Source organism: Cynocephalus volans, chromosome 8, assembly GCF_027409185.1.
Source record: "Cynocephalus volans isolate mCynVol1 chromosome 8, mCynVol1.pri, whole genome shotgun sequence".
Classification (NCBI taxonomy): Eukaryota; Metazoa; Chordata; class Mammalia; order Dermoptera; family Cynocephalidae; genus Cynocephalus; species Cynocephalus volans.
Genome location: NC_084467.1, coordinates 101201462 through 101436196, shown reverse-complemented (window position 1 = coordinate 101436196; position 234735 = coordinate 101201462). Strand labels below are relative to the sequence as shown.

General features: G+C 36.9%; 5 protein-coding genes across 12 annotated transcripts; all 5 read left to right on the top strand.

Annotated features, from left to right (window-relative positions):
- The first annotated feature begins 336 nt into the window (after positions 1–336).
- CSDE1 (cold shock domain containing E1) lies at positions 337–36066 on the top strand. 2 transcript variants are annotated; one of them, XM_063104160.1, is made up of 21 exons: positions 337–435; positions 8190–8584; positions 13602–13748; positions 15450–15648; positions 16755–16864; positions 17263–17355; positions 17964–18061; positions 20915–20996; positions 21328–21456; positions 21573–21698; positions 22333–22545; positions 23964–24104; positions 24204–24368; positions 27004–27111; positions 27742–27917; positions 28650–28762; positions 29786–29905; positions 32302–32480; positions 33302–33465; positions 34246–34378; positions 34766–36066. In XM_063104160.1, exons 3-21 carry the CDS (start codon positions 13611–13613, stop codon positions 34811–34813), a joined length of 2535 nt encoding a protein of 844 aa, XP_062960230.1. In that variant the 5' UTR covers positions 337–435; positions 8190–8584; positions 13602–13610; the 3' UTR covers positions 34814–36066. The 2 variants fall into 2 exon arrangements, with proteins under 2 accessions (XP_062960230.1, XP_062960231.1); XM_063104161.1 differs by lacking the exon at positions 17263–17355.
- Positions 36067–36219: 153 nt separating this feature from the next.
- On the top strand, positions 36220–46109 carry NRAS (NRAS proto-oncogene, GTPase). The gene is made up of 7 exons (XM_063104360.1): positions 36220–36324; positions 36795–36922; positions 38711–38889; positions 41288–41447; positions 42036–42159; positions 42539–42580; positions 42680–46109. Exons 2-5 carry the CDS (start codon positions 36812–36814, stop codon positions 42153–42155), a joined length of 570 nt encoding a protein of 189 aa, XP_062960430.1. The 5' UTR covers positions 36220–36324; positions 36795–36811; the 3' UTR covers positions 42156–42159; positions 42539–42580; positions 42680–46109.
- Positions 46110–62090: 15981 nt separating this feature from the next.
- On the top strand, positions 62091–79909 carry AMPD1 (adenosine monophosphate deaminase 1). 2 transcript variants are annotated; one of them, XM_063105264.1, is made up of 16 exons: positions 62091–62198; positions 63511–63522; positions 66907–67087; positions 68403–68568; positions 69599–69764; positions 72440–72659; positions 73293–73422; positions 74077–74271; positions 74554–74685; positions 75363–75526; positions 76924–77050; positions 77232–77395; positions 78024–78144; positions 78907–79080; positions 79249–79359; positions 79730–79909. In XM_063105264.1, exons 1-16 carry the CDS (start codon positions 62177–62179, stop codon positions 79886–79888), a joined length of 2244 nt encoding a protein of 747 aa, XP_062961334.1. In that variant the 5' UTR covers positions 62091–62176; the 3' UTR covers positions 79889–79909. The 2 variants fall into 2 exon arrangements, with proteins under 2 accessions (XP_062961334.1, XP_062961335.1); XM_063105265.1 differs by lacking the exon at positions 63511–63522.
- A 2687-nt stretch (positions 79910–82596) lies between these two features.
- On the top strand, positions 82597–155658 carry DENND2C (DENN domain containing 2C). Of its 4 annotated transcripts, XM_063105956.1 has the most exons (21): positions 82597–82672; positions 86229–86355; positions 120460–120614; positions 123032–124045; positions 124907–125043; positions 125464–125576; positions 126183–126353; positions 129766–129862; positions 134135–134179; positions 136082–136269; positions 139563–139672; positions 141211–141280; positions 141949–142026; positions 142608–142748; positions 143228–143376; positions 143874–144051; positions 146293–146334; positions 147507–147612; positions 152016–152252; positions 152496–152582; positions 153729–155658. In XM_063105956.1, the coding sequence occupies exons 4-21, from the start codon at positions 123219–123221 to the stop codon at positions 153758–153760; spliced, it is 2808 nt and encodes a 935-aa protein (XP_062962026.1). In that variant the 5' UTR covers positions 82597–82672; positions 86229–86355; positions 120460–120614; positions 123032–123218; the 3' UTR covers positions 153761–155658. The 4 variants fall into 4 exon arrangements, with proteins under 4 accessions (XP_062962026.1, XP_062962027.1, XP_062962028.1 ...); XM_063105957.1 differs by lacking the exon at positions 120460–120614; XM_063105958.1 differs by lacking the exons at positions 86229–86355; positions 120460–120614 and having other exon boundaries at positions 82604–82672.
- Positions 155659–156716: 1058 nt separating this feature from the next.
- Positions 156717–179236, top strand: BCAS2 (BCAS2 pre-mRNA processing factor). Of its 3 annotated transcripts, XR_010024251.1 has the most exons (9): positions 156717–156854; positions 156962–157054; positions 159760–159807; positions 160859–160929; positions 161559–161720; positions 165088–165138; positions 165783–165863; positions 167038–167509; positions 179213–179236. XR_010024251.1 is itself a non-coding variant. In XM_063106185.1 (8 exons), exons 1-8 carry the CDS (start codon positions 156762–156764, stop codon positions 167162–167164), a joined length of 726 nt encoding a protein of 241 aa, XP_062962255.1. In that variant the 5' UTR covers positions 156717–156761; the 3' UTR covers positions 167165–167537. The 3 variants fall into 3 exon arrangements, 2 of the variants coding, with proteins under 2 accessions (XP_062962255.1, XP_062962256.1); XM_063106185.1 differs by lacking the exon at positions 179213–179236 and having other exon boundaries at positions 167038–167537; XM_063106186.1 differs by lacking the exons at positions 159760–159807; positions 179213–179236 and having other exon boundaries at positions 167038–167537.
- The last annotated feature ends 55499 nt before the right edge of the window (positions 179237–234735 follow it).

The following is a 234735-nucleotide window of genomic DNA, read 5'->3' as shown; positions in this document are numbered from 1 at the left end:
AAAATCTTTTTTACGACATTCCTGGATATGCCCTCAGAATTGTTCGCCCTTCAAGGTTTACCCCAGTCTCATTGCCTAAAGCATATTCAGGCTTGCAAAGACCAGAGACGCCTAAAGTCACCCACCACCCCGCTTAGCGTCCCAGCGGAGTCAGTAAACATCGAGATTGCTGTCCCCAGCACACCGGGGAGGGAACACCGGGGAGGGAACACCGGGGAGGGAACGTAGCCACCATCTTGGTTGTGGTTAGGCGCAGCGCATTGGTTGGCGTCACTCAGCCCTTGCGCGCAAGCGTATTAGGAGTACGCTCTCTCCCCCTCCCTCCCGTGCACGCGCTTGGAGTCCGCAACTCTCGCGAGAGAAGCGAGATTTATTCCTACGTACCGGGCCGTGCTGCTTATGGCGGCGCTGGAGAGGGGGCGCTGAGCTGTTGGGGTGAGTACGACATTAGGGTCCAATTAGGGGTAGCAAGAAGCCAGGTTAAGGGCGGATGAGAAGGCCAAGACTAAGGAGAGAGACTTCTGAGTCAAGGTGGGGGCTCCCATAGCTCCGAGTAGAGAAGATCTCACCCTGAGTCACTACCCCAGGATTTTTCATCTGTCTCCCGTTCAACTGTTTGAGCCTTACGTCAGTCCGCAGAGCTCAAGCGAAGAGTTGAGGCCATGGGGGTGCGCGTGGTGGTAGTGGTGATGGTGGCTAAAGTGGTGGGGGGGGAGGGAGCGAAAAATGGAGGCTCCGACCGCAGCCAAGATGGAGGCAAGAGGGTGGCGGGGCTCGGGCGCGGAGGCTTCTGGGAGCTGTAGTCTGGCTGCTTCCCCCTCTGCGGCTTGGCTGGGGAAACGAGAACTACAAGTCCCGGTGGGCGGGGCGAGGGGGTGGTGGCGCGGTCCTTTGTGTGCGGCTGGAAGAGCTAGAGTAGAGGAGAGGGCCGTTATTTGACTCTGGGACCTTATAGTTTCTTGGCTTGGGGATCTGACTACGAGTACCACAACGCAGTGCGGCAGTGGCGCCGCCTTTGTATGTGGATTGAGACCCCCTCCATCTAGGGAAACTGCTTGGAGACACTTCCCTTCCCCAGCCGCCTCAGGCACTGTAGCTCGGCAGAATTGGCATCCTCCTTTTCAGTTACCTAGAGCTGGGTCGCAACACCCAACCTTCCCGTGTTCGTCTTCCCTTCGGCTTCTTGAAAAAGGGAATTAGAGTTTCATCTTTTAGACATGTGACTTCCCCCTCTCTATCTTGGGGAAAGGGTGTGAGCTGTGAGAACTCAGCGGTGTCCTCCCTACTTCTTCCTCTGGTTGTAATGGTGCAAGCGCCTGGCCCACATTGTGTAATGAATGGCTTGGCTTAGTCATTGTGTGTGGAGTTAGTTTTTTAGACCCTCAGTCGAAAATACGTTCTAGGTTTTTACCATCCGGTATTTTATAGATACGGAATCTTGGTACCACGGTTCTTTTAAGGTTTTCTCTTAGAAATACCGAGTTGGCTGTTCTGTTGTTTGACTCACTTGTGAGAGAGGGAACGCTCCCTAAAACAGTCTTCAATTTGCAAAAAAAAAAGTTGGGCGAGTTAATTTCCTTGTTTTGCACTTCGAATAAGTGAAAGAATGGTGTTCTTTAAACAGTTGGGAGACAGGGCGGAAGGAGGGTGCTCAAAGGCACTGTGGCAGTTAAAACTATTCTTTTGACTTACATTTTTTATCAGGCTGATATGAATTGGCAGTTTCCAACTAGAACTACCAACCTACTTTTTTTAAATGTAGGTTCCAAATTATAGCCCACTAATACAAATTGTATCAAAACGCTGAGTAATTTCTGTTTTGAGTTAGGAGAAGGCAAATACTACATTGAGGAGCAATGTAATACCTGGATGTTCTTTTGGTACTATCCAATAATGGATATCCTTGGTGTGGGTAAGGAGGGCATTTATATATTTGAATAGGCATATACCAACGTCATAAAACCTAGATAAATACTCAACCTTGTTTCTTTTTGCTTTCTTTTAACCCTAGGACCGAAATAAAAGAGATGGTGGTAGTTTGGTTTTGCAGCTGCTCTGGATGTTTACCATCGAGATGAGTATTTATAGCAGCTGAGTTGAAAAGTAAAGTATTTGAGGCGCAGAAGATAGCTTTTCTTTTTTTCTAAACAAGTTCTGACTTAACAAGTGTGGCCTTTAAAGAGTGTGGTTGAAAATTCTGGTAAATTCCTAGCAAATCAAAACTGAACGCTGACGTGCAGTCCTGCTTCATCCCATCCGTTTCCCCCTACCCCCACTTAAAGACACTCAGTGCAGGGCCATCCTTTTTTGTTTTAAATTGAGGTAAAATATATGTAACATAAAAAAGGTTAATAAAACAGTAAATTTCAAGTGGATAGTTCGGTGGCATTAATGTATACATTTACATTGTTGTGAGGGCCATACTTTTGACAAAATAGTTGAAACAATGAAATTCCTTTTGGACAGATTTCTGAGGGGTTGAATTTTAGGAATGTATTGCAAAGTGAAATGAAAATCTTCAGATCTTGCTAGATAAGCACAAAGAATTGATGTGCTTTCTTAGTTTTGTCTTTTAAAAAAACGAAGGGGGAACTACTTTAAGATCTTTGACTCAAACTATGTTATGGAGAGCTGTTAAAACTTTCAGGGTTTTCCATACTAGAGAATTACAGCTAGAGAAATTATAATTGTTATTTGTCATATTTAAGAGCTAAAATGTCTTAAGTCGTGAAAATGCTGTGGAGTGACTTATCTTGAGTCCCATCATTTCTTGCTGTTAAATCCCTTCTCCCCAGTCAGGATTTTAAAAATTCTTTTGTAGGGCCGGCCGGTGGCCCACTTAGGAGAGCATGGTGCTAAGATCCCCTTACCGGCCATCTTTTAAAAAGTAAATAAATAAAATAAAAAAATAAAAATTCGTTTGTCTTGATATTAGAATATTTTCCACTTGCATTTGTGAGTACCTAGTTAAAACAATGCAAAACTTATTATATATCTAATATATCCTTTTATGCTAAAGTAAAAACATTGACTGTGTAGTTGAAAACAAATTTATCAGCAGTTTCCTCAAATTGTACATGCAGGCTATCCATTGGTCTGTAGCTACAGCCGGTATATAACCAATTAGTTGTTTGCACTTCTGCTTCTCCAGTGTAATAACTACACGCCCCTTTTATGGTCAAGTCTGTACTAGATACTGCCTCCTTGTATTAGTGAAAATCTTTACCCAAGAGCCTTACATTTACTATTGCTTTATTAGGCACACCAATGCCTTTTTCCTCTGGTGAGTTTATATCTGCTCTGTGACATGTAGACACTAGCCACATGTGGTTATTGTGCACTTGAAGTATGACTAGTCTGAATTGAAATGTGCTGGAATTGTAAAAATAACATCAGATTTCAAGAAATGTTAAAAATCTCAATTTTTTAGATTGAGTGCATGTGGACAGTGGTAATATTTTGAATGTAATTGGTTAAATAAGACATTTAATTTCATCTCTTTCTTTTGACTTTAGTATGGTTGCTAGAAAATTTTTAATTATGTATGTGGATTGCACTGTATCTGTGTTAGACAAAGAAATTAACCGTCTGATCTACATTGATCTCTTATGTTAAGTCTAGAGCATTTCATCAACATATTCCCACACTGGCATTTGTCCTACTTCAAAGTATTAGTGGATGTAAAAGCAGTTAAATGATAGATATATAATTTTAAATATCTTATTAGCTGTTCAGGTCACTAACAAGCCAGCACAATTGTTACTACTACACATATGCAAAAAGATAGTTGCATCAATTTTATTTTCTTTTTTTAATCTCTCAACAAGTGATGATTTATTGTTTTAAATTGCCTAATTTTCGGCCGAGCCCGTGGCGCACTTGGGAGAGTGCGGCACTGGGAGCGCGGTGATGCTCCCGCTGCGGGTTCGGATCCTATATAGGGATGGCCGGTGCACTCACTGGCTGAGTGCCGGTCACGAAAATGACAAAAACACAAAAAATAAAAATAAATTGCCTAATTTTCTAAACCTTATCATTTACCTTAGATCCAAAAATAAAAGTGAACTGAAACCTGTTAAGTGCTTCAGTTATACTGGTTATATAATGTGATATGCTTGAACTTAATGCATCAAGAAATATGAACTGTGAAGTTAAGGCAAGAATGATATTCATAATCAGCCTTTTTCCCCTGCTGGAAAATTATTTAATTATTGTGCTCAATGAAATGTCAGACAATAGAGAACCTTTTCAATCCTGTCCCAGCTGTTTGGGTCTTTGGTTTTCCTCTCAAAGAAAGAAGGTACTCCCTCAAGGAAGTGGGTTGGATGGGGAGACTTTTATAGACTAGTTTAGCTTGTTATTAACACTCTCTCCGAGTGAGTGCTGTACATACGTTCAGAATAATTTGTCACAATGATGGTGTGATTACTGTTAGTTGGATTACTTACCACATAAATGTATTAGTTCAGCAACTACGAGTTTTAATTTAGTGTCTACTCTGTGCTTGTCCTCTGCTAGGCCTTTGAGATAAAGCACCAAACTGAGGGAGACAGTAAATAACACACCAGGTGCTGATAATTTTAAGACAGGTGATATAGGGAATAACCAACTGGATTTAGTTCAAGTAAAGGAATTAGCTTTAACTCCTGAAACAACATGATGTAATAGTTGATAATTAACTAATGATACCATTTCCATACTGAGCAAAGGAAAAAGAAGTTGATTACTTAGCAATCGGGGAAACTTTCAGATCCACATTTAGATTGTTCCCTAGTGTTTTAATTGAAACCCTGTGTTTCAAGTGACTTAAGTGTCTAGCTTTTGGGGAATGAAGGGGAGGTACTTATGTTCAAAAAGTTAAAGCAAAAGAAGTCAGTCCCACCAGTGAATGTAAATAATCCTGGTATGAGGGGATAGCCAGTTTTATTAAAATGTCTAACCAATACCTTGAAGTCCTTCAGTGTTAATTTGATTGAAAAACATTTATTTAACTACAGAAATCTCATAGATGTGAAGATATTAATTCAGGTGCTCCCAGTTATTCATGATTGTTGGTAGGTTTGAGCTCTTCCCCCCTTTTTTTTTCTTTTTACACCCTATAGGCACCTGGGGGAGCTTCAGTAGATCCTAAAAAGCCTCATTAGTACCCACTACTGGCCCTGCAATACTCCAGATTTTAGATCTAAAAGTCTCTTATTTGTGTTTCTAAATGACACACTTGACAGTTCTTAATACAACACCCTAGATTGGGTTAATCCAGTTCAAGTTTTTCAAGATAAAATGTTTTTCTTGACTCCGCGCCTGCCCCCCGCCCCCCCCCATACACACAACCTTATCCTTAATCTCTAGTTTTTTGGGTCCATAAATAGGCTTAAGGTTTTTTGTTTGTTTGTTTGTTTTGTTTTTGGTGGTTAGCCGGTACAGGGATCCAAACAGGCCTAAGTTTTTAAGGTAAAACCAGTATACCCATTCTGTGTGTGGTTTTTGTTTTGTTTTTGCAACTGGCCAGTATGAGGATCTGAACCCTTGACCTTGGTGTTTTAACACCACACTCTAACCAACTGAGCTAGCTGGCCTGTTTTGCGTTTTTGTTTTTTTAAGGCTGGCCAGTATGGGGACCTGTGACCTTAGTGTTATAAGTAATTATGTATTTTTAAAAGAGATTATTATTTCTCAGTTGGGTAATTACAACTTTATACAGTTAAAGTTAGTAGAACTGTCTACACTTGAATTGTGTCTTTTTGTTATGGGTTAACTACCTTTTTGCTATATTATTTTCTGTGGTTGTTTGGCAGCACTTGGATTAGGTGCTAAAGGGGGGCTGTGATTGAAGAAAAAAAAATTGTTTGCCTCTCAGAAATTTGAAGTATAAATGGAGGAATAATATACATAAACATGAAGTAAACAAAGTACAGAAATGATTTGGTACCAAAAAGATTGATGCAGGCAGTGGGTGGTACTGCCCCACTTAGTGGGAAGTAAGTAGGTAATGAGTCTCCTAGAATGGTTAAGAAAAGTGTTTTTGTCACCTTGAAAATGGCAAAATTATATTCTTTGTGGGAAGACCCATATGAGCAAAAAAGGCTAGAATTCAAGAATCTTCCAAGAGTTGTGTTTAAGGACTAGAGAAAGGAATCGACCTATCTGGGAGAAGAACTAGAGATCAGTAGAAAGTAAAGATGAAAGGGTAGAACAGAGACACCTTGAATAGTGGTTATTAACCCTGGCTTCAAGTCAGAAATTCCTTGGCGGGCGGGAGGGAGGGTACAGAAAATATACCAATGCCTGGGACCTAACGTACTGTAGTTAAATTTATTTATTTATTTATTTTGAAAGTTGCCCAGGTTCTTGGGAAGCAAGGATTAAGAGCCTCTCATTTAGAGTTCCGGAAAAAATCACTGACGATTTTGGACAGGGGAGATGTGGTGAAATTGGAGTTTTTGATAGATCAGTCTGGTGGTGGTATGTGACAGAAATGAAAAGGGTAGACACTGGAAGTTGGTGGATGTATTAGACACCTGGGCAAAATTTGTGTTTTAGGACAAGAGATGAATACAAAAAATACCTTAAAGGAAGTATTAGTAAGACTTGTAGCAGTGGGTATGGAGATGAATGGGTAGGAAAGATTCAAGATGATTAAAGAAGTAGCCCTACCTCAAGCCAATAACATTTACTCTATGGCAGCTGGGCATAGGTATTATTTAAAGCTTCCCAAGTAATTTGACAACCAACCATTGTTCAAAGGCATATCTAGTCTTGGTAATACAATGATCCAATAAAGTTGAAAGATCGTACAAGTGTAACATTTGATAATTTGAAGTAACAATATAAAGTCATGGAATGGTAGATACAGAAAATGATCAGACATCAGCTATTACTGAGTTTTCTTTTTGCACATGAGGAAACACAAACCTAGAGACGTTGAATAACTTGTCCATTGTATTTACTAGTAAATCAGTGATTGGAATTCAACTCTCCTAGTCTAAGCTATTTCACTAGCTCTGCCCTCTCACCTTCTAGTCATTCTTGTTTTTAGTCATTCTTATTTATCTGATGATCTTCAAATAAATATATTGTCCATCTCTCAAGATGCCCACCTTTTTCTCCTCCCTGTATAAATCATTTTAGTTAACAGCACCATTTTAGTTAACATTGGACTCAATGCAAAATACTCATTATTTTATAGCTAATATAAATCAGAATTCTGTGATTTTTATTTATAAATATATTTCAATTTTTTTCCCTTCTGTAAACATTTCTCATTTGTTTACTGCAACCACTCAAATGAGATTTGTTTCCTTCACTAAATCATCTCCTATAGGATTTCAAGCTAGGGCTCTATTTCCTGTTACATCAAGTTGAAATGCTTCACAATCTGGCTCCACTACACCTGTCACAGCACATATCCCATTTCACTTTAATGCAGCAGTCTGTTCTAGCCAGGCTAGCCTGTTGAGTTCCTCTGAAACAACAAGCCACACTTGTTGCCACCGTCATTCATGCAGAAAACTTCACTTGATGCCAGGCTTAGAAAATCATGTAATATGTGATCTCTGCTCTCAAGGAACTTAGAATTAATTTAGTGGCATATTCTGTCATCATAGCAGACTGCTCAGCTATTTTCTTTCTCCTAAAATTCTGCCTATTTTTCCAGGTTCAGTTAAAATTCTACCTCTTACTTAAAGCCTTCTCTATGCCCACCATTTTGCTTTGATGCACATATACAGGTGAATAAACAATAAATAGTATTTCTGGTATAGTATGTGACAGATATTAGTTGAGCAAATTAATTTTTGTCATTTTGTTCTATATTCGGGTTTTCCTCCATGTGTAATGCATGTCTTAGCAAGATTATCAAGTCTCTGATGGTAGGAACTTTTTATATTTTTTATAAAATGCTTTTATCGAATTGAATATTATGCTATGTAACTTTGACCTTTTGGGGGGATGAAAGGTCTGTAAGGTCCCTGGAATAATTTAAGGTCATGGTTATGTGACACAAAAGGAGATAGTTGTTAGTACTTGACAGATTGCTCAGATAACATTAAGTTAGTGTACTTCCAAGTTTCTTGTATTACTTGCTTGACCAGTGATTCTAAGTTATTGAAATGAATTTGTTCCTCTTCCCACCCTCTGTCCCTGATTCTTTTATGTGTGTTATACTTAATGTCTTCATTTTTTATCTCTAGTATGAAGTGTAACAGAACAGACTTTACCACCTGAAACTGCTGCTTCAAGTTCAGATCAGGCAAGGAACAAACCTCGTAACAACCATCAAGACCAAAGAAGAGTACACTTAAGTTGAAGACACAACACTTGATCTGAAACAAGAAGTTTGTGCCTACTCAACAGCTTTGAAAGAGCACTTCCCAACGCTGCTAGTAGTCTTTGTTTTCTTCAGTGCTGTACTGTGAGATTGCCCGGTGCAGCAGCAGTTGTATTCTTTATTAGCTTGGTAGATCATTTTCTCTCGCTCTTTTTTTTTTTTTTTTAATACTAGCAATTTTCATCCTTTGAAACTTGTGCTGAAAAAGAAGAATCAGCAAATACTACTGAAAGTGCAATATTTGATTATCACTGCGAGGTAGGTTTGTGGTTTATTGAGAATCAGTCTGTAATTCTGTATTTCCTAATTATTTGGTCAAATATAAAATCTTAATCTTTTCTTTCCTGAAGGTATTCAGAAGACAATTTTTATACTCTCAGTTATCTAAAATGAAAATATCAACACAAAGTTAATTTATTTTCTCCTATTAGGCAAGGACAATATTTATGGCCCAAACTGGGAATTCTCACACAAGATTATATCATGCTGATCTCTTGATTTATTGGTCTCTTAGAGAAGTTCCATCTGTACTATTTAGAAGTTAGGGTTTTTGTTAGCAGTGCCCGTTGCAGTCTTTGTATGGTGTCTTTGAAACCTAGGTGATATTTAGTACTGACATGTTTCCTTCTTTCTACCCTCTCCAAATGTTAGCTTCTTAAGGGAGGAATCTTGTTTTACATCCAGTACCTAAGTGCTTGCCACTAGCTGGCATTGGTACCTATTTCTGAATGAAGGTATTGACGTTGAATGAAGGTAATGTGTATGCTACCACATTCTATCTGCTTTTTTTTCCCAAAGATTTTAATAAGTAGTTATGTAAGTACCTATGTGCTAAGCACATATTCTAGGCTTTTTATATGAAGCAACTCAATTAACCATCTAAGAAACCTTATGAGACAGGTATTATGGGTAGGACAAAGAACGATTAAAAGACAGATTATATAAAGCCTAATAATTTAAAATGAATCCCTATAAGTTGAAACTTCAGGTTTACCAACCAAAGAAGTTAAAAAAGTATTAGGTTACAGTTTTTTATTTAAGAACAAATGTCAGTTATAGAAGTAATAAAAGGAGAAAACCTAATTCCACTAATGTGGCTTTTTAAGAAATGATATGGGGATTTTTTTTGTTTTGCAGAGTTACTAAAACTAGTCTGCAGAATCAAGAGACATATTCACTAAGGACTCTGTACTGGTCAGGGTACAATAAGAGTAATAGTGAAATGTACTCTAATGAATAATTATTTAGAATCTAGAAGATAGCAATTAGTATGAAGAATGGTTGCATTCAGAAAGCTGAAAGAAACAGTAAAAGTTAAGGGAAGGTATAGTATGTTTAGATAAAAATACAGAGCTGTCTTCTAAAACTATCTTATGGTGAAATAAGCTACCTTTTCCAAGCCAATTCTTTGTCAGCAGAGGCCAGGGAGACTACTTTAGGGAAAAAACAACTCAGAGATATTGTGAGATGAAAAAAGTGTTTATGTATGTGTGTGTGGGTGGGGTTTTTTTTTTGTTTTTTTTTTTTGTCAGCTGACCAGTGTGGGGGTCCTAACCGGTGAGCTCAGTGTTATAACACTGAATTCTAACCAACTGTCCAGCCTTCAAAGTATATTTTTTTGTGTTGTGGCAGTTGGCCAGATGGGGATATGAACCCTTGACCTTGGTGCGTGGTGTTATCAGCACCACACTCTAACCGAGTGAGCTAACCTGCCAACCTACAAAATATATTGGTATCACCAAAGTCAAGGGTTTGAATCCCCGTAACAGCCAGCTGCCAAAAAAATTAAATACATAGAAAAGGGTAGAAAGTTTAAACTTCATGAGGTTGGGAATTTTTACTGTTTTGTTTACTGGTATATGAATAGAACCTAGAATAGTGTTGATGCATTATAGACACTCCAGTTCTGGTTGAATGAATAAGGCCGTGTTTAAGAATGTGAACCATGGAGTCAAAACTGGACTACCATATTTACCATTTTTAGCTCTGTGCCCTCAAGACACAAGTGTTTTCTCGTTTGTGAGCATTAAATTAGATTTTCTGGGTTTTTTTAAATAGAGTTGAAATTGTACTGTATTAATATCTTTCGTTTCTCATTTTATATCGCAACATAAGCATTTTTACATACCCTTTCTAATGACTGTATAGCATGATATAAATTAGTATGCCTTTTTGAACCATAAAGTGTTAGACTTTAAATTGTTTCCAGGAATTTATCATCAAAACATTTCAGTGAGCGTTTGTGCATAAAACCTTATCCACATTTTGGATTTCCCCAGGACAAGTTTCCTGCAGCAAAATTATTAAGGAAAATATCTCCACATTTTAATACATGCTGCTAAACTGCATTTCAGAAAGGTTGTATTTGGTGTACTACCATAAAAGGATGTCAGCATGTTCTTAGGCCACTTTCTCAACATTTTTTAGTCTTTGTATCTTTTTTACTTGGCAACTGGCCAGTAAGGGGATCTGAACCCTTGACCTTGGATTACCAGTACCACACTCTCCCAAGTGAGCTAACCGGCCAGCCCTGTCTTTCCTAGTTTGGTATATGAATAATACTAGTTTGCTTTATCAGGATTTTTGACTGTTGCCAAAATTGAAGATTTTTATGTTAAACGTTTTAAACGTTTAATGATTAATGTTTAATGAATGATCTTCAAGAATAATCTGTTTGCTCATTTGTCTTAGTATCTTTCAGCAATTCAACAAATGAGTGCCTACTATGTGCCAGGCACTGCTTATCTAAACTCTAGGGATTTAGCTGTGAACAAAGTCCCTGTTCTCAAGAAACTTATATTCTGGTCATTTAGTTCTACTGATTTGCTTAAATTCTTTTAGTACTGTGATAATATATTTATATTACCTTTGTTTTCCTTAGCTTTGAGTATTAAAAGCTTGTACTTATTATATAATCAAATGTTAATCTTTTCCTTTGCAATTTTTTTGTTGATTTCAAACTTAGAAAGTTCCCCTTTCAAATATTTTATAAATATACATATCTGTTTTTTAATATTTTTTAAGGCATTTGACTCAGTCCATTTGGGATATATTTTTTTATGTGCTGTGAGACAAGCAGCTAAACTGTGGTATGTTTTTTCCCTATTTAAAAAAAAAGAAAAAAAAAAAGCCAGATAACATTTACATCTTGGTTCCTTCCTTCCACCACCACCACCCCCTTTTTTGGTGTCTTTATCATAATTCTTTATAAACAAAGATCTGTTTTGAGCTGTTTACTTCCATTAGTTTTCTATTTTTATATAATTATAGAGTTGTAGAAATACTACAAAACAAAAATTCCATTTTGTTTAATAGTATATCTTAAGTTTTTTGGTTCTGATTAAAAAATAATTTTCAATGCCATACATATACTGTTTAGCCAAATTATTAGAAATTCTTTGAGAAGTGTTAACTTATTGTCTTATCTAAAATTGTTTGAGTGGTATATGTTTTTCCTTTTGAGGGGGGGGAAAGCCCCCAAAATGGATAAAAGGCTAAGAAAAGAGAGTTCGAGTCAGCAAGATTCTGGGAGAAAGGAAAAGCTCTTTTTCAACCCTGTTTTGGTGTATGTTTAGAGGTGAGACGAGACTCAAGAGCAGTACATCCTAAATTCCAATACTTTGTTAGGGAACAATTTAGAGAGAGACTTAGAAGAATATGCTTGCTCTAATCCCTTCTGATTTTGGTTCGTTTTCCATTTGTGTGAGAAAAACAGGATTCTTATTTTCTGCATGCAGGGATGTGTGGCAGGACTGGAGGCATTGAGAATATGTTTGAGTTTTTTTGCAGCTTTCTGGCTTATGTACAGATCATATCATTGTGTTCTTATTTGTATAGTAGTAAGAACTACAGTCTAAACATGAAAGAAGCACAGCTTGAAAGTCTTGGTCTAAGTGATCTACAATAATGTTTTTTAATTTGATCATATTGTTTGTCAGTTAAAAACATTTTGTCAGTATGTACATATATTTATAAATTGTGTAATTATACTGCTGCATACTGTAAAACAGTGAGACAAAGAGGATAAAGGTGAATATTACATATTAGCAATATAACAAAAATCAGCAATATTATAAAAATAGTTTACCTATTAAAAGGGCAGAAATGTTCCCTTCTCACTAGAAATACTATGTTCTGGATGCTTAGTTTTTAAGTGTTTAATTTTAAAAGCTTCATATCATCATGAATTAGTATCTCAGGGACAGTATAAGTGTAATGTGTTTTTATTGCAGCCAATATAAGTCAATATGTAGTCTTGATCTTAACTTTTTGGCAGACATGTCAGATTAGTATCTCAGGGACAGTATACGTGTAGTGTGTTTTTATTACAGCTAATATAAGTCGATACATAGTCTTGATCTTAACTTTTTGGCAGACATGTCAGATCTCATTAGATGGTCATTTCTTTCATAGTATGGAGGTTGAAGAACTAGTACAGGTTGAGCATCCAAAACCCAAAATGCTCCAAAGTCCTAAAGTTTTTGAGCACCAGTATGGCACTGAAAGGATTTTTGGATTAAGCATGCTCAAACTATGGGAATAGAAGTGTTAACTTCCATGCTCTTCGTCTGTGTTTGCCTTATCTTCCATCTAAAGTTCTTCTGCAGGAGCCTTTTTCAACCATTTGTCTATTTGTGAGGGTAGTTTAGTTAAGCTAGATAACTAAATCTGTATGTCCAGTTAATTGGGCATATTTAAACTGTAATATGCTGAGAGCAAATGAATAAGTGAGGGCTTCACTATCAACCTCTTATGGAGTTCTCTTTCTTCAGAATACCTGAGACATGTGCAACATGTGACTGACTCAGTGAGGCCGCTACTGTAAATATCTAGTAAATATTTATAAAAGCAAATTTTTATTTCTGGGCAAAAAAATGAATAGTTTTAATTTTTTTTTTTCCCTGCACCCTATTGGATTACCTGTGTGTACCAAACTGTAGAGAGATTAGTGATCGAGAATGTTGGATTCTATTTAAAGTTGCTAGACATTGAGAAGAAATTGAGCTAAATAGTCTCACTTCAGCACCACAAGAGTCCTTACGGAGTTTTAAAAACTGTAGATATCATGGGATTATTTTTTAAGGCTTCAAACAATAGGCTTCATTTTGACCCTTTAGTGTTAATGGTCTTTTCTGTGTCAATAGAAATCTGATTAAACAAAATTATATTTTGCTAAACTAACCTAATAATAAATCTGAAAAGATATAAAGGGTGACTGTCAAATGTGTGTTAAATTATTGATCATAGTTATAAACATTATGCTATGTTGTCACAGCTGTTTGAGATGGAGAACGTTTTTACTGTGTCATCAGATCCTCATTCCCCACCTGCAGCCCTTCCTTCACTTTCTTTACCTTTATCTTCATCTTCTACCTCATCTGGGACTAAAAAACAAAAGAGGACCCCCATGTATCAGAGATCTGTAAGTCAGGAAAAGAGTCATCCCAGCTTATCTTGCTTTGTGTTTAGAGCATGACTTGGGGCCCCTCAGTTTGGCTGAAATGCCCTTGCAGACTCACTTTCTAACTTCCCTAATTATTTCTTTCACCTGGAATCTTGAAAAATAACTTTAGTAGTTTAGGGCCTTGCTGCTCAAAGTGTGTCCAAGAGTCAGAAGCACTTGTATCACCTTAGATCTTGTTAGAAATGTAGAATCTGAAACTCCACTAAATATGACAAATATGACCTTGTATTTTAGCCAGATTGCCAGGTAAAGAGCCCAGACTATAAAGGTAGACCTTCTTAGTTTCAATCTTCTACCATTTGACTTTGGGAAATCATTTAACCTCTGTGTGTCTGTTTCCTCATTGGTAAAATGGGGATAGTATAATAATACTTTCTCACAGGCTTTTGTTTGACATGAGTTAATACATGTCAAACAGAACAGAACCGTGATTAGCAAAAAAGAATTAGAACTTAACCACCTACAGTTGTGGCTTTGATTTGCATGATTTGACCATCCCACATATTGTTTACTCTTAGTTTGGTTTATATTTGTAGAATTTTAGTCATTCTTTTTTCCCAATGAAAATATATCCATTTTATTGATAATGCTTAATATCTCACTAAAATGCTTGTAAATTAAATTTTAGTGAAAGCGTTTAAAACCAATTTTAATGATTTGGAAATGTTGCTACTATAGTAAATTATAGACCTAGCCTTTGTAACAGGGATTCTGTGCAATTTTAGTTTCATTTAAACTTATAAAATAATTTTTCATGCTTTTACTCAAATAAGATAAAATGAATTGTCTAGTGTGATAGTATTTGGTAACCTAAACAGGATCCATTGCATTACATTTCAATAGCTCCTCTTTTACTAAAGAATGTGGGGTTTTTTGCTCTATCTAATCGTAGAAACAAATGACCCTATTTAGAGATTTCATCAGTGTTTGAAAGGTGAAGGGTTTTCTTTCAGATGAAAGGGCCTCTTTAAATGTATCTGTGAAATGATTGAACATTTTTAGAATGGAAGAGCTTTTGCATTCTTGGAGTTTTGTCTTAGAAGTTTTATAACTCATTATTTATTATTATATTCCATTATAGGACCTAAGCATGCATTACTTGGGAATCTTCTAGTTTGAATTAAGTATTGTATAGAAAGTTTATTTTATTGTATTAATCTCTACTAACTTTCAATATGCCTTCAAGATGCATGGCTTACCAAATAGTATTAAGATGTCTATGTTTTAAAATACGTGTTAACAGATCTTTTAAGGAAGTGTCTTGGCAGTTTTGGGTTGCCATCTCTTAAATATTAGTTTCCTTTGTTCTGAAATTGTTTTAGTAATTTAAAGTTAACGTAAAGGCAGTTTTCACTAACATAGTTACTTTACCTTAATATTAAAAACTCCAGAAAGTCTATTTTGTCTGATAAGTGAAAATTTTACCATAAGTGGGGACAGTTTCCCAAAATAATTTAAATTGTTTCCTCTGAAATATTTTGTTAGCTAAATTTAACATTTCAGTAATAAAAACCCATAATATTTTCTTCATCTATTTTACCTTTTTTTTTTTTTTGCCTTTTTATGTTGAAGATTTAGTGATTTATTAATCAGACTTAGTATGCTGTGGAGATAATATACAAAGCTGTATATATTGAGTTCTTTTTCTTTTTAAAACAGATGAGCTTTGATCCAAACCTTCTTCACAACAATGGACACAATGGGTACCCCAATGGTACTGCAGCAGCGCTGCGTGAAACCGGGGTTATTGAAAAACTGTTAACCTCTTATGGATTTATTCAGTGTTCAGAACGTCAAGCTAGACTTTTCTTCCACTGTTCACAGTATAATGGCAACCTGCAAGACTTAAAAGTAGGAGGTAATCTGTCCTTTTTAAAAATGTACTCACAAAATTTCTCTTGTATGTCAACTTGTTCATGGGAGTATTTTTCAAAAGTGTTAAGGAATAAGAATAAAAGTTTTAGCCTTTTAGTTTTACTAATTGTTGAAGTATGTCTGTATAAGCTAGCAGAACACTAATTTTTATTGCGATGGTGTCTTTGAGGGATGTCTTTTTTTTCCTCTTTTTGCGGGGAGGGGCAGCTTGTTGGCCATGGCCAGTATGGGGATCCGAACTCATAACTTTGGTGTTATAAGGCTGCACTCCAACCAACTGAGCTAGCTGGCCAGCCCTCTTTGGGTATCTTTACAATAAATGCTTGGAAGATTTAATTGTTGTTTCCGCTAATGATGACTGTTTACCTATTTATTAGTTTTTAAGCCAATGCAAATATTTAACTTTTATAATGTTACTAATGATTCTTTTACCAGGTGCTATTTTTGGTAGTACCTGAAAAAAATACCTCTTAGAATGTCACCACTACTTGGACTATATGGAAATTCATCTTGGCTGATGCCATAGAAATCACTTTCACATGTGAAAATGTTTGGCTTATTAAAGGACTGAAGTTACAAAGTCTCAGTGTGTATTTTTTAAAACATCTTTGAGAAAGTAGTCAGAATAATAGCTAACATGAGTATTTGATTGATACATGATATAGGAGCATGATTTTGGTTAATCTTCACAGCAGCCCTGTTCGTTAGCAATTATTCTCATTTTAAAGATGAGGAAAGTAAGATACAGAGGTTAAAAAAAAAAAACTTGACAAAGATTATGATTGTTATATTGCCTCATTTGTGGTATGTGTAAATGCCTAGTATAAGACAGTGGCTCTGAAACAGTGTGTATCAGAATTACCTGGGAGATTGTTGTACTTGTTACCTAGAGTTTGTCTTTGGATTGGTCTGGAGTGAGGCCCAAGAATTTGCATTTCTACTAAGCTCCTAAGTGATTGTCCAGGGTCCTCACTTGGAGAACCAACTGGTCTAAGAGAACTCAAATGCTACATTAAGTATAGTTTAGAAGTGAGATAAAATTAGTCTGCAAAAATTAGTCCGTCAAACACAACATGTTCTTTATTTTAGATGATGTTGAATTTGAAGTATCATCTGACCGGCGGACTGGGAAACCCATTGCTATTAAACTGGTGAAGATAAAAACAGAAATCCTCCCTGAAGAACGAATGAATGGACAAGTTAGTGACTTTGATGCTTTGTGTTTTCTTAGGGCCCTTTATTTGCGTGTCTTTCACATTAGAAAAGGAAGATTCTCCCCATCTCCTCAGTTTGCACGCAAGAGAGCTATAGTATATAAAGATTATTATTTTAAAATTATATCAGAAGCACTGGCATTTCTTGACCTGGAATAAAAATATGGTCAAGACTCAATTGGGGTTTTTGCATATAACCTGTCTATACTTACAGTCAATTTATATACTGTAAGTTTGAAATTTGGCAGCATGACATCCTCTTGTGGATCATATTAAAATGCATCCCTGTGTATAGTGTAGAGGATATTAAAATTCAGTTTATATTGCACAGTGCTGCTCCTGAAATGATTAGCAATGGAAATTTTTTTTTTTTTGACTGGTAGGTTGTGTGCGCTGTTCCTCACAACTTAGAGAGTAAATCTCCAGCTGCCCCGGGTCAGAGTCCAACAGGGAGTGTATGCTACGAACGTAATGGGGTAAACTTGTGTATTTTTCTTAAACCTTTGCCTGATCCACCATGTGATCTATAAGCGTACTTTAAAATTCAGAATAGAAAACATAAGCTGCAGTTGCTAAAATCAGTTTTAAATTTGGTTTCTAAGAGGCTTCAAGTGCAGCATAATCAAAAAATTTTAAAGGAAGAAAATCCATAGGACTTCCAAGTATCTTAGTTTGCCCAAGTGTGACCTTAGTTAGAACATTAAGGTAAAATCCTCCTTTTAATCACTTTTTTGGGGGTTGTGGGGGGGGATCTTTTTTCTGTTTCCTTTTAAGCACTAACTCCAGCTTTTTTGTTTGGAAAGCCTTATATAAAAATTGTGTTTTTTTTTAATGTAACTACAGTCTCTGGGCAAATGCTTCCATGTGTGTAAGCTTTTTGAAGTTGGATTGCTGCTCAGCTGTGGACTCGCAGAAGTCATCAGCACCATGGAGGGGAAGTGTGTTTATATGAATAAAACAACTTGTCATAAAGCATTTAAGAAATTTGGCTTAAAATGCCATTATAAGAGATATTTAAGTAAATCACAGTATACAGTGAATATGCATCTTGTCAAGATAGTAATAACAACTTATTAATTCACAGGAAGTGTTTTATCTGACTTACACCCCTGAAGATGTTGAAGGGAATGTTCAGCTAGAAACTGGAGATAAAATAAACTTTGTAATTGATAACAATAAACAGTAAGTTGTTTTAAAATTTTTCCCACTTAGGTTATTCTTTTTGGTTCTTTTTACATTAAGAAATGTGAAGTTGGTTAGAGCATGGTGCTGATAACCCCAAGGTCCGGGGTTCGATCCCTGTAATGACCAGATTACGCCTCCCTCCCCACCCCCCAAATTGAAGTGAATCAAAAACCTAACTTATAAATCTGGATAGTTTTCATGATCTTTTAAACTTTCTATTCATCAGCTGAGTATTTGAGGGTCTTTAAGTATTCTGTGACAGGCACTATGCAGGGTGTCAGAAATAGAAAGATAATGAAAACATGGTCAGTTTCCAAGGAGCTGTTCTAGAGGTCATTGAAGGTTTTGCAAAAGCAGCAGTGCTGGAGGTAAATTTTGAGGGAAAGGTGTGAAGTCACTAGGGAGATGAGGGAAAAAGAGCATTTTGGGTAGAAGAAATATCATGGCATGTTTGGGGAAATGGCCAAAAGTTTGAGTTTATTGAATTGACCGGATCATAGGAAGAAGAAGTTTGAGTTTTATTCCATGATTGTAGGAATTGTTGAAAGATATAAAACAAGAGGTTGTGATTGGCTTAAATCTTTGGAAGTGGTGGAGATGGTAGGCTTTTGGAGAGTGGGGGATGCTCTAGACTAGAGATGGTGATATGATAGTTAACATGAAAGATAAGCCAGGGGTGGTGGGGTGGAGAAGCCAAGTCACACTGGGAAGACAAAATCATCAAGCTTAATAATTAGAGAGGTATGATAGGAATTAATGGGATTCTTAAATGCTATTTTTCTGGCCTGGTCTACTGGGCAGATGGTGGTTTAATGAGCTAAGAAGGTGTAGGAGAAAGTATTCATGGTGGGAGAATTCTACTTATATTGGCAATTTGAGTTTGAGGTGTCTTTGGTATATCTGGGTAGAGATATCAAATACGCAGTTGCATCTGTAGGTCTGAGACTTAGAAGTTAGTAATAGGCAAGAAATAGGATTCATTGGCATAAGCAGTTAAGGAAAGTGCGGTTAAGAAAGCCCAAAGAGAATTATTTTTATTTTGGGGTGGGGAGAGATGAGAGATGCAAGCAGAGAGGAAATTAAAATAATAAGTTAGAGAAAGTGCTAGGAATGCACTTTTTAATAGCACATGGAAGGAGAGTCCCAAGCATGTGTACAGAATTAATTGTTTTGAACCTAACTTCTTGCAAGGCTAGAAGGAATAAGATTGATCAAATATCATTAGTTCCAGTCTGAAGGCCTCAATTAAATCTGAAATAGGAAACTGGGAGATGTGTCTTGAGATTTAGGAGGGAACCACTAAGGGGGCTTTAATCTTTTTTTTTTTTTTTTTTTTTTTGGCAGCTAGCAGGTATGGGGATCTGAACCCTTGACTTTGTATTTACCAACACCACGCTCTAACCAAGTGAGCTACCAGCCAGCCCTGAAATTCTTTATTAAGTTCTTATATGTGGCAAGCATTTGTACTAAATACTTTTTATGTAGTTGTTAATACTCAACATCCTTACCTGATAAGTTTCTCCATTTGTAAAATGAGGTATAAATTCTCACAAAGTTACATGCTTAAATTCATACAGCTTTTAAGCAGTAGACATTTAAATCCCCATCTGACTCTAAAGCCATTTCTCTGCATTCAGTTGCAAAGGCAAGTAGGATTTTTCAGTGTCTTTGTTAGTCTGTTAAATTTTTGAAGTAAAAAGCACACAGTTGGGATACCATTTGTTAATAAAGAATTAAGAGAAATAATTGCTTGGTCTACAGCTCTTTTCTTAACTACACCAACAATACTATTGAGTTTTATGTGTTATATATGCTATCTTTAAAATCAAATTTATGTTGCTGCTGCTCAAGGATGGGGGCAGTGTGACAACATGGGGTGTTTCTAACTGGTTTCAATTCACCGAGGGAGGTGAATGTTATTTTCAAAAGCATGGCGAATTCTCCTAAAATCACTGCATTTACTCAACTTTCTTTTATGGATGTTTAGTCAAATAATTGATGGGATAGCTACTAAATTAATACTCATTGAAAACAGAGACTAGCTCTTATTTATTTTTGAATCACCAGTACCTTAATTTATAGCACATACTACTTAATCAAATGTTTGTTCAATGGATAACCTTTTAAAACTGTAGTATTCCCCAAATTTGGTAGTTTTAGTCTGCTTACAACAGAATACCTGAAACTGGTAATTTGTAAAGAAACGTATTTATTATGGTTTTAGAGGCTGAGAGGTCAAGAGGGTGCATCTGATGAGGGCCTTCTTCCTCGTGGGGACTTTGCAGACCCCCAAGGTTGTTCAGGGCACCACATGGTGAAGGGGCAAGAGCATACTAATGTGCTTTCTTCCTCCTCTTATAAATATACCAGTCTATTCCTGTGATAGCCAGTTAATGCATTAAATCCATAAATGGATTTATCTATTCACAAGGGCATAGATAGGCCCCACCTTTCAAATACCATATTGGGGATTATGGTTCAATATGAGCTTTGGAGGGGACAAACATTCAAACGATAGCAGGAAGCATTCAGCTTGTGGCTTTATCTTGGTTCTTTTGTTGGAATATAAAAGCAGAGTAGAACATCCCATACCCAAGTGTAAGTTTGTAAAAGATCTTTCAACAGTCCAAGAAAAATTATCTAGATGTATGTGTCAAATTTAGAAGGGTAGGGAGTTTGAGCAAAAGTCCTTTCCATACAAAAGGGATCAGATGTCATAAACCTTACATTTGCTCTTAGTGATGACACAAAATTCTCGAAACCCCAGAAAACTCGTTTGTTTCTATAGACACGTTATATTTAGCCAATGTATTTTTAACCCCTTTTATCCCCCCCATTATTTCGTTCTAGTACTGGTGCTGTAAGTGCTCGTAACATTATGCTGTTGAAAAAGAAACAAGCCCGCTGTCAGGGAGTAGTTTGTGCTATGAAGGTAAGTGTCAACAAATGTGAGAAACTTAAGTTTTTTCTTTGACTACTTCAAGTCTTACACTTCAAACCCAGGCCTTCTGTTTTTCTTTTGTCTTTCCTTTTAAAAAATATTTAACTGTTAACCTCAAAAGTAATCTCTTAAAATTCCTTGGTTGCTAATTCATTATATTCTTCAAAATGGGTCATTTAATTAATATTAATATTAAACTTTACCAAATTATGTTTCAACTGCAGTGTAATTTTATGAAAAAGCTTATTGATTTTAAATTGTAATCATAAATTTGTACAGTGAGTGGTAGTAATGTTCTTGGGATTTTTTGTTTTTGCCTTAGGAGGCGTTTGGCTTTATTGAAAGAGGTGATATTGTGAAAGAGATATTCTTTCACTATAGTGAATTTAAGGGTGACCTAGAAACCTTACAGCCTGGAGATGACGTGGAATTCACAATCAAGGACAGAAATGTAAGATAGTTGGCTAACTTGATCTTTGGCCTTTTAAGATCAGTAGTAGTTTACATTTTTTGGAAATACTTAAAATTATGTGATTTCCACCCCCCTCCCCAACCCTTGTGATTTAGGGTAAAGAAGTTGCAACAGATGTCAGACTATTGCCTCAAGGAACAGTCATTTTTGAAGATATCAGCATTGAACATTTTGAAGGAACTGTAACCAAAGTTATCCCAAAAGTACCCAGTAAAAACCAGGTAAACAGTCTTTTTCAGGAGAGTCCTCTTTAGCCTCATCAATAATAGAATAATATGTGGTTTACTGAAACTTAATTCCATTCCATTAATATAATTGTATGATAATGGGGACAGTTAAATATTTTTTCACATAATTAAATGACAAACTCCTGATTAATATATTCATGAATATGTATCTTTTTTACTGGGTGATAAGGAGAAAAGGCTGGAAGAAGAAATGATGGTTAAATTGGACAAAACCTGATTGGATTGGACTGCAGTTTGGGTGTGCATGTTTCCTCCTTTCTGATTCTCCTCTCCCCCACCGCCCCAAATTTGTTTCTTTTGCTGGGGAGGTGAGGCTACGGGTTCTGTCATTGCTGAGGAAATGTGAAACATAAAAAACTGAGATTCTTTTCGTTAAATAAAATCTCTTGATATCAGAGTGAAGGGTCTTAACTGCAGTAGTGTGCAGTTGTATCATGTGGCCATAGAACATTAAGTTTTCAGATTGGACTTATGTTATCAACACCTTTTTCTCTTTAGGGAATTATCTATTATAAATAACATGGGTTTGCTGTGTGTTCTTCTTGTTTGACTTAGAACTAGGAAGGATGAGAAATCTCCAGCTAAAATCGTTTTTCCTTCTCATCAGAATGACCCATTGCCAGGACGTATCAAGGTTGACTTTGTGATTCCTAAAGAACTTCCCTTTGGAGACAAAGATACAAAATCCAAGGTGACTCTGCTGGAAGGCGACCATGTTAGGTTTAATATTTCAACAGACCGACGAGACAAACTAGAACGAGCAACCAACATAGAAGTTCTATCAAATACATTTCAGTTCACAAATGAAGCCAGAGAAATGGTAAGTGTTGGATATTATGAGATATGTATCTAATATATGGGGCCAATGTTATATTCAAGTTTGTGCTATTAAATTGAAAATTCTTTTAAGTTATTGACCATATTGGGCATTTACCTTGTTAAGGTGATTAAGAACCACAGACATTTGAGTGATTCTGGGTTTGATGTCTGTCTCTGCCATTTATCTTGGAAATATCTGTCAAGTGATTTTAGAATGGAAATATAGTTGGGGTGATTTCTTAGATAATTTGAGATTCCATGATCCTCTGATCCTTAAATATGAAGAGAGAGAAGATTGAAGTCCATCCTCGTAGAAAGTAATTTTCCCAAACTGTTCCCTAAGGTATTTAGTAAACACTAGATTAAACAAAGTCAAATAGGTTTTACTTCTTTTGTTTTATGGCAGAATTTTGCAGATTTTTTAAATAGGTGTATGTCCAGCAGTGGCACATACCAGAATTATTTGCCAGACATGTTTTACAAACTCAGTTTTCTTGAACTTTCTCAGGCTTAATTTACATTTAGGTCTGTTTGGGATCATACATCTACGGTATATATCTCAATGTTAGTGGAACTGCATGCATTCAGTGAACTTTTAAATTTCTTGAGACTTTTTTTTAACCTTTGCCTTTTGAGAACTTATCTTATTTGACACTTGCATTATACTTTAAAAAGTTTGGAGGTTTGAATGTGTGATTAAAAACAAAGTTTGTCAGGCAGTATCTGTTGTGCTTTACAGCTTTATTGTATGGAATGCTATGTAGCTTGGCTATCATCAGGACTTAACAAGGATTAAATGTCAGAAAATTGTTTAGATCATATTCAAAACTATAGAATAATCACCTCTACAGTATGCAATATGTAATTCATTGGTGGCTGATAATAATTTGTGTTCGTTGTTACAGTAAACATTTGAGTGCCTGCCATGTTACAGGTACTCTGGATACACTGCCCTCACAGAGCTGGTAATTTAGTAAGAAGAATAAACACAAGGGAAACATTTTCTGTATTTTTCAGACCTAAATCTTAAGTCCTTCCTGTGCCTAAATTCACATAAAATTTTTGAGGTAGAAACTATAGTTGCCTCTGTTGTTGAGTTTTGAAGTGTTGATGCTGTAGACTATTGAATTTTCTGGAAGTCATATTGTCATTAGGTTTGGGCTTTTATGAAATGCGTTGTGTGCATGTGCTTACATTCAGATGTGATAACATTTTCTAGTGCGTATTTCCCAAGGAGTAGCATCTGGGTAGTCTCAGAAAATTCCTAAGTTTAAATTATTGATGGAAAAAAATAAAATATGCATACAGTGTTTGGGTCATTAACAGAGAAAATCCTAATGAATTTAACTTGGTGCTTTCAAAATTGAATGTTGCCTTACTTGACAAGCTTCACAGCCAATGAAAATATTTGCGTTTCAGGGTGTGATTGCCGCCATGAGAGATGGTTTTGGTTTCATCAAGTGTGTGGACCGTGATGCTCGTATGTTCTTCCACTTCAGTGAAATTCTGGATGGGAACCAGCTCCATATTGCAGATGAAGTAGAGTTTACTGTGGTTCCTGTGAGTCATTTTTTGAGAAAAGTGTGGGGAGGGGAGTGGTTCTGATGCTTTTTTTTTTTTCAGTGTAAAGTTTTTTTGTGTTTTTTTAATCAATTGTAGGATATGCTCTCTGCCCAAAGAAATCATGCTATTAGGATTAAAAAGCTTCCCAAGGGCACGGTTTCATTCCATTCCCACCCAGATCATCGTTTTTTGGGCACTGTAGAAAAAGAAGCCACTTTTTCCAATCCTAAAACCACTAGCCCAAATAAAGGCAAAGAGAAGGTAAGTTTTACATGATTAAAACGATTTTTATAGCTCTTTATTCCTCTTGTGCTTAAAGGCAGATAGTAATGTAATCCACATAATACTGGAGTATTGACTCTTTCAAAATTCCCTGTAGTATTAACAGTGAGCTAATCAAAGCAAGGTTTCGTAACCTCAGCATTGTTGATATTTTGTGATGGATAATTCTTGCTGTGCAGAGTGGGATGTTTAGCAGCATCCTTGGTCTGCTTCCTAGTGTGACTGCCAAAAATGTCTCCAGACATGCCAGATTTCCCATAGGAGGCAAAATCACCCGCAGTTGAACAACCCATCTAAAATGATAGTACTTGTTTTCCAAGAAAACTAAAACTTTCAAAGTTGGGTAGACTCAGTTTACACATTTGAACTTTATTGAAAAATCCACTGAATAGGAAATATCAAGATGTCTGATGGCTTCTGCTCTCAAGTAAATAACAAATTGAGAGAGTTGTATGGTAGTTAATTCATACAGATTAAAAAGTTTCCATTAAAGGTCAGTGAGAATGCTCTTATGAAAATTAATTCTAACAGGAAGGATCTGGGATGATTTCACTAAAGTATTGACATTTACTAGGTGGAGATAGGAAAGATCATTTCTCTCGGAGTCGTACAGGTGAAAAAAATTTAGAGTTTCTTTAGAAAACTGAGTAGTTTGACAGGAAGATGGGTTTCTTGTTTTTGGTGAGAGAGGATAAAGGAAGTAAGGATGAAAATCATGATACATCTAGATTGGGAGGGTGCTGATTGCTATTCTAAAGAATTTAGACCTTGTTCTGCACTCTGAAAGATTTCTCTTGGAAAGTGACATTAGGTATGTGCTTTGGGAAGATAATGGCGGTAGTAGAAAGCCTAGATGGGGGTGGAAAATGACAAAAGATGAAGAGGATTCATAGGAAATTATATAACAGTTAAGATAGTCCTTGAACTTGGGACAGAAGTAATGGATGTAGAAAAGAGAAGGTACCTAAGTTGCTGGAAAGTCACATAATTTAAAAATAACTAGTTTGGCAGAAAAAGCAGAGGATAGCATCTTGTAGGGATAGTTCGGGAAATTTCACCTCTGAGCTTCGGTTTTTAAACTTAAAAAATGATTATCTCCTGTTTTGTATAAAAAGCCCTCACAGTATGATAGGAATTTCACAGTAAAAGTTAAATGAGGCTTATTTTTAATGGCTTTTAGCTTTTGGAATACCTTGCTTCTCAAATGTCTTTGGCAAAACTGGCTTGATAAAGACAGCTGTTGTGTCAGACTTCCTGCCCTTTTATTATTTTCTTCTTTGGTCAGCACTGTATCCTAGTAAGTCCTTCTGTCATTTTGCATATTACAGTGTATTATACTTACCTGTTTATGAATCTTCTCTACTGCGTTTGGCACCTTAGAGGCAGGGATTGACTTAACTCTATTTAACATACTTACTTGGTGTCTAGTATATCATTAGGTGTTGACTGGATATTGAGGTTGGTGGCAAAAAGGGTTAAGAGCAAATAAGAATGCATCCTTGCAGAGAAGTAGTCATCATAGTAAGACCTGAGTTCACTGACATCATTGCTTTTCACTTAACCAAACGCAAATCCTCTGTTTCATTTTGCACTGACTTTGTGACCATGTTCAAGTTTATTTAACTTCCTAAGACTTTCCCAACTTGTAAAATGAGGGAGAAGAGTAACTCTGGAAATGGTTTTGTCATAACATTAAATTTGATAATACACAATGCCTGGTATGTTATAAATATTTAATAAATAATTACTATATAACAGTTATAGAAGGATAAGTATGAATGGTAGAAAAGGATAAATGAATTTGTTTTTAATATGTAATAGTTGGTAATGAGATCTGGAGCTTAGGAAAGGTCAGATCTAGAGGTTGGGGATGTGGCCATTATCCCCATAGAAATGATTTTGAAAACAAAAACAGTATAATTTGTGTAATTGCTGTACAATGTCACTACTTACTGTATGATTCTGCATGACATACCTGAACTTTTTTAGACTTTTAAAGAGCTAATCATTCTTGTTTAAGACAATGATTTAAATGCTACTGTGGAAATACTGGTTTATCATAACTTAATCAACTGCTGTATTAAATGCTCTGAACTGTGCTAGGTCCTGTACCAAATTAAATTCTCATGCATTGGTAATATATAGATTGACTTTATGTATAAAACACCTCAAAGTACTGTGTGATACTAAAGAGGATACTTTTTCTGCTTGTTTAGGAGAGAAACTAAAGATTCTTCAGAGGATACTGAAGTTTCTTGTGCTACAGAATTTTCATCTGGTTGGAAATAACATGCCTAGTTTGATTTCTGATCAGCTGTGAGGAGTATACAATAGGTGTATTGTATTTTCAATAAGCTTTCCCTCCTCAGCAGTGCAAGTCAGGTTGTTAACACTAACAGACCCTGTTACAGCAGATTAAGCTGGTTCTGGGTTAAAAGCAAGACCACCTTTTATTCCTATGAATAATCTGCTATTGTTACAGAACCCTGGAATTAGAAATTTCTATAGCCGTGCCAATGCTTTGGCTCAAGAGTCTGTAAGAACTATAGCTGCTTATATTGCTTTCTTGTTCTTGAGATTGTTTTCATTGTATTCTGACTGTCTCTCTCTTTAGGAGGCTGAGGATGGCATTATTGCTTATGATGATTGTGGAGTGAAACTGACTATTGCTTTTCAAGCCAAGGATGTGGAAGGATCTACTTCTCCTCAAATAGGAGATAAGGCAAGATAATTCTGCTTATTTGAGAGAGGGTTAAAGTTTGCCATCTTAATCATAAATCTTACAAGATGGCTTCTTTAAATTTTAACAGATTTTGCTGAAGTACCTTTTCGTGCTTACAAGTTAAATATACGAACATCTTCCTACTTAAAAGCAGCTTATTCAGTTAAAACAGGGTCTAGCAAGCTGTTAAAGCTTTTTTGAGGAATCAGTATTTAAGTCTTAGAAAAGATACACTAAACCGTTACCTTATGTAAAATTAATAATATCATTAAGAAAGTTAAAATAGTTACAAATCATCAAAGTAAAATCATACCAAAGACTTTACATTGCTATTCTTTTTTTTTTTTTTCTTTCTCATATTTAATACGTCCGGTTTTCAGATAGCCCTCCTTTAGAGAAATTAAGAATCTGAAAAGAAAACACACTGAAGGACAAAAGCTGCTGCTTTGTAAAAGTGGAATGAGACATAGAGGTGTTAGTTTTGGTGAAATTGTATTTCATCAAAGTAATCACAGGATATTTGGAGTGGAGAGCATGGTCTGGAGGAGTAAGAGGTCTTATTTTCAAAGTTAAGGAGCTTGACTTGGAAATGATGTGGTGTATTAAGGAGCATCCTTATATCTTTCACAGGTTGAATTTAGTATTAGTGATAAACAGAGGCCTGGACAGCAGATTGCAACTTGTGTGCGACTTCTGGGTCGTAATTCCAACTCCAAGAGGCTCTTGGGTTATGTGGCAACTCTGAAGGATAATTTTGGATTTATTGAAACAGCCAATCATGATAAGGAAATCTTTTTCCATTACAGGTATGGAATGACTTTTAGGAACTTACAGCATACTATTTATTATTTTGTATTGGAGTCAAAACATTTAGTGTTGGTCAATTATATTTTCTGTGGGTTTTTTTTGTTTTGTTTTGGCAGCTGGCTGGTATAGGAAACTGAACCCTTGACCTTGATGTTACAAGGCTGTGCTCTAACCAACCGAGCTGACCAGCCAGCCCGATTATATTTTTTGAATCCTAGATTTCATATTGGTTAAATTATGGCAAGATATAAACTAAAGTTAATCATCTACCTCTACATAGACCATGTGGTCAAAAGACATAGAAAGTCCTGTGTCTTCTTTGAACACTGGATAAGAGCATTTCTGCTTCATTCAGAGAATATTGTTTTATAGGGTGGTACCAGAAAGTTGTTCATTTGATATGTAACATAACAGTGGTTAAGAGCCTGAGCTCTTAGAACCAGATGGTTTGGTTTTGAATCCAGGTTCTGCCACTTAACTACCTTTGTAACTTTTATCAAGTGAATTAACATCTCGATATCTTGGTTTCATTATCTTGAAGCTGGGGATAATGGTACCTCTTCATAGGGTGTTTTTGAGGATTTAATGAGTCAATACATATAAAATACTTAAAGTGGTGTCCATCATAAGGAAGCATACCATGAATGTTGTTATAGAAGAAATAAAGACTACTTGCTGCTATTGATGTTTGTGGTAATGGCTTATTTAAATGTCATTTTCTTTCCTCTTAGTGAGTTCTCTGGTGATGTTGATAACCTGGAACTGGGGGACATGGTCGAGTATAGCTTGTCTAAAGGCAAAGGCAACAAAGTCAGTGCAGAAAAAGTGAGCAAAGCACATTCAGGTAAGGAATTGTGACTTCTGTCTATTCAGCCTGTGCTTTGAGTGAGAGATAAGGAATAATGTGGCAGAGGAATATATGACCCAGTTGTTCTGTGTCAGTCATTCTTAGGTGTGATCCCCAGATCAGCAGTATCAGTTGGCTGCTTGTTAGAAATGCAAGTCCTCTAACCCCACTCTAGACCTACTGAAACTCGAGGCCACGCACTGTTTTGCTAAGTCCTTCAGGTGATTTTGGTGTATACCGAAGTTTGAGAAACACTGTTCTAGATATTTTAGGTCATTTGCTTTAAGTTTACTTTCCATTCAATTCAATGTCTCTTTTTAAAAAATAACCCCAAGATATATATAAATCTTCCTGGGGTTTGGGACAGAGGTATTCCCTGATAAGAATGAGTCCAAATGTGAGAAAGTAATAAGAAATGAAGAAAATCATTGCTATTTAGGATCTCTGGCTTTTTAAAGACCTCTAAGTTACTTTTGGCTTTCATCTAAATGAAATAACACTTTCTTTTGGTGAAATGACAGCTCAAATTCATTTTATGAATACTTCCATGGAGCTTATTTTTTGGTAGAAGATACCAGATATGAGATAAGTAAAATATTGTATGTAGTATATTTAGAAAAATAGTAATGTACGTCGTAAAGATAAAATCAGGGAAGTGTGTGAATATTGAGATTTCCATTTTAGAGACCAGGAAAGGCCTCACTAAAAAGATGATATTTGGTCACCTGGAAAAGGTGAGAGAGCAAGACATGTTTTAAATATGAATACTTGTTAATTCTTTAAACAAGTTAAGTTTATTTTGTAAAATCAGGTATTTTAAAGGTAGTTTAGAAATATTTATGGTCAAGTCACCGTTCCAGAAATAGAACGTGGCTTCAGATTCCATGTCCCGTTTCAAGAATAGTAGGCAACCAACCCACCCTATGTTAACATTTGTGCTGATATTTTTTTGCTTTTTTGCCTGTGGGTTAGAATTTAAGTAAAACTCAGTGAGAGGTATACGTGCTTTTCGTTTTGCAGTGAATGGCATTACTGAGGAAGTTGATCCCACCATCTACTCTGGTAAAGTCATTCGCCCCCTGAGGGGTGTTGATCCAACACAGATTGAGTACCAAGGAATGATTGAGATCGTGGAGGAGGGTAAGTGAATTCCTACCAGATGGTTCAAAATTTGCCATACCTTCAATGAGCACTTTCAAGGTTTTAAAATATGATGGTGTTCGTTGTACTTGTATTTAGGTTTCTTAAAAATTGAATTAAAAGTTGCCCCACTCTCCCCCCACCCCATGGGTGCTTTTCATTTCTGTATCCCTTAGAAATGAGGTATACCTGGGTTTAAGTTGTGAACAAATGACTGGTGTGTGAGCACGTGACTGATATATGAGCAACCAACTCTGAGTTATATGGAGATAGACTGCAAACAAAATCTCATACTAAAAATATGAATTTAATGTCGAGTGTGTGATAAGCTAATATTCACAGTTTCTTCTGTTATTCACTAGTTATTCACATCAGTGACCATTTAATTCTATATTTTGGCTTCCTCTAAAAGTTTACTATATTTATTTCTCAATAGTTAGGTTTCATGGGGATCCTACTTATCATGTCCAGGCCAAAGCTCCCTAGATTTTGCACTTTCTGCTTTTTTTCTCCCCATCTTCAAGAATTCCCTGATTTCTGGTGCCATCCTTCCCCCCAATAGTCACTACCAGAAAGATCAACTTTGTGTGGCCTGTGTGCTTAAAATAATTTGCAATAAAAATAGGGAGTTCTGTGAATGACAAAATAGCAGAAGTATACATAATGGTGGCATAGATGAGGGTTTGAAATTTCAACCAAAGGTGATGGTGTGGCTCACAAAGAATAAATCCTGTCATCTAAGAATCAGAAAACATAAAGTGGGGAAAGGACAGGACATTTGGGAGAAGAAAACATACCTTGATGAGCTGTTCCTTTACCACATGGGGTTCTTAGGAATTTCTCCTTTACATAAAATCACTACTACCTCCCTCCCCCACCTCCAATATGAATTGACTTTACAGCAAGTCAGTCTTTTAGAAACTAATGCCATGATAATACTACTAAAATAGTCATGGGAGTATGGGTTACACACACACTCATGAGGTAATACCAAATTGCCCATCATCCTCCTCCTCCAATGAGCCACCCTTCCTTCCTTTTCCCCCAGTCCACTTATTCTTCAACTCCAGCTATAGGATATAGTCCAAAGCAAGGATTGTGTGGAAAAGGAAGCTTTTCTGACATCTGCAAGCCTAGTTTTCTGAGACTAGACAGGTCACATTTTCCCACTTGATGCTAAGAACAGCTCTTTTACTTAGGAACACAACTGTGACTCCACATAAGACTGGAGTCTGACGACTTAGGTCTCAACACCACTTCCTAGCTGTATGACTGGACAAATTACTCAAATCTTTCCTATCTCAATTTCTTTATCTTTAAAATAGGGATAATATCTTCAACCTTAGAAGGTTCTATAAAGATGAAGTAGGATTCAGTATACATGCTTAATAAATGGTAGTTACTGTTATACCATGAGGTCAGACCAGCTCTCTGTAATTACTGTTCTGCCTGACTTGATCTGCTGGAATTATCTCCTCAAAGTTTTTGGTTTTGTGTGATTTTTTTTTTTTTAAATCTTCACTTACCCCTATAATCATCATAAGTGGTTAAAAGAGTGTCCAGTTCTGAAGCTTCCACTTCCAGCCTGACGTTTTTCTCTTCTCCATCTTTATTGATTAAGTGAATTCACCTTAATGCTGAATTGATAAGCAGCTGAACTCTTTAGTCCAGTTTTTATCTGTAGCCTGCACTGGCCTCCAGGTAACTTTTTTACTGCAGGGCAGAGCTCAGTCAACATGGTGGCCTGTTTTCATAAATAAGGTTTTCTTGAAACAGCCACAGCTATTCTCACTGCAGCAGAAGGGTTGAATAGTTGTGACAGAGACAGGATGACTTGCAAGCCTAAAATATTTGCTCTCTGGCCCTTTAAGAAGTTGCTGAGCCCTGATCTACAAGAAAGGAACCTGTTAGTTTGAAAGAGCCAGAATCAGAACAAAGAAAGGAGGTGGGGTGTCAGAGAAATTTATCTATGTTGTTTTTGCCGATGCCTGACTTGTTGTTTACTGTCCAGTTGAATATGGAGCAGAAATTTTTTTGGCTGATTGGCTCATACTGTGAACTTGGGAAGAAGATAGTCCAGTGGATGATATAGGCAACCCATAGTGCTTATTTTTTCTTGTAATGGGATTGTAAGTGATAGTGTTATTTTTTAAATTTCTAAGTGCAGTATGAAACTGTTGGTTAGCTAGTAAGGTACTAATGAACTATCAAGTTCTCATTTGTTTCCATGTTAGTACTTAACATTTAGGGTTTCATTTAATCTTTAAAGTGAAACTTCTCACAATTAAAAAATATTTATTTTTAGGGAACATAAAACACATTTTTAGCAACTATAAACTTGCACAGGACTATTGTGAAATATTAGCTTTTAGATTTTGTTCTGTTTCTCCTTACAGGGGATATGAAAGGTGAGGTCTATCCATTTGGCATAGTTGGGATGGCCAACAAAGGGGATTGCCTGCAGAAAGGAGAGAGTGTCAAGTTCCAATTGTGTGTCCTAGGCCAAAATGCACAAACTATGGCCTACAATATCACACCTCTGCGTAGGGCCACAGTGGAGTGTGTGAAGGATCAGGTAAGTGCCAGCATCTCTGGATCTGAATTTGATCCTTTTATGAGTTGGTAACAAAAACCTTGAAATTTTTTCAGCCAAGAGGGAAGCATCAACATTCATTTGATTTTTACTTCTACTTTACCCCTTTTCAGTGATTTGAGGTAGCTTATAAAAATAGGAAGAAAACCACATAAAGAGAAAGGAGTGACTATATTAGCAAAGAGAAAATAAGAGTAAGATAACATTATAGAATGGTGAAAATAAGTTTGAAGTGAGATTTCCAGAATAGAAGGACTATAAGTTTTTGTACACTTGCACTCAGGTCTTCTTTAGTAGACCACACAAAGAGAGAAACCATGCTTAGACGTGTTCATAAAATAAGCTTAAGGCAAGCAAAAATAATCCTAGTACTGAGATCTTGGAGAAATCCCTATGAGTTTTAAGAACGTTTTTCAACATCAGTACAGTGAATATAATATTTTGTATGGGTGTATCCTATAATACCATAACCCATCTTAATAATTCTTGAAGAGTTCAAATAATGGCTCCCTCATGATTTTGCTTAATTAAAAAACTTAGCTCATAATATTTGAAGGAACAAAGCAACCTTTCTTTATTCCAGTCAAGCTTACGATATAGTGAATGGCAGTGATTTCGAAAAGATGCTTCTTCCCCCTACAAGTTTTGCTGCATGGCAGCTGAATTGGAGCATCAACATTAATACCGTGCTTTATAAATCCCCCTTCTAGTTAGGGTCAGGCATTATGCTTTACTCAAACTGAGATGCTTTCCTTCCCTGTGATATGTCTCCCTTTTTTAGCTACTGTTTTTGTTTTTTCCAGTTTGGCTTCATTAACTATGAAGTAGGAGATAGCAAGAAGCTCTTTTTCCATGTGAAAGAAGTTCAGGATGGCATTGAGCTACAGGCAGGAGATGAGGTGGAGTTCTCAGTGATTCTTAATCAGCGCACTGGCAAGTGCAGCGCCTGTAATGTTTGGCGAGTCTGGTGAGTTTTTTGTTGTGGTTGCATTAGTAACCACCCAGGACTGTCTCTTCTAATTTCCATAGTCTCTGCTTTATCACATTACTTTTTCATGCCTGTTTTTTTCTTCCTCTTCTGCCACTTTTTGGTTATTTCTTGATACTACCTCTAGTCTTATCTTCTTTACCCCTGGTCCTCATTGTCTAACCTTAAGTCTCATATGCTTGACCCACTGAAATGGTTGGGCATTGTGCTATGGTAGCACTATGTATGCTAGATCTTAAATGTAACAAGATTATATAGTGTCCCTGCTCTTAAGGAATTTTGGTTATTAGCTCCTTTATTTCATTAAGCCATTTCTAGGTTGTATAGTGCTTGAAATTCTAATTTTTATAGCTTAGCCAGTCTCTTATATGTTGCTCCCCCGCCCCCCACCCTTTTTTTGACATTGTTATCAAGAGAGGAGCTGGGAATCTGAAGAACTACTTCATATTTCACTTTTCTAAGAGTTTTCACATCTGCTACTTTGTTCTGTGCTTCTGTGGAACTGGTCTCTCTGTAGACAAGTTTAGCGTTGACTCTCACCCAAATGATTCTTTTAGCCTATTCAGTTGGAACTTTGGGAAAAATACATATATGTAAACAAACTTGTCTGTCTTGTCTTGCCAGCTAGCTACAGAAGGCAAGAGTTATTACCTCATTAAAAGTGAGTCATTTGGGTAGTTAAACAGAAAAACAGTCCTCTGCAAGTACCTGCTTTCTTCCCACCAAGAGTTGCTCCTTCTCACCTCTACTTTATTGCAGTGAGGGCCCCAAGGCTGTTGCAGCTCCTCGACCTGACCGCTTGGTCAACCGCTTGAAGAACATCACCCTGGATGACGCTAGTGCTCCTCGCCTAATGGTTCTTCGTCAGCCAAGGGGACCAGATAACTCAATGGTATGAGGCTATACAAGGCTCTGAAGAGGCTAGTTGAGAGACCAACTTACTGTCTGAGGTCCTATTTCAGTTTAGGTCAGACAGCTTAATGAGGCAGGGAGGATCAATATGGTTTATAACTAGTTAGGACTTCTTTCTTACACATTGGTTCAGCCCCTGACATAATGGTTGCTTACAGTAAGAAGCACATTTCTTTCTTTTCCTTATACTTTGACCATAGCATAGCTAATGGGCCAGGAGGGCTTACTATAGGTTTCCTTCTCTAGGAAAAAACTGGTAGTGGTTAAAATGATTAAAAATAATGCTTTCATAGTTCATTTTAGAATTGTGAATGTACCATGATTGTCACACACCCAAGTCATTAACTCCAGTTTTATTTCTTCACAGGGATTTGGTGCAGAAAGAAAGATCCGTCAAGCTGGAGTCATTGACTAACCACATCTAGAAAGCACATCATTAATCCACTATGATCAAGTTGGGGGGATTCTGGTGAAGGGTTCTGAATATCTCCCTTTTCATCCCTCCCAAAATCTGGAATACTTACTCTATTGAGCTATTACACCAGTTTTAACACCTTCCTCGTGTTATGTTTAAAAAAATAAATAAATTTAAGAAAACCATTTTAAAATTATGCACAGTTGCAGCCTGGAAAACTTAAGGTGGCGCCTTATAGTATCAATTTTAGGAGCTTTCTTTGGTGCATTTAACGCAACTGGTAATTGCAAAATCCACTTTGCCTGTGTAAGTGAAAAATAGACTGTTATCTTGTTGGCCCTATGAAATTCTGCACTTGATATTTAGTATATACTCTACCTTCATTACTTCTGGCAAGATGTTCTGCCTTAGCACTCAGTTGCATTCTTTTCCTTTCCTGTTCATTATGCTTTGATTCTGAGGACCATATGAGGGTAGAATATATTACTTTTTAAAAATAACAGAAATCTGTATGGGCAAACCATTAAGTTGATGGCCAAATGTTAAACTTATTTTTCATATCATTTATAATCTTGTCACAATCCACTTAACGAAGTTTGATTAGATTTCAGTGAAAATTATCTTCCAGAGTAGTTTTTTTTTCCCTGGGATGGGGGGTAACTTTACTACAGTTAGTACTATGGTGCAGAATTTCATGCAAATGAGGTATGCCAGCAGCGTGATAATTTAAACGTATTTAAACAAAAACAAAAAAGACGAATGCACAAACTTGCTGCTGCTTAGATCACTGCAGCTTCTAGGACCCAGTTTCTTTTACTGATTTAAAAACAAAATGAAAAAAAAATAAAAAAAATTGTGCCTGAAATGAATCTTGTTTTTTTGTTTTGTTTTGTTTTTTTATAAGTAGCCGCCTGGTTCCTGTGTCCTGTAGAATACAGGCACTTGACCCTTGGCATAGCTTCTGTTCGACTTTATATCACGGGAACGGATTGGTCTGATTTCTTGGCCCTCATCTTAAATTGGGCACATACAGGGTCCCTGGCCAGTGGACTGAAGGCTTTGTCTAAGATGACAAGGGTCAGCTCAGGGGATGGGGGGGGCGCTTTTATCTTCCCCGCTGTCGATTGAGGTTTTGATCTCTGGGTAAAAAGGCCGTTTATCTTTGTAAACACAAAACATTTTGTTTTCTCCAGTTCTCTGTTAATGGCGAAAGAATGGAAGCGAATAAAGTTTTACTGATTTTTGAGACACTAGCACCTAGCAGTTTCATTATTGAAACGTCCAGTGTGGGAGGGGCGGGTCTGGGTGCGGCCAGCCGCGTGACTCGTAGGTCAGAGGCCCACGTGGCCTGGGCGGGGACTCGGGCGCCTGGGGCGCCGACTGATTACGTAGCGGGTGGGGCCGGAAGTGCCGCTCCCTGGTGGGGGCTGTTCATGGCGGTTCCGGGGTCTCTAGCATTTTTCGCGGTTGCAGTCCTAAACCCGTCCGAAGCGGAGGCAGCAGAGTTTGAGGTAAGGTTCTGGAGTGCGTAGCGTTCGGCGTTGGGTCATAGAGGCGTCTCGGTGATGCCAGGAATCGAACAGAATCTACGAGCTGGAGACAAAGGCCTTGGGCGGGGGTCCTTCGTTTTGGGTCCTACGTGGAGATTTCTTAAGGAGGAAGGGGTCGCGGCCTGAAGGCCACCTTCCGGAGCTGAGACCACTTGCGGGAGGAGTAGAGAGGAGGGTTTCCTTTACCTTAGGCTGAGGGCGGGGCCCAAGGACTATGGAAAAATAGGAAAGGATGGGGGTAGCTAGAAATCTGAGGCCAACGCTAACCTGCATGTTTCTTCGTTCCTGAGTCACTTAACGACCAAATGGAGGGTCACGTGTATGGAACCGATACGCTTTGAACTCTGGTTCTAGTTACTATTGATTACAGAAAGCTTTGAAGTACTGTAGATGTGGCTCTCCAGTTAATCCTAATTGCTGCTTTCCCACAGGTTCTTGCTGGTGTGAAATGACTGAGTACAAACTGGTGGTGGTTGGAGCAGGTGGTGTTGGGAAAAGTGCACTGACTATCCAGCTAATCCAGAACCACTTTGTAGATGAATATGATCCAACCATAGAGGTGAGGCCCAGTGGTAGTCGGCTGACCTGACCCAAGCTCTCACTTTCAGTTTACCCTTACCCATATCCTTTATCCATTCTTTAGTTGCAGAAATAAGAGGAAAGAAAATAAAAGTTATTTTGTGTACTACATTCAGTAATACAATAAACAAAGCTTGCCATATTTGTAGAGAAGAGTTCATCTTTATTAGCGGCTGAAGATTTTCTAAGAAGTTTACAATATTTAACAGTTGTGTAAACTGTTTCAAACTTAGTGTTGAACTCAGTTTCTTCTTATATGACAGCTCCATTAAACAGATACACAAATCATAGGGAGAGAGACTGATTGTGTAGGAGATAATAAGATGGAGATAAAAGATTCAGAGATCTGGGTGTTCGATTTTCATTTCTTAGCTAGTTGAAGCAGCTGAGACTGGGTTGGAGTAGAAAGAACATGATATTTTGAGTCACTGTGCTTGGGATTTTGGTCCCTGTTTGCAGTTTGTTTATGTGGTATTGAGCAAATCACTTAATCTCTCTGAGTCTCATTTTCCTCATTTGTTAAATTACCATAAACTTGTCCTGTCTACTACACAGGGACATTGTGAAAAATCTAATGTTTAAATTATTTGTGAATGGTAAGCACTGTGTGATGGTACTTAAGGATTTTATTGTTATTGTGGGAGTACATGTTACTGATTGTCTTCAGTAAGTGACATTGAAGGCCCTTTAAATAAAAGGTTTTATAACTTTGTTCAATTTAGAAGTATCTAACTCGAGATTATTTTATGTTAATCCATACCCTGGCCTCCCTACTACTTGGCTACAAAGTGGTTACTTAACAGAAACGAATATAGTCACTGTTAAAAATTGATTGCTAATCCTTGGCAAAATCTTTATTTCAGGCTTAACAGCTTTAATAATCTTATATTAAAATTTTAATATTTTAATCAATATTTTTCAGAGTTTTATTTATTGAGGGACAATTGACGCAAGCAAAATACAAATCTTATATAAATCTTATATCTACAGCTCAATAACTTTTTACATTTGTATATACTCATGTAATCACCACCCGAATAGCAATATAGACCATTTCTAATACTCCAGAGAATTCTCCCAAGTGTGATGTGACATTATTAAAATACACTTAAAGCCTTAAAGTTAAATTGGAGGTATTTTTTTATATGACCTATGTGTGTCTGCCTTTCTGAGGAATTAATTATAACCGTACCTTGTTTGGAACCTTGAGGAATTTGATTCAGGAAAATTCCATGAAGGTTTAATTCGTCACGATGAGAAAAAAAAGTTTGGTATTATAACCTTCCCTGAAACAAAAGGTATTAAAATAAACACTAATGAGCTATATCTAGGGCCAGCTTATAATTAGTTGAGGTATGTTTAGGGTTTTAAAAGTAAACTAAATAGCTCAAATAGAACAGTTCAGTTCATAGCTTAGTAAAATACACTGTGAACTTAATCTCTAGTCTCCTAACTGCAACAGAGCTGTTTGAATTGCTGTGTTTTGTTTTGTCTTGTTTTTTCTTTTTTCATTTTTTCCAGGAACAGAGTAACCACATTTTCTTTTCCACAGGAATATACGATTTGGGGCTTTTTTTCCTAGGGTTTCATTGAGTACTTTCTGTTTGTGATGACATATTAGCAGTTTGAGAGACAAACCAGATAGACAGAAATGGGCTTGAATAGTTAGGAGCTTATTTAACCTTGGCAATAGCATTGCGTTCCCTGTGGTTTTTAATAAAAATTAAATCTTCCTCTCTCCCCACCTTCCTACCCTCCACATCCCCAGGATTCTTACCGAAAACAGGTGGTTATAGATGGTGAAACCTGTCTGTTGGACATACTGGATACAGCTGGACAAGAGGAGTACAGTGCCATGAGAGACCAATACATGAGGACAGGCGAAGGCTTCCTCTGTGTATTTGCCATCAATAATAGCAAATCATTTGCAGATATTAATCTCTACAGGTACTAGGAGCATTATCTTTTCTGGAAAGATAATTGTGTTGTGAAGCTTTGTGGGGAAATGGGTATACCATATTAGGGAAGATCCAGCTTTTTATTTATGGGAAGAGTTGGTTTTAGAATGTTTGACATTGATAATCTGGGGTTATTACTGAAAGTAAGTACTGGAATTTATATAATATACTCTCACTACAATGTGTGATAATACACATAAATGAAGCTTGCTACTGAGCATGATTCAGAACTAGAGTTGTAATGAGAGATTACAAAGGAATTTTATAGGGGAAAACACCTCTGAGAAACATCCATTAGTAAGTAATAGGAAAGATGATAGGAAGAAATGGATGGGGAGTAGATAAAGATGAAAGCAAGGCAATGGAACGTAAAGATTGTCTTCTGCATAGAACCATAAGGTTTCAAAACTAGATTGGACCATAAAAAATTCTAGTACAACATTCTTGTGTTACACAATCAGAAATAGAGTTCAGAAGGTGGTTTGTTAGATTTTTGGAGTTATGATTGTTGACAGTAGCAGACCCAGGACCAAAAGCCTAGGGCTCCTTTTTTTCTTTTCTTTTTTTTTTTAAAGCTAAGTTAAGTATACGGGCTCTGCCTGGGTTGAATCTTGGCTTCATCATATATTAACTATGTGACTTTGGGGCAAACTGCCATTTCTCTGTGCTTCAGTTTTTATAATATGAAGGTAATAGTACATACCTCATAGAGTTGTCGTAAGGATTAAACAGGTTGATAAATATGTACATCACTCAGAACAGTGCCTGGCATATGGTAAGTGCTACGTAGGTGTTCTGTCTACAACCTTGAGTCCTGGCTTATTTTCCATCCATATGGAGATATTTGCTCTCAGAAGCAAATTGGTCCAAAACTGAGTTCAGTGTGTTCTCCTAAACCTGCTCTACTTCTCATTTTCTCTTTCTGGAAATAATAGCATTATTTAAAACACCCAAAACTTGGCAAGCATCTAATAAATATTTGTTGAATTTCTAGAAGTCATTTTTCTTCTTTCTTACAAGACATTTATTTTTCTATACATTTATGCCCTACCCCAAACCAAAGAGTATTTAAAGCATCTTGTAAAAATGCGTATAGTATAGCAAGATAAAATTAATGAAAAATAGGCTTAAGAAGTGAGGCAGAGAGAAAATAAAGGTAAGAAAATAAAAAGAGAAATGAGCTTATTCTGTGTGTGCATGAAGCCCCAAAGACCTTCTAAAGATAAACTACAAATTTGGTAGCTGTTTTGAAAAGGGAAGTAGCCAACTGAAGGATTCAGTATCTGTATGCTGAGAACAAATCAGTTGTTTAGAAGAAGCATAATTATATTAAGATCAGAAGGAAATTTTCTCATGGATCCTCAAAGAGGGTTATTTAATGTAAAGAATGGTAGTTACCTAATAATAGTCCAGGTACTTTAGGCTATCTTATATTATCCCTTAACATAGGTTATTGCCATCATACCAAAGTGTAGTTCTGCGAATAGCCAGTGGAATGCAGTTCAGGTACATAACTGTGTAATCCAAGGGTAGAGTCTATAACTGTGCATTATGGTAGCTGTATCCTTATATGGTTATTTACACTTAAATTTATTAAAATTAAGTCAGATGTAAAAATTAGTTCCTTGGCCACATTAGCAACTCAGTTTTCAAGTACTCAATAGCTACACGCAAATAGAGACCGTTTCCATCAAAAAGTTACTGGAAAGCATTGGTCAAGAGCATCTAGAGCAGTAGCTTCCCGTCTGTGCTGTGTGGTATGTCTTACATGTCATTGAAGGGAGTGCTTTTATTTGGGAGTTCCAGATCCTTCAGCCCCTCCCTTTACTAAGAGCAGTTCTCGTGTTTTCTATTTTGTATCTTTGACTTCCAGTTATAATTTTGTTCAAAGAAAATGTTTGGGCACCACCCATCTTGAAAAGTGGATAGTGTATTCCATTAAAGACTCTCAAGGGAACTTTAAAAAGTTATTTAGAGGCAGCAAGCTTTACTTTTTATACTTCAGACCTAAATCTAGAGTGCAGTTTCTGGTTGCTAATTAAATCCAGAGCCAAACTCTTTGAAGAATCCAGGATCCTAACTAGGGCATGTGTCAGGATTGAATAGCCACCTACTTTCACTAGGAGGTAAACTGGTACAGCTTCCCTGTGGCTGCTGCTTCAAGTCTAAACCAGACTCCTTGGCATACAAGTTCTTCTGTAAGTGGTAGACAAAAAGGGAAACTCAATACTAGAAGTTAATAGGGTTATATATAATTAGCCAGTTTCTTTTTTTTTTTTGGCAGCTGGCAGGTAACAGGGATCAACAGTTTCTTTTTTGCCCTAGCTGTGTATTTCTTCCTTACAACTTGTTTTTCTTATGTTCTGACAACATATTCCCTTTTTCAGGGAGCAAATTAAACGAGTAAAAGACTCAGATGATGTACCTATGGTGCTGGTAGGAAACAAGTGTGATTTGCCAACAAGGACAGTTGACACAAAACAAGCCCATGAGCTGGCCAAGAGTTATGGAATTCCATTCATTGAAACCTCAGCCAAGACCAGACAGGTATGGTAGGGCTTTCAGCATCTGCACAAAGGTTGGTTTAAGGTAGAGAAGTTGGATTGATTGATTTTGGCAGAGATGTGGTCCACATTCTTTGTTGTTATAGGTTTTTAATAGGTTTTTTTTTTTTTTTTTTAATCTTTAGTTTAAACCCAAAATGAACTTAGTATTCTAGGATGTCATTTTTACTGCTGCGTTTACGTGGACAAATATTTCTAGGGAAGACCTTTGACTAAAATTTTTGTATACTTTAGTTCTTTCTGCATCAACACCAGCTGCTGTTAGGGATTAAGCTCTCTTGAATGGAATCTTTAGGTCTGGTAGTTCTGTTCTGTGTATCCCACATTACCTTTTTTCCTTTGCTTGAATGCTTTTTGTAAAATGTATCATTTTTATATCAGCCCATTCATGTGATTCAATAGGAATGCTAAATTTAGTGTCTTTTTCTTAAATTACCCTGTTTCATCAGCTATTAATTTAGTAATCAGGATTTAAAATCCACAGAAAGAAGTACCAATGAGCGAGAGCTTACAACATAGATTGTGTCAGATGAGCTGTCTTTGTCATTTTCTTTCTTTCATTCTTTTATAGGGTGTTGAAGATGCCTTTTACACACTGGTAAGAGAAATACGCCAGTACCGAATGAAAAAACTCAACAGCAGTGATGATGGGACTCAAGGTTGTATGGGGTTACCGTGTGCAGTGATGTAACAAGGTGAGCATATGGTCTCTTGACATAAGTATAGATCCTATTATTTGTGTCAGGCAACTTGAAGAAGTGTTAGTATTATTGTTTGTATATTGCTATTTAAAAGTTTCTGTGTACTTCTAACTATAAAATATTTTCCCTATGGCACCCTTTCTGAGAGTTTAAACTATTTTTTAAAAAACTATTTTTAAACTGAGGTTTAAACTATTTTTAAAACATTTAGTTATTAAACTGACATCTTTTTATTTTTGATAATATTAGAAATTATAAGATGTTATTTATCAAATGTGTGTATACCATATATTCTTGGCACTGATCAGGAGTTTGAAGGATCACTACATCGAAATGAAATAATAATGATAAGATGTGTGTTCTCTTCTTATAGATACTCATAAAGTTCTGTGATCAGAAAAGAGCCACTTTCAAGGTAGGAGAAACTTGGAAATGTATTATCATTCTTGTTGATTTCTTAAACTTTTTTTTCGTATACTCTGAGTCACTTATACAAATTTCGTCTTTCTTTCAGCTGCACTGACACCCTGGTTCTGACTTCCCTGGAGGAGAAGTATTCCTGTTGTTATCTTCAGTCTCACAGAGAAGTTCCTGCTACTTCCCCATCTCTGAGTAGATCAGTACAATATTCTCTTTTTGAGAAATTCTCAGAATAACTACCTCCTCATTTGGTTGTCTGACTAGTGAAATGCACCTCTTGTTACTCCCCAGTATTTTTCTGCCCTGGGTTCTCCCCAAACACACACAAACACACCTCTGTCACCCCAGGGTTTTTTTTTAATCTGAAAAACAACTCACACTCTGAAACAGAGAACCAAACTGTAGACATGAAATTCTGTTGAAAACAGTGTCTTGAGCTCTTAAGTAGCAACGGCTGGTGATTTTTTTTCTTTTTACTGTTGAACTTGGAACTATGTTAGCTTTTGGAGAAATGTCATAAATTACTGTTTTGCCAAGAATATAGTTAATGTTGCTGTTTGTTCTGTTTGTAACGTATCAGCTATATTCTATAAATTGGCATCTGCTCTGTATTCATAAGTACAAAAGTGAATACTGACTTTTGAGTCTATCCTAGTCTTCTCGACTTTTGTGTAATTAAATCCAATTTTCATAACAAAGTGCCTTTTTCCTAGAACTGGTTTGTAGACTTCTTTTACAATAGTTCAGTGGAATAGATGTCTCAGAAACCATTATACATGAAAATGAATGTCTAAGATATGTCTATGACTTACCTACCTTTGAGGGAAAGCTATACCTGTATGATAGCAGATGCCATTTCTTACATGTATGAAGTTGGTTTTCCAGAGGCCTGTTTTGGGGCTTCCAGGAGAAAGATGAATAATTACACTTAATTTTTACTTAATCTCCACATTTTTTGTATGTTACTACCTATAGAATGTATGTAATTTGTTTCTTCTAGCTTACTGATCTAATGTTTAATGAACTTCCATTTGTATTCAAATTTGGGTTATACCAGAAAGCTCTACATGTGCAGGTATTCAAATATTGTAAAAAATGTGGTGCGGTGTTATTTAATAGCTGTGATCACTGATTTTAAAATCTCAAATATATTAACAAATTACATTTTTACTGCATATCATGGTATCTTAATGATATATATAATTGTCCTCCATTCCCTTACCCCACCCTTTGCCCCTTACCCCATAGCGATAGGGGCTTGTTTAATTATTTCAGTTGAGTAAAGTGTGGTGCTCATGGATCGGGGTCACAGTTTCAAAACTTGAACGAGCCAGTTAGCATCATGGAGAAATTCTTCTGCGTTCACTCATTGCACCAGTAACTCCAGCTGATAATTTTGCTGGATGCCTAGCGCTGCAAGGAAAAAAGAGGTCAGTTATCATGAGTCCTTTACCACCTGAGGAAGGTCAACTTAGAAGTCTTCATAAATATTTAGACCCTTTTTTCAGCCACATGGAAACTCTGAATTAGCCAATATTTTTTTTCATTTGTGAATGAGGATGCCTCAAATCAAATAGTGTTTTAAATTTTCTTTATTTATAATGTTCTTTGAACCGTTTAAACATGTTGATAGTCTGTGCGTACCAGATAACAAAGCTGATGAATTTGTTCAAAATTAGAAGTAGACTTTGGATTGAAATTGTTTGAGACAAAAATAGAAAATATAATTATTTGATAGTTATGAGGATTTGGAGGCATGGCATTTCCATTTGCAGATAATACCCTAGTAATTCTAATGAAAAATAGACTTGGATAACTTTTGATAAAGACTCATCTCAAAATGGCCAGTTTCTATTCTGGTCTTCTAATATCTAAATACTTACTTAGGGTCCTCCATCTTCTAATATGAATTTTCATTTATTAAGCAAACTCCACATTGCCTTGAAATGCATTTAGAAGAAATGAAGAAATGTACTATGCCCACAGTATAATAAACCCAGAGAGTTGTGCTCCTTACTGCTAATTCTGGGAGCTTTCACACTACTGTTGGCATCTGTAAAGGGAAACTCTGCCTCTGTTTTTCTGCTCCTTTTGGAGTATTGCTCTGTAATCTTCTTGAGGCTAGATTGAGGTTTATTACCTCTGTAGAGTTCTTTTTTTAATTGTGTATGTGACCGGCAGTGTGACTTTTTCTAAAAGGTCGTTAAATTTAATAGGTTAGGGAGAAAGATAGTTATTCATCATGGGCTCTTGTGCCCATAGCCCTTGTATTTATGTACCTTATAGTTTCAAGTGTGTTCTAAGCACAGAAGTATCTTAATGGGGCCAAAATTCAGACTTGAAAATGTTCTTTTAATAGCTTCTTAAGAAGTGACACTTAGATGTGAATTTTGGCACAATAAAGTGACAAACTTATTGTTAAAAGCTGAATAATTTCAGTGTGGTATAAAATGTGGTTTTTAGAATTTGTTTGTAGTTACCGAACATAATTCTAGTTTACCTCAAACTCTGAAAGTCTCATTCCCTAAGTTAAGTGCCTGGCCAGCTGTCATAAATTACATATTCCTTTGTTTTTCTAAAGATTGCACATTCAAGAGTGAAAATGATGTGTTCTGTCTAAAGACTACCATGCCTAATCTGTAAATGAATCTGTTAAATGCTGTATTTGCTCCTATATAATTACCATAGGATGTTACTTGGTAATACAATATCATACTCATTACAATTTTCGCTTTAGGAGTATAATAGGTAAAATTAATCTCAATTTCATTTTAGTGGGCCCCATGTTTAGTCTTTCATCACCCTTTAAACTGCTGTGAATTTTTTGTCATGACTTGAAAGCAAGGCTAGGAAACACTTTAAAGAGATATTTTGAATTTTTTCTCATTCCAGAGAAATTTGTGGGCATAATCATATTTTGCTTTGTATTTACAGTCATGAACTCTTAAGCTGGCAGCTATAACCTAGAACTAAAAAACGGTGCATTCTGCTTCTTGTAATTCATCTCTGCTAGTAAATAATAAGCAGGGATAATTAATTAGGCAAAATATTTTATTTGGATAGTTTTTATAAGCAAGGGAGTATAGTTCTTGTACATTATTTTTCATCTTTGCTGTTTCTTTGAGCAGTCTGACATGCCACAAAATTATCTTAACGTATTTGTTTTCTATAAGAATTGTCTTAAAAGTGTTCTCATTATCAGAGTAGTTGTAGATATATTTCAAAACATAATTGGTGATTTTTAAAAGCCTGAGTACTGCCCTCAGAAGCAATTATTTGAACTCTACTTTGGAGGAAAGGGAGGATGTCAATGGAAGTTGTATGACTTATATTTCTGTGCCATCAAATATAGGTGAAAATATCAATTGTGCAATTCTGCTGTTTAAATGGGAACTGTTGGCCTCCTTGGCCCTAAGTGAAACAGCCAATATTTTAAGTTGATTATTTTATTGTAAATTAATCCATCCTAATTTTTTTTAATTTGGTTGAATGTTTTCCTTGTTAAATAATGTTTAAAAAATAAAAACTGGAAGTTCTTGGCTTAGTCATAATTCATTTTTCCACTGAAGCACCTTTATAAAAAGCTAATATTAGTTTCAGACTTTTGGATATGACATTTGGACAGTGTTGGGAGATCTGAGTTTCTCACTTTATATCAACATGAAATATGTCAAAGCCTACTTTAGAGTATTACCTTGGGGATGATTCATAGCTATTTGTTAAATTCTCATACATCAATATGGAACACTTAAAACTATCATTGGAGATCTTTTTTGTGTGTGTGTGGCCAATTACCAAAACCTCCCTCCTTCCTCCCTCTCCCCCTCCCAACAATGTCCTCTCTGTTCCCTTGTCATATCAATTTCAAGGAATCGTAATTGTTATGTCTTCTTCCCTCCCCCAGCCCCAGTTTTTTGTGTATTTATTTTATTTATTTTTAGCTCCCACAAATAAGTGAGAACATGTGATATTTCTCTTTCAGTGCCTGACTTCTTTCACAATTCTCTCTAGGTCCATCCATGTCATTGCAAATGGCAGTATTTCATTCTTTTTTATAGCTGAGTAGTATTCCATTGTGTAGATATACCACAGTTTCCATATCCACTCAACTGATGATGGACATTTGGGCTCTCTGATGATGGATATTTCAACTCTTAGCTATTGTAAAGAGTGCTGCAATGAACAATGGGGAACAGGTATACCTTCGACTTGATGATTTCCATTCCTCTGGGTATATTCCCAGCAGTGGGATAGCTGGATCATATGGTAGATCTATCTGCAATTGTTTGTGGAACCTCCATACCATTTTCCATAGAGGCTGCACCATTTTGCTGTCCCACCAGCAATGTATGAGAGTTCCTTTTTCTCCACAACCTCACCAGCATTTATCGCTCACAGTCTTTTAGATATTAGCCACCCTAACTGGGGTGAGATGGTATCTCAGTGTGGTTTTGATTTGCATTTCCTGAATGCTGAGTGATGTTGAGCATTTTTTCATATATCTGTTGGCCATTTGTATATCTTCCTTTGAGAAATACCTATTTAGCTCTTTTGCCCATTTTTTAATTGGGTTACTTATTTTTTTGTTGTAAAGTTGTTTCAGTTCCTTGTAAAGTTGTTTCAGTTCCTCGTATATTCTGGATATTAATCCTTTGTCAGATGTATATTTTGCAAATATTTTCTCCCACTCTGTTGGTTGTCTTTTAATTCTGCTAATTGTTTCTTTTGCTGTGCAGAAGGTTTTTAGTTGGATATAATCCCATTTGTTTATTTTTCCTTTGGTTGCCTGTGCTTTTGGGGTCGTATTCATGAAGTCTGTGTCCAGTTCTACTTCCTGAAGTGTTTCTCCTATGTTTTCTTTAAGAAGTTTTATTGTTTCAGGGTGTAGATTTAATTCTTTAATCCATTTTGAGTTGATTTTAGTATATGGTGAGAGGTGTGGGTCTATTTCATTCTCCTGCATATTGATATCCAGTTATCCCAGCACCATTTGCTGAAGAGGCAGTCTCTTCCCCAGTGTATAGGCTTGGTGCCTTTGTCAAAGATCAGATGGCTGTAGGTGTGTGGGTTGATTTCTGGATTCTCTATTCTATTCCATTGGTCAGTGTGTCTGTTTTTATGCCAGTACCATGCTGTTTTGGTTATTATAGCTTTGTAGTATAGTTTAAAGTAAGGTAGTGTTATGCCTCCAGCTTTATTTTTTTTTGCTCAGCATTGCTTTAGCTATGTGTGGTCTTTTGTTATTCCATATAAATGTCTATAGTTTTTTCCATTTCTGAGAAAAATGTCTTTGGAATTTTGATGGGGATTGCATTGAATTTGTATATCACTTTGGGTAGTATGGACATTTTCACAATGTTAATTCTTCCAATCCAAGAGCATGGGATATCTTTCCATCTTCTTGTATCCTCTCTAATTTCTCTCAGCAGTGGTTTGTAGTTCTCATTATAGAGATTTTTCACATCCTTGGTTAATTCAGTTCCTAACTATTTTAGTATTTTGGTGGCTATTGTAAATGGGCAAGCTTTCTTGATTTCTCTTTCTGCATGTTCACTATTGGAGAATAGAAATGCTACTGATTTTTGTGTGTTGATTTTGTATCCTGCTACTTTGCTGAAATCATTTATCAATTCCAGGAGTTTTTTTGTAGAGGCTTTAGGCTGTTTGATATATAGGATCATGTCATCTGCAAAGAGGGACTGTTTGACTTCATCTTTTCCAACTTGGATGCCCTTTATTTCCTTCTCTTCTCTGATTGCTCTGGCTAGTACATCCAACACTATTTTGAATAGGAGTGGTGAGAGTGGGCATCCTTGTCTAGTTCCTGTTCTTAAAGGAAAAGCTTTCAGCTTTTCCCCATTCAGGATGATATTGGCAGTGGGTTTTATCATATATGGCTTTAATTATGTTGAGAGACTTTCCATCTATACCTAACTTATAGAGGGTCTTGGTCATGAATGAATGTTGAATTTTATCAAATGCTTTTTCAGCGTTTGTTTGATTTTATTAATACGGTGTATCACATTTATTGATTTGCATATGTTGAACCAACCTTGCATCACTGGTATGACTCCCACTTGATCATGGTGTTGCTGTATTCTGTTAGCTAGTATTTTAGTGAGGATTTCTGCGTCTATATTCATCAAGTATGTAGGCCTGTAGTTTTCTTTTTTAGTTGTATCTTTACCTGGTTTTGGTATCAGGGTGATGTTTGCTTCACAGAATTAGTTTGGGAGATTTGCCTCTGTTTCAATCTTTTGGAATAGTTTGTAAAGAATTGGTGTCAATTCCTCTTTGAATGTTTGGTAAAATTCTGCTGTGAATCCATCTGGTCCTGGGCTTTTCTTTGCTGAGAGCCTTCTGACAACAGCTTCAATCTCCTTTATTGTTATTAATCTGTTTGCATTTTCTACATCTTCTTGGCTTAGTTTTGGTAGCTTGTGTGTGTCCATAAATTTATCCATTTCCTACAGTTTTTCAAATTTATTGGCATATAGTTGTTTATAGTAGTCTCGAATGATTCCTTGTATTTCAGATGTATCAGTTGTAATATCCCTTTTTCATTTCTAATTTGTGTTATTTGGATCTTAACTCTTCTTTTTTTAGTTAGCCATGCTAATGGTTTGTCAATTTTATTTATCTTTTCAAAAAACCAACTTTTTGATTCATTGATCTTTTGTATTGTTTTGGGGGTTTCAATTTCATTAAGTTTTGCTCTGATCTTAATGATTTCTTTCCATCTGCTAACTTTGGGTTTGGATTGTTTTTGTTTTTGAAGTTCTTTAAGGTGAAGTGTTAGGTTGTTCACTTGCCATGTTTTCATTCTTCTGAAGTAAGCATTTAATGCGATAAATTTCCCCCTTAGTACTGCTTTTGCAGTATCCCACAGGTTTTGGTATGATGTATCATTTTCATTAGTTTCAATAAATTTTTTGATTTCCTGTTTGATTTCTTCTTGGATCCATATGTCATTAAGTAGGATGCTGTTTGATTTCCATGTGTCTGTATAGTTTCCAGAATATCGTTCGTTACTGATTTCTAATTTTAATCCATTGTGGTCTGAAAAAATACATTGGATAATTCCAATTTTTTTGAATTTGTTGATACTTGATTTGTGACCTAACGTGCTCTATCCTGGAGAATGATCTATGTGCTGATGAGAAGAATGAATATTCTGAGGTTGTTGGATGGAATGTTCTGTAGATATCTGCCAAGTCCAATTGATCTAATGTGTTGTTTAGATCCTGTGTTTCTATGCTGATTCTTTGCCTAGATGATCTGTCCAATATTGACAGTGGGGAGTTCAGGTCCCCTGCTATTATGGTATTAGCGTCTATGTCCTTCTTTAGGTCTAATAGAGTTTGTTTTACAAATCTGGCTGCACCGACATTGGGTGGGTATATATTTATGATTGTTATGTCTTCTTGACGGATCAATCCTTTTATCATTATGTAGTGGCCTTTATTATCTCTTTTTATGGTTTTTAGTTTAAAGCCTAGTTTATCAGATATAAGAATAGCTACTCCAGCTCGTTTTTAATTTCTGTTTGCATGGTAAATCTTTTTCCATCCTTTCATTCTTAGTCTATGTGAGTCTTTATGGGTGAGGTGGGTCTCCTGAAGGCAGCATATAGTTGGGTCCTCCTTTTTAACCCAGTCAGCCAGTTTGTGTCTTTTGATTGGAGAATTTAAGCCTTTTACATTAAGATTTGTTATTGAAAACTGTTGATTTAATCCTAGCATTTTATTGATTTTTGTTTGGATATCTTAAGTGTCTTTTGTTCCTTTCTTTCTGATTTACTGTTTATTTTCTGTATTTGTTGGTTCCTTGGGTTGTAGATAGCCTTTTTGTTTGTTTGTTTTTTTTCTCTTCATAGATGCCATTTTTATTATACTAGTGGGTTTTGATTTTTCTTGGGTTTTTACGGCAGTGGTAGTTGTTTTTCAAGTACCAAACCCAGTACTCCCTTAAGAATTTCTTGTAAGTGTGGTCATGTGGTAGTGAACTCCTGCAGTTTTTGTTTGTCTGAGAAATATACTATTTCCCCTTCATTTCGGAAGGATAACCTTGCAGGGTAGAGTATTCTTGGCTGGCAATCTCTGTCTTTTAGTATTTTGAATATATCATCCCATTCCTTTCTGGCTTTTAGGGTTTGTGATGAAAATTCTAATGTTAGTCTGATTGGGGCTCCCTTATAGGTGATCTGACACTTCTCTCTTGCAGCTTTTAAGATTCTCTCTTTGTCTTTGAGTTTTGCCAATTTGGCTATAACATGTCTTGGAGAAGACCTTTTTGGGTTGAATACATTTGGGGATCGTTGAGCTTCCTGAATCTGAAGATCTATGTCTTTTCCAATAACTGGGAAGTTTTCTGCCACTATGTTGTTGAATATGTTTTCAATGCAATCTCCTTTTTCCTCCCATATGGAATACCCATGACCCGAATATTTTAGCGCTTAAGGTTGTCTGATATCTCTCTTAGATTTTCTTCAATGGTTTTAGTTCTCCTTTTTTTTTTTTTTGTCTGCCTGTGTTATTTCAAACAGCCCATCTTCAAGGTCCAAAGTTCTCTCTTCTGCAAGCCTGCTGGTTAAACTCTCTGTTGTGTTTTTTATTTCACTGAATGAATTCTTCAGCTCCGCAAGCTCTACTACATTCTTTTTCAGGGCATTGATTTCCTTGTACATTTCTTCTTTCAGGTCCTGTATGCATTTCATCATGTTGTCTAGCTGAGTTTTCTTGTATCTCATTTAGTTTCCTTAGAAATATCACTCAAAATTCCTTGTCAGACATTTCAAGGGCTTCTTGTTCTATAGGATCTAGAGCTTGAGAGTTATTACTCTTTGGTGGTGTACTTTCTTGATTTTTCATATTTCTGGTATCTTTCCTTTGATGTTTAGTCATTGTGGCAGGGGGTGTCACAGTCTACTGGTTTGACATGATTGTCTGGCTACGATGTTGCTGGGGTTGCCAATTTGGTATGGCTACTTCAGTGTCTGCTTGGTTGGCCACCAGTGCCTTGTGTGCGTGGTTGCTTCGGGTCTTGGGCCTCTCTGGCGAGCCACCTTTCTGGTCAGCATGCACTTGGCTGGGCTGCTGGGTCACACACTGTCACCACAGGGCATATGGTCTCTGTGGAACTTCCACCTCCCCTGCTGGACGTCTCCCTGCTCCACGTGCACTCAGCTGGGCTTACCATTGGAGATCTTTTGTCCTAAGTATCGCATTACTGCACGTTCTAGCAATCTTGGTATAGTTGGTAGTGCATTGGTCTAGGAGGCAGAGAACCTAGGTTCCAATTTAATTTTACCATTTAGGCCCACAGTTTCTTCATTTGCAAAATAGGGGAGTTGGATTAGCATATCTCAGGTTTCTCAGCCTTAATGAAGGAGATGTAAAAGAAAGACTTAAGGGCCTGTGTGCTTAGCTCAGTTGGTAGAGCACGGTGCTGACAACACCAAGGTCAAGGGTTCAGATCCCCATAATGGCCAGCTGCCAAAAAACAAAAAAGAATGTTTTCAAACCTAGCCTTTTCTACCTAACACTAGAATATTATAGGGGACCTTGGTTTATTCTACCAAAGATCAAAGATTTATTGAAATCTATTTTCACTTCTTTCCTTAAAAAGGAGGTGGAGGAGAGCATCAATGTTTGGCTGAAAAAAGCTGGAGAAAAACAAATTTAAATGAAATAAACTTTTTGTAGATAGGACTACTAAAAATATAAATATTTTAGATTATGAAATATATATGAAAAAGAAACAATTATAGAGTTTGTTGTCTAAGATAGATTGCCTTCTTAAACTATTACCTAAGCCTCACGTCAGATATTTTGTTCTACTAATATTTGACCCTCAAGTAACTGAAAAGAGGAAAGGAGAAAAAGATGTTTTCTTGCTTCTGAGGAGAGCTATTCTGTTCAGCCAAATAAAGCTACAGAAGAGCAAATGAGGAAAAAGTACCTAAATAAGCTTGTTATTTGGAATATTAGAGGACCTTCTATGTATGCATCTCTGTGCCATTAAAGTTTCATTCTCGTAACAAGCAATATACAAGGTCTTTGAAAGGCCAACATGGTTGCATGAGTTATTTGATATCCATAAATACATGAAAAGGGGCCAAGAGGCCTTGCTAGTGATCATTTTGCAAAACTCCCTGAGAATGTCCAGCTGGAGAGAATCAATGTCCAGTATCAAAATGGAAAGGGTATGCTTTGGAATGCTTTTTCTTTTTTCTTTTCTTTTTTTTTTTGGCAGCTGGTTATCAGCACCATGCTCTAACCGAGTGAGCTAATCGGCCAGAACTGTAATGTTTTAAAAATACAGGGCAATGAAATATGGTCCTTTAGCTTAATAAAAGGAAACTGCAACTCTACAAATATGCAAAATAGAGAAAACATGCTGTTTCCAGTGCCAAAGGGAGCATTAAAAGGTTCAGATTCGTGAACTGAAAGTTGACCTAGTGAATTGGTCATTCTTATTGGGAGACTTTATTCAACCACGTGATCTGCTTCACACTTGCACTAAAATAGTTTAATAACTACTTGTGTGGAGGTGTGGGGGAGTTGTAGCACCTACAATTGAGGAGTTAAAGTGCCATGAAATGTTTGTAGAGATAGAGACATAGTGATAACACCAAAGTCAAGGGTTCAGATCCACCAACAAATATAGAGGCAGCTACATGCTACATGCTTAATAGGGGAGGATGTGGTTAGAATGAAGCTGTTGCCTACTTAGAGCCTTTACATGCAGGAGACTGAAATATTATCCAGGTTAGGAAATGCAGATTTCCAAAATGGCTGCCCTGGAAGTGATAAAATTGGCACTATTGACACATTCTGAGAAGCTTAAGATTTGTGAATTATATGTATTTAAGTCTGAAAGAAAACTTATACATTATTTTAAAACATCTTAGTATAAATCAATTCTCCACATTTACAACTGAGATCCAACACCACTGATATGAATGGTTTTTTACATCAATGATATGAAATTTAAAGACATCTTGAAAGTTAGACCAAGAGACCTTATAAGTATATGCTCATTTTATCTGTGAATTGAAGAGTTTAACATCGATATTATAGTCCAAAATGAAACTCCAGCATGACATATGAATTGAAATTACCAAGGCCTGTGTTCCTGTCAAAGAACTATATTTGAATTCCCCTGTTGTTAAGGGAAACTGAGGAGTTCCACTAAGTCCGGTTCCTGGTGTCTTGAACAAAGAATTGGACGAAACACACCAGAGGTGAAAAGCAAAGTGCAGTTTTATTTAGCAAAGATAAGATACACCCCAGAGAGGATGGAGTGGGCTCCAGCGAGAGAGAATGGCTCAAGAGCACTGACAGTTACATTCCCAGGGGTTTAAATCCTCCCAGCTGGATTCCTATTGTTTGGTCATTGGTTGAGCCCTGAGTGTAGTCTCTGTTGATTGGCACCCTAGCTGGTGGGAGCTCACTGGTCCAACTGAATGGTGCCCAACGTGGGGGTGGAGCTCCCTATCTGTCATTGTCTCCTGTGGCTGTTTTTGTGCACGTGCATGTCTACATTTCTATTTCCCACTTGCAAATAATCAGATTTCCTCTTCCTGCTCTTATCTTTTTCTAATTTCCTTCTACACTGTGAGGCATAGATAGCCACAAGTCCTAACAAAACGTTTGTGTTACATTGATTCAGCACATTTTCCTTATGACTTTCCATCCTAATTCATTTAGCAGGTTTTTATTGAACATCTATTATGTGCCTAGGCCCTGTGCTGCTCTGGGTGTACAGTGGTGAACCAGATAGACATTGATTCCTTACTGATCTTTTATATTCTATTGGAGAGAAGTCTCTAAAACAAAAGTTATTAATTGCTATTTGGTAATAGTTTCAAAGGCAAAGGATGGTGTTTACTGTGACATAACTAGCTTAGCCTCAGTGTTTCAGCTGCTGGCCTCCGGACAGTTCCCATGGTCACCTCCTTCCCTGATTTTCCTCAAGCCTATCCAAGATACACCAAATACTGTCTTATATCACATTGCCACTTGGGCCTCTCCCTTTCAAGTCAAGGTTCTGTAGCTTCAAAAGTTCAAAATGCTCTTACATACCTCATCTCATTTAATCCTCCACAACAAACAAGATCTCCATTTTACTGATGAGAAAACTGAACCCTCTAAAAATGGATTGATTTTATCTAAAATTTGAACCCAGATGTCATGATTCCAGAATCTGTGCTCTTCAATTCACTAGTAATTTTCAAACCATACTTCTCAAAGTCCTTGGAGTATCATAAAGGAGACTTTCAAGAGAGGTTGGATGGGTGTGGCTCTTTTCTTCCTCCCTTTTCCCCCCGCTTCAAGCAAGGAGGAGCAGGTGGGGTGCTTCAAGCAGAGAAAAGGAGGTGGGAGAAGAGTAGCTTGGAAGAGTTGGGAGTTCCAGCAAGTTTCATATTGGATCAGTTCCACTTTCATCTGTTTTTCATTTTAGATTTAGTTTGAAGAAGATAAGTAAAAGTATAAAAACCACTTGACTTCACCAGTCTACTTCTACACCCATCCATCAAGCTGGGAATCACTAGGTCACATCCTCATGTCCAGTCCAGAGCTCAATATTCTCCAGACACAGTTAAGCTCATTGCACAACTGAACAATATTGAAGCAGTACAGTCGGTGTATATCACAGTGCTTAAGACCCCCCACTCTAGAGACAGAATACCTGGGCTTACATCCCACCTCTACCACTTACATTAGCTGTGTGACATTGGGCAAGTCAACCTCTCTGTACTTTAATTTCTTCAACTGAAAAATGAAGATGATAATTGTTCCCCAAAAGATTATTGTGAAAATTAAGTGAATTAATATATGTTAAACAAAACAAAACTTAGAACAGTGCCTAACATTATTATTGCATGGACCCCATAGCATGCCTGCTTCTCTTCTCTAACAGAACACAGTACATACACCAATGAAGTGCAGATTGGTTTATTAAAAGCAAATTACTGAATTTCAGTTTCACTCAAGAGACAGGAAATAGAATCAATTTGTCTCATGGAAAAGGATGAGTCTTATAAATTTGACTTCTTTATTTTTAGGCATGCATAGGAAATTATTACCTACAAGAAAATGAGACTGAACGCAGCAAAATATCATAAAATTCCTCACCATTCCACAGGTTTGCTTATGCTCCAAACCAAAATACATTATTTAGGTATAAGGTAATTGTTATACACCTCGAACAGGGTGACAAAGAAAGTCCATAGTTGCTGCTGGCAAAAGGATTCTATTCCCAAACAGGAAGTTGTAATGAACTCAGAACTGCTCCCCTTAAAGCAAAGTAATAAAGGATTAATCTGGTCAGGAAAGTTCACTGATGGTAACCTTCAGCCCCAAGAACACTTTGATATGCTGTCGTCTGAACCAAGAGTCACTGTGGGCATTGAGGCAGGGCTAGGGGTGAGGGCAGGAAGGTGAAGAGCAGGGTGAAGGAAAGGGGCGTAGGAGACCTGCAATAACAGAATAGAAGGAAGGGCTTTGTGGATAAAAAGGAGCCAGGCAGCAGGGATCTGTGTACAGAGCATTCCTATAAAGTATCATCTGCTTCCCGTAGAGCCTCAAGTTACAAGTATTTCTAACTTGATGAACTGCAAGAAATATATTTTTAAAGTACGTGTGTAAATTTATTATTTGGATCTCAGAATGTTGTCCACTGGAATAATGTTCTAAACAATGATTAGGTTCCCAAGTTAGCTCCAACCAATGTATTTCATAATATAGCTGACATATTGCACACCAATTTTTAAAAGACATAGAAAATAATACTTTTCTATTTACTAAAAACTAAAGCAAAATAGAATTTAATGAGAATAACTTATTTACTGCTGTGCGAAGAAAAGCAAGCTTAATGAGAGAAAAAAGATGAGTAGGTAGAGACTTGTCCCATTGAAGGAAATTTCTGGGCATTTTCCCTTAAAAGCTGTAGATGGTTACAGGACCAGGATTTGTTTTGTTTTGCTTTAAATTCAAAGTTGGTTTTTTATTTTTTCTTGTGATAGACGTAATACTTGTTCATGGCAGAAAATGCAAATAGGCCAAAAGAAAAGTAAAAATCACCATCATCCCACTACCCAAAGAGAACACTGGGTAACACTGGTGTAAGTTGCTCAAGCTGTTTTCAATGCCTAAGGCAATACATAAATTGCTACTTTTCTTTTTTTACAAAATAAGATTATACTACATATACATCATTGTAACGATTTTCACTACTAAAATTTTAAGAATTCTTTCCATGTTCATATGTATCCATCTATATCACCATTTTAATAACTGGTATTTTATTTTATGGTTATACCATACTTCAATCAATCTTCTATTGTAGACATGTAGGTTTTTTCCTATTTTTTGGATATTATAATTGTTTAGTTATGATTAACATTCTTGAAATACATCTTTGACTTCTTGCATAATAATTTCTTTAAGATAAAGTCATAAAAATGAAATTGTTGGATTAATGGACAAGCACATTCTTTAAGATTTTTCGTAAATATATTGCTGAATTTCCTTCCAGAAAAGCTAAAATCTTACACTTACACCAGCCACATGTAAAGATGCCTGTTTCTTCATACACTAAACACTGAGTTTTAACCAAGACACTGGTTCTCTTTTTTATAATCAAATTCACTTCAAATTGTATGGGAAAATAAAAACAGATAAACTGTAAATTATTTTTAAAAGACTAAGTATTAAACTATATGCAGTTTTAGAAGCTCTTCGTAGTATAATTGATCTTACATTTCTAACCTGCATCAGGTGGAATTACCAAAAAGAGAGAGCAGTCTCTTGAGATCTTCTCGTTTTTGATGTGTTGGTAAAGACAAAATTTGTTCTGCACTTTGCTTGTTACTTGAACCTACCAACGTTTTTCTGAACATCTGCATGCTAACAGCTTTATATTCGCTAACTCATTTACTCAATAAATCAGGAATTTAAAAAGTAATACCGGACTTAAATACCCCAAACTTATACCCCCACATCTCAAAGTACCTCACACCCTCTCCCCTCCTCCACTCCAGACTCAGATGAAAGAGACCTCCCCTCTCCTCACCAGGGCCTTGCTTCTATCTCCTCCATGTCCTCCAAACTAATGGACTTGTTCTCCTCTAGCTATCACCACTTTTTCTCCTTCCGTTCTCTGACAACATCATTAGGAAAGAATACTCTCTACTTCCTCTCCTCCCAATTGCTCTTTTTTGGGAGGATGAGGGTGCAGCTGGCCAGTAGGGATCCGAATCCTTAACCTTGGTATTATCAACACCATTCTCTAATCAACTAGGCCAACCGGCCAACCCACCTCCCCTTTACTCTTCAATTCACAACCATCAAGCTGCCACTCCCATGACTTCTCAAAGCTTTTCCAACTGTGGCGGCCACAGAGGTGGGAAAAGATGCTCTTGAACCTGCTTTGAAGAACACAGGTGGCTGATAGTTTCCAGTTGCCACATCTTTTTATCTGCAACCCTGAGACCATACTCAGTATCCACCATTCTTATCCCACAGTCAGTGACTGAACATGGCAAGGTTACTAGAGTTGGGCCAAGTCTACTCTACGCAAGATCCTCTCATGGGCAGTCTTTGCTGGGAGCTCCCCATTGGCCCGGCTAAGACTTTCTCGGACTGCAGTCTGAGGCACTTCCTACTCAGTCCTCCTTCCTTCCCTCTCTTCTCTCACAAGTGTCAGACCTGCATCACATCATGATCTATAAGCTCTCCCTGCCTACTTCTGCTCTCTTTCCTTTTATCCTTCACAGGCATTACCCCAATAAATCTCTTCCATGTCTAATCCTGACTGGGCATCTTCTTGGAGGATCTGAACTGATTCATCAGTGATCACCAACCTTCTTAACTGCCAAAGCCTATGGACTGTTTTCTGTTCCCTCATGAAGTCTCACAGCATGTAACCCTGTGCTCAGTTACAGATTGCTTTTCTCTCATAGTTTCCACGGTACAATATTTCCTTGTTCTCTTCCTTCCTCCCCCATCAATTCATCTTTCTTTTTGTGGTTTCTTCTTTCTACAGCCAACCCTTAAATATCATTTAACTTAAGAATCTATCTGTGGCCCTCTGTTCTTTTCTGTCTGCACATTCTCTCAAAGTGATATAAGTTTTTATCAGCATTTAGCCAACCTCACTGCTGATGATCTTCACATTTCCGGATTCTCCCTTGATCTCCAGAGCCAAATAACCATCTGCCTGTTGGACACTTTCACTTTGATGAGTTAAGCCAAATCCATTGGCCTTAATCCCGTTCATCCTCTTGTGTCCTTTATCTTAGTGAATGGCGCCACTCTCCTACAGACGACCCACAAGGAAACTTGAGACTTTGTCTCAAACTTCCTTTTCCATTTCTCCCCATATCTAATTTGTAATTTGAGAATCCTGTCTCCAAAATGTGTGGTATCTGTCACTTCCACTCCAGTTCTACAGTGATGGCCTCGGTTTAAGCTTTCAATCTTTCACCAAGATTTTCAAAATGATCGTTTGACTGATCTCCCTTCCTCCAGCCTTTCTCCCCTCCTAACATATTGTGGCCAAAGGGATCTTCCTGAAATGCAAATCGTTCATGTAAGAGGTAGTATGATGCAGAAGTAAAAAACACAGGCTTCATCTTAAGATGAATTTGGGTTCAAATCCTGACTCTACCGTTTGTTGATTGTATGACCTATGGCCAGTCACTCAATATTTTTAAACCTCAGTCACTTCATTTGAAAAATGATTATGCCACATAGAATTGTTGTGAAGATTATATGAGATAAATAAAGGTGATTGGTATGATACACAGTCAAAATATGTTCTTTATTAATACTATTTTTATTGTTACTTCATTCTTAAAAACTCCTCAATGGATCCCCAGTGCTATGATTATTTAATTTAAAACCTTTAGCATGGTCTAATTTCTGCATCTCTTTCTTCCCTGTCTCTTGGCATGCACCTTCTCAAACTCTATACTTCAGTCCCAATAATACTGAACTAATTAACTGTGAGAAAGGACCTGGGCCCTAAAACTGATGGGTATATAAGCATTTAAGTGTTTTTTTAGAGGGTGGGGGGCACCAATGGGATAAGAGCATGAAGTAGCCAGGATGACCCTATAGGTTTAAGAAACTTTGCTTTCTTCATAATGCTTCCTAATCATATGGAAGTTTTCTGAAGAATTTCTCAATTTACTTTTGGAAGTGGGTAATTTTCTAAAACTGCCACTCATGTGGATAGAGTCATTGATGATGCAGTAGAGACTTGTGTGAGTTATCTAACACCTACAGTACTAATCTAAATCATTCTGAGAAGAAAGTTACTTCTGTCCTCAGTTATAGAATTAGCTGAAAATCCTCTCATCATTAGAAATCACCTTTCTTTTATTTCCTTCATAGCACCCATTTCCACCTGAAATTATCTTCTTGAGTGTTGTCCATTAGAATATAATCAAGGGCCTTATCTTTCTTGTTCATTATATGCCACTGCCCAGGACACCGCCTGGTTAGGTTTTCAAAAGTTGAGGATATTGGTCTGTCTGACTTTAACCACTTAAGCTTACTGTCTCCTTAAGTGCACGGGAAATATTTGTTGAAATAATAAATCAATGATCAGTGAATGGTTTTTAACTGACAATATAATGACCAAAATTGTATTTCAGAAAGATGTAATCTGGTGGTACTATGCACTATGGATTGGAAGCAGGGAAAATAATTAAGAATCTATTGCAGTCATTGGAATTTGAGATAATTAATGACTTATCAGTTAAATTACACTGGCCGCTAGTAACCCAAATCCCTAAAACAAATTTATTTTTCTTATATATCAAGAAGTCTGGAGGTGGGAAGTCCAGGGCTAATATAATAGCTTTAGGATGCAATTGGCAACCCCTGTTATTTCTTTCTGCTCAGGTATTCTTCACATGTGGCTTTTGTCTGACTTGTCACTTGTGTCACAACAATGGTTCATTCAAACCCCCCACCCAGATACTTCCTTTTCTAGGCAGGAAAAAGAGGAAGGGCAAAAGGCTAAACACCAGCCAGCTCAGCTGGCCCTTTAAAAGAGCTTTTGGAGAGGTACCACCCAGTGATTTTGCTGACATCACATTGGCCAGGCTGCATCACATGAACACTTCAGCTTCTTGGCTGAGCATTGGTGTCCAAACTAAAAATGTTTTCCTTAGTAAAAGAGAAAGAGAGAATGACTTTTGGGTAGACACCTAGGGTATCTGCACAAGTGGAAAGGGAAAACTATAAAGCAGCTTATATGAAGATAACAATCATTCAAGGAGAAGCAGGTTTATGGAGGAAGACGCTTAGTTTGGATATATCCATTTGTAGATCCTGTTGGGAAATCTAGGTGGAAACGTCACAAAAGGAGTTGGAAAGAAATGAACAAATATTTTGCTTCAGTAACACCTTTGTAATGTGTTCCAATATTGCTGATTGAGAAGAGATGATGGCCATAAGGCTAAGCACTAAAATGTTTTTGCCAACAAAAAGCCTTGTCCCAATTTTCAATAGGAAATAGTTAATAATAAAAAGACCATTTAATCTGTGCCCATAATTCTGTTCTTAATCTGAAGTTCCAATCTGTTGCTCTATCATCAATATAAGCTGTAAAAATTTATAAATGCTGCTGAGTGTAGCAAAGTACTTTCTTTACCTAACAATAATAATCACATATTTAGTCATAACTAAGATTGTGGTATTGTGGAAAGATCATGAGATTTTGGTCCAAGAGCCTTAGCTTTGCCATTTATGAGCAGAATGGCTTTTGGCAAGATACTCATCAAAGCCCCAGTTTTCTCATTTAGGAAGCAGTGATAAGATACTATTTGCTGCATAAGGACCATAATTAGTTAGGATCAAATAGGTAATGTTTGGAAAGTGTTTTACATACTATAAAATGTTATACAAATGAAAGCGATTATTCTTATTATAACAATATATAGAGTATGGGTAACCGAGCACTCTATATGGCAGTTGAGTTTCTGTAAGACTTGAAGTAAATTTACTACTTAATTCATTAAATAAATTCTGCCAAGTGAATTTCTGCTAAGTCAAGGATATTTCTAATGAAAACACATGTGTGTGCACGTCTGTGTGTGTTTTGAGAGCTTGATGAATATACCAACATATTCATGAACCAGAGAAAGCAGTTCTCATGATGCAAATCTCTGAGGAGCGTGACTTTTCAAACACCTGGAAAAACCTCACTGTACTCAGTAGGGTGGAATATAGTCATCAGTGGTCACATTATGTAGGAAAACACCACTTGGTGAGAATCCAATCTGTAGGAAGATTTAGAAATATTGAAATGCAATTCCCATCCAACCACAGATATCTTTTCTAAAATTTCAAAGCAAAGACTGAAGGCTTCACCTGTTTTTCACTGTCAATTGCCTAAAGCTATAAATAGGTCCAAAGCTCATCTCTCTCTTTTAGCAGAGAAGGGTCAGATTACAGGGGGAAAAGCAAAATAATAAAATGAATGCCAGAGTATTTTATAGTGTCAGTCAGCCATCCCCACAGTCTCCTCTCTTCCTTTCCACTGTGCTGTCCTAGAATCAAGGATCCCAGCAACAATGCCTCTGTTCAAACTTCCAGGTAGGTGTGCAAAAGTGTTTGGAGAGCTCAATTTTTTTTCATATGCAACTATTCCTTTAACTATCATGTCAGCTTTGATAATCCTTTATTTAGGGTTTATAATAGCTTTAAAAATACATTTCAGAAACAGGCAAAACATTTTCAAGGTTTTTTGGTTTGTTTTTAGTTTTGGAAGGAGGATAATTTTCTAAAACTGTATCATGTGGGTAGCATCTTTGATGATCCCAGTAGAAAAGTATGTGAGATATTTAATATCTATTCTTGTAGTTTAAAAAAACCTGTGCTGACACAGTTCTAAGAAAAGTCCTATATAATGTCTCTAAGTATAGTGTTAGCTGAAAATCATGAGCATAACAGAAATATTAACCCAATCTGTATAATTCTGATGGTTCACAATCCAGATTTATAACCAGAGTAATTTTTAAAATAATAAGTTCTGTCTTTTTCATTATACAAATGAGATGTGTTTCCTGTAAAATAAAAAGAAATTGCACTGAGAAATGAAAGTAACTATTTAGAAAAATAATTTTATTTAGAAAAATCAGAAAGTATTAATAACAAAAGTAATCATCACAGTCCCATCATCCAAAGATACCCATTCTTAACATTTTAGTGTTTTACTCTCCAATATATTTTCTATGCAAAATTAAAGAACTTTTTTAAAAAATAGTTTTGATTATATTGTACATAAACTTTTATATCCTGCTTTTGGCAGAATAATGTTTTGGCTTAACATTATAACTTAACCATTTTACCACGGTATTCCAAACTCTTCATAAACACCATTTTAAATAGCTATATAATATTTTTCTTAAATAATCTCTTAGGTTCTTTACGGTTTTTTGTAAGTATAAATATATTTGACAATAATATTTGCACCTAAAGATTTTCCATGTTTAAGGCTTATTTCCATAGGACAACTTCTCATAAATGACTGTTTGGTAGGTGAATTGTTTATCAGATGAGCAGTTTACCTGCTACCAGCAGTGTGTGAGTTCCCATCCCTCTTTATCATTTTTTTTTTAATTCACATTTTGCAAAGAGTACCTTTTAAAGATTATACACATAAATTTAAAGACCTTTTAGAAAGGAAAAGAAAATGAGGAGCTGTTTAATGACCATAGTCCCAGGTTTTCTGACAGCAGCAAACTGTAGACAAGCTGGAAGAATGAGCTGGAATAACGTATTCCATCACACCTCTTGCTTGCACCAATCTACATGCTTCTATTCCAAAGCACTGATTAATAGCCACTGTGATTTCTAAGAGTTGTTCATATGTTTGTTCTATCTTGTTTTATTTTACTTCATACAGCTGAAGAAAAACGTGAGTATTTTTATCTATTTTTCCTGCCATTTGTGAGTATCAAATAAAGAAATTATATTGTTCCTTAATTCAGAAACATGGTTATTTTTCAGCAGTGTTTATGAAATGATATGATTGGAAGTTAACAAAGATCAATAATGACCATTGATATCACATAGCATAGCAAATGAACTCATGGCTTTTCTGGATTTCATATATATGTATTTGTGGGGGAAATGGGGGATGGCTGGCTGGTACGAGGATTGAGCCCTATTTTTTAAAGAAAACCTCATAGGGTACTTAAATGATATTTTGAAATAAAAGATCCAAATTAGCCAAAGGGGCCTATTGAGGCTTGCCTTAACTTACCTCAACTCCAGTGCAAAAAATTTTGTTGTGAATTTTTGTGACCAGATAAAATAAAAACCCATTTTAGATAAAACTGTAACTTTAGTTGCATGTTCCCTCCATCTCAAATTAGACTTGTCCTTTTGCTGACTGATAGGTTTGCCTCTGTGAAATGAGACGTGGCAGATGAAAGACCAGCAGCCTTGTCTTTCCTACACATTAATAAAGCACTGCTGAGAAATAAGCATGCTGTTCTGGATGCTGGGTGAAGAAGCAAGCATGACACTCCTTTTCTCAAGAGTCTTGCACTTCCTGTGTTAATGATAATAATCCCTAACTTCTGATAGTACTGCTGTAGTTTTTAAAGTATTTCTTGTTTAATCTTCATAACTCTCTGAAGTTGACATTATTATTATTAACATTCCCTTTCATGATAATGAAAACTGAGGCTCCCAGTGATTGTGTGGTTTCCCCAGGCCCACCCAGCTGTCACCAACATGTTTTCTCACTCCTAATCCATTGCTCTTTAGGCTTCACCATTCTACTTATCTTTTCTATTATCCTGTCTATTACCTATCCAAATGGAGATGTCCTATCTTCAAGACATTTCCACTTAGATGTCCCATTATCTCAAACATAACACATTTTTTAAAAAGTCAGAAATTACCTAACAAACCTGAGGGTATTATTTCTCCTTTACTCCAAGAATTCAGGTTGTCACCAAATCTTATGTACTCATTTTTTGAAATACCAGTTTCACTCTTTCCCTTCCATAGTCACCACCACTCCCTGGAGTATTTTTGAAAGGCAGAGCTCTTGAATTAGGAATCAAATTTCAGCTGTGGTTACGTGAAGTCAAAACAACTGGTTGATTTAGTGGAAGGAAATACCAACCATATAATTTTTGTTCATCAGGTAAACTGCTTCTTTTTTTTTTTTAAAGATGACCGGTAAGGGGATCTTAACCCTTGACTTGATGTTGTCAGCACCACGCTCTCCCAAGTGAGCCACGGGCCGGCCTTGTAAACTGCCTCTTCAGAGAAGAGTTTCTGATTTTCAATTCTCTATAGTGACAGAGGGAGAGACATCTTAGTAAAAACAATAATGTTTAAAAATATGAAATAAATGGATTTGTGCAGTCCCAAATAATGAATGTTTATTCTGGAAGAACCAGATATCAAGCAAGTAGGATTTGGTTTCTGGGCATCCATCTCCACACCATCCTTCCTGCAGCCTCCAGACTCGCAATGACCAGCCAGTTGTACTTTCACCCTCATTCTCATCATCATAACCAACTGGCCAATTTCCATTTGCCCTTCATCTGCATGAAGCCCTTTTCTAACTTCTGCTTTCCACTCATCCTTGAGACGCACGGTGCTTGCTCGTGATGCTCAGGGAGGAATGATACTATTTCTGGGGATCAGTAGGCAGTGGGTGGGGAGGCATTCTCAGGCCGTCAAATGGATCTATTTAGTGTTCCATTTGTTCCTTCACGGATCATGGTGCTTGCCAAAGAACTACTCATAGCATCCAAAGATGCTTTTCAGTTTCAGGAAGTGTTTGAGTTTAACAAGACAAACAGATGCATGAAGTTCAGCCAACACAGTGGGTTTCTCTGCTAACTATGCTGTGACACAAGCCAGGGTTTTAAAACTGGCTGACCTGTTAGTGTTGAAGTTATAAATCAATTACTCTTGTTTCCAATATGTGTTTCAGTCTATACTAAGCCATATCATTTATCATCTCCTTAAAAGCCTAAAGCTAACCTAAAATACCAAATATTTGTTTGACCAACGATACCAAATTACATCGTTTAATGTGGTGCTTTTTTTTCCTTAAGACATTTCCACATACAGTATCTCACTTGCTGTCACAGTGAGCCTTGCAGTGAGGTTGGGTAGGTATTAGTGCCCTCACTTTACAGATAAGGAAGCTGAAGCAGAGGAAAGTGAAGGAGGTAGTAAGTGCAGAGCAGGGGCTAGAACACATCACACCTACTTCAATTAGAGTTGAAGATGTGGCCTTTCAAAGGCCTGTATAGACATTATTAATGGGGTGGGAGAATCTTTCTCTCTGCATGCAGTTTGCTCTGTCATCCTGTTGAGATGTTTCTGTCTTGTACAGTTGCTCCAAATAGCTACCAGTTTGCCATTGTCATTATTGCTACCAGCTCTTTTCTGGAAATACCAAGAGAAGTATTAGAGGTAATGATTCAGATATAAACAATTGGGTACCCAGAGAACACAGTGGAACTTTACAGCAAAGCAGATACTTAGTGGCCATGACAACCCTATATGATAAAACTGGTTTTCTTATATCCTAAGGATCTTGGGGTTATTCATTGCCAAGCTAAGGATCACCCTCTCCCCTCATTTTAAGAATGAGAAAATAAAGTCATGTGAAAGTAGAATTGGCTTTCCAAGGCCTATGTTCACAAGAAATGGGACTCCCAACAGTAGGTAGTAAATTTTAGTGGCCCCCTTCTACCACACAGCAGCGTTATCACCAAGTTGTCAGGTTTTTTTAAAAAATGAGGTTTGTTGTGTGAGAGAAACACATCTGTCCTAAGAAGTAGAAAGGTCCTAAAGTACACATTTATTTCTCAGAGCTACTTAGATCTCTGGAATCACTGGTTCTTCTTAAGAAGAAAAACTCCAAAACCCTGTCCACATCTTCAAAACCATCAGAAAAATACAACCTATTGGGAAGGACTATGCTACATGGTTACTATTACACTTAGCCCTAATTACACTTAGCCCTGCCAGAAACAGGTGATCTTATATTAAGTGCTAGCCTACAACAGCCCAATTCCTTTTAGGACGTCTTTAGGACCCTCCTGAAATGTGCTGTGAGAATTTGACCTGTGTGTCTGAGGGATTTCTGAGCTATCCACTGAAGGGAGAGCAGGCACTGATCTCGTGTTTCTGGGACCCTGGTTGGAGAGCAGGGGAGTTATGCTCCTAGTACCGTCCTTAACCCTGAGTCTTACACATAGCAGAAGCTCTTGGATGATTTTTGAAAAAAGCTTGAACACTAATATGTGAAAACCTTTTTCAGAAATTGATGAAGCAATGCGTAGCTTTGCTGAAAAGGTGTTTGCCTCTGAAGTCAAAGATGAGGGAGGCCGTCATGAGATTTCGCCTTTTGATGTGGATGAGATCTGTCCAATTTCTCACCGTGAGATGCAAGCACACGTATTCCACCTGGAGACTCTATCTACCTTCACAGAAGGCAGGAGGTAAGTGGTGTAAGGCGAATGCTTAGTACATCAGAACACAAGGAGGGGGAAATGCCAGGGCAAATATGTTCAGTGTATCTTAAATGATGGCTTAACTCAGAGGAAGAGCTCTTTGGGGGCTAGAAATTCTTTTTTCCCCCGCACTGTGTATGCTAAGATGAGGTACCAATGACTGAAAAAGAAGAAAGCAATAGCCTCTTACCCTCTTCCACATCTCCCTGGAGTTGAAGCTTCCCTATCCACTCAACAAGAGGACTTGGGTTACCTACGCAATTGTTCCAAACCAAAGAAGGCTGACGGCTGCTGAGAACATACTCAGCTTACACACAGCGGTTATGTAAATGAACTCAAGAGCCTCCATCTTCCATCCCTAGCCACCTTTAGTGTTGTGCTTCCTGACATGAATCCTGCCCTCCAGCCAGTCTCACCACCTCCTAACCTCAGGGGTACGGCTCTCCATTTCTGCCCTCATGCCCTGCCCATCCTATGTTATGATGCGTGCTTACTGAACTCCCCTGAGTGGTCTTTAGAGACCCCTCCTCACAAAGTCTATTTTCCTTTATTTGAACTCTAAGATTCCCTATCTGTCACTGTCTGGCACATTTTAGTCCTCAAACCTATACTGACCACTTACCCAGAACCCCCTCTTTACAGCCCTTGCCCCTCCCCACCCGCTTCATGGGGAACAGATCATTCTGCTGTCTTTCTGTTGGTTTTACATCTTTAAGAGAAGGGCAACAATAGCTTCTCTAGGATCCCACATAGGACCAAACACAGGGCCTGGTCAAAATAGAAAGTCGATAAATCTTGTTTTGATTTGAAGAAATAAGCAACTTAAAAATTCCAGGTACTGTGCTAGGCATTTTATACACATTAAATCTCACAGAAATCATATAAGGTAGCCATTATTACACCATTTTTTCAGATGGGGAGATGGAAGCTCACAGAGTTTAAGGAACATGAACAAACGACACACATAGTAACTGACGTAGCCTGTGCTTGTTGCAGTGCCCAGACTGCCTACTTTGCTAGGCGTGGACTGTCTGGGAAGAGCAGTGTCATGCTGAAGGCCTTCTAGCATGATCCCTAAGGCCCACTCTTCCAAAGCAAACCGGGAAGAAGGAACACATTCTCATGTGTTTTCAATAGTATCTCTTCCCACTATGTTTGGATCCTGTTTCTGATACTCAACCCACGTTTTAATTTTCACTTTTTGTCCTCAAAATAAAATTGTATAGTGAAACATCCATCTATCACAATAAAACTCCTAACGAAGATAAAGTTAAGTACTCTTATTTCTAAATTTCAAACCCAGAAAAAAGCGTTTCCAAGGACGGAAGACTGTTAATTTGGCCATTCCACTAAGTGAAGCATCTTCCACCAAACTGTCTCACATTGATGAATACATTTCTTCATCTCCAACCTACCAGACTGTGCCTGATTTTCAGAGAGTGCAGATCACTGGTGACTATGCCTCGGGGGTGAGTCATTCCCTGCCACTCAGATGTAGCTCCTGAGAATCCACTCAACTTGACAGTTCTAGCTTCTTGTTGAGGAAGAATCTTCCTTCCTGTTGAGGAAGATGTTAGCTCACCTGGCCTTTGTTATACTTCAATATTACATTTGAATACTAATATGGTGTGTCATATTTCTGTATTGCTTTCATCATCCCTCATAATTTCTCTTCTCTCTCATTTGCTTACACATGGAGAATATGCACATGGAGAATACAGAATGAATTGTATGTATTACAGAATACAGTAGACAGATTTTGGCAAAAGGACCAAACAGAGTAGCAGGTGCTCTAGTCTTGCTGATGGCATCGTAAAGCAGGAAATGGAGCCTCAGGGAGGCACAGGGGGCTCTCAGGAAAAGATGGACCCAAGACAGATCTACAATAGAGGGAAGGGCTGCAGGTAGCATTAACCAACCAAAGAAAACAGATTAGGAGAAAGAGAGAAGAGAAGAAAAAAGAGACCAGAGAAAAGAAGGAAGATGAGAGAGAGGTTAGAAAATTCTTATGGGGCTATTGTTTTTTGACTGACTAAACACTCTAATTTCACTGCAGAAGCTTACACAGTAGATTATCACCTGAAAGAGACTGTAGTATGCCACAAGGATAGTAAACTCACACCACAAACAACTTGACTTGCCTGTCCTATCCAGAACAGTTGGTCATTTAATAAATCTCTGTCACATGGACTTGCAGAATCAGCACCATATTGGCGAAACTGCTATTTAGCCATTAGTTGATGCTCCAAATATAGTTTTAACGACTAGTCCTGAACCCCCTTCTCATGTAACTGACCCACTTAGGGTATGTCCTAAGATATTTAAAAGTGACGGGGCAATGAAAGGCATACCGTTATTGTTTATTCATTTTCTGTATAACACAAGTGCTCTGCAAATGGCAGGGATTTTAGATAATAACTGAAATGAAATGTTTAGTAGTGATGAATAAGCACATGAAAATCCAGTTTGGACTCTGATACTCTGACATTTTTTGGGCAGGTTACAGTTGAAGATTTCGAAGTGGTTTGTGAAGGTCTGTATCGGGCATTATGTATACGGGAGAAATACATGCAGAAGTCATTTCAGAGGTTCCCTAAAACCCCTTCCAAGTACTTGCGGAACATTGAGGGTGAGGCTTGGGTAGCAAATGAGAGCCTCTATCCAGGTAACTAATTTTCTTATATAATGCATCGTCCAGTTTAACTACTAAATATTAAATTTAAAATATGCCCCTCGGTTATAAGTAATCCAGTCTAAAGCTATCATAGTCGTCTTTGACTCCACTCCTCCCTGCCCACATATCCAATCACTTGATTCAGTCTGTGCAATATCTCTTTGAATCCATTTCTCTCTTCGCCGTTCCCCAAACTGTAACGTAGGCCTCTGTATCTTCTTATCCAGATTATTACGATAGCTTCCTAACTACTCTGCTAAATTCCAGTTTCACCTTCTTTTGGTTCATCCTCACTTTGGTGCCAGTTATTAAAACACAGATATGAGCATGTCCATCTGCTGACAAAACCTTTAGCGGCTCCCCATTACCTACAAAGTAAAGTTCAGTCTTTAGCCTGTTATTCAGGCCTACTGCCATCTGGCCTCCTAACTACATTTTATGTAGTTTATTTCTGGGCTTGTACACTCCATCTATTTCTAAACTTACCTCCTCTACTCCATCTTTTATACTGCTTGTTCTGGTTGGAAAGACTTCCTGTTCCCCACAGACTTCATCACTCTCCCGCTCCTGTGTTGTTGCTGTGCTGTTGTCTGTGCCTACACTGCCCTTCCCTGGCTTATCGCCATATGTCCAAATCTCCAAATTCAACCTCACCCTTCGAGGGGCAGCCCAAATACTATAATTTCTTGCCATCCTCTGACCTCTAGATAAAAGCAGCTACATGTTTTGACTTTCCATAGCACTTTATTTATATGTTTCAATTTTTATTTTCTGCCCTGTATAAAGTATATACTTTTTAATAACCAGATTTTAATAATTTCACAGATTTCTATTGTATAACTGTGTCATAATTGATTCAATCAATTCCTATTTTTAGACGTTTAGATTTCTGATTTTTTAAAACACATTTTCAACAAGGCTATAATAAACAACTTTATATAAATATTCGTGCAATTATCTTGCCCCTAGAACTGAAATTTTTGCAGACAAATATTTGAGATTTTCGAACTTCCAAATTGTCATATTATAAAAGATTGCCAGTTCTCCAACTTCCTCGCTGTAATTCCTATTAATATTTAAATCATACTTAAAATTAAAAAAATAAAATCATATGAGACATGTCTCCAGTTTATAGCTCATAATATTGATTTACCCATCCTCTATAATATTGACATTTAGGATGTTTGTCTTTCCTTTTTTTCCCCTAAATAACCTTTATACCTCTAATATATATATAAGAATTTGAAAATTGATATTTGATGTAGCTACATACTGTTTCACTTCTTTCATATTCCCTATCTCCCAGTCTTTTTTGGTTTTTTGGCAGCTGGCCGGTGCAGGGATCCCAACCATTGACCTTGGTGTTATCAGCACCACACTCTCCCAAGTGAGCTAACCATTCAGCTACCTCCCAGTTCTCCCTAGGAAATAAGCAAACTTCTTCTTCCTATGTTATTTTTCTCATTCTGGCTGCTTTAGGCATTACTGGCAAACAGGAGACTTTCTAGTGTCTTCCTTAGGTACAGCAGTGAAGAGGCAGGAATGATCATACCTGTTGAAAGTGAAAGAATGAGTGCATAAAGGTTATGACAGTGTGGAATATGTTCTTGGCCTTTTTTTTTTTTTTTTTTTTCTGCTGTTGGTAGTTAAGTAGGTCTTGAATTTATCTGGCAAACAAAATCTATTCTATCTACCTTTTCATTCAGGAGGCTATTGGCTTTTTAAGCAACATTGTTAGCAGTAGGAGGAAGGGAACATTTATCCAATTAATCCCTTCTCAATTCCTTTAGTAGAAATCGTGTGTGCTTTAAAAGGTGGAAAACATAACTATAATAAGAATTATAATTCTTATAACAAAAATTTATTTTATATCTCCTTTTTCATTAAAAGCACTTTAGGTGGAGCACAGAGGATTTCTAGGGGCGTGAGACTATTCTGTATACTATATAAGGGTGGATACAAGTCATTGTACATTGGTCCAGAACCACAGGATACACAACACCAAGAATGAACCCTAGTGTAAACTAGGGGCTTTTAGTGATTATGGTGTGTCATTACAGGTTCGATTATGACAAACACACCACTTTGATGGAGGATGTCGATAGTGGGGGTGGCCATGCATGTGTGGAAGCAGGGGGTATACAGAAACTTTGCACTTTCTACTCAGTTTTGCTGTGAACCTAAAACTGCTCTTAACTAGTCTATTTAAAAAACACTCTAAATATGAATAATAAAGTAGGTTGATTTAAATAAGGTAAAAAACAAACTCCATTTTTCAACTGTAGTTTAACTTTTATTTTCATGCAATTATCTAATAGGCTAATAAAATGCTCTAAACAGAAAGCCTTGATGACCAACTTCAGTAAATAATTAAAATTATATGTAAGTAGCATATATCAATTACTTTATGTAAACAGTGCTTCTAAAGAACTTGAAAAATATTCTTACACTAGGTAAAGTATTATTTTATATTTATTTTATACTACTAATTTAGACACCTTTGGGAAAAAATGTAAAAAGAAACTTTAGCTTAACTCTGGATAATTGCAATTTATGAAGTAGAAGATTCCAAACTAATGAAATTTTACAGCATTTCATATTTTGGTTATTTTATGTGGTCATTCATTCTATGTACTGATTTATTCCTCTGTGTTTTATTGAAATAGTCTTTACCCCTCCTACGAAGAAGGGAGAAGACCCTTTTCGAACAGATGACCTTCCTGAAAACCTGGGCTATCACCTCAAAATGAAGGATGGTGTAGTGTACATCTATCCTAATGAAGCAGCAGCCAGCAAAGATGAGCCTAGGCCACTTCCTTACCCAAATCTGGACACCTTCCTAGATGATATGAATTTTTTACTTGCTTTAATTGCCCAAGGACCTGTGTAAGTATTTAATGAGAACTAAATGACAACTTCCACTACTGATGATAGGAAGAATAAGTATCTATTAAATGCTTGCGATGTTCCAACACTATGTTGTGTGTTTTTTTGGTTTGGTTTGGGTTTTTTGGTGGCTGGCTGGTACGGGGATCCAGACCCTTGACTTTGGTGTTACCAATACTGCACTCTAACCAACTGAGCTAACCAGCCAGCCCTCAAACACTACGTTAAACACTTCGCGTACATTATTTATTTTACTCCTCACAATTGCTCTGTGAGGGACTTATTTTTATATTTCCAGTTTTATGAGCTGAGACTTTGGCAAGTTAAGTAACTTACCCAAAGTCACACAGCTGGCTGAGCCAGGGTTAGAGCTCAACTACACAGCCAGTCACCTTGACTTTGAATGACATTGTCTCCACCAATTTTTAAAATGCCTTCCCAAGTCCTACCTCATTATTATGTCCAACTTTGATGAAAAGATGAAGCCCTTGAAGCCCGATATTTTTCAGTGAGATTAACTGCAGAGTAAACTGAAAGGTTATTTTCAATAATTGACTCCCATGGGTTATAGGGCTCCTAACGGTTTTGAAATTTTGATAGTTTTTCTTTAAATGTCTGGAATCTTTTTCAAAGTAAGACCTATACCCACCGGCGCCTGAAGTTCCTTTCCTCCAAGTTCCAAGTTCATGAGATGCTCAATGAGATGGATGAATTAAAGGAGCTGAAGAACAACCCCCACCGAGATTTTTACAACTGCAGAAAGGTAAACATTTTAGTTCCTCAGAGGTAATTTCTGAGCAAAAACATTAATCCAATTATTTCTCGAGAAGGATGAAAAACATTGTTTTTCTGATTAAGCTAAGATTTCTGCAGGTTCAGTGGTTTTTACTAAAAACAGGTTATGTCTCAAGGGTTAAAATGCCAATTCTATTGTTTTCTCCATAGAAAGGCTTACCATATTCCTGGCATAACATAATGATAGTTATCATCAACAACAAAAATAACAAAAGCAAATAAAGCATCAGAGACTGCTATTTTGGAATTTGGAAAATCTTCCTTCTTGTCTTTTTTCTTCTACTTCCTGACTCTAAAATCGTGGGGGGAAGTGATTAAATATTTTTGAATTTTAGCGTCATCATTTGTAAAATCGGGAAATATATCTGCTAAATCTGGCTCACATGAGGATTTGTAAATATATAAGATATATAAGAGAAGCAAACATTACTATTGCATTTAGCCTAACCTTTCACATCCTTTCATGGGCACATAACCGGGCCATCTCCACTAGCTATCAGCTCACACTCCCGTTATTTACTTCTTTCTTCCATCGCAGTGGGATTTGCAAGCACCATAGCCTCTGACAGAGGAGCTAACTAAGGCTGATTGATGGTTTTTCTTTCTCTGAATATACACGCAGGTGGACACCCATATCCATGCAGCTGCTTGCATGAACCAGAAACATCTGCTGCGCTTTATTAAGAAATCTTACCAAGTTGATGCTGACAGAGTGGTCTATAGCACCAAAGAGAAGAATCTGACCCTAAAGGAAGTTTTTGCTAAATTAAAAATGCATCCCTATGACCTGACTGTTGATTCTCTGGATGTTCATGCTGTAGGTTGAAAAGATAATGTCAGTTTCACTCTAATACTCAGAACCTCACATATCTTCTCCTACAAGCCCTCCCTTCTCAGAGCCCTTTCAACATCGGCTTACCATGCTGACTGAAGCACTACAGACAATTTTGAGGTTCACTCATTGTCAATTGTCCCGGATTCCGTTCTTGGAGTCCAACCCCTTCCCCTGCTACCAGACCTCTGTTCCACTTGACCACTAGCTTCTTGTGTCTAGGCAGCTCTGGCAATGATACATTTCTGCTCCTTTTTCCTCATTCAGGGACGTCAGACCTTCCAGCGTTTTGATAAGTTCAATGACAAATACAACCCTGTAGGAGCGAGTGAGCTACGGGACCTCTACTTGAAGACAGACAATTACATTAATGGGGAATACTTTGCCACTATCATCAAGGTGAGGTGGAACCAACCAGAACTATGGTAACTGGCATGATTCCTGAGGAGAGGGAGGAAGAGAAGGAGGGAAGAAGGAAGGAAGGAAGGAAAGGAGGGAGGGAGGGAGGGAGGGTACTATCCCTGGGGCCGAAGACTACACAAACGAAGGTAAGAATGTCTTCTAAAACATCCACTCTAGTGATTTTAAAAGACCTGTATTCCTAGGGTAGAGAAATTAAGGGCGTGTTTTGGGGATTTATTGAGGATCTGACTGACCCTTTCAGGTTTGGGGAGTTACAAGTTCAGGAAGAGTTAGGATGGGAATCCACCGTCATCTTCATGGTACCTAGGAAGCAGGAATAATAGCATATGGAGTTGGGAGATGTGTGTTTTGGGGGGTAGGAATAATACAAAAAGCTAAACATCTTTTGCAGGCACCTTGGATATCTCATCATCTTTAGTCTGACTTTTTCACTTTCTAGTCTTCCATTGTGTTCTATGAGTCTTTTATCCCCACTACCCACTCTTCAACTCTCAGTTCCCTTAGTTCTTAATCTTTGATATTTTCCCTCCTTCTTCCTTTCATGTTTCCTCAGTTCTTCTTGTACCCATCTCCTCTCTCTAGACCCCACAGGTTTAGATGCCTGAGAGACTTGTGAGAAACCCTGGCTTTAGACTCTTCTCTTGGCTTTGCAGGAAGTAGGTGCAGACCTCGTGGAGGCCAAGTACCAGCATGCTGAGCCCCGTCTGTCCATCTATGGCCGCAGTCCTGATGAGTGGAGCAAACTCTCCTCCTGGTTCGTTCAAAACCGCATCCACTGTCCCAACATGACATGGATGATCCAGGTCCCCAGGATCTAGTATGTACCTGTCTATTAGAACCCTAAAGCTTGCCCTCATCTCACCTATCTCACCTCCCTTGCATGGACCACAAGTATACAGCTTAACTAGATAGAAATCAGCTTTGTTAAAGTAGTATTCAGTACCGGGTCCTGTGTGCTCAGTTTTGCCCACTCTGGGTACAGTACTCTTGACCACACACACAGGAGTTAGGAAGATCATTTTAGTTCAGTTTTCTAACAAGAAAGTATTTTGTTTTTGTTTTTTAAAACACAGGGCTTTATTAAGATCACAAATAATTTATTGACAGTGATTAAAACTAAACTAGAATAAGAATTACATACATTTTAATATACATTTTCTTTCTCCTGGTCTTCTCCTTTGGGTCTAGTTCTTTCTTTCCCATGTTCATCTGTCCTGGGATGTAGCTTTCTTGTATCACAACTTTTACTACTGTCTGCTGATTGTCTCACCTACAAGTGCTCAAGTTCTCCGTAGTATTTATCAACAGTATTGATATGGGAGTCTGCTCTTTTTCATACCACCTGCTACCATTCATTGCCTTCAGGGATGGCTTTTCTTGCTTTGTTCAGTCTCACTGATCTTTTATCTAACTTAAGTATTTATATATTCTCTGGCCACCTGCCTCTGTGTCCTGTGTGCTCTGTGGCGATGCAAGAGTTTTACCTTGTTTCTTTAGCTAAAAAAGTAACTTTTTGACTGGGCTAATACTTCCTTTCTAATACCATATGGCAGAGAGGCAGTAGAGTGTGGTGGTTAAGAATATGGAATCTGGACCCAGACTGGCTGTGCTTGAATCCTGGCTCTACCACTTACTAGATGTATAACCTTGAGCAAGTTACATCACCTTTCTGTGCCTTAGTTTCTTCATCTCTAAAATGGGATAAAAACAGCACCTAACTTATTGAGTTATGAGGATTAAATTAGCTAATATTTGTGGCCACTTAGAAGGGTGGCTGGCATATATTAAGTGCTCTATAAGAGATTGTTAAATTGTTCCAGCTACAGCAGATCAGAGATAGTCTTGATAACCATTTCATGCTTATCATCTTGTACATCACACACGTGTATAAATCAGTGAAACTTTTATGACATAATTGATATATTCCTGTTTCTCTATCTGTACTTAGCTGTGAAAGTTTAGTTTTCTTACCACACAGAATTTGTAGAAGAGATGGGGGCATGTGGTTCAGCAAGAAATTTGTACTTCTTATGCCCATCCCAAACTGAATCTCTCTTTATGGGTAACCTAGAAGAGTGTACAAGAGTGGATCTTGGATGGACATACCAGATCTTTTCCTGTACGCAGCATTTGGTCCTCTGGTTTCCTCATACTGAGGTTATCAGTCGTAAAAGTCTTCATTTTCTCCTAAATTCTCTTCATTCTTGCTTTTAGTGATGTATTCCGATCCAAGAATTTCCTTCCACACTTTGGAAAGATGCTGGAGAATATTTTCATGCCAGTGTTTGAGGCCACCATCAACCCCCAGGCTCACCCAGACCTCAGTGTCTTCCTCAAACATGTAAGCATGACCCTCTAGACCTTCATACTGCTGCTCATGAACCAGTCCTCCTACCTGGCCATGACTTATTCCTGGTGTTTATGTCTTTACATTTGGTCCTCATCTTTGGAGCTGAGTTTGTCTGAGTGCTGGGACCCTGCAGCTGGACTGAACCCATTGCATTGCTCGCTTTTCCTGACAGATCACTGGCTTTGACAGTGTGGATGATGAGTCCAAACACAGTGGCCACATGTTCTCCTCCAAGAGTCCCAAACCTCAGGAGTGGACAATGGAAAATAACCCATCTTACACTTACTATGCCTACTACATGTATGCAAACATCATGGTGCTCAACAGCCTGAGAAAGTAAGTAGAAGAGAACTGGAACTAGAAGGAGAGTTTGTTTGACACAGCTCTTTCCTCATACATTGGCCTCTAGGCGGTCAAGGGCCCCAGTACATTCCTGGGATGCTTTCAATTGTCCCAAATTAGAACTTTCTTTCCCATAACTTTTTCTTCAATTTCTTTATATAGATGGAGTAATTGACATTTTGTGCACCTTCAATAACTTTCTCAGTTCCTTTTCATTGGAAGTTCAGGAATTTACACTAATCACTGTTCAATTTCTTATAAAACTCCATATATTTTACCCTTCCTGATATATCTGGGTAAGGAATAAATAGAGGAATATTATAATGAGATTTTTCTAGAAATGATGGGATGGTGATATTGGTAAATTTCCTGTTGAGATGGAAGATGTTTCTGTCCAGGTAATCAATTTGCCTCCTTACTCACCCCCATGTCCTCTGCTACCTCTTATTTATTTTATTTAATACAATAAAAATTTGTATTTAGGAAGAATTAAGATTATGATTTGAGATTGCCACTTTTCCTGAATCCTTTGATTCTAGAGTGTTAATTTTTCTACAGAATTTTCTTGTACATCACTCTGTGCCCCAAACCCACAATTCCTATAGCAGTTCCCTTTCCCTAGGGAACGAGGCATGAATACATTTCTGTTCAGACCTCACTGTGGGGAAGCTGGAGCTCTCACCCATCTCATGACAGCATTCATGGTAGCAGATAATATCTCTCATGGCCTGAATTTAAAAAAGGTGAGTTAAAGGCTCTCTTCTTAATATTATGTTTTGTATTGGAGCTAGAAGAATCTTTTTTTTTTTTTTTTCCTTATTGTACTGTCACAAGTCATTATAACACTGGAATCAAATTCAAGTAGAGGCCTGACCAGTTAGTTCAGTTGGTTAGAGTGCAGTGTTATATAACAAGGTCAAGGGTTTGGATCCCTCTACCAGCCAACTGCCAAAAAAAAAAAAAAAAAAAATTCAGGTAAAGCATAAAAGATTTTTGAGATTATTTAGTGCAGTCCATTTTACAGAGAGAAGTAAAGATTACCTAGCTAGTTGCTGGTAGGGATGACTTAATGCACATATCCTGACTTCTAATATAGAACTCTGAAAGGAGTAATTCAGAGTTGATTTGGCTTACCTTAATCTAGTTTTTGCCAGATTTCTTGTTATAGCATGCTTTAAAATGTCTTATGTGAGAATCAGAACTTCCTTGCAGAGAAAAAAAGAATGATTCAAGGTGAGGTCTTTTGCCTGAGACAGACCATCTAACCTAGGCAACTAAAGCTCAAATGAACAATTTGGTTTGACTCACTTCTGAAAATCGATGATCCCAAATACATTTATTCTAAATAGTATTTACATTGAAAAACTATAATTCTTTACCAGTGAATTTAAAAGACAGGTGATAATTTTGTTGAAAGCTAAAGCTTAAGGTAGACAACGAGATATTAATATTTGTAGTTCATATCGCTTTTTCAAAATTAAAATTTTTTCACTTTTCTTTTTCAGAGTCCTGTGTTACAGTACTTGTTTTTCTTAGCCCAGATTCCCATTGCCATGTCGCCATTAAGTAACAACAGCCTATTTCTCGAGTATGCCAAAAATCCTTTTTTAGATTTCCTCCAGAAAGGGCTAATGATCTCACTGTCTACAGACGACCCAATGCAATTCCACTTCACCAAGGTACACGTATGGAATCTTGAGCAATACAAATATATTTTACTAGTTGTTTCCCACCTAGAATTTGAAAGTCAAATCAAGGTATTTCATTATTCTTTTTGTGCATGTTGCATATTATTTCTAATATTAATGCATTCCTCTTTTTTGCCTCATTTTAATAAATAACGACAGGAACCTCTGATGGAAGAATATGCCATTGCCGCACAAGTCTTTAAGCTGAGCACCTGTGACATGTGTGAAGTGGCAAGGAACAGTGTTCTGCAATGTGGAATTTCTCATGAGGTAGACTTGTCCTTGACTGGCCACCCTTCTGAGTATAGGGTCTGGTACCTTGAATATTGAAAAATTACTCAAGGAGAAACATGGAAAAATTATCCCATAAATCATATGCACTTACTATGAACAAGGACTAGGAATGATTATTTTCTCTTTCTGGCCATGGCTTTGGGCCATGGAAACAAAATACACTTGATTTCTCAGCAGATTGTGCACCTGAGGCTTTTAATGCAGATAAGTGCTTTTAATGGTTTATTTTTTTTCTTTTTGCCAGTGGCTAACATAAGGAAGGCATTTTTTTTTGTGGTAGATGCAATTATTGTCTATACCAGGGTGAAAAGAGACAACAATAATTCTGCTTCCTTTTCTCTTATAGGAGAAAGCAAAGTTTCTGGGCAACAACTACCTTGAGGAAGGCCCTATTGGAAATGATATCCGGAGGACAAACGTAGCCCAAATCCGTATGGCTTATCGCTATGAAACCTGGTGTTATGAACTCAATTTAATTGCTGAGGGTCTTAAATCAACAGAATAAAATAAATAGACCAAACAATAATACGGGTGAGATTTTTATTGTAGAGTTTGAATAATAGTTACCAGGTATTGAGTCCCTACTATAAGCCAAGGATTGTATTAGATGTTCCACTGATATTATTTCATTTAATCCTTTTCACAACCTTTATAAAGTAAATAAAATTATTATCTCCATTTTGGGGAAGATGAGTAAACTGAGGTTAGAAAGGTTAATAACCTGCAGAAGGATACAATTAGTGAAGGGTGGCAGTGGGGACCTAGGTTTGTCCGACTCGAGGGTCTCCATGACTTTCAAGAAAAACAGTTATTAAAGCTGGGCAAAAATATGAGCAAATGACTTGTTATTGGGAGAATATAGGCTTTTGATTTATAGAATGAAACTTGCTTAAGGCACCTCGAACCATTAAAAAATCTGTTGACATGGTACAAGTAAATAGCGACTTTCTTAGACAAAACAGAGCAGATGTATCCCCATACAGAAAATCAGTACTTCTGGGTTATTACACTCAAGGAAAGTTTATCTTACAAAAGGATTCTTAACTTTAAGACTGTAATTGACTATAAGGTTATAGTGAGCTATAGTGGTACATTTTAAATGATTTCACTGGCCAAGGCAAGATACACATAACTTTTAGAAACATGCCTGTTAATCAAGTCAGGTGAAATTACAATTAGCCAGATTATACTAGTACATATACAACAACTATGTTGCCATCTAGTGGCTAGGCTGATATTTCATTCAATTTATTTAATAAACAATTACTGATTAAAAATCTAAAGTATCAGGTACTATTCTAGACACCAAAGACATAAAGAATAACATTTCGTGTCCCTACCCTCAAGTTGTTCACAGCACGAAGTTATAGTGTGACTACAAATGTGAAAAAGAGAATTTTGTGAAACATCTCAGAAAGTAATGATGTTTCAAATGGAAGAAAAATGAAAAGCAAATTCTTGCTTTCATGTTTTCACATTCTGTTCAGGCAGCCATAAGCATAGCTGTGACACTGACAGCATGTTTGTACTAGCCCTGATGTAAGAATCTTCCTTCTAGTTTCTGAAGTTGAAGTACTGTTTCCTGAGTATTTGTAAGTCCCTTAAAGAACTTGATTTTTTTTTTTTTTTTTTTTTTTTTTTGTCGTTTTTTCGTGACCGGTACTCAGCCAGTGAGTGCACCAGTCAGTCCTATATAGGATCCGAACCCGCGGCGGGAGCGTCGCCGCGCTGCCAGCGCAGCACTCTACCAACTGCGCCACGGGCTCGGCCCAAGAACTTGATTTTATTTTACCTTGGCCTCCTTATCAACGGAATTGCTAAATTAAACTCTCAATTCTCAGGCTTAAAAGGGCATTAACTACCATTATGTATATCTCTATATTACCCATGAGAGGACAGTAGAATACATACATGTGAATTAATTTATTAAAACCATACAACAATCCATGACAGATTTGGTTTCAAATGAGTATTTTGTACTTGGAATTCAATCTGTCTCATTTTGCTAAGTAATCTTTCTGAACGCAAATTCAAAAGATAAATGTCAAAACCACCCTTTTAGCCCCAAATTTCATCTAAGACAATCTGGGAGGTTTTCTTTTCTTTTTTTTAGAGGGAGCTTCCATAAAGATCAGTGTACAAAATTTAGAACAAACAATAATCACATTTATTTCCTCACTGGACGTTATTTTAGAAAAAAAAAAAAGTGTTGTCATTACGTTTTTTCCCCCCCCATCATAGAATATGATTCCTCTTTTATTGTCCACAGCTCACGGTTTGGGATATGCTGCCTTTATTGTTTTGGTTAAGTTGGCTTGTGACAGTCATCTGTAATGTGTAACCAAACACCTCTCTTTCTGACAGTCTTCTATTTTGGTACCTCTCTGTGAACAAATGTGAGAATAAATTAGTCATCAGACCCAAGAGGCTCCGGGTGGGTGGACTGGGGAGGGGCTGGGTGGGGCAGGTAGCGAGTGCCTGGGAAACAGGCTCGACTCATCCTTGTCTTGCAGCCTTAGTGAAACTGGGCTACTGCTTGCAGTAGGCACAGCGCCATGCACATACCTGAGCAAGAGCGTGTTGCAGGCGGAGTGCTTATGCCTGTGTGTCTCAACAGGGCGTGGGGGCCGACCTCAGGCATTGGGAGTAGCAAAGGTACCCCTGCTCCGGGATTTCAAGCGTCAGGTGCTAGGAGCGTTACTTGCATCTCTCTACGTTTCAAGTTGAAACTGTACTGCATTGTCCGAGAAATGTTTGTTCCTCGAGTTCAGCCAGAGAAACGATGCTGCTGTTTCGCTGGAGACTGCAGGCCAACTGAGCCCCGTGGCAGGCGACAAGTCTATGGTTTCCTTGAGTGAGGTGCCATTTGGATTCCTTGATTAAACTAGGCTTTATCTCGCACGTAAAGTGTAGGTCCGTCGCCGTGGGGCTGGGCCGACAGCAGGCCCTGTGAGTGCGATGGAGCTCCGGCTCGAGGAGCCTGCCTGCTGGGGCCGCAGCGTCGAGGTGACCAGCTCTTAGCAACGTTCCAGCCCGGACGCGCTGACTCGAGGCGGGAGGTTCCCCTCACGAGGAACTCGGGCCGCGCCGGGGCCGAGCGGAGCGTGAGGGGTGGGAACAGGAGCCAGTAAGAACCAGGCTTTGCCGGGCCGGGCGGGGCAGGGGCGGGGCCTCTGGCGGGCCTGCGTGGGCGGGACGGAGCCGAGTGGGACCGGGGAGACCGGCGCCTTCGCGGAGAGGACTGGAGTCTTCCAGCTCCGCCGCGGAGGCAGCGTCGAGGCCCAGGCAGGTAGGAGCGGGGTGATCCGCGGCGGGGTCTGAGGCTGCTGGGGCTTCGGCCGTTCGGGGCGGTTGGGGTCTCCCGCTGGGCCACGGACGCGGGGCTGCGGGACTGCCAGGTGCGGTCCGCGAGCAGTGCGGGAGTCGGCCTGGCAGGGGTGTCGGCCCCGCGCCCCGCTGTCTCGCCACCTCCCGGCCCTGAGGGACGCTCTGGTGTCTGGTCCCGCCGACGTCGGGCTCTGGAATGTCTTATCGTGGGCCGCGGGGGCTGTGGGAAGCCCAGCTGAGGGTCTCTTGGCTGCTCACCTCAGGGACCCGGGACCCCTCTGCCGAGCGCCCGTCCCGGGGAAGAGAGAGGGAGCGCCCCGCACCCAGGAGGAAACGCGGGCTTTCGCCAGGATTAACCAGGGAGTTTGAACTTCGGCATGCTGAGACCATGGACTTAAACAATTTGTTGTTGTTGTTGCTTTTTTGTGTTTTGATTCTTAGCAGAATCTGACAAGCACAATACTGGAAGTCGTCAAGTAGGAATTTAATTTTAAAAACCGACAGTACAACATCTAAGAGCATTTGAGTAGCTAGTACAGCAGATGATTAGATTATGAGTCAAAAGCCTCGAGTCTGGAGCCAGAACTCATATACCAAATGTGATATTTCGGTCAGATTGACTTTTCTGGGACTCCGTTTCCGTAACTGTAAAACTGGGAAACTCATGCCTGTGGATATTCTGAGAGTTAAATGAGATGAGTGAAAGAAAGCATTCTACAAATGTCAGGTATTATTTGACCATGCACCTGGAGCGTGCATATTCTGTAAAGCATCTACTAAGTACCTGGCACATAGTAGGCACTCTACAAACCTTTAACTTAAAGCTAGTGATTCACCTACAGTGTTTTAAGGTGATAAATCTCTGTATACTGTGTAAAACTTTAAGCTATTTTCCTACAAAGTCCCCATTGTTTGAAGTGTGGTCTATTTTTAACTGGTTCCTGAAATTTTCTAGAAGAGCCCACATTTATCGATACAAGGTTGCTGAATCATCTCCTATGAAGTTTGGTAGCATTCAAATGTTCTGCTTCTTTGCTTTGGGTAAATAGCTGTAGTTTAAGATACATGGTAAGAGGAAGCTGGGAGTATAATTTTCAAATCAAGATTTTCATTTGTTTCTGTAAATTGAGGGGCTGCTTATGGGAAGATTTAAGTCCTCCAAAACAAAGTTAATATATAGCAGTATTTTTTTTTTGTACAGCCTTTATCATCCGAGGATACTTCAAAAAGTCCATGGAAAAATGTAAATGAAAGATAATACGAATCTTTCCATGAATTTTTTGACGTACCCTCACAGACATTTACGTTCATTACTGTGGGTATGTGTGTGAGGGCTTTAGGGGGAAGGCAAAAAAGAAAAAGTAGTTTATAGGGCCGGCCTGTGGCTCACTTGGGAGAGTGTGGTGCTGGTAACATCAAGGCCATGGGTTCGGATCCCTATATAGGGATGACCAGTTCGCTCACTTGGGAGGTGTGGTGCTGACAACACCAAGTGTCAAGGGTTAAGATCCCCTTACCGGTCATCTTTAAAAAAAAAAAAAAGAAGAAAAGAAAAAGCAGTTTATAACCAGCAAGCTTTTTTCTAGGGATACTTGTAGGTGTGTTCTGAAGTAATTTCTCAGGCAGAAACCAGGAAATGCGCTAATTGTGTCTCCTGGTCTTTCATTGGTTTTTTTGTGTGTTGAATGTGGCAATAGATTTTTTAAATGCAGAAATAAAGGAAGAATATTAGTTTTTCTGATTGCCAATAGGTAGGTTTCTAAAGCTAGAAATTCATATTAGTTTTAAATGATCCATATTGAGTCATGTTATGGCAAGAATTTTAGACCATTGGAAACCAAGATCAAGTTAAATGAGGGAGGAGAGGGAAAGTTACTAGTGAATATAACTTTTGTGTTGCTTTTAAAGTTTTATTTACATGTTTCAATGATTCAGTAGAAGATGGGTGTTTTGAAAATATTTTAAAACACCAACTTTAAATGTGTATTCCATATATACATTTTTGTGTGATGTATAATTTGTTGATGTTGGAGGTCTGAAGCCTTCTACATTCACATTATTTATTGAATACTTATTGTATTCCAAGGCACAGTTTTAGCACTTATATCATATTCACATATGAGCAGGATCTAATTCCTTCCATCTAGATTATACTCTACCAAGTGGGATGAGATAAGTACCAAAAAGCTGTTTTAAAAGCTGAGTATATATTTAAACAAACAAACAAACAAACAAACAAAAAACCTGATGAGGGGCTGGCTGGTTAGCTCAGTTGGTGATAGCATGATGCTGATAACATCGAGGTCCAGGGTTTGTTCCCTGTACTGGTCAGCCGCCAAAAAAAAAGAAAAAGAAAAAGAAATGCTGATGATAACAGTACCATCAACTAGCATTTATTGGGACCTACTCTGTGCTGGGCAGTGTTCCAAATTCTTTACGTGTATTAGCTTATTTAATCCTCACAACAGTACCATGAAGGATATTATTATGATCCCCTCATTGAGAGGCATAAAGAGTTTGAGTAACCTCTATATCAGACAGCCTAGGTAGCAGAGGTAGCATTCATATCAGTCAGGCTTCAAAGACCCTGATCTTAACTTCTGCACTGTACTGAGTTTCAAATTCTGTGAGTGAGATACAAACGAAATCCACATTAAAAGAGAGTTCTGTAAAAAAAAAAAAAAAAAAAAAAAAAAAAGGTTCTTCAAAAATAAGAAAAAGAGAGAGAAAAAGACACTGGTATTGCAAGATAAAGATGAAGGCATGTCCAAGCTACAATTTATGCTTTGTATGTAAGAACTTTTTTTTTTTTTTTTGCTGGTGAATTATGTGGGATTCTTTTTGTTTCTAAGATCTCAGTCACTCAGTAACTATAATTATTGCATTACCTTAACAGTATATGAGGTGCTTATTTCCCAATAAGAAGTTAAAAATATCTGTTCTCAGACCATAAGTTAAATGTTAGATTCAAGAAAAGAAAATGTTTCCCTGTTTTCAAGAAGCTTATAACCAGACGTATATAAGTCCCTACAATTTCAGTGTTATAAAAACTATAACAGAGGTATAGATGAAGTTTAATGAGAACACTGATTAGGGAAAATAGTTCTACATGTGGTAGGGAGGGAGATTAGAGAGATCATACCATAGTTGAATTTGGCTTTGAAGGATGAACAGGAGTTTGCTGAGTTGGGGAAGGAAACAGAAGATATGAATGAAAACAGGGATATATGTGAAAGCATATGGTATGTTTGAGGCATGTGTTGTAGTCTGTTGTCACTAAAGGTCAGAGTGTATAGAGATGGGTGTTTGGGGTAAAGGGGATGGTACCTGGAAATAAGCTGGAAAAAGAAAATAGCAGAGCTTGGTTGCTGATCACATTAGGATCACCAAAATTGATAGGTAAGTGTGGGGTTTCAGTTCCCCTCATTTGGAATAATGAAATGAGTGATTATTCCATCAATATCTTTCAGTATACAATATGGTGTTAAATGCATTTTTTATTTTTTATTTTTTGACAGCTGGCGGGACAGGGACCAAACCCTGGACCCCGGTGTAATCAGCACCATGCTTTAACCAACTGAGCTAACTGGCCAGCCCTTTGTTAAAGGTACTTTAACAGGATATATTATAAAACAACATATTTAGGTAAGTAAAAAGTTATGATTCAGAAAAGAGAAAAAAAAAAAAAGTCTGCTGGTGCCAGGTGGTAAAGAGACTGCTGAGGACTTTGGACTTGATTCTAAAGACAATGGAGTCAGTGAAGGGTTTTAAGTGACTAGGAAAGATAACATGGGGGTGGTATGGTATGGAGGCTGGGCTGAATAGAGATAGTGCAAAAGGTAACCTGTCTCCTTACCTTTTGCCTATCTCCATTCAATTCAGCCTTCTTGGAAGTCAGAGAGCTTTTTTTAAAAAACGAAGTCTTTGTCTCCTGTAAATTTAGATTATCAGTAAATGTTTGCTGGTTGATTCATCTTGACAACCAACCTTCCTCGATCTTGGCTCCAAATGGCTTAGCCATTTCCAAAATTTATATTAATCTTTAAAGAATGAAAGTTTGCCACTACTGAGGTGACTCAAAAAGAATGTGTTATGGTTTTGAAGACATTTTCAAAACAGGCATTTAAAAAATATTTTTCTCCTTTGTAGTGTTGTTAGAATAAGTATATGGTCTTCTAAGGCAGGGGTTGGCAAGCTTTTTCAGTGAAGGGCTAGATAGATAGAAAATATTTTAGGCTTTGTGGACCATACAGTCTCTGTCGCAACTACCCAATTCTGCCAAAAAAAACCCCAAAAAACAAAAGTAGCCACAGACAATACTTACATGAATAAGCATGGGCAGTGTTCCAATAAAAGTTTACTTATGGACACTGAAATTTGAATTTCATGTAATTTTCATGTCACTAAATGTTATACTTCTTTGTTTTTTCTCCCTCAATCTTTGGAGAATGTGAAAACCACTCATAACTCAGAGGTCTTACAAAATCAGGCAAGCGGGCCAGATATGGCCCATAGGCAGGCCATATTGTTCTATGGGATGTTCTTTGAAATACTTGGATTTGTAAGTTTAGTTTTAAAAAAAATCATGGTTCTTCAAAGTTATTCTTTCTGCTTCTAAATTATAGTACATTTCTTAAAACATCTGAAAAATTTCATTCATCTTCCATATCTCATATAGAGTGAATAGAAAATATTCCCTTTGTTGTTTGGAACCTGATATACAGAGAAATAGTGTAATTTGTACATTGTCAGAATCAAAAATATTTTTGAAAATATTTTTCAATATCCAGTACTCCTTACTGAACCAGTGAAACAGTGATCTTTTTGCTTCAGTGAAAGGGGGGAACACTGAAACCTGGGTAAAATAAAAGACCAAAACTTGGAGTGTCCTGCACTGGTTCCCAGAGGGTTGGACAGGATGGAAGCTTTTGTCTTTTTCTTCTCTGGCTTAAACGAATAATTTTTATCTTAAGGAAACTAAAATATGAAGTTTTTCTCCACTTCCTAGGCATCATAGCAGGTTGTACGATTGAAGGACTAAGTAAATGATGTGAGATAAGAGAAGGAAATTTGAAGGACTTATTTTCGCACACCTAGCTCTCCCAGGTGTTCAGTTGATTTGCAGGGAGGAAATTCAAAATTTTTTTTCCTTATCAATCTTAGATTCCTGGTTAGCAGCCTGAAAATAGTATTTTTAGCATCCAGGTTAGGCAATATTAATCCAGCTATATTACTTTAAGGTTATCATTTATGCTCTATTTTTTAAATCTGGATTTCTGACTTTCATAGTTTTCATAGCAGTGATAAATGTTTGCAATGGGGAACATGGAGGTAAATTATTACTAGTTTTTCTCTAACGTTTGAATTCATAGAAATGACATATTTGTGGGCTTTTAATTTGTGGATGTTAAAATTTAGGATAGATTGGTGAGTGCGTCTTTATGTTTGTGTGTGTGTGTGTGTGTGTGTGTGTGTGATTTTTGCTGTTACTTAAAAGGGATTTGCTTTTTTATCCTTCTTTCTTTTTTCCTATTGGAGTACAAAAACAACCTCCCTCCCCCAGCTGTGTGGGATATATTTGAATTGGTTACTTAGCAATCTGAAACATAATTTTGTATTTAAATATTAATCTGTGCTCTTTGATATTCTGCTTAAATAAGGGTCTGTTCAGGCTGTAATAATAGGGTTTGTGGGGAGGAAAAGACATAGACTGCTCCACAACAGTATTTACTGAAAATTCCCTTTTCTCTGGTCCCTAAACTGTAAAAGGTAAAATGGAACAAAAGAGGAAAATTATGTGAATTAGAGTGATGTCAATTTGATCATAACTGTAATATGGTGGTTATCATTGCATAGTTAATTTATATTAATATAATTCAAGGTCAAGCAAAATGAGGAAGGATTTTATCTACTCTTAGTAAAAATGATGTTCAGCCGGGTTTTATTTTTGAACTTTAAATGCGTTATTCAAGTGTGATATTTTCAAGAGTTCAATGGTAGTTGTAATTAAAAAATCAAACTAGATCAATTTGTCTTTAAAATTTATTGTTTTATTGAAGAAAAAAGCATGAAATAAAATATACAGAGGCATGTTCAATAGATGGATCTGGAAGTACAAAAATGTTGAGGAAAATGGTGACTTGAGAAAAAGTATAAGACTTTTAATGAAGATTATGAAAATTATTTAAAATATGGTTTTATCAAATGAACAAAACCTGACTAGAACGAGACTGTGTATTTGTAATAATGTTGCAAATGAAAATTTTAAATATTTTTAGTAAAATTCTTGAAAAATAAAAAGAAAAAAAGATTCTTGGAAACATAGCGTAGTGGACTTTTTGATAAGCTCATTTAAATATTTTCAAAGAAAAAAAAAAAGATAAAGTCATCTCAATTTTCTGTTCACTCATGGACTATTCCTGAGGTTCATTATTGTCTTATTTAGTTGCATATCAGTGGCTAAGAGAAAAATGGCAACATATCTCTTGAAAAAAGTATTTATCTAGAATGCATAGATGTTGTGTTTATGATTTTTGATGATAAGTTAGCTGAAAATTAAAATTTTCACTTCTTAGTGATGAAATACCTCTATTATGTATCATTACAGGACATTTCAGCAATTCTTGTAAGGTGATTAAAGTCTGGTACAGATTTTACAATCCAAATTGATGGGATCATCTTATAAGTTGTACTATGCTTTTAGTTGGTGAAGATAATTAATATGGAGGGCTTTTTTGTGTTGTTTAAATTTAACCACAACTATATGGGTATATATTTACAGAATTTAGAAAGTGAATTGTTGATCCTCATAAGTTAAACTGGGAAAGTGTTTAAATATAAGTAATACAATAGCAAATATGGGACTGGCTGGTTAGCTCACTAGGGAAAGCATGGCGCTGATAACGCCAAAGTCAAGTGTTCAGATCCCTGTACTGGCCAGCCACCAAAAAAAAAAAAAAAAAAAAAGAATAGCAAATATGATTAGAAAATGTAGTGCAGTTATTTTAGCGTGGTTGACACTGCTAACAGTGCTTCCCCCCAGGGTCATACTTATGTGGTTTTTGGGGGTTTTTTTAATTGAAAAAACTGATTGTATATATCTGTGGGATACAGTGTTGAATATCAACACCTGTCACACTTATGTTTTAATGCGTATCTTCTCAAAGCACCTTCTAACACTCAAGGGGAGGGAGCAAGAAAGAGAGAAACAGATGCACAGATGTACAGTCAATTAAAGTCAGGGCCGACCAGTGGGTGGCTCACTCAGGAGAGTGTGGTGTTGATAACACCAAGGCCACAGGTTCGGATCCCTGTATAGGGATGGCCGGTTTGCTCACTTGGGAGAGCGTGGTGCTGACACCACCAAGTCAAGAGTTAAGATCCCCTTACTGGTCATCTCTTAAAAAGAAAAAAAAAGTCAAAGCAATACAGCTGGAAGTGTAGGAATCCTCCTGCTTTCTTCTGAATGTCCAAGGCAGCAGGACAACTGGTCTTATTGGAGCTTTTCCTCCAGCAAAACAACAGGTGGGCATGGGTGAGCACACTGCCCAGCAAGTTATTGCTGGGCTCTCTTTTCTGTCTCATTTGTTCTAAGAGCTAAGAGTGCTGTTTGGACTTGCTGTTTTATGTATCACAAAGCTTTGGTATGCATAGAAACCCCCCTGAATCTCATGGATATATTGAGAAACATTGAAAGTTAATTATATTAACGGAAGCTTACTGAGTAGCTAAATCTAAGTAGAAAGAGTATATTGCTGTTTTTACCATTCACAACAACTTATTGTTTCAACAAGGATTTTCAACCCTGACCCAATTAAAAGCAAAGGATAAAAATAGACTCCATGGTAAACCTGATAAGTGCATAGCATTGTCCTTGTGTTTTCCATACTGGAATTGATTTATGAACAGGAAAGTTTACCTATTTCATTAAGTTGAATCTTTTTTAATTTTAATTTTTCATATTATTTATTTTGGAATTTTAAATGTATTTAAATAATGATGAAATTGTATTTGATTTTAACTTTATGCTGTCCTTTATCATATCTGGTAAGGGTGATTATTGTTTTGTGAAACTTCTGTTTCAGCAGTGAGTGTTTGTGTGTATATTGTGATGCCAAATGTATTTCTTACCATGAGTTTTGGTCAAAAAAGTTCATCAAACGCTGGCTTGTAGTGCAGAGGAGGAGGATTTGATTCAATAGGTGGTCCTTCTCTCCCACCAAGCAGGCTCAAGACCCTTAGGAATTGTTTGTGTGTGTGTTCAACAAAACCATACCAGCATACTCTTCTGCTCTCACTGTCCTTAGACAATCTCTTTGATTTTCCATTCCTTCCCCCTGCAGTTAAGATTGCTTACTCGGTCTCCTCCCCTTTTGATATTAGGCGTTCCTACTTGCCTTGCGTTTATTGCTTGCCTCAAACCCAGTTTCTCTCCTCAAAAATCCCTCCCCTTACCCCAGTGCCCCAGACTTCAGTTTTGCCCTCATCATATCACCAGGTTCCTTGGCTCCACTGATCTACTGTTATGTGCACTAAGAAGCAAGGCATTACCCCAGGTGGAGATAATCACTGCTTGTATTAGTCCATTTCTGTTGCTTATAACGTAATACCCAAAACTGGGTAATTTGTAAAGAAATGGGATTTATTTCTTACAGTTTTGGAAGCTGGGAAGTTCATGGTACAAGGGGTGCATCTGGTGAGGACCTTCTTCTTGATAGGGGCTCTGTACCGAGTGAGTCCCTTGGCAACACAGGGTATTATATGGTGAGAATATGGCAAGAACAAGAGACAGCTAACTTTCTCACTTGCTCTTCTAATAAAGCAATCAGAACCACGCCTATAATCACCCATTAAACCATCAACCCATTACTTCCTGAATGGATCTATCCATTCACTAGGGCATAGTCCCCTCGAGATTCAGTCACCTCTTAAAGGCCCCCTTTTCAAATACAATAATTGGATATCCCACCCTCTTAAAACTGTTACAATGTGTGTCAGGTTTCCAGTATATGAACTTTTGGGGGACACATTTAACCCATAGCATGGTTTTTCTATCATTGGCCCCAGTTTACTTTGTTTACTTTTGTGCCCAGCTTCAGGAGGGAGTTGAAGAATCATGTAGACCAGACCCTTTATGATCATGCTCTCCAACTTCAATTGAGTGTTCTTCCATTAATCTCCTATTAACTACTCAGCTCGTTATTAGGCAGCTCTTAAAGATTTTATTCTCAAATAGCCAGGCCGTTTCTCTAACTCTTAACATGGTTATTTTTATTTTCGTAGATTAAGGTCATATGATATGAGCAAGCTCAACTGAGTTGGTCTTGGTACTCATTTTACACATATCTTCTCACCTTTCTTCCACTTCCATAAAAACTGCTATCCTTCTCAGACCCCCATGTGAGCCTTAGCACCTCTTTCTTCCATGAGATTTAACTTTCCCTTCCTTCTTCCATGAGTTTATTATATCCTTCAATATTTTTTACTGCAGTTTTAAAAAATTTAGTTTTTCCCAACTTTAAAATGTTTTATTTGAAGTTGCTTCCCCCTTTAGTTTTTATTATCCCTTTCACTGACTTTCAAATAAATGTTGTGTTTATACTTTCTTCACTTTCTCACTGATTTTCTCCCTGAGTCTTAGCTGTTATCTATCCTCACTGCCCTTTTGAAACCGTTTATTTAGTGCCCTGTTACCAAATACAAAGACCTTTTCTCCGTTCTTATTCTCCTACATATGTGACACTGATCTGCCTCTTTCTTTTTTTTTTTCAGGACTTTTTCCTCCCATGTTATCTGTGGTCCGTATTATTCTGATTTTGCTACCACTCAGTAGCATTGCTCCTACTCTTTATCTGATGCTCTTTTTTCTTCTCCTCTGTGATCCCTAATCATGATGAATGTTTTCAAAGATTTGGTCTCGAACTCTTTGATTTTTAAAAACTCTCAGTTTAGAGAGTATATTCTTGCTTCTTTTTTCTCCACACTGTCTATTTTAAACCTTCTTTATTCTCTGTAAGTCTTTGGCTTTTCCATCTGCCACTTTATTCTTAGCAGATAATCATGCCTCTTATTTCAAAGAGAAAGTAGAAGTCATCATATGGGAAGTTTATCAATGTATAGCCCCTAGACCTACAAATTTACCTTCATCCTTATCTTTCTTTTGTCATTATCTTCTGTTCCAATGGAAGAACTGTCCCTCTTTCTGGCAAATGCTTGTCCCTCCAGATCCCACTGGAGGCCCATGCCCTCTCTCCCTCTTGGAGTCTTTGCTCTCTACCTTTCTTTCTCTCCTATATTCTTCTGTCTCCCTTCTCTCTCCTGTCTTCTCTACTAACTTCTTCCCACCAGTATTTAAATAAGCTTAGTTCTTTTCTATCTTAAAATAAAAAAGCTTTCTTGAACCTCATGTTCCTATCCAGCTACCACTCTATTGTCTACTTGCCTGCTTGGATAAACTCTTTGAAAGGATTTTCTATAGTTGCTGTTTCCTTTCTTTTTTCCCCATTCACTTCTCAGTTCACTGTGATCTCCGTTCAGCCTCCTCCATGCCATTGAACCTGCTCTTGCCCAGGTCCTAATGACCAATAGACATTCATGTCTTTATCTTACTTAATCTTTTGACAGTACATCTGTCACTGTTGACTACTCTTTTCTTCTTGAAAGAGTTTCTTCCTTTTAGCCTCAGTGATCCCACACACTCCTGGTATTTTTCCCTTCTTTTGTCTACTTTCATGACTTAAATTACCATTTATGATACATGAGGACTGACCCAGAATGTCCAAGAACTGACCTGTTCTGGATTAGTAATGTTTTTGGAGTTTATAAAGCTTAATTCCAACAGAGCATGATAATATGTAAAAGTCATTTTAACAATTATAGTATGATTATATAGTAATAAAGGATGTGTGCTATGGTAATGGTAAGCAATAAGTGGGTTTGTAAAGTTTACATGGAAACCACAGTGAGATGCCACTACCTACTAGAATGGCTAAAATTAATAAGATTAACAATTCCAAGTGGTGGTGAGACTGAGTGACTAGAACTCATGTATTGCTGGTGAGAGTGTAAATTGGTACAAGCCCTTCGGAAAATTGTCTGGTAGTGTCTACTAAATTTAAACATATACCTATCCTATAACCCAGCAATTCTATTCCTAGATAATAACAAAAAGAAAAAAGTGGTTACGTCTATCAAAGACACACGGTGAGGGTACTGCAAATTGTTTGTGGAAAAATAGAATCAAAAGATAATGCAAATCTTTCCATGAACTTTTCGAAGTACTCTGTATAAGAATGTTTACAACAACATTCTTCATAATAGCCAAAACCTGGAAGCAGTCCACATATCTAACAGCAGGAAAATGGATAAATAAATGTTTATATTTCCATTAAGTGGAATATACTATACAGCAATAAAAAAAAAAGAAAATGACAGCTATGTATGACAATATGAATGAATCATGCAGTTATTATTTTTTTTTTTTTAATTTTTTTTTTTTTTGTCTTTTTCGTGACCGGCCCTCAGCCATTGAGTGCACCGGCCAGTCCTATACAGGATCCGAACCTGTGGCGGGAGCGTCGCCGCGCTCCCAGCGCCGCACTCTCCCGAGTGCGCCACAGGCTCAGCCTATGCAGTTATTATTTTGTACAAAAAAAACTGTACACAAAAGAATACATAGTGTATGATTTTGTTTAAATGAAATACAGTTGGTTAGAGCATGGTGTTATAACACCAAGGTCAAATGTTCAGATCCCTATACTGGCCAGCCATCCAAAAGAAAAAAAAAAAACCCAAAAAATGAAATTCAAGCACAGGACAAACGAATCCATGGATAGAAGTAAGAATGGTGATTCCCTCTGACTGGGAAGGGAAATGAGAATGCTTCTGAGATGTTGAGTGATGGTTACACAGCATATACGTACGTAAAAGTTCTTTGAGCTGTGCACCTAAGATTAGTGGACTTTATGTGCTTTATGTACTAGGGTACTTCAAAAAGTTCATGGACAGATTTGTATTGTCTTTTAATTCTATTTTTCCACAAACTCTTTGAAGTACCCTCACATTTTACATTAAAAAAAATTAGAGCCTTTAAAAAACCCTGGCACATAGTAGACACTTGATAAATATTTGTTGCTAATGTTCTCTTTGCCAAGAATATCCTCTTTATTTTGTTCATTTGGTAGATCCCTTCTCATCTGTCAGTAATCTCATTTAATAATAAACTGCCTTTAATTATATATAAATGTCATGTGAATGTGTTCATATTTTATTTTCATGCATAATTTTCTAATGGGACACAGAATGTGTAGTGAGTGATACATTAGAGAGCTTTCAAATTATGGCTCTGTCACTTAACCATTTGACTCTGTACCTCAGTTTTCTGTCTGCAAATGAGGATGATAATATCTGCCTGTGGCAGAGATTTTTTTTTTGCCTGTTCTAATATCTGTTCTCCTAAGTAACAGAACCTAATTTTTTGGCTGGGCACATTGCAGGATAAAAGGATGAAAGATTTTATTTCCCAGCCTCACTTGCATTTAGTACATGTGACTAAGTCCTGGTCAGTGAACATAAGCAAAAGTGTTAAATGGGACTTCTAGGAAGGCTGCTTAAACGGAGCTGCCTTTTTTCCTTTCTGCTTCTTGGAATGTGGATATAATGGCTGGATCTCCAACAGCTAGTATGAACTATTAAGTGATTTTGAAGATAGAAGCCATGCATTGAGGATGGCATAGCAGAAATATAGTAGCCTTGGGACATAATGACACCTTAGACTGACTTTTTTTTTTTTTAAGTGACAGAGAAACATCTGTATTGGTTCAGCTACCTACTGTTTTCAGTTCAGTTATATGTACCCAAACTTAATCCTAACTGCCCCAAAGAGGTATTATGAAAATTAATTGAGATAACATAATTGAAGTGATTGGCACATAGTAGGTATTTAATCAAGGTTAACTACTGTTATTGCTGTTGTAATTTGTACAGTGCTGTATATAAAGTGGGTGTTCAGAAAGTATTTGAAGAATCTTTTAAAAGTAAATTACCCTTTTGGGGGGAAACAAATGCTATACAAGTGATTTATGTTTATTTAATTATTTTTTTAAAAAGATAACCAGTAAGGGGATCTGAACCCTTGACTTGGTGTTGTCAGCACTACAGTCTCCCAAGTGATCTAACCGGCCATCCCTATAGAGGGATCCAAACCCTTGGCCTTGTTGTTATCAGCACCACACTCTCCCGAGTGAGCCACGGGCCAGCCCTTGTTTATTTTTTAAAAAGTAGAAAATATAGATAATCCAAAAAAAAATTCAACCATAGTTCTATCACCCAGAGGTAATTATTGTTACCATGTTGGTGTATATCCATATTAACTATAAATTCTATTTATTTATTCATACAGATTTTTAAGTTAACTTATTAGTTCTTTTTTTGTGTTGCTCTAATAGAATACCTGAAACTGAGTAATTTATAAAGAAAAGAAGCTTGTTTGGCTCACGATTCTGGGACAGTTGCATCTGGCATGGGCCTCAGGCTGCTTCTACTCATGGCAGAAAGTGGCAGGGAGCCAGTGGGTACAAGGATGTCACATGGCGAGAGGGATCAAGAGAGAGGGAGCAAGAGAGAGCTAACTCCTCACTCCTCCTTTTAAAGCCCTCAGAACCACACCCACGATCTCCTTTTAAACCACTGATGGATTAATCCATTTACTTGGGCATGGTGCTTACAATCTAATCACATCTTCAGGGCCACACCTTTTAATTACAATAATAGGATTTGACACCCTCTTTACATTGTCACAGTGGGGATTAAGTTTTGGGGGGATATTCAATCCATAGCACTTATACTACACAGTTTTTTATAACAATTCTTCTTTTACTTAATATATCTCAAGCATGTTATATTTCGGTGTATGGATTTACAATAGTACATTTAATTGTCCCCTATTGGAAATTTATTTTCAATTTTATAATTTTCTAAATCTATTCTTGTACATATGAGAGTACTTCAAAAGGTTCAGGGAAAGATTCATATTTTAATTCTATTTTTCCACGAACTTTTCAAAGTACCCTTGTATATCTTTGTGCATTTGTCCATTTATTTCCTAAGGATAAATGATTGGAAGTGATATTTCTGCATCACCATGTGTGTTCATTTTTTTGAAACATTTATTAGGGTTTATTTAATATAGAAAAAACATAAAGATTACAATTAAGAAGGCTCATTCCATCATCCAGATAGATCCTGATTTAAAAAACAAACAAAATAACATAACTCTGGTAAGAAATTTTTCAAGTGTTGTAAAAAGTTATAAAATGAAGAGTATAAAACTTGCTCCCCTAACCCCAAGTCCTTCTCACTGGTAACCATTGTTGACAATTTCTTGGGTAGCCACCATGATTCGATAAGCGGGGTCCTTGAAATTCAATCTTATAAAAACCTTGAGTTGTGTTATTATAAGGATAATGAAAAATATTTTAAAAACATTGTCTAATAGTATAAAAAGTGCCAACATGAAGATAATAAAACTTTTACTGGCACAACTGACCATATATGTACCGAACTGAGAAAGTCTGAATGACCACAAGATGATAGTTCCTAACCACACTCCTCCTCCACTTTGAGGAAGATGAGAACTCTAGCATACCCACCACCCCATTTGACAAAAAGGGGCTGGACAGAGGATAGGAGTCAGTTGTGTAACACTCAAGTTCATATTATTGCAGCACGTACATGTGGGGAGGGTATGTATATCGATACATATCCTTTTTTAAAAGTCTATAGAAAAGGAATCATAGTAGAGGAATTGTTTTCCCCTTGCAGTAAATTGATTTATTTTAATTGTACATTTTTATGGGGTACAGTTTGTTTCAGTACATGCATATATTGCATAATGATCCAATCAGAATAGTTAGCATATCTGTCACCTAACATTTATCATTTCTTTGGTTATAACATTCAAGATCCTCTTTTCTGGCTATCTTGAAATATACAATACAGTATTATTAGCTGTAATCACCCTAGATCACCAGAACTTATTTTCCCTATCTAACTATAACTTTGTACCCATTGACCAACCTCTCCCCATCCCCTTGTTCCCCTTCCCTTTCCAGCCTCTGGTAACCACTGTTACTATATTTCTATGAGAATACCTTTTTTAGATTCCACATATGAGTGAGAGAGATCATCCGGTATTTATATTTCTGTGCCTAGCTTACTTCATTTAACATAATGGCCTACAGGTTCATCCATGTTGCTACAAGTGGCAGGATTTCTTTTTTTTTTTATTGTGGTAAAATATATATAACATAAGGCTTGCCATTTTAACCCTTTTTAAACATACAATTCTGGGGGTTTAATTACATTCCCAATGATATGTGACCATCACCTCTATCTGTTTTATTTTGAACATCTTTCCGTATCTACGCACAAATCTCTACCTCATGCTTTTTTAATAGCTGCATAATATTCAGTCAAGATGATATGTTTGATTGGGTAGTTTGTGTATTACATATAGGCACCTAGGTGAGAGGCTGAGATCGAGCCTGGGGTCCACTTGTCAATAGTCTGTGCCAGTCTGTCCCCTCCTACAAAGATGTTCTCCTCACCCTGCTCTGGCTCTGGAAGCCCACACCAGGCTATCAGCCTGGATACCATCCCCATTCTGCTCAAGCTTGAACATCTCAGGCCAGGCTACTCATCTGGGGGGCCACCTTTTTTACCCTGTTTGGGCCCTGGCAGCCAGCCCACACTGGTCAGCCCTCCTACACAAGGGCTCTCCTTACCCTGCTCCTCAGCAGCAGGTGTGGATGCCTGCCTTAACTCTACTCCACTAAGGTTTTAGTGCTGAATTGTTCAGGAAGAGGGAGAGAAGAGGTGGTAATAACTTTCTGATCTTAGTAATAACTTTGCTTCTAAATGATCTTGTTGGGTCTAAGGGTTAATATATTGCAGACCTAATAACCATATGAACGCAGTTTTCTTTTATTGTTTTTATATTATCAAGTGAGAGAAAATATGCAAGGAATGTATAATTTGGGGATGTGATTTGAAAACTTGAAATATATGTCTTCTGGCTTTTAGCTTTAAAAGGAGACAGGAAATTACATTGTTCAATGGATATGAATGTGTGTTTTTAGGAGAGCCTGTTATTTCTGTAGTTGGGAATCCTTGAAAATTACATCTTTTTATATAAGTCTAAATGAAAAAATGTAGGATGCAATTATAAATTCACTATAATTGCAATTATGTAAAAATATGCTTATGAAAAAAGTCAGAAAGGAAATAAACCAAAATATACCAGTAATTATGCTGGAAGTGGTAGATATTTTTTCCCTTGTTTTCTCTATTTTCAAAAGTAGTAGGATTACTTTTATGACTCTTAAAACTTTTTTAAAAATTGCTTCTTTTTAGTTTCTGGAAAATTTTTTCAACCTTTGAACCCTTTAGGAGGTAAGGATTTTGCTGCTTTTATCATTCTTGTCTTGCTAAGAAGTACTTAGCCAAATTTGAATTTGTGATTTAAAAACTAGGTTATGTTAAAGTTATTTTGAAACAATTCCATAGCTGAAAAATTCTAGTTTGGGATCGCTATTTCTTATTTTAAAAGATTATTAAGATATATTTCATTTAATTGTATGGATACTCACTAATATTGCATATGAAATTCTAAAGGTTTCATGTTATTAAAGTTAGTTTTATATGTAGTTTTCCACATTGTGGTATTTTGTAAAACCTCTTCTGCTGAAACTTTTCATTTGACTGTTGTACCTAAGTTGTCTTTAAATTATGGCTATGAACCAGCTCTTTTTATCCCCTAGGGAGAGTCCCTTTGTCCCTCATACTTCCATACTTCTGGGGATAATTATTAAGCACTCCGAGTGGTTATCTTTAGGTTATATTCTCTTGGCTTGAAAAAGGCAGAAAGTGGAAACATACTCCACCTTGTTTCTTTAAAGAAGTCCTCTCTATTGTCCCTTGTAATCCTGACAATTAATGAACTGTGATTCTTCTGTTATATAGCCTTGAGAAGGGTAATGAACTGATGTCAGCAGAGCCTGTTTTTGGCCAGCTCACTTTGTAAACCTTGCACTTCTCTTAGAATGTGAGGTTATTTGACTCTATTGTTTTGATTTTGGCCTTTGAGGCCTCTGCTGAAACTCAGAGAAGACAGGAAAAGTTGCATATGACATCCTGTTATATTAGCTGATATTATTATGTGTACCCTCAAACAAGTAATACAGAGTGGTTAAGTGCACAAGCTTTAGAGTAAAGCAGAACTAGGTTTGTGTTACCTGGGTAACTTAACCAGTTTGGCCTCAGCTTCCTCATCCACGAAATAATAAAACTATTTACTATTATAGGTAATAATAATTATCTGTCAGAGTTGTTATAAGAATTAAATGCAGTAATGAAAGTAGGTATTTAGCATAGTGCTTGACACATATAAGCACTTAATAAATAATAATTATTAATATGATATTTAAAATATCACATTGCTATACAAACATACCTTTTCTTACCCTCCTGGATTTTCTCTTTACATTTTATTTGCTGAAAATATTTGGATAGTGGTAATTAGGTTCCGCTACTGATCAGAAACATTTAAGAATCAAATTAGTCTGAGTGCACTGCCTTGACCTGTCATGCTATTAGATGACATTAAATATTCTCCTGTTAACTTATAGCCATATTTATGGGAAAGGAAAAGTGGTTGAGTAATGAACTATATCATTAGATTATTTGGAAAATGTTTTTTAACTTTGGGGTATATTATATATTTTTTATTTTTCCAAAGTATCTTTCTAAATTTATTTTTCTTAGGTGAGTTTAGTTGATTGTCCTTATACTACTGGTATTTGGTAAAACATGACTTTATAACCCTACTATATTAATCTTCTATTTAGTGTAATATGTTTCAGTGCATGGATGTGATTTGATTACATTGTACTAATTAGCATATATGTTATAACAGGGGTTCTACTATAAGAAGCTTAATTTGTATTCCTTTCACAAACATTACCTAATAGCAAGAAGAGGTGACTAAGAAACCAACTAATGGCGTGAGAAACCAGCAGAATGTTAGAGATTTGGACAGTGAATTATCATCTTGTGGATCAGCAAGACATTTATAATCTAACCTTGAATATTAGAGTGCCCCGTGTATAAATTAAACTTTTCTCATACTCTTTGACCAGTACAATACAGTAGTCCCTTCTTATCCAAGGGGGATATGTTGCAAGACCCCCAGTGGATGCCTTAAATGGTGGATAGTACCAAAACCTGTATATACTGTTTTTTAGATCTGATATCCAAGACAGCTACTAAGTGACTGAGAGGCTGGTAGCATATACAGTGTGGATACACTGGACAAAGGGATGATTAACGTCTAGGGTGACATGGAGCAGGATGACACGAGATCTTTTCACACTAAGAATGGCATGCAATTTAGAACTTGTTTACGTTGTTTATATCTGAATTTTCCATTTAGTATTTTCAGACTGCAGTTGACAGTGGGTAACTGAAACTGTAGGAAGTGAAACCTTAGATAAAGGGGATTACTGTAATGATATTGCATATCTGTTTTGCTACATCTGAAATACATATTTTCCACATGAAACATTTTTATACCTTTGTTGAGAAAATAGAATAGTTTGGTCAGGGCCCTTGCCTCGGGTCCAGTTGGGTGTGGTTTTAGCACATCCATTGTAAGCAAATTGTGTGTGTGGAGTTAGTGCACATGTGTGCCAATGTATCTTTTTAGTTTTGTTGCTATTCTTGTGTTCTTCGGAGAGAGAGAGAGAAAGAGAGAGGCAGAGAGAGAGAGAAGAGAGAAGTTTGGTGAGGCAAGCGGGCAGGCATCTGCCTTGAGCGTCCACCCGGTGCAGCCATGCTTTTCCAAACCTACAGCTTCCAAGGACCTTTTGGCTGGTTACCTAGCCCATAGACCTGCATGAAGGGGTCTGGTGACCCAGCCTGGCGTGTGTGGGGTCTGGTGACCCAGCCTGGCATGTGTGGGGTCGGGTGACCCAGCCTGGCATATGAAGGGTTTGTGACCCAGTCTGTGAGTGGGCTTGAGGGGTCTGGGAGTTCCAGACCCAGCCTTAGTTCAGCAGTCGGCCCAGTTGGCAGGATTACCAGCAGGTAAAAGAGCCTGACAACTAGCATGGCCAAGTAGCTTTACAATTGGCATCATGAACAGGATTAAGAGCTAGACAGTTGGCACTGTGAGGATTCCAGGCCTTAGCCTAGCCAGACACCTTTCACATCAAAAATGGAATGTGCATCAAAGAAATTCCTAGGTTTATGAAGGACACATATATGATGAGGCAGAAGTTGCTGGGAGCTTGGTCTCTGTACTCCTAACACAGGAATTAGATAAGGATTGCCCAGCACACAAAGCACTCTGGGTTCCTGTGAATCTAATTTCCAAGTCTGTATTTGTCTCTAGGCTCCAAGTAACTCTTTGGAAATCAGAATTATCTTCTAAATACTAATAGGTATGGTTAGCTGAACAGCCTGTTGCCACATTCCTGGGGATTTTGAATTTTTGTATAAATACTGATAAAAATTTGTTAACTTCATGGTATAAGAAGCTGGTTAGGGAGTTAGTTTTTTTTTCTGCTTTCTTTAATGCATGTTTCTCCAGTGGCCAATACAGCCTCATAGGATCAGTACATTTCTGGATATGATACAATTTGCAATAACATATCTAGGTTGTCTCTACACTAGATTACTAGCTGGAAACCAAATTAAGGTCTAGCTGTAGCAGAAGCACAAGTACTGCTGTGATTTCTAGCCTCCTTGATATTTAGACTGAGAAGCAACAGTTTTCCTAAACTGCATTCTTCTTTCCTCTTACCTATATTGCCCACTAGGCTTCTTTTATGTTTTCTTTATTCAGGAAAGCACGAAGGCTGTCCAGATGTGAATGACCTTGGTGGGCATGTACTTCACACCAGAGGCTGGGGGTGGGGAATAGGGAATGGAAAGATAATGACGAAAGGGTACAAAGTTTTAGTTAGACAAGAGGAATAAGTTTTTGACATCTATTATATAACCTGGTGACCATAGTCAATAACAATGTATTGTATATTTCAAAATCGCTGAAAGAATAGATTTTAAATGTTCTCACTACAAAAAAAAGGAGGGGGGAGATGATGGATATGTTAATTAGCTTGATATAATCATTCCATAATGTATACATATATCAGAACATCACATTGTAACCCATAAATATATACAATTATTAATTTATCAAATAAAAATAAAAACTTTTTAAAAAAGGAAATAGTTCTTATTTCTCCTGAGTAAATAAAAGATAAGGTTGTTAACATTTTATGCTTGTAGAGCTTTTGGCAACCTGCTTACTTTAGCAGACCCCTAAATATTCTCTATTTACCTTTATAAAATGGTAAACATGAAAGTTAATGCTTGTGTAAGTCAGAATACCTTATTTTTTACTCTTCATCTCCCAAGGGTGCACAAGTTGGTACATTAGGATGTGAAAAAAGCAGTAAATTGCTATGTGTATTCATTTTCACCTAAACAATAAATTAAGCTTTCCTTTTTAATATATAGATTGACACTGGTGCTTTCACTCTGAGTCAGACTTCCTACAAGGAAAGAATCCCAAGGCAAGAGTGGGCATTTTACAACAAAAAAGAGTTGACAGTGACATTCTTACTTGTTTGTTCACTTTTAAGTTATTGCAACATATAGCAATTCATGTAGTTACAGATATCTTAAATGATAGAATCATTATAAATCCTTTGAAAGTGAGAAGAGCAATGCTCATGAAAATATTTTGTGTTGCAGTTTTCTGGTTATGTTATGGAGAAGTATTTTTAAAAGTTGCCAAGCTTAAAATAAGTCATACCATTTTCATTTTCCAAAAGAAAAATGTTTCAAAATTGTTGATTTCCTATATGATAAGTCATTGTTGGCACAAAAATTTAAAAATATAGACATGTTCAATATGTTTCCTTCATGATAAAAGTGATATTTTAACAATGAAAGAGAAATCAACTGTTTTTCTAAAGATACATGAGTTGCAGAGAGAATTTGCTATTTGGCAATGTGTCCATTGTTCTTTGTTGTTGCCCAAAGCAAAGAATGTATGTTACCTATAAAACTTTCATATCTGCACACCTAGAGTTTGGTTTTTTTGTTTTGTTTTGTCTTGTCAGGAGATCCTAACCTTGACTTTAGTGTTATTAGCACCACGCTCTACCGAGTTAGCTAACTGGCCAGCCTGCACACTTAGATTTTGAATCAGTTTTGTTAAAATTTTTAAAAAGATAACACTGTCCAGTTAGTTTGCAAATACAGTTTGTAGACATTGGAGAAGATGGAAATTTACTAGTCAAATTTCAACAAAAACCTTTGCTTAATTTAAGGTGAATAGAATTGAGGAGTGAGTATTTTGATTCAGTCAAAGAAGCTCTTCTTTGAAGGGTTAGTCAGTTAGCTCAGTTGGTTTGACCGTGATGCTTATAACACCAAGGTTCAGGGTTCAATCCCTGTACCAGCCAGCCACAAAAAAAGGCTTTTTTTTCATTGGCTCTATGTATTATGGTAAATTTTCCTTTTCTATTACTGTGGCCCTTTGTGTGAGTTTGCTAGAGCTGCCATAACGAAATATCACAGATTGGATGGCTTACACAAAGAGATTGCTTTCTCACAACTCTGGAGGCTAGAAGTTGGAGATCAAGGTGTTGACAGGGTAAGTTTCTTGCAGGACCTCTCTCCTTGGCTTGAAGATGGCCATCTTCTCCCTGTGTCTTCACATAGTCTGCCTTCTGCATCTTTTGCCCAAATTCATTCTCTCTTTTCTTAGAACACCAGTCATATTGGGTTAGAGCCCACCCTAGTGACCTCATTTTAACTTAATCACCCTTTTAAAAACCCAGTCTCCAAATGCAGCATATTCAGAGGTAGTGGGGGTTAGGACTTGAACATAAGAATTTTCAGGGGACACAGTTCAGCCCATAACACCCTAAAACCAAGTATTGAAATAAGCTGAATTTAGGACTAGATCTTTGAACCACTATATCAAGAAAAAAACATGTTTAATCACATTGCTTTTACTTAAAATATTTGTAATTAAATTGTAGTGAGATTGAAATGGTTATTATACTCTCCTTTTACATATTTAATTTTTAATAATTAAAACTAATAAAATGATTTTTTAAAATATCTCATACCTTTAAATTTTTAGTTTTTGTGTGCTATATAATATACACGATGTTATTATAGTTCATTTTGTCTATAATTTATAATTAAATACCTCTATGTCAATTTTTTTTTTCATAGAAGATTGAGATCTAGGTTTGGAGACCCCTGACTTAGGTATTGTCGCTTCTCAAAATGTCTTTTTATCCTGAAGGTAGTAAGTTAGATGCTATAAATTCGGGCTCTCCCAGTTAAAATAGTGTGTATAACCTTAGGAAGTCATCTAACCTTGCTGAGCCTCAGTTTCCTCAACTAGAGAATGAACATATCTTCTGAGGACTGTTGTGAGGATTGAATGAGATTATGCATATAGTGCCTGACAAATAGTAAGTATACAAACACCATTATTATTATTGTGGTGCTAATTACCATTTAAATAAGTTGTTTTGATGTTATTTATTTATCCTTAAATATTCTAAGATGTTTTCCCATTCTACAAATGGGGCAACTTCAGATCATTAAAGACACTTAAAATAATAGACATCACAAAGTTTTCAATAAAACTTTCCTCTTTAAACATTCTTATATTCAGAATTTCATCATTCATTCAACAAATATTTACTGAGGGATTACTGTATGGTGCACACTCTTCTAGGTGCTGGGGATACAGTAGTGTGAAAGCTTACATTCCAGTGGGGGAGACAAACAATAAGTAAACAAACAAATAATAGAATTCCAGATAAATGATACGTTCTATGGAGAAAATATAGTTCTATGGAAAATATATAGGGCAAGGATTTAGAGAATCATGTGAGGAAAGGAGCCTTATTTTAGATAGGATGGGCAAGGAAGGTGAAAACTGAGTAGAAATAAAAAATGAGAGAGGGATAAATGATAATGGCCTGGATTAGTGTAACAGTGAAGATGATAAGTGGTAGGAGAGATAGCTTTTGAAGGTGGAGCCAACAGGAATTACCGTTGGGCTAGTTAAGGGGTTAATTCTTAGGGTCATAAGGCTGTGGCAAATAAAACTTCCAGTAGTACAGTTAGAATCAGTGAACAGCAAAGAAGAGGAATTGTAGTCATTTGAAAGGTTTTTTGAATAATGTGGATAGCAAACCATGTAACACAATCAGAGAATTAGCATTATTCTAAGTCTTTGACTTGTGCTTCAAAATTCTGAATACAATCTGCGTTATATCAACTATCATTTTTCATTCTCTCATTTAAAAAAAACCTCAATAAAGTCCCATGACACATGTCTCAACAGACTTGATAGAACTGTGAAAGAATTAAATTTATTTTTTGAATAATCTTTCATATTTCTTGCTTTGCAATTAGGCACAATAACTGCTTGAGAAACATACTTAGTGTATTATGAGTAATATTAGGATTTTTCAAAGTTTTTTTTTGTTATTTGGGGAACCATTTTTAGTTACTTATAAGGCTGTTTTCTCTGATAGGAGTGAGATAAAAGACTGATATCCTGTATGTGCTTGCTTTGAAGATTTGTTATTCAAGGAACAGTCAACAAGATGATAAATGTTTGAAAAGTATAAGCCAGTATGACACTTGCTTTTTTTTTCCTATTGTTTTGGTCCTTTACCATTTGCTTTACAGCATTTTTAACTAAATTCAATGAAGACTTTTATGTAAATTTTATTCCCATGGGTTTTATTAAAAATCTATCCAGAGGCTTTACAAATTAAATAATGTTTAGTATTTTAATAATTTAACATACTTAATAGAAAATTCAATAAAGCAAATAAGGTAAACAGTTCAAATTCCCACCCATCTTCCTGAGCAGATTTAATGATGTTTACTTTTTCTCTGACACATATCTTGACATTCTCTGCTGTAGCAAATACTGGAGTGACACTCTGAGATTTAGGTTTACCTTAGGTCTTCTAAGACATCATTGCAGAAGCACTTATTCATCTCTGGCTATTCATGCTACCTCCCTTTTAATCACACCCCTTAGTTTCCTCTTTTTCTAAATATTCCCAGCAAGAATGACTCCAGAGTATTAAGATTCTTGAAGTCATGGCAAAGGTATACAGAAGTATTTGCTGTAAGGGGAATTCAAAATTAGGAAAGGGTTATAGAATACTAATAGGTATAGTGGAATCATAAGGAGTGATTAACCCTGGGGAAAGGGCTAAAGAAAGTTTCACAGAAAAACTTTCAACTAGTCTTGAAAGTATATGATGTATATTCACAGAGAAATTAATAGTAGCAATCATTTATTGAGCAGTTCCTATATTCCAGGCACTGTTTTAAACACTACATCATCTCATATTTAATCCTTACAGCAACCCTAAATAAGTATCTATATCTGTTCTGGCTGAGATGCTAAGACATGTACAATGGTACTTCAAAAAGTTTGTGGAAAAATGGAATTAAAAGATAATATAAATCTTTCCATTAACTTTTTGAAGTACACTTGTATTAGTTAACTCCTTTGTGCCTCATTTCCTCATCTGTAAAATAAAGGTAACAATAGTATCTACTTCATGGGGTTGTATAAGAATTAGCTAAGTTAATATCGATAAAATGAGTAGAACTATGTATGCCTAGCTCATATTAATTGCACAATAAATATTACAGTCATTATGATCATTCTACAGATAAGGAAGCAGGCTTAGAAAGATTAAGTAATTTGATTCAGGTTACACAGCCAATAATCAAATCTGGTGGTATTTGAACTCTATGTAACTCTAGTGTTCTATCTCTGGACTGCTAGTAGTTGCAAATTATTTGGGGTCACTGGAATATATGTAGCAGGTGAGTAAGGCAAGTGGCAGGAGTCAGCTAGAATCAGAGGGTAGAAGACCTTATATATCATGTTAGGGAGTATGAACTTTATCTTATCTCTGGTACACCATGAAATATTTACATGTTTAATTTTATCTCTTAAACGAGAAACCATTTTAGTAGTAAAATGATGACCGTATTTTTGTGTATGCACTATAAAAACACAGGTGTGTGTATACTTAACGACATTTTTAAAAAGCTTTAAAACTTTGCCAAGTTGGCTTTTCCCAATTTTTTTCATTAATATTTGTTGGTTATATATATGTTTGTTTTGCCATTTATGTTAGGATTGACTTTCACCATAAGTAGTAGCAAGGGTCAAATGTTTAAAATACTTTGTGGAGGAAAAACTTAAGATGGAGGAAATTATGTCTGCTAATTTATTCCTGCAAACTAGTGGTGGTGGCGAGTGGGGGATTATTCAATGTTATTCAATTTTGATAGTAGAATCTTGGTCCAGTTCTTGAAAGTCCATTGTTCCTTGGGAGTATGTTTTGCTAACCACCTTGGTAGATTATGGAGCACCCCTAAAGGGTTTTAACTGGTTTGTGACTTGATCTTATCTAATTTTTGGAAAAAGTTTTTCTGGCAACAGTATTGAAATGGGGTTGAGATTGAAGGCAGGTAGGCCATAGTAAAGTAGTGCTGCAAGAACTATAAGGGCATAAATTAAGGTCAGTGTAATGGAGATAGAAACGAAGAGTGAGACATGCAGGAGGTTAAATTGCCGAGGATGTGTACTGACACCCATCCACATGTAATATTTAAATAACTTGTGAAAATAATGTCATAATCACTATTAAGCATTTACTTTGTACAAGACACTTTGCATATTATTTCATTTGATTGTCCCAGGAGCTCTACTTCTGAGTCTTATTCCCTTGTTGTGGGTGAGGAAATTAAGGCTCAGAGAGGTTACAAGGCCACACCGCTAGGTTGTAGAAGATTTAAATCCAGGTGTCTGGCTTCAAAGCTGCAGTCTTTGTTCCATGTACCATGATACCTCCCTTATAAATTAAATACCATGGTCTCCACCTAAGTTTTATAGCATACCTATGTATATGGTTTGTCTCATTGTTTGCTGAGCTGAAAGTAATTTATTCTGTTCACCTAGAAACAGCTTTTCTACATTCAATCTTCTTATCTCTCCCACTCTCAAGGAAAGACACTTTAAAAAGATTTTTATTCTGGGCCGGCCTGTGGCTCACTCGGGTGAGTGTGGTTCAGATTTTTATTAAGGAAACCAAACATAAAAGGAGCATATTTTCTCTTTGGAATCTTTCTTTGCATTCTTAATCTAAAAATAGCAATCAGTAGGCAACAAATTGAATTATAGTACATAAGCCCCAAAACTAGCTTTAAGAAAAAAACAAAGGCTGTTTGTTATTAAAATACCTGGATATATTTTACTTTTATCTAACAGCAGTTCTAATTGTGATAATTTATGTTTTTGTATATATTTCAGGAATTTATTTTGTTCTGTGTTGATATGTACAAATTTTGGGGTTTCTGAACAGTTTCAGTGCATGAAGTTAATCTAGCAGTAGACTTCTCTTTAAAGATTGAGGTCCTAATTAATGTCTTTTCTCTAAACTCCTTGCTTAACACTAAAGTGGACCTTAATGTCTCTAGAACAGAGGCTTTTCAGAATTTTTTGGCCACACCTCACCATAATAAATACATTTGCAATCCGTCACACACATACACACACACACACCCTAAAATGAACATTTCTGAAGTATTATATGCAATGTACAGATGCTTTTTGACTTATGATGGGATTACATCCTGATAAACCCATCATAAATTGAAAATATTATAAGTCAAAAGTGTGTTTTTGATTTACAATACGAGTAGTTTCAACTTATGATGAGTTTATCTAGACATAGCCCCATCATAAGTCAAGAATAATACTAAGTGTTCATCACTTTTACACCATCATAAAGTTGAGAAATTGTTAAGTTGAACCATCATAAGTTGGGGACCATCTATACTCTGATTTTTTCTGTTCTACGCTATTTTTTTTTAATTGAAAACATTTTAAGACTTCAAGTTAGGATGTAGAAGGCTTTGAAAGATGTTTGCTCTCATAGTAACAAGAACATCCTGTACAAAATAAAAATCGTATGTTTCTGTAGAGCTCATGAATAGCAGCGAACACAAGGAAACCTTGATGAACTGAATTCCAAAATGAAATGAGCCCCTCATAAGTGAGCAGAGAGCCATAGCAACTTGTATACCTAGGGACAAGCACACAGTCTGGATACAAGTAGTCCTGACATAGATGGTGAAGACTTTATAGAGACAAGGGGAAATCAGCCAAGTCTTAGTTAACAGTGTGGACTGCTGGAATGTGAATTGGAATCTGGAAAAATCTCAAATGCAGAAACAAATCATTTGGCCCAGAAATTATCTGCTGTGTCCCCCTCCTCCCAATTTTTGCTAAGAAAGCAGAATTGCAAGAGGGTATGGGAGGCACAAAGAAATTGTGTAGTCCCACATGTTTGTGTAGAGTTGCCCTTTCAGAATTGAATCCAGAGGTGAACCAAAAATATCTGAAACTGCAGCCAAGCATTTTCTAGCTCGAATATTGACAAAAGCAGCAACTCAGGAGTTTAGAGGTTTGGCTAATTCCAGATGAATTCCATGTAATAAAACTTTCCACCCACCCTCAGCTCAACTTAACTATAGGAGGGATCTGAATGATCAAACCTCAATCTAATTGCCAGAGAGAGGAAAGGCTTATAGACTCAGAAATAAGCAAAACAGTCCAACAAAAAAGTAAACCTTTTTCTTTGCTGTTCTTTTATATATGGTGTCAAGAATATAATTTAAAATTACAAGATTCTAGAAGAAACAGGATAGTAATAAAGAGAAAATATAGTCAGTACAAGGAAACCTGAAGATGACCTAGTTGGCATTAGCCAACAAGGACTTAAGATTATGATAATTATGTTAAGTGACATACAATAAAAATTAGTGTAGGGCCGGCCCCGTGGCTCACTCGGGAGAGTGCAGCACTGGTATCCTATGTAGGGATGGCCAGTGCGCTCACTGGCTGGGCGTGGTGCAGACCACACCGTGCCAAGGGTTGAGATCCCCTTACCAGTCAAAAAAAAAAAAAAAAAATTAGTATAATGACTGAAGAGATGGAGTATTTCAGAAGACAAATGGAAATGTAAAAAAAAAAGAAAGAAAAAAAGAACCAAATAGAAAATTTAAACCAGAGAAATATCAGGTGAAAAAAAAATTCTAGAGAGCTTAAAAGCAATTTGGACTCTGCTCTGTAGAAGAAAGGATTAGTGAACTTGAAGACAGGTCAATAGAATTTATCCAAACTGAAGCAGAGAAATAAATTTTTTTAAAAAAGGAAATAAATGGCTGAGTAGTATTCCATTGTGTAGATATACCACATTTTCCGTATCCACTCATCTGATGATGGGCATTTGGGCTGGTTCCAACTCTTGGCTATTGTAAAGAGTGCTGCGATGAACATTGGGGGACAGGTATACCTTCGACTTGATGATTTCCATTCCTCTGGGTATATTCCCAACAGTGGGATAGCTGGGTCGTATGGTAGATCTATCTGCAATTGTTTGAGGAACCTCCATACCATTTTCCATAGAGGCTGCACCATTTTGCACTCCCACCAACAATGTATGAGAGTTCCTTTTTCTCCGCAGCCTCGCCAGCATTTATCGTTCAGAGTCTTCCAGCTATAAAAACAAATGAAATACTGCCATTTGCAACAACATGGATGGACCTTGAGAGAATTATATTAAGTGAAACAAGTCAGGCACAGAAAGAGAAATACCACATGTTCTCACTTATTGGTGGGAGCTAAAAATTAATATATAAATTCACACACACACACACACACACACACACAAAAACCGGGGGGGGGGGAGAAGATATAACAACCACAATTATTTGAAGTTGATACGACAAGCAAACAGAAAGGACATTGTTGGGGGGGAGGGGGGAGGGAAAAGGGAGGGAGGTCTTGGTGATGGGGAGCAATAATCAGCTACAATGTATATCGACAAAATAAAATTTAAAAATAAAATTTAAAAATAAATAAATAAATAAATAAGGAAATAAATGAACAGAGCAGGAGTAACCTGTGGAATAATATTGTGTTCTAACAGTGTGACATTGGAGTCCCAGAAGATGAGAAAGAACAGGGCAGGAAAAGAAAATTGAATTTGATGGAAAACATCAATTCAAGATCCAAGAAGCTCTACACATCTCAAGCAGGATAAATATAAATAAAACTACACTTAAGCTTATAGTTAAGTTGCTGAATAGCAAAAATAAAAAGGAAATCTTAAAAGCAGCTAGAGAAAAAAAACACATGATGTACAGAGTCACTAGCATAAGAATGGCTGCTAACTTCTCATTAGAAACAATGCAAATTTTAAGGCAAAAGAATGACAACCTTAAACTGTCAACCTATAATTCTTTTTTGTGTGTGTGAAGGAGGGGCTCCCAAAGTTACCTCTCATACTTAGAATTCTATATCCAGCAGCAAAGTTATTTTCCAAAAGTAAAGATGAGATGAAGTTATTTTAGATTAATGAAAATGGAGAAAATTTGTTGTCTGTCCCAGGAAATGTCAAAGGAAATACAAGAGAGCAGTGATTAATCATAATTTACAGATGGGAAAACTGAAACCCAGAAAGGTAAAGTGACTTTTCCTAAGATCAAACAGGTAATAAGATGCAGTGTTAGGACTAAACTCCATTTCTTCTGATTTCTAGCCCAGTGCTCTCTGTTTGGGGAACAGTATAGCATATTGAGTGGAAAAAGTAAATGATGGTGGAGTAGTCATATTCAGGTCTGAATCCCAGCACCACCAACCATTGGGACCTTGGACTATTGGGAAAGTCATTTTTCTCCATTTTTTCAGATGAAAAATATGGCTCAGAGGGATTAATATCTACTTTATATAGTTCTGGGGAAGAGCATAATGCTTGTTAAAGTACCTTGCACATTGTAGGCATAAAACAAATATTTATTCTATTCTCCTTAGTCTATACTGTGTAGCTTTTTTTTTTTTAATAATCAAGTTTTTTTGGTAGGGTCATTTTTCCCAGAAATTTTATCTTTAGCCTTATCTCTTTCCTGAAATAAGCCATCCCTTTTTAAATTATTATTATTGAAACATAATTGATTGTACATATCAGTAGGGTACAGCCTTGAATATCAATATCTGTGTGCAATATGTGATGTTCAAATCAGGATAATTAGTATATCCAACATTATACAATGTAATCATTTTTTGTAGTTCTTTACCAATGTCTTGCTTACCTCCCCCACCCCACTCCCCGTACACCTCTGGTGGCCTCAGTTCTATTCTCTCCTTTTGAAAATTCAATGAATTACTGTGATTGTTTTATCTTTCTTTCTTTCTTTATTAAATTTTTTAGCTCCCACTTATGAGTGAGGATGTGCAGTATTTCTCTTTCCATGCCTGGCTTATTTTACTTAACACAATTTTCATCCATGTTGCTGTGAATGGCAGAATTTCATTCTTTTTTATGGCAGAGTAGTATTCCATTATGTGTATGTACTACATTTTCTTTATCCAGTTGTCCGTCAGTGGACATTTAGGTTGGTTCCAACTCTTGGCTGTTGTAAATAGTGCTGCAATAAGCATGGGGGTGCAGGTATCGCTTCAAAATGATGATTTCCATTCCTTTGGGTGTATACCCAGCAGTGAGATTACTGGATCGTATGGCAGTTCCATCTGTAGTTGTTTGAGGAACCTGCCATTTTTCCATAATGGCTGCACCAATTTACATTCCCACCAACAGTGAAGGAAGGTTCCCTTTCTCTGCATACTTACCAGCATTTGTTATTCTCTGTCTTTTTTTTTTTTTTTTAATTTTATTTTGTCGATATACATTGTAGCTGATTAATGCTCCCCATCACCAAAACCTCCCTCCCTTCTCCATCCCCCCTCCCCCCAACAATGTCCTTTCTGTTTGTTTGTTGTATCAACTTCAAATAATTGCGGTTGTTATATCTTCTTCCCCCCCCCCCCCCCGGTTTGTGTGTGTGTGTGTGTGAATTTATATATTAATTTTTAGCTCCCTCCAATAAGTGAGAACATGTGGTATTTCTCTTTCTGTGCCTGACTTGTTTCACTTAATATAATTCTCTCAAGGTCCATCCATGTTGTTGCAAATGGCAGTATTTCATTCGTTTTTATAGCTGAGTAGTATTCCATTGTGTAGATGTACCACATTCTCTGTCTTTTTGATAACAGCCAGTCTCACTGGGGTAAGATGATATCTCAGTGTGGTTTTGATTTGCTTTTCCCTGATGCTTAGTGATGTTAAACGTTTTTTCATGTGCCTGTTGGCCATTTATATATTTTCCTTTGAGAAATATCTGTTCAGCTCCTTTGCCCATTTTTTAATCAGGTTACTTGTTTTTTTTACTGTTAAGTTGTTTGAGTTCCTTGTATATTCTGGATATTAATTCCCTGTCGGATGCATAGTTTGCAAGTATTTTCTCCCACTCTGTAGATTGTCTTTTCACTGTGTTAATTGTTTCTTTTGCTGTGCAGAAGCTTTTTAGTTTGATATAATTCCATTTGTTTATTTTTTCTTTTGTTGCCTGTGCTTTTGGGATCTTATTCATAAAGTTTTTGCCCAGTCCTACTTCCTGAAGTGTTTCCCCTATGTTTTCTTTTAGTGTTTTTATAGTTTCAGATCTTATAGTTAAGTCTTTAATCCATTTTGAGTTGATTTTGGTATATGTGAAATAAACCATCCTTATGACACCAATCATGATTCTGTTTCCGTTTGGTTATGTTCCTTCCAGTAGCTGAGTAGTTGGAATCTTTTTGGTAACTATTTTCTTCAGATAAACAGTCATTCTGGCACTAAAACTGAAACAGGTGTTTTAAAAACAGTCATTTGCACCCAAGCCCGCTCTTTTCCTAGGACAAACAAAGAGCTAAGAGCTTAAGGTAAAACCGCAATGAACAGTATAATACTCCTTTGGGTCTGAATGCATTACCAAGGAAGAAATCTCAAATCATGTAGATGTTTAAGAATATGGTTGTATGACAAGTTGTTTTAGATTTCCTAATCAAAATCTTTTCTTGAGAGAAAGATAATACTGATTCTACAGAATCTTTGTTTGACTCCAAAGAGAGATTTTTTTGTTTAGTATAATGAACATATCCTATCCATTCACTGCTTCTGAAATTCATTACGAACAGGGAGCCTTAAGTCCAAAGCTTCCTTTGCCCCAAACAGTGAACCTTATATGAAAATTCAATAGAAGATTGTTTTACTAAAAATTAGTCAAATTGTCCCCAAAGTGAAATTCACTGTTTGAATTTTGCTTCTTGCAACAAGTTTAAAAACACTTTAATTAGATGATTCTCACTTCATTATTAAGGATACAGATGACCAATACCACCTGCTCTGAGGGGCAGTAACTTCAGCAAAGGAGACCATTTGTTTTTAAATTTGATATTGGCAGTGTTTTCTCTTAAAGCACTCAGATTCAGGAAATTAAATCCTGTTGGCTTTTTTTTTGTATGGGAAACAATTAGAGATCTTAATGTTTCTGGCTCTGGCAGAGGAAACCCAAATTGAAATTAACTGTCAAATTTTTAATAGTAGCTGTGATATAGAAGAAAAACTTTTGGCTTTGTAATCTCTGAGCTTAAGTATCCTCACCTATAACAATGTGCACAATTATATAAAGATTTTTATGAAGGGGAAAGGAGGTAGATTAACTGAAACTGCTTTGTAACTGAAAATACTATGCTAATTAATGTTGAAGTAAATGGCATGTTTTTTTCTTGTTTGGTTTTTTATTTTATTTTATTTTTTATTATTATATTTATCTTTATACAATGTAATCATTTTTTGTGGCCCTTTACTAATGTCTTGCTAACCCCCCTCTTCTTTCCCCTCTCCCACCTTGGGTAGCCTCAGTTCTGTTCTCTCCTTTTGACGGTCAGCAAATTATTGTGATTGTTGTGTTTTTCTTTTTTTTAAGTTGTTGGAGTTCCTTTTTTTATATTCTGGATATTAATCCCTCAGATGCACAGTTTGCAAACCTCCCTTGTAGCAGCAGTGGCTGTGATGGTGGCTGTAGTGGACCACCTGTGTGGAAGTGGTGTTTTCAGCATGCTCCTGCCTTCTGCCAGGCAGGTGGTGCTGCCTGCAGCTCCTGTGTAGGACCGCAGGCGTGCTTTTGCCTTCTGCTGGGTTGTGGAGGCTGCCCACAGCTCCTGCCTAGGACCAAATGGCATGTTTTAGACATTTTTAAAAGTCAAGATGATTTTTCTTATTCATATTAGGAGAAAAAATGCGTAGAATTTTTAGAGTACTTAGATATTTTTACTTTTTATCCTTTTTTATTTTTAAGTTAACTTTATTGAGATATTGTAATTTCATACAATAAAACACACCCATTTTAAGAGTATGCTCAATGAGTTTTGACAAATGTGTACACTTATTCATATGTAACTACCACCCCCATCAAGACATGTAATATTTTTATCACCCCAAAAAGTTCCCTTGTACTCCATTATGGTTAGTTCTCATCCTCCTACAGATCAGTTTTGTCAGAATTTGATATCTTAACAAAGTTGAATCTTTCAGTTGATTAGTGTGCTGTATCTCTCTACTTATTCTTTAATTTTTTCCTCAGCGTTATCTTGTAGTTTTTATTGTACAAGTCTTGTATCCCTAAGTATTTCACGTTTTTATGCCACTGGAGAAGTTATTTTAAATTTCATTTTCTAATTGTTTATTCTTTCTGTGTAGAAGTACAGTTAATTCCTATATATTGATTGTGTATCCTGAGACCTTACTAAATTCTTTTATGAATTCAAGTAGACTTCTTAGGATTTTCTGCATATAGAATCTTGTTGTTTGCCAAAAAAAACCCCCACAAAAAACAAAAACAGTTTTACTTTTTTTCTAATCTGTATGCCTTTTATTTAATTGTTCTTGCCTTATTGCATTGTCTTCTTGTATATTGTTGAATAAAAGTGTTGAGAGAAAACATTTTGCCTTTTCCCCAATCTTAAGAGAAAAGTGTTCAGTCTTTTACCACTTAATATCAGCAATGGTTTTCATAGATGCCCTTTATCAGATTGTGGAAATTATCTTCTACTTCTAATTTGCTGAAGGTGAAGGGTTTTTTTTCCAATTATGAATGGGTGTGAATTTTTTCAAATGCTTTTTCTGCATCTATTAAGATAATCATGTAGTTTTTTTTTTTTCTTTATCCCATAAATATTGTGACTTTTTAGTGTTACAGCAGCCTTTCATTCTGGTGTAAATCCTACTTAGTCGTGACATAGTATCCTTCTTATATTTACTTATGGTTTTGATTTGCTAATATCTTTGAAGGAATTTTACATTTATGTTCATGAGCTATATTGTTCTATATTTTTCTTCTTTTGTAATTTCTTTGTCTGATTTCCTAATAGGATAATGTTGTCCTCACGAAATGAGTTGGAAATTGTTTTCTCTTCCTCTGTTTTCTGTTTGTGCAAGATTGGTATTATTTCCTCTTCAGATGTTTAGTAAAGTTCACTAGTGAAGGCATCTGGACCTGGAATTTTCTTTATGGGAAGGTTTTTAATTACTAATTTAAATTTTAAAATAAGTATAGAGATATTCAGAATTTCTATATCTTGTGTCAGTTCTGGTAATTTATATTTTTCAAGGAATTTGTTCATGTAATCTAAGTGTCAAGTTTCTAGCATAAATTTGTTCATAATATTCCTTTGTATCCTTCAATGTAGGATCTGCAGTGATACCATCTCCTTCATTCCTAATATTGCTAAGTCTGTTTTTTTGCTCTCTTTTTTATTTGTTCATTCTACCTAGAGGTTTATCAATTTTTTGATCTTTTCAAAGAACCAGTGTTTGGTTTTATTGATTTTTCTCTTTTGTTTATCTCTTCCAACTTCATTGGACTAGCCAGTTAGCTCAGTTGGTTAGAGCATGGTGTTATAACACCAAGGTCATGGGTTTGGATCCCCAGATGCAAAAAAAAAATTTTTTAAGTTCTTTTACTGACTTCTTAGCTATTCTTCTTTTTCCTTTTAGTAGTTGCATTAGGGTTGACAACATATAACTTCAGTCTGTGACTTTGAAATAATATATAAAGTGCCACTTCATATATAAAGTAAAAAACTTACAACGTGATACTTCCGTTTTTCTTTCCCACCTTTGCTCTTGTCTTACATTTCCTTCCACATTGTTATAAATTCCACAAGGCATTATTATGTTTACTTTAAACAGTCAATAATCTTTAAGAGATTATAATGAGAAAAGTACATCTTTTTTATTTACCCACAGGTACCATTTTTGTTTCTCTTCATTCCTCTGTTTAGATCCAGGTTTTCATCCAGTATCATCTTTCTTCAACTTGAAGAACATTCTTTTAACATTTCTTATAGTGTAAACAAGGCCAGCTTTAGGAGCATAGAGCCAATATACTTGCATAGGGTCTCACACTCAAAAGAACCCTGTGGGGTTTCGGGCTCTGTGGTAGCCATCCTGAAATTCTTTGTAATTTTATCTTTGAATTTGTATTTTATAAGTGAAGTCTGATTGGACAATGGAGTGTGCATCAGGGACTTGGTGCCTCAGTTAATACACAGTCTCACCTACTGCCACCTCCCCAGGATGAGTTCTTAGCCCCTTGACATACCTGGCTCTGCCAGGTTTTTCCCTCCTTGATTCTACCCTGTGACCACTGCTGCCTGTTGCCCTCAGCACAAGCCTGAGTACGTGAGTATTGAGGTTGGGTGTGCATGCCCTGTGGTGTCTTGGGGCAGAGCATGACAATGGCTGTCGGCCCCAAGCTGGCAGCACCATGGTATATCTGGTAGGCAAGCCTCTCACCCACCCGTGATCCAGTTACAGAAGTGTATACTGGGCAGAGGTTTAGAGATCCTTGGGGGTCATCTGTCTGTCATGGGTTGGAGTAGTAGACCTGTGGGATGGGTAGATACCTGACTGGACTCCCCTGGACCCAGCCCAAGCCAGAGCATGGCATGTTGGCTTGGCAGCTGGCAGGAGAGAGATTTGGTAGCATGTGCATGCGCCACATCAGATTTGGGCTCCCAGGTTCCTACAAGAACCTGTACTTACCCCATAATTATCCCTAGGCCTGGGAACATTCTCTTGGCTGGCTCCATGCCTGGGGGAATCCTCTCAGTCTCCTTCCTGCCATGCTGAATCTGGCTTGTGTTTGTCGCTTCTGTCCAGCTTGAGGCACCCTTCAGGACAAGCCAAATGTGAACTGTTTACTTTCAGTGATTCTACATACAAGTTAAACGCTCTGATATTTGCATTTAAAATGGGCATTTTACAATATATAGATGAATGGTATAATTCATGCTAATAATGTAAATTTCTTTTCTTTTTTAACTTAAAATGGCATTTAATATCAAATAAAAAACACGATAAGTTGAAAGAGGCTGCAAAAGAAAGGAAAAAGCTTTATGTGCATCTTTAAAGGCATTTTTCCTACCTCTTGAACAAGGGGCCTCACAATTTGTAATTGGACCCACAAATTATGTCACTGGCCCTGAATGCAGGTCTGCTATTGACAAATTCACAGCTTTTCATGAACTGAAAGTGTCTTTATTTCACCTTTATTTTGAAGGATATGTCTAGAATTCTAGATTCACAGTTTTTTCCCCCATAAAACTATAAAAATTTTCTGTTGTTTTGTGCCTTATCTTGTTTCCTCTATATGTAATATGTGTTTTTCCTCTGGCTACTTCTTAAGCTTCCCATAGTTGTTCTTTCCCCATTAGTTGTTTTTTGTCCATCATTGTGCAGTATTACCCTGTGCATTGGCATCTCAATATTCAGCCAAAGATTCAAGGGACCCCATGTAGATTTCTGAAGCTTTTTCTCTGTGTTGCTCCCTCATTTCTGATACCCTGCCCTGAAATTTCCATTTGCCTTAGCCTCTTCAAGTTCTAATCTCTTTATCCTCACCTCAGCAAGGTTGCTATGTTGTTTGGGTTCTCCTCCAATGCTGCTTTCTGCAAAGAGTCTCTAGGGAGAAAGCTGGGCCATCCTATGACCTGCCTTGTCTCCCTTCTTTTAGGGATCACAGTCCTGTGCTGTCTGTTATCAGATATCTGAAAGCATTTATTTTATATATTTGTCCAGTTTTATAGTTACTTATCAGGTGAAGGCAAGTCTAGTCCAATTACTCCATCATGGCCAGAAGTGAGATTCTTCCTGGTCCCCTTCATCAGATTTCTTTTTAATTGAGGTAAAATTCACATAACGTAAAATTAACCATTTTAAAGTGACCCCTGTAGAAATTTGTAAATCAGCTTTTAGAATGTTCCAAATTCTTTCAAATTATTTTGCCAGACACATATCTAATCAAAGAAAATATTTTAAAGGATATGGAGTGAGAAACTTGCCCTATACACGACTTGAATTTGCAAAATAGAATATCAATATTCTCTTTCCCAAAGACAATTTAATTTACCTGAATAAATTTAGATTGGTTTCTTTTAATATATTAAAAACACAGAATCATGTATATGATAGATTATGTTATAAATTATATTTTGTGCTGATACATTTGATGTATTTCTTAGATGAAAGTGAATACACAGAAGAGCAATAGAAAATAAAAACAAAGAGATATGACTAAGAATCACCTCCAAGCATTCTGTTTTATTATACTTTTAAAAATCATGCTTGATTTTTCATATTAAATTTCTTTTGTTCACCTGGGGAGCTGAATGACTGCTGCTGTTTTTACTGTGGAGACTGCCCATTGTGATTATGTGTGCTCTAACTTCTCTTCCTGTGAGTCCTGTCTGACTTCAGTAGTCTTCAATAGTTGAAGAAGTATTAAGAGAAGAAATGAAACAACTTTTTTAATTGTTGAAGGTATTTGATTTTCTAACCTCTGTTTCAATTAGAACTGTTGAAATAAGCTTGAGAAAGCAACCATTAGGGACAAGTATGTGAGTAAGTTTGCTTTAGGGAGTTATCAAAGGACAAAGCTAATGAGAGCTGTAGGACTTAAAAGCTGGGCCAGCATTTATGGGTTAGAATGTCCAGTGATAGTAGAGGTCAAGGCAAGAAACTGAGGGATCAGGGATGGAATATAAAGGATCTTGGAGGCTAGGAGAGCCATGGGAAAAGAGGTGCTGAGGAGCAAAGTGGCTCAGAATATAATTAGGTTAAAGGGACAAACCTGAGATGTCTGTAAGAAAATAACTGAAGCAGCTCTCCTTTGGTGAAAAATTCTTATTTTTTTGTTTTTTGTTTTTTGGGTTTTTTTTTACAGCTGGCCAGTATGGGTATCCAAACCTGTGACCTTAGTGTTATAAGGCTGCACTCTAAGAAAATTCTTATTTTGGGGGATGGGACATAATCACAACCTGTATGTGAGAATAGGCAAGCAACATTAAGAAGGTATAAGTTAATTTGGCAAAAATTGGAACTGTGAAATCAGCTATAAAGACAAATTTTCTGTATTATCAATACAATCATAGATCTAGTTAAAATGAATTAAAGATTTTTTATTTTTGCAATAGCTTATTCATTTTTTGGAAGCCATGACGTATACATTTAGAAGAAAGTAGGATTTCTCTATACAATATCTGGCTATGTTAAGAGTGTCTTATGCTGCTTTGTTACTCTATTGCCACTGAAACACCATCAATACACATCATTTATATTTGTGTATGAATTCCATAGATTTAGCCATTTATGGCCAGTAATTTTCAAGTTAAATTTTTTTCTGAGCTCTGGCAATTTTCATCTTTTTATTTCTCAAATTGATCCATTCACACTTAAAACATGTTAATCAGGAAAGAGTAAAGAAAGGGTTAACAAGGCTCTCCAGAAACCTTTAGGAGCCTCTCAGGAGCCAGAGAAAAAAACTCCTATCTTGCCTATAGGGAAGAAAACCTGAGTCTCAAGGACACCCTAAAATCCTGAGGAATCCCCTGCAAACATCAGAAGCAAGCAAAGGATTTTCAGAGTTTTAATAATCAACAATAGCTGATTGGATTTTCAAATTCTACGCATTAGTCTTTTATCAAGAATTCTGTGCAGCAACTTTGATATTTGGGAGTTTTGGTATTGTTTGTTATGCTTTTTATCCACCCACATGAGTTAAATTTCTTAACATTTTTTAGAATGATTTTCTTTGCATCAGAATCACCAAAGTTTATTTACTGGCAAAGCTGCTTTTCCTACAGACTTGTAGGAATGGTTTAAGTGAAAGTTGATGGAAGTCCTGATTAGCAGTTGCTCTGCCAAGAATAAATTTGTGTGTGCTGTGTATATGTCAGTTTTGGTCAGCCGTACTGACAGAGCTGGGCTAATAAGATATTTTCCTGCCTGTTAATCAAGGCCACACAGACAAAGCTTGAGGAAGGATGACCACTGCCTCAGGAAGTGTTGAATCAATTGCTATTTATAACCACAGTAACAGTAGAACTTGAAATTAGGTCTCTCTTTACTCAGTTGGTAGGAAAAGTTTTCTGCCAAATTTTGCATTTGAGGAAACAGTTTATGGGCCTGAGTGAAGCTTCTCATGTGAAAGGAAAGAATATGACAGTGACTGTAAGTATTTTTGCTGATTTGGGTCAAGGGTGTGGTGGCAGAGATGTGGGAAGTTCAGTCAGTGACACAATAGGTTATTACATTTTAAAGCAAGTGATAGTTAATGGGTACCTTGGATTTTCTTTAGGATGGTGTGTATGGAATCTTGTGCTGCTAATAGTAAAGTTGAAATTAAAGGTATGTGATGGGCTAATATTATCTATCAACATAGGACAGGAGGAGGAAATTAGCTATTTGTGTTTTTCCAGATTTCACTGGCTCTTGCTCTGGACGTATACATAAGCTTTTTATTTGATACGTATTTCTGTATGTGTATGCTTTTTCTTTTTTTTTTTTTTGTGGCTGGCAGTTTATGTACGTTATGCCTTTATAATATTCCATTTGTCCTTGTTTCATTAAGGAAGGTTTTGTAAAAAATTGTTTTATTAGAAAATAATATTGTATACCACTATCTGAAATATTTTATAAAACTTCATTCTACCTAACTTTAAGACATTAAATATGGCAGAATATTAAAGCTGACAATTTGAGAAATGCCACAAGTAAAGTTTTCTGTATTATTATATCAACATCTTAGGAGTGCCCTTTATACAGTTGAATTACCTAATAAGTGACAGGTACATTTTTACATAAACAATGTAAATAAATTATTTAGGTCAATGTTTTAGTGGAGTTTAAAATAGGAAATTATAAAACTGAGTTAACTTATTCTTGTTTCATTTTAATAGGATTTTTCAAGATAGAGTTGTAGCCATTTTCAACAAGGATCAATAATCAACATTGTTCTTTTTAAAAAGAGACCTCCAAGTTAAATATGAAAGGAAAATACTGGAATTATTTGGGTTCTGAGAGAATAAAGAATACAGTATTTCATAGTGATTAGTAATGGAAGCTTTGTAATATTTGTCACTTGTCATGCACCCAACTGGGAACATGGATGCTGGTTTTTCTCGTTCTGCTGTTCAGACACTGTCAAGAAGCCACTGCAAAAACATCAAACAAAAAATTTCTCAGTGGGAAGGAAGGACTTATGGTACACCTAATGCAGATAAGTGGCATCCAAAGGACTTTGGAGTGAGATATAATGATCGCCACCAAAAGATTCTTCCTAAGAAAAATCCTGTTGCTGAGAGAGAGAGCAAAAAGGTGGATATAACCAGCTCTCAAAATGTGGGTCTAGATATGAATGAAGATGCCAAAAGCCATGATCAAAGTGAGGGTGAAGGTGAGAAACATGAATATGATGATACGCGCTTCTTTAAAAATGAATCCGAATCTAATTGGGTATGTTCTCGGGTCAAACAAATTGAAAACTGGAAAGAAGCTGTTTTAGATCCAGAGACTTCATTACCTCCAGGAAATTTCTATACCTCACAATTATTGTGGAAGAAAATAGAAGCACTTCCACCAGATAAAGTCTTAAATTTGGCTTTAGAACATTGTGACTCTTCAGAAAAAGAACTTAATTTCAGAATTCTGGATAGTTCATACGGGGTAACCAAGAGCTTAGAAAATATTTACTCTGAACCTGAGGGGCAAGAATGTGGACCTTCTATAAATCCTTTGCCAAAACCTCGTAGGACATTCAGATATTTATCTGAATCTGGAGTTATGCCATATAAAGAAAGAAACTGTGACAAAAAATACTGTGAAAATAATTCTTGTGCAGAATCTTCTTTGGCCTCTTCTCAGGAACCTGAACCAAAGAAATATGGTAGAAAAATCAGAGGGAGATCTAAAAGGTATGTTTTTATCCTATAGGTAATGATTTATTAAGTGTTTTCCTTAGAGGTTTATTGAGCTTCTTTTTCCTTTTCAAACTAGTTTCCATTTCCCAGCTTCAGTTAGAGCTCTATTCTGAACATATAGATGTTGATTAATGTAGAGGGAAAATAAGAGGAAAAAGTAGAAGTGTAGGTAATATCTAAGACAGTCTGCTGATACAACAGCATAAGAAGACCTTCATTTTATATCTTTAAGAATCTGTAGGGAAGCAAGTACATTCTTCCACTTCACTTTAGGACATACTAGCCTTAACCCCACTTTTTATTAGTGAGTGAACTTAATAAAGAAACCCAGTGAAGAATATGGAATGTGACTGGCTAAAAGCCTCCACTTTTTCATGGTGCATATAGGGCACCACTCTAATTCATTGTTCTTAGAGCTCTGATAAAACACCTTTCTAATTTTGCACACAAGCCTTTTATTTATCAATTTCTGTCTACCGTATCTTTATTTTATTTTATTTTATTTTTTTGGTGGCTGGCTATTAAGGAGATCTGGACTCTTGACCTTTATATTATCATCACTACACTCTAACCAAGTGAGCTAACCAGCCAGCCCTTACCATATCAAGTTAAAGAAGATTAGAGTAGGGCCAGCCCATGGCTCACTTGGGAGAGTGTGGTGCTGATAACACCAAGGCCATGGGTTTGGATCCCTATATAGGGATGGCCGATTAGCTCACTTGGGAGAGCATGGTGCTAACATCAAGGGTTAAGATCCCCTTACCGGTCATCTTTAAAAAAAAAAATAAGAATAATAAAATAAAGAAGGTTAGAGTTTTTAAAGATAGAACTTTAAAATATATCTCCTTTCTTAAGGAAATCCTTTGAATTTGAGGATATTCAGCACTTTCGAAATCGGAACTCAGAGAAGATTCATGAAGAACTTGGAAGAAATTCTGGTTCAACGCTTTATTACACACAGTCTGAGGACAATATCTATGAGGATATCATATGTAGGTGTCTACAGCTTTGCAATTAAATTTAATGAGTATGTATTTGGCAAAGTCTTTATTTGAAGGATGTTATTTTCTTTTACAATCAAGCATATCTTGCTCTAGGTTTTTATTTTTAATATGGAAACCTTTGGTGTATGAATTTGTTTATTCTTTAATGAATTTTACAACTAGTGTAATGAACTGCTCAGTTCAAAAGTAGAAGTTTATAGTATAGTATTTTGAGAATTCTTTTAGCCCAGTTTGACACCTAAGTGGTTCGTAAGCTTACAGTGCCATTGATCTTGAGACCCATATCCCTACAGCAGCGTAGAATAAGCTGAATGTAGTTAGTTTTTTTATTTCTTTTGCTATCTTTACTCACTTTGTTTCCATTTAATTACGTTCCTCTAAACATTTTTTTTTTCATTATTTTTCAAGATCCCACCAAAGAAAATCCTTACGAAGATATTCCAGTACAGCCTTTACCCATGTGGAGATCCCCTTCAGCATGGAAGCTACCACCTCCTAAAAGTGCTTTCAAAGTGCCCAAGGTATAACCAGAGAATTAACTGAAGAAAACATTAGAATCTTTATGATCTCTGCAAAAAGATTAAGAGGTTTAACTGGGGCCAAAACTAAGAGGTACTGAAATGTAGGTTTTACTGATATTGGTGGTGGTGGTTTTTTGTTTTGTTTTTTGGGAAGTACAAAGCTTTTTGTTTGTTTTGTTATTGTTTTTGCTGTTATTTTAGCACTTCAGAAAAAATTGAATATGATTGCCTTTAGACAAGCCATGAACTTTTCAGTTCACTATAGTTCCCACCACTCTCTATTAGTTGCACATCAACCTGTGTTCTAAATTACCTGCCTGGTCCCTGAAAACATTTGAGACCCCTGTAAGCAAAGCCCCCTTGAGTTAATGAAGACTAAGAGCCATTGTTTTCTGGGAATTTGATTACATTGTAGTAGAACTTCAGATTAGAAACCAGAGAAACTTGTTTACAAATGGTGAGAAAGAAATTATACTATCCTCATTTGAGATGATTTTAAGGGAAAGATAAGATAAATATCTTTCTGGGATAGCTTTGACTTTGTATAAGAACAAAGATATTTAGTAGATGATCTTATCATTACTAGTACATCTTCTCCTGTTTTAGCTTCCTCCCAAACCTCAATTCCTTCACCGGAAGACTATGGAACTGAAGAACTCACGAGTTTATTTACGGTCAAAGCTCCCGAAGGATACCACTTTGCCTGTCACTTTAACTGAATGGAAGCTTTTCCGAGCTGGAGAAGTTGCAAACAGGAAGAGGGAAAGTCTTCCGAGGGTAAGGACTCCAGTACTTTCTGGTTTTCGACTCTTACTTCAGCATTTCCATAAATGAGAATAAATAAACTAAGATGAATAAATAAGACTAAGATGAATAATAGGTTAGGATCTACTGGAATTAGAAGATTTGGAAAGCAGCCTTAAGTTTTAAATTTTTGCTCTTGCAAGAAAAGTGCATGAGTGGCTTTGCCAGGGTTTCTTTATGGATTTGGAAAACTTATGTTATTATATTATCTTATTTATAAAATGGAGGGTTTCACTTTAGTTACCTTAGTTCTCATTAAAATCAGTTGCTTATTTCAAGGAAGCACCAGAATCTCATATAAAAGGACATTCTACCAAGCTGGCTTCATTGTTCTTGCTCATTTTTATAATTGCCAAAGTGAGTTCAGTTTTGTGCCTGAGTTTACAGATTTTCAGTAATGACAAAAGATACGCTATTAATTTGGGGCAAAAATTTCCATTCAGAAGAAGGAAAAAAGAATGTATTACTTGGGAATAGAAATTATCAGCAATCATACTACATAAATGACTTCTCCATCAATGGAAAAAAGATAGTAAGTCTGTAAATCATCTCAACTAGAACCATTGCAACCAAAATGAAGAAACTAAGATTACTGGTAGACATATATATTTTCTTTTAAGAAACACTTAAGAAATTACATGAAAATATTTTAAAACTCTGTATGTTACTTTGTTCTCATGTAATTCAGAGTGTTTTCAGGATTGACAAAATACTATGCAGATGCTAGGCAGTAATGAAGAAATCGGATCATTTAAATATTATTCCATTTCTTTTTTTAAAATGTATTTATTAGTATTTTTTTTTTACATTCTGAGTTGTTATTATTCCTTTTCTTAATCGCATCTGAATTAGCTATATGTATTCATCTAGCACACAATTTTTGTACCTGATTTTAACATTAAACAAAAGTCCCAGCTGTTTCTTGGTTTAGTATCTGCTGATTGTTTCCCTGGGAAGTATTGTGTTCCACAGTTACTTTCATTCTTCTGATCTGTTTCCAGCCCCTCCCGCTTTAATATTGAAAAGTTAAAGACACATGTTTTTAAAAACACTAAGCTGATCTTTCAGCTTTTATTTCACTTTCTAAGTGAAAAAAAAAAATCTTTAGCTCTTTATTCTCCTGTGTATCATGAAGAACATTTAAAAATAAGAGATTTAGAGAACTGCCAGGCATCCTGCAGTAGCTCTAGCCTTGGATAGATCATGCTGGCACAACAAAGGAGCCTCCCACATTGGCCCAGAAAGAACAGATCATGTATTTATAGGGAGAAGAATACAGACACCTAAGGGATTCCATTAAAGATGTGGTTCTTGGAATGGCATTAGCAAATATTTAAGAATTATGGATTGTAGAGTTTAATGAGACCGGAGGAGATTTTGCAGTGCTTTTTATTTCATGCCTCAGTATTTTATGTGCGGTGAATCTCAAGTACTTGAAGCTTGTTCTCTTTCTGATCATAGATGATATGATTCAGCTTTTCCTTTTCTAATATTTTCCCAGAGGCTTTTGGAGAACTGGGGAGAAAGGAAATGGTGATGAACTCTTGATTAGTCAGGCAGGAACGGGCTATTAGCATTTCTACCTATGACCCTCCTTTGACTAAACACTTTTAGGATGTCCCATATGCTTTACAAATTTTGGCTTTGGAGTATCTTCAGGAACAACATTCCATAAGACAAGCAGTTTTCATAATTCTAGCTATCTCTGGAAGGGAAGCTGCTTTCATAGTATGAAAATCATTGATCTAGTCCTCATGCCTCTTCCCCACCCTTTTTTCTTTCCCTGTTCTAGAAGCCTGTATAAGTTTGTTTGCTAGAGTACATTTCCTAATGTTTTATATTGTTGGTGTCAAATGTGTAAGGGGCAGTGTGATTTCTATCATTTGTTAGGAAGAATATTCTACAGTATTTCGTGTAACTAGAAGGTAAATGTAGGCTCCTTTTCCTAGCTCTTCACTGAAATTTAAATTTATCACTTTATCTCACATTTCTAGAACAGATAGCTCTCTTTCCTTTATAATATTTGAGTGTACTTTTGATTATACTTTTCAAATGCATATTAATAATTATGCTATTTTTGGTCATTATGTACCTAAAATATATGTTTATTCCCAGACATCTTTCTTATAGCCCCTAACAATACCTTTTTATTTTGCATCCTCTTGTTTTTTGTAGTGGTAATATTTAAGAACATTGGCAATTTTTCACTTGAATGGCAGCTACAAAAGTCTTTAAGAGAACAAACATCCAAAATTGTGGGAATAATCTACATATTGGAAGCACATGTTTCTCACATGTTTTTTTTCTTGCACTGGACTGATTCACTGTCTATCGATTGCCAGAATTGCTAGAGAAACAAGTACAAAAGAGAAAATGAGAGCATTTTCCTCCAGCAACTTTGTTGGTTGTCATCTTATGTAATTGTAATTCTAGGCATTAAGTATGTTAAACCAGGATTAATACTTAGGAAAATTTTGGAATTTTAAGAAAAAAGAAAAGTATACATGGAAAAACTAATCAATTCCTTCTTTTTTGAGTCTGTTGATCAGTTCTTTCTTCTTTTTTACCCAAATCTGTGTCTCTGTTTCTGTTTCTGTTTCTGCATCTCTCTCTCTTTCTCTCTCTCTCTCTCTCTCACTCACACACACACATACACAACCACCCACACCCCTCCCAGCAGCAGAGAAAGTTTTCTAATGAGTCATGCTTATTAAATGGAGAGAAACAGTTATATAACCACTTAAAAATAAATGGTCTGGGTTTTTACTTGCTTGAGATATACGTACTATAGACTGATGAGTGGAAGGGGAAAAAAGCATAGTTTTTGTACTTGAGCATATTTGAGAATCTTGTATTTTTATGACATATTTCTAAAATAAATTGTGATGTTTATACTCCCAGTAGCAGAGACAGGGTATTCCTTTTGACAAAACCTTTTCTAAGTGCGATTATCCTTTCTTTGGGAAGAATTCCTGGGGGCAGAAATAACTGAGCCTCACCCTGCCTTCCACATGAATGAGTGTTCCACTTTCTATTCAGGGCAAGCAAAAGCCAGGATTTAATAGTAAAGGCTTGATCACTACATGGAGTAAGGTAGCCGCATTTCCCTGCATGCTGTGACATGGAGTGACAAGGAATCTAAGAGCCTGTGCTGAGTTCATCTGGAAAGGAAATATCCTTTTCCACTTCCCTTACTCATGTTATATGGACTTGGTATTAGAACAACATATATTTAATTAAAGATCATCAAAATTTTAAAATGTGAAGGTTTTTGTTATAAAATCGAGTTTTTTCTTTGAGTGAGAATCACTAATAAATTAATGTCATCAATCTGCGAAACTAGTGGGTGTTGGTTTTAACTTATATTTTTCTGGTCTTTTTTCAGCTTGTATTGAAAATAGGTGACATATTTGAATCTAAGAGAGGAAAGAAGAGGGTAAAGTTACACCCTTACACTGGAAAAGAAGTACCTTCCTCAAAAGGTAGGTAAGAATTGTACTCTGTTCCACCTATCCGTAGCTATCTGCATATGAGGGGAGAATCATTATACAGTTTAATATTTGATGTGTATTATAATTTTTGGTTTACTTTCCTGTCTGTCACACTTAAGTATAAACTTCTGTAAGATAAGGGATCATTTCTAAAATCCCTTTAATTTTGTGCCAGTTGATAACTATTGGATGAATAAATAAATAAATAAATAAATAAATGGAAACATAATTATAAACCAATGACTGATTTTCATAGTCAGACTGAATCATTACTTTGTATTCCTATTTTTTGGAGGGTGAAGGGGGACATTATAGTCATTTATCAGTATAGACTCTTTCAATGGAGAAATGAAAACTTTAGGTATAGACTGAAGGTATGAGTACTCAACTTGTAGTCCTCTAATAAGTTCAGTAGTTTTATCCTTCAAATTTTTAGCTAAAACTTATATTGTCTTTGTCTTAAGAAACTTTCAACATTCATAATGAATTATTAGAATTTTCTTAAAAACTCATGTGAGATTCTTAATGTGGTTGGCAAAGAATATGTAGAATTTAGCAAATTTTGTTTATAAGATTCATAAGTGAGAAACAACAGCCAAGTCATACCAGAGGAGAATGTTTCTTATTTTTGCAGACTTCTAAAGACAGAAATTTTCTTGATTTCCCTTAAAAATATATTTGACATTCTAACAACTTAGTATCTGAAAATAAGATCTTCTATTTTACAACCTAAAACTCTTTCTTCTAACTCTGTGATGATTAAAATCAACCGATCACCATATTTAATGTGAATGTTTATATTTTCAAAGGCAATTATTAAAACATGTTTTAATCTTCTCTCCTGGGGAAGAAATACTTTTGGTTATTGTTATTAATAATAGCTACCATTTACTGAATGCAGTAATAGTTTCTTTACATGATTTATCTCAAGTATAACAAATGACAACACTGGGAGGTAGGGACTATCCTAGTTTATAAATGAAGAAGCAGAGCCAGAAAAGAAAGCATAGATTTGACTCAAGGAGCATGGCTCTACAAAGTCTTTTTCTTTTCTGTCATCAACAGTTACTCTCAATTTTTCTCATAAGCCTTGATTTTTATCAGTTTAACTATTTCTTCTCTGTGTGTTTCTGTATCCTCAGCAAGGGTATTGTCAAAGCCTTTTTATTTGTTTAATTCAGAAATAGATACAGAAAATGAAAACTGATGCCAGATATTGTGCTGGATCCTTTCCAATGTATTACTATTAATTTGCTAAGTAACCCTATTTGGCAGATATTTTTGTTGCTGTTTTATAGATAAGGAAATAAATCATAAATTGCAAATTGTATAAAATATTAAGACACTGGAGCGAGGACACGTGCTTGTAAAACATTATTTTCACAGATTAACAGCAGTCTATTGATGACTTATTTTCCAGTATTCCATTCTAAGTAGGTTGTTACCGATTCCATATTTTATTTGTATGCTTTATGCCTCATGGATTAGGAATATTTTAGTAAATTTGGCTCTAAAACAAGTTTTTGAAGAGCAAAACCTTGTTGGTTTTTTGGGGGGGGGTTGTTTTTACTGTATCATTGTTGAAAAGAAAAAAAAATTCTTTAACTGCCAACTTCTAACACCTAAGTAAGTAAATAAATACAAATAAAGCAGTCCCTAAATTGTAACCCTCCCCTAAAAGTTTAGTTTTCTTTTGCTTGGCTCAAAGACGATAAGCATTTACCCAGCCTCTGTGACCCACTCCTCCAGAAGATCAGAGGAATTTCTCTCATGCCTGAAGCTTTATTGTCACAGTTCTCAGATTTTCGTTTTCCTCCTTAAGCTTTTGGCTGTATATCACACAATGCCTAATAGAACTAGATAATTATATTTACCTACTCTGTCAGTACATGCTAAGGTTTACAGAATGTATTTTAATCTAAGCATTTCTTAACTTTCAGTTTTCAGGTGTTATAAAATGCTTTATTGTCCCTGTTCAATTCTGTCATAATTTTGATGAAGCCACATATAAAAAAGAGATAACCTAATATTTTTTTGATCCCTACGATTCTCAATAGATTTCCCTTTTGACTCATAATGCCCTTAGCTTTTCTTCAGTGTCTTGGAATGCAGGTCATTAAAACCCATAGATGTGAATATATTAGAGCCACTCAAATGATCTTTTCCAGTTATATTGCCTTTCCTCCTTTTCTCCTTTTCTTATCTTTCTTTCCAGACACTTCATAAACTCCTAAGAGGTGCCTGGTGCTAAGGATACAAACAGGACTCAGGAGTTCACAGTGTTCGTTTCTTCCTTCTAAACAATATTTTATAGCCCCACTATACTTTTTTGTCATGCTGGTTAATTTGAAGTTATAAAATCTATATAGTGCACAGTAACATTTAAATAGGTACTTTTCTGTACCATCTCTTATAACATCTTTGCCACCTATTTTATAATGAGGCAGAGTTTAATATTCTCTTATTCCTTATTATAAAATGAAAAGCCAAAGTTTCCCAAATCTCCTTCCGCCACTCCCAGAAAATTTTATGCACATGCAAATACTTTTTCTACTCAGTCTTATACTATTTAGACTTTGTATGCCTTCTTTTTAGAAAAAACTTACTTTAAAATGTATTTCAGAGCTCTGTTAGTATCAACACAGAGAGCCCCACTGCTGTACTATATTTTATTGTATAGATGTGAAAGAATTTTATTTAGTTGGTAGATATTTTGGTTGTTTCTAGAATTTTGTTTAACCTATTGCTGTTAAGTCATGTGTGTGTATACATATATATACAGGTGTGTGTATGTATATATATATATACACACACACACACTCGTGTGTGTGTGTGTGTGTGTATATGTGTATCTTCAAATAATGCTGCAATATGCATCCTTTTACTTATATTTTTGTATATTTGTAAGAATATATCTGTAGAATAAGTTCCTAGCAGTGGACTTACTTGATCAAAGAACATACGGATTTAAAATTTTTATAGCTACTGCCAAATTGTCCCACAAACAGATTATAACAGTTTATATTCCTACAAACAGCATTTGAAAATTCCTCTTTCCCTGTAATCTTCACTAGTACTGTATTTTATTAAAGCTTTTTTTTTTTCCCGGCCAGTATCATGGTTGAAACTTGTATCTTATTTGTTGTTTTAACGGATATTTCTTTCATTGTGCGTTTGGGCAATTTTCACGTTTGCCAGTAATTTATAAATCTTTTTCTATGAATTGCCTATTCCTACCCTTTATTCCTTTTTCTGTTGTGCTGTCTTTTTCTTCTTGATTTGTTACCGTTATTTGGATATTGAGAAACTTAGCCTTGTATCTGCAATGTGTTCACAAATATTTTCCTAGTTTATTGTTTACCTTTTGAGTTTACTAATGCTTTTTTATTCAATAGAAATTTTACAATCTTACATAATCAAATACATATATTTTTATGACACCTAGGCCTCGTTTTTTCCAACACATTTAAAGATTTTCCCTTTCTTTGCATTTTTCTTATTTTGCTTATTTAACTTTTCACACTTAATCTAGAAATTTTTCATTCATTCATTCAAAAAGGTTTTTATTTGTTTGGTAAATGGTCTTTGTGCCAGAATTGTGGTATAAAACATTCCCTGTGAAAACAAAATAGTTTTTTATCCTCAAGAAACTTACAGTTTGATTGGGGAAAAAAAGTACAGTGAAGAGCAATATGAGTACTGTAAGAATCAGGAGTAAAGGGAAGGTCACTATGAGCTATAGGGAGCTCAGAGACATCATAGAAAAGGTACAGTGTTACTTCGTAAACTCACTTGGTAATCTCTCTCTGCTAGCTCACACATTTTCATTTATTCTAAATTCATAGTCTGGTTGGTGTCTGGTTCTTGTTTAGCCAGTTTGGTGTTGTTCTACCTTTGGTACTTTATTTGGGAATATACAGACAAGGATGTAAATGTAGAAATGAATCCATTTTGAACCAGACTTGTAAAACTAGACTGAAATGCTGTTAATTTCTAGAGTTAGGGATGAGAGGGGAGCTGAGGAGTGAGAAAGGGTATGGGAAGAAGATGTAATAGAGTTGTGTCTTCTCTGAGCCTTTTATTCTGTTTTATAACTGTCCTAACCTGATATAAGCAAGTGGTTTGGAAAAAGGCTCAGCATCCTTATTATTCCTTATTCCAAGTTCCTAGGTTTGTGGAGGTTTTATATTGTTATCCTCACATACTTCCTACTGTTATACTCCACATACTTCCAATGCAAATGGAAACTTTCTCTCTTTTCAGGTGAAACCAGTGGGAACGAAAGTGATGCTGAGTATCTGCCAAAGAGTGAGTGAGTCAGTGGGGCTGCTCCCTTCCTGTGACGATCGTGGCTGTAGGTGGAGTGGCACCTACCTTTGTGATTAAGCATGTTTTTCCCATATGAAGTTTCATTTTATAGGTGACTTCTTCATTTTCGGAACCTGTTGAGATTTGGGGAACTAAAAGTACACTTTTGTCAGATGTTTAACATCATTAAAAATCTCCCATAGTGCAGTGAGGCAAACCAGTATGGTTCTTAGGATGAATGTTCTTAAGGGAGTGGCACAGAGTTGCTTGTCCAGACACATGTGTAGTAGTTTCCTGGCAGCCAAAACAGAGTATGTGAATCATCCCGAGACAAATACTTAGGATTAAATATCTCTCTCGCTCTCTCTTTTTTTTTTTTTTTTTGGTGGCTGGCGGGTACAGGGATCTGAATATCTGATTTTTCATAGTCACTCAGGTATAATTATTTAAGTAGTATTGAGAAGAGAAACATTTATCTCATTCTTATTCATAGACATTTATATTCCAAATTATTGTGCTGTTTATTTTCTGTTAAAATATAGAAGGGGCCATACAATTCTGGCTATATTTGTTCAAGCACTTCATGGTGCTCTGTATCCTTCATCTAATGAATTGTCACAGCAAGTTATTTCGTTTCCATATTGAGGCGTGGAAAAAGTAGAAGACATGGAATATCAAAGCTGAGTACAGGGCAGTTCCAAGTCTAGTACTATAATCTTGTGATTAATAGTCTCATGCTCCCTCCACTGGCCGAAATTGCTTCAGCTGTTTGATTCTGTAGCAGGACTGAAGGTGAAACTTAAGTCATCACCAGGTTCAGTCTAGATGTGTAAAGATGACTAATTTAGTGCTGTTGCCACTGAGAAACAGGACCTAAAATTTTCTTGGCTTGCACTCAGCCCTTTGGTGTAAGTGAAGCTTTGCCTGGAGCACTAAATGTACTAGATAATTCTGGAGAGCCACTCTTAAGTATATATTTTAAATGTTCTTAATATTTTGATCTACAGTGTTAACATCTTTTGGGGCAGAATGCATCATATCTTAAAAGAAAAAAAAAGATTAGAGGATGAGTCTTTCGATCAGTGGCTCAGAATGATATAGAAGCAAATCTCTGGGACACTTAAACTATTTCTTCTGCAAGTATACCATTTCCTCTAGTGGAGGCAACCCCAAATTGTTCAGAATTTAGAGATAAATGAGAATAGAGGATAGAGGCTATCCTGTTTTGAGTGGTATTGCTATGTGCTGTTTAAATATGCTTCCATAATTTCATTTTTTTGAGGAATAGTTTGCTGGTAAATGTTTTCTTCCACTTCATTTTTCCTTCTGGCATTTAGCAGATATGAGCATATATCCATTATTGTAATATGTACTAAGGAGAGAAGAGAAAAGGACAGCTTCTTTAATGCGAGGATAATTTTTGTTTTAATTTTATCAAATTTATTCCTTTCTGTACTTTACCCCCTGTAGGACTCAGTTCTTTTATCACATTCCCCCCTACTGCACCTCACGATTTCATGGTATTCCCAGCAGTGGTATCTGATGTTAGTCCAGTGCTTTTTCCTGATGGCTTCCTTGTGTCCTGGTGTGATGTCATGAAAGATGGGATAGCATAGAGTATGTGTTGGGACATACATAGAGTATCTTGAGACATGGAATGTTTGTCCTATTGCTGGCCAGAGGTGGCCAGAGCTGGCCCAGAGGGGCACTTGTGAGGGGCTGCACTTGTCCCCCAAGTATGTCATAGCCCTAACAGGTATGTCTGTGTGGCAGATATTGATTAGTCAGCATTCATTCAACAATGACGGTGTGAAGATCAGTTCTGTATGGGTCATGACCTTCGTGTGCTAGAGGCAATATGGGGCTACAGTGGGAAAACATTGCTCCATGATTTCATTACAGATCGTCACAAGCGCTTAACACAACTGCAGCAGTCTTCAAAGAGGAATCCTCACTACCAGACCTTGGAGCGGGATCTCATTGAATTACAGGAGCAGCAGCTGTTTGAACTTTTTGTGGTAGTGTCTCTACAGAAGAAATCATCAGGAATAAGCTATATTCCCCAGGTCATACAACAATTCCCTAGCAAGGTAGGTACAAGAAGGTCAAGAGGCGCTCAGGAATGTTCCTGTGTCTTTGTATTTATTTCCTCTCTCCTTGTTTATTGTTATCTCAGTCAGCTTTTACCAATACTGTACTTGTTGTAGGATCAGGTAAGTGACTTTGATGACATCTTATGTTAGGCATGACCTGCAACCAAGGAAAAAAAACAAAACAAAATATGCTCATTCTCTAAGTTCATTTTTTTAGTTTTGGCTCTGCCATTTAATAATCTTTAGCAAGTTACAAAGCCCCAGTTTTCTCCTCCTTAATGAGGGGAATAATAAATGTGGCAGAATAGGATAGTGGTTTAGAGCATGTACAGTGAGCCAACACTCTGCATTGGCCACTTGTTAGTTCTTTGAGCAGTACTTAACCTCTCTGTGCCTGTTTCATTTGTAAAATGGGAGTAATCATAATAGTATCTACCCCTTTGAGCTATAGTGAGGATTAAATGAGCTAATTTATGTAAGGCACTTAGAACAGTGTCTGACATAAGCTCTATGTAATGTTATTCATTATTCATAAGAATTTAATGAGATAATATATGTAAAGTGCTTAATGCAGTTCTTGGCACATAGTATGCACTTGAATGGTAGCTGTTGTTATTATGAACAGTATTATTTCATTTGCTCTACCTTTTTCAGAAAATCATTTATTTAATCAAGTATTTTTAAAATTCCTACTACTTGCCAGGATTAGATGATGGGAGTATAACTGACAAAGATCTTCTTAGTCAGTGCTCTCATAGAGCTTATTGAGCCTGTGAGCAAATTGAGCCCACAGAGATGTTTTTTATTTTTATTTTTTTGGTTTACATAGTGTTTTTGTGAAAACAACAACAATAATTTTTGTTGCCAGTGTTTAAAAATCATATTTCACATACAAATCTACATTTCTGCCTTTTCCTGAGAAACTGGAAAGACTGCTAACACTCAGCCTACATTCGTAAGTGGAATTGGCTGAAGCTGAGTAAGGAGCAGGACTTCATGGCATGTGACCAGTGTAGTCACATAAGGCCCCTCGCTTGGAAGGGCCCTGTGCTTGGGTCTTAAAGCCTTAGGTCATGCATGGTCTCACCTCCTGCTGCCTCCCCAGGATGGGTTCTCTAGTTGTCCTGTTCCCCACCACCTGGTTCCTGGAGCCTTGTCTGGCTTCCTTTCCCACCCCCACTCAGTGACCACTGCCACCTTATGTCCCTTGCAGGGGGTTGGGCACAAACATGGGGAGGGCTGGGATCAGTTGCCCTGCAGTGTTTCCAGGAAGGGCATGGGGGCAGCCCACTGTGCCCTGGGTTGGTAGTGCCACGTGTGTTCAGTGGGTGACTCGATGGGGGCAAGCCTTTCCACCACCCCCCATCCAAATACCAAGCATATTCTTGAATGGAGGCTATAACCCTTTGGAGTTGCCCAGCTGCCATAGGTTGGAACAGAGATGCCTGGCTCAACCTCCCCACCCCCAGTTGGGACACAGTGTCAGTTCTGAAGCTGGCCAGAGAGGAAACCCAGCAGCTGGTAGGCTACTTGTGTATCAGATTGCCAGCCAGGGCCCCTGGGTCTACACTGGTCCCTGAGGGAGCATGACAGTAAATAGCCAATAAAAACCCCATTACAGATTGAGAGATCTTAGAAGAAAGGAAAAATGTTTTTTTGTTTTGTTTTTTTTTTTGGCAGCTAGCCGGCACGGGGATCTGAACCCTTGACCTTGGTGTTAAAACACCATACTCTAACCATCTGAGCTAACCAGCCAGCCAATATTTTATTTTTTATTTCATATTTAATTTTTTGTGCTTTTTGAACAAGGGCACCCACATTTTCATTTTGCAGTATGGCTCTGCAAATTATGTAGCTGGCCCTGGTAAGGAGTGATCCTTTTAAATAGAGAGATTTAAACATTTTCCAGCTTATTACTTGGACCATTTCTCTCATCTAAATTATCTGCTTGGCCACTTTAGAACTTTGGGCGTTATAATCCTGCATTACCTGTTTCACTAAAAAAAAGCTAGTGAAACACAACTGTACTGGAGTCTAAGAGATATTTCCTGCATGGGTTCTCATTTTTAAGAATGTCTTCAACACTATCCCTACAGTAAATAAATCAATAAATTTAATTTCTCATAAAACTCTTCAATGTAGCCTGAGAGCACAATGTCACAGTACTGTTTAGTAAAACAGTACAGTAATAGTCTAAAGTAATATAATCTGGTTAGTTTTAAGTAATGAAATTTCCCATCAAGAGGAGCTTAATTTTTTTTCCCGGTTTTGATCAGTCTTACAATTGCAGAAGGAAATCTGAGCCTAAATTAATAGGCTTAGAACCAGACAACAACCCAATTTGGCAGTGATTCAGGTATGTTTCTAAGTAAGCTATTTAGCATCTTTGTGCCTCGGGAACCCATAAATTAAGGAGGTAAAGAGCTGATCAGGCCCCTTTTCGATTCTGTTGTGGAAAACCTTGAATGAATATAATTGTGAATCATTTAACAATATAAAAATAAGAGACTATGACACAGCTAAAAATTTCTTACAGTGTTTTTCTGATTTTTAAGAGGTTAATATCAAAATGGTTACATGTTTTTGTAAAAGAAATTAAAGGATAGATCATTTTTATTAGTTATCGGAAAGCAATATGGTAATTAGACTTATGTGCTTGTTTTTATAGTGGACAGGTTATACTAATTCCTAATTCTTTTGATTTAATTAAATTTAGACTGTCTTGTCTTCCATGCTAAAATTTTACAGGAAGTTGCAAACCACTAGTTAGGTAGCTAAGATTATATGCTAAGTGAAATGATTATATATGGGATGGATTCTAAAAATAGTATCTTTTCTAAATAACGTTCATCTGCCTTTTCAAAGCATCTTTGATTATTGATCAGAGTGTCTTGAGCTGACTAGGTTTTTGCTATCAGTATATACTTATTTCATGTCCCTCGGTTCATAAAAATACGGGGTTCCCACTAGTGCATGAATCCTGAATTAAGTTTCCACCCGTAAATAAGAAACTACTTTCAGTCATCTCTCTTATACTAGATTATAGAATTACCATTTCTATGTAATGGTACCATTTCTATGTAAAAATAGGATTCTTTATTCTTAGTAACTCTGTTCTTAGTGCATTTTCAGTGATTTTCAGTCTTGGCCTTTCTATTTCGTTAAGCTGTACAAAACCATGCTAGGACAGCTGTTCAGGCTTATTAGAGACCTCTTTTCTCTAGACCAGGCTGACTTTTTTATTTCTACTTTCCACTTACATAGAATAATAGTCACCTGTCTTTTTTCAGGGTGATCATGGCTATAAGCAATCCAAAGACACTGAAGAGAGGCTCAAAGTTATCCCAAAATTTTGTTTTCCTGATTCAAAGGACTGGGTGCCAACCTCAGAACTCAATAGGTAAATGTGCTACTTTATCTGACTTCTATTTGTTGGAACTACAAAAATCAAGTATTTGAGAAATGGATAGAGCCATGAGTGAAGCTACGTGAACACAGTCACAGGTCAAGGATGCACAGTCACAGGGAGGAGAGGAAGAAACAAAATGAGAACATTTCCTATGTGGGGTTTGAAAAAGAAAAATACAGAATAATTTCATTGTCAAAGGGAAAACTAATTTGTCTCTTCAGTTTGCCAGTTCTGCAGAAAAAATAGTTCCATTCTACATGGAACCAGAAATGCCCCCAAGTGGACAGAAAAAGAAAAAGACTTGGACTTTGGGACTCCACCTAGAAACAGAAATTTTAAAAAGCCATGTCTTCATCTAGTTTCTCCTTCAAGTTGATAGAAGCCACAGCCTAGATTATATGCTCTCCTGTGGAACTTGAATACAGGGAGGCTTTTATTTGGGAGGTATGGGTATATTGAGAAGGGAAGTGGTGAAGAATTTCTTCCAAGTATCTAGAAGAATTTACCATTTTAAATTAATAAACCATCATCATCTCTGAATCTTGCTTGTAAACAGATAACTGCTTTGTTCAAAAGTGTAATTATTGATACTATTTAGGCTGAAAAGCTTGATTAGTTGAACCATACCACATGCTGATGACCTACTAGATGACAGCCTCAGCTGTTGCCTAAGTAGCTCTGCCCTTCAACCTCACGATGCTTCCAGACTAAGCTGCCGTCTCATAACCAGTTTAGCCTGATTGCCACTCTCATCTGTCAGCCGTCAATGTTGATGCTCTTGTGTTGTCAGTTGTACTGCTAACCACATAAGCAGCTTCTTTCATATTGGCCTGGCTGCTCCATAGTTGGCTTTTCTCCCAAACAAGTTATGTATTTATTCTAGAATATTTGCAAAATATAAAAGAGTAAATAAAAAACAAAAATTAGAAATCACTGGCAATCTAGTTATTCAGAGATAAATCACTAAATATTTTGGCATATTCCCTTCTACTCTTTATTCTGGGCTGTATATAGACATATATACTCACTATTCAAATTCGGATTTTTTTATTATGATTGAGTTTCTTTCTTGGGCATCTTTAGGTCTTTTTTTTGTAAGTTATTTATGCATGTATTTTGCCCATGACATTTGAGGAGTTGATATTTTTCCTGTTGACTTTTTATACATTATAGAAGAATCTGGAAGGGGAAAATGGCATATTAAAATCCTTTGTAATTTACCTGTATGTTTAACTAAATTGGACATTGAACAGAAAGAAAACAGGCTTGATTAATAGCTAGAGTGGATAATAAGAAAGTAAAAGGAAGCAACAGCATCAACAACTTACCCAATTATTCTCTCATTCACTCCAGTACAAGGCAAGATATTCTCAAGGCCTGAACATTCCCTAGGAGTAATGTGACTTGTGATAAATGTAATAATGCCACAAAATAACAGCTGTTAGACTCTAATTTTCGATTATTTGTTCCATGAGAAATGCCGTAAGTGATTGATTGGATCTCAAGGTAAATATTGGCTGTTTTTTCAGTGAAACGTTCTCCTTCGTCCTGACTGGTGAAGATGGGAGCCGGTGGTTTGGTTACTGTAAGAAGCTCTTGGTAAGTACCAGCCGTGTGCTGCAGAAAGGGTTGGTCAAGGAACAATAGAGTCAGACTAGGGACTTCAGAAACACTATCATTAGATAAGTTTGAGGTCTACTCAATGATTTGTGTATTAAAGATGCAGTGTTAGCTTTAAACAGTAAGAACAAGGTAGGGGGTAGCCATGGAATGTTCCAGAATAGATGGGATATGGATTTAGTTTATTTGTTTGGAATAGAGAAAGTAACCACTGACACAATGTCTAAATACCAGTCTGGGTATATTTGAGGAATGGAATACAATGAGCCAATTGAGGGAGCTCTGAGTTATTCACCAACCATATAAGGGCTTTCTTCTTGTTTAGATGCCTTCACTAAACGTGAAATAAATCATGCTACCATTTTTAGCACTTTTCCCATCTTTCAGTGTTCACCGAAGGTGACAGCTTGGTTTCTGCTCTGTACTAAAAATATTATTAAAAGTATTAATAATCCAAATTAGTAAAGACTTGTGCTGCTTGATTTTTCTTTTTTCTTTCCTTTTTTTTTTTTTTTTTTTTGCTGGTATGGGGATCCAAACACATGACCTGGGGGTTTTAAGGCTGCACTCTAACCAACTGAGCTAAGTGATAAGCCTGATTTTTTTTTTTTTTTTTTTTTTTTTTTTTGCTGTTTTTTTTCTTTTAGCCAGAAGGCAAAGGAAAGCGACTCCCTGAGGTATACTGCATGGTTAGTCGCCTAGGCTGCTTCAATCTTTTTTCAAAGGTGAGTGGAGAATGGGCCATATGAAAAGTAGTGTTCTTTCTGAGCACTGAGGAAGTTTTTGTTGCTGATGACTTCACTAGCCAATGTTAAGTGACATAGACTTTAACATATTACTTGAGAAAGGCTCCCCCTTAGTAGATTAGGAACCACAGGCCTGAAGGCTTAAACTTAGATCTCTAATTCAGCTGCTGTTGCTGCATAATCCTCATTTTGGTTTGTTAAAACTACTAGCTTAAAGGAGAACATAGCCTGAAGCTTATCTTGTTTCATGTCTTTCCTAGACCCCAAGTTCAGGATATCATTGTCAGTGTCACCTTCTTTGCCTCTCCTTTAGTGAAATGAAAAGGGGCTCCTATTTAAAAATAAATTGATTTATGTTAGTAACTTTTCTTTTCCTGGAAGTATAAAATACCCCCAAGAGATATGATGCTTTAATGAACTTGTATTAGTTGTAGAAGCTTATCTGTCTTAAATTCTATTTGTGTGATTTTCTAGTTCATACACCAAGGTTGGCAGTTCCTATAATAGGACTCTTTTATGTTTTTGAACTGAGTTCATAATAACATATTTTGTGTGTGTAGATTCTGGATGAAGTAGAGAAGAGAAGAGAAATGTCTCCAGCCCTTGTTTACCCATTCATGCAAAGTGTCATGGAAGCTCCTTTCCCAGCTCCTGGACGCACCATCACAGTTAAGAGCTACCTCCCTGGGGCTGGAGATGGGGTAAGTTAGCTCATTTTGAAAAGGTTTTATAGCCACCAAAAAGCAGGCCTTATGCTAATAGGCAGAATTTCTAGACCCCTAAGGGCATAGTTTTCCCTTTTTCATAAACTGTGAAGAATATGTTTTATTTCCATAAAGCATTGGAGAAATACCCAATTGATCTGTGAGATAGTTGATTCTAGACCCAGGACCCAGAGATTTTCTACCATACATAGATAGAGCCCCTTTGTAATGACAATTTCAATGTGATAAAGATTATATATACTATTGTCAGATGGGATAAAAGATTTTACTAGAAATTCACAGCACAAAAATAAGCTATTGGGTCTGGGGGTTAGTGTAAGCAGCTTCACAAACTCTTCGTAGTAGACGTTCTTTCCTGAATTTAACTTGTAAAAGGGTGACAGGATCTGTTAGTGTTGTCATTGGGGATTGTTTTTCCATCATCAGCTCCCCTGATTCAAATTCTTGAATTGCAGTCAATTGAACTCTGCCGACCACTGGATTCCCGGTTGGAACATGTTGATTTTGAATGTCTCTTTAAGTGCCTCAGTGTGTGTCATCTCATTCGCGTCTGTGCCTCTCTCCTTTTGGAGCGAAGGGTAATCTTTGTTGCCAATAGCCTAAGGTAAGAAATAAGTGAAATATGTAACTTCATACTAGTATTTTACTTGTTCTTACTATTTTAAAATTTGAGCATTTTTTAAAAAAAATGTAGGTTCAGTCTGTTAATTACCTAATGCTATAGTAACATGGATAGTTACAAATGGTAAATAATTGAAAAGCCATTTGCATTAGGCCATAACAATGACTTTTTTGGGTTGTAATAAATTTTCATTTTAAATGCATTTTACTTAAACTGTTGTTAAAATTTTTATTGCTTTTCTAAGTACACACTAATTTTTAGCATGATAAATTTTGGAGAAGAGTGGTATTGAAGTGAAACATTTTTTCAATAAATTAAGTTAAAAATGTTAATAAAATGTTTAATATTAATAAGTATTTATGGAGTTGTTAATCTGTGATCACTAACCAGCATTAATTTGTAATTCTTTAACATAATGTCTGAAATGCTCTTTCTGTGTTACTGTGTATGTGATACTATTTGCTTTCTCTGCTGGCTAGCACCCTGTCCAAATGTGGCCATGCTGTGGTAGCCACACTGTATCCATTCACCTGGCAACATACCTACATCCCAGTCCTACCAGCATCTATGATCGACATTGTGTGCTCACCTACTCCGTTCCTTATTGGAATCCTGTCTTGCTCCTTATCACAGCTCCAGGACCTACCCATTGAAGAGGTGAGATGGAAGAAATGGTACCTATGGGAAATACTGGAGCACTGACAAATGAAAATAAGTCATCTTTAATAGCGGTGAAATTATTTTTAATTATTAGTAGTAAAATAATTATTATTAATACGTTATCATCTTTTGGTATCTTTTTATTAAAATGAGAAAAATTCTATAGTACACAAGTCCAAAATTGTGTCTCATTTGCAATATTAACCATAGGTTCATTCTTGTATTATTCTAAAGGGTAGGGGTTTTTGTTTTGTTTTTTTTTAAAGTCAAACACAAAAACTACTCCGAGATAACTTAAAAAATTGTTTCAGATATAACGCACATATAGCTTAAGTGCCCAAAACAAAATGTATAGCTTAGTGAATATCACAGAATAAACACTTACGTAACCAGCATTGGAATGGAACATTACAGCAGTGGAATCAGTGCCAGCACCTTAGAAATCTGCATGATGCCTCCTTCTAATCTCTGTTCCCTTCCCTATCCCCCACAAAAGGTAACCACTATCTTGACTTTCATGGTATTAATTTACATGTTTTACTTTATAGTTTTACCCCCTAGGCATGCATCCCTAAACAATTTAATTCAGCTTTGCCTGGTTTTAAGCTTGATATAAATGGACTCATATATATATTTTTTGTCTGGCTTCTTTTGCTCAACATTACGTCTGTAAGATTCATCTATGTTGATGAATTTAACAGTAGTTTGATCATTCTAATTGTGTACTGTATTCCATTGTGTGAATGTACCACAGTTTCTCTTCCATTCTACAGCTGATAAACATTTGAGTTGTTTCCAACTTGGGATTATTATGAATAATTCTGCTATACATATTTGTATTCATGACCTTTTGTGTACATACATGCATGCAGTTCTGTGGATATATACTTGGAAATTGAATTGCTGGGTCAAGCATATTTTCAACTTTAGCAAATAAAGTCAAATTGTTTTCCAAAGTAGTTTTGCCAGTTTAAACTCCCTCCAATAGTATATGAGAGTTCCTGTTGCTCCACATCCTTGCCAACACAACTATCACCATTTTGTGTAATTTAGCCTATCTGGTGGGTGTGTAGTGGTACTCTCATTGTGGTTTAATTTGCATTCTTTGATTACTGTTGAGGTTGAGATCCTTCTATATGGTTATCAGCCATTTGAGTATCATCTTTTGTAAAATTTGTTGTCTGTCTTTCCACTGCATTGTTTACCGTCTTACTGATTTGTAAGATGAATTTTTATTTTCTGGATACCGACAACTTTGTTTGTGGTTTGCCTTTTCATTTTCAAAACTGGTATTTTTTTAATACACTGAGGTTCTTAATTTTAATGTGATTAACATTATCAATCTTTTCCTTTATGGCTAGTGTTTTTTGTGAGATGCTTAAGTTTTTCTTTACATTAACATCTTGAAGAAATCCTCCTACATTATCTCCTAGCACCTTTATTATTCTGCCTTTAACTTTTGGTTTTGATTCCACCTGAGACTTGATTTTTTTGTGTATAATGTAAGGTAGAGGTTGTTTCCTTTTTTTTCATATGGATAATCACCTGCTATCCTTTCGTATGGATAACTACATGCTAGTACCGCCTATTAAAAAGACTGTTCTTCCCCACTGCTATGCTGTGTTAACCTTTTTTAAAAAAACTTATTTAGGAAAATTTCAAACATACGTAAAAGTAAACAAGAGTGAAATGAATCCTCATGTGTCAGTCACCCTACTTTAATACTTACCAAGTTATGGCCAATCTTTATCCTTACCCATTCCTCTCTCTTGTAATATTTTGAAGAATATCCCAATACGTAATTTTATCTATAAATATTACAATATGAATCTCTATAAAGGCATTTTAAAACATAACCGTAATATCATTATTCTACCTAAAATTTAGTAATTCCTTAATATCAGCAAAATCCAGTGTTCAAATACCCAGTTGTCTCATAAGCTTTTAGTAATTTGTTTCAATCAGGTCCCAGATAACATCCACACATTGCATTTGGTTGATATATTTCTTAAGTCTCTTTTAATCTATAGGAGTGCATGCCATCATTTTTTTTTTTTTACTTGCAGTTTATTTGTTGTTGCGTTGATGGGTTAACTTTTAAATGGGCTACAATTTCGAGTTACTTTTGTTTAAAACTATTCCTGAAAGAATCAAAAAACCTTTCCTGATCTAGCAGTGCGTACTGTATTTGTCTGTGAATGTCTCTGGTTGAACTTGCCTGGCTCCTTTATTCCATAGGTGCTGATAGTAGATCTCTGTGCAGACAAGTTCTTACAGGAGGTGAGTGACAAAGGAGGTGATTATATAATGTTAGGATATAAAGGTCTCTCTGTAGATAATTGAACAGAAAATATGTGAAAGTACTTAGAGAAGATGACTCAGGCAAGACTTTTAGTTCGTACACATACTTGAATTGGCACTGTGGCCAATCATACAAGATTGACCTGAAGAATCTGGCTTGGGTTTATGGCTGTCTGTCCCAGAGAAGGAAGGAGGAAACAATAAATGTCATTCTCAAAAGAGGTGCCGCTCCCTTCAACTTCAGATGGGGTGACATATAAGCCTCTAATTTAATCACATTTAAAAAGCATTTATTAAGCACTGATTATTTCTAGATATTTTGCTGGGCAGTCAGAATCTAAAGATGAGTAAGGGCCTGGCCGGTTAGTTCAGTTTGTTAGAGTACAGCCTTATAACACCAAGGTCACAGGTTTGGATCCCTGTAATGGCCAGCTGCCAGAAAGTAAAATGAAATAAAGATGAGTAAGACACAATTAGAGCCCTCAGGCTAATGTGGGGAAGCAGACATATACAAAAAGTTTTAGGCATGTTATAATAGAAATTTGTACAAGAAACAGTAGGGGCAAAAAAAGAAATGATTATTTATTCTGGATATTAAAGTGGAAAGGAAGAGTTATTAAAGCCTTCTCAGAGCAACCCTCTGAATGTATATAACCTCTATATACATTTCTAAGCACTGAAACAGAGTGAAAAGAATGTTTCCCATGACTTTGTCTTTTTTTAAAATCAATTAGCTCATCACATTTGAAACGCCATTTATTTGGGGATGATCTTGTAATATAGCATAAGACTTGTAGATGAGAGATATTTGGTAGAAAGGTGCCAGAAAATTTTGTAAAGTATATTACTTATTTTTAAAAATATAGGGCCTGGCTGTTTAGCTTAGTTAGAACATGGTGCTGATAACATCAAGGTCCAGGGTTCAATCCCTGTACTACCCAGCCACCCCCCCAAAAAATATATATATATATTTAAAATATATATGCCATAAACATCATAGATTCTACTCCATATAGGGAAGGAAACTTGAGACTGACTCTTCAGCCAAAATAAATACAAAGTCACCTTTGGAATTTTGGGGGTGTACCTAGTGCATGTTTGAGACTTTCTCCCTTGATTCTCATACAAAATCTCAATTTTTTTCTCTTAAGGTATCTGATGAGGATGAGATTCTACCACCTAAACTTCAGGCTGCCCTGATGCAGATTTTGGAAGAACGAAATGAAATTTTGGCTCAGGAGCAGAATTTTTCACAAGGTATGAGACAAATGGACCAAGGACTTAAGATTGAGGCAGTAAATATTTACTGAATGCCCAGCACTCTGCTAAAGGATATACAAAAATAATATTAGATTGCCTATACCTATGAGCTTCCTTGCTAATTCTTAATATACCAGTCCCCCTTCTATTTCAGAACTTTTGCACTGACTCAATTACATTTACAGAATGCTTTTCCCCTAGATAGCCACGTGACTTCTGCCCTTCTGAAAGTCCATGCTCAAATGTCACTTTCTCCCTGAGGCCTTTCCTGACTGTCCTTTTTGAAAATTGTACCCATTCCCCTAGCACTCCCTCTCCTCTTCCCTTTGCCTTATTTTCCTTCATGGCACTTATCACCATCTGATGTGTTAGAATGTAAGTTCCATGATAACAGTGATTTTGTTGTGTTCCCTATCTCCAGTACTTTAAACAGTATTCAATAAGTACATACTCAATAAGTATTTTCTGAATAAATGGGCAAATAATATTTATTGGGTGATTTCTCTATACCAGGCATTACGCTAAGCACTTAGGATATATTTTATTTCATCCTTGTAATATCCTTATGAAGCAGGTATCATTAATCCCGATTTTACACATGAGAAAACTAAGTCTACTTACTAATGGGGAACATTAGGGAAGAAGCATATTTAGAGGAGGGATAAAAAGTTAAGCTTTGGATATTAAGCTTGAGATACCTATTGGATGTTCGATACCTAGCAGACATCCAACTGGCAATGTTACATAGGCATTTCTATACATGAACTGGGGATTCAGAGAAAAGATTTGGGCTAAAGACATACATTTAGCAATTTCTATTTTAACCAAGTCCAAAGGTTCAAAAATAAAAGTAAGAAAGAAATTGCTGTTTTAAAGTTGTGAGGCCAGATAAAGTGACCGTACAAAGTGAGTGTAGGTAGAAAATAACAAAGATTTAAGGTTTGATCTTTGGGTTGATTGGGAATGGTGTGTGGGGTTAGATTTCCAATTTTTGGAGGTTGGGAAGAAGAGAAGGATCCAGCAAAGGAGACTAATAGGTGCAGCTAGTGAAATAGGAGAAAAGCCAGGAGACTGTGTATATAGAAAACCAGGAATGTCACGTTACAGAAGCTGAGTAAAGAAAATATTTCATGAAGAAAAGAGTAGATTGTCTACGGCTACAAAGAGGTCAAATAAGATGAAGACTGAGGATTGACCAGAGGATCTGACGATAGGAAGGGCTCTGGAAATCTTGATAAAAGCAGATTCAGTGGAATGGTAGGAAGAGAGTGAAATTGAAGAGGGTTCAAGAGAGAATTGGAGTGCCGTTCAGCTGATTGTAAAATTTAAATGGAAGTACAAAGAGCCAAGAATAGCTAAGACGTTCTTGAAAAAGAACAAGATTGAAGAGCTTTATTACTAGACAGCAAGATTTATTATGAAGTCATAATAATTAAGATAGTTTGGTTTTGGTGCAGAAATAAATACAGCAGTGGAAAGAATAGAGAGTGCACATACATAAGGAAAGTTGATTTGTGTTAGCACCAGCACTGAATATCAGTGGAAAAAGTATGAACCATTGAATAAATGATACTAGGAGAATTGATCTTCCATATGAAAAGAAATGAATATGGATCTACACCTCACACTATACACAAAATTAATTTGAGTGGATTTGAAGACTTACTTTTAAAAATGTTTTTAAAAAAATAGAAGAAAATACTTTTATGTCCTTAAAACAGTGATGAGTTCTTAAAAATATGGCACAAAGAATACAGACCATAAATGAAAAAGATCAATTAATTTGACTATGTTAAATTTTAAAAATTTCTTTTCATCAAGGGATACCATAGGAAAGAACTAAAAAACAAGCTACAAACTAGGTGAAAACATTTTCAACAAATATAACTAACAAAGGAATAGTGTCTGGAATTTTTTTTTTTTTTTAAGAAAACTCCTACAAATCAAGAGAAGAAAAACAACCCAGTAGAAAAATGGAGAAAAGATATGAATAAACATTCATAGAAAAGGAAACATGAAAGGCTCATAAACGTAGGAAGAAATGTGCAACCTCATCAAAATTAAAGAAACAAATTAAAATCACAATGCGGTACCATTTTTTATACCTACCATACTGGCAAGGCAAAAATTTAAAAGTCTGACAATATCAGGTATTGTTGAGAATGTGTAAATTAGTTCAACTGCTTTGGTAAAACAAGTTGGCATTATCTGGTAAAGTTAAAGGTGTAAATATCCTATAACCCAACTATTTCATTTTCAGATATATGTCCTAGAGAATCTCTTGCACGTGGTCATTAGGACATAAGTACAGTAATTTTTATAATGGCAATGTATGTGATAAGCAAAAACTAAAAACAACCCAAATGTCCACTGACAGGAGAATACAAGGGTACTTCAAAAAGTTCACGGAAAGATTTGTATAATCTCATAATTCCATTTTTCCACGAATTTTTGAAGTACCTCTGTATAGCACTAAAAAGGAATCTTAAAAACACATATTGGATAAAATAGTGAGTTGCAGAATAATATACTGTTCTATATAAGAATATTATAATGTTCTATATAATGTTCAAAGACATACAAAAGCTAACAGTATGTTGTTGGCGTTACATACATGTGTAGTGAAACTATAATGTAAGCAAGGGAATGATAAATACAAAATTCCAAATAATGGTCACCCTCCTTGGAGAGTAGAGAAGAATACCATTGAGAAGGAGTCACACAGGGAGCTGATGAGATACTAGTAATGTTATGTTTCTAAGTTTTATAGTGGGTACTTGGGTGTTCATTTCACTGCTGACCTTATGAAATATTTCGACAAGTAAAAGAATATATAAAGTACATACATTAAAACAAACAAAGAATGGAAGAGAAGTTATAGAAAAACATAAATGTAAAAAGGAAGAGAACAAGATGTAAGAAAGTAGATACAACAGGTACAGACAATTCTGGCAAGAAACTTTGCCACAAAGTAGAGGAAAAATGGGGCAGTAACTGGAAGGGATGGGAGAGTAGGATAAAAGTTTTAAAGATGAATGCAGCAATGGACCAGCTGCAGAAGGGAAGAGATGAGAAAGATGTCTGTTGGACAAAATATAACAAAAACCTAGATTGCAGTCAAAATGTATTGTAGAAGACACCTTAGAAATCACCTAATCAGCCCTACTTCCTACACAGATGTGGACAGGCAACGAGAGTTAAAGTGAGCTACCCATTATGATACAGCTGCTTTACGGTAAAATTCTGACTAAACCTAAGTCCCTGATTCCCAGTCCTGTGGGGGAGCCCATGGAAAAGAGCAAGAGATATTGTGAAGAGGAAAAAAAGACTATTTGGATACAGAGGGAAAAGGAAGAGTCTAAGTTAAATCTGAGCTTTGACTGTGGGACCTAGAAGACAATATATTTTAGTGTATTATAGTGGTTGGGAATCACCTGATTTGGGAGTCCAACATCTCTACTTACTAGATGGGATGACCCTAGAGAACTTTGATCATTTGGAGTCTCAGTTTCCCCAGCTGTAAAAGAGAAATAATGATACCTACCTAATTGGATTATTATGTTTGTAACGTACTTTGTACAGTTCCTGATGTATCTTAAGCACTCAATAAATTATTATTTTTTACAGAGTAATCATGGTGCAATATGAAGTACGAGAGTTGAAGAGAAAACTGATATGGTGGGGAAATATAATGAATTTGGTTTTAGACTTGATATGGTGACTTTTAGACAAGTGGAATTTATGTGCTAATTAGACAGTCAAATGATGCTCACCCATAGGTAGCCTGAAAATGTACAAGGTAAAATATCAGAGCTGGAGATGTAAGGCTGGGAATTATCAACATAACCTGCTCTGTCTCTGTGCCAATTAACCCTTTAAGGAAGGGAACATTAAAGAAGTGGTCTGATGACCATGCTAAGAAAGAGGGGAAAAAAGGAAAGAGAAAAACAAATGCTTAGTCATAAAGGCAGGAAGGGAATCAGGCTATCAGGAGAGCATGAAGTTGTGGGAAATGAGAGAAATGAGGAAGGTGGTCAACACAAATGAAGCATCGAATTTAAGGAAGATAAAAATAGAAAAACATTAAATTTGGCTAGTTCTCACTTGGTAGCCTTTGACAGAACAGTTACCATGAAATCATAGATGTGCAGGCCAGGCTGCAAGATGTAATAAGAATGTGTGTGGGAAGAAAATGAAGGTAAGGATATAAGCCATTTGCTTCTTGCAAGTCATGGAGAGTGCAAGAAGCTAAGAATGAACATTCCTACATTTATTCTCAGTCCTTTAATCTATGATTTCTTAGATATGATTTCCATCACCAGAGCTGGTGTTCCCAGATACACAAAACTAAGGGGATTTTTTTTTTCTTTTCCTTCTTTTTTTCTTTCATTTTTTAACAGATGTGACACTCAACTCTCTGGTGTCTGAAGCATTTGTCAGATTTTTTGTGGAGCTGGTAGGACATTATTCTTTGAATATGACTGTCACTGAACATGGGGAGCGTGTATTCCTAAGGGAGCCATTCCGTAAGTCCCATACCTCCCGAAGTGTACGCCACTTCCTGGATCTCTTTATGGAGACTCAGATGTTTGCAGGATTCGTCCAGGACCGAGAGCTTCGGAAAAGCGGGGTTAAAGGTCAGTTTCCATCATAAAATTATCACTCTCTACTTAGTGATTACTTCAAAGGTTTGAATATAATATAAACAACAAATAGTATAAAGCTATAAGGTCTCAAAATCTGAGTTTATTATAGGACTCATTTATTTTGCAATATTGTTTTAGCCATGGAAATAAATTGGTAATGAGCACAGAGTTTTATTTCATTAATTTCCAGTCTTGAGTGTTGGACAGTTTCACCGACATGAATTTTCCTTGTAGGTTTGTTTGAGGTTCGGGCCCTCCAGTATTTGGAAACAATTCCTGAGTCTGAGCCCAGTGGGGTGAATAGAATTTTGCGGAGTCTTGGTGAGTTGCTGTGTTTTCCTGTTAGATAAATGCAGCTGGAAAAGCTGTGCAGTAAGCGGGCCTCATCATTAAGTCTTTATAATCAGATCTGCAATACAGCCTCAAGTAGGCTGAGCAGAAACCATTACCCTAGTTCCAAAGTGTTTTGGAGAAAAAGAAGTCTCTTTCTCAGAGGTTGGGATTCTCTATCAGAGTGGTCTATGGGGCTCTTTCCCTCAGGTGAAGCTCCTTAAACTATCCCGTCATGATATAAATTTGCATGTCATGATTATTAATCTTTTCTAGGTCACATCCCTTGGATAATCTTATAAAAACTGTGGTCATTTTTCCCAGAAAAATGTACTTAACAGCATACAGATAAATTTTGCGTATAACTTTAGGGTGTTCATGGATCCCCTGAAGCCTATCCTTTGACTCCAGATTTAAAACACCTGGTTTAGAGGGACTCTGAGGCAAAAGAAAACTTCTTAAAAATCTCTAATTTGACACTTCATAAAGAAACAGTTCATGATTTTCAATTAACCATATGATATAAGAGATCAGTGGTGTAGCTAGCCTAAAACAATGAAGAACCTATATTCTGTGGTATTTATGTTGGTCTTTGAAATATATACCCCTAAGTAGGCCCTCTCCGTAACTAACTGAAAGACCATAGACAAATTATGCCTTGGGCTGTTATTTCATTTTTTGTTTTTTGTGTGTTTTGGCACAAAAGTCCCCAGCACAGGGATCCAAACCCTTTACCTTGTATTAACCAAGTGAACTAACAAGCCAGCACCATCTTCGTACTGTGGGGTTAGATTAGATCAGTAGTTCCCATCTCTGACTGCCTATTTTAATCTCTGGGAAGGTTAAATTCTTTTTTCCTCTGGGCTTTAGGAAATCTCTGGGGAGCAAGCCTGGTAATTTTAACCTACTGGTTTTAGGGTTGAAAACCACTGGATTAGATGACGTCTGAATTCTTTTCTACCTCTACAATTAGACACTTAGAGAGAGGGTTGGTGTTTAACACGTCAACAGATAGCTTGAGGTGGCAGCTTAACTCTTGGGCTATTGTGAATGACTAGGTTGTTAATCCCTTGCATCAGATAATGTACAGTAAATAAAAATGAATCTAGAATTCACTCTACCTTTTTTTCCCTTTAGGAAGTAAAATGAAATTTCTGCACAAGAAGTGAAATCTTTGATTGACTGTCTCCATCCTAAATAGAACAGAAAGTGCCAAAGGAAATATTTTCCCAAGGGTCAGGATGCCTTGAAGTATTCTACAAAAATCCTTGAATTTTTAAAAGGTTAAAGAGCCACTCAGGCTCTCAGAGGAGGAGTCTCCTGTTGCTGCTGTATTAATTACTGGAGAATTGTTGGGAGTAGTCTGGAACCAACGCTCTCTTTACTTTCTATTTCTTTTACAGTGGCCTTTTCTATTTGATTCTTGGACTCAGTCTTTGTCTTTTGTGCTTAGTGTATGAAGGCAGCTGTCTTTTACGAGGGAAAGGCCTGTTGGTGTTGCATTTATAAAACAGCTCAAAGATGAGTGTAATGAGAGAAAGGTTGAGTTTAAAGTACTAGACAGGCATTATAGAAGTAGAGAACACTAGCCTAACACACATAATTCTCATCACTGAAATATCATGGCAGCTTTAAACCCATAAGCTGTTTGAGCTGGGCTAAGGAATATACTCACCATATATCTCCTTTTTTGTGTGTGTGGCTGGCCAGGATGGGGATCTGAACCCTTGACCTTGGTGTTATCAGCACCAAGCTCTACCGAATGAGCTAACAAGTCAGCCCCTCATTTTTTTGTCTAATGTTCTATCTAGGGAATCTCACTTATGTGGAAGCTCTACTTGTTTGCACTGTTATTGAGTACCTTATAAAAGTGACATCTTGCAACTCCTCCTCCACATTGTGTGGCATTTAAGTAGCTTGTCCCTCACGTGTCGACATTAAACTTTGCTGAATCATAGCTAATAGGAAAATGTCCTCTCAAGGGCATGGGAACTACCTTTTTTTTTAGTGTCCACCATGTGCCACGTACTGTGGTACATGTATGTATGTTACCTTATTGAATACTTTAAGTCAACTTTATGAGATATATATTTACATCTCCTATTTCCTAATGAAGAAACTGGAATTCAAAGACATTAAATAACTTGCTGAAAGTTATACAACAGAGACAAAACTGAAGCCAGGACTTTTATGAATACAGAGAAAGTTGGTTAGCCCTACAGATGGAAATTTGAAATCTGTAGGATTATACCTCTTTTAAAAGTTTTCTATTAAGTGTACCAGAGCTACCTCTCAGCTCTGAGGATAAGAAACTTTAAACTATATAGGTGCCTACCTGAGATTCTTTTTTGATTCCCCTAGAATTGTTGGAATTTTTGCCCTAATTGGACTCAGAATATGAACATTTCCTGAGCATACACCACTTAATCATCCAGAGCCTTAATATCTAAAGTAGTAGTACTGATTGGAAAGAGGAATTTGTCAGTGATGATGCAGTTTTCATTGGTAAATGTTATAGCAAATGTCAGTTTGTTTTCTCCTTCTCCTGCTAATGGTTTTAACTGGCATACAAAATATTCAAACTTACAAAACCTTGTAAGTTGTATTGTGATACAATTTATTGACACTGTTGTCATTACAACCCATTCTGGTGTGCATGAATGAGTCTGAAGCAGACACCATATAATATTGGTGCTGTGTATTATAATTCCTACAAATGCGTGGTCCAGGGAACATAACTGAGCCTGTCTTTTTTTAAACGCTGATTAAGCAGCTAACCCCAAAGGGGCTCTTATGAGACACCTCCCTATTTTGTCTCTTGTTACACTCCAGTCCTGAGGGAACAATTTGTAATTGGGTGTTTTTAACATGATACCCCCATGTTACCCCACTGTGGTGGATCTTTGTTATCCCTTGTGAGAAAACCTTTGCTTCAGGGATGGGAATCTTACTTTATTCCTGCAATCTGAAGCTGCTTCCTTTCCTTAGGTCTGTTGTATTTTGTTTTTGTAAAGTATTACGAATTCTGGACATGTCTGTAAAGGAATTGCTGAATATTTGTATGAATGTTTACAGATCTTTTGATGAATAAACATATAAAAATTCCACAAATTTCTTGGAGAATTGCTTAAGATATAAAGATCTTTTACTTCACTCAAATCTATAGTTAACACATGTACCTAATGATAAATTATATAATCCGAATCGATCTTTAGACTAACCAGGCTTAATAACCGTAACCAGCATTTCCAGGCTCTTCGCAGACCAAACCTGGATCTAGACTGCATATATGGTCGGACGACCTTATTTGGTCTTTGCCTGCTTAGTCAAAAGGAAGCTGCTTACTCTGGGAGCCACGTAGCAGAGAAGGTACACTGGCAGTAGCTTGAGTGGTTGGAGGCAATGAGGAGCTCTATTCTATTACCCTAAATCCTGAAAATAAAATAATTGGGTTTTACATACGCCCTAAAGGCAAAATGACAGTATTTTTTTAAAGTTGGGGGTGGTGCACAGTTATCAATCACCCTGTGGGGGGCGATAAAGGTTCCTTTCGTTATGGAGCTACTAAGGCTTCGCAATTTTTATTGAAGACTGACGTCCGTTTCTAGAGCCCGAAAAATAACTGTTACTTATAAAGCAAAGATTCACAGGCCGCCGACAACGAAGGATAGTGGGGGTACAACAAGTTAGTACAAAAGACGAGAAGCCCCGCATAAACGGGGAGAAATTTAAGGGGAGAAGGTGGACGGTTAGGGGAGTAAGCCGAGGTGGGAAACCAGTTTCTCTTTCCCCGACAAACCCTGCAGCCAGTTCCCTCCAAGAGTTTTAAGGGGCTTCTCTTCCAGGTATTGACGTCCTGGAGAAAACGAACACGCCCAACTCCACCAAATTCCTACCACTGGAAGGCAAAAACGTGCAGCAAGACCGGCACAGGAAGTTGACTCTCCGTTTACTCTCGGAATCCGGGACATGACGTCACTTCCGCTCACTACAAAACAGTCTGGCAGTTTCCAGCGGCCGGGCGTGCGTGCCTTCAGAATTAGCAACTGGGCACGCGCCGGGATCAGTACGCAGGCGATGTGGGTTATATTAGGGTCGAGCGCAGGCGTAATTAAGTGCGACTGGACCTGCGCAGACTCAGAAAACTCAGGCGACCCAAAGATCCCCAGAATGGCGGGCACTGGGTTGGTGGCCGGAGAGGTTGTAGTGGATGCCCTGCCGTATTTTGATCAGGGTTATGAAGCTCCTGGTGTGCGGGAAGCGGTGAGTGCGGGGTTGTCTGTGTAGCTGACTGGGCGCTCGCCGGCCCATATCGGACGAAGCACGTTACAATTTGCCGCCACTACCTTGGCCCTTGTTCTTGTTCTTAGGCTGCAGCGCTGGTGGAAGAGGAAACTCGCAGATACCGACCTACTAAGAACTACCTGAGCTACCTGACGGCTCCAGATTATTCTGCTTTTGAAGTAAGCGTAATGTCTTGAACCCAGAGTATGAACGAGGATCCCTACGAACCTTTATTTTGGATTGAGAGCTTTAACTGCGTAAAAGTGAATTTTAAATTCCAGCCGTAGCGACTGCTTGCTTGGTTACTACATATCAATCCTTTAGGCACCAGTCTATTGAAAACAGCCAGATAGATGAGTCGCTTCCGAGTTCTTATTCTGAGACCCGTAGGACTTTCTGGGGCTCCGCGAACTCTTACTTAATGCAAAAAATTTTGTGTACGTTTTTTGTGATAGGGTCCATTCGTAAATTCTCAGAGATCCTCTACTTTCTAAGGTCCACTGTAGCAAGTGATGTAGGGTTTTTCAGTGTACGTTATATAAGCCTAACTACCTTGGCTCTTTGGAACCGCTGAGGACGGCTTTTGTATCAAAACCTAGGTGTCTACCGAATGTACGTGAATGACTGAATGGACAAACCACATTTAAGTATAGTTTAAATGTTGAACCTGGAAGTGTACCCAAGATACTAGTTAGGGTCTAATCAGCTAAATGAAATGTAAAATGTCATTTCTAAATTATTGGATTCTGTTAAGCAGTTCCGTACATACATGTTTGGGTTTTTTCCCCCCCGTTATACATGACTACTTATTTATGAAAGGATTGTGTTATTAAAAGGTAGTATTTATATTGAAGTTACATTTATATTGATTACAAAAAAATGTGGTATTTCTCTTTCTGTGCTTGGCTTATTTCACTTAATTTTCTCTCAGTTCATCCATGTTGCTGCAAGTGGCAGAATTTCATTCTTTTTTATGGCAGAGTAGTATTCCATTGTCAGCCGATGGACATTTAGGTTAGTTCCAACACTTGGCATTGTAAATAAAGCTGTGATAAACATGGAGTGCAGGTATCCCTTTGACATGATGATTTCCATTCCTTTAGGTATATACCCAGCAGTTTTCCCATGCTTTTCCTAACTGTTGTTTCCTAAATATAGTTGTTACCACATTAAGAACTAAGTATAGTAATGCTTCCTTATTGGACTGATTTCTGAAGGTTTCAAATAACTGCAGTTAGACTTTTAAATACTTTAACCAGTTTTTCCCCCTCTCTTAAATACAACATGCTTTCTACCTTTATAATTAGTATACTGGATATCTAAACCTTTCTTTTTTTCTTTTTTTTCCTCTCTTGTTGGTGGCTGACCAGCATGAGGATCTGACCTTTGATTTTGGTGTTATCATATTTAACCCTTTTCTTTCTTTCTTTCTTTCTTTCTTTTTTTTTTTTATATTTAACTCTTTCTTAATAACAGTTGCTAAAATGTACCAGGCTCACTATCTCACTTAGTCCACAGAACAACCCTATGAACTATTTATGTATTATGCCCATTTTTTAGATGGGAAAACTGTGGCTTTGAGAAGCTATCTAATTGAACAAGTCCTTCAAACTGCCTTTGAAACTACTCTTCCATTAATTCATTTAACAACTATTTGTGAAAATCAATTCTTTTTTTTTTTTTTTTTAAGATGACTGGATCTTAACCCTTGACTTGGTGTTATCAGCACCACACTCTCCCGAGTGAGCCACGGGCCGGCCCTATGGAGATCAATTCTATGCTGGGTATTTGGGAATAGGATAGGCAAGGTTCATACTCTCATGGACCTTGCACTCTAGATAAATAAATCAGAAATCAGATTATTGATAAATACTATACAGAGAAATTAGTGATGTGATAGAGTGAGTGGGTGACTACTCAACTACTTAGTTGAGGAAGGCCTCTATCTAAGCTGAAATGAGACTCCATGAGCAGGGATCTTTTTCTGTCCTTTTTATTACCTAGAAAGGTACCTGGCACACAATAGGCACCCATTTATTTATCATTGAATGTATGAAGACTTTCTAAGGCAGTTTTATTTAATGAATGCTTACGGTGTACCCATAATACCTAGAGTTCTTTTCATGCATTAGCTCTGTGAATGCTGGCCCAGTCTTTGGAGATAGTTGAGCTAAAATTCTAGATATGTCGCTTACTGGCCATGTGAGTTAGGGAAGGGTTCCTATGTTACATGGCTCAAGTCTATTTGTACTGCATGTCTGTATTTTCTTTCTCATCTAATTGTTAGTTGTTACTCCTTATCTGTCACTGTGCCTTCTAACTAGAATGCCCTGGTTTTCTGAAGGAAACTAGATAACCACATTTTCTTGGAGTTGTGTGTAATTCAGCAATAGCCCCAAAAAGGTTTTCTCCAACAAGAAATGCTTCATGTAAAACTTTTAAACAGGAATAGGGGCTTATATGGGCTTCCCGAAGGCTTTTCTGCTTACTTGTTAGTCTAATTGTTAGTATAGTTGAAGCCCTCAGAAAATTGAAATTACCTGGAATAACCAAAGTACAGTATTACTATAAATGAATATTTTACTTAAGCAGTTCTTTATACTCAGGGTAGGAAATGTACAGACCAGAAATGGGATAGGTTATTGGCTGAAACATTGGATCTAAAGAGGCACAGCTATACTACATTTTTTTTAAAACAGTAAAATTGCTAGAGCAAATAGCAGAACCAATTCTTTTTGCCTCTTCCCCGCTTTGTTCTTTCTGAAGAGCAACATGTGAAAATAGCAGGCAGGACCAAAAAGAAAATATAGGTTTAGGCTCATAGCCCTGAAGCAAATTATTTTATGTCTCTAATACTCTCCTCTTTTCCTCCATTCCCAATGAGTACTTACGTCCACAGTTCTCAACACTGGCTTTGCTTTATAATCAACTGGTGAGTTAAAACAAAAATTATAATCATGTCCAGCCTTCAGCTCAGACCAATTAAGTGGGAATTGGGGAGATGGGTGATATGTGGCTGGGATTAGAATTATTGTCAAAGCTCCCTGTCTTAGTCTGATTTCTGTTGCTATAACTGAATACCTGAGACTGGATAAATTATAAAAGACTTTTTTGGGAACTCCAAGGTCAAGAGCCACATATGGTGAGGGCCTTCTTAGGGGTGGGGACTCTGCAATGTCTCAAGGCAGTACAGGGCATCACATGGCGTGTCTTTGGTGGTGGGGAAGAGGGGCATGGGAGAGAGAACCAAACTGGCTTTTATAGCAGACCCACTGTAATAACTAACCCACTCCCATTTTAATCTATTAATCCATGACTATATTTATCCATCACCATATATAATCCATCACTATATTCATGACGGCTCTGCCTGCCCTCATGACTCAGTCACCTCTTAAAGGTCCCACCTCTTAATACTGTTACATTGGGGATTAAGTTTCAACATGAGTTTTGGAGGGGACAGACATTCAAACCTTAGCACTCCCCAGCTGATTCTTTTTTTTTTTTTTTTTTTTTTTTTAAAAAGATGACCGGTAAGGGGATCTTAACCCTTGACTTGGTGTTGTGAGCACCACGCTCAGCCAGTGAGCGAACCGGCCATCCGTATATGGGATCCGAACCCGGGGCCTTGGTGTTCTCAGCACCACACTCTCCCGAGTGAGCCACGGGCCGGCCCTCCCCAGCTGATTCTAATATACTGCTAGAATTGAGAACTATGATGTAGGATTAATCCTCTTCTCTATGGGCTCCTTTATATATGACACCTTTCTTGCCTAAACTGAGTATGGAATTAAAGTGTGTGTGTGTGTGTTCTCTAGATCCTAGAGAACATTTATCAGAGAAAAATTGGGGGAAAGGAAATGACCCATTATAATGGGTAGTATAAAGTATAAGTACCTGAGTAAGTTCATGTTTTTTGGTGGCTGTTAATTTCAGTTTGTTAGTATGATCTTAGAAATAATTCTCTCTGATTTATACATCAGACTGACATAATGAGAAATGAATTTGAAAGACTGGCTGCTCGACAACCAATTGAGTTACTCAGTATGAAACGGTAAGAATATTAAAATGGAAATTAAAATTTAGTTTGTAGTAATTCATTAAAAAGGAGCTGAGATTAATGAAGAGTGTATTTGCTGGCTATATTGGGAGAGGGGCATGAGAGAGAACCAAACTGGCTTTTATAACAGACCCACTGTATTAACTAACCCACTCCCATGTTAATCTATTATTCCATACTGGATCTATCCATTCATGACGGCTGTGTTGAAGGAGTGGGTAGTAGGAAGAGAGAGAATAGAGTAGGGTTGATTTACAAAGAATTACCATATCACTGCCCATTTTTTCTCTAGAGGGGGTGTGGGTACATTGGTGGATGGATAGGTGTAGAAGTATTCTTTAGTAACATTTAATAACTAGTATAATAATCCTTTATATAATATAGCTTATTTAACCAGTTCACATTGAAATGAACCATTTTTAATGTAATGGTACTAAATCTTATTTGTAGATTGATTTTTTTTCTTAGGATAAATAGGTTTCTTATTATTGCAAGGTCTGTGTCTTACTTTCAGTCTTCTGTCGTTTTTACAGTGTGCATAGACCCATGGGGCATTCTCTTGGGAGGAGGGATATTGGCTTGGTGGGATATGTGGTTTTATTTTATTTGTTGTTTGATTTTAGATATGAGCTTCCAGCTCCTTCCTCGGGTCAGAAGAATGACATTACTGCATGGCAAGAATGTGTAAACAATTCTATGGCCCAGTTAGAGCATCAGGCAGTTCGAATTGAGAATCTGGAACTAATGTCGCAGCATGGGTGTAATGCCTGGAAAGTATATAATGAGTAAGAAGCTTTCCTTCCTTTAAAACACATTCCACCCAAAGCTTTAATATTTTTTAAAAGTGTGGGAGTAGAGAAGGGGAAGTGGAATAAAAATAATATAGCTAGACTTTGACTTGGGATCATGTCCTAGAACTGCAACCCACATGAAAGGCCTTTACTTTGAGGCCCACCTCGAAGTTCAAGAGCACTAAGGGGACCTAAACCTAACTACTGCATTTATACTTTACTATACTGTAAGAAAATGAGTGCTGAGGTCTGATTTACAGATCACCACTAGGTAGAGTGTAATTGTTAATGTGGGGATTGCTTATACAATTGATTCTTGTTGTTCATGTGTTTTGTTCTTTAAAAGTCCCTCTGGATACTGAATTAGCAAATACTGTACCATTTCTCCTAGGGGAAATACGTTCATGCTGCATGTATACAAGGGTACATCAAAAAGTTTGTGGAAAAATGTAATTAAAAGACAATACAATCTATTCCATGAATATATGTATGTGTGTATATGTACACACATACATATCTCACATAGATTAAAATCTTAAATCCTAAAAGCAACTCATCCTGGTAGATTTTGTTTTCTTTGCTTTATAAAAGAGAAAACAAAGTTTAGAAGTGTACGGCGACTTGCTTGAGGTTGCCCCACTAACTGATGCCAGACTTGGAGCTTAAACTCCATCCCCTGGTCATTTCTGATTGAGAGCTGGAATAAGAAGGCAGAACATCTCCTTGTTCAACCTCAGCTGGGAATCTGCATGCCCAGCAACCCAGATTTTTCACCACTGCACACGTCAATGAATGACTGTAAAACACTGTAAGTGGTGAATTTGAGGTTACAAATAAATTTGAGCAAGTGGGCAAATTCACAAGTACAGAATCCACAAATAATGAGAATCAAACTGTAAATAGAGAATTAACACCAGAAAGGATTTTGCTGCCAAAACAAGCCACTGCGATCCTGTTTCTGTTCCATGTAACTATTTTTAGTATTTATTGTCTATCTAGAGTTTAATTTCCTTCTTTGTAAAATTCAATGATTAGATTACCTCTGTGGCCCCTGTGAACCCTAAAATCTCCTAAGTGCCTATTAACAGTTTAAGGAAGAAAAGGCCAGTGAACTTCATGACTTGACTGTATGTAAAACTCTTTGTTAGAGTGCATTTTCTGAAACATAACTATAAAATAAAGCAAAACCACACAACCATAAATATCTTTTCTTAGATATTCAGAATTGTTTTAAATTTCTATGGCCACATAACAGCCTGGAGGGCAAAATCCGAAATGTGAAAAGCTCTTCCAAGTTTGTTTTTTTGTGTGTGGATTTATTGCAAGGGAAAAAAGGAAGAATGGGATGAGGGTGATTATGAAATTTAAAAGGCAGATCAATCAAAAAAATGTATTTCACAAAGTGGAAAAATGTGAATTTTGTCTTCAATAAGCTTTATCTAACTGAGATAAGAGTTCTACACTGAATAACCAGTAGTCCATTTTTGGCAGTATGGGGGCAAGTACTGCATTGTGTGCTGTGCTCTATAAACTGAGCAATTCAGAGAAGGGACATTAAGAATGAGGGTCATTAAAGAAGGGTGAGATTTGAATGTTTAGAAGAGAGCAAGAAAAAAGAAAAACAGAACAGAGCAAGGAGAAACACTCCAGGAATGGAGGAGAACATAGGTGCAGGGGAAAAAACATTAAATTGGAGATAATATTGCTTTCAACTTCCCTGAAAACCTTTAATAATTCCCTATTACCTGCAAGGTAAGGTCCATTCTATACCTCAATTGTAGACTTTCAATTCAGGCCAAACTAGTCCTCTGTCTGGTGATTATCATAAACCCTTTCTCTAGACCTTTACTCATGCCTTGCCTCCTGGAATGCCTTACCTGTTCTATTCAAGTTCAGCTCATTTAAGGCTCAACTCTAGTATGCTTACCTGTCTTCCCTGATTGAAGTTCTGCCTCTAGTACTGTCTCTTCTGAATGACTGCCCTAATTACTATGCACATCACTTGTTTTCCATTTAATCACATAATGCTCTGTAGTGTTTAACATTCCCTGACAAGGTCAAGGGTTCGGATCCCCATACCAATTGGCTGCAAAAAAAAAAAAAAAAAAAATTCCCTGAGTGTATTTTGTCTTCTCCAAATCAAGTGGACGCTTCTCCAGAGGAGGTATACTGTGTGTTATCAAAATGAATTTAAGAGGGAGGATGGAGGACAACAAATAAACTAAGCTTTCAGGGAGACGTAATACAAATGAAAGCTCCCTGTTAATGGTCAGAGGTCACGAATACAGCACTAAAATTAATAGTCTTCAGCATTAAGTGATTGTTGAAGCCAAGGAAAATGGGATGAGCTGAGGGAAAGCCTAGAAATGCACATCTGTTTGAAGGCTGAACCAGAGAGAACTGCAATTACTTCAAGGACACTAGTCAGTAGAGGTAGGAGAGTAAGTAACTCAAGTGAGCAGCAGAAAATTGGAGTCACAAAAGCCAGGAAAAAATATTAGAAATAGATTAAGAGGCTGGCCAGTTAGCTAAGTTGGTTAGAATGTGGTGCTGATAATACTAAGGTCTATGGTTTGATCCCTGTGTTGGCCAGCCACTCCCCCCAGAAAAGCACAGCAGGCCAAATGTGATTTAAATAGATACTAAAGTGATTGATCTGCTGCCCTAAGAGGAAATTGATTGGGCATGTGAATTATATCTCAGTAAAACTGTTGTTTAAATATTAAAAAGAGATTGAAATCTACTGTTGTATCACTTCTCTAATGATAGTAATTATATGTTACTCTGTAGTGTTGAACTTTTCCCCTGTGCTAGTTAGAGTCAACTTGAAGTGAAACTCAAGGCTTCCACAATAGTTTCTTGTTAGCAGTACACAGGAAGAGAGAATGGCAAGATAAATGTAGATATAGAAATATAGAGATAAAAGGGGGTATACTCATATCAGATATTTTCCATCTTCTCTGTGAAAAGAAGTCATGATAGTTTAAGTGATGTAAGTATTCACAATGAAAGAAAGTATCAGTAAACTGCTTGGCTCTAGAGTTTAAAATACCTGAAATAGAATCCAGTTCTGACACTTACCTGTGTTACCCTGGCCAAGTTACTTAACCTTTCTAAGCCTCAGTTTCCTCACATGTGGAATTGGTATAATAAATCATACCTACCTCAGAGATTCCAGTGAGAATTAAATTAGCTAATATTTTATGGAGTGTCTAACATAGTTCTTGACACAGAGAGCTCAGTAAATAACTACTATTTTTAACAGAAAAACTTGACTTTGAATCAACTAAATGGTTCACTTTTAGTTGATACTATTAGATTTTAATGTACGTTAGTCTGATTTTCCTCTTTTCCTGTTTAGAAATCTTGTTCATATGATTGAACATGCACAGAAAGAGCTTCAGAAGTTAAGGTAAGTTGTATTTTCCTATTCTCTCAGAATAAAGTTTAGGTGAATCCTTAAAAAATAGAGGGAGGAAAAAGAAACCAATAAGACTACAGTCATATGAAACTAAACAATTAATCCACTCTTTGTCCTGCATCTGGCACTAGGTTTGCCCTACCTGAGTGGAGGAAAAATAGGCCTGAGGTCTGAAAACATCTCTACCAGGCCATTTGCAACTTGCAAGTCTACAGACATAAAAAAGTCACTTTTAAAAGGGGAAAAATTTGAATGATAGCACATATAATCTGATTTATGTAAAAAACTAATCTCTACATACTCATACATATGTATGAAAGAGTCTGGAAGGGCACCCAACAAAAACTTGATAGTTACCAGGAAGGAGAAGTTCAAGAGAAGAGGGACTTCCAGTTTGTAATCTGTGTGTGTGCCTGTTTGTGTGTGTTTTTAATTTTCACAGTGAGCATGTTTTGTGAAATTTTTAATTGGAAAATTATTAAAGAGAAGAAAGTTAATTCCTACAATTAGTCTATAACTTTACATATCTGTTCTTCTCAAGAGATTAAGATATCTCTTGGATTGATCATAGTTTTTTCTGTTGATTGTAGTCTTATGCTCAAATGTAGTTGGGTTGTATAAATAATTTTTTGTAGGAAACATATTCAAGATTTAAACTGGCAGCGAAAGAACATGCAACTCACTGCTGGATCTAAATTGAGAGAAATGGAGTCAAAGTGAGTATCTATAATTCCATCATCTTTTAAATTGCTTAGCCCATTCTGAGATCAAGATTCAATAATGTAGTTTGAACAGTTTTCAAGTGGGATGCCACAGGTGTCAAAGAAATGCTATTTTTTGAATCCACCCTTCACTGTCTTGTGCCCCTGTGAGGTGTAGGCTTGGAAAGCAACAAGAGAGTAAAACAAGAATTAAACCACTGCTCAATGATCTGGTCTCAGAGCACCCTGTTTTTAGTCCAGTACTTCTGGCTCTGAATAGGATTCTACCCGTATTCTCCTTTTATTTATTGTATTGTGTTTATTTATTTTTTGGCCAGCCACCGAATCCTGGACCTTGGTGTTATTAGCACCATGTTCTAACCAACTGAGCTAAAAAAGGGAAAAAAAAATTATCTATTTTTTAAAATCTTGTAATAAGAGATTTCACACTTTTCTTGATAATTTTTGCCTCAGTTTTTTTCCCTTTGTACATTTTATTTTTAAAATGTTCTTCTACATATAATCACAAATGTTTGTGTCACTTCTCTTTTCTTTTTTGCTTTGCTATTTCCCTACCCTTCCTTCCTTGCCCACACCATTCTCCTTGTTCCACCCTCACCTGCACTTCCATGTTCACATACACTGTGTTATCAATCTCTCGTGCATCCTTTCACATCTTTCTTCAAGCTAATATAATCTTATAAGTGTAGGTGTGTGTTTCTTTTTATTTTTATTCCTAGAGATTTTTGGTGGAAAAGAGTAGGAGGCTCCTTGAATCTGTGGATTATTTTTTCAGTTCTCGAATTTTCTTCACCATCTTTCTATAACTATTTCTTTTGCCCTATTTTCCCTTCTTTTCTGTTAATGCAATTAAATAACTATCCATCACTCTTTCCTGTCTCTTCTGTCATACTAAATCTTTCTTCTGTTTCTAATTTGCTTTTATTTATTATACTTCTTATTTTGAGATAATTGTAGATTCACACAGAGTTGTAAGAAATAATGGAGGTCCTGTGTATCCTTTACCTACTTCCCCACAATTGTGCCTCAGTTTTTTAAAATACAAAGTTAAAAGTGAGGGTTAGTGTTATGGTCCTGAGAGAACATATATATACATTTAAAATAAAATCTTCTGGGAGAGATTTTACATTGAGTAATTTTTCCTTTTCTTCTTTATTTCCTTTTCTAGTTGGGTATCCCTTGTTAGTAAGAATTATGAGATTGAACGGACTATTGTGCAACTAGAAAATGAAATCTATCAAATTAAGCAGCAGCATGGAGAGGCAAACAAAGAAAACATCCGCCAAGACTTCTGAAAGGACAGATTAGTTTTGTGGGAAGAAAGGAAGAAAAGTTAGGCTTTGACAGAGTATCAGTCATCTGTACTTTCTCTGAACCGTGAAGGACAAAAGCATCTCATGGACACCGTTGATGGTTAAATGTTTAGAAATTATAGAATGTGGGACTGTTAATTCTTTTTTGTATGTCTTAGCAAAATAGAAATTTTCAGCTTGGTGGTATTTTTACAGCCATAGGTATGATCTTATGATAGAAGAATAATATGTTTGGACCATATTTTGTATCCAAGGACCTTTATTTAAAGCTTTCAACACACACAAGAGGTTGGAAACTTTTGATTTATGCCTTTGTCTAATAAAGAGGTAGGTTTTTTTGTGTGTTGTTTTGTTATTACAGTGGTATTTTATTATATGGATATATCATAATTTATTTATCTAGTCCCCTACTTATAAATATTTCAATTATTTTCTTTTTTATAATTTTTATTTTTTAGCATATTCATTATTACAAATTGTAATTTTTTTTAATGACCTTTAAAGGAGTAAAGAGGTAGTTTTAAACACATTCTTGATTACCAAACAAAGCTTCAGAAATATGTGGCTCCATATGACATCATCATCATCGTAGGTAATAGTTATATCAAGCTTAATATGTGCTGAACACTCTCTGGAGCACTTTAGGTAGACAAACTGTTCTTACATGAATAAAAATCATTCTGACAAGAACCTCAGGAAGTAGCTACTATTATTCCCATGTACAGATGTGTATCACACCAATTAACTAACTTGCCAAAGTTTTATAGCTGGAAAGTGTCAGTCAGGTTTTGAACCCAGTAGTCAAGCTCCAGAGTTTATATTTTTACTCCTCTGCTTGTAAGGAATTAGAGTATAAAAGATTCCTGCCCAATTCAGAAGGAATATTAGCAGCACACCAAAGGATGGTCTTAATGTACAGAGACCTTTTACAAATCACAGAGGTGAACATTCCACCAGAAAAACATAAAAAGACATGTTAATGCATTAACAGCATTAATACAAAATAAAACTTTTTTGACATATGATATTGACCTAATGGTCAGTTCTTTTGAAGGCATATGTTTAGGAAAAGCAATTATAGAACAATTTATATAATATGACCCCATTTATAATTTTTTTGGTTTGAGGTTTTTTTGGTGGCTGGCCATTACAGGGATCGAACCCTGGACCTTGGTGTTATCAGCACCGTGCTCTAACCAATTGAACTAACTGGCCAGCCCAATATTTATGAATTTTAAAAATCCTTTAAGAATGTATACTCTGACACTCCTGTATCCTCTACACATTAAATATGGAGTTTCAAGGGCCTGGCTGGTTGGCTCAGTTGGTTAGAGCTTAGTGATAAAACACCAAGGTCAAGGGTTAGGATCCCAATACTGACCAGCTGCCAAAAATGGAAAAATAGATTTGGAGTTTCATACATGAGTTGTCAAATATTCCACATTATTATAAAGTGGAGCTCATGCCCACTTTATAACCACTTTTGTCCATCTTTTATATGATATTTATAATATTGAATTTTTTTTATACTATCCTTTTTTTTTTCTCAGTATGTCAAGGAGCTATCTGCACCTTCGTGTTTATTGCAGCACTATTCACAATAGCCAAGATATGTAGTCAATCTAAGCATTCATCAATAGATGAATGGATAAAGAAAATGTGGTATATTTACACAATGGAATACTATCCAGCCATTAAAAAGAATGAAATTCTGTCATTTGTAGCAACAGATAAGCCTGTAAAATACATTAACTGAAAAAGCCGAGCACAGAAAGATGATACAACATGTTCTCACTCATATGTGGAAGCTTAAAAAGTTAATTTCATAGAAGTAGAGAGTAGAATAATAGTTTACTAGAGTCTGAGAAAGGTTAGGAGAAAGGGGGAGAGGGAGAGGTTGGTTAATAGACACCAAATTACAGCTAAGTAGGAGCAATAAGTTCTAGCATCCTACAGCACTGTAGGGTGGCTATAGTTAACAACTTATTCTATATATTCAAAGAACTAGAAGAGAGGGTGTTGAATATTCCCAACACAAAGAAATGATAAAATGTTTCAGGTGCTAGATGTGCTAATTGCCCTGATCTGATCATTGCATGTTGTATATACATTGTACCCCATAAATTTGTATAATTATTATGTGTCAGTTAAATCATTGCAGTTTGTAACATGCATATATGATCTACATTAGTTGTTATTTTAATTGAGGTGAAATTCACGTAACATAAAATTAACAATTTTAAAGTGAACAATTCAGTGGCATTTAGTACATTCACAATGTTGTGCAAGTGCATGCATTAACTCCTTTTTTAAAATTTTCTTTTTTTTTATTGAATCATAATTGATTATACATAATTTGGGGATTCAATGTTGTATACTATCCTTTTTTTTTTTTTAAATGACTGAGAAACGGATATATGAGATATGCTGAAATTGGCAAATTTTTAGATTCAGTAGGAAGCTCTCTGGCCTTGAGCTATTGACTGGTCAATTACAGAGGAAAATAAATTAGGGACATGTATTAAATACTTACATGTAAAGGATAAAAAATCCAAATGTCTTCAGGCTTCTCAACAAGGAGCTGCTGCAGGATGTGTTCTTCCAACACAATACAGAGAAGTAAAATAACCCTTCCAGGGAGATTGGTGAAGGGGGATCTCAGGATTGTATCTGAATACTTCGTAGAAGGCATCTGGTTCAGATTGGAGCAGTGTGACCCGTAAGAGTTGTCATCACTACCATTGTACCAATTTTTACACTGAGAAACAATGACCAGATGAACCTGGCCTACATTCAGATCTATTCTTGGCTTGCTGTATGTCCTAGTGAGTTTCCTGTTCTCCCCTCCCTGATGTGCTGGAAGTATTCTGCTGTTGGAGAATAGAAATTAATAGGAGTTTATTCCTGACATTTCTGCTCAGTGTGCAGCACCTAGCCTGCATTACAGCCTTGCCAGAAACCCCACCAATGCTAAACTCTGTTTCCTAGAACTGACTGACTTATAGCTTTGTTCCTTAACTTCCCCAGAATAGACTCTAGCTATCAGGGAAGCAGACCGTGACCTGTGTTCAGATTATTTTCCCAGGAGCCTTCATTCAACCATTGATATAGTGCCTTTTCTTTACATAGCTAGGCGTGCTTGATTCACAGTTTTTATATTAATTATCTTTCACATTCATGTACATGTAGATATTTGTGGTAGGCTGTATAATGACCCCCAAAGATGTTCAGATTCCAGTCCTTGGAACCTATCAATGTGTTACTTTCTATGGTAAAAAGAATTTTGCAGATGTGATTAAAGTTCTTGAGATGGAGACATTATCCTGGATTATCTGGGTAGGCCCAGTGTAATCACAAGGGTCTTTATAAGAGGGAGGTGAGAGAAAAGAGAGAATGCTAATCCGTTGACTTTTGAAGATGAAGGAAGGGGGAAATCTCCCCAAGAGTGTTCTCCAGAAAAAACTCAACTTTGCAGACTCATTTTATTCTGAACTCCAGAACTACAAAATAGTAAATTTGTTTTGTTTTAAGCCACTTAGATTGCGGTAATTTGCAACAGTGCCAACAGGAAACTAATACAATAGTTGGTAAATAATAATAAAAAATGTTTAAAGTGGTAAAAAGTCAATATGTTTATTATAGGCAATTCAGAAAATGCAGGCAAAAAGAAGAAAATGAAAATTATTCATAAGTCTGCCACTCAAAGATAGCCACTCTGTGTATCAGAAGGTACTGTTTTTAATGCCAGAAAAATATGTAGTCACAGATAGAAACCCCACATTTCATTTAATCTCAGTACAAATTTGTTGGATACCATGGAATCAAAAACGATGGACTAATGGGACACTTTGTAAATTTATATATGAATTGAAGTTTATATTTCTGTTTTACCCTGCTTTCTACCCTAAGGACTAGCATTTATTATATTAAATCTTATTTGCTTCCTCTATCCTTAGAATTTGTTTCTGCATATCAGAGCTCTATTTGTCCCTACCAGCCATCTGCCAAAAAAAAAAAAAGACTCCATTTGCAATTGACAGAAAGCTAACTAAAACTACCTTAAGCAATAAAGGGGATTTATTGGTTCATTTAACTGGTAAGGACAGAGGTGGAACTAGCTGCAGGGTCAGCTAAATCCAGGGATTTGATGTCATCCTAACTTTTTTATCTCTCTTTTTCTCTGTTTCTTCCTCTCTGGCCTTATTGTCTCCTCCTACAGATAGGCTTTCTCTATAAAACAGGAGACAAAGCCACAGGCAGTTCCAGATTTGCATCATCCCAGTTTAGCAATCTTAAGAGTATAAAGAAAGTATAGTAGTATATTTGAGGATACTTCAAAAAGTTCATGGGACAGATTCATATAAACTTTTAATTCCATTTTTCCACAAACTTTTTGAAGCACCCTCATATAATTTTAGAGAAGGATTCTGATTGACCTGGTCTGGATTCCATGTTCAATCTTTGGATTCAGAGGTACTGCCAGAGGTTTAGGGTTCTGTGATTGGCCAAGCCTGGGTCATGTATCTGTGGTACTGGGGCTAGAATACTATAGTTGGCAGTTGATGGGATTGGAGTATATTTCCCCAAAGTAAGATAGGGATGGTGCTTCTACCAGAAGAAAAAAAGGAGGAAGTTGAGCGGATAAAAATAACATGTCTGTTACACACTGGGTCTTCTCTGGATTGATAGATAACCCCTTCTCTTAGCCGACCCAGTATAAGTGAAAGGAAAAGCCCCGGCCTGAGCGTAAAAATAAAACACACCAGGAGACAGGGACTCAACCCAAGTGTATTAGGCAGGCAAAATGAACAAGCAGGCTGCCCTCTGCTCTGGGAAGTGGGAGCAGCAGCAGGGAGAGTCGGGTTGGGCCTTTTATATCCAGTTAGGCTGAGCTGGACTATTCCTACTGGCTAAGAAGGAAGGGGAGGGGAGCAAGTGGGGTTTAAGTTGAGCTGGGATTTTTCTATAGGTGGAGAAGTTGGTGCGCGTGGGAAGGGGATGTGGTGGTGAAGAAGGGGGAGGGTTTTTTTGTGTGTGATTCTCGGAAAACGTGCTGTTCTAGGGACCTGAAACTCTCCACAGCCATTTTGGGTGTTCCTCCCGTCCACCTGCTGCCGTCTTAGACATCGGCTAAAACATAATGCCTAACATTAAGCAGTTCATCTACCTACTCCCACGTTATTTTTTTCTTTTTAGAGGTAAATGTAATAGACATGTTACATTTATTTTATATTTATTATGGTATAATTCTAGTAGTGGAGAATTGGGATGTTTTTACTGATCCATTATACAGTTTGGGCTGGGAAATAGCCATAAAAGTCCATAGCTCCTGAGCTTACTGTCATGATTTGTTGAGAGAGATGGCTAAGGAATTCGTTTTTAACAGTAGTTAAGATCTGCAGCTTTTAATAACTTTCTTTTTTAATATGTCATATAGATTCGAGATTATTCCCATAATACTTCACTTGGTTGTATTCTTACATGTCTTTGACACAGGGAAAGACATAAACCCAGAGCTTGCTCTCTGAATGAATTACTGTGGTGGGGACTATTTGTCTCTCTAACAGGTATTATCCCCTTCTATAATAATAGAAGTTTTAACTGAGTACATGTATGCTCAGCTAAAAGCTAATTTACCAGTTTCTCATCCTACCACATAAGTCCAGTGAGATAGGAACCGAAGTGCTGTATGAAACATGCAGGGCCTGCCCTTAATTCCCACATTACACAAACCAGGAATCTTATGCCTGGACAGTGATGACTAATCCCACCATAAATTACCTTGAAGTTAATTTTGGAAGACAGAGCATAGACAAGGGAAGGGGGAAATGCTGTGCTAATAATGAGGTGAACAATATGCCTAGTGTTTCTTTTGCTTAAATGATTAAATAGTCTATTACACAGTAGCAGTAAATCCCCATTTTGGTGAAATTTGAATTCCACATAGCAATTCAAATTCATTAAAATAAGATTTTACTGTACAGTAAAAACCATTAATTTGGACTGCAATGTTTTGAGTTACCTACAGCTAAACATTGGTTTTCTCAAAGCTGATTTTGCACTATCGTAAAAGATTGTCTAACCTCATAACACCAAGGTCATGGGTTCAGATCCCCATACTGCCCAACAGCTTAAAAAAAAAAAAAAAGTTGTCTAACCAATTGAAGAGAATAGAAGGAAGTACAGTAGTAATATTAATTCATATACAGTTTGCTACAGGTAGAAATGCCTTTAAAAGGAGTATGAGAGGGCCGGCCCATGGCTCACTTGGGAGAGTGTGGTGCTGACAACACCAAGTCAAGGGTTAAGATCCCCTCACTGGTCATCTTTAAAAAAAAAAGGGGTGGGGGTATGAGCACTTTGTCATAACCAGACTTTGTTCCTGTGAATGCATAATTTCAGTCTACATAACTTAGAAGTGAAATGGAAGGCACCCCAAATGTCCCATTATATTTCAATAAATGAAAAAGAAGTACTTTATATACAATAGGAGAAGGAGGCTGTTAACATATTTACCCTAACGTAAAATTTTCTTTCTCTAGATTTAAAAATTTTTTGGCCAAGCATTTGGGTATGGACTTTAAAGGTACATAATTCAGGATGGTAAAAAGTTCAGCTTCATCTTATCTCAGGGTTCCCTTCCTCCTCCATATCATACAACCAAATTATTTCAAAGGAATACTGTATTGATGTGCCTACAACTTAGCCTTAAACTGAAGTCTATTAATGGCCGTGTATCTTAGGCTTTTGCTCATAATTATAATTAAATCTTAACCACTCACTAAAACTTAAGAACATCTACTTAGCCACACTTAACTGTCCTTTGGTTTATTTTATTTAATTAATTTATTTATTTTCCTTTGGCTTATTTTATATCTTGTACTTTTCACTAAGTTTGAAGATCTTTCTTTCAGTCTGCATTCTGTGAAGCTCTCCTACTTTTTTTTTTTTTTTTCAAATTTTTTATTTTAACATTTACTTGTACATACTGTGGGCTATGGTGTGTTGTTTCAATACATGCACAGTGTTTCACTGAAGGTACATAGCAAAGTACCCATTAATCCATCCCCCATCCCCCCTCCCATCCTGGCCTCAGGTAACCATTATTCTTCTCTTCTATGAGAACCACTTTTTTTTTTTTTTATGATTCCACATATGAGTAGTATCATGCAGTATTTGTCTTTCTGTGCCTGACTTATTTACTTAACATGATGATTTCCAGTTCCATCCATGTTGCTGCAAATGATAGGATATCATTTCTTTTTATAGCTGAATAGTATTTCATTGCATGTAGATAGCACAGTTTTTATCCATTCATTCACTGATAAGCATTTAGGTTGATTCCATTTCTTGGCTACTGTGAATGGTGCTGCAGTGAACATGGGAGTGCAGGTGTCTTTTTGATATATTAATTTCATTTCCTTTGAGTATACACCCAATATACCCAAAGGAATGTAGCTGGGTCATAAGGTAAATCTATTTTTAGTTTTCTGAAGAACTTCCATATTGTTTTCCACAATGGCTGCACCAATTTACATTCCCACCAACAATGTAGGAGGGTTCCCTTTTCTCCACATCCTCACCAGCATTTGTTATTTTCTGTCTTGTTGATAATAGCCATTCTAACTGGGGTGGGTGGTATGATGTCTTATTGTGGTTTAATTTGCATTTCCCTGATGATCAGTGATTTTGAGCATTTTTCCATGTGCTTGTTGGCCATTTGTATGTCTTCTTTTGGGAAATGTCTGTTCAGGTCCAGTGCCCATTTTTTAATTGGATTTTTTGGTTTTTTGTTGTTGAGTTGTTTGAGTTCCTTATATTTTCTGGATATTAGCCAATTGTCTGATGTGTAGTTTGCAAACACTTTCTCCCATTCTGTAGGTTGTCTCTTCACTTTGTTTAAAGACTCTACCAAAATATTACTAGAACTAATAAATGAGTTCAGTTATAGTGGCAGGATACAAAATCAGCACACAAAAATCAATAGCCTTTCTGTACACCAATAATGAAATAGCTTGACATAAAGAAAATAATCCCATTCACAATAGCTACCAGAAAAATGAAATATGTAGGAGTAAATTTAACCAAGGAGGTGAAAGACCTCTACAATGAAAACTATAAAACACTGGTGAAAAAAATTGAAGAGGACACAAATAAACGGAAAGATAGCCTATGTTCTTGGGTTAGAAGAATCAGCATCATCAAAATGTCCAGATTACCCAAAGCAATCCCTGTCAAAATACCAAGACATTCTTCACAGAAATAGAAAAATCCTAAAATTTGTATGGAACCACAAAAGACCCAATATAGTGAAAACAATCTTGAACAGAAAGAACAAAGTTAGACACGTCACACTTCCTAACTTCAAAATATGCTATAAAGCTATAGTAACCAAAACAGCATGGTATGGTATGAAAATAGACAAGCCAATGGAACAGAATAGAGAACCCAGAAATAAACCTATGCACTTACAGCTGACTGATTTTTGACAAAGTTGCCAAGAATATACCATACACAAAAATAAACTCAAAATGGATTGAAGAACTAAATTTAAGACCCCAAACTATGAAACTACCAGAAGGAAATATTAGGTGAAACACTGCATGAAATGGGAGTGGACAACACATTTTTGAACAAGACCACAAAGACACAGGCAACTAAAGCAAAAATACACAAATGGAACTACACCAAACTGAAAAGCTTCTACTTTTAAACAAGGAACAGCTCATTTCTTGTAGTATTCTTGTTCATCCATAGAGAGCAGAAGGTCATTAAAAAGTTAAATAAATTGCCCATGTATCAATTCATAATACCAGTCTCCTCTCCATTCCATGACTTGAGAAAATTGAGATAATTAAATTTACTCTGGTATTTCACGTATTATAGGCTCCTTTAATTTTTTCACAGTTTAAATTTAATCTCACATAGACTTCACTTTCATTGTTAAAAATGTAAAGGACATACAGCTCACCAGAAGAGTCTAAGGTTATCAACTTGTCCTGCTAAACTGTTGAATTCACACTTTGAAGATCTGCAAAGAAACAGAGCTCTGCTTTGGAAAGAACAGCAATTACCTTGCCACCTTTAATATCAATTTCTAACAAAAAGTGAACAGTCATAGATATTAATGCACTCTAGTTATTACAGTTCTTTTGGATTACATTGTTTCATTATTTAAAAGGCAGTAGTAGTATTCCAACAAAACAGGAAGAACAGAATTGAAAATTAGAAACCACAGTAGCATAAAACAATGAAAATTGTAGCATAACTAAATGAAATTTTATTGTAATTATACAAATTTCCAGTATCCTTCCAAATTCACTGAATTTAGTCAATTATAAAAAGGAATTTTAAAGAGGAATCAAATATCTTAATACATCAGAGCCTTCTTGTGGTGTAATAGAATACAATACAATGAATGCATCTTTTATGTTAATACCAACTAATCAATTATAATTGGTATAATTACTACTTTGCTGTTTTCTCCTAGTATTCATTATTGCTGAATGTGTAATTACAGCATGGGATATAATTTATTTTTTGGCAATATGTCAATGGCAAACCCAGCATTTTCAATATGTTTACAGAATTTGTGTGTATTCTAAAAACTACAATGTAAACCCACCTACTTCAGTGTTAAAAATTTGGTAATTTCAGTGAGCACCAAATATTATTTGTCTTAAAACTGTGTCTAGTGTGGAGCTAATAACACCAAGGTCTGGGATTTGATTCCTATACCGGGCAGCTGCCCCCCCAAAAAAAGATGAAAAATAAAATAAAACTGCATCTATTGCTGAGGAAAGGACATTTTACAAAAGAATACATCATAAGGACAGAATAAGTGACATAGGCCATTGACAATACAGATGGTCAATTTCTCCTTTTCCACTTCACTTCTTTTCCTCTTAAAAGCTATAAGACCAATCATCTTCTTAGCAATATATTTTGCATGGGCACTCAATGCTGTGGACACTTTTACCATTCTAACATTGCTGATCACTTTACTGCCACCAACATTAGAATGACATATTTTGTTGCCCATTTTTATTCCAAGTTTCGAATTTTTGAATTTTGTTCCTAGAGCTTTTATTTACTGTTGGTTTGTTTTGTAACTAGACAGTATGGAGGATCTGAGCCCTTGTTCACGGAGCTTTTAAACTAAAAGAGAATAATGTGCTTAGCTGAGAGCCATCTGATCATGTTTTAGTTGGTGATTTAAAAAAAAAAAAGTGGTGTTAAGTGCAAAGTACACATAAGATATTTTGGACAACTGCAAAAAAAAAAAGGAAATCAAATGTTGTCACACTTTCTTTCTCTCTCTCTTTTTTTTTTTTTCCCGTGGCTGGCCAGCACAGGGAATCAAACCCTTGACCTTACTATTATGAGGCCACACTCTAACCAACCAAGCTAACCAGCCAGCCCACAATTTCCTTGCGACTCAAAACAGTACTGTGTGAAAATCTCCAGCTGTGGACTACCTGTGTAGTGTACCAGTGGCCTCCAAGAGTATGACTATACAGGGCACCCAGCAATGCACTCCATTAACCAAGGGCATATCCTGCTGAGACAAAGTTACCACCAACTCATTATTTCCTTTTGACTGGTATTCATTATGTATGCTTAGCTATTTGTGGCTGCTATTTTCTTCACAAATTGAGCTGATGTATATTACCAAAAGGGGTATGTGATCTTAGATATTGCAGGTTTTAAAAAAGGTAAAATTTGGTATTCTAAACTACAGATGTCAAAATTTTTGAGGAACATTGCTGAAACTGAAATCTGGCTCACAACATTTTTCTACGGTTGAATTGTTAAGTAACATAGATGAAAATTTAGTGAAAACTGTAATTATTAGGGAGTGCTCTTGGGATCACCACCTGTGGGAGAGCGAATGAAGCAGAATTGAGCAGGGGGAGAAGTTGAATTGTGCTGTATTTGCAACAAAGGTCTCACCTGAATCCTTACAGGGGGTCCTGGAGCTGGGAGGACACTTTAAAATTTTTCTGAACCAAAGTGGGGAGGCTGGGTCTTTGTAAACCCCAACAACCAGTCACTGAATGTGGGCTGTTCCTGGTAAGAGAGCGGGTCATTGGGCCAGGTGGTTCTCGTCAGCTTGGAGCAAGTCCCAGAGAGGGACTTAGCTGAGAGTTGCCAGCTGTCTACTCTCCCAGAAGCTGGGGACATGCTTCAGCCCTGCAGGAGTCAGTCTGGGCAGCATATCACAGCAGCCACTACAGTGTGAAATTGGCAGTGGGAAAAAGTATAACAGCAGAAGACATTTTGTGCAGTAAAAATAGCTACATCCTGTACGATAAACATATCACAGTCTTGCCCAAGAATCTACAGTAGCTCTCTACTGCCCCCTATGTTAATTCTAAACCCCATTCTCCGGTTTCTAAAGTAATTATAAGTTGGTTAGTAAGGTAGGCCTCACCCTACCTATCTAAAACCTAACTTCCCATAAATTCCCAACTGAGGCCTTTTAGTTCAGTCAGGTGAGGGAGCTCACACCTTTATTTCTGCCCACACTATTCTTCTTTGTCTAAATCAAGACCGTGTTAATTCTTTTCCTCCATGAAGCTTCTATACACGTATTGTTCATTCTCTGGATTTGCAGCCCACAGGCTATGCCACAAAATTCACTCCTTAATTAGAAATGATCTCCAACTCCAGTGGATTTTTTTTTAGTGGGTGTGTACAGACTGGGGTCCCCAACAGACTGGAAGCTCCTCTAGAGCAGGCGTTGTGCCTTGTATCTTCCCATAACATGTACATCTACTGTATTTAGTGGGCACAAGATAGACAGTGGATAGGTTCAGAGGTTTGGAGACAAAAGAAACTTCAGAGACCACTTAGTCCAACCTAATTTTACAGATGAGTTAACAGAGACTCAGAAAGATTAAATTGTGATCCTCCTCTGAATTCCCGCATTACTTTGTTTGTACTTCTTTTATGGTTTTTATTGCTTTCTATTTTGTATTTTAATTATCTTCCTACCTGTTTGACCGGTCTTTCTCTGTATTTTTATAGACTGCTTCTCTACTTCTGCCTATTGCTTGAATGCTGATGTTCCCTAAGGCTCTGTCTCGGGTCAGCTAACCTGAGCAATCCATTCCCATAGGCTTCAGTTACCATCACTACAGTGGATGACTCGCGAATCTGTATTTTTAGCCATGACTCTCTCCCCAGCACTGTCACAACTGACAGCTCCACCTGTATGTTCTGCAAGATTCTCAAACTCAATTTGTCTTCCTCTCCTCTCTAGTCCTTGTATCCAACTGGTCACCAAATCCTATTCATTTACTTTGGAAATGTCACACTGATCCTGATCTCTGTATTCACTGCCACTTGTCATGAATTTAGGTCCTCCTCATCTCTGACTGATAGGAATAGCCTCTTCCCTGTTCTCCTTGTAACCACGATTTTCCAACTAATTCGCTCTGGAAGCTGCTACCAAAGTAATCTTCCCCAAAAACTAACCCAATAAGGCCACTCCTCTGTGGCCTTTGTTGCCTGTAATTAAAACCAAAACTTGTTACCATGGCATACAAAGCTTTTAAGAGGAAGGCAGACAGCCAGTTTAGTGGTTAAGTCAGACTGCCAGGAGGTAGATTTTGATTGTCACTTAATAGCTACATGACCTCAGGCAAGTTTATTTACTTCTGTATGTGTGTTTCCCAAGTGAAAAATGAGCCAAATAAGTCTACCTATCTGATAGAATTGTCGTGAGGATTACATGAATTAACACACAGAAAGTGCCTAGAACAGTGTCTGGCACATATTAAGTGCTGCTGTTATTTCCAAATCTAGGACAAATTATCTTTTAAATCTCATCTGCAAATTCATTACCTGGACCCCATTCTCAAGCCACATTGAAATTTTCGTAATTCTCCAAACCCACCATAACCCTTTTATTATTTTGACCCTTTTCATATGCCTTTTTCCTCTTCTTGAAATACCTTCCTCTCTTTGCTTGATTAATTTATGCTCATCTTTCAAGGAAGAGGTTAAGGGTCATAGCTTCTCTGCAGCCTTCTCTGTCACCCTTCTCCTTGAGGCAGAGTTAATTCTTTATGTATGTTCTTTAAATTGCAGATACTTTTCTCAAAATAAAGAATAACTATTACAAAAAAAAAAGTTGAGATACACTCTGATAACAGATACGTGTGGTAGGTAGTTTCTACAATGGCTCCCAATAACTCCTGCCTCCTGATATTCGCACCCTTGCATCATCCTCTCTCCTCCTGTGTGGGCTGGACTAAGTGACTTGCTTCTAATGAACAGAATAGAGCAAAAGGGATGGGATGTCACTTCTGAGACTAGGTTATGAAAGGCTGACTTTTATCCTGCTCTCTCTCTCTTTGGCTCTTGTTTGTTTCCCCAGATGGAGCAAGCTGCCATATGTGAGCTGCCCTATGGAAAAGTCTGCATGGCAAGGAATTGAGAGTGGCCTCCAGCAAATAGCCAGAGCAATACCACACTCCCCTGTCCAACAGCCTGGGAGAAAAGAATCCTGCCAACCAATGTCAGTGAGCTTGGAAGTGGATCCTTCCCAGTCAAGTCGTGAGATGACTGCAGCCCCAGGCAACACTCCGACATGCGGCCTTGTGAGGGAGCCTGACATGGGACCGAGCAAGACCACACCCAGAATCTTGACCCATAGGAACTATGAGAAAATAAATGTTGTTGTTTTAAGCCACCAAGGTTTGGCATAATTTGTTACGCGCAATTGATAACAATGCGATGTTAAGTGAAGAAAAGCAAATTGCAACATAGCATATGTATGTATACAGCGTCATCACATTTGTACACAAAACACATATGCATGTCTTTCTATATAGTCACATCTCTTTTATTACTCTTTACATTAGCTAAGATACTGTTTGCATTTATGTGAGGTATATAGAGGAGTCAAATTCATAGAGACGGAAAACAGAATGGTGGTTGCCAGGGGCTATGAAAAAAAAGAAATGGGGAGTTGTTAACAGGTAGGGGAGAGTTTCAGTTAGAAAGATGAAAAAAGTTCCAGAGACGGACGGTGGTGATTGTTGTACAACAACGTGAATGTACTTAATGCCACAGAACTGTGCACCTAAACGTGGTGAAAATGATAAGCTTTATACTATGTATTTTTTACCACAACTTTAAGGCCACAAAAAATGCTTAAAATTTCTTAAATGAGACAATCTAGCAGTAAAAAAGATTTTGTATTACTTTTTTTTTAAAAAAATATGCTTTTTTCCCTTTTTATGCAAATTCCAGTATCTCTGCTACAGAGAGAATCCTCAGGCCAGCTTAAAGCTTGGGCTTTTAAGAAGGATGGTATGACCGAAAAATCAACATTTCTTTCTCAAATTCACAGTAAACGTTCAGGAAAAGGCTCAAATGATTGCCAATCACTTGCACTTAATGAGCGGACAGACACATAGGTATAATTTCCAGTGCTAGAAGGGGACTGGAGGCTTTAAAAACCCTAAGAGAATGGCAAGAGAGATCCTTGAAAAACCTGATGGTATCTTTATCCTCATCAGGTAAATTCAGTAAAAGCCAGATATCCTGGGGGGAGGGAGGGTGGGGAACCTGAAGGCCAGGGAAGCCGGCCCCTCTCCCTGAGTGTGGGCAGCTCTCTTCAAGCCATTAAAATTCTTATGTATTTACCTATATTAAAGGAACTTGAATTATTTACTTGACCCTGCTGGTGACTTTTGGTTAATCACACCGTCATTCCCCTTTACTGCTACACAGACTGGTATCAGAAGTGAAATTGGCTCAAGTCCTCCAGCTGTTAAAGTAATTTAGAAGAGGTTTTCCTGAAATGCAAGCAGAGAAATATGGTGCAAGATTCCTAGGATGGTGCCCAGACCACCCTTGGGGCAGGATCACAAAAATGTTGTGGCTTATAGTGAAGAGGTAACAATTCAGTGGAGTTCGTCCACTCTCACTTTGACTACAGGTGGTTTGGCACAGTAGATTGAAAAAATATAAACATTTAATGAGGCCAAAACATAATCCCTTGGGTTCTTCTAACAGCTCTTGCCAGAGGAGCCTGGGTTCCTGAGGTTTCCCTGAGGTTCCCCATGTTTTATAGACAGCTACCTAGGCTTGTAAAAGAATGAAATTTAAACCGGTGGATACTGATATCTGGGGCAGGGATTCCTGGGTTGAAATACTACTGATTGCAGAGGGATTGAGGACCCATTCAAGCCACAACAAACACCAGATTGAGCAACTTCATGAACAAAAACTGGATAACTGCTGAGGTTTTAGAATTGAGAGGGATGAGAGTGGCGCCAAAGTATGCCTTAACTGTCACTAGCAGAGCGGAGGGAAAAGGCAGGGAGGGAGGGGAGTCGAGTTATAGATACAGGGAAATGGTAAGTTAGAACCGCAATAGGACATTGGGGGAACACTTAAGGACTACACATTTACATAATATTATTGTATCAGTGAGTGCATGGATAAGATAAAGGCATTGTGTCTTATGTTCTTCAGAAATACATGCTGAAGTTTTTTAAGGATGAAGTGTCATAATATCTAGGACTTGCTTTCAGTGGTTTTAGCAAGGAAAAAAGTTCATGTATAGATGGATGATAGATGCTATATATACAAGTGAGTGTATATGTAAACGCAGAGAGAGAGAGAGAGACGGCAGATGTAGCACAATACTGGCAACTGGGTAATTGTAGGGTAAAAGCATACGGCTGTTCCTCATACTATCCGTTCATCTTTTCTGTAGGTTTGAAATTGTTCAAAACTAAAATCGAGATAACAATTTAAGATGCCATGAGTAGCTTTGTTTCAATATGGCATGAACTAATTTGGATACTCTTGAAGACAAGGCTGAAATAAAGCGTGGCCTTGGGACTCTATCATTTGTGAGAACTGAAGTTAAAAACGGAAAACAGTGGAAAGCTCCAGGTTAAAAACGGTGAAGTGAATGCATGCGTTTATTTCTGCTCCCTCTCCAAAGCACACTAAGACACAGTAAAGGTTTTCTTGTTTGTTTTGTTTTAAGGCATAAACCCACAAAGACAAAGAAAATAAAAGAGGAGACAACAGCAAGAAACTGGAGAAGATGGAATGCAGATGGAAGAGAGGTCACTGGTTTAAAAGATGTAAGAAAGCTAAATCCTAAACCAAAAGTGGGGAAGGCAAAACATAAATATTAAAAAGCTGCGTTTTTCATCCACACAACCCTTCTGGACCCAGGAGATGGTAGCACTAGTGACCTCTGGGAATGGGGTAAAGCCAAGGCTTAAAATGAGATTCAACATTATTATTTAAATGTAGAGTCCCCAAATGTCCCCAGAATGTCTTAATGGCTGTTATAATTTAACTTTAAGAAGGAGTTAGACTCTGTTTTACCTTAACTGTAAAGAAACAGCCAGAGCCTCAGATTCCCCATCTCCAACTCCACCAGGCTGGGCAGGTGGGAGGTGGGAGGCGTGTTTTCTGGAGAGGGTAAAACAGAGGATTGCTTGACTGGGAAACATCAAGCACAGTGGAGAGCAAGGATTTGATATTAAAAAGAAAAGGGGCCAGCTGCAAAGAAAGAGAGAGAGTGGAAGGAAGGAAGGAAGGAAGGAAGGAAGAAAGAAAAGAAAGAAAAGAAAGAAAGAAAGAAAGAAAGAAAGAGAGAGAGAGAGAGAAAGAAAGAAAGAAAGAGAGAGAGAGAAAGAAAGAGAGAAAGAAAGAGAGAAAGAAAGAAATTAAAAAATAAATAAATAAAAGGAGAATAGTTAAGTGAGAGCTTCCACACTTAGTAAGACTTCCCCAGCCCTCTTTCTCACACTGCTAGTAGCCTCCTTCTAGAAGGAGATTGCAAGAGTTGGAGATTGCTGGAGAAATCTGACCAGCTCAAGAGAAAAGATCTAGAGATCAACATCAAGGATTTCCCCACTGAAACAAACCAACAAGATCACCCTACAGTGAAGACCAGAGTTGACAGGCCCCACCTACATGCACAGGTGGTTTTCTAGAAATTTCTTTGTGCTCCCTCTCTAAAAGATGAATAAAGAATATGTATTAGATAATAGTATTTTGTCAATGTTAGATTTTTCAGAATGTGAAATTATAATGTGTTTGCTTCAATTTGTAGCCACCTAGGAAGACAGAGGCAACAGTATCCACAAAAGACTGCCCTCAGTTACAACATCAATTGCAAATTTGGGGAATTCCCCAAACCACCCTCAGATTAGATAACTTGCTAGAAGAACTCACAGAGCTCACTGAGAATTATTATATTCACAGTTATGGTTTATTGCAGGGAAAGGACACAGATCAAATTTAGCCAAGGGCAGAAACACGTAGGGCCAAGTCAGGGAAAGTACCAGATGTGCAGTTTCCCTTGTCCTCTCTCCATGGAGTCAGGACACTTACTCTTCCAGCAGTAATGTGTGACAATATGCATGGAGTAGTGCCAGCCAGGGAAGCTCACCCAAGCCTCAGTGTTCAGAGTTTTATTGGGACTTCATTACATAGGCACAATTGATTAACTGCCCATGTGGTTGATCTCAGCCTCTAGGTTAGCTGTTATCTGGGGATCCAAAACCCCCACCCTAAGTAACATTGTTGGTCCATGTGGTGTGGCCAGCCCCTGCCATAAATCCCACTGATAGACTATCCAGTATGACACAGGCCCCCAGACAAAGACTCCCCTATCAATCCTAACATTCCAAGAGCTCAGAGATCACCTCCATGAAGCCTAGGGCAAAGAAAGCCCATACCTTCTCCTTGCGAAAGGCCAAAATCTTTACTACATAATGTTTATATAAGATAACACACATTATTAGGAGAAGAGTGCTAAAGTTTTGCAGGTGAAGCATCATACTGTCTACAACTAACTTCCAAATGTTTCAGCAAAAAATTGTGCATATGTTCATCTATGCATGTGCATGTGTTGACAGAGAGAGAAAGAAAATATGTCAAAACGTTCACAACTGATGAATCTAGGTCAAGGTTATATGAACATTTATTGTACTATTATGACTTTTTTGTTTTGAAATTTTTCAAAACGAAATATTTATGGAGGGGAGGATTTTAGTAGCCTTTTCAGTTTAATGGTGGGTACCTTTAACTGTCAGAATAAGAGGTAAGAAGGCCTCACCTTTAATCTGATACCTACTCTGAGGGTTTTATCCAAATGGCAGGCTTTACTGGACACTACACCTTTAAACTGTATTTTCTCCTTAGGCACTTTAAAGCACTGAGGAGTTTTAATAATGGGTGTGAAGGCCACCTTCTTAATGTGATGTTTGCCTGGAGACATTTTAATCAAGGGATAGCTTTTACTGGGTATGTTTCACCCAGAGCCATTTAATATCTCATCTCTTTCTGTTTAAGGCTAGAAGCTTCTTCCTACTCTGTAAGGCCCGGATTTCTAGACAATCTCCTTTCTTTCCTTTCTGCTTATGAATTGGATGATTCTTCCTTGAGTTCATCTCTTGCAATATTTTCCAAAATGAAAACAATATAAACTATTAAAGTTTTATATTTAGTCTTCCCTAGAGCTACACTTGGAATAGCTTTACAAAATTTTGTCACTGTATAACATGGATCACCATATTTCCAGCCTCCAATTCAGTTTCCTTATCATTTGCTACCCTATCATGGAAGAAATACCAGTATTTTCAGTTTTTGTTAGAGAAGCACTTTGTTACTAGTTTTTGTGGCCAGGGTAAGTTATGCTGTGCTATGAAAATGAATCACAAAATCTCAGTGGCTTAATAAGGTAAGGGCTTATTTCTTAGTTATCTGAATTCTGCTATGGCTCAGGCAATTCTCTGGGGCAGCCATCCCTGGAGATCCTGGATAGTTCAGTGGCCCAGTTTACATCAGTCTACAATACCGGCATTTCAACATGTTAACTTTCAGACTGCCAAAGGAAGGGGAAAGAGCTCTAGAGCAGCACTGTCTGAAAGAAATATAAATGAGCCACATATGTAATTTTCTAGTAATCACATTGTCAGATTTTTGTTTATTCTGATGATTACTTTATATCACTTGATTTATTGATATATTTCTTTATGGATTTAATAGAATAAGATTTAGCTGAAACTACACTGTTTGTCTCCAACCTCTTCTCATAATATTTGACATAGTTATTTTGTTAGTTAAATTTATGCCTTTAACTAATATAGTTCTAGTAGCTACATTTTGTAAAAGAAGAAACAGGTGAAATTAATTTTATCTAACTCAATATATCCAAAGTATCATTTAAACATGTAATCAATATTAAAACACTGTTGAAGAGATAATTCACATTCTTTCTGTAATGTCTTCAAAATCTGGTGTATTATGGCATCTCTCGATTCAGACTGGCTGTACTTCAAGTGCTCATATATAGCTAGTGGTTACCATGTTGGACAGTGCAGATCTAGAAGGTTGCATACCAGCACTTAAATGCTTCACATTTTAAGTGTCTAGTCACTTAAATGACCAGATCGGTCACTTGACCCCATCTAACTGTAAAGGGGATGGGAAATGTGGAGGTATACATGCCTGTACTTGATTAACTCAGGGGGCTGGCAGTAGGCCTGGAAGTCTCTTTAAAAATTGATACATTTTGGTGTATCAACCAAACCTCAATAAAGTGTATTTTTTTTTTAAAGTTTCACACATTTTGGGGGAGGTGGTGGGACACACAAACATGCACACACACACATATTTTTTACAGGTCAGTTTATAACCTGGCCTTTAAACCATGGCTTCTGACCTGGGAAATACAATTGCAGATAAGGCTAGAGTTACTCTAGAATATGGGGACATGCTATCGAAGGCTTTTAAATGTTGTTTAAGGGGGGAGATGTTAAGTAAACAATATTGAATGAAGGAAAAGAAATCTATTTTATTATTTTTTTAAAAGTACTGGAGTTAGTTATCAGTTTTTCAAGATATCCAGTACTAGGATCATGGGAAAAGAACCAGTGTTAAGAGTGGCTTCGCCTTGGTGTCTCATGCAAAGAGCTCCTGGAACCAAGTTACACACAGTCCCAACGTACTTTTGCTGAAAGAAGCAATTACAGAGATGATGGGAAAGTCTTTTGAAACCTAGTGGAAGCAAAGCCACACTCCCCAGATAGTGGTGTAAAAAGAATCCTGAGAACTGCAGGAGGATACAGACTTAGATCAAGAACTGCTCTGCTACTTCCAGTTTAGAATCTGGCATGAAACGAGCTTGGCAGTCTTCTCTCCTAACAAAAAGAAAAAGCTGAGCAAAGTGAATTTCAACAACTCTTCTTACATCTGTTAGAGAATTGAGGACACAGGGCAAACAGCTGCCCCCAAAATTGGAGAGACAGACAGGCAGGTATAGACAATCACAACTTACCAGAGCAGAAACCCACAAGCACAAACCTCCACTAAACCAGGACCAGGATGGGAAAACCTAAACTGTAACTGACAAATTGCTAGAGGCTCAGTATGGACAACTAAGAATTAAAAACTCCAAGGAACCCAGACTTAGGCTGTGATTTTTACCTTCAGGAGCTCTACAGGTTCTCAGAGTGAAGATCAGAGAAATCCCCTCATGTTTCCAGCAGAGGAAGGGAGAAAGTAACCATTTTGAAATAAACCAGAGGATACAAGGTTTGCCCTCAAAAGAAACAATTTTACCAGAACCTAACAGACCTATGAGGAAGGAAATACCTAACTCCAGCCCTGCCTAGCCATCCTGTCCCACCAAAGGCAGGCAGTGGGAGTCCTAATGATAGAACTATGGTACACTTCCCCTCTGCCCACACCTTACTACCACATCACTAAAGATGTATTTACTGCAGTTCTTTTACCCAGTACCTCATGTCTGATTCTCCACAAAAAATTAAAAGGCATACTAAAAGGCAAAAAACACAATTTTAAGAGACAGAGTGAGCATCAGAACCAGACTCAGGGCAGAAATATTGGAATTATTAGACCAGGAATTTAAAATAAGCATGGTTAATATACTAAGGATTCCAGTGAAAAAAGTAGATAGTATGCAATAATAGATTAAAAGTGTAAGCAGAAAGATAAAAATTCTGGGCCGACCCTGTGGCGCACTCGGGAGAGTGCGGCGCTGGGAGCGCAGCAGGTTCGGATCCTATATAGGGATGGCCGGTGTGCTCACTGGCTGAGCGCGGTGTGGCCGGTCACAAAAAAAAAAAAAGAAAAGAAAAGAAAGATAAAAATTCTAAGGCAGAATTTTTTTAAATGCTAGAGATAAAAAAAACTATCAGAAATTTAAAATGCCTTTGATGTGTTCATCATCAAAGTAGACTTGACACAGCTGAGAAAAGAATCTCTGAGTTTGAGGATGTATCAATAGAAACCTCCAAAATTAAAAAAAGCAAAAAACTGAAAACTGAAAAAAACAAAACAGAATATCTAAAAACCATGGGACAACTACAAAAGGTGTAACATCCATGTAATGGGAATACATGAAGGACAAGAAGGAGAGAAAGGAACAGAATAAATACTTAAAGCAATAATCACCGAGAATTTTCCCCAAATAAATGTCAGACACCAAGCCATAGATCCAGGAAACTTAGAGAACACAAAGCAGGATAAATGCAAAAAAAAAAAAAATCCAAAACAAAACAAAAAAAATCCCACTACCCTGGGTATATCATGTTCAACTACAATAAATGAAAGATATTTTGTTTATTTTTTTTTTAAAGTTTTCACTGGCCAGTAACAGGGTTTGAACCCTGAAACTTGGTGTTATCAACACCATGCTCTAACCAACTGAGAAAACTGGACAGCTCAGTAAATGAAAGATAAAGAAAAAATTTTGAAAGAAGACAGAGGAAAAAAACACCTTACCTATGGAAGAGCAAAGATAAGAATTACACCTGACTTCTCCTCGGAAACCATGTCAGCAGGAACAGAGTTGGGTAAAATATTTAAAGTATTTAAAGGAAAAACCCAGCAACCTGGAATTCTGTATCTTGCTATATTATCCTTGACAAACAAAAATTGAGGAAATGTGTTGCCATTAGATTTGACTTGCAAGAAATATTAAAAGTTCTTCAGACAAAAGCAAAAAGATACAGGTCACAAACTCAGATCTACATAAAGAAGGAAAGATCATCAGGGAAGGAATAAATGAAGGTAAAATAAAAACTTTGATTTTTCTTATTCTTAATTGATCTAATAAATAATATTTTTTTCAAAATAATAACAGCAACAATGTATTTGACGATTATAGCTTATGTATAAGTGAACTGAATCATGGCAATTACACAGGGGATGGGAGGAAAAAATTAGAAATATTTTGTTATTATAAGGTATTTGTGCTACCCATGAAGGGGTATAGAGTTATTTGAAAATGGACTTTGATTAGTTGTTAATGACTGTTGCAAACAGAAACCACTTTAAAAAGTAAAAAAGAGGTATAATTAATATGCAAAGAAAGGAGAGAAAATGGAATTTTATAAAATATGCAATTAAAACCACAAAAGCCATAAGAGTGGAAGACAAAAATAGGAACAAGTAACAAGGGCAATGGATAGAAAAGTGGTAACAAAAATGGTAGATATTAACCCAACTACATCAATAATTATTTTACATCTCAATGGTCTAAATACACCAATTAAAAGACAGAGATTGTCAGAGTGGATCAAAAAACAAGACCTAACAACATGTTGTCTATAAGAAATCCATTTTAAATATAAAGGCACATACAAATGTTCTTCAGTATCCATGAGGGATTGGTTCCAGGAACCCCACCCCCAACCCTCCGATACCAAAATCTGAAGATTCTTGAGTCCCTTATATAAAATGGTGTAGTATTTGCATATAACCTACACAATCCTCCCATATAATTTAAGTCATCTCTAGATTATGTATAATACCTAATACAACACAAATGCTATGAAAGTAATTGTTATACTATATTATTTTGGGAATAATGACAAGAAAGTAAAGTCTGTACATGTTCAGACAAAACCAACTTTTTCCCAAATATTTTTGATCTGTGGGTGGTTGAATCCACAGATGTGGAACCCATGAATATGAAGGGCCGACTGTATAGATTAAAAGCAAATGATGCAGAAAGATATACCATAGCAACATTAGTCAAAAGGAACCTGGAGTAGCTGTATTAATTTTAGAAAGAGCAGACTTCAGAGCAAGAAAGATTATCAGGGATAAGAAGAACATCATATAATGATAAAGGGGTAATTCTACAAGAATACAGCACTCTTTAATGTGTATATGTCTAACAACAGAGCATCAAGTATATTAGGCAAAAACTGATAGAACTGCAAGGAGAAATAGAACAATCCACTATTATGGTTAGAGACTTCACCACCTTCCTTTCAGAAATGAATGGATCCCACAGGCAGAAAATAAGTAAGGACACAGTTGAACTCAATAGCATCATCAATCAACTGGATATAATTGACATCTATAGATTACCTCATCCAACAACAGCATAATACACATTCTTCCCAAGCTCATATGAAACATTCACCAAGAAAGATCACATTCTGGACTATAAAAGACACCTTAAATTAAAAGACTAGAAATCATACAATGTATGCTCTCAGACCACTATGGAATTAAACTAGAAATCAATAACAGAAAAATAGCTGGAAAATTACAAAATATATGGAGATTAAACAACAAACTTCTAAATAACATATGGGTCAAAGAAGAAACCTCAAGAAAAGTTGAAAAATATTTTGAACTACATGAAAATGAAAATACAACTTATCAAAATGTATGGGATGCAGTAAAAACGGTGTTTGGAGAGAAATTTATAGCATTGAATGCATATATTAGAAAAGAACAATCATGTAAAACCAATCTTTTAAATTTCCCCCTTAGGAAATGAGGGGAAAAAAAGAGAGAGAGAAAATTAACTCCAAAATAAGCAAAAGAAAAGAAATAATAAAAATTAGAGCAGAAGTCAATGAAATTAAAAACAGGGAATCAACAGAGAAAATCAACAAAACCAAAAGCTGGTTCTTTGAAAACATCAAGAATGTCTACAATCCTCTAGCCAAGTTAACTAGTAAAAAGAGAGAGAGAGAGAGAAAGAGAGAGAGAGAGAGAGGAGACAAATTACTAATATTGCAAATGAAAGAGGAGACATCACTACAGATCTCATGAACGGTAAAAGGATAATAAGAGAATACTATGAAAAACTCTATGCCAAAAAATATGATAATCTAGACAAAATGGACCAATTCCTTGAAATACAGAACTGCCAAAATCACACAAGAAGAAATGGACAATCTGAATAGGCATATACCTATGAAAGAAATTAAATCAATAATTTATAACTTTCCAAAACTTTAAAGCATCAGGCCCAGATGGGTTCACTAGTGAATTCTATCAAATATCTATTTTATTTATTTTTATGTTTTTATTTTAATTCTTATTTTAAATATTTTTCTTTTTTAATCTTTTTTAAAATTTTGGGCTTTTGGGGTTATTTTTTGTCTTTTATTTGTTTTGGCTTTCATTTTTTTTGTTGTTTTTCTATCAAACATTTAAAGAAAAAAATTATACCAATTCACTGTAATCTCTTTCAGAAGATAGAAGCAGAGCAAATATTTCCTAATGCATTATGTGAGGCCAGCATTACCCTAATACCAAAACCAGACAATTACTTTACAAAAAAAGAAAACTACAGACCAATCTCTTACATGAACATAAATGCAAAAGTTCTCAACAAGATATTAGCAAATCAATTCCAACATGTATAAAAAGAATTATACACCATGACCAAGTGGGATTTATCTCAGGTATATAACTCTGGTTTAACATTTGAAAATCAATTAATGTAATCCAACCCACCAACATGCTAAAGAAGAAAAATCACATCATCTAAATACAGATTCAGAAGAAGCACTGACAAAATCCAACACCTATTCATGGTTAAAAACTCTCAGAAAACTAGAAATAGAAATTTCTCAACTTGATAAAGAAAATCTATTAATAACCTCTGGATAACATCATATTTAATGGTGAGTAAGGGCAGGCCAGTGAGCTCACTTGGTTAGAATGTGGTGCTGATAACACCAAGGTCAAGGGTTCAGATCCCCTTACCAGCCAGCTGCCAAAAAAAGACAATTTTTTTTTTAATTAATGGTGAGTAGAAGTTTTCACAACAAGATCAGGAACATGGCAAGGTGGCAAGGATGTTCTCTCTAGCCACTCTTTTTCAACATTATACTTGAAGTCTGGTATACTGATTGGGAAGGAGGAAATAAAACTGTCTTTGTTTGCAGATGGCATGGTCATCCATGCATAAAATCTGAAAAAAATGACAGAAAACCTGAAACTAATAAGTGATTATAGCAAGTTTGCAGAACACAAGGTTAATAGACAAAAATCATTTGCTTTCCTTTACACCAGCAATAAAATTAAAAAATGCAATACCATTTACATTAGCATCCCCCAAAATGAAATACTTAGGTATAAATCTTAACAAAATATGTATAACATCTACATGGGGAAAACTACAAAACTCTGATGAAAGAAATCAAAGAACTAAATAAATGGAGAGATATTCTATTTTCATGTGTAGAAAGACTCAATATTGTCAAGATGTTAATTCTTTCCAACTTGATCTATAGATTCAACACAATTCAAATCAAAATCCTCAAAAGTTATTTTGTGGATATTGACACATCGATTCTAAAGTTTATATGGAGAAGCAAAAGACTCAGAATGTTCAAGACAATATTGAAGAATAAAGTCAGAGGACTGACACTACCCAAATTTAAGACTTCCTATAAGCCTGCAGTAATCCATACAGTGTGGTATTGTCAAAAGGTTAGACAGGTAGACTAATGGAACAGAATAGAGAAACTACAAATAGATCACATAAAAATAGGCAACTGATCTTTGGCAAAGGAGCAAAGGCAACACAATCGAGCAATGATAGTCTTCAACAAATGGTGCGAGAACAACTGGATATTCACATGCAAAAAAATGAATCTAGACACAGGCTTACACTCTTCACAAAAATTAGTTCAAAATGGATCACACACCTAAATATAAAATGCAAAACTACAAAACTCCTAGAACATAACATAGAAGACAATCTAGATGACCTTGGGTTTGGCAATGACTTTTTTAGATACAACATGAAAAGCATGATTTATGAAAGAAATCATTTATAAGTTGGACTTCTTTAAAATTAAGAACTTCTGGGCTGGCCAGTTAGCTCAGTTTGTTAGAGTGTGGTACTGATCACATCAACGTGCAGGGTTTGATCCCTGTACCAGCCGGCTGCGAAAACAAACAAAATTAAGAACTTCTGCTCTGCAAAAGACACTTCCAAGATAATGAAAAAACAGGCCATAGACTGGGAGAAAAAAGTTGCAAAATATTTATCTGATATAGGACTGATATCCAAAATACACACAGAACCTTTAAAACTCAGCAATAAGAAGATAAAAAACCAGACTTATAAAAGTGCAAAAGGTATGAACAGACCAAAGAAAATATACAAATATACAGACAAATATGAAAAAACGTTCAACATGATATGTCATTAGAGAAATTGCACATTAAAGCAACAATGACATACCACTACAAACCTAATAGAATGGCCAAAATCCAGAACACTGACTACCACAAATGCTAGTGAGGATATGAAGCAACAGGAACTTTCATTTATTACCAGGGGAATGTCAAATGATATAGCCACTGTCTTTAGTCTGTTTTGTGTTGCTATAACAGAGTACTTCAGACTGGGTAATTTACAATGGAAAGAGGTTTATTTGGCTCACAATTCTGGTGGCTGCCAAGTCCAAGATTGGGCAGCTGCATCTGGCAAGGGCCTCAGGCTGCTTCCACTTATGGTGCAAAAAACCAGAAAGGGAGTAGGTGTGTGCAAAGAGATCACATGGCAAGAGAAGAGCAAGAGAGAGAAACAAGGAAGCCAGACTCTTTTTTAACAACCTGCTGACATGAGTACTAATCCATTCCTGTGAGAGTAATAACTCACTTCCCAGGGAAGGCATTAATCTGTTCATGAGGGATTTGTCCCATGACCTAAACACCGCCCACTAAGATCCACCTCCCAACACTATCACACTGGGGATCAAATTTCAATGAGTTTTGGCGGGGACAAAACTCCAAAACATAGCAGGCAATTTTTTTGTTTTTTTCCAGAGCTCACATGCCATTTAATTGTGAGGAGGCTCGAGGAGGATGGGGCATCAAGAGCAACATTTTTTCCAGGTTGGTCTTAAAATGAAACAGGCTCCAGACATAGTCACTGTACTGACAGTTACAGTAAATGTCAAAATCCAAGCAGCAATTGGAATTGTTTCTTGAAAAATGCATAGCAACCACTTTTGAAGACAGTTGACAGTTTCTTACAAATTAAACAAACTCTTGCCATGCAATCCAGCAATTGTACCCTTGGTATTTGCCCAAAAGAGTTGAAAACTTATGTCCACACAAAAACCTGCATATGGATGTTTATAGCAGTTCTATTCATGATTGCCAGAACTTGAAAACAACCAAATATCCTTCAGTAGGTGAATGGATAAATAAACTTTGGTATATCCAGAAAATGGAATATTATTCAGTGCTAAAAAACCAAGCTATCAAGTTGCGAAAAGACATAGATGAAACAAATGCATGTTACTGAGTGAAAGAAGCCAATCTGTAAACACTATGTAAATATCATACTGTATGATTCCAACTATATGACACTATGGAAAAGGAAAAACTATAGAGACAGTAAAAAGATCAGTAATTTCCAGGGGATGGGAAGAGAAAGAGATGAATACACAGAGAACAGAAGATTTTTAGGGCAGTGAAACTATTCTGTATAATACTACACTGGTAGATACATGTAATTTTATCTGTCTTTGTTTGCAGATGGCATGGTCATCCATGCATTTGTCAAAATCCATAGAATGTCCAACACCAAAAGTGAACCTAGGGTAAACTATGGATTTTGGGTGTTAATGATGTATCACTGCAGGTTCATTGATGGTAACAAATGTAGCACTCTGGTGTGGGATGTCCATAATAGGGTAGTTTGTTCATGCTTAAAGGTAGGAGGTATATGAGAACTCTCTGTACTTTCCATTCAATTTTTCTGTGAACTTAAAACCGCTCCACAAAATAAAGGCTACTTAAGAAAACTTGCTCTGAATATTAAACCCTTAAAAGGGAAAGCACACTGTACTCTATTCCATGGCAAACTGAGAGCAAGAAGTCAAGGAATTTTCACAATTCTCACCCTGGGAAACAACACAGAACCTTTAGCAGTGGTGTCTTCCCTGTGTTAATGCAGAGGCTAATTAAGTCTGCATTGAAAATCACGGTAGTCACTGGTCCTATGTGGCTATTGAGTACTTGAAATTGTGGCTAGTCTAAATTGAGATGTGCTATAAGTGTAAATACATACTGGATTTTGAAGACTTAGTACAAAAAAAATGTAAAATATTAATACATTTTTTGTATTTATTACATGTTGAAATGACAATATTTTGGGCATATTGAGCTGAGTAAAACACATAACTAAAATTAATTTTACCTTTTTTAAAGCTTTTTTAATGTGGCAACTAGAAAATTTTAAATTATATACTGTATTAGTCTGTTCCTGTTGCTTATAACAAAATACCTGGGAACTTGGTGATTTGTAAGAAAACAACTTTTATTGATTATAGTTCCTGAGGCTGGGAAGTCCAAAGTCCAGGAAACACATCTGGTGAAGGTCTTCCTTAGTCTTGGCTTCAGTGATACATTGAGAGATGCTTGAAGGAGGTGGGGGGGAGGGAGAGAGAGAGAGAGAGAGAGAGAGACGCTCATGTGCTCTTTTTGTAAAGCCCTCAGAACTGTGCCTATGATCACCATTATTAATCCATTCATTAGGGCATGGTCATCAGAATCCAATCACCTCTTCAAGGTCCCATCTTTCAATTACCAAAATAGATTTCCCACCCTCTTAACACTGTCACGGTAGGGACCAAGCCTCCAACACATTATACTTTGGGGGGACACAATTCAATCCACTACATTCCACCCCTGGCCCCCCCAAGTCATGTCTATTTCTCATGCAAAATACATTCATTTCATCCCCAAAGTCTTAACTTGTTTCAATTCAGAGGTCCAAAGTCCAAAGTCCCATCCATGAAATCAAAACAAGTTATCTACTTCCAACATACAATGGTGAGACCAAGGGTACATACTCTCATTTAAAAAATGGAGAAATACACCAAAATAAAGGGGTAACAGGTCCTAAGCAAGTCTGAAACCCAGCAGGGCAGGCATGAAATCTTAAAGCTGAAGAATGGTGTACCTTGACTCCATCTTCGATGTCCTCTGCACACTGATGTGGGGGTTGGGTCCCCGAGTCCTCAGCATCTCTGCTTCTATGGCTTTTCTGGTCTGATACCATGCTTCAGCTCTCGTAGACTCGCGTTCCACTCTGGTAACTCCACAATGCTGAGGTCTCCATGGCGGTCCCGCTCCCATGGCTCTACTACGTATGGCCTTGGTGGGGTTTTCTGCTGCCACTCTGATCCCACATTTCCTCTTGGCATTGCTCTAGCAAAGGCTCTATGTGGTGAACCTTCCCCTGTGACAGATCTCTTCCTGGGCCCTCAAGCTTTTCCATACATCTTTTGAAATTGGGGTGGAGGCTCCCAAACCACCCCAGCTCTGGCATTCTGCAAGCCTGAAGACTTAACATCACATGGATGCTGCTAAGGCTTCCAGCTTGTATTTTCCAAAGCTTCAGGTCCAGCCATACCTGGGGCCAATTTAGCCACATCTGGAGCAGGCAAAACAGGTAGGGTTCTGGTGTTGGAAGCAGCTTCCTGAGGTGGCCCTGGGCAGTGAACCCATGGAGGGTACCTCAGGCCTGTTTCCCGAGCCAATTCTGTCTTCCTAGGCCTCTGGGGCTGTAATGGAAGAGGAAACCTTGAAGATCTCTGAAATGCCTTCAAGGCCTTTCTCTCATTCTCTACTATGTTGCCGGGCCACTGGAAATTTTCCAAAGCTTTATGCTCTACTTCTCTTTCTTCTGTACTAACCTCCTTAGCAAATGGTTGCTGGGCTACACCCTTGCATTTTTCTTCTGAAAATGCTTTCTGCTTCTCCACAACATGGCCAGCTGCAAATTTCCTAAATCTTTATGCTCTGCTTTTCTTTCAAGTTCTGGCTTTATGTCATAACTTTGCTGCCATAACTCAGCATAGGCTGTTACAGGTAGCCATGAAGCTTCCTGAATGTTTTACTGCTTAGAACTTTCTTCCATCAAATACTCTGGGTCAGCACCTTGAAGTTCCACATTCCATAAAACTTTTGGGCATGAGCAGAATGCAGCCAAGTTCCTTGCAAGTTCATAGCAAGGGTGATCTTTGCCCCAGTTTCCAATAAGTCCCTTCTCATTTACGTCTGAGATCTCCTCAGTATAGCCTTTACTGTCCATTTTTCTATCAGCATTCTGCTCACCACCATTTAACCAGTCTTTAAGAAGTCACAAACTTTCCCTGGTTTTCCTGTCTTCTTCTGAGATCTCCAAACTCCTCCAACCTTTGCCCAACACCCAGTTCCAAAGCCATTTCCACATTTTCAAGTATTTGTCATAATAACACCTCACTTCCCTGGTACCAATTTTCTGTATTAGACTGTTTCTGTTGCTTATAACAAAATACCTGGAACTTGGTGATTTGTAAGAAAACAACAATTTTTGCTTATGGTTTCTGAGACTGGGAAATCCAAAGTCCAGGGAACACAACTGGTGAAGGTCTTCCTTGGTCTTGGCTTCAGCAACACAGGATATCACACTGAGAGATGGTGGAAGCAGAGAGAGTGAGAGACTTTCACATGCTCTGCTTTTAATGCCCTCAGAACTGTGCCCATAATTACCATTATTAATCCATTTGTTAATCCATCCATGAGGGCATGGTCATCAGAATCCAATTACCTCTTCAAGGCCCCATCTTTCAATTATCATAATAAGATTTCCCACCCTCTTAACACTATCACAATAGGGAACAAGCCTCCAACACATTAAACTTTGGGGGGGACACAATTTGGTCCACTGCATATACATAGCTTATTTTATATTCTATTGAACAGCACTGTTCTAAGAAGTGAATTCTGCTAATTACTTCAGCAAAAACTAGTCACTAACAAACCTGGGCAACTAAAAGTGTGTTAGTAAAAATTGAAAAGTGTTACTGGCTTTCGCTGAACAAAGGTTCTAGAGGACATCCAACAACTGGTACCCTGTTCACATTTTGACAATACAGTATTACACCTGTATTAGTCCATTTCCATTGCTTATAACAAAATACTTGGAAATGGGTGATTTATAAAGAAAATGAAATGTGTTGCTTACAGTTTCTGAGGCTGGAAGATCCAAAGTCCAAGGAGCACATCTGATGAAAGCTTTCTTTGGTGGTGGCAGGGTATCACATTGTGAGAATGGTGGAGCAAAGAGAGCAGAGAGAGACAGACTCTCCTCTTCTTTTAAAGCCCTCAGAACCACACCCCTGACCACCATTTTTAATCCATCCACTACTGCACGGTCCTACAATCCAATCACCTCTTCAAGGCTCCACCTTTCAATTACCATGATAGGATTTCCTACCCTCTTCACAGTCACAATAAGGTCTAAGTTTCTAATACATGAATCTTGGGGGACACAACTCAAGCTTCAGGGAGTTTTGGGGGGACATAATACAATCCACTACAACACGCATGGAAATCTTAATGGACCCTCCCCATCAAGTTATTTGGAAGAAAATGTCATTGGGTTTCTTCTCATTAGTGACAGTATAGTTGCCTCAGATAATAAAATTAGAGTCACAGACAGACCTTGTATTTAATCCATGAGAAAATTTATATATGCATACTGTTTTCTGTAGTTTCTCTGTCTTTGTTTTATAAGGGGAAAAAAACCTCTGGGATTTAGCCAAAAATGTATGTGAACTACTGATAAAGATATTGGGGTAAACCTATATGTAATGTGAATATAAAACTATAGCTTAAATGTACTATAATTCATAAATCCTGTAGCTTTTACAATCTGGTTTTTCAGTACCTAGATTACATTATAAAAATATAAAGCTATGTACAATTTTAAAGGACTATGATGATTCTTTTCTCACAGTGGTAGGTTGTATTTTCTACATTCTCAAAGAGCCTTTCAAAAGATGGACTATATAATAATTATATAATAATAAGTAATATATGTATTAATAATGATTATACATATGTTATTTATCCAAACACTTTTAATAAAGAAATTAGATTTCAAAAGAAAAGTGTTTGGGATAAAATATACTGTAGAGACAGCAGTGTCAACAGAAACAAAGACTTTAAGCAAAGTTCTGGTGAAACCTCAGACTAGTCTTTGTGGGATTTTAGCTGTGATACTAGCTGTCCTATTGTTTGTATTCTTTAGTTTCTCTTTGGAGGAGGATTAGGATTCCTTTTCTTCTCAGAGAGTTAGTAGTTAATGGGGATTATTTTAGTTCATTAGTGCTGCTACAACAAAATACTGGAAACTGGGTAATTTACGAAAATCAGAAATATGTTTTCTCACAGTTCTCAAAGTTCAAGATCAAGGTGCCAGCAGGTTCAATGCCTAGTCAGGGCCGAGTCTCTGCTTAGGAGATGGCACCTGGAATGCTTTGTGCTTTGGAGGGGATAAACTCTGTCTTCAATGACAGAAGTGCAGAAGGGCAAAAAAGGGGCCTAGCTACTTCCCTCTGGGTACTAATATCGTTCCTGAGGCCAAAGCCCTCATTATCCCATTGCTTTCTGAAAACCCCACGTCTTAATACTGTTGGGGATTAAGTTTCCACATGAATTTTGGAGGTGACATAAACATTCAAATGATAGCAGAGATCTTATGTACTCCCATCCTTTGGAGCCAAACCTAGGGTTCCTATCAAAACTAAATATGTTAAACCTATACATGTCAAAACTCATCAAATAGTACAGTTTAAATACGTGCATTTATTGCATGTCAATTATGCTTTTTTTTCTTTCATGTAACTGCCTAGCAAAGGTCAAGAAAATAGGGTTACCAGGACCAGGATTATTTTGGACCAGAGTAACAATACCTCTTAAGGGACCGATGTGAAAGTTCTTGGCCTCTGTCTTTGTTCTTGGCAAGGCTCTTGCCCACTTATTCTAGTGGCCATGTAGGGCGAAGGAAACAGAATAGTAATTAGAAGAACTACTAGAACAAGTGATTAGTAAATAAATTGAAGCAAAATATAAATTTATCCAGATTTCGAGGAAGAGTTATTTGGTGAGCCAGGTAGAAAGATAAAGCCATTTAAAAGGGGAAAAAATTCAGATTGGCATAGTCTTCACAACAACAGAATTGAATGTAAGAAAACAGAAGAGTAATACCTACAATATCCTCAAGGAAACAAACTGGGGTAAAGATTATTTTTTATCCAGCCAAACTGGAAAAATAAATAAAGCATGAATTGCACAATAATCAATAATAAGAAAGCACATACTCATTAAGCACTACCCAAGTCAGGAAATTCAACATTACTAGCATTCCTTCTAGATCATAAATTCTTCCCCTGTACAGATAAACAGATCCTGACTTTATTTTGTAAATTTTGTAAAATTTACAGTTTACAATCTATGTATGCATTTCTAGTTTTGCCTATTTTTGATCTTTGTATAAATAGGATCATACTGCATTCTTTTGTATGTTACTTCTTTTATTTATAAGTGTGTTTCAAGATTTATCTCCTATATTGTATGTATCTTTAGGTTGTTTTCATGGAAGGATAGTACTCTGTTTTCTGAACATAGCAATAATTTGCTTACCTTGCATTGTACCAAATGGAGGTGTTCCTGTAGTTCATTTAGATTTTAACTTGCATTTCACTGATTACCTACAATATTAAGTAGTCCTTTATATGTTTGTTAGCCTTTTAAAGGTCCTGTGAGTTGCCTGTTCAGGGCTTTTACCCATGTTTTGCAGTTAGTTGCCTTTGTTTCCCCATCTATTTTTAACCATTTATATGGTTAGGTTATGAACCCTTTGGGGTTATATGTGTTGTAAATATCTGTTTCTTGTTTCTCTACTCTTTTTGTAATGTTTTGGATGAACAAAAGTTCTTATGTTTAATGTAGACTAATTTGTAATTTACTCTTAATAATTGATGCTTTTGAAACTAAAAGAAACATTTCTCTATCCTGAAGTCATGAAGGTATTCTTCTATATTATCTGCTAAAAGTTTTATAGTTCTGTCTTTCATGGTAGATCTGTATCTTCTGGAGTTGATTTTTGCAAATGGCACTAGTTACCTTAACAGATGAGAACAGGATCTGGGCCAAAAACAAGAAAAACTGTTGAAGGTCTATATATAGAGCAGTTAAACCCATCAGCCCCCTTCTCCACCTGGGTGTAGTCAGGCAATAGCTTCTCCAAATAGTTGATATGCAACGGGCTCCAGACTTAGGCACACCAGGTACACCAGACAAAAGGAATCTATCGTGGAACTAAAAATGAATGAATAAATGAAAGTTTGGGTTTTTTCCCCAGCTCTGGCCCCTGAACTCAGGCAGCCATGCGTATCCTTTCTGGAAGACTGGAAAGTTTTTTACAATGAAACTGAATGATCCTAGAAAAAAAACCTCTAGATAAAAATGTCTGTAGCCTAATGCGTAACAAATTACCTCAAATGTTGTGGTTTAGAACAGCAAACATTATCTTACAGTTTCTCTGGGTCAAGAATCAGGGCATGGCTTAGCTGGATACCTCTGGTTCAAGGTCTCTCATGACATTACAGTCTAGCTATCAGCCAGGGCTGCAGTCTAATGTAAAGATTCAACTGGGGTGAGGATCCATTTCCAAGCTCACTTATGTAGTTGTTGAATTGTTGGCCCCTGACAAGTGGGGATCTCCACAGCACTGCCTCAGGACATGACAGCTGCCATCTCCCTGGTGAGAAATACAGGAGAAAGCCCCCAACATGGAAGCCTCAGCTTATTTATAGCCTAATTGCAAAATTGACATCATATCACTTCTGTCATATTTTGCCCAGAGCAAGTTAATGAGTCCAGCACATACTCGAGGGGAGATAATGACACAAAGGCATTGCAAGTTTTGGGAATCCCCAAGACCACCTTCTTTTTTTTTTTTTTTTGGTGTCTGGCGGGTATGGGGATCTGAACTCTTGACCTTGATGTTATAACACCATGCTCTAATCAAAGACCACCTTCATTTTTGACACCAACTGCAGGTTCAGTGTCCCCAAGACCACACTCAAACTTCATAGTTTGCTAGAAGGACTCACAGAACTCACTGGAAGATGTTATTTCATGGTTACAGTTTATTATAGCAAAAGGATATAGATTAAAATCACCCAAGACACATAGGGAGAATTTTAAGTGCAGAGCATCCAGTTGTCCTCTCCCAGTGGAGTTATGCAGATGGCTCTTACTTCTAACAGCAATGATGTGTGACAATACACGTGGAATATTACCAACCAATTGAGATGAATATGGTGTTGGCTATTGTTTCTGCTGTTAATCATTGGCCCTCTTCAGTTAGAGCATGAACAAGATTATTTTTTTCCTCCCAAATTGATGTTGATGGTCTGCCACTGTGAGTTTCATCTTCAACATCATCTGTGCCTTCCTCTTCTTTTTTTGTTTTTCGGTTTTTTTGGAGGCTGACTGGTATGGGGACCCAAACCAAATGCAATCATCACTGATATGGATGGTATCCCCTAAGTCTTTTGTATTAGTAGCTTGATCCCCACTGTAATTGTTGAGGGTGCAAAATCCTATTATAGTAATTGAAAGGTGGGGCCTTGGAGAGGTGATTAGATTGTAGGACCATGTTGTAGTGAATGGATTAAAAATGGTGGTGATGGGCATGGTTTTGAGGGCTTTAAAAGAAGAGAACATGAAAGGTTAGTCTCTCTCTGCTCTACCATTTTCTGCCATGTGAGACCCCTAGGTCACTGTTGCCACCACCAAGACCCTCACCAGATGTGTTCCCTGGATTTTGGCTTCCCAGCCTCCAAAACTGTAAGCAATAAATTTCATTTTCTTATAAATCACCCGGTTCAGGTATTCTGTTATAAGCAACAGAAACAAACTAATACATTGACCATAACCATATTTATTTATTTACTTTATTTGTTTATTTATTTATTTTTTGCAGCTGGCCAGTACAGGGATCAAACCCTCAACCTTAGTGTTACCAGAATCACGCTCTAACCAACTGAGCTAGCTGGCCAGCTCTCATCCCTTCATAAAACAAGTTATCTATTTGTAAACTAATGATTTTTTTTGTAGCATTATCTCTATAAACTTTTCGTAAGGCATCAGTGATTTCACTATTCTTCCTCCCAAGCTTTACCATAAATTTGATGTTTGTTCTTGCTTCAGTTTTAGCAGTATTCATGTTACTCTGATAGGGACTCTCTTCAAAACTATGTCCTATCCTTCTTAGTGCCTCAAACTACATCCTGTTCAAACATGTTATAAAAAGTTAGTGCAAGTTTGTTGTATTAGCCTGTTGGTATTGCTATAACAAAAACACCTGAGACTGGGTAATTTATAAAGAATAGAGGTTTATTTGGCTTATGATTCTGGGACAGCTGCATCTGGCATGGGCCTCTGGCTGCTTCTACTCATGGCAGAAAGTGGCAGGCAGCCAGGGTTACAAGCAGATCACATGGTGAGAGGAAGCAAGAGAAAGAGAGAGGAGATGCCAAGGCCTTTTAAACAACCAGCTCTCATGGGAACTAATAGAGAGAGAACTCACTCAGGACCCTCACCCCCCAGGGAGAGCATTATTCCATTCATGAGGGATCTGCCCCCATGACTCAAACAGCTTCCAACACTGTCACATTGGGGATCAGATTTCTGCATGAGTTTTGGGGACACATCTGAACTCTATCATTTATTTTGGTGCAAAAAATTTTTTGAAACCCATGCATAGTTTTTTATAATATACATTTTCCATGAACTTTTTGAAAAACCCTTGAATGTTGCCAACATGATGCTCCACTCTCCTTAACACATAATTCCTACCAATAAGGCACTCTCCCATATAATACAATCACCACAATCAGGAAATTAACTCTAATACATTATTACCATATGAACCTCAGACCCCATTTAGGTTTTACCAGTTGTCCTCAATGTACTTTATAACAACATTATTGAATTCACAATCACAAAATAATATAGTTTATAACAGAATAATCCAATGTATGATCACATACTGCTGATAGAAGGGAACTTCCTCAACCTGATAAAGGGCATTTATAAACAACTGACTGGTAACATTATACTTAATGGTGAAAGACTGAAAGACTTTCCCTCTATGATCAGAAACAACACAAGGATGTCCACTTTTGCCACTTCTGTATAAGATAGTACTGGGAGTTCTAGTTAGAGAAGTTAAACAAGAAAAAAAAAATAGATGTCAGCAACATAGCCGAGTAGAGCTGTCTGATGCTTGTCCCCCCAGACACACAAAAAAGGACCAAAACAACAAATAAACAACTATATTTAAACTGGAGTGACTGAGGAGATAAGCTGGAGAGTATCAGGGAGTGACAAAATTCCTGTGGAGCACAAAAGCCCAGGAGAGCACCATCGAGAGGGGTGTGAAGCATCCTGTTTCTTCCACATTGTCTTCCCAGCCAGGATCAGCTCAGAATCAGGGGGCACATCTTACATGAAGAAGCTAAACTGGAAACTCTTAGTGGTCCTCATTGACACCACAGACACTAGCAGTCCTTGCTATAGAAGAGTGCCCCAGTCCTCACAGGGCCTGAATCTAGTTTTGAGAGTTGCCAAGAGTTTGCAAGACTTTGTGGCATCAGAGTAGGAGCCCCCCTTTTATCCTCCAGCCCTGTGGCCCAAGCTGCTACTGAATGATGCCATCTTGAAACTGAACCCATTGCTAGAGTGCATGCTGCCCTGGCAGTGAGTAATCACTTATTCTCCATCCCTGAGTCCCCACCATCATTTCCCCATGGTGGAACACTAGTGCCTATGCCTAACAGAACAACTGAGACCCCAGTGTCTGAACCATGTGGCACACCACTACCCCAGAAAACAGGTGAACCTGCAGAGTGGGGAAGGGGCTGAGTGGCTGGCCAGACTGCTGCACCCTCATGTACCTGTGAACACTCACAGCTCACAGACAGCCTACCCACCAACTCCTCATACACCTGCACCCAACCCAGCAGCTGCTCTAGAGTCAGCCCTGCCTTCTGGAGAGACTACCACAAAAGTCACTCAACCTGCTGCATCCATGCCTGGCCCAATAATCAGTCTTCCAGTGGCACCGCCTTCCCTGAGATTACTACAGAGACTCCTGGTGCGCGATGATCACACACACCCATATCAACCAAATGATCAATTCAATGGCAGCCCTGCCCCTATCGGAGCCCACTGCACAGCCTAATGGCATTTCTCTCCCTCATGCACCTAGCCCTATGACCAGCTTGGAGCACTTGCTCCAGCAAAATCATACCATTGCAGGCATAAACTCCTACAGCCTAGGCCACTGAGGCAATCACAGACATTGCTAACAACAATCACAGCTGAAAAACCTGCACAGAGACCACATTATTAAATCCATCCAGAATCAAACAAAGACAATGCCCTATACCTACCCAACAAAAACCCCAGGACTCATACACAAAAAAAGTCTCTTTGTAAGAAATATATGCCATAAAATTGGAAAAGGCATAGATATCAGCAAATGGACAGAAGAAACATGAAAAATCAAGGAAACATAACACATCCAAAGTAACACAATACATCTCCAATAACAGACCCCTCCAAAAAGGATATTTACAAAATGCCTGAAAAGCAATTCAAAATAATGATCTTTAAAAAACTCAGTGAAATACAAGAGAATACAGACAAACAATTCAATAAAGTCAGGAAAACAACTCATTATCTGAATGAGAAATTGAAGAAAGAGATAGATGTCATAAAAAAGAACCAAATAGAAATGTAATTTAAAGACAATTTAAAAACAACAACAACAACCTAGGAGCTTCAAAAACAAACCAGATGAAGCAGAAGAATGTCTGAACATGAACACAGTTTTTTTGAAATAATCCAGTTGGACCAAAAAAAAAAAGGAAAAAGAAAAAGAGGATGAAGAAGAAAGGAGTTGAAAAGAATAAAGAAGGGCTGGCTGATTAGCCTAGTTGGTTAGAGCATGGTGCTGATAAGACCAAGGTCAAAGGTTTGGATCCCTATAACAGCCAGTGGCAAAAAGAAAAGAAAAGAAAGAAAGAAAGAAAGGAAAAAAGCCTATGGGACTTATGAGATATCATTTAGTGAATAAATCCTCACATTATGAGACTTCTAGAAGGAGAGAAGGGAAAAGACATAGTAAGGATATTTAATGAAATAATAGCTGAAAACTTCCCAAGTCTTAAGAGAGATATAAACATCCAGATCCAGGAAGCTCATAGTTTCCCAAATAGATTCAAACCAAAAGTACCTCTCTGAGGCAAACTATCAAAAATCTAACAAAAAGGGAGAATTTTAAAAGCAGCAAGAGAAAAACATCAAGTCACAAAAAAAGAAATCTCCATTAAACTAAGAGCATATTTCTCAGCAGAAACCTTATAGTCCAGAAGAAAAAGTCATGTTAAATTCAAAGTGCTAAAACAAACAAGCAAACAAACAAAAAAACCCTGCCAGCCAAGAACATTATATGGAGCAAAACTATTCTTTAGAAATAAAGTCTTTTCTAGGAAAACAACAACAACAACAACAACAACAACAACAACAAAAAATGGAGGGAATTCATTATCACTAGACTGACCTTAAAAGAAATACTTAAGGGAGTCTTACATCTGGATATGAAAAAAGCATAACTAATATCATGAAAACATGTGAAAGTATAAAACTCACTGGTACAGTAGATACGTGAATGAGAAAGAAAAAATGAAATACTATCACTACAGAATACCACCAAACACAAAGATAAACAATAAAAGAGGAAGAAAGAAACAAAGGACATACAAAAGAGAAAAAGAAGAAGTAAGGGAGGAATAGGTAAAGGGCCATAAAAAACAACCATATTGCATAATGTTGAATATATGAATTATCCTGATTTGAGCATCACGTAGTGCACACAGATATTGATATTCAATTCTATACCCTACAGATATGTACAACTGAGAGAGAGAGAGCAGGAGAGAGAGAAAGAAAACAATTAAGAAAATGATGGGAGTAAGTCCTCACCTATCAATAATAACCTTGAATATTAACAAATTAAATTCTCTAATTAAAAGATTTAGATTGGCTGAATAGATTTAAAAAAAGAAAAGAATACCCAACTATATGCTGCCTGCAAGAAATTCATTTCATGTGTAGACATAAAGAAACTAAAAGCAAAAAGATGGAAAAAGATATTCCATGCAAACAGAAACCAAAAATGAGCAGATATCTGATAAAATAGACTTTAAATAAAAAACTATAAAAAGAGACACAGAATGACATTATATAATGATTAAAAGGGATAAATTCAGCAAGAACTGTACCAACTGTGAATGTATATGCACCAACACTGCAGCACCCAGATGTATAAAGCAAATATTATTGGAGCTAAAGGGGGAGATAACCTCCAATACAATAATAGTTGGGGACTTCACACTCACTCTCAGAATTGGACAGATCATCTAGACAGAAAATCAACAAAGAAACATCAGATCTAAACTGAACTATAAACCAAAAGTATTTACAGACGTTTATAGAACATTTTATTCAACAGCTGCAGAATACACATTTTTCTCATCAGCACATGGAACATTCTCCACAATAGACCGTATGTTAGACCACAAAACAAGTCTCAAAAATTTTTTAAAAATTGAAATCATGTCATGTATATTTTCTGACAGCAATGGAATAAAACTAGAAGTTAATAACAACAACAACAAAATATATGAAACCATAGAAATACATGGAAATAGAACAATATACTCCTGAATGACCAATGGGTCAATGAAGAAATTATGAAGAGAATTAAAAACTCTCTTGTAACAAATGAAAATGAAACACAGCCTACAAAAATCTATGAGACACAGCAAAATCAGTGCTAAGAGGGAAGTTCATAGCAATAAATCATATATCAAAAAGTAGAATGATTTTGAACAAACAACTTAATGATGCACCTCAAAGAAATAGAAAATCAAAAACAAACCAAGCCCCAAATTAGTAGAAGGAAAGAAATAATGAGGATTAGAGCAGAAATAAATGAAATTGAAACTAAAAAAATACAAAAGATCAATGAAACAAAAAGTTGTTTTTTTGAAAAGATAAACAGAATTAATAATCCATTAGCAAGACTAAGAAAACAAGAGAAAAGTCCCAAACAAATGAAATCAGAAACAAAAAAAACCCAGATATTCTGATACCACAGGACTACAAAGAATTATTAGAGACTAGTATGAACAACTATGTCAACAAACAGGAAAGCATAGAGGAAGTGGATAAATTCTTGGACACACAGCAACTACCAAGATTGAACCACAGAAACAGAAAAACTGAACAGATTAATAATGAGTAACAAGATTGAAGCAGTAATAAAAAGTCTACCAACAAAGAAAAACCCAGGACCAAGTGACTTCACTGCAGAATTTTAACAAAGACTTAAAGAAGAAATAACACCAATTCTTCCCAAACTACTCCAAAAAATTGAAGGGGAGGTAATTCTTCCAAATTCATTATACAAATCCAGCATTACCCTGAGATCAAAACTAGACAAGGACACAACAACAAAAAAGAAAACTACAGTACAATATCCCTGATGAACATAGAAGTAATAATCCTCAACAAAATACTAGTGTTTTAGTTCATTTTGTGTTGCTATAACAGAATTACCTGAGACTGGGTAATTTATAAAGAAGAGAGGTTTATTTGGCTCACAATTCTGGGACAGCTGCATCTGGCACGGGCCTCAGGCTGCTTCTACTCATGGCGGAAAGTGGCAGGCAGCTGGAGGGTACAAGCAGATCACATGGCGAGAGGAAGCAAGAGAGAGAGAGAGAGAGAAGGTGCCAGGGTCCTTTAAACAATCAGCTCTTGCAGGAACTAATAGAGTGAGAACTCACTCATTAATCGCCCCTCCCCCAGGGAGAGCATTAATCCATTCATGAGGGATCCACCTCCATGACTCAATCAGTTTCCAACACTCCCACATTGGAGATCAAATTTCCACATGAGTTTTGGAGGGAACAACACATCCAAACTCTATCAACTAGCAACCTGAATCTAACAGCACATCAAAATGATCATACACCATGATCAAATAGGATTTATCCCAGGGATGCGATGATGGCTAACATAAACAAATCAATAAACACGACACATTACATCAATAAAATGATGAACAAAAGCCACATGATCATCTCCATAGATGCAGCAAAAGCATTTGATAAAATTCAACATTTTTTCATGATGAAAAACTCTCAACAAATTAGGTATAGAAGGAATGTACCTCAACACAGTAAAGGCCATATATATCAAACCCACAACTAATAATATACAGAATAGAGAAAAGTTGAAAGCTTTTCCTCTAAGAACTGGAACAGGACAAGAATGCCCACTGTGACTACTCTTATTCAGCATAGTACTGGAAATCCTAGCCAGAGAATTTAAGTAAGAGTAAGAAATAAATGGCATCCAAACTGAAAAGGAAGAAGTCGATTTGTCCCTGTTTGCAGATTACCTGATCTTATATATAGAAAAACCTAAAGACTCACCCAAAAAACTCTTAACTGAACAAATTCAGTAGAGTCACAGGATATAATATCAACATACAAAAATCAGTATCATTTCTACACATCCATAACAAACTATCTGAAGAAAGAAATCAGGAGACAATCCCATTTAAAATAGCGACACACAAAAATGTACCAGGAATAAATTTTACCAAGGAAATGAAAGATCTCTACAATGATAATTATACAACTTCATGAAAAAAAAAAAAAAAAACTGAGGAGGACACACACACCCAAAATGGCAAGACATCCCATGTTCATGGATTGGAAGAATTAATATTGTGAAAATGATTATACTACCCAAAGCAATCTACAGATTCAATGGAATTCATATCAAAATACCAATGATATTCTTCACAGAAAGAGAAAAAAAAGTTTCTAAAATTTGTATCAAACCACAAAAGACCCTGAATAGCCAAAATATTCCTGAGATATTGGATTCTTGTAAAAGAACAAAGCAGAAGGCATTACACTACCTGACTTCAAAATATGCTACAAAGGCTATAGTAACCAAAACAACATGGTACTGGCATAAAAACAAACATATAGACCAATGGAACAGAATGGAGAACCAGAAATAAATCCATGTATTTACAACCAACTGATTTTTGACGAAGGCTCCAAGAATACTAATTAGGGAAAGGACAGTTGTCGAGAGCCGTCCTGCTATAGGGAATGGCATGGGAGCCTGAGAAGCGACACCCCTTGTTGAGCTAGGCTGCAGGGGGTTCCATCTATGTGGCACAGCTCCATGGAATTTCCTATTTGTTCACCTTTATTTGCTTGACAAGGCTTCCCAGAATTAAACAACCTAACCTTTTGGTTTGGTATGGCTTTGGGAAATTCTGAGGGCCCTGGAGTTTCTCAAAGGACATGTTAAAATACATCAAAATTAACTGGTTTATTTAAAGGGCATTGTCAGTACTGAAGATGTTTTTGATACATGTTCCCAGTATGGGTTGGCTTGATTTAATTTTGTTGTTGATTTTTCCTGTTAGTGGTGTGTGCATTGACCCATAATTTTAGAATAACTGGCTCTATAGTTGGGATCATACTCTTGTGCATGTGCAGTGAAGTTATTATGTTAAATTTTTATAAATCCACGTCTCCTAGGGAGACGGTGGGTCCGAGAGCAGTGGTGTTTACAACTAATTGATCACAGCCAGTTACAGATTTTTTTGTTCCTTCTCCACTCCCACTGCTTCACTTGACTCACCAAGAACATGTCATTCCATGGTAATAATAATAAGAATGATGCAATGCATTTTAACAAACTTAAGAAGGGTCATTTAACTTTTCACTTTGTCCCCTGTGCTGTTCCTGGAGTCTATTGGCAGGGAAATAAAAGGTTTTGTTATAGAGATAAATAAGTAAAATAGTACAAGAATATAAACAAGTTTTGATATTAACAGGTTTGTTTTAGATTAGTTTATAATTTAGAATCATTTAACAGTAATAGAGATTTATTGTTATATTTTATTATATAGAATCATAATATAAGTAATATGGTTTTAGTTGGTTAAGAATAAGTATAGTTGATATAAACATAAACATTATTAAATTGTTAAACATAAGTATAAATAAGATTAATAGAATGTAAGTTTACATATAAGTTAAGAAAGCTAAGAATTATGGTTCAAACTAAAAGAAGTCTGATGCTCTATAAAGTCAAGCATGCTGTTATTGTATAGTTTCCTGGCCACAAGCCACAGACTTTGGGGTGAACTATTGATGCATGAGTGGGTGTTTTTGTCAAAGCATGAGTGCTTTGGAACATTTTGACCTTTCCTTTTCAATAGAAATAAAATGAGAAATGTTTTGATTAAAAGATAAATCATTATGTAAAAGATTAAGTAAAAAGATATAAATAAAGCAAGATTCATGTGGTTGTTGTCTATACTTGCACTAGACATCTGTGGTCCGTGTCTTTCTTTTTTCACCGAATCCACACCACCTATTCAGGTCCAACAAATCCTGCGGGAGCTGGTCTCGGGCAGACAGTCTCTTCAATAACTGGTGTTGGGAACACTGGGTATTTCATTCTTCATATACAGAAGAATGAAACTAGAACCCTGTCTCACCATATATAAAAATCAGCTCAAAATGGATTAAAGACATAAATGTAAGACTTGAAACTATAAAACTACTAAAAGAAAACATAGGGAAAATGCGTCAGGACATTGGTCTAGGCAAAGATTGTATGAATAAGACCTCAAAAGCACAGTTAACAAAAGCAGAAATAGACAAATAAGATTATATTAAACTAAAAATCTTCTGCACAGCAAAGGAAACAATTAACAGAGGGAAGAGACAACCTGCAGAATGAAAGAAAATATCTGCAAAATATTCATCCAACTAGGGGCTAATATCCAGAATACACAAGGAACTCAAACAACTCAGCAGCAGAAAGACAAGTAAAACAATTTTAAAATAGGCAGATTATGTTAAGCAGACCTTTCTCAAAAGAAGATATACAGATGGACAACAAGTATATGAGAAAATGCTTTCAACATCGCTAATCATCAGGCAAATGCAAATTGAAACCACAATGAGATATCATCTCATTCCAGTTAGAATGGCTATTATCAAAAAGACAAAAAACAGCAAATGCTGGTGAGGATGTAGGGAAAGGGAAACTCTTAGCCACTGTTGGTGGGAATGTAAATTAGTACAGCCATCATGGAAAACAGTATGGAGGTCCCTCAAAAATCTAAAAATAGAACTATCATGTGATTCAGCAATCCAGCTACCCGGGTATATATCCAAAGGAAAGGAAATCAGTATGTGGAAGAGATATCTGCCCTCCCGTGTTTATTGCAGCACTACTCACAATAGCCAAGATATGGACTCAATCTCACCTAAATACTAATCAGCCATAAAGAAGAATGAAATTCTGTCCTTTGTGTCAACGTGGATGAGCCAGGAAGACATTATATTGTATGAAATAAGCCAGGCACAAAAAGAGAAATACTGCATGTTCTTACTCACATATGAGAGCTAAATAAGTCGATCTCGTAGAAGTGGAGAGTAGAATAGTGGTAACCAGAGGCAGGGAAGGGGAAAGGGAAGCAGAGGATAGTGAGCGGTTGGTTAACCATCACAAATTTACATCTAGATAGGAGGAACAAGTTCTAGTTTTCTATAGCACTGTAGGGTGACTGTAGTTAACAATAATTTATTCTCTATTTTCAAATAAGTAGAAGAGAGGATTTTCAATATTTGCAACAAAAAGAAATAATAAATATTTGAGCTGATGAATATACCAATGACCCTGATTTGATCATTACACATTGTATATCAGTATTGAAATATCACACTGTATCTCATAAATATGTACAATTATTATGTGTCAATTTAAAAAAAGAAATAAAACTTGTCCAAATTGGAAATGAAGAAGTAAAATTATCCCTATTTTCAGATGACATGATCTTATGTATAGAATATCTTAAAGTATCCATAAAAAATTATTAGAGATACAAATTCAGTAAAGTTGCAGGATACAAGGTTAATACACAAAACTTAATTGTATCTTTATGTATCAGCAACAAACAATCTAAAAAGAAAAGGAAGGGAACAATTTCATTTACAATAGCATCCAAAAGAATACAATTTCTAGGAATAAATTTAACCAAAGAGGTTGGTGAAAGATTTGTACACTGAAAACCATAAAACATTGCACAAAATAGCCTTCTGTGCAGTCCCTATTCCTCTTACCTGCTTAATTTTTCTCCATAACTCTTATAACAATCTTATGCATTATGTATTTGAAATATTTTTTGCCTGTTTCCCTCCATTAGCATGTAAATTCCACAAGTATAAGGATTTTCATCTGTTTTATTTTCTACTAGAACAGTGTCTAACATAGAATAAGCATTCAATAAATATTTATTGGATGAAGAAATGAATGGTCATAAGCCACTTTAATGTTTCAGTATTTAATAAGGATAACATGTTTGTGTGTTACATGTCAATACGCATAATTTTAGGAAAAAGAAGGCATAGTCATGTGATGAGGGCTTAAGGAACTGATGTCTGAAGAAGATATATTGTGTTCTAGAAAGTTAAAAGAAGATGACTACTGGACTGCTGGACTGTAGATGAAGTGAAACTGAAGTTGGACAACATGAATCTGCCCAGAACCAGGTCTAAGAAAGGTCCATGTCACTGGTAACCATGGAATCGTAGTATTGATTGTCTTATGAAGAAGAAACTATTATTTAGCTAAGAATTCTATGCAAAGGATATTCACAATTAATTGCATATATTTTAAGTAAATAAGTAAATATTTATATGTTTAAGTAAACATATAAAAATAAAACATAAAATGTTTTTATAATACTGAAGTATTAGAAATGACCTAACATCTTTTAGGCGGAATGGTTAAGAATCAGAATAAGCTTTTAATTAAAGCCCTAAAATTTTGCATCATATAGCATGAAACAAATGACATATTGGTCTGAAAGACTTAGAATAAAAGCATTCACAAGTATCCACTTCTCACATAAACAAGAAAAAGAAATTAATATAGCTTCTATATAGTATTTACATTTTTCCAAGATTTTTATTTTTAAAAATTTCAAACCTACAGAAAACTTAAGAGAATAGTACAATGAACATTATTCACCTAGATTCGCCAGTTGTTAACATTTTGCTCCATTTGCTTTATTTTTATTTTTAATCTGTTGAGTATTTTTTAAGTCAGTTATTCCTTCATTTACTTATTGCTGAATCATTTGGAAGTAAGTTGCAGATATTATGGCACTTTACCCCTAAATAATTCAGTACACTTCTCCTCAGGATAATGAGAAATAATGCTCTAATATTATCTAATATTTAGTTCATATGTAAATTTTCCCAATTAAATTTTGCCCCCAAAATGTCATTCACAGCTGCTTTTTTTTCAAGGTTCACAATTTGCATTTAGTGTTATATCTCTTTACTCTCTTTTAATTTTTAGAAAAGTTTTTCTAGGCTTTTAAAAAAGTTTAATTAATTAGTTGTCTGTTTGAAGGGTCTGGGGCAGTTTTCTTGTAGAATGTCCCATATTCAGAATTTATTTGATTGTTTTTCCACAGTGCAGTCAAATTAAATATTTTAGCAAGAATACATGTGTTTTTTTATTGCATAGCATCAGAAGGCACATAATATCAGGTTGTCCCACTGTTGAGATGCTGTGATCACTTGTGCCCCACCAAAATTTGTAAGTTGAAGCCCTAACTCCCAATGTAATGGTATTCAGAGACGGGGCTCTGGGAGGTAATCAGGTTTAGATGAAGTTATGAGGGTTGGGTCCTCATGAGGACATTAGTGCCCTTATAAAAAGAGACACCAGACAGCTTGCTGTGTGTATGTGTGTGTCTTTGTCATGTGAGGACACAGCAAGAAGGTGGCCTTCTGCAAGTCAGAAAGAGAGATCTTACTGGAGAACTGAATCACCTTGATCTTGGACTTCCCAGCCTCTGGAACTGTGAGAAATAAATTCCTGTTGTTGAAGCCACCTAGTCTGTGATATTTTTGTTAGGGCAGCTACTAGGGGTTAAATGTGTTCTCCAAAGGTTCATGTATTAGAAACCTAATCTCCATTGTAAGAGTATTAAGAGGGTACGATATCTTATTACGGTAATTGAAAAGTGGGGCCTTTAAGAGGTGATTGGATTGTGAGGACTGTACCCTTGTGAATGGTTTAAACCATTGATGTAATGGGTGGTCATGAGGGTGGTTCTGATGCCTTTAAAAGAAGCGCAAGTAGGGCTGGCTGGTTAGCTCACTCAGGAGAGCATGGTGCTGACAACACTGAGGTCAAGAGTTCAGATCCCTGTACCAGCCGGCTGCCAAAAATAAATAAATAAATAAAATTAAAAAATAAACCAAAGAAGAGAAAATAAAGAGGTTAGTTTTCTCTTGCTCAGCCATTTGCCATGTGATACCCTGCAGTGTTGTATAGTCACTACCCAAAAGAAGGCCCTTACCAAATGTGTACTCTGGATTTTGGGCTTCCCAGCTTCCAAAACTGTAAGAAATAAATTTTATTTCTTTATAAATTACCCAGTTTCAGGTATTTTGTTATAAGCAACAGATATGGGCTAATATAGCAGCTCAAGCTGACCAATGCAACTTGGTAAAGGTAGTGACCAGGTTTCTTCACTGAACAGGTATATTGCCTTGTAATCATTAAATAATTTGTGGGATAATACTTTGAGACCATGTGAATATCTTGTTTCCCATTAATCTTTCACACAATGATTCTAGCAAAAATTAATGGTCCTTGCCTGACTCAATTTTTACATTGGGGGTACAAAACGGTGATTTTCCTTACTATATCATTCATTTGTACTTATTAGCTGGCATTTTTCTATAAGAAGAGTTTACACTTTTCTCTGTTCTCTTGAATTCTTTTAGTTTTGGTGTCCCCCAAAGCAGATCATGACACAAGAACCTGGGTATGTGTATATTATATGGTAGGTGATGCCAGAAAGCCCAGAGGAAGCAGGGAGAGTGAGATACAGGAGGAAAGCCTGTAGAGTGTGTATTGATGAACAGTTCTGCTGTGGGCAGCTGGGTCTCTGTCCCACTGGGGCCCTGCTGCGAAACCATGTGAAATGCCTCAGAATCGTCCTACAGATCCCATTACCCATTAGTTGATGGATGCCCTCACAGATATTAACTACCTACACCCTCCAACTTTCAGATTGTGTCCCTCAGTAGTCACGCACTCTAGGTGGTTCCTGAGAAAGAACTCAGACAGAAGAGAAAAATACAGCACTTGAGGTGGCAATCTGTCAAGGGGCTAGGAACTGTCAACAGCTGCAAGAGAATTCAGGTGGGCTGAGGGGATGTGGAGCAGGACAATACCTGCTTCTCTTTCTCTTTCATATCACTATGAACTCATGGAATAAAAAAAATTTTCAAAAGTGTGTCATAAGACTTTACCGATATTATGCTTCTTGATGCTCATATTGACCCTCCACACTGTCTCCTTTGTCCTCTTGATATGTTCTCAGTAGTCTTTGATTGCTTCCTTGCTTTCTGGCAAAACCAAACATTCCAGAAACACCTTATACTTTTTCTATCCCAGACCTAGACTCACCCATTTCTCTAAAAAGTTCTGGTCCTTTATAATAGAGAGTGATATTCAGAAACTATTCTGGCTTGTCATAGACTCTAGGCCCTTTCAGGGGATGAAACTGGGAAATACACTTAAAAACAAAACAAAAATGAGTTAACACTGACTGTCCAATTCAAATTCGACATCACAGGATTTTCCTCATCTTCCCCATTCAGTGTTTATACTTTTTTTCTCTCACAATAGAAACCCTGGTTCTCAGTATCAACCATTTGCTCTTCCCTGTATCACACACAAAGTGTTTCAGGGTTGCAATAGTGCAATGTTGATGTTGTTGCAAAGTGATTCAGAATCACTACCAACAACAAATCTTCTAAGTGAAATTTTAAGATTTCATTGTCATTCTTTACATCATACTTTACTAAATGTGCACAGTGAGAAGCCTGTGCTCAAAGTTATTGAATTAAATATTTTTCTCTCTGAGGTTATGTTATCTGATATCTACCTAAGTTTATTTTTCTTTTTATTCAAATTTGGGGTTTGCTTTTTAAAATTCACACAATGGAGTACTATGTGGACATAAAAAGCAAAGAAGATCTTTACATACTGATGAGGAGTAAAAAATATAAGCCACCTAATAGTATATATAGTATGCTGCCTTTTGTATAAGAAAGGAGAAATATGAATATGCACACATTACACTCCCTGCCGCAGAACCACTCCCCCAACAGCAAGGAAAAAATTAGAAACTAATGAAAAAGGTTATTATAGAGATTGTGAGAATGAGGTTTAGGTCATAAGGATAGGAGCAAAACATCTGTAAATATAACTTTGCATATCATTTTGACTTTTGAACTATGTAAATGTTTTATGTATTAAAAAAATAAAATTAAAGAGTATAAAAATGTTATTAAATCATATTTATTGACTTGGGAAGACTTTATATTAAATGAAAACAGAATATACATTAAGATCCAATTAAAAATACATATACATTTGAAAAGATATTTTATGTATATTTTTTGAAAGGTACATGCCAAAGTGTTAATAGTGGTAGTCTCTGGCTGACAGAATCACCTTATTTTCTTGTTTATTCTTTGCATTTTTCTATATGTAACCAATTTTCTGTAAAAATATATTACATTTATAATCATAATTTTTTTTTTAAAAGATGACCAGTAAGGGGATCTTAACCCTTGACTTGGTGTTGTCAGCACCACGCTCACCCATTGAGCCAACCGGCCATCCCTATATAGGATCCGAACCCATGGCCTTGGTGTTATCAGCACTGCACTCTCCCAAGTGAGCCACGGGCCGGCCCTATAATCATAATTTTTTAAATGACATTGTGGAAGGCAGAATAATGGCCCCCCAAGGAGGTTCATGAATAAATCCTTGGAACCTGTGAATATGTTATATTATCTGACTAGGGGGAATTCAAGTTCCATATGGAATGAAGGTTGTTAATCAGCTGACCTTAAAATAGGGAGATTCTCTTGGATTATCTGGATGGGCGCAATGTAATCACAAGAGTCCTTTAAATATGAAAGAGGAAGGCAAAAGTTTGGAGTCAAAGAGAGATTTGAAGATGCTCTGCTGCTGGGTATGAATATGGAGAAAGGGGCTACCAGCCAAGGAATGCAGGCAGCATCTCGAAGCTGGTAAAGGGAAGAAAATGGATTTTCTCTTGGAGCCTCTGAAAAGAACACAGGCCTGCTGACAGCTTGACGTTAGCAAAGTAAGACCCATTTCAGACTTCTGAGCTCCAGAACTGTAAGATAATACATTTGGGTTGTTTTAAGACATTAAGGTTTATAATCATTCTTTACAACAGCACTAGGAAACTAATTCAGAAACTAAATCAGAGATATACTGTAAGCAGTAAACAGATGTATATGGTATTACTTGAGATATAAATCACACTAAGATTTTAGAAGATTTTAAAACAAAAATCAAAACAGCAAGAATTTGGGGGTTATTCCTACATTATTAAGAAGTCTCAGTTACCAAAACATCACACTTCACAAACCCTCTAATGGATTAAGTTTCTGTAGAACTTATGTTAAGAAAGCAAGTATAGCAATATTTAAAAAAATCACTTCCCCTTAATTTTTATTTCATTATATTCGGATTTTTGGATCCTAGGTTTTGATGTTCTTGATTTTCTATTCTCCACAAAATTTCCCATGGCAAAGACAATTCAATGTATTTACTAAAGCAGTTCATTTTCCTCCTGCAAAGACACAAAGACTATTTCCCAGCTGCTCTTTCAGCTAGGTGGGGCCATATGACTAGTTCTGCTCTATGGAATTTGGGTAGAAGTGATATATGATCCACCACACACAAGCCCACTCATCTGTCTTTCCCTTCTCCATGGTTTTAGAAGCCACATGTTGATGTCTGCAATATAAAACCAGCCTGAATGCACTCTCCCCTCCTGCCTTCCTGCCCCAGCATTTTGCTAAGATAGGAAAGAGGAGATAGACATGTTTATGAGTTGAGCTACTGAATTTTGGGGATTGTTTGTTACAGCAGTTAGTCTACTTCAATCTTGTGAAAGTTGTCAGAACCAAAGTGGAGTCACATGAGAGTCAAACTCTAACAAAAAATAATAAAGCTGAGAAGGTGAGAATGGAGTGCCCTCACACATACATGCCTGTGATAATGGCAATGAATGAGTCCTGTGAGATTCCCCTTCACTGACAGCCAACACGTGTGATGACTTGGTTGGAGGAATACCTGACCTGCATGGGTCCAAGTGCTCCCTGCTATAGGATCACCAATCACACCCACCAGACAGAACTTAAATGAAAGGCTTATTTCAGAAGACATTGACCAGGAGACAGAGAGTAAAGTCCAACCGCCTCCCTGATTGTCTGAGGGATGGAGTTTATATAGGTAAATGTATTGGGGAGACAGGATGTGGGGTCTTCAAGTGTGATGGACAGCTGCTTTTGATACAGTCTTAGTTAATCATTAAGGGCTAGCTATAAAAGGAAAGCAAAGTTAGTTCTATAGTGTATACTTAACTGTGGGGCGTTTTCTACATTTATAATAGAAACTATTACAAAGACTCTCTTAGGCACATATGCTTGTAACAAAAACTTTAGCCAAGGTCTTTTCAAACTGCAGCTTGCTACAAGAGTTAACAAGGACAGCTAGCTGGATGTACAAGAACACTTGCCTGACACTGTCTCCACTAATGAAACGGCCTAAAGTCCTGTGATAAGCCCCTGTAACCAATGCACTCGTTTGAAAACAACTTACGTATACTTTTCTCTTTTGACTTTAAAAACCTTTGTCTTCCTTTACCTCCCTGAACATGCACATAGTTTTCTCTGTCACACATATTCCCATTGCAATGATCTATTCCCAAATAAACTCATTATTCTTTTAGAGAAACTTTCTCTGTTTGTTATTTAGGTCGACAATCTATATCCCACTATTTTGTTAAATTCTTTAAAAATATTCACTCTCTCTTCACACACATACACACAAACTTCGATTTGTGGCTTCCATATTAAAACTACATTTAGCTGTGAATTACCAGGAAACTTTTTTTTTTTGGCAGCTGGCCAGTATGCCAGAAAACTTCTTTCTTAAATAAGAAAGAGGTTTATTTGTTTTACATGTCCATCGTAGGTAGTCCAGGGCTGGTGTTGGAAGTTTAAAGATGTCATCAAAGAACCAGACTCCTTCTATCTTCGCACTCTGCTTTCTTGCTAATTGATGCTGCACATCAAACATTTTATATATTCCAAGCAAGAAGGAGGACAAGGAAAAGGCAACAGCCACTGACTTCCACTTAAGTCTCATTAGCTGGAATTGACTCGCCTGGTCACACATAGCTATACGAAAGTCTGGGGAAATAGTTCTCTATGTTAGAGTAAGGCAAGCACAAAAGGGTTTGGAATGAAGGCTGAGTGAGCCAATCTACTGTATCTGCCGTTACTTTGATTTCAACATATGTAAATGGACAAGAGTCTGAAGAGCTAGCAATGGCATTTTTCAAAGCTGTTAATAAAGTCAGCCTATTTGTGAAGCAGAAGTCAGATAAGAAGAAAATTTGGTGTACTATATTATACTATAAAATGGATATTTATTAAAATTATTGTACCATGTGTCTCCAAACCTTACAGATAAATCACTCTCTAGTTCTGTAGCTATCTATTTGACTTATGCTTCAATTTATAGCTACTAATATCCGAAGTCAGTTAGACCTGTTTTTCTCCTCAAGTATGGCAAAATCATATGGTATAACTAGGATGACCAATGCCCTGGTTTTTCTGGGACAATCCCAGTGTAAGTATTAATAACACCACCTTTCATTCTCATGTGTTTATGAAAAATTTCATTATTTCTCTTCATCTAAAGAACAAGGGCAAATGAACTGGTCCAGGTGGAGTTGTTAATAATCATCTGAAAGGGGCCAATAAAGAGTCTACTTTCCCAAAATGAGTAAATCACATTTGCATTTCACGTGAAATTGACAGGATTTTCCTTGTGCTATTACAGAAGATCAGAAGGTGTCCTTCAGTTTGAGCATTCCTTAAGCCATTAGAAAAAGTCAGAATTTCTGTAGACTTTTCATTTTATTTTATTTTTTCCTTTTCTTTTCGTCTCATTCTACTTTTATACTACTTTCTTTCATCCTTCGTAAGAACACCTAAATGAATTTCTTGCAATTTAGGCATAGCTGGGGGTGAGAGTGGGTGTTGGAGGGCAGTGAATACTGATATTAACAAAGAAGGCAAATATTACGACTCCCATAAATTTAAAAGGCATTGCAACAATCTTTTATTGAACACTACTCCAAGGCACAATTAATGTGTACAATGATGTAGACATGAATCATATACATTATTTGACAATGCTACAACAAATGTTCTCATATCTGTGGGCACTTGCCCAATTATTTCCTTAGAAATCCCACTTCTATTTATTTTCTTAAATTAAACAAACATACTTTTTCAATACATACTGCCAATTTATTGTACCTCTTAATTTATAAAATATGGACTACATGTTTTCTCACATCTTCTGCAATGAGGAATAACATTATCTTCTTTGACTGTGTGATCTGTGAAAAATATCACATTTTATTTGTATAGTTTTTTGATTACCAGTGTACCTTAAATATTTTTCATATATATAACGGCCGTGAGCATTGGTGGTTCAGTGGTAGAATTCTCGCCTGCCATATATATAACGGCCATTTATTTTTATTGTTCTATAATTGGTTAGGTCATGCTCTTTGTCTATTTCACATTGAATACCTTTTTTCTTCTTCTTTTTTAAAGAGTTCTTTTTATACTGGTATAACTCGTATGATCTGCTTCAAGGAACAAACCATGGTCAGTTACATCTCTTTTAATTTTCTCTATTATAATTTAAGTCTCCTATATTTCCTATTAGAATTTGTTTTTCTTAATTGCGGTTTCCGCTTCTCTCCACTGATTGTCCAAGAATCCCAAGGGGGCCTTACTCAGCCCATAGGACAACAGAGTCCTCTTCTAAATGCCAAATACACAGAGAACCAAAACTGGTGTCTTTTCAGTCCTTTTTTGCCACCAAACCTTTACACACCCAGGTAAAGTCTCCTTAACTTCAGATCTCGATGAGGAGAACTGGGGTCTTGGTCCCCTTTATTCTATAAGGTATGAGGCTCCTAAGGCAAACTGATTCATCTTCTCCCCAGTGACCAACTGGGTCAGAGGATGAGGCAGTTTTGCTAATCAAGAAAGAAACACACACACACACACACACACACATCACAAAAGTTTTTATCTTCTTGCAAGACACTGGGTGCCTTCACTAGTTATAGCTGCATAACTAAGACAGTCACTCAGTTGACTCTTCACAGAACAAAGAATACTAACTTCATCTGATGAAAATTTTAAAAACAAAAAATACCCTGTATGTGAGATACATTTTGTTTCTTAGTTCTTCATCAAGTTTAGAAAGATATTTCCCAGTGTTGTGAGGCACTCGCACAGAGGAATACAAGACCAACGTTGGTTTTATGTCTCTTTTAATAGTTGACAGCTCTTTTTGGTGTTACAGCTCTTTTTGATGTTACAGCGCTTTATTGCTTGCAAGCAAGGAGAGCACTGGGGAGTGAAGACTCCTAGATCAGTGTCTCCCCAAACAAAGGAAACAGGCACTCTTGTATAGCCAAAATTCCCACCCTGACTTTCCGCCAATTTCTCATTCAGGTCTTCCTATGTAAATGAGGGATGCAGTCCTGCTAATTTTTATTGGCTGATTATGGGACACAGTTCATTGGTCAGCTCTGGAGCCTAATTTGCATCCAGACCTTAGGGTGGTGTGAGACTGTTATCTCCTATTAGCACATGGATACAGGCGGGTTCAGGAAACAGGCAAGCGAGAGTTTGGGATTAAGACAGCTGAACATAAAATTTCTAAAACAGTTTCTCCAGCAGAAGGGAGCAGGTCTAACAATCAGAAAATGCTCAGGGTTCCCCACTACATCAGCCCAAATTTATAAAAAGTGTTTACCCAAACTTGTTTTTGGTATTTAAATGTTTTTATTCTTTTACTTTAAAAATTTTCATCTATCCAAAGTTTATTAGGCAAATAAGTGAGGTAATGACTCACATTTCTTTTTGCTGTATATTGTACATGACTGACTAGTCAGTTGCAAAAACATCATTTATTGAATAATCTAATTCTTCCCATGATTTCGATTGTCCCTTTAACATATACAGGCAGTTCCCGAATGTTAAATAAAAATTATAGGAGGCTATTGCTTTGGACTAAGCTCCTATACTAGGCCCCAACAGACCAGACTAAAAATCAAAATGGAGTCACTCGTGCTGAGGTTCCACTTCACCAAACTGAAAGTGAGTTGTTATCTGACCTTCCTGAGAGATCAGGAGAGGGAGATGACAGCCTAATTTCCCAAACAGCTCAGTTTTAATTGGTATGATAATAAAGTTCCTTCTGCCTTTAATCTTTTTTTTTTTTTTTTTTTTTTGTCTTTTTTGTGACCGGTAAGGGGATCACAACCCTTGGCTTGGTGTCGCCCACACCGCGCTCAGCCAGTGAGCGCACCGGCCATCCCTATATAGGATCTGAACCCGCGGCGGGAGCGACGCACTCTCCCGAGTGTGCCACGGGGTTGGCCCTGCCTTTAATCTTTACCAAAAAAGTAACCTTATGTTAGCCAATCTGTTATTTTTTCATTTTTCTGTTTCCCTGCTCCTGCCTTACAAGGAAAATAACTTTGAAATGACCAATCTGCTTTCTGTTCTTTGTTTCTGCTTTCTTTAGCCCTTCTCTGCCTATGAAACCAATTCCTCTGCTCAGCTCATAGGAACAGTTATTTTATTTTATGGAATGAAGTGATGCCCTATTCTAGAATCATCAATAAAGCCCATTAAAATATTTAAATTGTTGTAATTTTGTCTTTTGATACACAGCAATTATTTCAAAACTTCACAACTCTTCAGCCACTATCCATCTGTCACCCATCAGCCATTTTTCTACCACTCTCAGCAGACAACTCTTCATGAATAATTATCTTTCAAGAACTCCTTTAACTCTGTCATGATTCTATTCATTATGTGAACATGGACCATTGCCTACCTCTAGACCAGGGCTTGGCAAACTTTTTCTGTAAAGGGCCGTATAAGACTTTGTAGACCAAAAGGCAAAATCAAGGATACTATGTAGGGATTTATATAACAAGAGGGAAATCACATTCTCACCAAATTTTTATTAATATATGACTGTGTGCAATTTTTTGCAATAAAGTTCTACTAATGTGAAGAGTGGAATTTTTTTAAAAAATAACATTTTGTTTAATTGCAACTTAAAGGTAATGTGCTCAAATCACATATGTCCAGCCATTAAAACCATTTTTCCTTCCTGGCCCATGCAAAAAGCCTGAATTTGGCCTGTGGACTGTAGTTTGTTGATCCTTGACCTTGGACATTTTCATTCTACCCATTAAATGGTGAAGAACTGCCCCAGCACTGTCCCTCTTACTGCAGAGGCCAGTTCCTGCTCGATTCTTCTCTTCAGGGATATTAGCCATAAACCTGTTCAGCAATTCTTTTCCAATCTCAAACCAGCTTCCTGGACCATTCCTTTCAGTGATTAAGTTGTGTCTTTGCATAATAAAAAGACAGGGTTATAGGCCAAATAAAATATAAAAGTGATCTAAAATAGGCAGGCAGCAATTCCTGTTTTACTGTGATACATTCACAACCAAAGGAAGTTATAAAACACATCCTCTAGTTAATCCACACATCTGTGACAAATATAAAATATAAAAAAATTTAAAAGTTACTTGTAGTTAGTTTCAGAATGCAGACACAGTTTTTTGTCCACCAGACTTGCCTTCTTATGTTCATACTCTTTGCCTTATTATTAATTTATAGCTATCTTTCCTAAGGATACATTGTCTGAAGGATGATGACTCATAACACAATAATGAGCTAGGTTGTTAGAAAAAGCCAACCTTTAGTAAATAAAACCCCATATATCCAAAATACGTACTACAATGTAGTATTTATTATGTTAACATTGCATTGACTGTATAGGAAGTTGCTCCAGGTCATAATCCAGGAGACCTGCTCTCAAATCCTGATGCCAAAATTAACCCAGGATTCATTATTCTCATTGTTTAATGAATGACTGCTAATTTCCATTTTTTTAATTTTACCTTTGAATTTTTTTGGAAACAATCTCAGTGCTACTGAAGAATTACAAGTACGGCACAAAAATTTCTTTTTTCCGGGATCATTTGAGAGCAAATTGCGGAGATGATGCCCCATCACTCTTGAACATTCCAGTGGATTTCCTACAAACAAAGATATTCTATGCAGCCACAGTACAACCATCAAAATCAGGAAATTAACATCAATACATCACTGTACTACCACACAATTCTCAGATCCCTTTGAATTTACCAATTGTTCCAGAAATGTCCTTTGTACCAAACAAACTTACCATTTTAACCATTTTAAAGTGTACAGTTGAGTGGCATTAACTACATTCACATTGCTGTACAACCATTGCCATCATCCATCTTTGAAACTTTTTCATCTTCCAAACTGAAACTCTAGACCCATTAAACAATAATTCCCTATTTTTTCCAACCCCCAGTCCCTGGCAACCAACTTTCTTTTTTCTTTCTCTATGAATTTTACTATTCTAGGTGTATCTGGCTTATTTCTCTTAGCACAATGTCTCCAGTGCTCATCCATGTTGTAGCAGGTGTAAGAGTTTCCTTTCTTTTTAGGACTAAATAATATTCTATTGTATGTGTAAGTATACCCCATTTTATTTGTCCATTCATCCATCACTGGCCATTTTGCGTTGTTTTTACCTTTTGGCTATGGTGAAAAATGCTATTATGGACATTGGTATACAAATATATGTTTGAGTTCCTGCTTTCAACACTTTTGGGTATATACCCAGAAGTGGAATTGCTGAATCATGTGGTAATTCTGTTTAATCTTTTGAGGAACTGCCATACTGTCTTCCACAGCAGCTGTGGAATGCACAGGGTTCCAATTTCTCTACATTATGGCCAACATTTATTTTCTGGTTTTTTCTTTTTCTTTTTGTAATAGTCAGTCATTTTAATAGGTATGAAGTGGTATCTCAATGTGGTTTTGATTTGAATTTTGTCACAATCTTTATGATCTCCTTCAATCTAGAATAGTTTCTCAGTCTCTCCTTGACTTTAATGACCTTAATATTGGTTGTTGTTTTTGTTCTCACAAATGAATAGTGGTTCAAACAGAAGTTTAATTTTCACTCCCATAAATTCCAAAACCAATGTTCCTGATTAGTAGGTGGTGATTCAAGAGCCCAGTCTCTTTCCATCCTGCAGCTTTGCTATCCTCCTATGTGGCTTCCAAATGACCTTGAAACTTTGGAAGATTTTAGAAAAACTATTTTGTAGAATAGCCCTCAATTTGGGTTTGTCTGATGTTTCCTCATGATTAGATGCAGGTTACACTATTTTAGCAGGAGTGTAAAAGAAATGATTCTGTGTTCTCATGCCATCCTAACACATTTTGATTCGCCTCATTATTGGTGACTTAAAGTCAATTCCTTGATTAAGGCAGTATCTGCCAGGTTTCTCCATTATAAAATTACTCCTTTTCCATTTGTAATTGATAAGTATTTTGTGAGGAATACTTTGACACCATATAAGGGCATAAATGAGATATGAAATTATGCAATTATATAAACTTTGAGGATGTGTTAATAAGATTTCCTCAACAAACTTTTTTTAGGAGAAAATAAATACTGTTTCCTCATCCATCAATAGATTTATAGCTGAGGCCCCTATGACAAAAGACAGATCAACAAGAGAAAAGGATACAAATTTATTTAATACGAGTTTTTTTTGACACAGTGTCACGTGCAGACCCTCATTTGTAGGCAAGGACCACTTGAGCCAAAGATATGGATGCTTGAATCACTTGGCTTATTAAACACACACACACACACACACACACACACACACACACACACACACACACACACACACACACACACACACACACACACACTATTAATCATTAACCTACTTCTTATTTAAACTAAACGATATGTTCCCTTAAGGGCACACTGCACACAACTCCTGTTTTTATCTTGTTAGGAACAGGTTAGGGATCTTACATCTCCAGCACGAGGCCCTTTCCTGGAACTGAATACATCTGATGGAGCACAACTGATGATCCTTGAGAACGTGGCTTGAGAGCGGCGTGCACTCGGGTCCCTTCCTGAACTCCTGGAGGAACAGCACCTCTTCAGCAGCACCATCCTGCAGTCCAACAGTTCAACGAGTGCAGCAACTTGGGGCTTTTATCTCCATTCCTTTGTACTCTGCTCTAGGTCTGCTGTGGTTGATTAAGTCCTTATTACAGAGTTACAGTTGAGTCCTCCCGAGTCCAGATGGTTATATCTCAAAAGCATGTGATCAGTTAAGGCCCAGGGCATTCACGTCACATGGACATGTCCCTCTTAGGTCTGTCAAGTTCATGACGTAAGTTCCCTAATCAAAGTTCCTCCATGACACTAATAAAAACACTTATTTGGCACTCCCAACACACACAGGAGCCTTCAGAGGAAATGAAGACCTGGGTAAACCTGTGAATTCTTTATGCTAAGTTTTTTTTTTTTTTTTTGTCTTCTTTTTTTGTGACCGGTAAGGGGGTCGCCCGCGGCACAGCGTTCAGCCAGTGAGAGCACCGGCCATTCCTATATAGGATCCGAACCGAGGCGGAAGCGCCGCTGCGCTCCCAAGCGCTGCACTCTCCCTAGTGCACCATGGGGCCAGCCCTATGCTAAGTTTGATGAAGAAGTGGATGGTCATGGAGAAGTATGACTGGATTAGAAAATATATGAGCTAATAATAATAAACTGTTCAGATTCTTCTCTGTGTCCCTTTGTCTTCAGATATAAGGATGTTCTTGTCTTCTGGGCTTAGGGAGGGCATCTCTTGAATGAAGGTCTTATGACCTGCTTCAGGGGAGAAGGGGTTAGGTGAGAGTAACCTTCCTACTTCTGCTGTTTCCACAAATGCCAAGGTGCCGTATTTTGAGGTAGTGTGTCCCAAACCCCATCACTATCAATTTATTCATTTATTTTTATCAGTTTGGACTCATGGTTTCCTATTTTATTCAGTGGGCTATAATCTGTTAGTATCGTTATTTATTCTGACACTCAAATTGTTCCAGATTTGGCTAGTGGGAGTCCATTCAAGCTGGCTTCTCTGACCGTTTAAGTTGCTGCCATCATTCTATGAGGACTTCCTTACTTTCTGCAGCAAGATATTCCAGGCTCATCTTGCATTATCCCTGTCCCAGCCTGGGAATCAGCTCTATCACTAAGGGGTTCTTTTTAAAGATGAACTGTATTTAAAAGCCAAGATCTAGATGCTAGGTGTGTTTGTTGCTATTGGGGTATTGCTGTTCCTAGGCCTCTTAAGGGAGAGACCTAAGGAATATATGTATTTATATAAATACACACCACCTATACATACATATGTTTACGTCTATATTTATTTCTATAACTATATAGATAAATACATAGATATATATATAGAGAGATAGATAGCCATGAGGATACAGAGATACCACAATTCCAGTGGAGCACTGCAAGGTTCACTCTAGTTGTAAGGAGGGTACTTATTTGTACCCTCTGTTTGTAACTAAGGAGGGCATTTTTAAAAAATGTTTGCTTATTTGATCAATCTGCTTATATGTAAACAATTTCTTCTTGCTGCTGCCATGTCTGCCCCTTTGTGGATGTCCTTCTCATCGCACTGGGGCTTTGATGTGTCATGGCCCTGTGCTGATGCCCTCCTTAACCCTCTGGGGCTACTGTGCTCAGCTAACCCCTTTCCTCACAAGGCTGTCCTTTTGGGCATCTTCCTTGCCCCACTCCTGCTTCAACATCCTGCACTGGGCCTCCTTCCTACATTGAGGCCTTCCTCGCTCCCCTTGGGCTCTTACTCAGGTTCAGTCTGTCTTCCTGTGCTGAGCCACATTCCTTACCCTGTGCAGGCTCTGATGTCCCACACTGGAGTGCCCCTGCCCCTACCGCATTTTGATGCCCTCCTCATCCTGCTTTGGCTTTGACTGTCTGCTCTGGGTTACACCCCCCTGTGTGAACACCCTTGTCACCCTGCTTGTGCTCCAGCACCCTGTGATGGACACCCTCCTATGCCCTTCTCCTCACCCCACACAGACTCAGGCACCCTGTCCTAGGCTGATCCCTCTTCTCCAGGGGATACCCTGCCTTAGTCTCTGACTCTGTTCTGGACCACAGCAGCTCTTCACTCCTGGCACTGACACCTACAATTTTGACCCCACATTATTGCTTTTGAACTGAATTGTTGGGGAAGGGAAGAAGGAAGGAAAAGAAGAAGAGCTCAGTGGCTATCTTAAATATTTATCAGTTGTAGATGTTCCTCCCACATCTTTTGGTCCTTGCAGCCAAAAGAACTCTAACTGCCAAACCAACCCTACTGGTGTCCCTTCTCTTAGCATACAGCCTTGCTTCTATCTCGGCATCTGCGTAGCTTCTTCCTACACTTCTACAGATGTGCCAAGCCACACAGTTCCTGCATCACCACCATACTCTCTTATCTCCTTTCCCCTCATTTTGAGGCAGTGATATTCTTCCTCGTAACGAAGGCTAATTTACCCATCTGTATTCTACACTATTTTTCCCCGATTCTTAGGAAGTCGGCTTTGTTAAATGTTTCCTTTCTTTCCTTTATTTTCAAACTCTTGATCACCATTGTTCTTTCTTTTAAGTGGAAACATGGTCAAATCTCTCCTGTCTTATAAACAAAATAAACCCTCCTCAGAGTATTTGGAAAATGAGTATCAGAAAACTTTAACATGTGCAAATTCTTTGATCCAATAATCCCAGTTCCAAGAATTACTTATTAATTCATTGAATTTTAATGAGCACCTATGTGCTAGGCACTGTGAATAAAATGGTAAGCAAAAACAAATATCATCCCTGCTTTCATGGAGTTTAATGAGAGAGAAAAGTATCAATCAGATGAACAGATTATTACAAATAGACACATTAATGATATAAGGAAATATGCACTTCCATGTGTTAGGTCTTGTTCAAAACAGTTTCCATATATTAACTTAATCATTAAACAAATTATTATATGCACTATAATATATATATAGTGGGTAACTATTATCCCCACTTACAGATAATGAAACTGAGACAGAGAGAGATTAAGTAAGTTGTTCAAGGTCACACATCCAGTAGGTTACAGAGCCAGAATTTAAACCCAGACAGTCTGGCCCCTGTTCTTAACCACTATACTATACTTCTACTCACAAATAGCTCTGACGGAAAGAGACAGGAGCTTCCCTGAGGAAGTTCTGCTTGATTAGAGACCCAAAGTTTGAGCAGGCATTAATTTGGTAAAGTGGGTGGTGGGGGGGGGAAGGGGGATGATTATTCCAGCTAGAGGACAGCATGTGCAAAACCCTTGAGGCAAGAGGAATCATGGTACAGTAAAGAAAATGAATGCCAATGTATCTAGAATGTAGAAAGCAAGGAGAAAGTAGGGCATGGTGTGGCTGGAGAGGCAGTCGAGGCCAGATGATACAGTGTCTCAAAAGTAAAGATTTTGTTCTTCATCATAGGAACAGTGGGAAGATATGGGAATGGAAGTTGGGGGAGCAAGGAACTGGCCTGTTTTGAAAAGATTACTTTTATTGCAGTTTATACAGTGGATTGCAGGGAGTCACAGTGCACGCAGAGATAAGGCTGGTAGTATTTTGAAGATGGTAATTTGATTTAGGGTGGTGACAGTAGAAATGGAGGGATTTGGACAAATATTTAGGAAGTCAAATTGACAGGAGTGGGTAATAGATTGGATATGAGGCGTAAGAAGTTGTAGGCTTCAAGGATGACCCACCCTATATCCAATCTACCAGTAAAACCAGTTGATTTATTTTCCAAATATCTTTCTAGTGCAACTAAGTGAATGGTAACACCATTCATTCAGATTGGGAATATGAAAGAAGATGAGGAGGTTTGGGGAGAAGATTACCGAGTCTTGGTAATGCTGAGTTTGAGCTACCTTTGAGACATCCCTGTGAGAACATTAAATAGGCAGTCGGCAAGATAGTGCTGGACCTGAAAGCATAGACCTGGGCTGAAGTTATCATTGTATTGATGGGAGTTATCACTGTATTGATGGGAGTTATAATTGTATTGATGGTTAATAGACCTGTGGCATGGATGAATTTGCCTAGGGAAAGAAAATTGATTGAGAAGAATATCTAGAGTAGGGATTTGAGAAATTCCAACATTTAATATGTCTGTATGTAGGAAAGGGTTAACTTAGTAGGCCCCCATATTGCTCAAATATTGAACATTCCAAAGAAAGGCTTGTCCTTAGGACTGGCCCTTGACTAACTTCTGGGAAATGACTTTTTTTTTTTTTTTTTTTTTTTTTTTTTTTTGCCCTGGCTTGTACAGGGATCTAAGCCCTTGATCTTGGTGTTATAACACCAAGCTATAACCAGCTGAGCTAACCAGCCAGTCCTGGGAAATAATTTCTGAGTCCTTAGAATCTGTGTCTAATGAGAATTTTTTTTTTTTTTTTTTTTGTCGTTTTGTGGCCGGTAAGGGGATCACAACCCTTGGTGTGGTGTCGCCCGCACCGCGCTCAGCCAGTGAGCTCACCTGCCATTTCTATATAGGATCCGAACCCACGGCGCAAGTGCTGCACTCTCCCGAGTGCGCCCCGGGGCCGGCCCATTATGAGAGTATTTTTGTATGCCTGAGGTTTTGCTACACTGTATCACTTTGACCTCTGGGGGCATGGAGTCTGAGCAGTTGAGGGCAGTCATGGGGTTGTTGCATGCCTATGTGTCTGATCCCCAGTAAAATCTTTCTGGATACCAGGACTTGGGTGAATTTCCCTGGTTGGTAACACTTTACATGTGTTGACACATATCATTGCTGGGTGAATTAATATTCATACAACCCCAATAGGAACTTGAGCCCGTTTGCTCTTGGACTTTGCTCTATGTGCCTTTTTCCTTAGTTAAATTTATTTCTTTTCACTTTAATAAATAATAAGCATAACAGCTTCTCTGAGTCCTGTGAGTTCTAGCAAATCATTGATGCTAAGGGTGGTATTGGGGACCCCTGACAGTCTGTAAAAAAGAAACAGCAGTCCAGGGGTAGGAAGAAAACCAGGAGTGTGTGGTGTCATGAGATCCAAGGATATAATTGCACAAGAGGGAGAGGCCAGTAATGTTAAATTCCACTGAGAACACTAGCAAGGTTAGGGATAAAATATGTCCAGTGGATGTAAAAATATGGAAGTAATCAATGACCTTAGCAAGAGCTGTTTTAGTAGAGTGATGGGAGTGGAAACCATGCCAGAGTAGACTGAGAAATGAGTGAGCTGTGAGGAAAAGAGACATTTAGAGAAACAGAGATTTTAAAAAAAGATTGAATGTTAATTATAGCTTTATGAATAGTAGCAAAATACATCAAAACAATTTAGTTATCTAATAACCCAATAGGGAATCCTTTGAATTTATATATTTGAAAATTGTACAATGGACAAACTCTTTGAATTAGCAATTCTATTTTTAGGAATATTCAGAAGAAATAATTGTAGACATGCAAAGAACTATTCATCACAATGCTTATCACAGTATTGTTTAAAATAGCAAAAAATCCGAAACAACCTTATTGTCTAACAATAGATGGCTAATACATTATTTACTTAATGAAGTCTACTTACTGTCTAAATTGGGTTGTATCTTACTGGTTACAAGAATTAGAGGTAACATGTATGAAAGCACTTTGCAAATTGTAAACCACTATTTGAATGTTGTATTTATTACTGGAATTACCAATGTGCCCTTGAAAGGCCTTAGAAACATGGAAAAGCCAGTAGATCGTAATTAGACTGAGGATTCTGCTATCTGTCCTCAAACTAGCTCAGACAACAGAGCACCTAGAAGTCAATGTGCATGGTGCACACCATGAAATGCTGAGAAGTGAGTTTCAAATGATAAAATGTCACCTTTATATCCCCTGGACTCACCCACTGGTGAGCACAAGTATGGCACATTTACAGAAATGTCCCAAACCTCAATTGCAGCTCGGCATCCCTCTTCTGGTCCTCATGCACTCTTTTGCTCCTGCTGTTGACCATGGTTGCGGTTCAAGATGTGCAGATTGGCCTTTGCAAATCTTCATGCTACCCTTGGGCTACTGCCTTACTGTTGCCAATCTCCTGTGCCCAGCTGATGGACACACTTTGCTCTGACCATTGTTCACCTACTTGGGTCACTCCCTTCCAGTGCTCTTTCTCTTTTCTGGATAACTGGAAATCTCCTTCCACTTCTGGTTACCAGCAGTCTCACAGGGGTTTTCTTCACAGCAGAAGTGCTACAAACCTACCGAGACCTCACTCCTTTATTTCAGAACCATATTTTTCTCATAATGCTTACGCAAGAGGATCAGGGGCTAGCAGCCTAGGGCAAGCAAACAGCTGGACACAGCCTCTACCTATGCCTACTGCTCAGTTCAGACCATAGCATGATTATCTTCTTAAGACTTTTCTCTTAGTGGGAATTTTATTTCCCCCCTCCAGTTCTGTCCCCTTCAGGGAACTTTGGGTCTACTTTAACAGTTATGCTTACCATGCACCAGGCACAGTTATTAGAACTTTACAAATATTATTTGTCAAACAACCTTGAGATGGGTCCTACTAGTAGCAAACAGCCTTTTATAACTTAGGAACATGAGGCAAGTTAAGTAAGTTGCCCCAAATCACACAGCTAGCAGGTGGTGAAAACAGGCTTTTAAACCAATCATTTTGGCTCTAGAGCACTTCCATGTCATGCAGTCTCTCCATCAGAGAGGCTTGTGCGTATCATATCTCAGCCTCATCTGTGGGCTTATAATCTCTTCTGCAAAATTTCTGGGCCCCCATTGCAAATCAAGGATGAATCTGGGTCTCTGTTTCAATGTCCCCAAATCTTCCATGAAAGTTCAACTCTACGTGCTGCCTTCTCAGAGCACACAGTGAACTTCATGGGGGCAGTTTCCTCCCTATAAGATTATATAGTTTTCAAAAACAAACCTTTTGCACTAGATTTTAATAAAGGCAAGCAGTAGTAGGCATCAAAAGTTTAAGAAAAACTAATGGAAGCAAAACTTTTGATTTAGAAATTCAGTCCATTAATTTTTTTAAGTGAATTTGGAGAAAAGCT

What these genes read in the sequence shown, in the direction of transcription:
- CSDE1 (XM_063104160.1), top strand. Translation starts at nt 13,611, where the DNA reads ATGGAGAACGTTTTTACTGTGTCATCAGATCCTCATTCCCCACCTGCA. An exon ending in CCCCCATGTATCAGAGATCT is followed by an intron (nt 13,749 to 15,449) that starts GTAAGTCAGGAA and finishes TTTTTAAAACAG; the next exon opens with ATGAGCTTTGATCCAAACCT. An exon ending in TCACAATCAAGGACAGAAAT is followed by an intron (nt 21,457 to 21,572) that starts GTAAGATAGTTG and finishes CTTGTGATTTAG; the next exon opens with GGTAAAGAAGTTGCAACAGA.
- NRAS (XM_063104360.1), top strand. Translation starts at nt 36,812, where the DNA reads ATGACTGAGTACAAACTGGTGGTGGTTGGAGCAGGTGGTGTTGGGAAA. An exon ending in GCAGATATTAATCTCTACAG is followed by an intron (nt 38,890 to 41,287) that starts GTACTAGGAGCA and finishes TCCCTTTTTCAG; the next exon opens with GGAGCAAATTAAACGAGTAA. An exon ending in CCTCAGCCAAGACCAGACAG is followed by an intron (nt 41,448 to 42,035) that starts GTATGGTAGGGC and finishes ATTCTTTTATAG; the next exon opens with GGTGTTGAAGATGCCTTTTA.
- AMPD1 (XM_063105264.1), top strand. Translation starts at nt 62,177, where the DNA reads ATGCCTCTGTTCAAACTTCCAG. An exon ending in ACCTTCACAGAAGGCAGGAG is followed by an intron (nt 67,088 to 68,402) that starts GTAAGTGGTGTA and finishes TTTCAAACCCAG; the next exon opens with AAAAAAGCGTTTCCAAGGAC. An exon ending in AAATGAGAGCCTCTATCCAG is followed by an intron (nt 69,765 to 72,439) that starts GTAACTAATTTT and finishes TTATTGAAATAG; the next exon opens with TCTTTACCCCTCCTACGAAG.
- DENND2C (XM_063105957.1), top strand. Translation starts at nt 123,219, where the DNA reads ATGCACCCAACTGGGAACATGGATGCTGGTTTTTCTCGTTCTGCTGTT. An exon ending in GCTTCAATCTTTTTTCAAAG is followed by an intron (nt 142,027 to 142,607) that starts GTGAGTGGAGAA and finishes TTGTGTGTGTAG; the next exon opens with ATTCTGGATGAAGTAGAGAA. An exon ending in TCGGAAAAGCGGGGTTAAAG is followed by an intron (nt 152,253 to 152,495) that starts GTCAGTTTCCAT and finishes TTTTCCTTGTAG; the next exon opens with GTTTGTTTGAGGTTCGGGCC.
- BCAS2 (XM_063106185.1), top strand. Translation starts at nt 156,762, where the DNA reads ATGGCGGGCACTGGGTTGGTGGCCGGAGAGGTTGTAGTGGATGCCCTG. An exon ending in CAGATTATTCTGCTTTTGAA is followed by an intron (nt 157,055 to 159,759) that starts GTAAGCGTAATG and finishes ATTCCCAATGAG; the next exon opens with TACTTACGTCCACAGTTCTC. An exon ending in GAGTTACTCAGTATGAAACG is followed by an intron (nt 160,930 to 161,558) that starts GTAAGAATATTA and finishes GTTTGATTTTAG; the next exon opens with ATATGAGCTTCCAGCTCCTT.